Source organism: Brachyhypopomus gauderio, chromosome 4, assembly GCF_052324685.1.
Source record: "Brachyhypopomus gauderio isolate BG-103 chromosome 4, BGAUD_0.2, whole genome shotgun sequence".
Classification (NCBI taxonomy): domain Eukaryota; kingdom Metazoa; phylum Chordata; class Actinopteri; order Gymnotiformes; family Hypopomidae; genus Brachyhypopomus; species Brachyhypopomus gauderio.
This window is the reverse complement of record NC_135214.1, coordinates 29,439,499-29,727,856: the sequence shown is the minus strand read 5'-3', so window position 1 is coordinate 29,727,856 and position 288,358 is coordinate 29,439,499. Positions and strand designations below refer to the sequence as shown.

General features: G+C 43.6%; 15 protein-coding genes, 3 long non-coding RNA genes and 1 other non-coding gene across 40 annotated transcripts in view; 8 read left to right on the top strand and 11 right to left on the bottom strand.

Moving 5' to 3' along the window:
• The window catches only part of nol4la (nucleolar protein 4-like a), a 41,618-nt gene extending 40,055 nt beyond the window's left edge, over positions 1-1,563 (top strand). For all 6 annotated transcript variants that reach the window (XM_077003692.1, XM_077003693.1, XM_077003694.1 and 3 more), the window contains one exon: positions 1-1,563. This exon is cut by the window's left edge and continues 3,555 nt beyond it. The gene's annotated coding sequence lies outside the window, so the exon portion shown is untranslated.
• A 1,970-nt stretch (positions 1,564-3,533) lies between these two features.
• Positions 3,534-8,995, top strand: ptk6a (PTK6 protein tyrosine kinase 6a). Its single transcript, XM_077003678.1, has 8 exons — positions 3,534-3,916; positions 4,123-4,244; positions 5,574-5,743; positions 6,282-6,450; positions 6,941-7,099; positions 7,805-7,986; positions 8,246-8,399; positions 8,559-8,995. The coding sequence occupies exons 1-8, from the start codon at positions 3,534-3,536 to the stop codon at positions 8,804-8,806; spliced, it is 1,587 nt and encodes a 528-aa protein (XP_076859793.1). The 3' UTR covers positions 8,807-8,995.
• Positions 8,996-13,524: 4,529 nt separating this feature from the next.
• Positions 13,525-16,262, bottom strand: ppdpfa (pancreatic progenitor cell differentiation and proliferation factor a). The gene is made up of 5 exons (XM_077003677.1): positions 16,085-16,262; positions 14,473-14,574; positions 14,229-14,306; positions 14,034-14,130; positions 13,525-13,931 (listed from the first exon to the last, which is right to left on the bottom strand). Exons 2-5 carry the CDS (start codon positions 14,525-14,527, stop codon positions 13,802-13,804), a joined length of 360 nt encoding a protein of 119 aa, XP_076859792.1. The 5' UTR covers positions 14,528-14,574; positions 16,085-16,262; the 3' UTR covers positions 13,525-13,801.
• Positions 16,263-16,510: 248 nt separating this feature from the next.
• trnae-cuc (transfer RNA glutamic acid (anticodon CUC)) lies at positions 16,511-16,582 on the top strand. The gene has a single exon. It is a non-coding gene; the product is annotated as a tRNA-Glu (tRNA).
• Positions 16,583-16,911: 329 nt separating this feature from the next.
• Positions 16,912-25,897, bottom strand: tpd52l2a (tpd52 like 2a). Of its 7 annotated transcripts, none has more exons than XM_077003673.1 (10): positions 25,719-25,897; positions 25,212-25,309; positions 24,818-24,966; positions 24,463-24,522; positions 23,016-23,063; positions 19,762-19,863; positions 19,000-19,026; positions 18,729-18,782; positions 18,271-18,332; positions 16,912-18,086 (listed from the first exon to the last, which is right to left on the bottom strand). In XM_077003673.1, exons 1-9 carry the CDS (start codon positions 25,735-25,737, stop codon positions 18,308-18,310), a joined length of 582 nt encoding a protein of 193 aa, XP_076859788.1. In that variant the 5' UTR covers positions 25,738-25,897; the 3' UTR covers positions 16,912-18,086; positions 18,271-18,307. The 7 variants fall into 7 exon arrangements, with proteins under 7 accessions (XP_076859788.1, XP_076859783.1, XP_076859789.1 ...); XM_077003668.1 differs by having other exon boundaries at positions 18,271-18,307; XM_077003674.1 differs by lacking the exon at positions 19,000-19,026.
• Positions 25,898-32,681: 6,784 nt separating this feature from the next.
• Positions 32,682-41,853, bottom strand: dnajc5aa (DnaJ (Hsp40) homolog, subfamily C, member 5aa). The gene is made up of 5 exons (XM_077003676.1): positions 41,693-41,853; positions 34,240-34,371; positions 33,926-34,139; positions 33,482-33,653; positions 32,682-33,120 (listed from the first exon to the last, which is right to left on the bottom strand). Exons 2-5 carry the CDS (start codon positions 34,347-34,349, stop codon positions 33,011-33,013), a joined length of 606 nt encoding a protein of 201 aa, XP_076859791.1. The 5' UTR covers positions 34,350-34,371; positions 41,693-41,853; the 3' UTR covers positions 32,682-33,010.
• Positions 41,854-49,459: 7,606 nt separating this feature from the next.
• Positions 49,460-53,025, bottom strand: gid8a (GID complex subunit 8 homolog a (S. cerevisiae)). Of its 2 annotated transcripts, none has more exons than XM_077003666.1 (5): positions 52,873-53,025; positions 52,111-52,264; positions 51,546-51,742; positions 50,947-51,144; positions 49,460-50,693 (listed from the first exon to the last, which is right to left on the bottom strand). In XM_077003666.1, the coding sequence occupies exons 2-5, from the start codon at positions 52,229-52,231 to the stop codon at positions 50,520-50,522; spliced, it is 690 nt and encodes a 229-aa protein (XP_076859781.1). In that variant the 5' UTR covers positions 52,232-52,264; positions 52,873-53,025; the 3' UTR covers positions 49,460-50,519. The 2 variants fall into 2 exon arrangements, with proteins under 2 accessions (XP_076859781.1, XP_076859782.1); XM_077003667.1 differs by lacking the exon at positions 52,873-53,025 and adding an exon at positions 52,734-52,857.
• An 8,361-nt stretch (positions 53,026-61,386) lies between these two features.
• ythdf1 (YTH N6-methyladenosine RNA binding protein F1) lies at positions 61,387-68,929 on the bottom strand. Its single transcript, XM_077003665.1, has 6 exons — positions 68,509-68,929; positions 67,908-67,932; positions 66,605-66,684; positions 64,395-66,041; positions 63,258-63,302; positions 61,387-63,086 (listed from the first exon to the last, which is right to left on the bottom strand). Exons 1-6 carry the CDS (start codon positions 68,533-68,535, stop codon positions 63,060-63,062), a joined length of 1,851 nt encoding a protein of 616 aa, XP_076859780.1. The 5' UTR covers positions 68,536-68,929; the 3' UTR covers positions 61,387-63,059.
• A 1,239-nt stretch (positions 68,930-70,168) lies between these two features.
• Positions 70,169-90,149, bottom strand: nkain5 (sodium/potassium transporting ATPase interacting 5). Of its 2 annotated transcripts, none has more exons than XM_077003664.1 (6): positions 90,020-90,149; positions 73,043-73,180; positions 72,705-72,785; positions 71,964-72,161; positions 71,801-71,861; positions 70,169-71,258 (listed from the first exon to the last, which is right to left on the bottom strand). In XM_077003664.1, exons 1-6 carry the CDS (start codon positions 90,053-90,055, stop codon positions 71,245-71,247), a joined length of 528 nt encoding a protein of 175 aa, XP_076859779.1. In that variant the 5' UTR covers positions 90,056-90,149; the 3' UTR covers positions 70,169-71,244. The 2 variants fall into 2 exon arrangements, with proteins under 2 accessions (XP_076859779.1, XP_076859778.1); XM_077003663.1 differs by lacking the exon at positions 90,020-90,149 and adding an exon at positions 87,165-87,439.
• LOC143511529 (uncharacterized) lies at positions 76,896-82,439 on the top strand. The gene is made up of 2 exons (XM_077001134.1): positions 76,896-77,046; positions 77,263-82,439. Exon 2 carries the CDS (start codon positions 77,868-77,870, stop codon positions 82,437-82,439), a length of 4,572 nt encoding a protein of 1,523 aa, XP_076857249.1. The 5' UTR covers positions 76,896-77,046; positions 77,263-77,867.
• On the top strand, positions 88,504-107,436 carry LOC143512886 (uncharacterized). 2 transcript variants are annotated; one of them, XM_077003661.1, is made up of 7 exons: positions 88,504-89,253; positions 98,750-98,974; positions 100,103-100,160; positions 100,657-100,690; positions 101,044-101,612; positions 103,458-103,592; positions 103,789-107,436. In XM_077003661.1, exons 2-7 carry the CDS (start codon positions 98,841-98,843, stop codon positions 104,347-104,349), a joined length of 1,491 nt encoding a protein of 496 aa, XP_076859776.1. In that variant the 5' UTR covers positions 88,504-89,253; positions 98,750-98,840; the 3' UTR covers positions 104,350-107,436. The 2 variants fall into 2 exon arrangements, with proteins under 2 accessions (XP_076859776.1, XP_076859775.1); XM_077003660.1 differs by having other exon boundaries at positions 100,657-100,744.
• A 15,073-nt stretch (positions 107,437-122,509) lies between these two features.
• samd10a (sterile alpha motif domain containing 10a) lies at positions 122,510-139,788 on the bottom strand. The gene is given in 5 exon segments (XM_077003659.1): positions 122,510-122,644; positions 122,646-122,689; positions 131,978-132,146; positions 136,305-136,486; positions 139,286-139,788. Coding segments are annotated over 5 exon segments (528 nt in total). The 5' UTR covers positions 139,299-139,788; the 3' UTR covers positions 122,510-122,524.
• Positions 139,789-149,918: 10,130 nt separating this feature from the next.
• On the top strand, positions 149,919-155,639 carry emilin3a (elastin microfibril interfacer 3a). Its single transcript, XM_077001242.1, has 5 exons — positions 149,919-149,995; positions 151,484-151,649; positions 152,184-152,303; positions 152,485-153,176; positions 153,464-155,639. The coding sequence occupies exons 2-5, from the start codon at positions 151,489-151,491 to the stop codon at positions 155,413-155,415; spliced, it is 2,925 nt and encodes a 974-aa protein (XP_076857357.1). The 5' UTR covers positions 149,919-149,995; positions 151,484-151,488; the 3' UTR covers positions 155,416-155,639.
• Positions 155,640-155,865: 226 nt separating this feature from the next.
• Positions 155,866-205,625, bottom strand: LOC143512882 (uncharacterized). The gene is made up of 7 exons (XR_013130533.1): positions 205,390-205,625; positions 172,390-172,545; positions 172,162-172,260; positions 171,754-171,847; positions 169,399-170,464; positions 157,027-157,120; positions 155,866-156,427 (listed from the first exon to the last, which is right to left on the bottom strand). It is a non-coding gene; the product is annotated as an uncharacterized LOC143512882 (long non-coding RNA).
• A 6,209-nt stretch (positions 205,626-211,834) lies between these two features.
• sypa (synaptophysin a) lies at positions 211,835-221,004 on the bottom strand. The gene is made up of 7 exons (XM_077003658.1): positions 220,866-221,004; positions 216,983-217,048; positions 213,519-213,643; positions 213,127-213,325; positions 212,816-213,007; positions 212,389-212,706; positions 211,835-212,138 (listed from the first exon to the last, which is right to left on the bottom strand). The coding sequence occupies exons 1-6, from the start codon at positions 220,881-220,883 to the stop codon at positions 212,422-212,424; spliced, it is 885 nt and encodes a 294-aa protein (XP_076859773.1). The 5' UTR covers positions 220,884-221,004; the 3' UTR covers positions 211,835-212,138; positions 212,389-212,421.
• Positions 220,913-246,442, top strand: LOC143512883 (uncharacterized). Of its 3 annotated transcripts, XR_013130536.1 has the most exons (6): positions 220,913-221,121; positions 232,143-232,354; positions 232,582-233,595; positions 234,648-235,303; positions 245,052-245,287; positions 245,472-246,442. It is a non-coding gene; the product is annotated as an uncharacterized LOC143512883 (long non-coding RNA). The 3 variants fall into 3 exon arrangements; XR_013130535.1 differs by having other exon boundaries at positions 232,143-233,595; positions 245,165-245,287; XR_013130534.1 differs by having other exon boundaries at positions 232,143-233,595.
• On the bottom strand, positions 221,200-266,819 carry cacna1fb (calcium channel, voltage-dependent, L type, alpha 1F subunit). 4 transcript variants are annotated; one of them, XM_077003650.1, is made up of 49 exons: positions 266,685-266,819; positions 266,329-266,441; positions 264,623-264,703; positions 263,624-263,957; positions 262,890-262,995; positions 256,772-256,911; positions 255,324-255,466; positions 254,500-254,652; positions 253,505-253,701; positions 253,220-253,323; positions 252,884-253,035; positions 252,234-252,308; positions 251,869-251,950; positions 251,567-251,593; positions 250,915-251,075; positions 250,051-250,276; positions 249,703-249,910; positions 249,261-249,381; positions 248,960-249,035; positions 246,135-246,189; positions 245,933-245,990; positions 245,746-245,845; positions 245,458-245,587; positions 244,107-244,166; positions 243,813-243,919; positions 237,637-237,724; positions 235,692-235,799; positions 235,500-235,552; positions 235,197-235,343; positions 234,886-235,087; positions 234,640-234,798; positions 234,199-234,309; positions 233,986-234,069; positions 233,422-233,550; positions 233,174-233,239; positions 232,952-233,043; positions 232,649-232,808; positions 232,366-232,493; positions 232,165-232,261; positions 231,682-231,784; positions 230,220-230,321; positions 229,701-229,828; positions 227,825-227,953; positions 227,481-227,716; positions 227,195-227,335; positions 226,585-226,745; positions 226,291-226,442; positions 224,715-225,035; positions 221,200-224,339 (listed from the first exon to the last, which is right to left on the bottom strand). In XM_077003650.1, the coding sequence occupies exons 2-49, from the start codon at positions 266,348-266,350 to the stop codon at positions 224,070-224,072; spliced, it is 6,285 nt and encodes a 2,094-aa protein (XP_076859765.1). In that variant the 5' UTR covers positions 266,351-266,441; positions 266,685-266,819; the 3' UTR covers positions 221,200-224,069. The 4 variants fall into 4 exon arrangements, with proteins under 4 accessions (XP_076859765.1, XP_076859766.1, XP_076859767.1 ...); XM_077003651.1 differs by having other exon boundaries at positions 221,201-224,339; positions 227,825-227,944; XM_077003652.1 differs by having other exon boundaries at positions 221,202-224,339; positions 226,291-226,409.
• Positions 266,820-269,906: 3,087 nt separating this feature from the next.
• The window catches only part of magixa (MAGI family member, X-linked a), a 35,215-nt gene continuing 16,763 nt past the window's right edge, over positions 269,907-288,358 (top strand). Inside the window, exons 1-13 of one of the 3 annotated variants that reach the window (XM_077003655.1) lie at positions 269,919-270,318; positions 274,568-274,679; positions 275,635-275,924; positions 276,996-277,112; positions 278,564-278,683; positions 282,737-282,910; positions 283,412-283,589; positions 283,964-284,034; positions 284,710-284,877; positions 286,107-286,563; positions 286,765-287,284; positions 287,484-287,547; positions 287,648-288,046. In XM_077003655.1, the coding sequence (XP_076859770.1) occupies positions 275,645-275,924; positions 276,996-277,112; positions 278,564-278,683; positions 282,737-282,910; positions 283,412-283,589; positions 283,964-284,034; positions 284,710-284,877; positions 286,107-286,563; positions 286,765-287,284; positions 287,484-287,547; positions 287,648-288,046 (2,548 nt within the window). In that variant the 5' untranslated portion in view covers positions 269,919-270,318; positions 274,568-274,679; positions 275,635-275,644. Of the gene's footprint in view, positions 270,319-274,567; positions 274,680-275,634; positions 275,925-276,995; positions 277,113-278,563; positions 278,684-282,736; positions 282,911-283,411; positions 283,590-283,963; positions 284,035-284,709; positions 284,878-286,106; positions 286,564-286,764; positions 287,285-287,483; positions 287,548-287,647; positions 288,047-288,358 lie in introns of all 3 variants that reach the window. The other 2 variants (XM_077003657.1, XM_077003654.1) reach the window with 2 other exon arrangements.
• The window catches only part of LOC143512884 (uncharacterized), a 7,149-nt gene continuing 1,563 nt past the window's right edge, over positions 282,773-288,358 (bottom strand). The window contains exons 2-3 of the long non-coding RNA XR_013130537.1: positions 283,354-283,544; positions 282,773-283,133 (exon numbers count right to left, since the gene is read on the bottom strand). This is a non-coding gene — a long non-coding RNA (uncharacterized LOC143512884). The remainder of the gene's footprint in view (positions 283,134-283,353; positions 283,545-288,358) is intronic.

Below are 288,358 nucleotides of genomic sequence, written 5' to 3'. Positions count from 1 at the left end.
AAAGAGATGCTACAACTTATTTTTTTATAAGTGCAGCTGAGGTCTGCAATCAAAATGTGGTAACAACCATTGCCTGTGTTCTTTTAATTTTGTGGTGCTTTGTAATATTATTGTTATTGTTATTAATATGATTATTGTATTTTATTGGTTTCTACTCCTGTACCTACCAGAAACCTTAGGTTGAAGCCTGGTTTCTCTTTGTATACCAATGTGAAGCTTTGTATTATTTCTTTCTGGTTTTTTGACTCAGTGGAAGTGTGTGATGTTTACATGTACAGAGGATCAGATTCTTTTTGTTGTTTTATTTGTTGAAGCCCCGCCCCCCAATCAGCCCCATAGCCTTTGTCTATGACTTCAGCTGTTCAATTGTTTCTTTGATCTAGTGCATGCAGGGGCAATGTTAGAAGGTTACAGAGACTTGGTTAAACCACTGTTAAGGTCCTTGCACACTTTACACTCAGAATGCATAAATGTATATTTTTGACTGTCATTTCTCCATGGTGGTTAGTATCCCAGGGCACATTTATAAATGAGAGTGTTCTCAGTGTGCCTTCCTTACCAACTGTTTCTGCACAGGCATCTTTTCTTTTTAACACATTCTTGTTCAGTCTCCGTGTCTTAAAAAGGATTCACTATTTCTGCATTCTAGTGCACCTGTAAGCCGAGCCTGTTTTCATTTGCAGGTCGGCTTTACCTCTCCTCTCTCTCAAACACTGTTCAGTTTTTTTTTGCACTCAAGAGGTGTGTTGCTTCCTCAGCGCAAGCCCGGTGTGAATCAGGGTTGGGATCCATGTGCAAGGGCCTTGAGAGGCATCGCTGCAGTCACCGACAGAAGGTGAAGGTGGTGAATGAGAAAAAAAAAAACAGAGAGACAGAGAGCTTCTTATAAGTTCAAAGTGCAAGATACCAATTAAACTGCCCAAATGTTAAATTAAATTATGTGTTAATGCTCTTTAAGTTATATATATATATATGCCATCTGAGGCAAAGGGACGTGCTCTTCCGACTGGGCCAAAATTCAAAATTTCAGTTACAATGTGATTATTGTCTGCAATGACTGTAACGACAGAATTTGCACTTTGACCTTCTAGAGAAGCTCTTCTGTGATTTTAAAAGCCATTCCCCTCATGCTGTTTGTCTATATGGGGAACATAGGAACCTCAGGAAACGTTGACTCTCTGAGTTTATTCTGTTTTTGTTTTTGTTTGTTTTTTAATCCAGGCCAATACGTCCTGACTGACCAGTCCGTGCCCGCTCTCTGCTCCCATGTCATTTATATTGGATTTGCTATATATCTTTTTTTTATATTTATTATTGTGATTTAAAAGTGAACATTCTTTTCAGTACATGTGGCTGAATATTTGAATTCTTTAGAGAAGTGTTGATAAATATAAATATATATATGAATATATGTGAATGACAAAAAGATGGAAAATATGGCAGGTAATTCCATTTCTGTTTGTTTCATGCAAAAAGAGAAAAAAACAAGAAAAAAAATTAAAAGGAAAAAAATTAATAGAAAAAAAAAAGCTCAGGTGGGAGGGTTTCCCGCCTCGTACATATCACTTTGATGAGACTCATAATCGTCTGAAAAGGACTCTTTTTACATTTTCAGTGTGGTGTCAACGCTACGGTCTGAAAAACTGTCTGCTGCAGAGTTGCTAGGCTCCCTCTTCCAGAGGTGTGTGTCACTGAGTTGCTGAATAAAACAGTGAACTGATCAATCATGCCGCGCCCTGCCTGTACTTTCAGCAGCTCACCACAGGAGTCCGGCTCTGGGGACGCTCATGTTTGGGAGTCACTTGTAAACACAGCACCCTGTTTCACCACTGTTTCACCATAGTGCTTAATTGGCCAGGAAAGCTCATTATAAGCAACATGCTGCAATGTTTCAGCATTAAATTTTCATTTAATAGACAGAAACTACAATAGTTAAACTACGGAGAGCAATACACTAAGGGGATTTAGTATTTTTTACTTGGGGGGGGGGGGGGGGGGTACTATTTATTATCAATGTACCAAAGGTTGCATACACTCCATGTGGAACTTTACAGAGCAGTTTTACCTATGTAGGTCAGGTGGGGTTACACCTAATCGTTTATCGTTTTCACTATTTAATTTAATTGGTACATCACAATATCTCGCCTTGACTGTCCTGCCAACTCCATGCACTAGTTCACAAGTTTCAACTACAGGAGAGAGTGATGACATGCGGAAACATCGCTACGCAGCTGTTACGTTGCTCAGCTGTTACACTGTTGCATATTGGGATGCATTTGAGTTTATTAAAGCATTATGCCTAGTCAAAATTCCTTGGTGAATAGAAAAAGTAATAAAATGCACCTATGTCCTACAGAGTAATTGAGAACATAGCGCTTTAATCAATGCAACCTTGGGTATGAGCTTAAGGTAAACATATCAAAGCATTATGAGGTGTCCAATGAAATAGTGATGATAGTAGTAAAAGGCCCTGAAGTTGTATTCAGTAGGCTATATCCATTTATGAATGAGTGGAGACTGAGATTTGAGGGCTTGTTGTAAATGGACTTTCTACATATAGGCAAAATGCTTGAATATGTGATTTGAATATGTATCTTGAATGAATATATATCTTGAATATGTTCCTTTGATAGCAATTAACGAAAAGACGATCGTTAGTGTATTTTTGTTATATATGTTAGCCTTCCATTCAGAGCGATCAGACGTCGAGCCTTCAGTCCAATTTCATATCCACAGAATATAACTGCACAGCAAAAAAAAAAGAGTCCAGATCCATACTCAATTTACACCCAGTTAAGGGAAAACAACGCAATTACAAACTAACGCTGGCTAGACTGTTCCCCGAGAGAGTCAGCACGTGCATTAATAATAATCAATAAACAATATTTAGAGTGTACTTAAACCATTTTAGCCAACTTTTTTCCAAGTTGAAAATTAAAACACTTAAGCCAATGAAAAGAAAATATGTGAGCGTGTAACTACGGGTGCTCTTGAAGTAAATACATTATTTTTGTTGCAGGGGTATGTGATCTATCTTTCTTCTGTAGTAATGTGTTGAGTGTCACCAATATGGTGTAGCCTACTTCATCCTCTCTGGTGGTCCTGTTGCAGAGTCAGTCTGTCAGTCTGTGTTATCTGTCGCGTTCATATATTACCAGAGTCGAAAAGGTGAACATTGAAAATAAAATCTTGCAGAGGATATGTACAGGTTAGGGTTGAAACATTGTCAATAAGACAAATTAGTGTGTTCCATAGGGATTTTGTACATGACTTTCCCTGCACAGGTTAGGTGGGCCTAAAATTGAACGAAACGAGAGACACGATGTTTGTGCATGTTTCCCTGTAGCCTAAAACCGGACTGTCCGGCTGACACACATGCAGTCCGTACTCCTTCTATGTTACACTGGTTTTCATCTGCTCCTCCCATTTGCCCTGCGTTTCGTTGGAATGGCATCTCAGGGATCTCACAGAAAGTGTATGTAGCGCTAGCACTACGAACGTCTCTACCTCTCTTCCCTCACACATCTGCCCAAATGAAATGTCCTGACGGTCGATGTTCCTGTCCCAACTTCTACAGTGTTTTCGGCAAACTCTTCCAGCGCCAGAAGAAAGACGGAGAAGACAGCTGTCCAAAGGATGACAACACGGATGCAAGTCGCATTCATAGTCCTGAAGTGACAGACAATCCCACCACAGCGCAAGTTAATGAGAGCAAGATTATCTATACGGCGCAATGGGCTTTCAAGGCTCGCACAGAAGACGAACTTTCTTTTGAAGTCGGAGACTCGTTTAAACTTCTCCAGGAATCGGGTGAATGGTGGCAAGTGGCTAAACTAAACGGAAATGGAGAGACAGAAGCCACCGGGTACGTGCCTCAGAGCTACCTGGCGAGGGAAGAAACCGTTGATGCGCAACAGTGAGTATTTCAGCTCTCTGCACAATTTAAATTTTCGACTCAGTTGTTCTGAAACGACAGAAAAATTTCTGAATAATTGAACTGAAATAATTATCAGTTAAATAAATCAGCAACGAGTCTAAAGTGCGCTTTTTAACAAATAAAAGCAAAACACTGTTATAATACAGTAATATGCATGATACATTGTAGAATGATTTTATTTCTAGATATTTCTTTGGCATACTAAATCGATATGAGTCAGAGAACTTACTTTTGGCCCCCGCGCACACGGTCGGCGCGTTCCTGTTACGACGCAGCGAGAAAGACAGCGTTGGGTATGTGCTCTCTGGTGAGTGAGCAGTTATCTTATCAAAAACTCAAAGCACTGTAAAAAAAATACACAAAAAAATGTTGATCTACATAAAAACATCAAATATATAATACAGATTACAATTGCAATTATTGCAGAATACAGATTTTTGTTTAACACACTATTTGAAATTCAAGTAATTCGAAATCTTAAAGCAACCTGAGCACCTTTTGTGTGAAAATTAGAATATAATTTCTAGAACAGGGGTACTCAACTGGCGGACCGCGGTCCGGATCCGGACCCGAACGCAGTCCTGTCCGGACCCAATCTCATTCCTGATTAACTGGATACGGACCAAAACAAAACCGTAGCATTTATTTCAGGGCTATTGAAAAAACACTCCGTCACGAGTGTTACGTTTGCCACCCCCGCTCAACAACTTACGTTCGCCACCAACCCTCAACAACAAGCCTGCCTGGTTGATGCTTCGCGAGCGGCGCGAGGGTCCGCGCGGCGAAAATGACGTAATCGCTGTGGCTCCGCGTGTGCGCGAATGCCTCGCGCGCTGTCGGTTCGAGAGGTCGTGCACCTCTCGAATTTTGTAACTTCGCGCCGCGCTTCAACGCAATGAACAAAGTCACGTTTTCAGGGTTCATACACCTTTATAAGGTGGAATTCAAGCACTTGTACGTCACTTTCAAGGTCCATTTCAATATTTCCCAGCATGTTAAACATAATTAAGTTAAATATTTATACATATACTCGAAATAATTCGCTTTTTATCACATTATTTAATGGTTGTTTATTTAAAAAACGCCCAATCTTCACGTCTTCACGTTCTCTCATGTTTCGTCCTGGAATTACAAGAGGCTCGTATTTGTTAACCTAATACAAGAGAACTATTCAGTCAGACAGCTATTTGTTGTGAAACCTTGTAGTTACAATTTCAAGCATTTTAAAGTACTTTAACCTAAATTCCAGCACTTTTCAAACCTGAAACATATAGCAACATTAAAATTGGTCAGGTAAATGTTCATTCCCCTGTTTTGAGGGGTGTTTCTACCACATATCGTTTCGGACAAAACGCCTATCGGTGCGGAGAACACTGCAGTGACGCTCGCGAAAGTATAAACGCCTCCACCGTTCGCGCACCGTACACCCCCCCCCCCCCCCCCCCCACGCTCAACAACTTACGTTCGCCACCCCCGCCGAACCGGACGTTCGCCACCCCCGCCGCACCGGACCTCAGGGCACAGGTATCTGCCAAAATTGGACCGCGGACAAATTTAGTTGAGTACGCCTGTTCTAGAATAATGTTATGTAAATACTAATAACTCCCTCTCGCTCTCTCTGTCCCCTACTCGTAAGTTCTTATAAAGGATAAGGAGGTGAAGCACCTTAAGATTCACGAGGAGGACAGTGCTTTCTATTTGGAGCCACACCACACCTTCCCCGGACTGCAGGAGCTGGTGGAGCACTACAGCAGTGACCATCTGCCTGGCCTGAGCAGCATCTGCCTGACAGAGGCGTGTGCACGGGTGAGAGAGCACGCATGCGATAAAGAGCCACAAAGGAAGGCAGTAGCAGTATGAGGAAAAAGTTTGTTTGGGTCAGCTGATAGCAAAATGTGTGTTTTTCTCTAATTCCGAATGTGACCTAAAATGAACATTTGTCGTGTCGTATATTCCTGTATGCTGAACTCTGAACCATCCATCCTTTAAGTGTAAAACATCATGAATGCCTAGATTTAATTCCTGATAAAAAATTGAAATTATTCCTCTACATGGATCTAAAATTCCTTAGCACATCCTGCGTACATCATGGCATATAACTCGAGGGTGGCTGTGCTAACCCTGTGTCCTCTTCTCACGTGTGTTTGCTGCGCTAATCCTGCGTCCTCTTCTCACGTGAGTTTGCTGTGTTAACCCTGCGTCCTCTTCTCACGTGCGTTTGCTGCGCTAACCCTGTGTCCTCTTCTCACGTGCGTTTGCTGCGCTAATCTTGCGTCCTCTTCTCACGTGAGTTTGCTGTGCTAACCCTGCGTCCTCTTCTCACGTATGTTTGCTGTGCTAAAAGCCCCAGCCCAAGCCGCAGGACCTATCCCACTTCACCGTGGACGACTGGGAGCTTCCCAAGGAGCAGTTCACCCTGGAGGAGCTGCTGGGCCGGGGGTTCTTCGCCGACGTCTACCGTGGCACCTGGAAAGGCACGGTCAGTGTGGCCGTCAAGATCCTCAAAAACAACGGTAGGTGAAGTTCAGCTTGCATTATTAATGTGGCCGTCAAGGATGAGGAAGTGTGGTGCGGGGGATGTTTCTCCAAGGCATTTTTGCCATATTTGCCACTCAACCCTGTGAGCAATGCTGCGTTTCCAGTTGTAACCATTCTCATCATTCTTTTGCAGGAAACTTTGAATGTAAATGTAAATACTGAGAGAGATTAGATAGCACAAGATACCCTGTTCCTGTTTCCTCCTCTCTCTCGTTAACTCAATGTTGATTTAACAGTTCAACGAGAAAAAATGCTCTGTCATTTCAGCATATTAACTAGACATCTTGTCATGTAAATAAATACCAAAGGAATACATTTTATCTTTGATCGCTGATTGACATCTGTACGCTTTACTGCTCAGACGGCACGAGACCAAAGTTCCAGATGGAGACACGCTGTCTCTTTTCCTGGCATCTGTCTTGTTGACGTCTGTCTCGTTGACATACATCTCTCGTTCGTCTTCAGACTCTGTGGACCACATGGAGTTCCAGAAGGAGACCCAGGTCCTGAAAAAGCTGAGGCACAAGCATCTCATATCTCTGTTTGCCGTCTGCACAGACAGCGTCCCCTATTACATCATTACCGAGCTCATGGAGAAGGGCAACCTGCTCAGCTTCCTGCGAGGTCTTGGACACTTCCTTCTTTTACTGATGATGACCGCCTAACCAGTCCAAGCACTAACACTCACTAACACTAACACTTAACATGCATTTTACTGTTAAGTAGTGCAGTGTCATGCAGGAAAGAAACACTTTTTAAATGTTTTTTGTCTAATTTACCACTAAATATTATTACACGTATGTTTGAAACAAACATCTAACACTGTGGTTGCGAAATCTGTGTAGTACAGAAGCAGACCAAGACTGGGAAATACTGCAGCAGGAACAAAACTGCACAGGACTCTGTGTGTTCATTACAAGATCACTGGCTAATGTAGCTTCTGAAGATTTTGCATTAATCATGGTTTTGCTCAAGTGCAGTACTTGAAATTTAAAACAGATGGAGAAAGCACTGATTCTTGTCAGAGGGGGCTGATAACTTGTTCTGCTGGGGACGGGAAGTGGCCCTGAGAGCACTTTGAGTGGGCAGACAAGCTTTGGAATTTTGTTTGTAACCTAGCAATACATGTTGGCAAATGTTAAGTATTTCAGTGACCCAACCAGAAACAAATCTAAAAGATTTCCATTTGTTTGAATTACATGTTCCAGCCCCCAGCTAAGATAATCAACTGCCAGTAAGGCTCTGGTCTCTCACTCTGTTTTAAAAATGCGGTTAAAGATTTTAGGTGATTAGGTGTCTGTTGTACCATCATGCTATACTGTACCTTAGGTCAGGAGGGACAGAGTCTAGACCTGCAGGCCCTCACATACATGGCCAACCAGGTTGCAGAGGGGATGACGTATCTGGAGGAGCAAAACAGCATCCACAGAGACCTGGCAGCCCGGAACGTTCTGGTGGGAGAGGACAACATCTGTAAAGTGGCTGATTTTGGTCTGGCACGGATAATCAAGGTCTGACTGGTTGATGTCCCACAAGGCAAATGTCCATAAAACCACTGTAACGTGTATGAATCAGAACAGCTATTACAGTCATTTGATGACAGGACTAATGAGGATTAAGTGGAAGTAGAGATTTTAGAGACATAGTTATTTGATGAACAGAAACTAAAAGGTGTTAGGCAGATTATGACCACCTGCATATCAAAGCTATTCCTTGGCCATAATCTATTTCAGAGTGTGTGCTACAGCTGGACTGTGCGTTGTTTTTTAGGAGCCGTTTTACTTGTCTGAAGGTAAACAGATCCCATATAAGTGGAGCGCTCCTGAGGCCATCAGCCATGGTCGATTTTCCAACAAATCTGATGTCTGGGCGTTTGGCGTCCTCCTCTATGAAATCTTCACTTATGGTGGATGCCCATATCCAGGTACCTACAACATTTGCCGTTGTCCGTTTAACTGGTAGCAGCTTGTAAAAAGAATTGTACATAGCATAGTCTTTCAAAATGCTTTCACTGTTTGTGATTTTTATAATTAGCGCTATTATGGGTAATCTGGATTTGTTTTGTTTTGTTTTGTTTTGGCAGGCTACTCCAACCATGAGATGTTTCACTTGATCTTATCTGGGTATAGAATGCCTGCCCCCCCAAAATGCCCATCTCACATTTATGACATCATGTTAAAGTGTTGGGAGGAGGACGCACAGGAAAGGCCAGATTTCAGACAGCTCACACTGTTTCTGGAGAATGCCAGCTACTACTGGTCTGCCACATACTGCAATGATTTTTCAGATCCAGCAGAGGGCTGCAGTGAGTTAGAGACAAAGACGCAATGAAGAGGGTTGATGTTAGATTTCTTTAGCTTTATTAGCTTCAGCATTAGCTTCAGTGAACTATGAAAGAATTAGATTGGACTTTAAACCAAACTCTTTAGCATGTGTTTTCGAGGTATCAATGCATTTGACTTTGCCATCCACCCTAAAATTTGTGCTTGCAACCAATTAAAGTATACATTTCTAGCCACAGCTAACTAAGAATAATATTTTAAACTATTCAAGGAATTTCTCTGAAGAATATTTCTGGTTATTTTTCTTTCTTTCCTTCCTTTTATTGTGTGTGTGTGTGTGTGTGTGTGTGTGTGTGTGTGTGTGTGTGTGTGTGTGTGTGTGTGTGTGTGCGTGTTACAGACATTTTGAGATGTCCTAGAAATACTTGAATTTATGTTCAACTCAGTTTTAGATCACAAATGCATTTTTAAAACTAAAAAGACATTTGCTACTACTGATACTTTGCTAGATCACAAAGAATTTGCTATGTACAGCAGTACCCTCACATACCATTAAAGATTCATGGGACAACTGGATGTTAGCTATATCAGAAAATTAGATATTAAATGTAATAATTAAAATGCATTTCTTGGGTGACACTGCCATGAGAAATGTTTTACTATAATTATCCAGGTAAACAGAATACAATACAGTACAATAGGAGCCTCTTTTGTAGAATTCTTAATCATTCCTAATAGATCCCTGAGCAATGTTCTATCAATCAGTGCAGTTCAATTCCCTATGGACCTATCCATGGTCCAAAAGAGGAGAAACACTGGGGCAATCCTACTTTCAACTCTAGCATCAACTCTCTTACATTCCATCCTCATTCCAGAAGAAGCACCTCACACGTCCAACAAATGAAGCAGTGAAGTAAAAGTCATTGATTCATGCATGCAGGGACACTGCGTGTCGCAAGCACATCGTGGCGATGCACCCCGTGCAGACACAGACCACCGCCATCCGTCCCGTAGAACAGGGAACACTATAGTTCTGCACGCGTCCCGCCTGACCTCGTTTTTAAAATAGGGATGGTGTTGAGGAAAACAGATTGTCGGTTGCGTGCATGCTGGATGGGTGGAATTACATGTCTCGGTACTCACTCTTCCTGGCAGAGGGACCCTCACTCAGGCTGAGCGAAAGCGTTCCAGGCTAAATGCGCACCTTCTCTCTCTATGACTCTCTCACACCTCTTTGATGTCCTCATTAATACGGCATGGCCAGTGGCCGAAATTTTCTGCGGTAATGCCCTGGATATCTATATATATATACACACACACACACGTTGCATTATTCCAGCAGTGATAGCAAAGTCATGCTGTTAATATGAGAAGTGTATTCATGTTTGAGTCTGCGTGTGCATCTGTGTGTGTGTGTGTGTGTGTGTGTGTGTGTGTGTGTGTGTGTGTGTGTGTGTGTGTGTGTGTGTGTGTGTGTGTGTGTGTGTGTGTGTGTGTGTTCATCCCAGATTGCACTTTTATCTCAGCAGCCTGAGATAAGCTACTGTTTCTGTTTCTTGAGCTGTCGTGAAAGACCTGTGCGTTATTCCCAACGAGAACCCAACTCCGAAAAAGTTAACCAAGGGGAGGAATGACCACGGGCTTCCCGTGTGTTGTTGTTACCCATAACTCACACAGTGGCAGAGAAACTGTGTTCACAGAGCATGTTAAGCAAACATTGCTAATACGGGGAAAGTTTGCAGGCCACGTGTATGTAGGTCTCGTGTACGTTTCATGAGGGCAAAGGTGAGAGCACGCTGTGTTGAGGCCTGTCACCGTGGTTTACCCCCACCCCCAGGGTTGCATGCCAGTATCTGTTACTGTCTCTTATTCAGGACAGTGAAGAACAGTACAGCCATTTTACAAGAAGTAACATTCTGAGAGATTCAAAATGTTCTTGGTTCTTCCATCCGTCACCTAAGGATTAAAGCCATTGAAAAATGAAACAACAGGACATGACCAAATGAGACTGAATGACCTTGTTTGAACACCAAAGTAAACAGCCTGACAGTCCCCAAGCCTTGAGTGTTAGCTCTGAGCCCATTCAACTTTGTACACACTAACCTCGTAGGCTGAAAAGGAAAGGCCCTGTTGGGCATGTCTGGGGGCCCAGCGCAGTTTGTCGGGAGATTCCCGTGGGTTCATATACTGCGGCTGCGTGCCAATCGAAGCGCCTTCTGTTGCTATAAATGGAACAACTGAAGCCAAATGTGTTGAGCTCTGCTCAGCGCTACATGGGTGGGGGAAGGGACCTGGACATGTGACCTACATTGACTGAGATTGGATAAAGAGATTTTAACCGTGGCATTGTTAACAGCAATTGTTTACACCAATTTTAAAATGTTTAAATATTGCATGGCTTTTCCAATGAATGTCAAGCCTATACTACCACGACCTAAGATTTTAACCAAATTTTATCAGGCTTTTGTATGTTTTTGACTGTCGAGTGGTCATGTGGTATACATGACTAACAACATTTATACAGCACAAGGCACATGCATCGGCACAGTGGAACAGCAGCACCCCAAAAATGAAAAATGTAACAGTTCTTATGGAGATGTGGTTTTCAGCTATGCTACATCCTCTCTACTCACTCTCTGGGGCTGTTTGCCCTTCAGGTTCATGGCTGGTGATAGATACACTACTTAACATATGGAAACAAGTACAACAAGGTCTCAACATGGTAACTTACTAATCTATTTATAAAGGCATTCTGTATAAAACTCCCACATGTCATCTCTCTGTTACATTTGAAGGTCTGCATGTCCAATGTACCTCAAGTTCATTCTAAAAATAGACCATCATATTATAAATTCAAAATCATAATAAATATAGGTATAAACACCCCAGTTCATGTTTTAATTTTGTTATTATATATAATATATTATGAACTTAACACCATTGAAATGTGGCCAGTTGTGTGGCCAGTGGCAAGTTAAAGACACGATTACAGTGTCACAGAGGCAGCCACCCCCTGAAGGAGAGAGCATTCTGATGCACACCATCACCAACGAGGGCAAGTGTGTGTTCTGCTTGCCAGGACAGAGAACTGGTTCTTTGGACGGGTGGAAAAACATCCAATGGAAAACCCACCAGGAATTTATGTTTGATGCCAGACATGGTTTCTGGCTTCTGCTTTTATTAGAGATGGAGTCAGACGTGGAATAGTTATTGGTAGAGTATCCACACTGTCATCAGAAGTGTACCTTCAGTCAAAGGAACATGTCCTTGCAAACTTCCTAACATGAAACTGTCTATGTATACGTAATTATACTTATAATAGCATGCACTCACTGGCCAGTGTGTTAGGTGCACCTTGCTAGTATTGGGTTAGACTCCCTTTCAAGCAACAACAAAGCTATGGCCTTGTTGGTCTATAGGAGTGGCAGCTGGCATGAAGCCCTTCTGCTTCAAGGTTCGTCGTGTTGTGCTTTCAGGGATGCTCTTCTGCATACCTTAGTGGTAATAGGGGGTCATTTGAGTTATCATTGTCTTTCTATCAGCTTAGATTAGTCTGGCCATTCTCTTCAGACCTTCAGGCATCAATAATGGCAGTTTTGCCCAGATAACTGCTGCTCACAGGACTTGTTCTCTTTTTCTGACCATTCTTTATAATCCATAGAGATGGTTGTGTGTGAAATCCCCAGTGTCATTTTCTGACTGTGTTGCTTTCATGGGATTAGCTGATTCGATGTTTGCATTAATAAGCCGTTCGAACAGGTAAGTGGTAAGTGTGTCTCGGTATATGCGCTATTGATAGTCATCATTCTCTTGCAGTTTTCTGACATCTGGGTCAGATGTTTTGGAAATAGCAGCTCGTTCAGAAAGTGTATTTAAACAATTGCAAAAAAAACATGCACATATGCTCGAGCAACAGATTATCTGTGCTGAACCATATGGACAAACTCCACTCAGCCAGGGATCTGGAACAGAACAGTATAACTCAGACACTCCACATGCCGGCTCCATCATGGTATGTCTGTCCTGACTTATTTTTCCAAACAGGTGTGCAATTACACAAGCAGCATTAGCAGTGGCTGCTTGTCATCACTGGCTTATCCAGCTGGGCGAAAGCCTGCTTAATCTCAGCTGCTGTGTTCCCAGGCAGTTCATCAGAGAAAGGATCATAAAAAAGTGTAGAGAGACATTTTCTGGGCAGAAAGTAACAAAAACATTCTTGGCTTTTGAAAATACCAATCAGTTTTTTGCCTTTTTGCTTCTGGTAGGAGTAGGCGGAAGTTTGTGGGCTTTATGGGATAAATTTTGCATATACACACCACAAATCATGTATTTGCAAGACATTATCAAGAGGCCATATATTTGGGTATTCATGGTGCTGCCACCCCAAACTGAGTTTTACAGGATATCTTATGGATATAAATGACATACAATCATTCAAGGTAAATCATAATGGGAGATTTTATCATGTTGTTTTAAAATTCATATTCATTATTCTATTCATTATTAATTGTACTTTGTTATACCACAAGTATAGCATATTTAGAGAGTATGTTCTCTTTAATGAGAAATATATAACGTACATTCTTACATGAATAGCCTTTGGCTTGGTTGTGATAAAAATGTTGCAGTAGATCATTTAAAGTTTGATCCAAAGCCTACATACTGTAAATGCATCCATGTAAAAAAAGCTACTGCCTGAGAAATTGAAGGAACATCATAATGTGGTTGTAACATCTAGTTATATAGCAATCACAAAGGATACCGAAACACAGGCTGCAGTCATTTATTCAAAGGCAAAATAATATGATGACAGAGCAGACAATTACAAAGTGGTCAAAGCCATGCTAACATTTTCCTCTTTGGACTTCATGAAATGGTTTTGGTCATCAGTAAATAGTGGCATTAAAAACACAAAAAAAAGCAGCCCGTTCTACTGAAAGTAAAAAAAAAACAAAAGAAAAAATATTGGTGGGAAGATGGAGCCTCCATCGCCTGCATCAGCACACGGTGACTTCAGGGTGGAGGGTTGGGAGGTGGGTGGAGTTTAGGAGGCAGGGGGGTTGGTGGTGATCTCTTGCTTCCCAGAGTCACTGCTGTCACTTAGTTTCCTCTTCACCACCATGTTCTGGGCCACGCAAGTCACCTGACCGTTAGCCAGCGTGTACGTTCCAGTCCTAACATTATCAACCACAGGGCAGCCAGTCAGGAAGGAGTCACCAAGGGAAACAGATGCATGCGATCAACTAGCAGTCAAAGTGCCACTCCATTAGACTCACTTATGTTGGGTGTCAGATCCATTTGGAACAACTGTCTGAATCTGTTTCCCAAAAAAGAAACTGGACCACCAGTGACCTGAATCTTGCTTGGGTAGACCTGCAAATGGATCCCATAATACCCTAATACATTAGGCAGTGATCTTAAAATTTTAATACAGAATTTAATAGAAATAAATAAATGGCTTGCGTTTGTACCTGGGGGGTGTGGAATGACTTCCCCAGAATACTCCGAACTGCCACAGGAACTGTTACTGGATGTTGATCCTATGCGCCCTGAAACATTTACATCAACAGTGAGTAAATAGACAAACGCCAAAGAGAGGTTACTTCTGAGTAAACCACTTCAAGTCCATTATGTGCAGAAAAAAAGATTTAAAAATATGAAATATATGTAAACATACAACATAACATATGCTAAATGTAAGAGTTGAGAACTCACTTCGGTAGTAGTCATGGGTTGCAACGAGGGAGCCTCCAGATGGAATAGCTGCCATGTTTCCTAACCTTCAAGTGTTAACCGAGGAGAAGATGAAAACCCTCCCTGTGGAAGATAGGAATGGTTATGATGGGACAGAAAGGAGGCATGGGTCAGATGCTTATGCCACATGACTATAGCAGAATAAAATAGCTTTCCCCAGCAGGACAGGAAAGCTCAGAAAGCATCCTGCAAAGACAGAAGTTTGCTAGTGGTCTCAACTTAGAACCCATAACAACTCCTGTGAAGCAGGACATTGATGCTCACACAACATGTGCACTGGTGGTTAGGTTTGGTCAGCTAGCATGTGTCTTGCTGATGAGTAAGTAAGATTTCACAGAGTATTTGCAGAAAAGTAAGCACTACATTTAGCAGCACAGTCAGAACGTTTTCCGATGACCATCTCAGGCAAATGCTTCCTTAGGATCGGACTCTAATGGCATATGCAGACAGCTGCAGTCAGGAGAGTTGGATTTCCGAGTCCACCTATCCGCCTAGCTTTGAAAAGGCCCCAAAAGGGCTACAGAGGGTGCGCACGCGTCAGCTCACACTGCGTGGAACTCTCCAATGGACCAAGAAAGGCACTCTGGCTAGGACAAGGACAGCGAGACCATGTGGGTGTCCTCGTTAAGCCCTATATGCACTGAACTGCAATGACTCACCGAGGTTGTGTTTGCACATGGAAATAAAGCACAATGGACATTAGTCCTTTCTGACTTAGAGACAGGGAAGAATGCCTGCTCTAGGTGAGGTGGTTCTGTAAAGGCAATACATTTCTCTGAATTGCAGTGTACACCCTATCATCATGAGAAGATTAATGCTTTATTTAAGAACATGGAAAAATTTGGTATTAAAACCAAAGATGACACCTGAGATAATGGACAGTGGAGTGAACCTGAAATGTATGATAAGAAACATAAGCCTTTATGGCAACTTTATCCTCCAAAACCGTCATAAACATGTTATTATCACTAATCATGTACGAGTTGGAAAAGTGCAGAGGGTAACAACAAACAAAAAGGACTTTTATGTTAAATGGCACATCCATATACGAGTCTTTATATTGTTTGGGTTTTTGGTTGTTTTTTTTTTTTACATTTTTCTAAAAGATACAGTTGCTGACAGCATGTAGAACCAAGCACATGGAAACACCCCAGGACCAGGGATTTCGAGCCAAACCTACAGAATACCTGCATGTGTTACACAGCAGGTAAACAGTCTCAAGGATAAACCAATCACACCACAGGGTTGTGTAAACTGTTCTACAGTGTAGGTTTTAGACATTTTTTTTAAATAGACAGGGAGGAGAGACAAACGTCAAGTTTTTAAACATCTGAAGCAAGTCTTACAAATACTAGGCCATTAATTCATCTTGAGGCTGAAAACAAAGAAACATTGAGATGAAAATCGTTTTAAAATAAGTTTCAGTAAGTTCTAAACACAAAATGGCAGGTCCCAAGTTCACTAAACATTTTTGTTCTACACGTCGCATACATAAAATCCAGTTAATGACAAAACGTGGCACATTTTAACTTCAAAAATGTATTGAATTAAAACGAATCTAAGTGAATCATACCGTTGTTTAATATCTGAATCTTCTGGTGTTCAGAACGCAGCTGTTCAATTCCGGATCTCAACTGGTCGACGATATTTGGTGGGATAAGTGCTAGGCGTCGGAGCCCATTTGTGTGTAGGTTTTGGGGCAGAACCCTCCAAGGTCCTCCTGTTGTCTCAGTACCGAACTCTAGAGCAGGTTGCGCTCCGCAGCATTTTATCCTTTAGAAAAAAATACGTCAGCGCAAGAGCAGAAGACTCGTACCAAGGGGCGTGGTTTGGCAAATAGTAACGACTTACCTGACTTCTTGAGCTTCGCCGTATTAACTTACTATCGATGTCAGTCACGCATGAATCACACAAATAATGTTTTTAATTATCGTCATTAAATGGCGTTTTTAACTTTCTATTAGAAATATAATAATGTATTTCAAAGACCATTTAAACATCCCTGGTGGTCTAGTGGTTAGGATTCGGCGCTCTCACCGCCGCGGCCCGGGTTCGATTCCCGGTCAGGGAATGAAGTTTTCCTTTTGGGCCCTCTTGGAAAATCACGCATGCCAACTGTTCAGAAAAAAATAAACCATTTAGTCAAAGCAAGCCATCGGTTACATTTTGCCCCAGATTAAAAGTTACCTGCATGGAAGACTAAATGTAACGTCGTCTGACGCCATCTGCTGTTTCATATACCTACTCCGATACAACCAGACAACCGATTTTGGCAAAAAAGCGATTGCAACCAACAGTCTAACGTCGGCATTAGAATGTCCAACATGATATGGTTTGAGCATCATGAACATTAACGCCATAAACTATGGATTCAAACTAAAAGGAAAACTCTCAAAGAAAATGTTTTCACCACCTCCCTTTATTTATGCATTTCTTTAACAATGTTCATTTTAAATAACCCAAAACCTATGTTACAGCATTATAGCACTACGCACAGATACAGTGGTCTGGTTCATGTGTGTTCAGGATCAAGGCAACAGTTTAAGCACATTAAACAAATCATATTGGCAAACTCATTAATCCTCAGATGAGATCATTTCAAAAATAATGTAACAAAATAATACCGGTGAGTTCAATTCATATTGCATTTCACTTTTTCCCCTACCCAAAAATATGCATGAAACATCTTCAACCTACTGGTTTTGTATTATCTGTCAGTTTTATAAACTAAGCCCTTGCACTTTTATCTGAATGCCCAAATATTTCTCTCCACCATTCATTTAACAAAAGCAAAAGACAAAACATATATTACCCCATACCAAAACTATATGCACAACTAACAAAATCCTTCACTGTAACAGAAATAAATGTGAATATAAACTTCGTTTATAAAACAAGTAGAAAGTGGGATGACTGGACTACTGTATAATTTGACAAAAATAAATTCAGATCAAACCAGGTGGCGTTTACCTCAGAAATCTCAAAGCAGTAAAAACTGTTAAGACACCCGTTATGCTGACCACATTACAGTCTAAAGTGTAGCACCTTTAGCCCTGAGAAATAAGCGTTTAAGAAGCAGTGTAATAAAGTAACAATCAGATGGAGTAGCATTTTGTACTGCCAAAGAAGCCTTTGTGTTTCGCCTAGTGTGTCTCCTAGAGAGGATACACTGCATCAGACTGGCATGATTCACAGCTTGTGTGAATGGCAGTCAATGACCGCATTCATCCCAGACCAGACCCAACTGCAATACCCTTTTGACACATTCAAAAGCACATCAACCTTTGGGATTCTCACAGTTTGAGTTCCTGCAAGATTTACACACTCACACAAGGTTAGCTCTAAGTGGGTTTCTTTTAGAAGAATGAGATGAAACGCGTGTCCTCAATGACAGCATTTGGGGCTTTAGTACAAGGACCTTATTTGTTGGCTCGTTTATAAATCTCTCTGCTGTCAGCTCCAGTGGCCAAGGGCTCATGTAGGTCAGAGGTCAGCATGCTTCCGGCTCAGATGGTGGAGTTGTCGCCAGGTGGGGGAGGTGTGTCATCATCTGATTTTCCCGTCATGGCCTTGGTCTTAAAGCAACAAAGAGTCATCAGATGTGAAAATGCATGTATATTGATCATAACAGCTGTGTGCAGTGCATCTAAAAGTTGTCAGGGACAATATGAAACTATGAGCTTTAAGATTCATTGTGAATAGGTTATGTAATAATTTCATAATGTTTTGAAAAATGAGGCCGTCACTTGCAATGCTTACCATTTTGTCTTCAATGTTTTTAAAGGTCGATGAGTTCCTAAGGGAAGTTAAGAAATGCACTCCTAAAACAAACCGAAAAATCTTGCCATGTATGAGATTTCAGATTTTAAACAATTATGCAGAAGAAAAAGAAAGAAACATCTCACATGTGTAGTTCTGAAGAACAAGAATGAAACAAAAAAAAAAGCTGTTAGATATTTGCCATGAACTTCTGTTAATACAGGATGTGTGTTCTCAGTCTCAAGTACTGGGGCTAACCCGTACTGCGCGAGCCAAATCAGCGCGTTTGAGAAGAGTGCAGTGGAGATGTAGCCCGAGACTGAGAGTGAGGTGTGGTCGCAGCGGGAGAACAGTGTCTGAGGGAGAGCAGGGGTGAACTCAGCCCAGCTTCCCCCGGACACACCCACCGCCGAGAGGCAAGAGTTTGGCTGAGAGACCTGGAGCACCCGGTACTTTACCTCATAGTTGGCATACTTAGGGACTGGCGCATGGAGTAGCCGTTATAGCTGTTACTTCAGGGAGCAGTGCGGAAACAGAGGCAGGAGCATTAAAGCAGGCAGACAAGGTTAGCCGAGCACAGAGCAAAGAACCCACAGCAAATCAACTATAGGCAGCAGGTGTGTTATGTAACCAATACAGACCGACCAATATCAGCAAGTGTAACAGAAATGACAAAAATCTCGGCTACAGCTATGGGTTGTATGAAGGAGGTCCTCAGTAGGATCTTACCCAGGTGGGTTAGTGTAAGTTAGAGCTCTGACCATTCCAAGGCAGCAATAAAGGAAACAAAATCATAAACAACGGAGCATTTCAATGGATAAAAGGCAACAACTGGTCCAGCTAAGGAGTTACTGTCGGAGCACACCTTCGTATGAAAGGTCAAATCGGTTGTGAGGAAAAGGTGAAATGAGAGGCAGTCTGAGAGCTAGGAAAATGCATCACTGCTTTCTAATGAAACTGGAAAGGCAGGCTGTGGTCTGTTTGCACAGGTGTAGTGTTTGTTTGTACAGAGGACACTACAAGACAGGTCAAATTCCCATTCATGAGATTATTAATGCAACATGCAAACATGGTTTTTGTATGATTATGAAACACAGAATTCAACTCAAGCCTTTGGACCTCTCGTACAGGGCACCTATTTGGTAGTGTTGTGACAACATGGAAATACTCTTTATTTGTAGCTGTTTCTGTGGATTTGACATATTAAAATAATATGTAAAAAAAAATCCAAGGTTATCATGAAGTGTTTTTTTGTGCTTGGAGGATTTAAATAAACATTTACTGCTTGTCAGCAAAAGACAATCTAGATCCAACAGTCAAATTAGAACATTTCTCAATGAAAAATTTAGATTTTTAAGAAATGCATTAGTGTAGTTAGTAATCAAGAACATTAAGTTGATTAAAGGACAATGAAAAAGAGGAAAGAAAATGTCAAGGTGTAGAAGGAAAACTGATTGAGATGAGTGTGAAATAAAGGAAGAGAAATCTTACCTCAGATCTCCTAGTCTATTCTTGATGGCTGAGCCCATTGTGGACAAAGCTGATGAGGTCATCTGACCAGCCTGGGAGAGGGTCTCTTGTGTCTTCTTATATCTGCAGAGAGGTGGAAGATGCTCTTTCACACAGCTTGCTGAGTAGACAAGAATATTGGTAAACTGTAGCTTTTTTTTTACTCAAAAATAACTGCTTGGTTGAAAGAGGAAAAACTGCACCAGTCATGCGAGAGATTAGATGTCTGTGTCTCTCTTATGGCAAACGAGTATACACTTTGTGAGGCTGGTCAGGATTAAGACTAAAATCGTTTTTTAACTAGGATATATTTAGCTTTAAGGTTAGGGTTACAATAGCGTTTAAATGGGTTCTTCTATAAATGTTCAACTTGCATATACTACTAATTCCTCTGTGAACTGAAACAAAAGTACTTCTCTAGCTACCAAACAGAGGACAATAGGCACAGGGACTCTGTATACTTCCACAACACCTAGACACAAATCAAAAAGATTCAGTCCTCATTAAATCACAGTTGTCACTGGTTTACCAAACGTAGGCAGTAGCAGCAACATGACCGAGGGTCACAGTTGAGTCAAACAAGCACCTGTTTTTCAGACATGACCTTAGGTCAACCAGTGTGACGTTGCTTACAGTTTACTCAGTCTCCTACAAGCCCATGCCTATACAGTAATCTCTCCAAAACACACAGCAACTCCAATGCCCTTCCCAATGACCTTAGTCATAAGATGCTATTATCAGAAGCCACTCAGCCAGTTTAAACTCCCAGTGCCATCAGCTGATCCCCTGGCGTGTTCTCCTATGCACATGGCTGAGCTGATGGGAGACCACAACTTCCCGTCCTACTCCACTGGCTTGGCTGAGCTACAGCCACAATCATCCACTTTGCCTCCACACACTTTACAAGCTCTGCATGCTCTTCCCGACCGTGGCACATGCCTCCATATGGCATTTGCTTACTCGCCAAGGTTCAAGAGCACTTTCAACGAGTTTGATCATGGAGAGAGAGAGAGAGAGAGAGAGAGAGAGAAATAAGAGAACGCTCAAACTGAACCTGCTGCAATCTCGTTCAGAGAGGTTTGCGAACTCAGATTTTGTCCTGTGCACTCGAGAACCTTTTTGTTCACTTGCTCTTGAAACGTCTGTACAACAGCTCTGCCAAGAGTCATCAAACAACAAAAGGGTTGGTCGACAACTTCTGGAAACGCAGAGCGACCACAAGCAAGAGCATATAAGGTCAATTTGTCCACGTGTGTGACCTTCCCAAAACAAAGAAAAGCACATTAAGTTTGTGCCAGTGTGCTGGGTATCTTTCAGAGCACGCGTGCGGCAACGCACCAGAGCAAAGCCAACGTGAAGGGGGGCGGAGGAAACCTGCACGTGGGAATGGGGCAAGAACAACCAGTCTCTCCACTTTCAGAGGTAAATTGTGGACAACCCCTAACCATAATAGGCCTGACCCAGCAAGAGAGATTAAAGTGGATGACAGATTTTAGATGTCAGCAACAGTCAATATTCTCATCAAACCTCAGAAGACATAACTAACCAGCCTTAGTATGACTAGGTCATAATAGCACATATTATTAGGGGTGGGCATAGATTAAATTTTTTTATCTAGATTATTCTCACTGAAATCTTGAAATTAATTTAGATTAATCTATATAAAAATGGCTCATATGCGTGCTACCCAAGTAATGACTAAAAGTCAGTCTTTGAGATAGGGTTTCTTAATACAGAGGGTGCATTAGACCAGGGGCTCATCTCCTGTTTCCAAAATGCATCAATGACTGCTTGAGAAAGCTGTTCTACTTTGATACTTGAAGAAAAAAAAACATGCTCAATAAAATGTAGGCTACTCATGTTCAACGGTTTATTCAGTTAAACATGAATTTGTAAGCCTACATACTGTACATTAAAAGGGGTTGATAACATGTTTATTCAGCTAAACATGATATTTGAAATGTAAGCCAATATTTAGTACATTTAACCTCACGGAAGTAATTTGGGGGGGACTTTTTCAAAAGCCGGTTTTGGTCCTCTGCAGTTTTAACGGTTAAAAAGAAATATTTAAATATCGACGAATCTAGCGCTAGGACCGTGCAGAAAACGACCGCTCCGAGCTCCGCTCCAATAACACTTTACGTTCCTAAAATGAATTTTCCATGAAGCAAACCGGGCGACTTCGTGGCTGCATCCATGTAAACACACGTCCGATTTGTAATTCACAGGTTTGAAAACTCGTTCTCGCCCCTACTGTGCAATTTGGTTAGGAATACAGCCGAGCTAAACTATCAAGTTGAAACTCATCATAGTTTGCTCACCCATTTTGATCCATTTCCCAACCCAACTTTAAGAATAGATTAACGGCGATAATTTTTATATCGCCCGATAAGAGTATCAAATTAACGAACGCCGTTAACGCCCCACCACTAATTATTATACATATTAAAAAGTAATTGAAAAATTACAAAAAGAGACCAATATTCACATTCTCTGCTCTAGACTCCATTACTAAAAATAATATTAAGGAAATAATGAAGGGAACTTTATAGAACACAAAAAATATTCTTTTTTTATAAGGATCTAAAACCACCTTCAAATATAAACGTTAACTCAAATTACTAATTTGCTTCAACTAATTCCAATGTTTTTTTTTTTTTTGCGGCAATGTTAATACTAATAAAATCAGAGCATACCTGTCACAATGCTAACAGAGATATGCCCTCTGCAGTCTGAACTGAGCTTCCTTCTGCTTCACGTCCTCATGCCTCCCTCAGCCAGATCCAAACACTAAACTAAACCGTTCAGTGCTACTGTCCTCACACTCTGGAACACCTTCTTCCACCATGCGTGAGACTCCAAGTCTCTCCTCGCTCAAGAATAAATACAAGCCAACATTTTTATACTATATTATACTTTATCAGCTGTAGTTTAAATTTATTTTCATTAATACTGAAGCATTAGTTGCATTTTGTCATTTTGCTTTTTAGTTTTTTATACTTTGCTTTGAAAGTGCCCTATCCTGTGAAAAATCTACTATATAAATTACTACTTCAATAATTCCATGATTAAGAATTATCACTAATTCTTTCATCTTCGACCCTAAACATTCAGCCTGTGAAGACAGCTTTAGGAAATTTAAATGAATCTTTTCAAAACGTCCGAATAGAACTGAGACAAATTTACAATGACACAGAACACATTAAAATTAAATACAACAGAAGAATCAAACTCACGCATCGGAGTGGCTAATGTCATCCAAAGTAGCAGAAGCTGTAAGATAACTACACACACACACACACACACACACACACAAACAAGCAGGCATAAACAAATCTTCAAATTACATTATGACAATGTATATGTTTTACTGATAAACTATGGTGTTTTGTAAAAGGAAACAAATGTTTATTAATAATAAACATTTCATAATGACTATATATTTATGCACCTATATATTTATGTGACTAATTTTATCAACATATCACAATTCCCAGTTTTGTTGTGGTGGTGGCAACACTTCCAGCTTTAGTTGTAGATCAGGACTTTTATAAAAAAGGACTTTAAAAAAAAAAAAACAAAAGTTGGTCTACACTGAAATGAAAAAGACAATAAAAGAATAAAAAGGGGAAAGGTAAATAGGTCAAACTAAACACATTTAGCTTCAAATACAAATATTTTTCTTAAACCTGGTTATAAAAGAAAACTGGGTTAGCTAGGAAATCTGTGGGACTTTATTAAGGTCTAGGTATACAAAGTATTATGTAAACATCATCACATGAGCCCAGCCCTCAAAGTTGACAGATTCCTAAAACAGGTTAGACTTCTCTTTCTTGACCAAATGTTGCAACATAACCTCATTCATTTTCAACCTTCCATGTACTGGGAGGAAATGTTTTTTAATGACTGGGTAACTGCAAAGAAAAAGCGTCACACACAGGCTGAGCTGAAGTCACATTCCTCACCTTCAGTTCATCTAATTGTGTACGAGTGTTCCAGTTGCTAAAAAAAGCATAGCACAGATGTCTTTGCCCAACCAAGAAGCTTCTGACTTTAAGCAAAAAAAAAAAAAAACCCCAACAATTTCAATATCATTGGGGAAATAAGAAGCAAAAGAACGGTTTCATTTTTCAGAGAAATTGTTACTTAAGTTCTCAGATATAGCACAGCCTAAAAATATATGTAGGAATTTTAGCAGAGATAGTATACTGTTGTGACTGCATGCGAGGAGAAGAGAAAATAATGGAAACACCAGGAAATGTCTGGATCCTGTTTAATTCTGATACTGTCTCTCCTGACATTTTAAAATTTTCTGTTTCAAAATGCCATGTATAACAAACATTAGGTGGCATTCATAAATGTTAAATGGATATTCCTTTAAAAATAATTTCAGTTTCTAATATAGTCAACTTCCTGTAGGCTTAAATTGTGACTAGAGTGCCCATCATGAAGTTATAGAAGTTAGCCAGGTTCAGTTAGCGCTAACAAAAAGTATAGTTAGATGACTTGATAGGCCAGAACTTGGCAAATGATTTCCATTATTCTAGTAAATTACACATATATTAGTAGGCAAATATGTTAGCCATAACTGAAGGGACAATCAGGCCAACTCCTAACTTGTCTGAGGGAGAAGTATTAGTTCTCACGTACACGTTAGGGAAGTAAGTAAAGGGGAAAACTCACAGGTTAGATGACTTAACTCTGTCATTCAAGTCTCCAAGAGTCTGTGAGGTTTTCATATAACTAGAAGAAGAAATATTGTGAAGAAAATAATAAGAAAGAAACATCAAGTCTAGCTGCTATGTTCCCTAACAGGATGTTAACAGACAACTCTAGAGATGGAGAGAAAGATTCAGGGAAAAAGTGATCTAGACTCACACCATAAAATCAAGTTTACAGATGAACAGATGAATGGCCAAAAAAGAAATCCCCATAAAAGCGAAGCTGGAAATAGGTGTTTCCTATGGCTACGGGGAGGACATTTGTGTAGAAATCAATCATGACTTAAGGATAAGAGGGAGTGCCTTTCAGTACTCACGCGTTGGAGGACTGGACCTCTTGCCAGCTTTTGCTGATGTTCTGTTTAAACTCAGAGAGAGGGTTTATACCCAGTCTCCTCCTCAGCTCTGCAGCATGCCTCTCTTTCGCAGCAAGAACCTGCCTAAGTGTCAGAATCTCCTCCTCCACCTGGAAAAGGCAAGTACAAAATAAGCAACACAGCTGCATGCAAACATGACTTAAAATACTGTACATCATTCACGCTTCTAAGCCTAAGCCACCTTGCATCATCGATTTAGCAATGAAAATGTTAATTATAAGGCAATGAAGCACAAAAAGAAAGTGGACAGGCTGGAGTTTCCTGTGGAGGTGAGCAGGAAACGCTGTCCGATGGGAGCGGAGAGGTTTGGGAGGCCCGAGAGTGCAGTCAGTACCTTGAAGAGCTCCACCTGCACCTCCACCGACTCATCCTCGGTCATGCCTGGGGGCAGGGTTCCGCCACTGGCGCTCTCCGTGTTCATGGTGGAGAAGCCTACACCCAAACCACACAGGACAGCCGGTTACACGTCAGTGTTATAAGCGTCTAAGACTTCAGAGACGGACACGGATTTGTGTGTCATCGTGATGCCTACTCTAGTAAACATGGAAAGAAGGCTCACTTAGTTAAATTTAGTTAACAACTGACCGAAACAATCAAATATATTGTAACACGGCCAAGTTTTTGTTGTTTTTTCATTCAAATTATTGCAACGAGCCATTTTATAAATGCTTCACAATCGACGACAAACTACCGCTAGGTCACTTTACTCGTTCTCTACTTTTACACTTTTACACTTAACAAGAGATAGATAGCTAGCTATGCTGGCTAGTTAACAAAGTAGGCTACAGCTGACATGTATCGGAACACATTCGTGTTAAGCTAATCTCTTTGGCCACTTTACCTCGGTTCTCTGAATCCATTGTATCGGATATTTAGACAGAATGACGTTAGCGCGCAAAAGTTTAATATTAAAGTGAGTCGTTGGTCCCTGCGCTGTTGACGTTTAGTAAAAGCAGCTTTCGAATTATTGACCAACGAGATTCGCACTTCCGGAGAGGGTAGTGACGTAAAAGTCCCGCACCAACACCCTCCTCCCCGGGGCACTTCAACAATATGTTTTATAAATATACGCTACACTGTACTATGGGTTATGATAGTATTCAGATCCATTTACTTGACTTATTGCACACTTTACTGTGCTGTGAATTTATGTTTTTATGTGATTTTATGTGATTTTTTTTTTCAATCAATCCACACCTAAAATAAAAAAACACTGAATTATTTTGTTCACAAAAATATTCCCTTTGCTGTAGCGCTATAAATTGTGATCAGGTGAATCCTCTCTGACTTAATTATCCTTGAGATGTATCTAACTCAGTTGAAGTTCACCTGCCATTGTAATAGATTGTATATAGTTTGGAAAGACACGTGTCTGGGTTTCACAGTTTATACTGCAGTCTCAGGGGGAAAAACAAGACACGAGGTCCAAGGAACTGGTCTGAATGTGGCAAACTGTGGCAAGGCATTTCAACTGTTTTGACATGGAAGAATCTTGGAACAACTGTGAACCGTCCTAGAGTCGGCCCAGGACCAACAATGACAAAGACATAGAGCAACTTCAACCAGTAGCTATACAGAGATGAGATGAGGGAGTAAATATCAGTTAAGTGACTGTGTGTGTGCTCATGAAGAACACACATCCTGATTGGAAGATAGGGATGGTGGTGCTGCTCAAAAATGTTGAAGATATCTGTGAGAACATCTGTCAGTTGGTCTGCATATAATGTTGGTCTTTCTTGGCTATGGAGCTGATGTGAAGTGCAAGGTGAGATTAACCGCTAGGTGTCAATTTCCCTGGAGGATCTGTGGATGCCGAGTCATCACTCTGTACTTTCCTGAAGTCAACAAGCATCTTTTTTGTTTCATTCACATTCAGGAACAGGTTGTTGAATTTGCACTAGACCGTTAACTGCTGCACCCTCTTTCTGTATGCTGACATGCCATCCGTGTTCATAAGATCCACACCAGTTGTGTCATCAGCAAACTTGATGCGTTTCGAGATGTGAATTGATGCACAGTTGTAGGTTAACAGTGAGAGGTCCAGGGGACAGCTGGACCTTCGTGTGGGTGAGGATAAATCCCTTGAAGCACTGCATGATGCTGGGTAGATCTGTGACAAGATGGTGATTGTTGAAGCTGAAGAACCCGATGACAATGGTGCTGCTCAAAGATATTGAAGATATCTGTGAGAACATCCGTCAGCTGGTCTCCACATAATCATAACACTCGGCTAGGAGTGTTGTCAGGTCCAACAGGCTCCTGTGAGTAAGCTGTGCGGTCTCAGACACAGCACCTGATCATTGGGAGGAAGGTGTTGTTCTCTACATGACATTGTTCCGTACTTCATGCCATGTGTCGGTCATTCAATGCATCTGGAAGGGAGGCATCACTGTTACAGGCAGGCAATGCTGTCCGGTATTTGGTGATGGCCTGAACACACGTGAGCACACGTGTGTTGTGTGTGTCTTAAAAGTGCCCATGGAGTCTTTGGGCTTGCTCTCACCATTTTGGCCCATACTCTCCTCAGAGCTGTTATCACCAGCTCTGAAAGGTGAGTGACGAGTCCTCAGCAGTGCACACCGCTCAGCAGGCATCTACAGCTTCTGGTTGTGGTGTGTGGCGATGGTCTTGGAGATGGTAACGTCAGCATAGCCAGGCAATGATGCCGTATACTTCTTCAGGTGGCTGTCTGGTATGTATTGTGGCACAGGCATAGTTTTGGGGTGGAGGAGTTGGTCATTTTCCCCACAATAATTCCTCCTCTCACTACTCATATGTGTTAGGTTGGGTGGTGTGAGCAGTGTCCCTCTACTAAGCTGACTGACACTGCGTTACCGCCTATGCAAATTAGTTGGGGTGTGTTGGTGTAAACAAGTTCTAGCATGTTCAACTCTCTTGTTGCAAAGTCCACATGCTGATGGAATTTCAGGAGCACAGACTTGAGATTTGCATGACTGATTAAACAGTTTAATCAACAGTTCATTGATAATGGCATCACAGAGCTCACAGTGCCTCTTTAGCATTAGCGCTGGGGGGGCAGGGAACGTATACCACAGTTATGAGTGCAGTGGTGTCACCAGTGGTGGGCAGTGCTTACTAAACAACATGTAAATGTCCTTGGAGGAACATGAAAAAATTCTCTGGTCTGATGAGATGAAAATGAAATTTTTTAAGCAAAAAAGTAAGCCCTATGTCCTGTGAAAAACAGGTACATCAAATCACCTGGCGAACGCTATATTATATGGGGTTGTTGCCTTTCACAGGCTGGAGAAGGGAGACTGGTAACGATTGAGAGATAAATACAGCCAAACACAGGGATATAGAAATAAAGGTTGTGAATATTTTTGTGAATAAAATATTTTTTATTTCATTAATTAGAAATTTCAAAAATATGTCCTCACCTTGGTTGAGTGATTAAGTGTAGGTGGATGGGTAGAAAAGGCAATGTACAACAGATTGTGTCAGGCGTCAAGTAAAGGGGTATGAACCCACTATAAGCAAACCATTTTAAGTGTGTTACATTAACTATAAGAGGGGCAAAGCAGGCTTAATACCATGTCACAAATAGGACTATTTCTTTCTTCATGGATCCCTAGTCTACATTTATTTACTGTTCTAGCACCAAACTCACTTCAAAGGCAGAACGCGTCATCACAGGCATCATGGGAAACAAACAAACAAAAATCTGGCTGTGTGACCCCAAGCTCAGAACTGAAACACCTTTGCTTTAGAAGGAAACCCCAGAACTGTCAAAGCTGTCCACCACTTTTGCACAGTATGACAGGAATGGAGCCTGCATTGCTTTTGACAGCTAGGCACACTTTCTCAGAACTTGGACAGCATCACCCAAATGGGAAATAAACCAAAAATATTTAGGGAATTTAACAGCTGACCTTGGGAATTGTGCCTTAATGAGACGATTTTGATTAATTACATTAGCCTTTCATCCATTTTTAATAGATTTTTAGCAATTTTGAAGGGCATATTACCAATTTACAATAGGTTACAGGTAAAGCACGTTTACGGGCTGATTTGAGGTCTTAATGTTAGCAGTCTGCAAAAACTGTTCCCTTGTCTTAGGTCTGTTTTCAATAAATCCATTCTCAGTTCACTGATGCAAAGTATCCCAATTCTCTCCTTACATCATATGGGACCCTTGGGTAAAGTGTGAATATGAAGTGATTTAAAATGCACTACTTCTAAATCCTCAAGGACTCCACCGTTTGGGGTAGGAACTATAAATCACCAATCTGCTGCTAATCAGTCAAACAAAGGCTACCATAAAACATTAGGTAAGTGTAACACTAGTGTAGGGGGTCTACGAAAGCCAGAAAGAAAAAGGCTAAGGAAATTAACCAAAAGTCAGTATACATTTACATAAAATAGTTAATAAATGTAAAATTCACAAAATAGGCAAATGTAATTGAATAATCACTTGTATCTATAATTGAATAATCCTGTGCTAAGTGTTTTAACTCTTTTTCTGTGCTGCCCAGTCATGATGAGAACAACTGCCCATTTTTTGTGTGCCGCGCTCCTTTTAACCTGCTTACTATGGAGTGCTGAGAGTGCTGCTGCTATGGGGTTTCACCACAGCAGCAAACTCGTGCGAGGTCTCCAGCACGGCGCATCGCCGACGGACGGCGGCGCGGAGGAGGGCTCGTCGTTTCTCACCAGCGCGGCAGCTTTTCTCCCCGAGACTACGACGGAACGGCCTCACGTCCACAAGAACAATCCGAGGAGGGCAAGGAGGTTATTGCCTGGGAAACCGACATCGCTGGACCTCACTTTCCACATGTTAAGGGAACTGATGGAGACATCGAGAGCAGAGAGGATGTCACAGAAGGCGATGATGAACCAGCACTTGCTCAAAGCTCTCGGGAAGAGATCTAATAGTTAGTGTGAAGGAAGATTCTGTGTGTGTATAGGATTACACAGTCAGGTACGTTACATATATGCTCTGTGTTACTGAATACTTATATTTATCTATGTTTATGAACATACACTGTAGGATGTCATAATAGCACAGCAATAAAGTACTAAAAATGATGAATGGATGTTTTGGTTTTTACATTACATTAAGAGCAAACAAAATGAAATGTTCATAAACATTTATTTTACACCAGCAAATCAGATAAATGTTCATTTTTCTTTCAGACAGACAATAACCATGCTACAACATAAAGGTCTATTATTAATCTTCATTATTCCATGTATGTACATGAGACCTTAACCATTTAACTAGAAGTAGCATAGTTTCATATCCACATCCAAATAACATATCTGAAACAAGGACAAATCTTTTAAAAACATGTTAAAATAAGGTAATAAATAAAATAAAATAAAAAACGCATCAAATTACCATTTCACTATAATAACACACATTTTCTTCTTTCTGAAGACTACAAGGAACTGCTTCCTGGTTGTGTTACTCAACTGCATTCAACTTAAAACGTTGCATTTTCCAACATTTCAATGTAGAAGCCATTAATAGGCATGTCAGTATAATTCTGGAGGGGACAGCTAAATGCACAGGAAAGGACCACAGAGGCAAACAACCATCAACAACCACCGAGAGCAGAGGAACAAGAGTGAACTACAGAGAGAGAGAGAGAGAGAGAGAGAGAGAGAGAGAGAGAGAGAGAGAGAGAGAGAGAGAGAGAGAGAGAGAGAGACAGAGACAGAACATGTCTGAGGATGCGTGTGTGCAGAGAACTGCGCTGACAAGCTCAATCTACACAATTCAGTAAAACATGATTGCCAAATAGCCTTTAACCTCCATAAAACAAGCAAATAAAAGCAAAAGCACTTGGCTGGTGACAATGTCATTACGTTTTGGGTCTGACCAGAGCCAATGTAGGTCAGTCAGCCAGTCATACATGTCACAACACCTTGGGCTACAGGATTGGTAAGGTGACACTGGAAATTTTTCATGTGAAATGTATGGTGTAGAAATGATAACCATTTAACACTGTCATTATGAATGCTTAACTGCCACGACTGATTAAGGAAACCCTGTAGGAGTTTAAAGCACTTCAGTTTAATTGGGTGGGGAGATGTGCACATATGCCATAAACTGCTAGCGCAACCATAAAAATCCAAGTTACTTTCCCCTCAGAACACAAAAGGAAAACAAAATGCCACAAATTGTTAAGACTGATTCCATTTCAAAATATATATATGAAAAAAAACTTGACAAAATGAGAATCCTTAAGCTAACGGGAGAAATGTCACTCAGTGCTTAGCCTGCACTGACAGGTATCTCCCTTTGACTGGCTTGGTAACCCAGCAGCTTGGAAACCTGAAATGCCACCGAAGAGAAATTAGTCATGGCCATGATGATGCAAAACCTGTGGAGTTATCGGAGTCATTTCAAACAAACAAAATGAAAATGAAAGGAAGAGAAAAAAAAAAGGTTAACATGGATGCCTGATTTTAATAATTCTAATTCTGATTCTGTAATTCTAATTAGTTACTGAAAGTACTCCCTGTACTAATCTGAGAGACTGGGGCAAAATTAGGTTTTGGGTTCTAATATAGAAGCTAAACATGTGAACTTCTTTACTCTCCTGTATTAAATGTATTAAATGCTAGTCAGATTTTAAAATTGGTAAGTAAATAGCAATAGAAGACATTTTCTGCCCCAGAATAAAGAACCTCCACTACCACAGACACTCACGATCACTGTTAGCTCTTTGCGCAAGGGTCTCACGTGACCACGAGGGAGGGGCACTCTAGTTAACCATCGTCACATATCACAAAGATCAATAACACAGTATAATAATAAATATGAGCCAACAATTACAAAATAAAAATGCACAAAATATACATGTACTGTACATACACACAATGTGTGTATAGTGTATATCTATATAAAAACATTTTTTTTTTCTTTCCTTCTTAGATATACATTTACGATGTATAGTCAGAAATGATGGAACAGAATATGGGGTTTGTGTCAACGAGTCCCTTGAAATATGAGAAGAGACGTCACTAAGCCAGAACTAAAGAAACAGAACAATGCTAAAGCCTCTGAACATGCTATTAAGAACTAGGACTAAGCAGCCTAACCAGACTAAGGCAAAGACTGGCTAGGACACATACTAACATCCACACACTGCACAACCTTATGATGTGAAAAGTTATTTTTAATTGGTTGACACTAATTTTGGCTCCGCCTTTTCAGTTGGCCGACACCTCAACGCAGCACATCTATTTTTAACAGATGGCATAAATAAGCATTTAAGAAAATAGACATTCTGAAATGTTGTGTGTGGCAACTTTTGCATCACTTAAAAAAAAAAAACAAGGTGGTTAAGACTAGGACAGGACTTGTTTTAGGCTCTCAGATAAGACACGGGGGGACTCTGGACAGCCATATGAGGTGGTCACCGAATGAAGACCTCAAGTCCAAATTAGGGCTACTGATTGAACCAAATTTGTGTTGGGCTTCTCTCTTCTCAGAAATGCAATGGGAAGAACAACAGCATGATACGCTGGAAAAGAAATAACCAAAAACCAGTGTTGGCTTCCCATCTGGCCTTCCTTACATACACACGCAGGTCAAGGGATCGGGCAGCAAACAGCACTCGTGAACTACCTCCGTCCTTCTGAGTGATCGAGTGTACATAAATAAACCCACTGTTAAGATAAAAGTGTTCGACCTCAGCTAGCAATGTGGGGAAACGGTGCATGCTACAGTGACAGCGAGCAGGTGTGGCCAGAGGAGAAAGGCTTGGGAAGGCAAGTTTGGACTTCAAAGGTCAAAAATCAGAGTACAACAGGAGAACGAACATCTGGTGGATTTTTTTTGTTGTTGTTTTTTTTTTTTTTTTTTACTCTCTTTGTTGTTTTCAAGCTACACTGAGGCGCACGTATGCCACTCTGGAAGAATAATGACTGGCGACAGCGAACGTGAGGAGGCAGGGGAGGGAGATGTCTGACAGAGCTCAGCTTTGCGTTCCGCCGTCACTGGCTTCTCTCGTTTCCAACGCTGGCTTTTTCTTTTAGGTTGTCGAAGGAGTTGATCCTCTGGTAGTTCCTCAGACCATGGTGGGGTGGGGCTGGGTGTAGGTGGGAGCACAGATTGGCAGATGGAGGGCCACACGGTGGAGGTGGCAGAGGGCGGGGCCATTAGTTGAATCCAGTGTCGGTCCGGTAGGTGGTGTGAGGCCCGTCAGACGTTAGCTGGGTGGTCTCTGTGGCGGAGGGCTGCAGCACAATAGGCTCACCTCCACCCGCCTCTGTTGGTGTGTAAAACAAGAAGGGATCAAAATCCCAGTAGCTGATAAAAATGACAGCAGCACATTGTACACAGTGCTTTAAAGAAAAAATACATCGGGTTTACATGATTTTGCACTTTTCCACACATGTTCAGTAAAAAAAAAACTACTGCTAATGAATTTAACACAATTTCATGCCTTAATGCCACATATAATATCCAGAAAAACATCATGTTGGCAAAATTTAATTAAACAAATGCATGTGAATTAATGACACTATAGCTCTGTTAAAAAGTCTTTATAATTCTGTTTATATTGTGCATACAGTGATAAAAGACGGGATAACGCATTTGTCACATACACGCATACGCACACATCTAACCTCTCTCATCAGACTGCAGCTGGGCCTCCAGGTCTTCAGGAGAGACGTAGAACTCCTGATCCTGTCCTTCAGGTGGCCGTGGTTTGCACTTTCCACAGCAACAGTTACAGCAACAGCACAGACAGCAGCAGAAGTAGCAGCCTGTAGCCAGCCCGCAGAACACAAACAGTGCCTGTAGGGGGAGACAGTGTGCACAAAAAGACAGAAGAGGTAGAAGAGATGCGCATGATTGCAAGAGAAGAAGAGACCAGTGATCAGTGAACACCACAAACAATGATATATAGTGCTAGACGAGAAACATCAAACTATGAATTCAGCCTGTGCCATTACACCCAACTACTGAAGCTACCTCCTCATGTGTTAGCTAAACAAACAACACTTTAATCACAAATCACTCCGTCTGCTTTGAAGAATTCCGAATTTCTGGGGTAAATGTAAACTCACCTTGGCCCACCAGCTCGAGAGGACAAAGTACGTGTTGACGTTCTCCTCCCCAAACTGCTCGGCCACGTAGAGCCCCAGGGAGCCGTACTTGTCGTAAATGTTACGCTTGGTCGGGTCGTTCAGGATGGCATGGGCGTTGTTGATCTCCTTAAACTTATCGGCCGCCTCGGGATTGTCTGGGTTCTTGTCAGGGTGATATTTCAGCGCCAGTTTCCTTTGGGGAATAATGCGTGATGAAAACAACCAATTAAGCGAGGCGTAAACTCTGGTGGCTACTTAAGTACCGAGCGACCGGGTGGGCTCCGGGCCCTCACCTGTAGCACTTCTTGATATCATCGTTGGTGGCCAGCTTGTCCACGCCCAGCACGTGGTAGAGGGACTCTCCGGAGGTGGAGAGGGTGCGCTGCCTCTGCTGCTCAGCCATGGCGGTTCAGGTCCTCGACAAACTGCAGAAAACAGAGCAGCGTAATGACCCCTCACAGCACAGAGGGCCCCAAAGCCACACACCTGCTGCTCTCCTGACCTTCATGTGGACATGAAGTTTGCATTTAATTGTGATTCTGACAATCTCTCAGGTTGGAATCACATTTTCAGTACAATGTTTGACTAAATTTTTATATATTTCACTATTATTGGTTAGGGTTAGCTAAAGTTTTTGATCCCATCAAGCCATTTTTATGTGAAATGTCAATAATTAACAGAAATGTCCATCATCTCCACCAGCATCAAACATTTTTTTCCCCATTTTGATGAGAATCCTCCACTCACCGCTGAGCAAGACGACGCACACCAAGCATCAGATTACACCTAATCCACCTAATCCAGCTCTCTTCATCCCTCTTGAGCCCCCACCCCACCCCACCCAAGCTGCCTGCTAATCACATGGAGCTGGGAGCTACAGGTCTGATTAAGTGTGTTGTATGGTCACGCTCTGCCTGATCTCATGGTTTCAGCAGGTAGCATATCAGCCAAATGGACCGAATTCAGTAATCGTAGTAAACGATAGGGGGTTGCAACGTGCATGTGTACTCTGTACTGTCAAAATGCTCATAGCAGGCAATGGGCAGGGTGAGAGCTTGACTAAGGAATAAAACTCAGCAGACATAATCTGAGGGGAGGTTTAACTGAACAACCAGGTGCTTTTCTTTTAAAAACATGTTTTTTTTAATGCTGCAGCATACCTTACACGAAATATGAATGTGGTTGGTTGCATTTGTCTTGTCTAACAATCATTCTGTCACAAAGTATTTATCTTGGCGCAGCTGGATTATATTTTGCTATAATCTTTGTGTACAGTTTCAAATACATTTTGGCCAGTTTTTAGACCAAGATTAGTCATAACCTTATACAAAGAAGCACAATCAACATTACCTTTTAGTCCAAATCTAGGCTTATCATTCTGTGCTTATCCTCAGAATACCCACTGACCTAGAAATCAGCCTCATAAATAAGTTATTATAACTCAGTATGCAGCTAACTCAATATTAGTCCAGCAAGTCAAACCAATTCTGATGCAATATTTCAATGCCAAAAAGTATGCATGCAAGAAAAACTGAGATGCACCAATTGATCGGCCGGTGACTGGAATCGGATGGTTTGCAGCATAATCTCTTATATAGTATATATAGAGTACATATACAGTGTCATATAACCGATGCTGTGCCAGTCACATTTGTAACACAAGGATGATAGATACACAGGCACACATAGGCAAAATGATGACTGCACCGGGTCTAGATCTTGACAACATAAAGGCCTTGATTTCTTTATTTGTATTACCCGGTAAACTTGTTTTATTTCAGAAAAGGATAAACATTGCTCTTTATTTTCTTTGGAAGTTTGTCAACTACAACCTAGTACACATTTTTAGGTTGAGAGGCAAGAAGTTTCCATTCAAATTGAACAAAACTGTTTCTGTATACTGTCATTTATAATTCCGTTATTAAAGAAAGAAAATCGGAACCGGCCAAAATCACTTTCGGTCAGTCGCATGTTTTAAAGAAAAAAAATCTAAATGGGCCAAGAGAACTGCAGCGGGTGCACGGGCCTCCACTCAGAGCCATACACCTCCAATACGGGGCCGACTTTGAGCACAGGTCACGGAGGCCAGGCTAAAGAACGGAGCAGAAAGAAACGTAGCATGACAAAGGGTCACATTTACGCCACTTCTAAACAGTGGGCGTCGCCCACTGAAGCCCCCCCCCCCCCCCCCCTCCCTCCCACATGTGCAGCCCTCAAACGGCACAATGCCACGACTGCTTAGGCTTTCCCAGGCTGTCTGCCATCTGTGACATGAGCTGGGCTAATGCGTAGTGGCATGTACAGGTTCTTTCTCCTCGCCCAGCGTCTCGGCTGGCAAGGTTTGTTTTCGGGGCGACAGACCAGGCATTACACAAAGCCAGATGGAATCCTGTATAACACAGAACTCTTGAACAGAGCCCTGCTAAATACTCAGAGGCAGAAACAAACTTCATCCTTAACAAAGAAAGACCCAAATAACCCGGTCCTACGCTGTTACCTTCGACACTGGTTAAAACATTCAGTTTGCATGTAGGTGATCGTGAAAAACTGAAATGACTTCAGTAAACTTTCATTGATCAACCCATCTCTGATAAGAAAACATCTTTTACCTAGGCATATGTTTGTCAATAATAATAATAATAATAATATTGTAAATTTTGTATTGTAAATATCATAGTAAACAGCTTTGATTGTAAAGCCTGGTTTGTACTTGACGCGTCGCGAGGGTCCGCGCGGCGAAAATGACGTCATCGCTGTGGCTCCGCCCGTGCGTGAGGGCCTCGCGCGCAGTGGATGTGCGAGGTCGTGCACCTCTCGAATTTTGTAACTTTGCGCGCGCCACGCGCAATGAACAAAGTCATGTTTGCAGGGTTCATACACCTTTACAAGGTGGAATTAAAGCACTTGTAAGTCACTTTCAAGGTCCATTTCAATATTTCCCAGCACGATAAACTGAAATAAGTTAGATATTTATACATATACTCGAAATGATTCGAAATAATTCGCTTTTAATCACATTATTTAATGGTGGTTTATTTTCAAAACGCCAAATCTTAACGTCTTCACGTTCTCTCATGTTTCGTCCTGGAATTACAAGAGGCTCGTATTTGTTAACGTAATACAAGAGAACTGTTCTGTCAGACAGATATTTGTTGTGAAACAAAGTAGTTACAATTTCAAGCATTTTAAAGTACTTTAGCCTAAATTCCAGCACTTTCAAACTTGAAACCGAAAGCAACATTAAAATTCATCAAGTAAATGTTCCTTCCCCTGTTTTTGAGGGGTGTTTCTTTATACTACCACATATCGTTTCGGAGAACACGACGCGCGGAAAGTATAAACGCCTACACTGTTCGCGCAGGGTCGCGCAGGGTCGCGCAGGGTCGCGCAGGGTCGCGCAGGGTCGCGCAGGGTCGCGCAGGGTCGCGCAGGGTCGCGCGAGGTGGGCGGAGTCACACGCTATGGTCACACGAAAGTATAAACCAGGCTTTAGTCAGTCAAATGCAATACAACACAGCCCCCAGAACGTATAAACACAGCTGCCCTGTTTTCCATGTGAAATAAACTGTACAAAGACGCTTTTTTTTTTTACCAAAGACTGTATTCAAATGGAATCATGAAGTCTCTCTAGAACAGCCAAAGATGTAATGCATTCATTGTCACAATTTTAAAAATCAGCTGAACTATTGTCTCCGGATGGCATTTTTCACAAGTGAGTCTTTTGGCTTAAACAAGTGAATCTCAGCAAACAATTTGCGTAGGCTGTTAAACCTGTTTCAAAACTGGATTTGTCTTTTAAAATCCAAAGTTTTGCCATCTACCTTGCCAAGAGAGAGAAGCCCAAACCCTGCAGCAGCAATTTCCTATACAGCAGCATGAGATTTAAACACTGAAGCCACTTGCGTTAATTAGTGGTTTAAATGAAAGGCCGATCAATAATGCAACAAACCACTGCATGACCTCCTCCTCTGCTCATATTAAAAGAGCATCTCAAGCATCTTTTCATGATATTTGGAGCTACCCTACACTTTTGGTTCATTATTTCATGAACATTTTGAGGTACTGCACCATATCTAGTCCAGGTAAACTGCTGGCTTATAAAGACCAGACTACAGTTTATTTTATATTTATTTTTCAGTAGTTCTGAGCAATTCTTTCTGAGCAATGACTTTACAAAAAATAAATTTGGTATAGTGCATGTTGAATGTTTTGAGACCCTTTCAAGTTTTCCACATTTTGGTTTGTTTCAGATTAGTCTTAAGATGTACTATTTTTTCTAGGCAAACTACACACACTGCGCTACAATGTCAAAGTAAATGCAAGTTTTTAAAATGCACTGTACATTTGTTTTAAAAACATACCAAAATATTACACCTATATAAGTGCATCGTTCACTTTTTACTTGGTTAATGCACCTTTTGGCAGCAATGGCCTACAATCCTACAAGCTTGGCACATCTTTCTGTTGGACGTTTCTCCCATTGGTCTTAGCAAAACTGCTTGTGGTCATGCAGGTTGGATGGGGAGTGCATCGCCAATTCCAAGTCTCTCTGGAGATGCTCTACTGGGTTTAGGTCCAGGCTCTCGCTGAGAAACTCCAGGACTTTCAGTTTTCCTGAGTTGTTTTCCTGACAGTATGCTGTGGGTCACTGTCTTGTTGAGATCCAAACCGACGTCCCAAACATCACCTCGTGTTATTGGTTTTAACAAACTTCATCTATTTGAGAATGACAAGGACTACCATGGTCTTAAGAATGCAGTGCTAATCCATTTTCATTTTTCTAATCACTGCATGGTTTAGACTTGAGGTTCAAGACAAATCCACATCATAGGAATACCTATAGAAATTGGCTCAAAATTATGCTCTATTTAGCATGACCTTATGATACCAACTTAGAACACTACATGTGGCCTATGTAGTGAGCTGGAAGACACAAAGGTGTAGCAAGGCTAGAATGTGGCACATTGCTTCTGCTTAGCTTACAAAGCTGTTTTAGAAAACATCTGGAATATAACGTCAGTACTATAATCCACTATAATATAACATTGCATAAAGAAGAAGGAAATCAGAAATGTCTACATGTGATTTAAAGTTGGTTTTCCCGTTTCTCGCAAATCCTGACTTTGGCCAAACCTGCTGACACAATGACATCAGCACTAGCCCGGTGCAGTGATCAGAGGAATTACCCATGATTCATCAGCTGACTCAGTGCTTTTCTTTAGAGCTGCCTTTCACTTGCAGAAATCAATACTGATCACAGGCCACACCACTCAGTTTCTAACTCACCGTCGCTCACTATAACCTATGTGACCCTAACCTGGTAGAAAGATGCCCGTTTCCAAAGCCTGCTGCCAGCACTGTCTACATTGCCAAGACTGATATCCACCAAGACTCATACATCCTTGATGACAAGCCAGTCATATATTTCATGAGGTTTATATGCATGTGTGTGTGTGTATATATATATATATATATATATATATATATATATATATATATATATATATATATATATATATATACACATACATACACACACACACACACACACACAAACAAATGTATATATTTGCGCTTTATGACATGGCGCGTTATCCTGCTGGAAGTAGCCATCAGAAGATGGGTACACTGTGGTCATAATACTCAGGTAGGCTGTGGTGTTGACATGATGCTCAATTGGTACTAATGGGCCCAAAGTGTGCCAGGAAAATATCCCCCATACGATTGCAGCATCACCACCAGCCTGAACCGTAGATACAAAGCAGGATTGATCCATGCTTTCATGTTGTTGGCGTCAAACTCTGACCCTACCATCCGAATGTCGCAGCAGAAATCGAGACTCATCAGACCAGGCAACGTTTTCCAATCTTCTATTGTCCAATTTTGGTGAGCTTGAGTGAATTGTAGCCTCAGTTTCGTGTTCTTAACTGACAGGAGTGGCACCGGTGTGATCATCTGCTGCTGTAGCTCATCCGCCTTAAGGTTCAATGTGTTGTGCATTCAGAGATGCTCTTCAGTTGTAACAACTGGTTATTTGAGTTACTGTTGTCGTTCTATCAGCTCGAACCAGTCTGGCCATTCTCCTCTGACCTCTGGCATCAACAAGGCATTTGCGCCCACAGAATTGCCGCTCAGACCATTTTCTGTAAACCCTAGAAAGATGGTTGTGCGTGAACATCCCAGTAGATCAGCAGTTTCTGAAATACTGAGACCAGCTTGTCTGGCACCAACAACCACGCCACGTTCAAAGTCATATGTACATACACACCTTTCTGGACTGGCAATAATGGCACAAGACTTACAATGGAAAAAGAATATGAATATGGTAAAAGCTGTAAAGGATGGATGTTAGTGCATCACTTTAAAATCTATATCCTGTCATTTATAATAGCCTTGTATTTACACAGAATTACAATAGTATAAAGTATCTTAATGTTAGGTTATAGACTAAGGCACTAAGTAAAAAACATTTATAGATGTGTGAAGGAATCATGCTTGTAAGTATTGTGCTGTGCTGAGCAGTTGCATGTCTAAAGATGTTTAGGCCAGTTTCAAATTATCATAAGAGGTTCTCGTTTCCTTCCACTAGGCATCCTTCAGCTGAATCTCCTGTTTCAGCTACTTTACTCAGCATTGTCAACCACTGATTTCCCCACCAATAAACATGATTACTGTGAGAGAGACAGGGAACTCTGGGGTGGCACCACGGGTAAGCAGCCATACTGTGCACAACTGACAACAGAGAAATCAGAATGCATTAAATGTTTTCTACCATTTTACACTTCAGATGATAACAAAACCAACCAACTGTGATCATGTGCAGACGCTTTAGTATCAGGGAAATATGAATACAAATTTGTGATATAGGCTGGCTTGTAAATACATATACACTAATATCACAAACGACTCAAAACGGCTCTCCCGTAGAAGCGACATCGGTACAGTGGTCGTACAGTTGCCTAGTATTCTGGGGGATTGGGGTGTGAAATGCGGACATTACCACATTTAAAGGAAACAACGGTCAATGGTGTGACAGAAACCTTTTTTCCAAATGCATTCCCAGTTAAGTCACAACCTGGAAACAGTTACCGAGTGCGCTCGTCCAGTATTTTCGAGCATCCTCCATGAAAAGAGAGGCGAGCTCATATCAAAGACAGGACGATGTCAGCGCCGTTTCTCGGTATCTAGAAACATATCTGTCGCGTTAAAGAGCCAAAATTATACGCAGAAAACCGTTCAGACGCCGGGGCGCTGCTTTTTGGGCAGGAGAAATGGCGCACTTGTGCCGTTATCCTCGCGTTTCAAGCCTTCTCCACTCGGAAAGGGAAACGAGCAAATGGCCCTGCCGTTCATTCACTGTGAAGACACGACCAAGGGAGGCTTACGGGTTTTAAATCACGACAACGACTGTGGCTGCAATAAAAGCGAGTCAATATTCCGTAGAGTCAAACGTGATACACACTTACAAACACGGCTCCACAATGTTAACTGTGGATTACTTTTTACAAACGAACGGGATTTAGAGCCGCTAATCTCTAGCTTGCTAGCCACTGCATCACATGAACGCCGTGCACTGGCTAGCGGTGCGCTCAATAGCATCCATATTGGTTAGCCTGTTAGCTCGGTCTATCGTTGCACAGAATAAAGAAACGTTTTCTAGCCAAAACAGAGTATATCTCAAGGGCAGTTAAAATTGTTTATTATGAGGCGTTTAAAAAAAACTGCTTAAGCACAGGCGCTCCTTACCGTTTTGTCGGCCTCGACAGACTTGTGTCTTGATTTTAATTTCAGTGCGGTAATACTAATGTTAAATTTGTGGTCGCATCCCCAGGAACCGCGCGCACACGTACGGGCACGGGCAGCTGCAGCAGCGGATCTCGCTCGACTCCGCCCCTCCGCACTCTCGTACGTGCGTGCGCGCTCCCCATCGCGCTGGGAGGACGCTAGAACTAGCGCACGATTCATAGGCGTAAAACCAGTTTTACCTCGACGTCAAGCGCTAAAACCTTTCGAAGTACAGTTCTGTATAGATAATTCTGCCTTTTATTTATTGCATAACCTATGGCAAAACAGCTTGTTTGTTGTTGTTTTGTTTTTATAGGAACGCAGGAGGACGAGAACGGCTCCCAATTTTGGATTGAAAATGTCTTATCGTCGTTGCCCTAATGTTAGGAGAAACGCTTACTCGAATTTTGCTAATAATATTCGGTAAAATTCCAAGTTTTGAATTAACATCTATAGTGATGAATTAACACCTGCATTGTTGATTTACATGCGGGCATACATACGTCAATTAATATTTGTATGCAGTAACTATAATGGCCAACATTCATTCTGAATGGTTTAAATATTCATAATAGTTGTTCTTTTACATTTGTGGTCAGACTCCTTTTATTTCATCCACCAGGTTATAGGTTCTGTTCATGATCATAGACGTTCACTTGGTTTTGTGTTAATCCATGGCTTTTATTGGTGAAGGCAAAAAGTTTTTTTCAAACCCCATACGTATAATCTGTACTTCAGTCAGAACTTCAGAATACCTCTCTGGAACAACTAGTTTGAAAGCACTTTATTTTCACATCACAGCATGCCTCTTGCTCATCAGATACCATTTAGGAGTTAGCTGCTTCTGTTTCCAGCTGTTCTCAGAGGCAACACTTGCCATAAGGTAACTGCTTGGGGCCCCAGACCAGTGGGGGCCCCCTAGAGCTGACAAACAATAAACTGTGCTGATGTGCAAAGTTTGCAGTGACTGTTTGAGACCTGAATTTCCGAAGGGATCCTTGTGAAGTTTTGCTTATAGGGCCCCAACAAACTCTAGAATCACCACAAGCTGTTCTACACACCACAGGCTGTTCTAGATACCCCTTCAGAGCCAGTAATGTTAGATTTAACAATAAGCTTTGTTTTAAAGATAAGCTTCAAGTGTCATTTGAGAATTAAATTAAAATTTTGTAAGCATTCGTGAGATCTGTAAGAGCAGAATATTTCCCAGATATAATCGCAAAAAAAATGCCACAGACCAACATGTTTAATACAATCAGTTCAAATAAAAATACCCTTCCCTACAAAGGTCCTGAAGATTCTTCAAAAGTGGTGAGGATTTTTTTGTGAATGGTATCAGAATTCTACACCTATTACTGATCATTTTTCATTTTTTTCTATTTTCTTTCTCTCACATACTCTGAAATGGTGTTCCACATGCTGCTCACATTTTTCCTGCTTGGTTTTTTAAAGAGACCTTTGAGACAACTGGGATCAATGTTATAAATTATACCCTAAGCACTGACAGAATTCCTATGTTTTTACATTCAATAAATAAGTGACAAAATGTTGTTTTTTCTCAGCATGCAAAAATTGCAAGATTTTTCATTCAGTCATTAGAGTTACCTAAAGTACTGAGTCTGCTCCTTTGAAGCTAATGATCTCTTAATTCAGTTCTGTTGATTATGTCCTGATTCTGTTGCCTTTAAATGCCACATTCAACACTGCTGAGCATTTAAAATTCTAATTCATTTCCTCTTAACATAGATACATTCTTGTTTTCATCTGACATTACGGTATGTGAAGTTCCAGAGGGTCTATTTAGGGGCTGCTCTATTTTCTAAGTAGATGGTTCTACTAGCACACACATATAAACTTGTTGTTATTCCAGTTTTATTGAGATGAAAACCTTGGCAAGTTGTGTTTGGAAAAGTATCACATATTAAAAACTGAATAAAGAACTTGTAAATAAGTTGAAGTGAAAAAAAAAAAAGTTAAATGAAGGTTAGCGTCCAGGATTTTTGTTACCAAGTTAAAATCTAATCAATGCAATGATTACTGCACTGCCTCTTAAATATAACACACTGTATCTTTGCATCAGGGGATATTTTTCCCATTCACAACTAGTACAAAATGCCATAGCTCAGTTGTTAACTTGTAAACTAATAATCATCAGAATTCTCTCAACTTAGTGGCCATACTTTGGATTTTTTAACACACACAGTGAATATACTCCATGTGCTCGTGAAGACCAGATTCCTCCTCTTCAGTGTTTCGGCTGTTCAGAGTTTTTATTTATTTATTTCATTTACTGATGATCATGTCTTTGCTGATGCTGAGCTGAGACTCTTAAACAGCTTACATTAGGCTATCATCTCAGGGACTGTTTATAAATCCAGTCTTAAATGTTTTAATTTCAATAAGTGTTGATGTGCTATGCTGATTGAGAACTGGCACTGGTGTGTTTGTCAGGGAGTGGACGACACTATTGGATGGAAAATAGATGGGGATGCAGGCCTGTTTATTGAGCAGTTTGACTTTAAATGTGCTACATAAATAAGATTCACTAACTGACCTACTTGTTCACTATAACTCGGTGTTCCAAAAATAACTTTACCAGTCCTTTAAAAAGATCTCATTAAAATTAACAAGAAAATCTGTATTCACACTTAGCAATTAGCAAGATGGCCATTTGAGGAACTCATATATATAATTTAGCCAAGTGTTCTATTCTTAAGTTCAGCTTTACTACTGTGGTGGAATTGATGGCACAGAAGTCGAGATCTTATAATTATATTAAGCAGTATTTATTTGATAGCAAGAGAGTTACAAAATATAAAAGTATAAATGTATAAATGTGAAGTATGATGTGTGAAGCTTACGCTTCATGCAGTAACTCTGAACTGTCTCTCTCAGTCCAGAATCTTTATAGTCAAAGTGTGTGTAGAAAAAACTAAGGATGCCTGCTTCCCAGGAGCAGTTATCAGTTTCCCTGGGATTCAACCTTGGGTGCATAGAAACGGATAAGCAATGTTATCACTAACTCTGCTACTGCACAGAAAACTTCAGTCTTACAGAAAAACATCTTAAGCATGGTTACAGTTAATTACTAAGCTACTTTTCACACAGAATGTGCTATAGTGTGTGCATGGACATGATTAACATGAATCACACATGAATATAATCAATATTTCCTTCACACTACTAATCAAGAGTCTAATCAAGCTGTCCCAATTTTGTCCCAATTTGGAGCAGCTCTTTAATGTATCCAGAAGCATGTTGACCATTGCAAGTGACGGAGTGGGAGGCTCATGGCTCCCCAAGGTAAGAGTGGAACAGTTATTCTTAACCACTACCATAAAATTTGAATAAACGAACAATAATAATTTTTCAAAAGAGAGAATTAATACAGTGAACATGGATTCTGAGGAGAACCTTTTGACATCAGCCATGAAGAAAAGACACTAGAGAACATTAAACATCAAACTAGAGAACATCAAATTAAATTAATAATAATTACATAATGTAGATGTAACTGCTCAGTATAGGTATACTTCATTTTTACAGAGCATTTGTGAATAGGAATAAACATTTGTTTGTTTATTTAATTTTAGTTGTCTTTTTATTACACTGTAAGCATGTTACATAAAATGTTGTCTATATTATATATGAAAGTAGATACATTTCATGAGCAAGAAGAGAATCTGTAGAATCTTTAGATTTCTCACATCTCCACATGTCCTTTCCCTCCAAAACCTGATTAATGCTAAACTGGGTGTTTTATTCTAAGTGTGATCTCATCTACATGCAAGACATGGCAGTGTAAATAAAACAGGGATGGGTGTAAATGGACTCACAGAGGAAACCCCACTGCTGCCACCACTTGACAAACAAAGAACTTGCAATGGATGCTACAATTATGCAGTGTAAAGTAGGTGATGACAGTACATCTTGAAGAACGTAGCTTTAATCTATTTGATATATGAATTAAGGCACTTTGAATGTTATGTAAATAATATATATATATATATATATATATATATATATATATATATATATATATATATATATATATATATATATATATATATATATGTGTGTGTGTGTGTGTGTGTGTGTGTGTGTGTGTGTGTGTGTGTGTGTATATTTTATATATGTATAAATACATAAAGGTGATGATGATGATAATTGGAAACACACTTCACATTTCATTTTACTATGCATATACTAAGAACATTAAGATTTGGCAGTGCATTTGAATATATTCAAATAATATCATTTGGTTTGTGAGAGAACTTTTAAACAGGGAATTATGTAGGACTATTGTGTTCTGTGTTTAGTTTTTCTTACCACTCTACCCATTAATAAACCATTACTTATTTATTTACATTAATGATTTTAGCTAAAGTTAGACTGCTGGATTTAACATTTCTTTCTAGGGGCAGTCATGGCCTGGTGGTAGGGAACTGGTCTTGTGACCAGAGGGTCGTGGGTTCGATTCCCAGACTGAGGCCATGACTGAGGTGCCCTTGAGCAAGACACCTAACCCCAACTGCTCCCTGGGCGCCGGGCTAGGCCTGCCCACCACTCTGGGCACGTGTGCACCACAGCCCCCTAGTAATCACTGGTGTGTGTGTGTGTTAACTGCACAGATGGGTTAAAAGCGGAGGACAAATTCTGATTGCGGTGTAAAAAATCACAATTGACAAAATATGGCACATTTTTGCCAAATCATTTCATACTTAATTTTCATATTTAACTTTAGTTATTCATTTCAATTATTAATACATTAATAATACATTATTTTTATTTACCTAAATATTATAAAGTTCTATAGCTTAACATTTGTTTTGTTGTGAAGATTATTTATATACTAGTAGGGCCTATATAAGAGTATGATATGAAAATGTGCAAAATAATCTCTTTCCCTGTGCATTATTTGTCAGTAGGCATGTCTCAAAAATCCCAATAAATCAAATTCTTTAACATGTGAAATGAAAAATGAAATGTGCCATATTTGTAAGGTGTTGATAGAGCCTGTTCATTAACAGGAGCATCACTACATAGCAAGCATTTAAGTTTACGGTTATTAACACCTTGAACAGTTCAGTGATTATCTGAATAAGTTATTTTGAGGAAAAAATATTGTATGCCATCGGTTCAGCTCTAGTTCAGCAATTAGGTCTAACAGATAAATTCATGACATAATTAAAGATATGGGGTGCGAAAGCACTCTGAGCTCCAGACCTCATAGCTAGTCATGAGCCTGCTCTGAACCCTGCAAAGTTATTTTTACTTGAAAGAAAAACAATGTTCCACTTTCCTATAAAGAAGTAATGGCATGATTTAAGTAGTGTTTTTACAGCCTTTAGTCATTTCATGATTTAATATAAAAGCAAAAGCCATGACATACAAAGAAAACACACCAAGCAAAAACATTTTTACCTCTAATCTTTTCAGCATTTGGCAGACTCTTACGTAGAGCGACTTACGTTATCAGGATGACAGTTTTGCACTCCCTGGAACCCACGACCTTGGTAGCCTCTCACACTCTGGTTGGATGAGCTACTTCACATTCTGTGGGCACTACAGGTCAATCAAACTGTGGCTGAGACGTCAAATCCCAGGCAATAATCCATTAAGTGAGAGTTACCTCTGCAGGAGGACAGGTCACTTTGATGAAGCCACCGACCATGACGAGAAATAAATAGCATTGCTAAGGCAAAGATGTGGAGACCTTAGCCTGGAGACACAGAGGGAAAAATAGGATAAAGAAAACCACCCACATGAATGAAGCTATTCCTTTTCTGCATACAAATGCAGTTTTTCTAGATTTCCCCTATACAGGGACCAATGAATAAAACACAATATCAACTATTAAAGAGCAAACCCTTATAGCTCAATCTTGTGCTATTGTCAGCAGAGTTACAGTTTTTACTCAGTCGATTTGGTACATGTCTCACATCATGGTTTACATTGACATCACAACAAGTGCATTTCTCAAAACAGTTAGTGCAAACATCAAAACTCAATGAAATACCTGCAAAAGCAGATACTTCATTCAAAATTCTTTGTTTTTGCCCCAAAAGCTAATTTTTAGGTCAGTCAAATCAGAGTATCTAGTCTGTGTGCCATTGCCTATGAACAAAGCAGTAAAAATACTTAGTCATGTTGTCAGTTCAACTATACAGTCCCTGACATAAGTTATGTCGCTTATCCATGTTGTGGAAACAAAAGCTTATAACCTGACTTTAAATTCATCGATTCTGCTTTACTGCAGAAATATTGATCATTTAATGAACACAGAAAGGGCAGATTTTGGCAAGACAAAAGTTTTGTCACCCACAGAAAGTAAGGTGAAAATCAAACAAATAATTCACTTCATATACAAATATATGCTTCATAACACTGGTGAATGCCGCTGTGGTGCTATTAGAGCCATATTTAATATTTTGTATGACTTTCACGAGCTTGAAGGACCGCATCCGTGCGGTTCAACAATGATTCATACAATTTATTGATGAAGTCATCAGGAATAGCAAAGAATGCAGTCAAAATTATTTGGTTTTGTCTTCCAAGCTTCCTCTTTCATCCTACCCCAAACATGCTCAATGATGTTAATGTCTGGTGACTGGGCTGGCCAGTCCTGGATCACCTTGATTTTCTCCGCCTTGAGGAACTTTGATGTATGAGATGGAGCACCATCCTGCTGCAGAATTTGACCCCTTTTATGATTGTGAATGTAAGATGTAGCTAATACTTCTTGATATTTTAGGCTCTTGATATTGCCTTCCACATTGCAAATGTTTCGCACACCCCCATACTGAATGGAACTCCAGACCATGATCTTTCCACCACCAAACTTACTTATTACACCACAGCCGCGGCAAATACTGCAGAAGACCTACTGGAGCCCGTATGGATCCAAGATTCACCCAGAAAACAGCCAAGATTGGTGGTGGAAAGACAAAATAAATACATTTTTAATGATGCTTTAGAGATTATGACATGTTCAGCACTTTTGCATGTAATGACCTAGGCGATTACCTAAAGACTAAATGTTTTGGAGGGTAAGACAATTCAATAGACAATCCGTACAACACATTTTGATAAACATGACAAGCAATTGATAATGCAAAAAACAACAGACAATTGTCCATTTGCTAAATGTGAAACACAATGAGAAATGCAATTACAATGTGCACAAGTGACAAGATGTGGAGATTGAATGAACAGTTTTGAGAATTTCAATTCTAATCTGAGAAATGACCAAATTGACTGAGTAAAACTGTAATAAAGACATAAAAGATGATTATATAATATAGAGCAAAGTTTAGGAAATCAGACACTGGTGCACTGAATTTTGAATGAAACAACAACCATGAGGTTAAGGTTCAGAATGTCAGTTTTCAGTAAATTCACACCTACACTGCTTTAGCCAAATAACAGACCTGTTTTACTATTTACAAAGTCACACCTATTTAGGAGACCATGCATGAGTAATCAGACATGGTAAAAAAGCTATTGTTTAGATGTATAGTCCGGTACCTCTAGGTAGAACTCATCCACAGAAAACAGAACATTCCAACATGGCAGAAAAGACATTAAATGTAATGATAGTCCCATAGAAATACAGGGGTGACAGAGACAAAAGTGAAATGTGTCTGGTGAAAAGGATTTGAAAAGCAGTTACTCAAAAGCATACATTTATTTTAAGGCAATGAGGCACAAGAGAAGAGAGCCAGACAATTTAGTTTGAAAGAAAACAGTTTATTGTACCTGTAAATCTGACTTTAAAAACGGGAGTTGTTGAGGAATGTGCTGTTCATGAATAAATAAAACTAAAAATTTTTATAATGCCTAGCACGAATAAACTTTTAACTTCAGCAGCAAGTAGAATCAGAAAACAAGGAGGCAAGGTATGGTCAACTTTTACAAGGCATGGTGGCTTTGTAGTGACTATAATGACAATACAAATATGTGCATTTAAAGTAAAAATAGCTTATGCTGTGGAAGCCTAAAACCTTCAACTCCACCAGGTCACCCGCATGAAATGTTATGCTATCCTGTTGCCCCATTTGATTAAGCCCGCTTTCATTCCAAGTGAAAATGCAATGACAGACACACGACTACAACAAATAGAGCTGAAAGGAGCTTAAACAAGGCTGGGGGTTCAAACAAGCCTAACATATACAAGAGAAGACCATACCCATGTTTGTCCAGCAATGCACAGCACATCAGTGGCAAAACACAAGACACAAATTCAGTGTCACTTTCCAGGGGAGGCTGAAAACAAATGAATGTTACCAAAGACAGCATCACAATACCAGAAATGTTCTTTTACACACACAAAAAACAATCAAACAAAAACAAAACAAAAAAAAATGAAACTTAAAAACCGTGAGATGTTATTACCCGTCTAACTTAGGGCCTATTTTAGGCATTAAAAAACTGCACTGAGTCAAGACAGAGTTAGTGGACAGAACACAAAATGCTAGTACTTAAAAAGATTCATCTAAGCAACAATAACAAAAATAAAGTCAACATTTCACAGCTCTTTCACCTTCTGCAAATGGGTGGCCAGAAAATGTAATTTTAAATGATGCTGATATTTTCTTTTTGAATAGAATAACTTCTCTCAAAAATAATACCATATACAGTTAAGTTCGTTCTCTTATATGATCATTAAACTCATATATATGATTCATATTCATATATATGATTTATATATATATATATACGGTGCAGTCACTGACGGTTTTATAAATACGAGGGAAAAAATGGCATTGGTGTCCATTGTTGACAGTTTCTACTTGGGGTCCTCGATTGTGCCCTTGCTAAGGTCTGTCATTTTGGGGTATTTGACCTTTTTCTGGTCTAGTTCATTCTGTGCCCATAACAAGAGCTTCAGCAGCTTGGCCAGTTTGGGCGTCGACTCCCTGTTCTCGTAATCCAGTACTGCCTGGTTGACCTCGCTCCAAACCTACAGGACGACACCATTTGTTCAGCATGAAACTAGCAGTGACAAGAGGCACCTTCTTAGGCACTGCTGTGCTTTTCACACACAATGACACCACCTTGTGGATAGAAAGCAGAGCTGTCAAGAGATCCAGGATGCATTTCTGTTCATTACAGTGTGTGTGTATTTATATATATACATCTTAGACACAATTGCACTGCGCGCACGTGTGCACACACACACACACACACACACACACACACACACACACACACACCTTCTGCCGCTGCATCATGTTAAGCAGGTCCCCGAAAGGCGAGTCCTCGGGGTTGTCGAAGGCGAGCAGGGCCAGCGTTCTCTCCATCTCAGTCAGACACTCCCGGCTCTCCTCTCCCTGCTCGGCCAGCTGCGACTGCGCAAACTCCAGCGCAGCCTCAGTCTCTCGCAGGCGGATCAGCTCGATCAGGTGCTGCTGCTGTGGGAGTGGGGAACATCCACAACCACACATCCCACATTAACCAGGGTTCATGGGGAGGGGGCTTAGCTGGAGTGGAGTTCCCTCCTGGCATTTTGGTGCAAATAAGAACCTGCTGCCAGCCGGTCACAAAATAAACTTTCTCCTTAGAGGAATCTATTCTGCAACAGTGACATCTGCATATAAATCTGCTTCTTACCCAAATTCTTATTAAACAAATAAAGATAAATGCTAAATTAATGTTTAGCATTTTTACTGTTGGCCTAGTTACATGCTTCAGCCAAGAAAAACAAACCAACAGAATTGCAGAGATAACAATGACAATCCCCAGCATATGTTATAAAGTTCAGTGGTATGCTATTCAGAAACAACGGAAGTTTGAATCTTTTCAGTGTATTTACCTGGAGGTGGAAATACAGGTATCGGTTTGTGTCTAGGAGCTCAGGATGAAGGCTGTTAATGAGGGAGATGGCCTCCTGAATCTGCCCCTTCAGAATCATTTCCCTGATCTTTATCCGCTCGTCCAGCGAGTCCAGATCCACACTGGGCTCAATGCCCGACTCCACCCGGAACTTCTCTGCAGCCTCCTTAAAACCCTCTGTGGAACCAAACTTGCTATTTTAATGCATGCATGTGCATTGCATATATGTTAAAGTGCATTCAAATGTGTGTGTATGGGGATCTCTTTTTTTTTTGTTTGTTTTTTTTTGGGGGGGGGGGGGGGGGGAGTAAAACATGAAACAACCACAGTTGAAATTCTAAGATCAAGACATACAAACGTTAACAGAGTACACTGCACAGTTCCAATGTACGTATGCGACGGTGTAAGACACACTAGATAGGCTATGAGGTTGGAAAGCACTCATAAAATCAGAACAATGAGCTATGCCACGTTACATGATTGAAAGAGACCGCTATCTTAAAACAAAATGCGCGCAAAGTACAATCGAAGTGACACACACACACCCGTTACTAAGTAGTTCATGATGAGACGGTTCATATCTGCTCTCTGGATGTGCACGTTGTTGAGCTTTTCCATCCATTCCTCCTTTGTAACGTCCTCCGGCTTTTCTGCATAGCTCATCATGAATACCCACGTCGCTCGAAAGTCAAGCTGCACCTTCAGTGAACAGAAATTAAAAGTCGTTGTCATAACAGGCGAATCTCACTTGAACTTGTAAACGCAGCCTGGCGCTTCGGTTACTGCTGTTAGCTACGGCTCCAGTATTAGGAGGTTCCGTGGGGATGTGTGGGTCGCTCGTTTCTGGTACATGAGGCGAGTGGTCAGCAATAAGACGAGACGGCGTTCGTATTTTCGCGGCGTTTTCCGTCCCGTGTTCAAGTAAACGCAACACAGAAGCCACCTGGTAGGAGTGTTAGCTGGCTGGCTAGCCGGCTAACTGCCTACGCCGCAGTTGAAGATAAGTGATTATGGAGATAGCTAGCCAATGCATTTTGAACCAAAAGATATTCCGGATAACCAGTTTCACGGCCGAATGTTAACATATATCGTGAGAGTTGTCGGCGTTGTAATAATAAAAATAACTGTGGCCTTGATAGGAAGCAAAACATTGAAGCCTGAAACTTACATGCCGACTTTTTGCGCGCTTGAATTGACACAGAAATTTCCGGAATTACTAAAGATAAAGCGCATGCTTAAACAAATTATTACCCGTTAATTTATTTTGCCTAAACATGCAAAACACTCTAATATGGCAAAATACTTACAAATAATTCTTTGCAATGGCGGTGGGCCTAGGATGGAGATCACGCGATAGAGGGCTGTAGTACATAACGAGACTTTAGTTCAGCTGTGTGATTGGCCGCTACAACCACGTCATAGTTGCTGTGGTAGAGCTGCCAGTGGTTGCCAGATCATGGCAGAAAAATGGCTCACAAGAGGGTGAAAACATCTTCTCTACGTTGTAAAAAGCACCCCCGGGGACATAATTATATATCCAAAGCGATATTCAGGTGGCAGCATAATTGTGGGAGTTTTTCTTTGTCTGGATAATATGATTTTAGCAACTACAATAAAACATTTCTCATCATTTCTCACTGTTTCTCTCTCTCTCATTCACATATATATATATATATATATATATATATATATATATATATATATATATATATATATATATATATATATATATATATATATGTGTGTGTGTGTGTGTGTGTGTGTGTATCCAGGTGGTAAAAGCACTTTGTTTGCACAACTGATAAAGGACCTCTGTCTGAAACGTCCTGTTTCATGGAGGCCTTTTGTACTTTGTATGTAACTACATTTTTAAATAATACTCTAAACGTAGTTCTGACTATAAACTGATAAAATGATAATACATACATTAACAAAATGTATTTTGTATTTTATCAATTGCACATTAAACAATAACGGAACATGAACTACTGAAATACTAATGAAATACTCCACACATGTGCAATCATTGTTTTCTTATCTGCTATTATCTGGTCTGATCTGAGCCTCCATTAATCCTAAATCGTAACTGCAGCAGATGCTTGAAACTCGTAAGTTGTCAATAAAGAATTATTGTGCTGACTGTTATTTAGAAACAATATTGTCCTTTGTAGATGTCATTACATCACATCATGACTCAGAGAAGTGATTATGGTGTGCAATCACACACAATGACTACTGCTAATGTTTACACATACTCACCTGGCCAATTGAGCTTACACGTCACTGATGCTCTCATTTCATAATACATGCTACAGAAACAAAGTATGCGTATGCTTGCATGAGCAGCTCTGTTATAGCAGAACGTTCAGGTTTACTGATAAAACCCCTAAACAATAAGACAGAAGGGGGGCATTATACTGAGATTCCTGTATTGTCCATTGTATACATCATCTGTTGTTTTAATGAATTGTACAGCATTATAACGTTTGGTTTTGGCACAATTCGTCAAAATTATAACCGGAAAAATTTACTTCTCAAGTAATTGTAGGCTACTGAAAACAATTGCATGCAAACTGCATAATATCTACTGAACATAGACTATTATCAATTAAAAGATAATTTAGAAAAATTACAAATATTGTCTTCTTTTGTGTTTTTGTGTCTGCACGCTGATATCGAATCCTGATAAAAGCTTACTTTTTATATTTATTATTTTTTTATTACTTTAACAAATGTTTTATTTATTAGAGTTCAAGTCAGGCAATACGATGTTTTCTATTTTTTATGGTTTCATTTTTATACACACTTCCAGGAATTCTACTTTTATTTTTATGTCCAGGAAAAATGTCTTTAAAATAGATATGTCTGTAACAAAAATTGTAGGGTCGGCACGTGACTCCAATTTTCTGATGAATATTTTCGTATCATTATTTATTCCTTGATTTAGACATTGCAAGTAACCAAAACGATAAAGAATAAAAAACAACTGTTCAACGATTGAAGACTGACAGGAGTAGTGTCATGAAAATAAAATCAAAGGGATATAATCGCCAGGTGCTTTGCGCTGAAAAACGTTTCTATTCTTGCGGCACATACACAATATTTTTTACTTCGTTTGTGAAACAATTTAGCATATCTCATTAAAAGCATGAGCCGGCATTAGAATATGGTTCTTGGTCAGGACAGAGCAATCTAAGACAGTTTTTTCACTGTTGGTTTGGGTATGTACGGTATTACAGACAATACGTCGTCAAGTGCATAATTTAGGTACACCTTCGTTCACGATCATTGATGGGAAGACGCAAGGCCTTGTGCTGTTTGTACGCGTTGTTAGTAGTCGCAGGATTTGATTCATCCAGAAAATGTAAACATCTTCCGTTTGCATCCTGTGTCCTTGCTTGTTTTAGGGTTTGACCCGTGCGTCTTGTCGGGACCTGTCGGGCGAGAGGTTTATAAATTGACTGTGCAAGACCCTTTCACGACAACAGGCAACCAACTTATTTCCTCCTCCTGTGTTCATTCTGTCAGAAAAATGTGCCGCTCTCCTTGTCACGTGCGTGCTACCTCAGCCCGAGCTTTCGGGGAGCGATGAAAAGCTCCACTTCTTAATGAGTGGAAACTATTCAGGGATTAACGACCTGTCCAATCACATCAGAGCGTAAAGACAAACAAACGGGCTGTTTTAAAAACATTGTAATCACATTCTACAAACATTAGCCTATAGTAACATTATAAATATTGTTTACAAAGGAATACTGCTTGGAATATTTCTGGAAATATTTTGACAATAGATGAGCCCATGGTGGTGTTGTGTTTGATGAATTGTATTATCAAAAAAATTCTCAAATCTATAGTATGAATAAATTTACCACAACAATTCTTCCCCCAAAATTTACCTTCTTTGTAAAGTCAGTTCCCCAAGACATCATTATACAAAGAGTTATTATAGTGTATCATACTGAGCACAACCTCTGTCATTTAAGATGGTCCCAACACTGCAGTGCTTTATGGGAAACAAAGACAAGTTAGTTACTTTGAGACATATTTGATAGTTTGCACCCTCAACAGAGAGTGTGAGATTTTAGTAAACAACCCTGGGCACCTAGCCCTAAAAGATGTTTTCACAGATACTTTAGGCAGTGTTTTGATACCCCATGCTTGTAAATGATTGAGTTTACTTTATGCAATATACGATGTATGATTTATTTTCTTTAATTCTCTTCTTCTTTCCATTTTAATTCCAGAACAAGGCAATGGGCAACCAAGTTCCTTCTTATGTTGAGCTGATGTGACAACATAACAGATGTCAATATTCTTCTCAGTTGTAAGAAATGCGATTATTTAGTCATCATTTGCAAATGCAAATGATGGTGATTAGAAATTACATCCTCGTTGTCTCTTGAACACCCTCCACGAGGAGGGGGTTGATGGAATGTAATCAAGCATTTTGGCTTATCTGGCAACACATCTGTTTTAATATGAAAAAGTGAATCCTCTAATTTGTTTCTGCTAACAGGATTATTGTAAACATTTTAGTGAATATATAACATGATTGGTGGATTACAAGCATGCATTGCCTTCTTATGAAGATGGTGCAAAAAATATCTCACTGACAACTGTATACAATAAATATATAAATATTCATCTGCTGAATTTAGTAAACCAGATCAAAAGTGTATTCAATTTAATTCATTAATATTTGGATTTAGAACATGATTACATTGTAGACGGTGAACTTTGGAGCCTTGCAAATGTATAGGGAATTATTAACAAAGCATTACTGCAGAACCCACAATTCAATAAAAAAATTCTTGCAGAGTACAGCACATTATCAGTTGTTTCTGTTGAGGATGAAGATGGTTATTATTATTTTTATTACAACACACCCCATGTCTACAGGCATAGGCATACACCCACCATGCAATATACATAATGTCGATAAATATAATGTCGAAATTATGTAAACATTTTTTATTGTCTGATGAACTTTACATAACTTGTAAATCAAAAAACTACAAGACAAGGAAAACAACAAACTACCAGACACATACGTACGATGATCACGTGATGCAGTCAAGACCGTGACCCATATCAGGAGACCTGCCCAGGGGGAGGGGTAGCACAGTGCTGGAGAACAAAGAATAAGACAAATAAATGGACAGAGGGAAAGGGCCTGGGAGTAACTGATATATTAATATATGGAAATTAAAGCATGCATAAGTGTGGCAGACACACCCATCTGGACACACACAGATGCTGACACACCCCTCACAGCAATATTTGCATATGACCTTCCACCCCGAGGGGTACCTAGTCTGATTTTTGCCTTCGAGCAATAATTGAGGGTGCTAGCTATGAGTATCTGGCACTAGCTATATAGAAAACTCAGCATGTAGAACAATACATGAGCATTAATGTATAAATTATAATCATAACTATTTGCTCATCTTCTCCTGACCTTGGCATTATATTTGAATGCAATTATACCATTAAGTAAATATTTTGCAAAATAATCAAAAATACACGTTATCAAAATATATATATGTTTTAATCTAAATCTAAAGAATATTAAAACATTCACTGACTTTTCAATGACTGTTTCAATAACATGTTTTAACATGGTACAAATTGATAGGCCCAGGTCAGTTTCATCATGGGCCAGACAGGCAAAACAATATATATATATACATATGCTACTAAACATGGATGGAATTGGGCTGGACACTGCTGTTGAAATTTCTTTACGTGGACCTAGAAAATGATCCCAATTCTGAGCTTGAAGAATATCGCATTGGTTGAAATTCTATGCCCCTTCTCTGGTTTGAGATCTTCAGATTTCAGACCGAATTCCACAGCCAGTTATAGCCCAGGGAACACAATCCTCGATGAGGCGGATTTCTGCTGTCTTTCTCTGTTGTTCTGCAGGCCGTGCAGGGGAAAGTACTGGGGCCAGGTATGGTACTATTACCTTATTGCTCACAACACCCGCTACACAGACTGTTGGCAGTCGGGGGGGAAAAGGGGTCTCCATGTAGTGGGGTGAAAGAGAAGCCCGTTGCTGGGCGACAGAATTGTGGTTGCCATGGTGAATTTGAGCCGAGCAGCTGAGCCAATCATGCAAGACATGTGGGGCAGAGTGGGTCTCATGCTAGTGAGAGATATGTGGATACACATGTGGGAGGAAGATTGGTAAAGAGAGGATGAGGAAGGTGGAAGGTGGAGAGAGAAGAGAACAAAAAGGGAGGTGGAGCTGAGGGAGTGGAGAATAAGGAATGGATTAACGGTCCACTTTTGGGTTTGCTGATCGTTTTGGCTCAACAAATTGCACACACGCACTGGACTATTTGCGTTTAATACGTTCAGCCGTTCTGGGTTGGGCTTACATCACGTAGAGGTGTTCTGTAAGCTCTCGTAAATAACATTGTCGCTCATTCACATATCTCCATATCTCCAGAACTAAACACAAGCTCCGTCTTTATGTTAGCTTCATTCTGTGGTCGCGACACCTTGTAATAGAGAGGCCCCGCTCGCGCCATGGGGTGGACTGACCAGTGAAAGACCAGAGGGGCGAAATGAATGGGCTCCGGCGTCATTGTAATGCAGAGACAGCTCCTCCCTCACGCGGCGGTGGAAGCCCAGAAAGCAGCCCCGTGACAGAGAAACCGCAGCGCGTTTTAGCCACTGTTTCCGGATGTTTCAGTGTGCTGGATTTTTACAATGGACCGCAACACGAGAAGGCCCCGAATGTGGATGCGTCGAAATTAAAATAATGGAGTAGGACATGAAGGATTAGAGCAAAGTGGATTCTGAACTAGGCTACTAAAAACGTCTTGAATTAAACGGAGCACTGGTAGATATATAGAGTCTTTGGTTAAGCTTCGTTACCGTTGAGATATCGTTGGGATGTGATCAAACTAAGAGGATGAGGTAGTGCTTTCAGGAGCAGGTGCCCCCGCCATTTTAGCGCGAGGTGCAGCAGGCTATATTGTCTCTGCGGCATTTTAGTCTGTGCCGGTATCACATGATCTTCACGTGCTGTAGGCCTCATCTTTAATCAATCTTAATGCTTATAAGGACAGCATATTTAAAACATTTGATGAATTCATTTGCGCACACGTCTCCCTAATATCCCCCCTCCAAAAAAAAAAAAAAAACACTTCACTTCAAACTAGCAGACATGTCCTATTATTATTTGCATTATATTCACTTGTGGCGACACAGGCAAAAATGATTTTAGACACAGAGACTATATTACCCCAGTCTGATTAAATGATTTTGGTCCACTGCTAATGTCTCTCTTGTTGGTTTTCAAGGGCATCCTACTGATGAGGATTTGGTTAACGGTTAGGGGGAGGGGGCTCGCGGTCCAGGTCATGACGTCACCTTGTCCCGATGTAATCCTCTTGCGTTGAGTCTTATCAGCAGAGGAGGGCGGGTGTGCGAGGGCGCGAGGAAGCGTTAATCTCTGCAGAATGGATCAACGAGGCCAAGACGCAAACGAGAGGCTATAATATTGCGGCAGAGGATGATTAAGATGCCGAAGGAAATACATTTTGTGCCTGCACCGCGTCTAACCAGGAGCGCGACACCAACGCTCGTGACAAGGACGCAGGGATACAGTGTGGCTGCATGAAAGATGCTCGACGAAGAACATTGAGCATCGCTTTGTTTACGGGACCTTTGAGGACTGTGTCGGTGTTGCACTGTTTTATTTTTACTGGGATAAAAACGTTGAGCTGGCTGGGGAGGGGCGCTGTCAGGTTTTCTGAAGAATATAAAGCTATGCAACCACCAAGTGGATGCTTAGGGATTGTGTTTTGTTTACCACCTACTTGGGTAAAAGGATGCATGTGACTGCGGCAGCTCTGCTAAAATGCTTGTAATTGTAATAATTTGTGTTTTTTTTATGTATACGTGCGACAAGCGTTTCGACGCGCCAACGGGTTATGCGCCCTTGATTTCGTATGCGCTGTAAAGCCTATATCGATTGCTTATATAAATACATTTCTGAGAACAGCAATACGTAGATGATGTACGGCATTAGGCCTACATAAGGGACCCATAAATTGGTATGTTAAATATTTTATGTTCTGCCACACAATTGTCAGCGTTGCTCAAAAAGATTGGTTGGTCGAGAGACAATAGCTATGGCTGCTTGCATTCGAGCTGCAGCATCCATCGTTGGCTAACGTACCAGAGCGGATCACGGGTAATGAGAATAGGCCGTTGGCCTGCTTAGAATGCTTCTGCGGTTGACGAATTAACATTATGCGCTCATCGGATGTAAATAAATGATGATTGGGAGGGATTTTAGCGATTATCCTTGTAATGTAGGAGATTATAGGTCCTCTAGTTGCGCTACCCTTTGAAGACAAGGCTTTGCCGCTGTGTACTTGGGTAGTTGCGCACGCGCGCTCCACGCAGGGTGTCGACGCTGGGCTCCCACTCTGCGTGTTCACGGCGGACCTTGATTTAATATCCATACAATTAAGGCACGCGGTGAATGCCAAGAGAGGATCCTTAAAATCTGCAAACTCGAGCAGAGATGAACTCGCGCAACGGCACGGAACTTGGAGAGGTAAAAAAAAACCCCACAAATGCTTTTGGTCACAGTGCCGACAAAAGCTGCGTGAGGCCGATGGTTGGGTGACGCATGATAGGAATAGCAATTTAGAATGTGTCAAATCCTAATTCCCTCCTCCCTTGGAAAGTCTTGCTTTTAAAATGCCAAATTATAATGGCGAGGTGCCATAGAGAACAAGATGTTTAATGAATTCTGAGATTGTCCGTTTTAACTTTGTCCCGTGTTCAAAGGACTAAGATCAGACTTAAGTCTGAAATCACGTGCATTCATTTGTCAATACAAAAACTACAGTGCGGCATCGTTTGGGCTTTTATTACTATTACTGTTATTAGGCTATTATTTTATAAATGCCAGAAAATAGAAATAATATTAATATTAATAATGCAGTAATATTATGTGCTCTTAAAAATTGTAATAGTAAGAAAGGATATATTTGCTTGTGCGCAGCTGTAGATTGGTGTAGATTTTATGCTGAAACATACATTTAATTAAGAGCATACATTTAATCTCTGCAGAGCAGAAAACAACGCCAGAAGAATGGAGATGTTCTTATCTGTTTGGCAATCTGATACTGTTGTTTTATTCATGTTTTAATAAAAGTGTTTTCAAAATAACTCACAGGCTAATATCAGTATTTTCCTTTGTCTCCATCTGACATTTATCTGAAGTGTCCGACTGTCCATTTGGTTATAGCCACCATAAAAGTATCTACAACACTTTGAAAAGATTTCTTTTTGTTCTTTAAAAACTGGCATGTTATTCTTAATACAAGGCTGCACTCAGAATGGTCATGGTGCACTGCAAATTCAGCACATTTCTGTTTAAGACAGTTACGTAATAGGTTAGTAAGTTCATATAAAATCTGCTTATCACACCATCTTCCAGATTCACAGGGTGTTAAAAGCATGACAGACTGCACTCAGTGACCATCAATTCAAATTTAACATTTCTCAACCAACCCCTTAGCAGCATTCTGAGGCCCCATGTTTTTGCTTTACCCCCTCCCCCCACCAACACACCTGAATCAAGCCATTAAGAATGTCGAGTACCTGGTACAGGTGTACAGGGAGCTGTTTGACGGAGCATGAATACCGCGTTACAAATATCTCTAGCAAAATCTCACAGCTCATCACCAGGGAAACAACAAACAAATAAACAAACAAAAAACAGACCCCCTTTCCAACTGAACAGATGTCATAAATGACATTTTGGTGAAAACAAAGACTTTGAACACAAGTTACAACATATAGTATTATTTTAATAATGACCATGATCAGATCTAAGAAGGTGATAGTGACCTTGCATACAATGCATATTCATTTCAGGGGTGACAAATGTTTGTCTTGTAATTTTTTTTAGTATTTCATATATTCTCATGAATCATTTGTTATATGATTATATAAATCTGAATCCCTCACAGGAAAACACTCCCTCTTTCGCACAGAAACGCACAAACACACACACACGCGCGCGCGCACAAAACAGCAAGCAGGTCCTAAAAAGAAAAAGGAGAAAAAAAGAAAAAAGAGAAAGGACTAAAAAAAAAAAAAAAAAAAAATCACACACAGAAACCATATACTCTTTGTTTCATTTTCTTACTTTTAACAGTAATCAGTAACATTAATTTTCAGGTTACACATTTGAGGCGTTCTTTGTTATTATATGCTCCTACGTTAAAGCTTAGCATTATACTGAGAAGGGGAAAAAAGAAACTGAACTCTGTTAAGAAAGGACAAGAAAGGAAAATATATGGGAAGTGATGCACCTAAACTGATTTCAAAAAGCAGTGAATGCTACATTTCTCTCAAATTGGCTTAAACAAAGAAACAGCGACCTCTGCTGGGCATCAGTGAAACAGTACAAAGTTACAATGCTGCTCTTGAAACAATAAGCAGAGTATAACAGAATCATAGCACTTGGCTCAGAACCATAACTCAAACGGTATTTTTTTTCCTCTTCAGTCCAGCCAGTGATGATGTTGACTTCCCTTGTAGAGGGTGCTCGGGACGTCTTTTCCCTGATTATGCTGTTGAGGTATAGTACAGCAATTATTTAACGGTTTTGATGACACTATAGCTTTAAAATGTTAAGGCTCCAAGCAGAAAAACAAGAAAAAACAGGAAAGATCAAAAGTATTGGGACTGACATGACTCGCCACCAAGAAAAGTTATAAGCCAAGTGTCACATAATTAAAAAAAATATAGTTTTTCTGTTACATCAACATTATCATCATTTGTCAAGACATTTCATTGTCCCTTATACGCAGTTGCAAATATACTCCCCAGATCCTCATCATTCAACTCAATTCAAAGTCCCCACTCCAACAACAAGATGTACGGAACGTCACCTCGATTGTACAAAATTAAACTGGCCAAGTAGAGTTAGTGATGTGGGTGGGGTGGGGGGGACCGTTTCATCGCACCACGTCATCGCCTCCTCTTAAACACCACCTCAAACACCACCCTCAAACACACAGGCCCCTACCACTCACTCCGGCCACCTCCACGACCCCTTGCCGTCAGAGCAGAGTGGGAACGAGGGTGGGCGGAGCCTGTGCGCACACACGACTGTCGGTCAGACACTGGATACGGAAGGGAGGAGGGAGGCATGTCAAAGCCGAACCGAATGAAAGAAAAAAAAAAAAGACCAAGCCCACAGCGCCGCTGTTGTGCCAGGCACGGCGGACGTAGTTCCCCACACAGGTGGGAGTTGGGAGCGGATGAGAGTTCCACGCTGGCCCAAGCCATCAGAATTAAATAGAGAAAACGAAAACAAAAACGCATGTTGAGTTTTTTTTCTTTTTTAAATTTCTTCTTGTGTCCTCCTTTTAAATTTCAGTTTCAAATTGTCAGTCCTAAAACAACCGTTGATCAAGCTAAAGGCGGGGGTTGGGGGTGGAGGTGCAGTCTTCTACTGTTTACTTCGATTTTGGCGTTCCTGGGAGAAAGGGAAGAGAGAATGGTGAAGGTAATGCTAGCCACTAACGCTAATCATTACAACAATGCCTGCAGTACTACTGTATACATATATCTGTATTCCCCCCACACACACCCACAAACACACACCCCTCCCCAACCACCTCACGACCACCCACCCCCACCCTTTTACCTGATCCAGTCGGGATCGATTCTGGGCTGGAGTAGTTTCGTAGTTCTGCCAATGTAGAGAAAAGGAAAACGTGATCAGCTTGATCAGCATCCTTCACATAGATCACACTGGAGCCCACAAATGGCAAAACAGATCACAACGAGCAACAACATAACCAGCAGCATAAACAGAACAAAAACAGAGAACATTAAGGGTGAATTTCCCCCATCTTGTAGTTACTTTCTGTAAATTTTGTGGTTGGTTGTTCTTCTTTTGTTTTTTTTAATCAGACAAACAGAGGGTGGAAAGGCACCAGTTAAGTGACACTGGCTGAGATGGCGCCCACGGTTTGGGTGCCCCACCAGGCCGTTCCAGAGGAGCCCTCGCTACGATTCACGTCAAATCCGTCAGAAAACAAAAAAGCATCTGGTCTTGGCAAGGAGGGCGAGGGGCATCGGCATAAAGAAGCCGCCTCGGCTTGCAGTACCACAGGTAAGGAGGACCTGCGAGGCTCTACATCAGAGCTCCACGTAGGAGCTAATTGTGGAAGACATTTCACCCAGCTGGTGCAATCGCGGTCGAAAGGATGCGTCGACTTTCAACGAAAACCAGCGTGGAAAGAGGGAGGACAGCGGAGCCCACGAGGTAAAGAAGGTACAGCTGAAGCGGAGACGTCTACTCCTGCAAACAAGCTGTAATGTCACAAGGGCCAGGAACATGGTGCCCTACTCCAGTTATCTAAACAGGGAAGCAGCTCAAACGCCTTGGTTCCGCTCACCTACCCAACCAAACGCAAGCCCCACAGAGTGGAAAACCATAGCCCAACTTACATTAGCTGGGAGCTCAGGGTTAACCATTCTGGCCTGTTGTAAATCTAGCCATGTCAAACCCAAACACAGCGTTGTAGTTCTAGGCACAAAAAACCCATTCAGCGATGAAGGAAACCACAGCCACTACTGTGGCTCACATCACAGCAGGTGTGAGTGCATCAAGTCTTTGTGTTCCAGTAGATCTTAATTGACACAAGGTGTCCCCCTGTGACCCTGCTGTTGGTCAACACGCAAACCCTACAAATACATAATTCTACAGAACACAAGAACAGATCAATTTCACAAGCATGGAAGGAGCGGTCACATGTGCGAACAGTTTGCACGTTACCTTTCGCACCACCTCCTCCTCCTCCTGCCGTTTCTCGTAGTGCGAGAAGTCGTCGAAGATGGAGGTAGTGTGTTTGTAGGTGGCGATGATCTTCAGCACCTGCTTGGCCTTCTCCAGGGGCACCTCCTGCGTGTCGCGCGAGTTGGTCACCGGCTTGTTGTCGTTGTTCTCCAGGCGGATGTGGCGGAGTTGGCTGTTGGGCACGTCCTTGACGAAGAGCCAGTCCACGTCGAACTTGCCCTTCCACTTGTCCTGCGCCCACACGCCCGCGCTGGTGCCGTAGTCCACGGGCGAGCGCATCTCGGCCACGCCACAGAAGTGCCCGCTGCCGTTGACGCTAAACAGCAGGTAGACGGGGCCCTTGCCGTTGATGGCGCGGAAGGCGGCGTCCAGGCGCTTGTTGCCGTGCTCCGTGCTGCACCAGATGGAGTACTTGATGGAGCGGTGGATGTCGTCCTCCGAGTAGCTCTTGATGATGAACACGCGCCCGTTCTTCAAGTTCCAGTCGAACTCCTTGGGGTTGTAGCTGTGCGCCGCGCGCAGCTTCTCCAGGACCGGGTGCGAGTCCACGCCGCCCGGAGGGCCCGCCCCGGCCCCGTTGCCCACGCCCACGCCGCAGGAAGAGCCGCTGCTGTCCACGCTGCCGCCACCGCCGCCGTAGCCCGGGTTACGGTTGCGCGGCGCCACCCACCGAGTCTGAGGGGGAGGGGCCGGGGCATGGTTCTGGTAAGGCTGCGGAGGAGGCGGGGCCTGCATCGCCATCTGCTGGGCGAGCGACTGGGCCGAGGGCATCGGCGGCTGGGGAGGGGGAGGGAGTCCGTGGGCGTGGGCTGGCAGATGAGAGAGGGGCTGCTGCTGGTGCTGGTGGTGGTGGTGTTGGTGGTGGTGTGGCGGGGGCAACGGGGAGGCCACTTTGGTCACGGGCCCCTTGCTGTCCCAGGTGCCGATGTCCATGTTGTGTTTGATGGGCGGTGGGGGCAGCGCACCCCCTGCCATAGGCATGCCGGGCTTGCTTTTTACCTTCAGCTGCTGCGGTTTCGCCGGCTTGCTCGCAATGGCCGCCCAGGACGTTGGCTTGGGTGGCGGCATGCCGATGGGGGTTCCGCCGTTGCCCGTGGCCACCGCGGCCGCCACTGGCCCGCCGCCTATCACAGAGCCCACCGTTTTAACGCCTGAGCCTCCGCCAGTGACGTCGCCACCAATCTTCAGACCCACCATGCCCTGCTCCAGGCTGTTCATGCCCGGCGCCTTGCTCAGAGTGTCGCTGTGGAATCCCGTCTGCCCGTCAGGCACCAGGGTGCCACCCAGGGAGCTGGGTGGGTAGCTGTAACTGCCCCCATAGGCGGAGCTCTGAGTCTGCTGACCTTGGGAACCACTGGTACCCCAGGCTGAGAATGCTGGGTTCTCTGGGAAAAAGTTAAATCGGTGGGGGTAGATACTACTGCCCAAGCCACCGGGCTGTCCAAACACAGTGTCATGCATGAAATGATGGTCACCATTACTGAGGGGAGCATAGGGAGTGAGATAGGGGATTGGAGGGTCACCTCCAGTGGACCAGGGAGCCTCGCTAAGGGGATAGGGGAACCCAATGGAAGGCGCATAGTAGCTGGATAAGTAGGGGTCAGTCATGGATTGGTAGCTGTTGTTCTGAAACATAGAAAATTTTACACTGTAAACATTGAAGTACAATTGTTAGAATGTCAATAAAAATCCAAGCAAAGAACACACATGGACAGCAAATCAAGGGCTTGTTAAGTTATAATCTGACATGAAGTGCATTGGTGATCATGGAGAATTATTCTAAACAGTTTTAATACCGTCACATGTATAGAGCAAATCTCATAAAGCAGGTCATAATGTTTAGGTGATGCAATACGCAAGCAATAAAGTTTTTAGAAAAAGAAGCTGATCTAATTATTTTGTCCAAAATACAGATGAATTGTCTCAAGCTCTGGGGAGTAAGAACTGTATCAACATGAACAAGATCAACCAAGATTTCATAATGAAATATGGAGTATTTTCAATAATGTCATCATGATTCTGTGAATCATGTAAGGGTGCCATCTGACACCCAAAGTAATCCAAGAACTTGGGAAATATGATACATTCATTTCCACAAGAAACCTCCTTTTTGGTGCATAGAAAACAAACACAACTGTGTTCAAATGCACATGCACTTGTGTGCATACACATGCACATAAATTTCTCACCGGATTAGATTGCCCAGTGAGGTAAGGTTCGAAGTCGTTGTCATGGACCGTTTCCTTTTGATGGAGTGAGCCATTTTGCACTAAAAAAGGAGAAAAACAGCTTTGTAACATTAAGTCATGCAAGGGACTACAGATTTTTACCCCCCCATGAAGTTTGTTTATGCCTATTCTCTTCAGATTTAGTCACGTGACCTAACAGGTCTGCTCCATTGGGTAACTTTTGATCTGCAGTGATCTGACCATTAATCACCAAACAAACATCTCATCACACTAAACATCAACTGGTGCATCGATTAATTAATGAAGAGGACAGAAGAGCATCCCCACCCCCACCAGATCACAAATGTGATTTGAATCTGCAAATCTAAACACCTCTCCATTATCCATCTGTGATTAAACCACACACACTCATAACTGAATACCCAAATATAAATAGCTATTAATTTGAATCAAGTGGCTATTCAGTTCTTTTAGTTCATTGGATTTGGAAGTCAGGCTTTAATATATGTGGGTATGAATCATCTTAAATGTTGAGGAATACATGATTTTTGTAACTGCGTGTCTGAGTTTGTATCTTAGTGAATCATCCAGGACACGTCTAGTGGAACATGACAGATAGAGAACGCACGTTAAATAAGGTCTGCGCATTTGTGATTAGGCATAAGTAACGTGTGAGTCGTGCTATGCACTAACTATCACGAATTCGTGTATATTAACCAATTTCTTATGTATATTATGTATGTACACGAACTCATAGTGCTTAGATGCGACAGCAATATACCCTTATGGGTGTCCGTTTTAGTCATGGAGGCGAGTCATTGATTACATTGTATGAGTACATGTGGAAACAGCGTCGTACCAAGGAAGATTACAAAACCAGACGCACCAGCGCTTACTGGGACGCCATTACAGGTGATTGGTCAGGGGGCAAAAATGCAATTAACGTCCAGCCATATCTGTTTTATATACTGCTCAAGCATCGCCAGAAGGCCCCGCTTGGAGTTTCAGAAATGTTACATTTTTGCCACAAAAAACCAGAATAGGCACGGAATTCCCAGTTAGGCCATGACAAGGAGAAGCGACTTATATTTCCGACCTCCCTGCGATTAGGCGACTGTGTGTATGTGTGTGTGTGTGTGTGTGGTCATCCCGACTCCCTGCTAGCTGCCTGGCTTCTTCTGCATTCGCCACACTGGCCCATTACTTTTTTTCCCCCCTCCTCTGACTTGCCGTGATAATGAAGACGAATGAATCGCCAAACATGAGGCACATCCAAATGTTAAGCTGCTTAAACGTGACTTACCTTTAGCATCTTGTCCTTTCGACGTCTTCCCGTTTCCGTCGGCGCAGATAACACGGGAGAGATTGAGGGTGGACAAACAGGTCAGATAAACAAGCCCGCTCGCCACTCAGTGCCCTCACATGCAGGTAAACGTAGCCGACGCGTTATTATAACACACGCTACCCAAGCTAAAGCTACACAGACGAGGCAAACATGTTCAAATTGTTCAACATGAGGGGACTAACGTTGGTTTGTACCGTTAGGACCGCCGGAGAACAGCAGTCGTCTAGTTTACCGTACGGCGCCTCAGGTACTTCAGGCGCTCACTAGCCAACACGACTGTAAACCCACCGAGGAACCGATGGCAACCGTTACCACGGCTAACTCCTGTTAGCTCAATTATATCTTTTTTCTCCCTCCCTCTCGCTACACATGTGTCCAAGCGAACCCACTCGCACCCCGGCCGTCCGCGGTCGCCGTCGGGGCTCTGCGGCTAAACGCGGCCGGACGCGCGACCCGTTCCTCCCGCTGAAGCTCGACCCGAGGCCTTCACCTACGGCCACGGCTGGTGCTGAGGCGGATAACCGCGCATTCGCCGGGAAAATGTATCGGCGAGGCCTACCTGTGGGTCAATACTGGTGGTAGACATAATTCATCAACAAAGCCCCCGTAACGGTTAATCGTCAGAAGTCTTGGACACTCTGCGGCGGTTCCGTGTGTTCCAGACCCGCGTTTCCTTCCTCGGGTCCGTGGCGGGCTAGCGGGCTAGCTAGCTGGGCTTCTTTCTCTCTTCTCGTACCGCACGAATCCTCAGCAAGTTCCACGACACGAGTCGGCCAGTCACAATAAATTGAGTATTTCACAATCCCGGTCCGTGTGTATTTCTGAAAATTGTTATAAGCTCCGCGTTTGGGGGGGGGTGTGTTTTTTTTTAGTCCAAATTGTTGTTTCACGGCGTATTCTTCTTGGATTTTTCCTGCTCCCTCCAGCCTTCAGTTATTGTGCAGCCCAGTTCACTTCCCCCCAGCTCCATCCGGGACCTGCGCGGAGCGCGCTGACGTCAGAGACGCCGGGTAGCCATGCGGAGCTGAAAGCGTTCGAGAAGTCGCATCAGCGATAAGTGGCTTTGATGTTCCCTTCTCGCTTTTTTGTGGAAGTCGAATAAGCACTATTCGTTTCCCACTACGTCCGGTTATTATAAGAGTTGTTATCATTAAGCATAAAATCGTACCGATGTAGTTGGTTGCAGCAATAAAAGCAAGTAAGGTCTATTTCCTTTAACAGTAGGAAGTGATACGTGTTACAGTAACTACAGGGACGACATACATAACAGTAAAGCATTTCAGTGAGTTAATCATCACTCACGTTCACATGCTTAAGTGACTGTGGACAAAAACGGTGACAGTTTACTTCATTTAAATTGACACTCGCGCACACCTTTCAGAATGTGATAAATATATGTAATAATAGTAATACTACCAATAATAATGTTTTTCTATTTTCAGTCTAAATGTAAATGACTAAATGTAAAAATAAAACATAAACATTTGATTGCTAGAATTCGAGTTGTCCCACCTAGAGCAAACAAAAAGTCAAAAAATTAATACAATTATTACCCCAAGGTAAAAGGAATGTATCTTAAAATCTAAAACTGTTAATCTGACATAGATATAAATGTAACCCTTGCTATATACTGGTCAACACCTAACCCTACCTGTAATCGTATATATTAAAAGCATTTACAGAAATATATTTATTTAATGATTGTGTGTACTGCTAAGAGATTATGCAGAGTGGGGAAAAGGAAAGAAGTGCATATATTGAATGTCAAATAATTTTGATATTTCAAAGACATTTGTAAGTGAAATATATATTACGACCTGAGTGTCCTGCTAGCCCAAAATAAGGGTTTCAACTCCTAACAAGGGGCCCCATTGTTCTGCAGTTTCAACTCCTGAGCCGGTGCTCCACTGTCCTGCACATTTTCAACTCCTAACAAGGAGCTCCACTGTCCTGCAGTTTCAATCCCTGACCAGATGATCCACTGCTCCCAAACGAGAGGCTTCACTGTCCTGCAGTTTGATCCCCTGACCAGGGGTTTCACTGTCCTGCACAGCTACAGGTTTTCCCTGCTCCTTGTCCACAGAGAGTGGGGACAACTCTTGCCTGCATAAGAGCCTGTTCATAAGAAGCCTATGGCCTACACTTGATCATTCAATACTATGGTGGGGTCTGTAGGCCTCTTGATTTTTATACAAAATATGTAAACATACTGTACCAAATTAAGGCAAATTATATTTTTTAATCACATTCACAGAATACACTAAATACACATTTATTGGCAACTTTAAATGAAAATACAATGTTCACATTTTAACATTAACAGTTCAAATGATGATTACTAATAATGAAATTATACACTGAATATAATCAATAATTAATAATGAAATTACAAAAGGATGTCATCAATATAGGTGCAACCTGAGTCTTTACCACTAGATGTAGCCAATTCTTGCGGTGAACTTTGATGACACTGTCCCTCCTGTATCATAATACAAAAACCTAATGCGATTTTAATAATGACACCACATTTGCAAGGTTTGTTAACAAAAACAAACTTTCTTTTACAAACAAAAGACACAGATAAAGTTGTGGCAAGCATACATTAATATTGGCAAAAACTGAGGTCCATTAGATAGCAGATGTGATAGCTGCTCAGTAAATTTTCTATTTACATTATTAGACATGGGATTAAATATGTGAAATTGCGAGTTCATATATAATCCATTCTTTCTCTGCACCAAGGAAACAACACTCACTTGCACTCCCACACACGTGTGCCTATATTGCAAAGTGTTATTTTTATTCTTTTAGAAGATGCAGGATTACTTGATCTTTTGTTTCTGTAATCATCGAGAAGGAACACCATACAGAACCATATGTTCAGAAAATGTTTAAAAAATGCATAATGTTCAAAATATCTCTAAAAATATATTTTTTATGGTAGTTAATCATTATAAAAAATCACGCGACTTAGGAAAAGACTTTTCCGAGTCACTAGTTTGTGTGTCTTGTCACAGACGGATGAGTCACAAATATTAAACAAATATGTACCGGAAACTGTGCTTATATCTTAGATATGAGCACTATTCCTCAGCTGTCATAGACTGTGACAGAAAGATAAGGGGTACAATAAGTGCACCAGTGGTTCAAAAACACAAACATGAGTAATGACTCGTACAGTGGTTCATGAGGTAGGCCATTAGATTTTTGTCTGAGAAATGGGTCCATCCATTCTTTTCTTTTTTTTTTTCTTGAAGCTCCAGCCTTTGTTTGATATTTGCTGGCCAGACTCTCCTCACTTATATAGGTCTGAAATAAATAGATAGTGAAATAGCAAAATTACCCACACACAAAAACATGCACAACCCTACCCTTTCCTGAGTATGCAGAGTATTTTTGCTTTCCTTTGTTGCTTTTTGATTATAGATCTTTACAATGCTGTAATGACCTTAGATCCCAGTGCTATAAGAGCATTGACTAAAGACTCAGCTAAGCCTCCGATCTGCTTGTAGTAGCAGTCACTGTCTCTCTTCACACTAAAAGACAGTTACACAACACACAGTATATCACATTTTATTTTGTTTTTTGTATCTCCATAATTGGACAAAACTAAAACTAGCTTCCAAGATGTATTAAGGAAAATTGTGAGCCATTTTTAATTTTGTAGGAATAGAGGAAATTATCATTGTCTAATAAGGCTGTAAACGAGTAAAACTTTACCAGGGAAATCAGCTGAAACCTCACAGAATAAGAACCACCAATATTCCATAGTACTCTCATGATGAAATAATTGGTTTCTGTGAAGATACTCAGCAGAGGGAGAGCGTGCTTCGCTAGTGCCGTTCACTTACAAGTGTCCTCTTCCTCGTTGAAGACGCTGACCACGTAGCAGGCCGAGACAAACCCCAGCAGCTGTGGGAATGCGCAGAAAAAATCATTGGCGGTTCAGTAACTCTGTTACACAACTGCCTATAAGAACTTGAACAATTTGAAGCCTTTGCACATTCTACATACAGAAATGACCAGTTGGAGGGCACTGTGAAGAACCTCGATATACTGGTATTTCAGCACGCAACCCAGAGCAGACACCAGGGCGGCACTGTCCCCACTGGGCCACTCAGCCGTCAGAGGGTCCCTGCTCTCACAGCCTGGGCTGTTCTCCTTCCACCAGGACCCATGGGAAGACAGTCCCAGAGACATGTAGTCACTATCCTAGACAAAAAAACAGGGGTATAAGTGGTAATTATAAGGTGCGTTGCAAGCACACTGCCAGGATACCATATGTTAACACACACAAGTGAGTTTCTCCAAGTAATTGAAAAAACACAATTATCCAACAAAAAACACCCAAATTAGTGATCTACCACTGATGTTTGTCCAATACGCTATTAGCAGATGTCCTGTAATAGGCTTTTATCTGAATACATTTTACCCATGAATATCACAATCGAATGTAAATGCAATTCAGCATAATGTTAATGACTTCCAACACAAGCTGCTGTTGGTGAAAAACTGTGTGCATGTGTGTGTGTGTTTGTTTTTGTTGGGACAAGTGGGAAGAGAACCAGAGGTTCAGGGTCACAGAGACAGGTGGGGTAAGGCATGCAACATGCAAGCTATCGACGGGCATAGCTCATATCCAAAATAAGTTATAGAAATGCCTTTGTCATAGATAAATAAGAGATATGGAGTAATTTCTGGCACTATGCCAGCCTGGATGCAACACACAGCATACTGGAGAGTGGAGAAGATTACCTTAGAAAGGCCACCCAGGTCGAGGTAAAGACAACAGATAAAGATATTCCACGTCACCCAGAGGATGGACCAGACTATGTACTGGAAGGGAACAAGGTATATGTGATTTGTTCTGCACAAATTAATTCATGACATACTGAATTGTATCTGCTGGTGCATTCATAATCTTTGTGCTGCCAATGAAAACCAGCTGATGTGCGAAACTATATTCTTCCTCATTGTAGAGATATAAAAACCATAAATGCAATATAGATTATTCTTACTAGACATAATCAGCATGCAATATCCAGTGCAAAATGCTTCCAATCACCAAGGCAAAATAGCAAGCATGTACATACAAGTACAACATAGCGAGGATGGTACTGGATGGCCCCAAACAGTCCAAGTATGACCACAATGATGTGAAGAAAGTTGACCAGGATGGGAGCCCACTGGTAGCCCAGAAAATCCAAAGCCTGCCTCTCCAAAGCGGTGATCTAGGGGTAGAGAGAGAGAGAGAGAGAGAGAGTCACAAGGTAAGAAAACAAGGTCAGCTGGAATGCCTTTATTTGTCATATATACATTTACATGTGTACATTGCAATCAAATACCTTTAGTCACATATCCCAGCTTTTTGGGGAATCTGGGGTCAGAGTGCATGGTATGTCATAATATGGCTTAAGGGCTCAAGAGCTCAAGAGTGGCTGTATGCCAGGATTCAAACCCAGACCCTTCCCATTAAGAGCCCAAATTCATACAAACTTGGTTACTTCTACCCCATAAATTAAAAATAACAAATAATTTCATGTACCAATTTTTTTGAAACAGAAACACCCATTCCACCTGCCAACAGCCAGAAGAAGAGTGATTGACATTAGACAAATTGACATTCGTCCCATTCACCATCATCATGGAGACACCATCTTTGGCGAGTCTCCAGAGATCCACAATAAAATAAATCATCTGCTAGCTTTTCACTCAAGGTTGCCTAGGTAACAGAGCCAAGGGGTTACAATGCATGTCAGAGAGACACAGAGATAGAGAGAGTTGGAAAAAGGAGATAGTTTTCCTTAGAGATCAGTCACTTGATTACACATATGAGAGTTAATGGGTGTGAGCAAGGGCGTAGGCATGGGGGCGGAGGCTGCTTCCTTTCATAAAGCTTTACAATAATATACCCACCCCCATCTCCCTCACCCCCACCCCCATCTCCCTCACCCCCATCCCCATCAGTCATGGCCTGGTGGTAGGGAACTGGTCTTGTGACCGGAGGGTCGTGGGTTCAATTCCCAGACCTGAGGCCATGACTGAGGTGCCCTTGAGCAAGGAACCTAACCCCAACTGCTCCCCGGGCGCCGGGCTAGGGCTGCCCAGCGCTCTGGGCACGTGTGATCCACAGCCCCCTAGTAATCACTAGTGTGTGTGTGTTCTGACTGCACAGATGGGTTAAAAGCGGAGGACAAATTTCGATTGGGGTGTAAAAATCACAATTGACAAAATACGACACATTAATTAATCTCCCTCACCCTCACCTCCCTCACACCCACCCCCATCTCCCTCACACCCACCCCCATCTCCCTCACACCCACCCCCATCTCCCTCACCCCCACCCCCATCTCCCTCACCCTCACCTCCCTCACACCCACCCCATCTCCCTCACCCCCACCCCCATCTCCCTCACCCTCACCTCCCTCACACCCACCCCATCTCCCTCACACCCACCCCCATCTCCCTCACACCACCCCCATCTCCCTCACACCCACCCCATCTCCCTCACACCACCCCCATCTCCCTCACACCCACCCCCATCTCCCTCACCCAGCCCCATCTCCCTCACCCCCATCTCCCTCACACCCACCCCATCTCCCTCACACCCACCCCCATCTCCCTCACACCACCCCCATCTCCCTCACCACCACCCCATCTCCCTCACACCCACCCCCATCTCCCTCACACCACCCCCATCTCCCTCACCACCACCCCCATCTCCCTCACACCCACCCCCATCTCCCTCACACCCACCCCCATCTCCCTCACACCCACCCCCATCTCCCTCACCCCACCCCCATCTCCCTCACACCCACCCCCATCTCCCTCACCACCACCCCCATCTCCCTCACCCCCACCCCCATCTCCCTCACACCCACCCCCATCTCCCTCACCACCACCCCCATCTCCCTCACCACCACCCCCATCTCCCTCACCCCCATCTCCCTCACACCCACCCCCATCTCCCTCACCCCCATCTCCCTCACCCCCACCCCCATCTCCCTCACACCCACCCCCATCTCCCTCACCCCCACCCCCATCTCCCTTACACCCACCCCCATCTCCCTCACACCCACCCCCATCTCCCTCACCACCACCCCCATCTCCCTCACCCCCACCCCCATCTCCCTCACACCCACCCCCATCTCCCTCACCACCACCCCCATCTCCCTCACACCCACCCCCATCTCCCTCACCACCACCCCCATCTCCCTCACCCCCACCCCCATCTCCCTCACACCCACCCCCATCTCCCTCACCACCACCCCCATCTCCCTCACCACCACCCCCATCTCCCTCACCCCCATCTCCCTCACACCCACCCCCATCTCCCTCACCCCCATCTCCCTCACCCCCACCCCCATCTCCCTCACACCCACCCCCATCTCCCTCACCCCCACCCCCATCTCCCTTACACCCACCCCCATCTCCCTCACACCCACCCCCATCTCCCTCACCACCACCCCCATCTCCCTCACCCCCACCCCCATCTCCCTCACACCCACCCCCATCTCCCTCACCACCACCCCCATCTCCCTCACACCCACCCCCATCTCCCTCACCCCCACCCCCATCTCCCTCACACCCACCCCCATCTCCCTCACCACCACCCCCATCTCCCTCACCCCCATCTCCCTCACACCCACCCCCATCTCCCTCACCCCCACCCCCATCTCCCTCACCCCCATCTCCCTCACACCCACCCCATCTCCCTCACACCCACCCTCACCTCCCTCACACCACCCCCATCTCCCTCACCCCCACCCCCATCTCCCTCACCACCACCCCATCTCCCTCACCACCACCCCCATCTCCCTCACACCCACCCTCACCTCCCTCACACCACCCCCATCTCCCTCACCCCCACCCCCATCTCCCTCACCACCACCCCCATCTCCCTCACCACTACCCCCATCTCCCTCACCCCCACCCCCATCTCCCTCACCCCCATCTCCCTCACACCCACCCCCATCTCCCTCACACCCACCCTCACCTCCCTCACACCACCCCCATCTCCCTCACCCCCACCCCCATCTCCCTCACCACCACCCCCATCTCCCTCACCACCACCCCCATCTCCCTCACACCCACCCCCATCTCCCTCACCACCACCCCCATCTCCCTCACCACCACCCCCATCTCCCTCACACCCACCCCCATCTCCCTCACCACCACCCCCATCTCCCTCACCCCCACCCCCATCTCCCTCACCACCACCCCCATCTCCCTCACACCCACCCTCACCTCCCTCACCACCACCCCCATTTCCCTCACCCTGTTTCTGTTAGTGACAAAGCACAACAAATGTCTCCCAAATAAGCAAACTGGCTGAGTCATACAAACTCCATTATCCGCATTTTAAGGTATCTGTTGAGCATCAGCTGGAAATGAGAATGACCTAATATAAAAGGCTAAATGCAGGTATGCAGCACTGTATTTTGGTTAAGCTTGTGATGGTGCACTGTTATGGTTAAACTGGTGATGGTGCACTGTATTATGGTTAAGCTGGTGATGGTGCACTATATTATGGTTAAACTGGTGATGGTGCACAATATTATGGTTAAACTGCTGATGGTGCATGTATTATGGTTAAACTGCTGATGGTGCACTGTATTATGGTTAAACTGCTGATGGTGCATGTATTATGGTTAAACTGCTGATGGTGTACTGCATTATGGTTAAACTGCTGATGGTGCACTGTATTATGGTTAAACTGCTGATGGTGCACTATATTATGGTTAAACTGCTGATGGTGCATGTATTATGGTTAACCTGGTGATGGTGCACTGTATTATGGTTAAACTGCTGATGGTGCACTGTATTATGGTTAACCTGGTGATGGTGCACTGTATTATGGTTAAGTTGGTGATTGTAAAGGATCTGACACATTCAGTTGTTTTTTTTTTTTGTTGTTGCTTATTAATGTAAGAGAAAGGACTCTTATTTTGGTGGTTGCTGCTGCGCCGCCCACTTGTGACGCTGCGCAGCGTATTTATGTCACTGCCGCGAAAAGAAGGCAAAACGACATCAAGAAAGGAAGGTGGTTAGGACTCTCATAAAAGGAAAACTAGCACCTAGCTGAATGGCGAACAAGGTAAATACTTTATATGATTGACTGAGTTGAAGGTGTTTAATTGCCAGAGGCTTATTTCTTTTTTGTTGTCTGTTTGGTCTGAGCACTTAAGTATACATTGTACCGATATTGATTGTGATTGTGAGAAGCGATTGTGAACTTGTTTTGCACTGAACATGCTTTCATGGTCTGTATTGTTCTGTATGGTAATTGCAAACTTTGTTCCATTTTAACTAGCTCTTACGGTGAATTCCGAAGACATCAAATAAATCTAACGAATCATCAGTTTCGAGTTTTGACCATTCTTCAGCTGGGATTGCTACAGTAAGAGCTTGACCCTCATCAATCCTGACGACTGCTGCGAACACGGCTGGAATTAGCGACGAAAGGTTTCACGGTAGCATTTCATCTCGGGTTGCTAACTTCCAGTTCTCATACGGATTACAGCAAGGCCTACGGTAGTGACTTTGCGCCTCCTACAGGCGGCAGTTGAAATGGATTAGATGCGATGGTCAAAAGTTACACGGCTATTCAAGGTGAGAGCTGAATAGCAAGGCAGAAAGGAAGAAAATATCTTCTCCAATCACAGTGACTGAAACCAAATTAGTTTTATGAACTGGGAAAATAAATTTGGTGCTTGTCTTGGTAAACGGACACTTATATATAATTTTAATTTACAGTTCATGTATAGTAATTTTGTGGACACTTTTAGTTTAATGTGGCATATCTTTAGTAGCAGTGCCGATTAACTACAGTTTTTATATAATTGTCTGTTTGATTTATTTTGCTGTGATTTCTTCTGTGATCATTGCTCTTAACTGTGTTACTAAATTACAATTCAAATGGCCAATCCAATTGAAAGGGTTAAAAAGCAAACTGATAGTTCCAAACATGTGCGTATGGTTGAAAATGAAACTGGCATTGCAGAAAACCAACAATTAGAAGGTCAGTTTCAAGAATCTCAAAATGAATCCAATCTACCTCGCCGTTCAGAACGCGCACCCAAACCTACAGAAAAAATGCTCTCTCTCCAAAAGGAGGAGGCTCATAAAAAGGAAAGAAAATTTATTTCCATGTACAACCAATGGAAAGTTCAGGCCCGAGGTGCACGCCAACAACTTAAATCAGATATTTCAGATGGTCAGTTAACTGCTCTAGTGGACAACTTGGAGAAGGCAAGGGATGATGTTACAGGTGTTTATGAAGAAAACAGACGTCATAATGCACTGCACCCTGAAATACGACGACAGGTTGATGCATGTGTGTCAGTAACTGCTGATATTACCAAAATCATTTATGAAAGGATATCACGTGTAGATGGAGAGTTTGACTCTGATAGGGAAAAAGGTCGACTTCTCACACTGCTCGATTGTGACCATGCTCGTTCCATTTATGGATCTACTATCTCACGGGTGAGCCACAAGTCCATCATCCATTCTAGTCATTACTCCAGTCATCACTCCGTGACTTCATGCCTGGCATCTAAGTGTGCAGACGCTGCAGCAGATGTGGCAGCTAAGGAAGCTATGTATGAGGTATTATTGGAAGAAAATAAACAAAAAGAAAAGATTCAGCATTTGGAAGAACAACATAAACAAGCTGTTGAAGCTCAAAAACGTGAGTTAGAACGGTTACAGGCAGAGAAAGATCTAAAAGTAGCTCAGGCTAGGTTGGGTATCTATAGCCAAGAAGCAGTATACAGAACTGATAATTCATTCACTGCGTATGAGCCAAGGACAGATCAAGACATTAGCCAACTCCCTATTCAAAGTTCATCCAACACTGTAACTGCAGTACCACAGACAGACATGTCTTCTCTTGCACAGGCTCTTCAAGACAGCATAGCCCTAAATAGACTTCCAGTGCCAGAACCCTTTGTCTTCACTGGTGATCCAATGCAGTTCGTTGAGTGGAAAAACTCCTTTATGTCACTCATTGATCAAAAGAGTGCTTCCTTTGCTGACAAGTTGTACTATCTAAAAAGGTTTGTAGGAGGTCCAGCTCGTAAAACTCTAGATGGTACCTTTTACAGAAATGATGCTGAAGCGTATCAAGATGCCTGGAGCAAGTTGGATCGGCGGTATGGTCAACCATTCATTATACAAAGGGCTTTCAGAGAAAGGTTGGCAAACTGGCCAAAGGTTCAACACAAGGATGCTGTGGGACTGCGAGAATTCTCTGACTTCTTGAATGCCTGTCTGGATGCCATGCCTCATGTTAAGGGTCTCCAAATATTAAATGACTGCGAAGAAAATCAAAAGCTTGTACAAAAACTGCCAGACTGGGCAGCTTCTCGTTGGAATAGACAAGTCACGCAAACACTGAACCAAAGTCAAGATTTCCCTACCTTCCAAGAATTTGCAGCCTTTGTATCAGTGGAAGCAGAGGTTGCTTGCAATCCAATAACCTCTCTATATGCACTCCGTTCTTCTGAATCTGCATCAGAGAAACGAACCACCAAGGATGTCAAGAGGAACAAGGCCAGTGTTTTCAGCACACAAACAAACACAGATGATGATAGGGTAACAAGGTCGCATACTAAACAAACATGTATGCTCTGTCAAGATAATAAACATCGGCTTCATAACTGCACTGCATTTATAGCAAAGCCTTTGGAAGAGCGTCGGAAGTTTGTTAGAGAGAACAGACTTTGTTATGGATGTTTAAAGCATGGACATAGTGCAAGAGACTGTCGCCAGCGTCTCCTATGCAGAACCTGCAAGAGGAAACATCCCACATGTCTTCATGATGATGCCTATGAGAAAACTCAGAAACCCGCACCTCCTATGGCCTCAGCACAAGCTAATAATAGTGAGGCAGTGGAAGCCGTTGCTCTCAACGTAGCTGGAGAAGAACCGTCTATCAACACTTCAATGATTGTGCCTGTATGGGTCTCATCAAAGACCAGTCCGAGTTCTGAAAAGCTTGTCTATGCTTTACTTGACACACAGAGTGATACTACATTCATTGATCAAGAGGTGAGTGATGGTTTACAAGCAGACACTCATCCAGTGAAGTTGAAATTGACCACCATGATTGGTAAGGACACAGTTCTAAAGAGCGAAAGGGTGTCAGGGCTTCGCGTTAGAGGCTATAGCTCTGCTGTTTATATTGACCTACCTCCTGTGTACACCAAGAATTGTATACCAGTAAATCGGACCCATATTCCTACCAGCAACACAGCCAAGCACTGGAAGCATCTTGCAGCCATTGTAGACGAAATCCCACCACTAATGGACTGTGAGGTTGGCCTTTTAATAGGCTACAACTGCTCGAGGGCCTTGGCACCAAGGAAAGTAATTGTAGGAGGGTCTGAAGAACCGTATGCTGTGCAAACTGATCTGGGGTGGAGCATTGTGGGATGTTCACTACCATATCTCGATATGTCTGAATCCAGTAGCATGTGTCATCGTGTGGCTGTTAGGGAGCTCCCCCCTGTCACTCCAGCAGATGCTGTTCGTATACTAGAATTAGACTTTAAGGACATTGACGATGCATGTAGAAAGGTGTCTCAGGAAGATATTCTCTTCCTGAGTAAACTAAAGAACAGCATAAAGAAAAATGCTCAAGGCCATTATGAGATGCCTTTGCCCTTTAAGGAAAGGCCCATTCTGCCATGCAATAGACAGCTTGCTACAATTAGACTCAACCATCTCAAGAGAAGGCTGTTAAGAGATGAGCTGCATAAGGAACATTATGTCATGTCCATGAACGAGGTCATAAAGAGAGGAGATGCAGAAGAAATAAGGGATGATGGAATAGAAGGAGAGAAATGGTACATTCCTCATCATGGTGTCTACCACCCAAAGAAACCAGACAAATTGCGTGTAGTATTTGACTGTTCAGCACGGTATGGAGGTACAAGCTTGAATGATCATCTTCTTTCTGGACCAGATTTAATTAACAACCTGCTTGGTATCCTCATTCGTTTTCGTCAACACCCAATTGCACTAATGTGCGATATTGAAAAAATGTTCCATCAGTTTCATGTGGACAAATCTGACAGAGACTACCTTCGATTCCTCTGGTGGAAAAATGGAGAGCTCAATGCACAGCCCTGTGAGTTCCGCATGAAGGTCCATCTCTTTGGTGCCACCTCCTCCCCTGGGTGTGCAAACTATGGGATGAAACATCTAGCCAACGAAAACAGTGATGTGTACCCCCTAGGTGCAAGCTTTGTGATGAAGGACTTTTATGTTGATGATGGGATTACTAGCACAAAAAGTGTAGAAGATGCCATTAAGCTTGCAAGAGAAGCACGAGACCTCTGTGCTCAGGGTGGCTTACGGCTACACAAATTTGTATCGAATAATGAAGCTGTTTTGGAAAGTATACCTCCTACAGAACGAGCAAATGATGTTAAAGAGCTGGATCTGGCCTTTGATGACACGTCCTTGGAAAGAGCCTTAGGTATTCTATGGCACACACATTCTGATTGTTTCAAGTTCAAGATCAAGTTCAAAAACCAGCCAGCCACTCGTCGTGGAATTTTATCAACAGTTGCGTCCTTGTATGACCCTTTAGGGTTTGTGGCACCCATATTGCTCACTGGAAAACGAATTCTACAAGAGATGTGTAGACACGGCACTGGCTGGGATGATCCCCTGAAAGTTGAACTTCAGCCAAGGTGGGAACACTGGAAAGGTGATCTGAACAATCTGGACAAGATTGACATTCCCAGAAGCTATGCACCTGTTAACTTTGGAAAAATCATCAGAACAGAGTTGCATCATTTCTCGGATGCAAGTATCAGTGGCTATGGTCAGTGCTCATACCTGAGACTCAGTAATGAAGATGGAGAGGTTCACTGTGCTTTAGTCATCGGAAAGTCAAGAGTAGCTCCCACAAAGCTTACAACAATCCCGAGGCTAGAACTGACAGCTGCAGTTGTTTCGGTAAAGGTCAGCAATATGCTGAAAGAGGAGCTTGGATATGCAAACGTTCAAGAATTTTTCTGGACTGACTCCAAGGTGGTGCTAGGTTATATAAATAATGAGGCACGGCGATTCCACACGTTCGTAGCTAACAGGGTGCAAAGAATTCATCTCAGCACAACCCCTAAGCAATGGAAATATGTCCCTACTACAGAAAACCCAGCAGACCATGCTTCGAGAGGTTTGACCGTCAGTGAGCTGCTGTCCTCCAACTGGTTCACAGGACCCAGGTTTTTATGGGAGAAAGACATGCACTTTCCATCAGATGTTATTTTAGAACTACCCATTGGAGACCCAGAAATCAAAGTGGTACACACTCTGAACACGGAAGCTGCAGAACATCTAAGCCTGATAGATCGTTTGTCTAACTTTTCCTCATGGCGAAGAGTGACACAGGCAGTTGCTCGCATCCTCAGACGAATCAACAAGGACACGTCTAACAGCTTAACTACTGTGACTGAACGTGACAATGCACCATAATCAAGGCCCTGCAGGGAGAGGTGTATCAATGCGAGTTGAAGAAAATAAGCAAAGGAACCTCTCTGCCATCTCATCATGAATTGCATTCTCTTAATGCTTTCATAGATAAGGATGGTGTGCTCAGGGTGGGAGGTAGACTTCATAATTCATCGCTTCCTAACTCATTTAAACACCCTGCAATTCTTCCTAAAAATCACCCCATCACAAAAATGATAATTTCCCACTACCACGAAAGGGTCCGCCATCAAGGTAAGGGTCTTACAATAAATGAGATTAGATCCAACGGTTTTTGGATCCCAGGCATCAATAGGATTGTAGCATCCTTTATTCACAACTGCATCACTTGTAGGAAGCAAAGAAGACCTGTAGAGGAGCAAAAAATGGCTGACCTTCCACCAGAGCGACTGATACCATCACCACCATTTACTTATTGTGGAATGGACTGTTTTGGTCCCTTTTTAACAAGGCAGGGTCGAAGCATTCACAAAAGGTACGGTCTCCTATTTACCTGCTTCTGCTCTCGTCAGAGGTGGGGACTCGAGTCACATGACTTGGACTCGAGTCAGACTCGAGTCATTAATATTAAGACTTTTGACTTGACTTGAAAAAATATTCAGAGACTTAGACTTGACTTGGACTTTTACACCAATAACTTGGGACTTGAATTGGACTTGAACCTGTTTACTTGCAAAGACTTGATTTTTTAACCCTAAATCTAAATTTTAAAACGCATATTAATATTTATAAAGTGTGCCCCATTAATTTCATTTCCGTCCTTCTGATGCAGACCGGTCCTCTGCTTTTCCACACTCTGTACGTGTGTGTGTGCATGAGCTGCAGCACAACCAATCAAATGGGGGGTTGGCGAACGTAAATTTTTACCGGGCGGGGTGTAAAATGGACACAAATTAAGTATTATATCGCGATCGATCGATCGCCAGTGGTTGGTGCCAGAGCGAACTAGTAACTCATTGAATCATAGATGTGGATCAGAGGTAAATAAACTAGATTTTTTTCCGGCGTGAGAAATCGGATGTGTGGCGTGAGAGCGTGTGAAGACGGTCAAATGTGTGTGTCTCACGCTCAATGCGTGAGGGTTGGCAACCCTGGGTTCTGTATCTGAACTCGGGGAAGAGAGCCTCTCTCTGTCACCATCATAATATCCAGTTCTATCTCAGCATGGATTGTGTATTTGAAGACATCTACGTCGAGAAAAAAATATATTGACAAAAGTGGAGCGAGTTTTCAGCTATGGGGACATCATTCATCGTGCACAAATGACATACAGACTTTTGGCCAGCAAATGCAATGCAGAATAGTTTACTGAAATGTCTAAAGTTGCAGATTCCTGTTAATTGTTCAGTTCTTATATTTGTTTGTCTTGTGTCACTCACACATGTTCTCAAAGAAACCAGATAAGAGAAGAGAGGGAAAATGCTGTTATGGTTCTTTGTATTGTACTGTGAAAATATCACAGTACAATCACCTGATATCATAAATATCAATATGGAGTTCTACTTATGACTTTTTCACAGAATATTTATTTCTGGAAAATTGTAGTTTAAAGTATGAATATTTTTGCAGCTAAGTTTAACAAATTGAACTGTGCAATAAAGAGGTGTAATTTTAATTTTTTTTTATACTTCGTGTTTTCAGTTGCACATGTTTTATCAAGATTTGAGGAGAATACAGATTTAAAAAAGAATTTACAATTTAAATTTATTTACATTTAAAATATACCTGCAACATTGGTAAAAAAAAAAAAAAAAAGACTCGAAAGGACTTGAAATTCCAAGTTTCAGACTTGGGACTTGACTTGACTGTTGCCTGTCTTGACTCGAGACTTGACTTGACTTGAGTGTCTTTGCTTGAGACTTGACTCGGGACTTGAGGTATAAAGACTTGGACTTACTTGAGACTTGCAAAACACTGACTTGGTCCCACCTCTGGCTCTCGTGCTGTCCATATAGAGATGCTTACTGACATGTCAACCGATGCCTTCATTAATGGGCTGCGTTGTTTCATTGCGATAAGAGGTACAGTACGGCAGATCAAGTCTGATCAAGGAAGTAACTTCGTTGGGGCCAAAAATGAATTAAAGAGAGCACTAAATGAAATTAATACAGAAAGACTGGCTGTGTTTCTTGCACAGAATCAGTGTGACTTCTGCATGAACGCACCTCACTCAAGTCATGCGGGCGGAGTGTGGGAACGGCAGATCAGGACAGTAAGAGCAGTCCTGAACAATACACTTTCACTCACTTCAGGCAGACTAGATGACTCTTCTCTGCGGACATTTCTGTATGAGGCAATGGCAATTGTAAATAATCGCCCTCTAACTGTCAACAACCTCAGTGATCCAAATAGCCTAGAGCCCCTTACGCCTAATCACTTGCTCACCTTGAAGAATATTACACCTCTGCCCCCACCAGGCACATTTGTCAAGGAAGATGTGTATGCAAGGAAAAGGTGGCGGCATGTTCAGTATCTCTCGGAGCAGTTTTGGGGTCGCTGGCGCAAGGAGTATCTTGCAAACATTGCTACTAGGCAGCGCTGGCATGTCCCAAGAAGGAATTTGCAGATTGGAGACATAGTGATGGAGAAAGGTGACAACTCACCAAGAAATGAGTGGCAACTGGCTAGGGTCTTGGAAACCACTACTGCCAAAGATGGACTAGTAAGGAGAGTCAAAATACAACTCGGCGATCGAAAGTTAGGCAAGAATGGTGAGCGCCTCAGTGCCCCATCTATAGTTGAACGGCCAATTCAGAAACTTGTACTATTGTTGGAGTCTGAATAATGTTTTACTTACTTTCTTACGTCCACATTTTTCAGTCTGAGGTTTAGCTTTAACAATGAAATATTTGATTCAGGTTCAGGTTGTATGTAAACTCATTAGCATTTGAAGATCCTTAATCTAGAGAAATCACTCATGACTAGTAAATGATTCCCAGTGTGTCGTATTTGTGATTTGGTGGGAGTGTAAAGGATCTGACACATTCAGTTGTTTTTTTTTTTGTTGTTGCTTATTAATGTAAGAGAAAGGACTCTTATTTTGGTGGTTGCTGCTGCGCCGCCCACTTGTGACGCTGCGCAGCGTATTTATGTCACTGCCGCGAAAAGAAGGCAAAACGACATCAAGAAAGGAAGGTGGTTAGGACTCTCATAAAAGGAAAACTAGCACCTAGCTGAATGGCGAACAAGGTAAATACTTTATATGATTGACTGAGTTGAAGGTGTTTAATTGCCAGAGGCTTATTTCTTTTTTGTTGTCTGTTTGGTCTGAGCACTTAAGTATACATTGTACCGATATTGATTGCGATTGTGAACTTGTTTTGCACTGAACATGCTTTCATGGTCTGTATTGTTCTGTATGGTAATTGCAAACTTTGTTCCATTTTAACTAGCTCTTACGGTGAATTCCGAAGACATCAAATAAATCTAACGAATCATCAGTTTCGAGTTTTGACCATTCTTCAGCTGGGATTGCTACAGTGATGGTGCACTGTATTATGGTTAAACTGGTGATGGTGCATGTATTATGGGTAAACTGGTGATGGTGCACTGTATTATGGTTAACCTGGTGTTGGTGCATGCATTATGGTTAACCTGGGGATGGTGCACTGTATTATGGTTAAGTTGGTGATGGTGCACTGTATTATGGTTAAACTGGTGATGGTGCACTGCATTATGCTTAAGTTGGTGATGGTGCACTATATTCAGCTGCTGAATGCTATGATGGGAGTTGCATTTGTTTGGCTGTGGAATCAACACATATTTCTGATTCATAAATGAATCCACATTGAACAATTGAAAGAAGGCAACACCTCTAATTTTCTCTCATCATGCACTGCAAAATGTGATGGCAGACTGGTTGCCAGGAGACTCTACAGAAACATGGTGTTTCTGCCATCTTTCATGTTACAGTACCAAATTATTTGTATGTGTATAAACATATAAACAGTGGCTGTGAGTCATACTTCATACTCATAATGTGTCACTACTTCTCAAATATTTATAAATTATTTGCAATTTATTTGTCTGTATATATTGCATATTGCACTGGGAGATGCTAAACTATATGCAATAATAAAGTTCTGTCTGTCTGTATGCCTGTCTGTTATTAAACGAACGTTACGCTGCATACATGCATAATAGGCTAGTATCTAACATTGTATTTGTTTTAGCTTTATAACTTTATCGTAACTAACATTTGCCATTCAGCTTAATAATTTATGTAAATTGCATTTTATGTAATGTATAAGAATATTTGTATTCCTCATCTGTTTTGCTAATCTATGAATCTATTAATCATATTACTGAGAACTAAAATGCATAGGCTAAATACTAGGTTACTTAAAATCTCGAAACAAAACCCAAACCTTTTAAATATATTTGAACGGTCAGTTTTTGTAATTATTGCCACGATATTTTTGCTTTGCCGTTACCGCTGAACTCACAGCTCCAGCGAAAATATCAGTCGTCTGCTCATTTCAAACAATGACCCACTGCAGGAACCGAAGGTTTTCCAATCGCAGTCTACTCGAGAACACATATTGCATTCTAAAAAAAGATTTGAGCTGTTCTGAGGGTGTTAGAACTTGTTGAAAATAGCTGCCTCTAATTAAACACTTTTTTGGTGGCGCACTGGCTTAATTACAGACTGTGCATGCGACTAAAAGCAACGCACACATATGTTTTTGAATGCATTCATAACCTTCTTACCAGCTGAACAGCGCACAAGAAGATCAGCGTGCATCTCCGGGAGCAGCACCCCATTCTCTCCACCAACAAAAGCAACGGTCCACGGAAAATAACGTAGCTAGAGCTGCGATTCAGTTGTGAATATCGGAATAATTACTCGACTATTTTCATTTTCAACAAGTGCTGAATTCACTAAATACGGTTCCACAAACAACTGGACCGTGAAGTGTATGTTCTGGTAGCCGAGCGAGTCAAAACAGAAGCTCAGAAGGCGGGGGTTGGGTGGGAATATGCGGGCTGTGTCTTTACTTAAGGAGGAAGGAACGAGTGGTCGCCCAATGCACTAAGAACATATAACAGCAGGTGGAGCCCTTGAGGGCTACTAATCTGGAAACATTTACACAGACGGTCATCTGTAGCTCAGTTAAATCAGTCAGGGATGTTGTCAAGCTCCACGCCAATACACTCAACGCACTAGCACATTTGACATATTTGATTAGAAAACGAAACCCCTTTATTAGCCTACATTCAGACTACACCATTGCCCTTCATTACGATCCAAAATAACACCAATATAAACCCACTTTCATATTTAAATCCTCAAAAATGGCTTATATGGTCGTCTCTATAAATGCAGTGATTCTCTATGCTCAGCCGTATCAGTTAAACAATATTTCGTTTAAATTCCAAAATACTTGGTTAGTTTTTAGCGGAAGCAAACTTTGTAAAATAACATGTCCTTCAGTTCAGTGTGGTTATGAGTGAGCTCGTAACACTGCGGAGAAATGTCATCGATGAATTAACCTCTCACAGAGTGTATTTTAAAAATCGTAAATATGAAACTTTAAATTGCACGTTTAAAGCTTTGTTTGTAGCATTTGGCAAGCACTAACCCTGCAAAATCAGTGCGCATATTTTTTACTTATTCATATGCACACATCCCATATATTTTCCAAGGCGGGATGAATGTTTTGCACATTGATAGGGTGTGAGCGTATAGCACTAGAATTTCCTTCCCTTGCCTTTCTTTCGTGTGTGCGTGCGTGCGTGCGTGTGTGTGTCTGTGTGTGTGTGTGTGCGTGCGTGCGTGCGTGTGTGTAAAGCATGTACATCTACAGATGGACACAGCAAAGTTAGCGTCTCCTTCGTGCTGAGCTTCCATTTTTAAAACCCTTAAGGTTCTTCACCTTGCTGGCATGATACATGATACCATCTGATTTTCACCGACAACCTTACACCTTTCTGTGGCCTGGCCTGCCCTGTGCACACACCTACCTGTAGGCACCAAGGCGGTGTTCAGCTGGAGTGCATGCGGTATGAGTCAGCAAAGCAACCCGCCAATACACCGATACAGGACGCAGGATGCTATTTAACGCAATACTCGATGGCAAAAACATTGATCGCTTTCATTACCCATTGCTTTCACGCAGTGGTAGTGTAGATGAAGGCGTGGTCTTTTTGGCTACTGTTTAGCTAAACAATATAGAAAGAGTGGTAGTTTTACTATATTTGTACAGAACTGTTCTCGTCATGCAAATGGTGTGACTCCTGTAAATGTCTAAGGAAATGGGTGGAAGCTCGTTATGTGATACCACTTATCACCATAGACAGACTCGCATTTTCCTGCTTTTATATCTACATATGTTTAATTCCTGTAGCGCGTGTATGTGTCACTGGGTGGCGCGCGACGCAGAAGCCAGATGCCAATGGAGCGGTTGGGTACCGCGCTGTCACATGGTACCGTCGCCGAAGCGAGAGACTGGGCTGAGGCGATGAGGAGGCTTTGAGCTTCAGTGGAGGCAGAGCTGACGCGATCTAGCTATCAAAACCGAGCCGCGGCGGGGAACAGCCCAAACGTCTGTCTTTCTGCTTTGCCGTGCCAGAGAAGCCAAGTGTACTAACAATGGGATTGGTCAGAGGTTGCGATGCGGATGTCAGATGCCATGCCTCACGCTCGTTTCCCGCAACACACGATTCCGAACTCATCGCAGATAACTGATTATGCTTGCGGAGTTGCGGAGTGCGACCGGGAGTCAGAGAATCCAGCCGCAGCGAGAGGCCAGCAAGGTGGATGTTGCGCGGCCACGCGCTCCCTGAAGCTCTAAGCTGAGTGAGTATGTGCGTCCTGGCGTGAGGCTCGTGCTTTGAGCTCTACGTCTGGCTCTTTTGTACGATTACATAGCCTTTCACCGCCTCAGTGCCACCTGCACAATAAGGTTCTAACAAACGTCAATAAATAAGATTAAACATCAATAACTTGTATGATCCTAATATAACGGTTGTGTTGCTCACAGCGTTTAGATCACTATATTTTAGGGACTCCGGTCACTGTCTATCTAAAACAGCCGACACGTGTGCAACAGACAGTGTATCTGCATTGCCCTTTGTGATTCGACGACCAATTAAATGGTTTGCCAAAGGACCTTTCTTGTAAAAAGAGACAGCAGGTTTCTGCGTAACTGTAAACATTTCTCCTTAGTATTCCTGTCAGCAGTGCTATTAAAGCAGCTATAGAGTTTATTCATTCAATGACTGGCTATAATCATATAGGCAAGCTCTGGCTTTTACACCGATAGCTGGCTCCGGGTACGCGTCTGCACTGCGCGTAGCTACATTTTGACTTTGATCTTGCTAGATTATTTACCGAGCCTAAAGGAGGGACGAATGACTCGCGCCGAACGAGATTGCGACCGCCGCAGACCACATTTTAACATGCGTGACAGCGCTTGTGTTTAGCCTTGTCAATTCGGAAATAATACTTCGTGCATGCTTCATCCTCGTATTCCTAAACTGAATCGGTAGCGCGATTGCTGTGGCGATATACCCGTACAGCAGACAGGGGGTTTGCCCGTCTCCACAGATGCGGCGCCTCTAACCTGTTGTCTGTAGGTGACTGAAGTGCCGCAGTCCATACAGACTACCAGGGCTGCCGATTATACGTGGCCAGATCAGAAGAGGAAAGCTGTAAATGAGGCGCAGTTCGTGATGCAAAATTTGGGTATAGTCCTCAGGGCCAGGAACAGTTACACACATTCGCGCACGCGCACACGCACGCACGCACACACACACACACACACACACACACACACACACACACACACACACACACACACACACACACACACACACACAAAATGACTCAGAAATCTTTGGGGCAGACTGCTCAGTCATATAAGGCTCCAGCTGATGGTAGAAGACTGGAGGATGTTCCTCCACAGCTGCCCATGTAAGTGAAGCAGAGAGAAACGTGCACACCAGCTGTGTGGGTTAAATGAAACGTCAGATGTGTGATGGCCAAAGCCAAATACACACATCCTGAGAAATAACCCCTGTTCCATGCCTTTGGAAACCTGAAGGGTTCAGAGAACAGTGTAGATTGTAAACTCCTGGGTAAAGCCTAATTTGATGATTCATTCTTCCTAATTGGGTGCTGCTGCATGAAAAGGAATGACAAAATGATGGTAACTCAATGCAGGTGTTTGTGCATGTGAGATATGAGCAGGTAGACCAGCTAATGTGGACTCTCTGCCTTGAACGTGATTTTGTAATTAATATTAACACATAGCCTGCAGCACCAGAGAAGGGAAATACCATATCAGGACAGAGAGATCAGGACAGTGTTTGTGCTACGCTATCCCAGCCCTACCCCATGCCTCCGGAGACAGTTCCACATTACACTTACATACTATAGTTCTATACTACACTTACATACTACAGTTCCATACTTCACATACATACTACAGTTCCATACTACACTTACACACTACAGTTCCATACTACACATGCATTCTACAGTTCTGCACTGTACATTCATACTACAGTTCCATACTACAATTCTATACTACAGTTCCATAGCGTACTTAACAGAGCCCTTGTTGCCTAAGGACTCAGCCAAAGCCAGAATGTGTAAAGCACGTTGCACGACAAATATGAAACATTGCACATTAAGAGTGCACGAATGCGAGTACCACACGTGTCATGGGAGAGTATCCTAAATGACTTGCAGGAGGCAAGGGAATGTGTGTGATCTTGACGGCCTCCTGACAGCGGTGTGTGGAGGAAGGGACACCTCTCCTGCACCACAGTCCTGCTAAGCTGTCGCTAATTCACAGTCACTGTGATGCGTGAGGACGAGCTCCAGATCTTGCAGACGGCAGAGAGTTCACGTGTTCGTCTCACTCAGAGGCGAGTGGGACGCACGACCCCTCAAAGCCCTGCACTGCTGGAGCTGCTCCAGTGGTACACATGCTTTCCACGACAGCTCCACCCTTAATGCAAGCAGCACAGAAACCTGTGACGCTGCCTGCATTTGGTTAACAGGGTCCAACAATATGAGAGGTGGAATTGCAATGGTCCGTGGGTGTGTGTATGGGACAGCACTAACGTATTAAAATGAAAGGCCGGGGTTACATGTAGAACGGAGGTGGGTGATTGATGTGACGCCCTGTGTTGGTCTTTAGCATTTCCTTCAGCCCTTGTTTGGGTTAGTCTTTTGTTGGAGTGTCTTTTTAATAGAGTCTATTAGGGCGGACATTAGACGAGGGGGTCTTGTGTTTGACATGCTGGTTGCAAGAAGCATCAGGGGCTTTGAGTAAGTGCAGGGGCGCAGATGGCACTGGGGACGGGGGGGACATGTCCTCTCCAGATTTATATAGACCCCATCCGAAATCTAGCATCTACAAGCATAAACGTATATATTGTACAGCTTGGTCCCCCTCACTTCAGAATTTCCATCTGCGCCGATGAGTAAGTGTGTGTGTGTGTGTGTGTGTGAGAGAGAGAGAGAGAGAGAGAGAGAGAGAGAGAGAGAGAGAGAGAGAGAGAGAGAGAGAGAGAGAGAGAGAGAGAGAGAGAGAGAGAGAAAGAGAGAGAAAGAGAGAGATTACTGAAGTTGTTTAGTGCTCTTGAGTATGGGTCAGGGTTAAGAAGTAAGAAGAAAGAAATAACGTATGGGTCTGCCTTTGCTGAACTTTGCGTTCGCAAATGTAAGTGGTCAGGATGTCCAGTAATGTTGTTCAATCAGGACTAAGCTACATTTTTGATGTTGAATATTACTTTTGTGGGTCAGTTGAATTAAAATCGAAGGCTGAAAGTTTATGGATGGCAAGCAGTAATTCATGCAACTCCATATCTGCAATCACAATTGTCTATATGCTGGAACAATGTCTTTACCATCATCCTTAAAGGTTTGTCAGATCCTCTTGATGACTCTTCTTTGTCGCTGTGATTTGCTATTGTGAGATGTGGCGAGTCAAACGTCCCGTCAGGGGGATCTTGTAGCTGTGGCTTTGTGAGCGTGACGAGCCGGCTTCAGACACAGATGACCTCCACCAAGGGCGGGAAGCTTCAGCTCCAACGTACCCTACTGCCACCACCATCTCGGGCTGCTTAGTCGAAGCGAACCGAGAGGCAGGCCTTTACGCACCAGGAGTCGATTTCGCACGGCAAAGTGCGCGGCTGGCGTGCAGAGCAGCTCATGATAAAATGGACTCCCATCACAGCGGGATGTTGGAAAGGAGCGACCAGCAACTTGACTTTGGAGCTTGAAAAGGGAACCGGGCAAAGACAGTTGTGCTTGAGTAAATCATTGGACACCTTTTCAGAGTTTTCGCACCTCCTTTGACTAGGAGCCCCTAATTTGTCAGCTTATGCCACGAAGTCAAGGGCACAGGCGGGCTGCAGACTGGCTTTATGAAACGCACTCGGGCGTTATTGCTGCTCAGATATTTATTTCATTTCCATTCAGATGAAAGGAGACGCTATTCCTCCCCTCCTGGCTTCTGATGCTGGAGGACCCTGTTCAGAGGGTCGGTGAGAGGAAAAAAGGGAGTGAGATGAAGGGGAGGGGGCGAGGGGGGGTGGGCGAGGGGGAGGAGAGGGGAGAAAGTCGTGTCTCGGGGGTTGGGGGAACGTGCCAGTTTCTTTCTCTCTCTAAAATCTAGGCCTTCACAGTAATTAAAACCGGCTGTTCCCGCATCGCCTCTCTGTCTCTCTCTCTCTCTCTCTCTCTGTCTCTCTCTCCCTCCCTGTCCCAGTCTCTCTCTCCAGGGCAGTAATTGGCAGAGAAATGGAACCTGGTTTGTGACTCCGGGCTGAAGCTCCACTGTTGTTACAGCAGATCTGATTTTTTTTACCCCTACATGCCAGAGGAAAGTAACAGGAACTGGGAAACTCAGCAGCCAAGCAAGCAACATCCTTCACGTGCCAGTGACCTTATTTCACTGCACTTCGGACGCTGAGGTTCCCGGTGATCATGTGCGCTTTTGAAGTTGGAGGTGTTTGCAGTTACAGGCAGCAACCACCAGGAACAGGGCTCACAGTGCTATTTTAGACAGGTTTGGCTTTCAAGCCGCAGACCAGCCCATCAGATCAGTTTATATTATATCAGGAGAGCAGAGGCTCAAACCTCAGTCTGTGTCGTTGTACAGGACTGAATTGTGAAAGAGAGTCATTGCAGTGATATAGTGGAAGCCATTAACATACACAGTGGTTGTTCAGTCCTGTCAAATAAAGTTTTCATTTCACATACGCTAACCTTCCTGAAATAAAATGTATTTCCCTTCGAACATCAGTGACAGGGTGGAATGTATAAACACCACATAATTCAGCATGTGCAGTATTGCTTGTAAATTATAAAGTTTTCATAGTTTATTGCCTAATTTTATATATGCAACAAATTCTTCTTTGCGTCAGTTGAAGTCAAGGTCCTGTGAAGGACCTGATTCACAGCCAATGCATTAATGGGAAAACTCCATATTACTTAGGTAACTCCTCACATATTTCCCTGTTTTGTGGTGATATTTTTGAGGACCTTTTTTTTTTTTTTTTACCAATTAAACTTGAAAATGTTCCATCTTGCTCGAATGGATCGCAGGACTGCAAATGAAAGCTAAAAGTAGAGGCAGAGACGGCACAGCAGGGGCAGGATTCTGGCCCCTGCTCAGCCGTGACTGGGCAATTAAGCTGGAGGGCAGAATGGCTATTTGCTGATTAATCAGGCTATCAGGCAACCCAGTACCACCGTCAGCTTTAGAAGAAGTGTTCTGGAAATAATAAAGTCCCATCTGCCAAGTGTGGGTGATCTCACGAGCAAAGCCGCCAGTTTGCCGGCTTCCTTCGCACCCTTATCCCGTTCTCCCAGGCCGGGCTGGCGTATACGGAGGCCTGACCAAGCACAGGCATTTTTGAACCTGCTCTGATAGTGGAGCAGTGTGGGTGGGGATTAGAGAGTTATAAGGAAGTTCCAGGTATGTGGCTGCGTGTTATAGCTCCTGGGAGAGGCTCTGTAAGTGCCAAGGAGAGTGGTGTGTGTGTGTGTGAGTGTGTGTGTAAGGAGGGAATTATGGGAATTCTATTTGCGCGGCATGAGATTGGCAGGCTTAGAGGGAGCCGCTCTGGGGCCTGGCGACTGCGCTGCAATGGCAAGGTGTCACTCCTATTAGGAAGAGAGAGAAGGAAGGAGGGAGATTGAGAGAGAGATAGACCGAGAATGAAAGAGATGGAGATACAGAGAAAGAATGAGAGGAGGTGAACGAGAGGGAGCAAGGGAGGAGAAAGGCGCTGTGAAGGAAGGAAAATGCTCGGTGGGGACGAGGGAGAGAGAGAGAGAGAGAGAGAGAGGGAGGGGGAGAGAGAGGGAGGGAGAGGGAGTGTGACCATTCTGTCAGCCTGAGTGAAAGAGTGAAGAACAAGATTACAGGGCTCAGTGTGGGTGTGTAGGGGGGTGCAAATGGCCAGCAGATGCACAGATGCAGCTAAGGGGTCCGTGTGTTTCGGGGCCACTCTAAGGCCCCGCCAGGTTCGCGGCCAACACGTCCTGACAAGCGCAGGGAAGTATCTTTAGCACCGTGTAAGCCGAGAATGAGGACCAACCCCCACCCCAGTTATGATGGATGTTGAAACATCCTCCTACGTGTTCCAGGTAAGCAGCCTGTCTGTGTAATTGGAGAGGCTGACCTAACAGAAGCGGTTCGGAGGCAGAGCGTGTTTGTTAGCGTCGAGGAGTCGTCAGACATCAGAGGGGTTGTTGCCAGAGCGTGTACTCCTCGCCAGACATGCGTCCTGCTGTCGTGGGGGTGACACGTCACCTTTTCTTAAATTGGGCTCCCGCTGAGTGTGATGGAATGGGCGGGCAGCACCGTGTCCCGCCTGGCGTGACCCCGTGCGGCTCCAGGGCTGCGGTGGGCCGGTCTGCACGTCCTTGGTACGCACGGCCGCAGTGGTGGGAAAGCTGACTTGAGTGCTCGGTGTCCATCTGCTCGAGTTATTGGTGTGTTCATTCCTGATGGAGCACACTCATAGATACACATACACACTCATCTGTGCGCACTTGCAGAAAGTGTGTATAAATACACACACATACACACACATCTTGTGAACATCTTCATCTTTGAGTGTGGGCTCTCTGACGTTCATCTGTAGGTGCAGATCAGTACTGACCACAAGATGGTGCATATTTTTGCTCTACACCCACCTTCCAGGTGGCATGGTGGTGTAGTGGTTAGCTGTTGCCTCACAGCAAGGGGATCTGGGTCCAGTCTGCTCTGTGGGGAGTTTGCATGTTCTCCTTGTGCCTGTGTGGGTTTTCTCTGGGTACTCCGGTTTCCTCCTTTAGTCCAAAGACGTGTGTTAGGTTGATTGGTCACTCTAAATTGCCTGTAGGTGTGCGTGTGTGTTGGCCATGTGGCAGACTGGTGACTTGTCCATGGTGTACCTGCCTTTGACCAACGATGCTGGGATTGGCTCCAGCCTCCCGTGACCCGGGCTAGTGGTAAGCGGTAGATAATTGATGGACTCACCTTCCAACACATACAAACCAGTTCTTTTCATTTGTGATAGAGGAGTACTACTAGGAGCAGAGTTGTATAATCCAGGTTCAGAAAGTAAAAGTCCTCACCAGAATTTTGCTCAGGCTTCCTGGATTGTGTTGATTCCACTCATTTTACCTGGATTGCACTAATTAGAAATCTAGCAAGCTTGAGCAAAATCCTGGTGAGGACTTTTACTTTCTGAACCTGGATTATACAACTCTGACTAGGAGCTATGGTAGAGCTAATGTGTATGCTGTCTGGTATTGAAACACTGGTGTAGGTGACTAGTTTCACTGTTTTGATGTTGTACCACAGGTCACTATTATTTGTGATGGTCCCAAATACGGTTTCTTTTCTACAACTGTTTCTTAACGAACATTGTATAAAAAAGAATATTGAATATTGCTGTGGCAAAGACTGAATCTCATCCCTGTCTGCTCCAGTGCTGAGACTACAATACCCATAATTCTATGTTTTATAAGCTTATTAGGAACACAGTTGTTGCCTGTAGGTACCAGGAACAGAAGCTCAGGTCTGCTGCACATGATTGCATAAACGCAACAAAGAAGAAGAACGAATTGTGCCATAATCAAGCCGAGGAGTAATGTCCACCCCTGCTGGGGCAGTTAATGAGGGAGACGAGGGGTACTGTGAGTTGACCGCTCACAACAGCCCTGCTTCCTCGGTAGTAGCTCGACCGCTGCGGAAATCCTACATTACAGCCAACAGTCACCGAGGGCATTGAGTGTGTGTGTGTGTGTGTGTGTGTGTGTGTGTGTGTGTGTGTGTGTGTGTGTGTGTGTGTGGACAGGGAGGAGGGAGGCAGGCACTCAAACTGAAGAGGGTTTTTAATGTGAGAGAAACACAGAAGGAAGGAGATGATGTGTTATGGCAGCAAGTCTAGGACTATGGTAATAGAAATTGTGGGGATATTTGAAGGAATGTGACGTGTCCTTTTGGGGCTTAATTCACACGGTCGGTTTGGGTGATAAAGCTGTAAAGCCTCAATTCTGTTCCATGAGCCTGATCTCTGGCATTTTTCCAGACATTTGAACCAATCTGCACCTTTTTTTGTAAAAAAGAAAAGGGAGACAGAGGATAGAGGGTTTTGAGGAGAGAACACTATAATGAAATCCACCTCAGAATCTCATCTCACGTAGACCTTAAAAGCCAATGCAGCAGAGAATCGGAGCTCAGTTGTGTGTTTAATTTAGATGTCGAGGTCTTGGCTGGGTTTGCTCCATGTTTTGGTGTGTTGTTCAGTCTAGCATGTAGGGTCAATGGGCAAACCCCTGTCTGTCTCCGAGAGTTCGCTGAAGGTGCTAAGACTGGACTACAGTGCTGTAGTGAAGTATTTTTAGGCTTCAACATGACTCACGGCTCCCTCGATACTACACCAATCACAAGCCAAACAATCAAAACACGTGGCCACGTTAGACAATAATCAATAAACAAACAAGCAGACAGAAGAAAGCAAATATCCCCCTCCCTCCTACATGCACGCACACAGTGCTTTTCAGTCAAGAGCCGTCACATGACACTTTCTAATACTAATGCAGTTATTAGTGATACTCAGCACAGGCAGAAATATGATGCCTTGAAATCGTGAATAACAAAACTGTACATAGATGTGTGAACTGACCCATTCAGAGTGGGAAACCCATTCAGAACTCGATTCTGAAACCGATCGTTCAGATCTCCAGCTGGTGTGTCAAGAAGAAGGGAGATACTATAGACTGGCAGGACAATAGGAGTATAGGCATACAGAGAGAGGGAGAGAGAGAGAGAGAGAGAGAGAGAGCGAGCAGTCTCTATGGGGGAGAGATAGCAGTCTCTATGTACACTGGACACTTGTGTTGTGAATGATCACTTATTGTGATGCCACTATGTAGAGAGAGAGAGAGAGAGAGAGAGAGAGAGAGAGGAGTGTGTATTTGTGTGTGTGTGTGTGTGTGTGTGTGTGTGTGTGTGTGTGTGTGTGTGTGTGTAGGGGTGGGATTGTGAGGAGGAGATGGCATGTATGGGAGGAGGAGGGTTTGAGGCTGAGGTGTGAGTGAATTGATGGGGTTGTGTGTCTGGGTGAGGAGCACACAGGGCACTGCGGCCCACGCCACAACCAGGCAAGTGTGTACACAGTGGAGGGCACATTCACAGCTAGTGATGACAGCAGCCTGTCATTAGGCATAGCGGCTTTTTTCATTATGCGTGCTGAATGCAATATCACACAGATGTGCGCTATAAACCCACATATGGCCTTGGCATGATGAATCACATGCAGGGCGTATACTACTGTGCTTATATTACTTTTTATGATAGGAATATTTCCAGAAATGCAGGCATTTGTATGAACTTATCAAGGTGTTCATGATATTAGCTCCTGATCTTCCCTCTGAACCATAATTTCCCCATTATAACCCAAGGAGGGATGTAGTGTGTTAAGGGTAGTCAGGAGACGTGTATGCCATTGCCTGCTGTTGGTCCCAGCAGGAGGAGAATTTCTTTGAATGGACAGGTTTAGTGTCTGATGCATGTGAATCTGTCAGCAGAAAAAGATGAAGAACACCTCTGCAGACACCTCGGCCCATGATCAGGGGTCCTAGCCAGGGTGAACCTGACAGAGCGAGATTGAGAGGAGACAGCTGGGAATTGGGTCGTCCTCCTCTTTCTCACATTCACCTCATTTAATCATTCATTCATTATTCATTCATTCATTCATTCATTCCTTCAGTCACACACTACACACGCCACACAATGTAACAGACTGCCCCCCCCCCCCCCCCCCCATCCACCCCCCAGATCGCGTGGAGTGTGTGCCGAGGCTCCCAGCAGAGTGTGCGCGCGTGTGTGACGGAGAGGAGATCGAGCCAGCCGGTGCGAGCACTCTCACATGGCCTCGATGCAGGACGGGGTGAACTTCACGGCTCCTCCCTACGGCAAGGTGTTGCTGCTCGGAGCTATCGCTGCCGCCTCCGCCTTCGTCGTCACCATCCTCATCGTCGTGCTGTGTGTGGGTTGCCAGAGGTGAGTGGTGGAGGCAGAACCCGCCCCCCAAGGCCTGCCCACCACAGGCATGTGAAGAAAAGAGAATTGCACACACGCACGCACACACACACACACACACACACACACACACACACACACACACACACACACACACACACACACACACACACACTCAATTCCTTCACAAATCCTATATTGTTAACTACTACTAAATGCCTACTAGTCATTCATTCCTCTGCTCATGGTTATGCTATTCTTTACAACAAATGCATTCAACCTTTCAGTCTTGTAGTCCCGTTCTACGTAAATGGTTTAGTAAGGGACTATACAAATAGCAGAGTTCAGTTTCATGTGTTAGACACACTCACAGCCAATATTCAGCGCTTAGCCCCAATGCCTTTTGCAAGGTTTTTTTTTAACCAAAGATGGTGATGATTGGCTTTTAATGCTCTTAAAGGGAACATGATGACAGAGAGGCAGTTGTGTTCTCAGACACGAGTGCTTTTGTATTCCACACTGGGACTCTGCCCACCAGCTTCAGCGCAGAACAGCAGCAGAGGGCATAAATACCAGTGTCAATTTTTTTTCTTGCTCATTTTTTGGACAGATTATAGCTGAATGTATTGTATGTGGACACACAAAAAAGGGAAAATAATGATGGTATGTAGACATTAGCCGCCAGCAGATTGGCTAAATATAACATTTGCAAATTATCATATTGCTCTTTATTGGCCTCTGCAGTACTGACATGACAGATGCCTTCTAACACAGTTACACTATTTCCAAGCATCCTGACTAATCCCGGGATTCGGAGGGGCTGGGATTATTCTGGCCATACCATAACCTCCAGTTTCATGCCCTCGTGTACCAAATAAATTCAGGAAATGCTTTTAGGTAATCATGGTTCGTTATATTACTTTACTAATGGCCTCATCAAAGCAAGATTGAATTACATTATGTGACTTAGCAAAAGACTTGGCCCAAATCCCATGCTTGTCTACAGAGTCAAAGCCTTCGAATCCACACTGCTAATCATCCGCCCACCATTTTAAAAGCCTGTCGTCATCTCAGATACCATCCTGCTCATTTGGGGCCTGATAACGGGCCATCTGGACCATCACCATATTTTTGCTGTGTGTTCAACAGGAAAGGGAAGAGTCACAATGGTTCTGGCGAGGAGAGAAAGCACCGACTCATGGACATGGTGACAATCTCTTTCACGCTATTACTATTAGCGTAGCTTCATAGATTGTTTTAGAGCTGGGTTTTAGACAGGTGTCGACAGGTGAGAACATAGCTATCTGAACACTGTCTGAAAGGCTGTAGGCTATCATACTCCATGACCATTAGATGGAAATTTAAAAAAGATGAAACTTAACGCACAAATGTATTCTCTTCTGTCAGGCATTCCTATGAAAGTGCCAGACACTATGAAAGATTGTTTTTAGCAAAAAAAAAAAAAAATGAGATGGTATCTCAACCATGGTACAAATACAAAAATGTGTACTTCTATGAAGTATTTTTGCCTGTATAACTGCATAACACAAGTCTTACTGTTACCCTTCACTGTTGTCTACAGTAAGACCTTATTCTCCACTCTTCTGTTTAAGTAATGCACCACATGATGCTGTAATGCTCACTGCCGGCTTCGCCTGGCTCTTCTGTGATTGCTACACTGACACTGCTTTCTGTGTTTCTAGAGTATATTGCGACAGTCCAAGCTGCGCTCCATCAGTAAGTCAGACACCAAGCTCCATGAGATGAACAGACTCAACTGCAATGGCAAAAGTATGTACATTCACTTCTTGTACTGCTCCGTAGCATGACTGAGGTCAACCATCGACCTCGAATTCGGATGTAGGGTCTGAGCATGGAACGGTACGCATTTCTCTTCGGGATACGAGTCACGTTCTCTGTTCTTGTGGAGTAGGGACTCACGTAGATGTCTTGTTGTGGGAGGGTTGGCGTCGGCCATGTCGCCTTTGCCTCTGCAGTTTAGCCCACCATGATTTATTCTTCCTGCTACAACCCTGTGGGCTCTTATGGGACCAAAGTCCTTGATAACCAATGGCATGTCCTCTTGGCAGAGTCCTCGAAGAAGAACCGTCCAGCCAGCATGGACCTGCTGCTGCTCCCCAGTCGACGCTCCAACTCCGATCTGCGCTCGCAGGGCCGCCAGCTGCCACAGATACCATCCGGGGAGGACGGCGAGCACACGTACGCCGAGGTGGGCCGCCGTTCGTCCCCAACCCGCTGCCCCGACGACGGTCTGCGGGGACGTGCCGGCGAGACGGACACACCTGCGCCGCCCGCCGTCCCCGCCAACACGCCGGCCCCGCCCGACCCTGACAGCGACGGACTGGAGGGTGGCATCCCGGAGCCGGAGACCCTCCCTCAGGTGGTGAACCCGCCCCCGCAGGCCCAGGAGACGGCGGAGTACGCATGCATCAGGAAGGTGCGCAAGGTGGACAAGGCGGCACAGAAGAGGGACAACGGGACGGAGACGGAGGAGGGGCTCGGCCAGCAGCAGCGGCACAGCAGCGGAGAGATTCGCCACGCCCCACCCTCTCATCCAGCTCCGCCCCCACCACATCCCCATAGCCAGAAAATCCCACGCAAGAACATGGAGGCCTTCAACCTGCCTTCCTTCCCTAAGGTAGGTTCAGAAGCTGATAGGTCAGCTGTCCAGCTATAATTAAACCAAAAAACGATTGCATGGATTTAATTTGAACACTTATTCATAAGTTGCTCTTCACAAAGATATTATGACATTAGAGGTTATGTGAATTCCAGTCTATTACTATACTACCTACAACCTATACTACAGGCTACTGTATACTACCTCACTATTTTACTTGCATACTGCTTAACTATGCACTAACTTACATACAGTAAGACTGCAGGGCCGTCTCTCCTGTAACACAAGAAAGGATTAAAAGTGTGTCGGACAATTGTTCCCTAATTATGTGCTTCTATGAGAAGACAGTTACAGTTTCAGACACCAGCAAGTATTCAGTCCACTTAGCATGCCTACTGAGGCATTCCCAGAAGCCTGCTGCCACCAGGATGACGCAACAAGCAGAAACCGGTAGTCAGACTGAAACACTTGCATACCTGTCACTCAAATGCAAAGTCCACGACGCCCTGGAATTATGTGCAGGAGGCAAGGGAGTTGTCTCCCAGATGAAAGCCACTATGATATGCTAATGCTGCCTTAAATATTCAGACCTAGGGTCGGTACAGTAAATTGCGTCGTCTTCTGAAGCTTCTTTACGTTGCTTACCTGACATGGCAGGTCAGACTGAAATAGGAGTGAAGCGAAAATCTAGCAGAACACCTTTTGGCTCTTTTTGGACTACGCATTGTTCCCATCAAAAGAAACTTTATAAACGAGGTGTAACAACAGTTTGCTAGTACAACTGGCTGCTCACCGAAACCGCCCCAACCCCCCCAAACACCCCACCTCACCCCTACACCCGACCACCACCCTCGTTGGGAATGGGGAGGAAGTGCAAAGCAGGCATGAGTCTGGAGCTCCTTCACCAGGGCCAGGTTGGGAGAAACACGTTAAGCTTCATGTCCTTCATGTCATTAGATCCACTGAGCGGTTTTGGATGAGTCAGTCAGCTGGGGGTAAATGGGCAGCTCCAGTAAACTCAGTGAACTACAGTTAAAAAAATATCATCATTTCATGGTTGTTAACTCTGGATGAGTCAAACTCATGTCGAAATTGACCATAATTCAGGTCATTCAGCAGTGGCAGCACACCCTCTCATGGGGCTTGGTCTTTAATAAAGATCATTCTGCTCATCAGAGGCCTTCTAAAACCATGCAGCAGGTTTATATGAGATATGAAGATGATCTTTAGGCCTTTGTGCTGACCATGTGACTTGTATTTATTCATTTTTATGGCTTTTATTTTTTACCCACACATTGTCTGACTCTGATATGGGTATTCTGTGAGATGTTTAATTTTTGGAGGTGGAGGTTCTCAGGCTCGACCTGTTCTGATTACCACAACTTGTCACTTGCCATGTTTTAGCAGCAAAAGCAAACGCCCTCCTCACTAAGCTGAGGAGAGACTCTGTACTGTATCAAAGATGAATTACCCCCAAACTCCCTACAGGCATTTAAGGTTTAATGATAAGTTACTGATACACTGAAATATTTAATATAACCTCCTAAGACACTTCTTTTCATGTAATAACACTGAATCATGAAATAAATCGCCTGAAAAATATATGATGCATCATTTCTGGAATGTTCACAGTTACCTTTATAGAATTTTCATTCAGTATTGTTCCAGTGTAATAAACAGTGCTGGCCGTATTCTTGTTTTTACACTTTTATCTATATCATAGGCATTGATGAGGATCTTTTTTCTGAGTTGTTTTGATCCAGATGTCACCTTGGGCTACAATAATCAAATGCTTAAACAGAAACATGTCTGCAGAACTGGGAAGCGTGTTTAGACAGCTCGTCCTCTGTATTGGCTAATCAGGAAGCAGTGTTTATTGGAAACGGAGAGGAATACATATGGAAGCCTCCGGAAGACGATGACCTCATGTTCCAGCACAAGCACATGGGCCCACTGAGTCCTCATATGGGAGACAGCATGGCAGCATCTGCAGCTGGGGTACGTGAGCACTCCACAACCTTTTCTCCCAGAAAATGTACTTGTGGGTCTTGTGTTCCGTGAGGCCGCATGATTTTCACACAATGTCTCTTCAGCTAGCCAGTGATGCATGAGCACTGGAAGACCAACGATGGACGTGTGGAGTGTTGACGCATGCGTTGGTTTTCTTGTGCACCTATTACGTGTTGTCTTTCAGATCTCAGAAATGTACTCGAAGGTGTGTAAACCAGGCAAGAAGAAGAGAGGCATGCCCGGCTCACCCACAGCCCCCAGAGACATCAGCGGCTTTCGGACCTTGGCCCGCGCCGAGCGTGGCGAGCGCGACGGTGGCTTCAATGTGGTAGTCAAACCACAGACGTGGGCGCCGCCTGAGGGCAAAAGCTCCAGGCTGCCCCCTGGCTCCATGGAGGACCACTGCTATGAGGCCATCAGCACAGAGGAGACCGACCTGGCCTACGAGACCATGGAGGGTGGAGGGGTCTGGAAGCGCGACAGGCCTCCACCCAACGCTAGCGCCACCCTCCGGCCCAAGAAGAAGAAACCGCAGCAGCCGTTGCAGCAGCCGCCACAGCCTCCGCCTCCTCCGCCCCCCCAGCAGACGCCCAAGCTGCAACACCTCCCCGCCAAAGCCCTGCTGCTCCCCGGGGAGAACCTGTACGAGAGCATCCCTGACCTGAAACAGGGCTCCACCACCTCCAGCACGACCACCATCTTCACCTTTAACGACGGAATGGAAATGTATGTCACTGGTCTGTAGGGGGAGCTCCAAAGCCCCATGAATGCTCAGTTTCTGTCTCTCTCTCTCTCTCTTTCTGACAGGTCCTCACTGTCATAGCTGAGTGGGAAGGAAATATGACGACAACTTAGAAACTGAAGGACAGAGTTCCTTTTGCACTCATTCACACATTTTGTTTACATTTTCAGCCCTGACGTTCCCTACTCATTGCCTTACAGCAGCATTCTGGGAAGAGGAGTTTTCTTAGAACAGCATTCTGGGAAGGGGAGTTTTCTTAGAGCAACATTCTCGAAAGGGGAGCTTACTTACAGCAGCGTAAGGGCTCAGCTTTTGAATGGGGATGCTACTGACACTGTGGGGATGTGTGGTACGTCATCTTGGTATACAGTACATATATTGCACTACCACTGTAGTTCTCACATAATTGCTTATTGATCGAGGTTTAAAATTGTGACAATTAAAACGATGCTAAAATGCTACATCTCGCTAAAGAGAAAAATATGGGTGCCAAATGTAAAAAGCTTGTTACTCTTTTTTAACTGACATTTGTTTAACATTTAACACGATTTCCTTGCATTGAGAAGTAAAAACACTGCTAGTATTCACTGTAGAAATATAAATAAGAAATAGGCAGTGGTAGCTCAGTGGTTACGGTACGGAAGGTTGCCAGTTCAAACCCCACCACCACCAAGTTGCCATTGTTGCTGCTGATCAAGGCCCTTAACCCTCAATTTCTCAAGTTGTATTCAGTCATAACAGTAAGTTGCTGTTGATAAAAGCATCACTTAAATGCCATGAATTTAAATATTAAATCTTAACTGAGCTAAATATAAAAAAAGACTAACAAGTTTTTTACGCAATGCCCCATAGAGAAACAATAACATACAATAATTCTCCAATGCCCAGCCCTAACATATCTCCCCAGATAACTGTAACATTTCTGTTTAATATGTAGCCCAGAGTCTTGATTTTTGATAGCACACTAGCGTAACCATTTATATTCATCTGGATAACCATCGGAGTTGCGGGTCAGACTGTTAATTTGAACTCTAAAAATTCCAAAGGAGATGAAAAAAAGAGCACAACTCTATTGATAAGAATGACTTCCTAAATGCACTGTAGCTGTACTGAGGAGTATAAGAGTATATCAAAGGAAAGTGGCAGGACACCATATATTTGAGTGAAGAACCAATAGCTTAAGATATGCACGGAAGCAAGCCTGACCAAGACAGCTGTCATCAGATATTTTATTGTAGGTTAACGATAAACATATGTCTTTATCTAAATTGTTTATGGAAAACCTGATTCGATTTTACAACACAACTTTATCTAAAAGCTTTGGGAAAAAATGTGCCACTATTTTTGTAAATTGAGAGTACAGTACTATATCAATATAAAAGTTATTCCCTATTTTATTCAGATGCACAGAATTATATACTGAAAACTTTCTCTTTTAGCACTTAATCAGATATTGGCCCAATGTAAGCTGAGAAGGTATAATGGTGAACTAAACATTAATTATATGATAATTATAGTAGCAATTAAAGAGATCATTAAGATAATTAGCAAAAGCTCAGGGACAGTGACAATATAAAAGTAATTGAATTAGTTGCACAAATGTAGTTTTCCTCTAAGTGAAATAAAATTTATGCCATTTTAGGACCCTGACATGCCCATTCAAAATGGGGGTTTATATTTTGTCTCCATAGTGTTTTCTTTTTAGTGTTTAGCTCATGACATAAACACCAACCTGGCTATGTATGAGACACCACTGCCATACAGTACAGTATAATAAGTGTTTTACTTTGTCAATACTGTTAATGCACTTTGCCTGAGAAAAAGATGCATGCTTTTAACAAAAACCTTACAAAGGAAAAAAAGCACTGTTATGTGGTATCGGAGAATGGTTTATTTCTTGCTGTTGTTAGTTGCTTTTTTATTTAAATGCCTTTTCCTCCATCAAAGAAAGAGCACAGTGTTGTACTTCAATCCTGGTGAGCCTGCTAATAGGATGATGACTCAAGGAGAACTCAGTCATATGGACTAAATATATAGTTGACAGTTCTCTTCTGTTCCAGTCAGGACAAATCATGATGTTGGTGTTTGGCTCGCCCATCTTTTAGGTGAGCATATGTTGGTGATGGACTGAAATTTCACCCAACCATGTTACATCGCGTTAGACCAGTGGTACAGAAATCTCTACTGGGAATCCAAACCTGGAATTTGTAGTCATTGATAAGTAATTGAAAGGTTGCAAATGGTTGGCCACTTAGCTATCACACCTGACTCCTGGGTAAAGGTAGAGTGGAAAATCTGATCCTGAACCTGGAGGGCTATAATTTGAATGTAATTTGAATAATTTGAATTCTATATTAGGCAGTTGGCAAAATCTGCTGTACAAATAATTGATAAACATTCTATTGAACGGTTTTCTGGTAACCAGAATGTCTGGTGCCATACCGTGATTTTTAGTTTAACATAATGTGTTCACCTGCTATATAGTGCAAAAAAATGGACATTATCGCACTCAGTGTTACCTATGATGTTCTTTACAAAAAGAAAAAAGGCACTCTATACCAGTGGGTGAACATTCCTGTAAAATTGACTCAGTTAGCTCAAACCCTCAAAGAACAACTGGAGTCTATGAGTCCTGCTCACAGTCACAATTGTGTGTGTTGGCACAATATTGTAAATATGTCGCAAAGAAATGAAAAGAAGAAGAAAAAGTGGAAGAAGAAAAAGTTGCTCTAGGTGTTCTTCCGAATGTATGTTTCATTTCGGTTGTTCTTTTTGGTTGTTATTTTCTTTTTAGTTCTCTCTTGTGAAAACTGGAACTGTTGCCCCGCAGTATCTCCGTGAGGTTTAATGTGTTTATTATTATTGTTCTGATTATTTTCCCTTGCCATTTCAGCTGTGATGTGTATTTCAAAGATCAACCGAGTGTTAGTGTGACAGCTGATGTTGTGCGTTTGCTTATCAGACAACAGGGTGGTGTGTATTCAAGCTGTGTAAGTGCTCATGTGCAAAAGATTGTAATGTTTTTATAACGAAATTACTATTCATAAAAATGTCGGGTCAAGTTTATACTTTTGTAATAAAGTAGCACCTAAAAAAGCTGTTGTATTCACATGGTACATTCTGCGCACTATACATGTATTTATAGTTTGGTGTTTGATGCATTGTGGGTGTTTTTCTTTACAGACATGTGTACCTACCTGAAGGAGCGATGCCTACACATTCAGTCCAAAGATTGTATTTTCAAATGGCCACAGCCACACATCAAACATACCTTTTGAATCCTTACAATAAGAAAATATTGCAATTCAGCAGGAGAATAGTCATGCCACCATGCGTCTGAGGCATAGGACTGAAATGTAAAAACTCACTCTGGATCATGTTTAACGTTTTTGTGCTTGAAATCTGATTTTGAAGCTGGATTTGTTTAGTTTCTGACTGTGTTTAAACTAAACCAGGTTTGATTTAGTAACACTCAGGTAGCTGGATGGTCTGATTAAAGGTCGTTTACACTAATTAACCAATGAAAGAGCAGCAGCCCCGCTTTGCTTGCATTTTACATGCTGTTCCCATGACAACAGCTGCTTTTTCATGGTATGGCATTTCTGATCTCCCTGCCCCATTGAGATAAAAAATTTCCTGTGAGACACCCAATGGGTACGCCCCTCGTAGCATGCCACCATCACTGCTTCATTCAATTAACATTCCTGCAGGATGTAAAATCTACAGAATATATGTATTTATTTGTACGTCTTCTACCAAATCCTTGTATGCGTGTATGTGTTTGTTTGTGTTAGTTTGACTTGCTTTGGAGAAAAAAAAATAGGTCATCCTTAAAACAAAAAGCACGCAGCCAACATAGCAACCGTCTGCAGATTTTTTATTGGCTGACTTGTCTCCATAGTAACAGGTTAACCTTGAGGCTGCAGACATAGACCGGTTTGTTGTCTAGGAGAATCCAGCGTGCATGAGAGCTCCGCTAGCAAAGATGTCAGGCGCGCTGGGAGCAGCCCAGAGACGGAGGGCGAGACTGGCGCAGGCAGCTCTGCTGAAACATTAATGCTACACCGTGGCAGCCCGGTCGCAACGACACACAGGATGTTCCTGAACAGTCAAGTTGTCTCTGAGGAGAGCTGTTTACAATGCTTGAATCTCCTGTGCAGGGCTACATGCAGGTGACACGATTTGTGTAGATTCCAGAACATTCTCTGTGCCTCAATTTTGTCTTTACGCAAATGCCATATATCAAAAGATTTGTCATGTTTTAGAATAACGAAACTGCCCCGAACAACACCTGTCATTACCAATTGATCATCTGGTTTCAACCATACAAGCCCGCCTCTTCCTCACAGACCTCATTCGCAATCATGAGTTAATTGATGTCTCGCTGAGTAATCATGTTCTGGTGTTAATTCCAACAAACAAATTTGTCCCATGCCAGGTTCTGCTACTAGGATCTGGCTGCGGCTCGTTGTTTATTTTTTTACAGCAGGTGTCAGAGCCAATAAGGACAGATTTCCTGCCGAGCTGAAACTGCTTCCTGCTGGTTCACTTCCATCTCAACCCTCTTTCTCACCCTCCCTCTCCTCCTCTCACTTTATCCTCTGCATTTATTTATATCATCACCCTCTTTTTTCAAAGCTAGCTACTTTTTTGGTGTAACTTCTCGCTGCAGTGGGCAACTTGCTTTTATTCTGGACCGATCCCAGCCATTTGAACGTGAGAAGCATTGACTCACAGCATGAGAATGATTCTTTCTCTTGCTGCATCATTGATGTGATGTGTGAGGTTCATCTCCCCTAGCTGAGGTTTTCATCTTGTCATGACTCACACAGGTCACGGCAAGGCCCTCATGGTTATTCATCACTGGACCAAATAACGGAGGTTGCTTTGCCTCTTTTTCACCCAATCATTTCTTATGTGTCTGTTTGTTTACTGCATACCATCACGTGATTGGTCATTATTCAGAGTAAACATTGTGGCTACACAACTCTCCCTTTTTTCTTTATTCTGTAGCTCTTTGCACCACTGGCATGTGACTTGGTAACTGCCTGAAATAGGGGCAGGGATATACTGCCATCTGGAGGTGAGGCTCCTTAATGTCGGGCTCATTTAATTAAGTGTCTTTCCAGAGATTCCTCTGTCATCAATCACTGTGGTGCCTAATCAATGTATTCTGTATTTTGCTGAAGGAACGTTGTGTACGTGTTTGGGTTAGAGCAAGAAAGATATTGGGGGTGGGGGGATAGATGAATTTAGCTTATTTAGCATGTATTCATCTATGATATCTAGAAATGAAGACATTATTTTGCTAATAACTGCTAATATTTTATTATGGCTTCTAGTGTGCAAGTATTGCATGGGTCTCTGCTGCAGCAGAGTTACATCGTCTGTGTGAGCAGGAGACAGCCACACTTCCTATCCACAGCGGTTCCACGTCCACATAGACGACTCGGATGGACCCGCACGCTGCCTGAGCCCTCGCAGTCACATCTTGGCAAACTGAATACAGGATCTGCCATATCAGATCAACTGAGCGTGTTAGTTGGGCCCGGAGTGTGTAGGCCACAACCATGTGGGCACTCCAGATCAGCAGCCAGGCAGTTTTTGCTGCTTTAACATCGTTCTGTAAGGAGCCTCTGGTCAGACTAGCAGTCACCAGAAACATATCACACCACATCACAGCCCAGCACAGCACATGCCTGAACACAGAAACATTTAGGACAACTTTGTTTATATTACTTCTAATACTTCTATTACAATCTACCGTGTTTTGCAAAGCAGAGAGGGTGTGCGTGGGATGTAATTTGGTCTGTTGTACCAGTTCAATTAGTTTGTGTTACTGAATATAACCATGAAAGAATTGGTATGCACCACACCACACTCTAGAGTCAATTGCAAAGGACCAAGTGGGCAATCCAATCATGTCGTGTGAATGTGAAAGCAAGAGAGAGTAAGTGTGGAGTTGGAGGGGAGGGTGTCTAGTCTCTCGTCAGAGGCTGTGTTGATGACTCGTGGGAAGGCATAGTCCTCAGAGTGGACCCCCTTTAGGGGACACCTAGAGAATTCTCTCCTCCTGAACATCATGGTCCTGCACGCACACACACCCATACGCAAGCAAATACATGCATGCTTACACACACACACATGCTCACTAACCCCCATTATACACAGGCACATATGCACACGCACACAACCATACGTACGTGCACACATTAACCCATCCACACACACACACACACACACACACACACACACACAAAGCAAGGAGCATAGTCAGCATATTATAGACCCTGAGAAGAATGATCCCTCCATAACAATGAGACCAAAGGAAACCTGATTTGTGCTAACAGATTGTCCTCTGTTAAGTCTCATACGTAATACCTAGTTTTGTCATTTAATTAGCACTGTATGAAATATTGATTAATTATGAATAATTATAAAGGGGCACCACCCTGAATTTTCAGGAAAAAATGTTTTTGATCATGGGAATATATGAAGGTATGTCTCGTACGGAAGGCTGAGTCCACCACTGGATAAAACAGCTTATATTTGCCACAGTCATTAGTTTAATGAACGAATGCAAATGTTATTGGTTCATGACATCGTTATGTATTAACGTCCTGCATCTATGCTAAAATGGACAAAGCTAGGTCTGAAATGCAAGCAAAGAACTGGCTAAAATGTATGTATCGTACTAGGTTGGTCGGGATACCTAATCCTAGCGAGAAGAATAAGAAGAACTTTAACATCAAGAAGACTGGCTTCAAAGCGGCATGATGAATGAAGGCGCCTGAGGGCGAGAGTCTTCCAGGCTCGGATGCCTGTCCACGCGTGCCGGCTGGACTACGTGGTGTTTTGAGTTTCCAAAATAAAACCACGCGTACTTTCCGAAGTTACCAACACTGACAGTGATCCTGTTGCGCCGAAGGGTCCGTTGAAGTTTAGCGGGTCAGTACCAGAACCGCTGGCCACTTGGTTGAGTAATCAAGGCCTTCTTCATAGACATGAATAGGTAGGTGCTCGCTAGCCAGTCTAGGGTAGCGCCACCCTATAATTGATAATTACCTCTCGAAGAACAGAAGTAACTAACTACAAACAAAACGTAGATAACTTTAGTGACAACGCGTTACAGCAAATTGAGTTTAAATGAACTCAGGGACTAAACGATGTCAGGCTTTAAAAGCTACTACTTAAATCTTGGATTTCCTTTGCAGTTGACGTAAATCTGTTGACGGAAATCCAGAGCCATTTCTTGTAGCGATATTTTGGCTTCTTTCGAACTCTAAATTCCGACTTACAACTCTCTCTAGGTTTTTATATTTAACTATTGATCAGAGGGCTTTGCGATAAGGGAGGGACTAGCTGGCATGCCTATGAATGTTCAAAACTGGAGGGGCATCAGTTGGAAACAAAAGGAATTAAACAACTAAGACACAGAACCATGCAAGGATAGAAAAAGCTAAATTATATCCACGGACACTGCTATACTTTTCCTGTGGGTGTATAATTTAGGAATAAAGAAGAGTTGGTTTGTCAGGATATATTAGTTAGTGTTCACACATCCAAAGCCATCTATGACTTTACAGGCTTCCTTAACTCACCATACTGGAGCGGAGGAGGTAATCAACTTAGTAGTAACAATAACCAGATTAATACATATACATTACGCTAACAGGAAGAACAGAGATGTTACAGTCTCATAAGTGAATAACATGCCACAACAGGGGAAATATGATCAATAGTATACATGCAAAAATATGGAACAAATAGTTTATAGCATTTCAATAATAATAATACAGGATTTCATGTTCAGACACCAGTCCTGATAGCACAGTGTATGATTGGCTGGTTATGTTCCAGACACTGGATTCTTCAGAGCTACATGATCTGATGATCCTGTATTGTTGATCTTTAAGTTATCCTTTCCTGTATTAGAGGAATTCTAAATTTGGCGTTTTTGGATTGGTCTTGAAGAGCTGCTTCATGTTGTAAATTATGGTCAATTTTGGCATTCTTAGATATAGGTCAGTTTGTGAATTTCAGAGAGATGGCAGTTGGTGGTGAAACGTTGGAGAGTCAAGATAAGCTTAAATTTATGGGTAATGGTCTTTCCTGGGGTCGTGACTTCAGGGTCCTTGACTATAATATTGCTGCCAGAAAACATTTCTTGGTGATTTTCACTTCCTGTTGCAGGACCTTTTAAGAGACCAGAGATAGTTAATGAGTCAACTTCATGATGGGATGCGCTTCCTGTGATTGTGGACTGTAGGCCTTCAGAGCATGGGAGTGGAAAATCCTTTGCTTTCTCCACTACACCACCATTCATTATAGACAGAATCTCTTGATTTGTTTAGTAGAAAATAGCACCCACTATTGTGAAATACCAATAGCACTCTAATGGTCGTCATGGCTGCTTCTCCTTTGGACACTGTTGCATGTCCAGATGATGTGTCTTCTGTGGACACTGTGCTGTCCTTCAAGATCACGTGTCTTCTCCTGTGGACACTGCGCTGCCCGTCAGGATCACGTGTCTTCTCCTGTGGACACTGCGCTGCCCGTCAGGATCACGTGTCTTCTCCTGTGGACACTGCGCTGCCCGTCAGGATCACGTGTCTTCTCCTGTGGACACTGCGCTGCCCGTCAGGATCACGTGTCTTCTCCTGTGGACACTGCGCTGCCCGTCAGGATCACGTGTCTTCTCCTGTGGACACTGCGCTGCCCGTCAGGATCACGTGTCTTCTCCTGTGGACACTGCGCTGCCCGTCAGGATCACGTGTCTTCTCCTGTGGACACTGCGCTGCCCGTCAGGATCACGTGTCTTTTCCTGTGGCCACTGCGCTGCCCGTCAGGATCACGTGTCTTTTCCTGTGGCCACTGCGCTGCCCGTCAGGATCACGTGTCTTTTCCTGTGGCCACTGCGCTGCCCGTCAGGATCACGTGTCTTTTCCTGTGGCCACTGCGCTGCCCGTCAGGATCACGTGTCTTTTCCTGTGGCCACTGCGCTGCCCGTCAGGATCACGTGTCTTTTCCTGTGGCCACTGCGCTGCCCGTCAGGATCACGTGTCTTTTCCTGTGGCCACTGCGCTGCCCGTCAGGATCACGTGTCTTTTCCTGTGGCCACTGCGCTGCCCGTCAGGATCACGTGTCTTTTCCTCTGGCCACTGCGCTGCCCGTCAGGATCACGTGTCTTTTCCTCTTGCCACTGCGCTGCCCGTCAGGATCACGTGTCTTTTCCTCTGGCCACTGTGCTGCCCGTCAGGATCACGTGTCTTCTCCTTTGGGGACAGAGGCAGAGGAAAAAACAAAGATGCTGTTACCAAGGAAACAGTGAGGAAGAGACGAGGGCCCAGCCGCCAAAGGGACACATGTGCTAAGGAGTCAGGAGGCCCATGTTGCCATGGAGACTCACTCAGTGCAATCAAAGAAGACAGGACAGGGTGTGAGGTGCAAGGAGAAAGATGGAAAATAGTGATGACACCTTTCAGTCATATTAACTTCACCACAAAAGTTCTCTTGCCAGAGGTATTAAAGAAGCTCAAACAGGAAAGAAACTGATCCACCATTCTTGAAACTAACCCCACTTCCTCATAACAAGTGCAATACTAGAATCTACCCTAAAAGCCAATTACACTAGAATCTACCCTAAAAGCCAATTACACTAGAATCTACCCTAAAAGCCAATTAGTATGGACATTCCACTCTGAAAAACAAGGGAAGAAGAGTTTGTGGGTCATAGCTGGGTTATTTTTCTGTGGACACTTTCAATGAAATTGAATTTTATAGCAGAATCATTATTAACAGTGTGAACTAGAGAGAGGATTAATGCTGCATGTGCATAAGAGAGTTCTGGGTAGGTAGAATGGAGGAGCAGCCTCCCAGGAGTGGACACGTGTCCTATAACTCCAGATACGCCACATATGGGGCACAGACTTGACCTTGCAGATGTCAAGGCAGTCTACACAGTTTCATCCACATGACAGACATCCCTGTGATCTGAGGTGCAGACATGGACATATTGCTTGAAGCTCTCCAAGAGATGTGTGGTCAGAGAGAGAGAGAGAGAGAGAGAGAGAGAGAGAGAGAGAGAGAGAGAGAGAGAGAGAGAGAGAGAGAGAGAGAGAGAGAGAGAGAGAGAGAGAGAGAGAGAGAGAGAGAGAGAGAGAGAGAGAGAGAGAGAGAGAGAGAGAGAGAGAGAGAGAGAGAGAGAGAGAGAGAGAGAGAGAGAGAGAGAATGTTTGTTTTGAAAGATTGAACTGAGAGAGACAGGGAGAAACAACTCAACTAGTATGAGAAAGAAAAACAACAGAAAGGGAAAAAGGTAAGCGCATTTCTTCCCCTACAAACTGATTTACTATGCATCTGTAGTCTCGTATAGATATACATGTGATGCTAGACAAATAAACAAGTTGAAGGACGGAGAAAGAACCACAGGCACACCTGTACACACCTGAGGTATAAGAAAGAGGAAAAGAGAGGGAGACAGACTCAGTCACAGGTAAACCTGGACACACCTGCACATACCTGAACACAGTGTGACTGACTCAAAGACTTGAAAGAATGAAGAAATATATCTTCCCACATGGAAATTATGCCAAGATTTAAACTTAAAATGATCTCTCTCTCACACACACATATATACTCGTCTTGCCCTTTACACTCCCCTTGCACTCTTGACATTGTGAACTCTGAACTTCTGTATAACAAAAAGGACCACAACACATTTGTTAGTACCACACAAGCACTAATGCAAACAGTAAAGTCGACGGCATTTTAAATTAAAGCATAAAAAATGAATGAGTCCAGGTCAGCAAAACACAGAAGAGGAGACCCAATAAAAATAAAGCATGCAGCTGTAATTAGTGTTCCGCGCACTGCAGTGTTGTCTTTGATCTTACATGCACCCGGCAGTCTTTGCCGAAGGGGTGTTGAAGCTGTTTAGATTGTGAACATGCATACACCTTAGAAAGTAAGAGACAGAGCATGTGCAGAAAGCACATGCATCAGTGTCTTTGAACAGAAGATGAACTCATCCTGGCTGGAATCCTTATTTCTGAAGACGAGAGAGAGAGAGAATGATTTAAGACGTTAAACAATGCAAAGTGTGTAGTAGCCGAGTTGTGACTAAAAATGCATAACAGGACCACCCAGATGAAAAGCAGCACGCTTCCTCCCTTTTTACAGAAGCTTACAAATGCAGCTTGAGTGATAATAGCTCCCCCTTGTGGAAAGACCTTTTAAGCATTAGTGAGGTAAGGGAATGAGCGAGTCTCAAGCAGTCTGGTGGTTTGCATCTAGAAAAGACGACCTGCTGCAGTGCCAGAGCTGCACACGGGCTGTGAAGAGGTGTTTGTCAGCTCAGCGACGTGCTGACTGGCCTAAAGACGGTGTGGAGTCCTCAGAGTGCTGCCCACCATTACCATCAGTGTGTGGGGCTGGGACTGAGCAGTATTGTGCGCTTGTGTGTGATGGCTTTGGGTGTTTATAACTGATGGAGGAACTGAGACAATCTGGGGAGAGAGAGAGCGAGACAGACATCTGATATTATCCAAAAGGACCTATACACAGAAGATATTAAAGGTTTGTTGTCTTTGAAGGATGTGAAGTGTGCAACAAAACCCCCTAGAGAGTCACAAAACAAACTGTTCATTCAACACTGCAGGTATTAATTCAGCAGTGGGGTTTCTGCTGTCTGTACAGGTCTCCTCAGGAGTGCAGTGTGTAAGCAGCTTTCTTCCATGCAGAAACAGAGACACACCCTGTAGTTCCATACCCGAGCAGGAAACCTGTGGGATCTCCCTCAGACTCTATAATCATCTCCCTCCAACTTTCAACTCAACAATGAACAGCAAACAAGCAGCTCTATAGGACACAGGCACCATAGATGTTTGAGGAACAGAATGTCGCCATAGGGATAATTAATCTTAAAAACAACAAAAACACAAGTTATTTCACAACAGGAAAAGAGCTGAACTTTCTACTTCCTGTGCTATAAACCAAACTGAAAGAAGTTTGGCCTAAACACCTAGAATCCTGTACTAATAGTAATAGCCTAGATATTGACCAAGAACGTCACACTATGGAAACATCGTTTCAGACCGCAGTCCAGGGCCTTTTTACCTTTTAAGTATGGTCAATTATATTTCACAAGGTTCAAAGTATTTATTAACTTAGTTTCAATTAAAACATCTTACTTGAAGTTGTCCAGTTTTGTTTGTTTACACTTACACTTTATTTCTCATCATTCGTTATTTGAAGCTCGGCGTGACCGAGAGGCGGAGGCAGATTCTGAGAGGAGTGAGAGTTATTGAAGGCAAATCCTAAATCAGGGTCGTTATGACAGTCCAAGGTCAGTTCATCTTCATTCTCTGAAGTGGAATACATGATTAAAAATAAGACAGCAAAACACTAAAACAATAAATCAACCTGCTACGATGCAGTATATAGTCTGACTGACTGAATACACAGGAAACTACCAATAACTATAGAGACTAAAACAAGCAAAGATGAGCTACAAGAAACATGGGGTTTAAATACTAATACTAAACGGGGTTTAAATACATGTACTAACACAAAGGAAATGAGGAACAGGTGGAACCAATAAAATCGGACACAAAGAAACAGGAAGAGAAAAGCAAAATAAAGACATGAGGGCAGTTACTACAGAGCAACGCCAACAGCAGGGAATCGCACATTATTTTTCCATAAATGCTGGTTTAACTGCCTCATTTAGTTAGCCAATTATTTTAACTTTAATCATATCAATAATTCATTGTTTAACATTATCTATTTTACCATTTTATTTCCAGCAGAAACTACATTGAAGCATGCAGCAAATCTGTCTAACTGGTTCATCTTTAGTTTAGTTTATACTGAGATGTTTAGGATACTTGTTTTATAAAATGACCAGATAACTTAAAAAAAAAAAAACTTAATAGAGAAACTCGTTAAAGCCTGATTACTGAGCAATGATTAATTTTAGAACTTAAATCATTGATAAAGCTTGTTGTGTTATGTGGTATCACAAACTTCACACTTATATTCATATGTGAACACATTAACACTAGTTGACATCAACAACTGACTGAATTGCTTTTTAAAAAGGAGGGGAAATAAATGTCATATGCTGTTAGATTAGTTCCAGTTTACCAAATAAGTATAACAGATAAATGCATGGCCACAAGACATCTAGTGATGGGCTGCGGTCAATGAAGACGTCATCAGGGTTTGAGTTTTTGGGATGCAACGTAGGCAACACTCCACCATAATATTATCAGAATGTCAACCCACATTGTGTAGACGAAATTTACAAACACTAGGGTCTGGAGCTTGGTTTTCTTATGGCTCGATAAGGCCATGACTTGAAGTGATATAAGGGAGAATGTATGAGTCTCAATGGTGAGAGTCTCAAACTCTGTGGCTAGGTGTGCCGTATGCGTGACAGTCCTTGAACATCTACTTTTGATGTAGGAGGCCAGTCTGATCCATGAGACCTCTGGGACTAACTTCACAAAGACTGAAGGAATAGAGCGAGCAGGTTACATCAGCACACACACAACATTCCCAACACACACACACACACACACACACGTCAGTTCAGTTCTGGCTACATTCTATTAGGAGCAGTATTATGTGTTCAAGTGGAGTTGGCTTGATAATGTAAATTCATTTCTGATTTATGAAGATCCTGTTTGCTCTATCCCACATTACTAGGCTGAAAAGTCCCCTGGGCTTTGTATACTCATTTCCACCCCTTCTCATTCAGGAGACCCTCAACATTATCAAATAGGAGAGCACACAATAAAATGCAGACACAATAAATCAATGAAACATAGGTAAGGCCTGAAGAATGGTTCCCTTTTCTCCTCCTCCTCATACCAATGACGAAGGCTTTGTTGAAGTGTGTGCCATACTTGTACCAAAGCAGCTGGCCAGCAGTGAAGATGGTGTGCATGCCGGCGGTGCCTCCGTTTTTTCCCAGTGTTCCCACTTTTCCCAGCATGCAGCTGTTCCTGCAGCTGGTGCTGGTGACGAGAGGGGGAGGGTTCATCCAGGGAGCCCTCACCGCTCTAACTGAGATGTTACATGCACATTATGTGGAAAACATAGGAAGAGTGTGTGTGAATAATATGTATATTGCTCACTTGGTGTGAAAACATGCTGCTGTACTGACTTATTTTAGAGAGACATACTGTACTGTGCTGTACTGACTTAATTAATTTCTTTTTAAATAATTTTCACATTGTTAATTAGGTAATTATGCTCACCTATATATATACACAATTGGCTGTTTGTATAAGCAAATTGTTTCAATACAAGCTCAATACAAGTACATTTCAATCTCAATTTACAAAATGCAGCCCTGGAAGATAAATGTCAGAAGGTTATCTATAGTTGTATGCTGCAACTTTGGTTTGACTCCAACATAACATCTGACTGGATATCATATGACTAATATTTATTTTGCTTTCACAGTGACACAATTATAAGATGATATAAATTTGAATCTATTAATGCCAATCCTCTCAAGCAAGAAAGTGGTGGACCAAGTAAACAGCAATAAATGAAGCTTCCAGATCACATTTCTTTCTGACAAAAATATTCGATTTTTCAGGAGCAGTATCCATATTTTGTCTGGTTCTGTTTTCAAGAATATATTACAAACACACAGAAAGTGGTCTACAGACTCTTACACAGCATAAACCACAGAAAATGAGGTTCTTGTTCAGAAAAAGCTTCTCAATACCTCAATTACCACCTATTGCCAGGGCCTTGTAGAAGAAGAAAAGAAGTGCCCACACTAGAACTTCATCTCTGGAATAGATGAGCCCAGAATGGCCTGTCACTCAATGTCCACTGATCAGGCCTCTGGGGCAGCCGGGCAGGTTGGTCACAGCTACACCTCAGATTGAACGTTTACTGCCTTTTATATGAGCAGCACAGCATCTTAAATAGCTAAATGTCTACTTTCAGCAAGCTGATGGTACACAGATATACAGCCTAAATTATGTTGCTCAGTAAAAACAGAAAGAAAAATCTCAGCAATTACAATAGGTTTCCCACACTACATGTGTGAAACCTAACTAATTGGAACTAAAACATCAGTGTTATGAATTCTGTACACATTGCTGTTTGTTTTATGAGAATCCTCTAACTAATCTTATAACTCATTTAGAAATAGAACTACCATGCTCACACGTATCTGTGTGTCCCTGACTCAGCGGTTGGTGGAATGAAGAGGACTCCAAAGGTGTCAGAGCCAGGAAGCATTAACAGACGGTGAAGCCGGCAAGACACCGACCTTCTACTGATGACCCAAGAAACAACAGGGTGTTACAATCACCGTTTGGACAGACATCATCGGTCATCTGAATATCCTCTCAATAACAAACAACTAGTAAGCATAAAAATAGCCTAGTAGCTTAGTACAACGACAAGAGAATATATTTTTTATTCCAATAGCAGAATAAACTACAGTTTTTGTCAGACATAAAGGACCTTGGGCTGCTCATCCTAAACCCTCCATTAACACCGCTGTCATGTTAAAGAAAGATACCTCATACAGGAATGATCACAGAGGTCTAGTTACTGATTTGCATTACATACATTTATTTAAATGAAATGTAATAAATAATTTTTTATTATTATAAAACGTTTTCTTCCTGTATGCAATCATGTAAATGTAACGTTCTCCGCACAGACTCAATAAGATCGGTAAGCTGTTACAGCAACAGACAGCATTATGGGAATTGTAGGCCAGGTTTGGTTAAGCACTATAGTGCTGGCTGCATATCTAGCCAAGTCGTTTCCATTTCCATTGAGCCATTCAAGTGCACATTCTGTGTAGTTATAGACAAATTAAAAGGATAGCAAGCACAAGTGACACAGTAGTTCTGAAATCATGGCTATTACACATTGTTCTAGTACATCTAATGAAATATTTTTTCTTATTAGTATACCGTTTATCATTCCTAAATATAGAACTTACAGTACATTTCTGTAAACCATAATGGTATCCCAATAACTCTTTTCTTCAACCATTTTTTGTAATTTTACAACTGGACAGAAGGGGGGCAGTGCAAACCAAGAGCTGTGTGCTTCACGTTCATAATGCTGCGCTCTTCTGCGTTGGATCCCAGCTCTATTCCTGCTCTGAGAATGAACTGCGTCCATTCATCATAGCACAAAACAACAACACCACAACACACTGGATACACACAATTGGGAAGCCATCAGTTCATGTAGTAAAGATTCAATTCATTATTAATTAAAAAACACACACGCATACACATACACACACAAACACAAACACAAACACACACACACACACACACACACACACACACACACACACACAAAACATGAAAAGCATGAAAACATCACGCTCCTCAAGGAGGAAGATTTTCAATACATTTATCTGGCCAAATCGGCTACTATGACCTTTCAGTAGGTTGTTAGATGTGTAAGAAAAGGAGCATGATATATTTGTTGGTGTAAAAAAAAAAGATTACTACAGACCACTCATTTGAAATCTGCACGTATCAACAAGCAGCCATAACATGACCACTACTGACAAAAAGCTCCAATAACACACTCCGAATGCATCAGAGCAGACAGGTAGTGTCGGAACACATGATGAAGACTGCAATTTCCTTCAGGATCAATACAGTGCTATCTCTCTGTTATCATAATCCCGCTGAAAGCCCAGGCGCAGTCCCACAGAAAAACCATGAAACCCTGGATCAAACAACAGTGGAATCAAAATGAATAATTTGCATACATTTTTGTAAGTCTAAAATGTTAAATAATTTCCTTTATTTACATATTTTAAAATACAACATAAAAATTATGAATATGCAGAATGAAAAATCTAAAAGTGGAATGCACACAAGGGTCGGTATGGGGTCGGTGTCCTCAGGGTGAAAGCTACTGTGAAGGCCAGGAGGAAACATTTAAAATGTCTTTAAATATATATAGAAAGACCTAGGCAGTCATCACATTTCTTTAGCTTAAAACCTGTTGCACTCAAAGGCCTTTTACAGCATGAGATTTGCTGACCTAGTTTGCATTGTTCCTTTGCTTTATTTATTTTCAGAGGTCCTGGAGAGGAAGTATCTTCTACAAAGCCGTGCTGAAGCACTGACTGTTCAGTATTCAGGGCAAAGCAGGAGAGTAAGGTCCACATTTTGTACTGCTGGAATTCTGGTAACGCTGTAACATCCTCAGGTAAAATGCGCCGTGCTGTGAAATTGAAAAATGGACCGTTCTCTAACCCTTCATACCGTGTGAAGTCAAAGCGCTGTAGTTTCTTTCACCTTCCCAGTATAGGATTTGGTGTTTTTTTCTTTTTTTTGCTAAAGCAAAGCATTCATCCGGATAACTGAGTTTGAATGACTGAGTTTGAACTACACCAGACCTCGTGAGCTTGTCTGCATGGCCTTCTCTTCCCAGCATGCCGTGGAGTGGACAGCAGCCTAAACCTTCACAGTGGCTCAGGTCATTTTCAGGGCGATATCACTGCGCAGCACGGAAGCTCCTTCCATCTGCCCCGTGGCTGACACCTGTCTCTCACTATTAGTGTGGTGAGTTACCACACAAGGTGACTGCAGACACACACACACCCACACACACACACGCACCACACATGTGCAGAAAATTGTTCTTTGTGGCCAAGAACACTTGCTGGCGTTGAAAGGAAAGAGAAAATGATCTTTTCATAAAACGGAAGCAGCTTGAAGAGGCGTGTGGGACGTTGGTTCTCTGCGGTAGGAGTGTGTAGCTCACACCTTACAGTGAAACTACTCATCCATTATAGAGTAGTGCCCACCTCTGAGAGGGAAGACTGATGTTAGAGTGTTTGTTATTCTCCTCCACTGTTACTGAGTCAGTGTTTGCTTGGCTGTTGTGGTGAGATGGAGACAGGGGTCATGGCCCATGGTGCCGAGGGGTATCCGTGGTGTGTAAGGGTCTCTCCATGTCTCCTCTCGTGGAGTTCTGACTGTGGGGAGGGCTACACATGCCCATCCGGGACTATGACCGGTTCCCCAAAGTCCCTGCAGGAGGAGGGAGGAGGGAAGGATGAATGATCCAGTTAAGCAGAGAAGCTTCGCTGGTGTCCCTAACACCCAACGGCCCCGCCCCCCCAAGCCCAACCGGTTCTGTCTGGTTCCGTCCGGTCGGATCAGCTTGGCGGGCCACTCTCACCTCGGCTGAGCAGCTGCAGGCTTCGTCGTTCCTCCTGCACCTGCAGCTGTAGCACCTGCTGGAGAAGCTCCTGTCTGAGAGTCTCCTGGACCAGGCCCCATCCTCTCCAGCTTCTCCCCGTTCAGCCTCAACAGGGCGCGGCCTGAGAAAGGCCGAAACACACACACACACACACACACACACACACACACACACACACACACACACACACACACACACACACCGCCATGCCGTCAACAGAGGGCTAGCACTCGCTCTGCATCTCGTGCTTCAGCTGTTGCTGTTGTTTTCTATCCTTTGTCTGGTACTTCACAGTGCATAGCAATAATAATGAAAGCATTCCGAACTTGATTATGAGTTCAAAAGTTTATCTAAACAAAGAAACAGGGCCGGCCCTTCCATTAGGCAATACAGGCAAATGCTAGGGGCGCCGTCTGTCCGGGTGGGGGGGGGGGGGGGGTTGGGTGCTCGTGTGCATGCGTTTTTTTTTCCTCTAAATGAATAATTAATAAATGTGAAAACAAGCAAAGTCCACAAAATCATAATGTAATTGTTTAATAATATTAGTAAAATTTATAATAATTATAATAACCCGCAAGTTTTAAAAGAAATATATATTAAAACACACAAATGCTCCTCAGTTAATTGCAGATGCACTTTTGAAATAATAACAATGTTGCAGTAGGCAAATTGCACTGATTTGCACTGGTGGTTGTTGTTTTTCATTTTTTATGTATTATTAATATTTAAAAGTTGTTCTCTGCACTTTATGTAAAATAGTTTTAAACATATTTTTTGTGCAAACACCTTTATATTTATTTCTTGTTGTCAGGGTACAGCCCCTGACCCCTCCCTTTGGGCGTGTGTTTATGTTGTCTACTACAGGGTTTCTCAACGGTGGGCCGCGGACCACCAGGGGCCGCGAAGCACCTTCTAGGGGTCCGCAGGGTCATCCTCTGAGGGAGCTACTAGTCTGTAGTGAGGACTTTAAATCATATAAATCATAAAAGTACACCTTAAAAATTTAATTTAGAACGATTACAAAAAAGTTAGATTAATAATGTTCAAATTATAATCATGAATATAAAACTACACTAAGAAAAAAAGCCCCGAAGTAATTACAATTAAACGTCATGGTTCAAGGCCACTGCACCCTTTTTTTCCAGACAGTTAACTAGCTAGCTAACGAGATGGAGAAGTTTTTGAAACGACACAAGAAAAGTGAACCTGTTCTTCAGAAAAAGTAAAAAATCCGCAAGTACGACCCAAACTACATCAAATATGGATTTGCGCAGGGGGAAGGAGGTGATGTTAACGAACTGCAGCTCCAAAAGAAAACAATTGTTTTCTTCACGTCGCTGTCCAAATGGGCCCTGAAACCTAGCTACCTCGTAGCCAGACATGTTGCACGGAGTAAAAAAGCTTTTACGATCGCTGAGGAATTGGTGCCCGCCGGCTGCTGTGGATATGTGCCTCGAGATGGCAAATAAAAAACTACCGAAGGTACCCGCTTTCAAATGATAATATAATTAGATGGATTGTTGACATGGGGGCTGATATAAAGAATTAAAGAAAGTCCACGTTATGTTGTGCAGCTAGACGAGTCAACGGATGTTAGCAACGCATCTTTATTGCTCGTTTTTTGTGATAACCCAAATCTCAAGTTTTCACTTTCAGCACTTAGTAATAAAAGCTAAAAACAGTTTTACACAAAAGTAAAAAAAATTTTCCTGGGGGGCCTTGACACTTTCTAGTTTGTAAACAGGTGGGCCGTAAGGTAGAAAAGGTTGAGAACCCCCTGTACTAGACGTCTGCGTCTGTGGATCTCGGCGATATTATGAGTGCGGTTGTGTCTAGTGTGTTCATCGGTCTCACCTTTGGCTCGTCTCGTGATCACTCGGGGCCAGAGGTGGGTAGGAACGCGTTACATTTACTCCGTTACATTTACAGTAGCTTTTTGACAAAAATGTACTTGTAGGAGTAGTTTTAATATGAAAGACTTCTACTTTTACTTGAGTAAATATGTGGTTTTACTCCGTTACAATCGGATTTGCGCCGCGCGCTACCGTTACTTTCGTTTTGTAAATAGGCCCTTTTCACAACAAACGGAAATACGTCACCGCCGGGTAAAACAAGTTCCGGTACTCGCAGAAGATAGTTGTTGTCAATTCACCTCAGCATGGAGCGTGTGTTTACTTCATCCCTGTCGTCGCTGCCGAGACTGAATTTTAAATACGTTTCCAGTATCGTTGGAGAACATTCAACAACGAACTGTTCCAAGTTAAATAGAGGCTACAAATTGTTTGTAGAATAATTTATTCACTTATACCAGGGTAAGCTAACACCAGCTAGCACTAGCTAGGTAACTATTATTTAAGGTATAGCTGGTTCCATTAGTCATCCTACGGAGTGGTAAAACAGTCTATATTATTATGATATATATTATAATATTACAAATGATACTGACAGCTTTAGTTAACAATATCTAGCTAGGTTAAGCTGGGCGTACACTGTGCGATTTTTGGCCCATTTTCAGCGATTTTTCACTCGTGCGACTATTTTTGCGATCGGGCTGAGTTTCGGCTCAATCGCGTGTCGTGCATCGTATAGTTTACACGGGTAAACAAGGAGCGATTCACACCTCACGACCAATTCCCAATCAGAAATCGCAGCGTCGCAAGAATATCAAACATGTTTGAAATTCAAATCGCTCCTCGTGAGAGTATCGCACTGTTGAAGCAGCTCCACGAGCCGACTCTCCCTGCGATTTAGTCGTAGTTTGAGCTGGAGCTAAGCACATGATTTAAAATATCGTACAGTGTACGCCCAGCTTTAGCAAGCCAAGGGACGTCAGCTATTGATTGTTTGGTTTACATCAGTATCAATAAAGTTCATGACACACACCAAGTTATTACGTGTTATTGTTTATTCAGTGTCCAATATAGTCGACAGCAAAGTGATGGTCAGAGCTGGATGCTACCAAGCAGAGCTGGATGCTAGCGGATCACAACTAGTTTCAGAGCCGGTTTCAGTGGAACAGTTGCTGTCCGCATTTGAAAGAGCAAACTCTCGACTAGTAGATGTTCGTGGTGTACTGCCAGCCGAGAGCTTGCTCTTTTCTAGCTAGATGCTATCGGATCACGGCTAGAAGCTAGCGAACCGGGCTAGAAGCTATCGGATCGGGGCTAGAAGCTATCGGATCGGGGCTAGAAGCTATCGGATCACGGCTAGAAGCTATCGGATCACGGCTAGAAGCTATCGGATCACGGCTAGAAGCTATCGGATCGGGGCTAGAAGCTATCGGATCGGGGCTAGAAGCTATCGGATCGGGCTAGAAGCTATCGGATCACGGCTAGAAGCTATCGGATCACGGCTAGAAGCTATCGGATCACGGCTAGAAGCTAGCGAACCGAGGCTAGAAGCTATCGGATCACGGCTAGAAGCTAGCGAACCGGGGCTAGAAGCTAGCGAACCGGGGCTAGAAGCTAGCGAACCGGGCTAGAAGCTATCGGATGACGGCTAGAAGCTACCGAACCGGGGCTAGAAGCTAGCGAACCGGGGCTAGAGCTAGCGAACCGGGGCTAGAAGCTAGCGAACCGGGGCTAGAAGCTAGCGAACCGGGGCTAGAAGCTAGCGAACCGGAGCTAAAAGCTAGCGAACCGGAGCTAAAAGCAAGCGGACCGGAGCTAAAAGCTCTCGGACCGGAGCTAAAAGCTAGCGGACCGGGGCTAGATGCTATCGGACCGGGGCTAGAAGCTAGCGAACCGGAGCTAGAAGCTAGCGAACCGGGGCTAGATGCTAGCGGGTAACAGCTAGATGCTAGCGGACGTACGTGTACTCCCAGCCGAGAGCTTGATCTTTCAAACGCGGACAGCAACTGTTCCACTGAAACCGGCTGGGAACAGTAACAATACTGGGAACAGTAACAGTACTGGGGACAGTAACAGTACTGGGCACAGTAACAGGGAACAGCACCAACTTTTAGCCGCGAGCTTCCTGCTATGTAGTCTGCAGCAGTGAAATGCTGGCTACACACAAAGATGCTCCGTATCACAAAGTTTTCCCCTCATCCCTCCTAATTGCACAAACCCATTTTCCTTTTCTGCTCGTCGTCAGCCGGAAAACCGTAGAAACTGAGATACGACTGTTTTTGCTTCGAGATCGAGCACCCTGGTGCACTGCAAAGCTCTTGTTATTGGACTCTGCCATTGTTTAATGTGTAACGGAAGTAACTTTACCCTGCAACGAGAGCTTCCGGAAGAAAAAAATGCGGAAGTGTGAAAAGGGCCTATAATTCGTCTTTTCAGTGAGAAGACTGACCGACGTCTCGTCACTTGAGTATGAGTGACCAATCAAATGAAGCCGGTCAATCACGTGATCACATACGCAAACTTTCTCCACCGGTAGCAAGAAAGTGACAGAAAAACCTACCGAGCATCCCTGACCTAATACAGCCAATGTTTACATTACAAACGTGTAAAAGGACAGCTTTATAATGCGCTGCAGGGTTGCCAAGTTTTCAAGATCACTTTTAGTGAGATTTAAACCGGGGTGGGGGTTGGGGTTTGGGTGGTGAACGTAAATTGTTGATATTATATCGCGATCTATCGATCGCCGGTGTTGGCGCCAGAGCGAACTAGTAACTCATTGAATCATAGATGTGGATCAGAGGTAAATAAACTAGATTTTTTTCGGCGTGAGAAATCGGATGTGTGGCGTGTAAACGTGTGAAGACAGTCAAATGCGTGTGTCTCACGCTCAATGCGTGAGAGTTTGCAACCTTGGCGCTGCCAATTGTGTGCAAACGGTGTGGACATTTCAGCCTACAAGAACTCAACATCAAATATGAGGAAACATGATGCGATAACGTTTGTATGATGTAATTATTAAATGTAACGCAGTGCAATACTAAAAACCAGTTCTCACACTGATTGTACACACTAGCAATATAGGATGATTAAGTCTGCTACAAATTGAATCAGTTGGTGTCAAGTTGTAGCTACACGTATTGGCTGACAGTCTCATCAGTTAGTGCCTTTGTGGAACACATTAAAGTTACACAGGCCTAATAATTAGGAACAAACAAAAATACATATTATTTATAATAAATAATTTATTTTTATTATTTATATTATTATAATCATTATTTTTATCATTAAAAGTCATTGGTTTCCCGTAATTCAATTTCCCATGATGTAATTTACTGACACGAGACAGTACTCATGCATTTACTCACTACTTGAGTAGCTTTCAGGCCTGATAGATTTCAGGCGCCACGCCGGAATTCCGGCGTACCGACATGTCCGCGAGAAAAAAAAAAATTTGAGGGGGGGAAAAAATCCGTCAAATCATAATGATAAACCACACCCGACCGCGCGCATGCTATCTGTTTTGAGGCCGAATATGATCCTTATGATCCTTACGAGGTTCCCAAGTTACGATTTTTCGTGGTTACTACACATCTCCCATTTACTGTATAAAGCCTCGTTTGGACCTAAGTGGTTGTGCGTCGTAAACGGAACTTGGTGTTTGGTGTGTGCGGCGTCAGGATTAGTTAAACGCAGCTATGGATAAAGGTATTGGCCAAAAGACTAGCTTTAGGATAGGATAACTGCGTATAGTACGTTATTTACGTACAGTATGTACGTATGTTCCGATTTTACACCGAAAATCGATTTACGACGGATCAACGTCGTAACCCGTAGACCACCTGTATTTCAGACATCGGAAGAGCTTCAGAGGTAGATACAAGATAAATTCAGTATTTTATCTTTACTCTGATTAAGTTAAATTTTTATCAGAAATATAAGAGTGTTTTCTTTTGAGCCGGTACAGGTGGTCAGACGATCTGGTTCATTCCTGGCCGCCTTACGGCGTAGGTGTAATACATGAACAAAAGCACAAAATGTATGTCCTAATAAACAACACAAAATATTTATTAAATTTATTAAATTTTTATATAAAAAAACTAACTATAATCATAATACTTGTTATTCATTTAACTTTATTTGCATAATTACTTTGAGTTGTCTGGTATCCTATAATTACTAACAGTAATGAATAAATAATTAATTTATTCACAATAAATATTAAATTATTTCACATAATGATTACCTGACTTATTTATTATTAATTAATTTAAAGATTAATTATTAAATATTCTAATAATTAATTCCCCCCCCCCCCCCCCCCCCCCCGCTCAGAAAAAGTTCAGGCTCAGGAATTTTTCCCACTATCACCCCTGAGCTTTTAATCAAAGTACTTTTTTACTTTTTACTCAAGTAATTTTTGGGATGCATACTTTTACTTTTACTTGAGTAAACATTTGGTTCAAGTAACTGTACTTTTACTTGAGTAAAATTGTTGAATACTCTACCCACCTCTGCTCGGGGCTAATGTGGTTTGTCCCTATTTAATGTGCGGATCGCGCAGTGTCCCGGGCTCGTCTATGTCAGAGTCATTCATGTGACCACTTGAGTGTTTAAACGTGCGCTGTATGTTTATGTAAATAAATGTGTATGTGTGCAAGGAAGTGTGCAAGGAAGACTCGTTGCCTCATCCTTCTCCCAAGCACCCATCATCACACTTGTTATATGGTAATATTTATAATTCATTTGCTTTTTATTTGTTTCTTTAATACTGATACAATCAACCCGATGATTGATGATGCAGGGGGCAGCAAACAGAATCTCGCCTAGGGCACCACATTGGTCAGGGCCGGCTCTGCAACGAAAGCATTGTTTCATCCCATTCTTCCACAGCTACTAGAATAGAAAGGAAAATCCCACTGACTGGAAGCAGACTTGAAATGAAAATCTAGAGGACAGTTGTTGATATTCTGTCAGTGAATGTATGAAACACAAGGGGGTTTAAATCTGCCTTTACAACATCCCTCAAAGCAGGACAGGCTCCCTCACCCAGCCTTCTTTCCTGATGTCCTTCCCCACACCATCCCATTTCTGACAGACTTTGTGGAAAAGTCAGACAGCAGTGACCCCAGTGGACCTCAAACCCGGATCGTTCTGTGTTTTTTTTTTCTCTTCAGAACCGTAACGCACATTTCCCCTCCAGAGTGAGCGGCTGTGTAACGGCACATTGCCACAACTGCCTCCCTCCCTGACTGCCATGCACTGGTTGCATCATGCATCATGCTGCCTGAGGGAGTGGCCAGCCTGCAGCCATCCCATGGCCGAGGAGTCCAGCCAGCTCCTCGCGCTGATGCTTTAAGAACGCCCGTGTTCCTGGAGAGCAAGCCACTACGTCATCGTATTTCTCCTTCCTCTCTCTCTCCTCTCTCTCTCTCTGTCACTATGCCTAATTTTCTGCATCTATGTCTCTCTCTCTCGTATGTCTCTCTCTCCTCTCTCTCTCTCTCTCTCTCGTTTGTCTTTGGCTCACAGCCCTTCCCTCTCTCTTTTACAGCCCACTGGAGATTCTGATGCTTTGTGTCCAATTAGAGGGAGAGGAGAGACCAGAACAGGTCCCGCTGCAGCAAGCAGGACTGGGAACAGCCTGAGGACACAAGCGGGGGACTTATGCATCAAGGGCCTTACACACACACCAGGCATCTTACACACACACACACACACACACACACACAACACACACACACACACACACACACACACACACACACACAACACACACACACACACACACACACACCACACACACACACACATACATCAGCACACGTGCACACCCACACACCCACACATCCATGCCCATACCCAAACCCATGTTGTGTTAATTATACAGTCAGTTACACTGTGAGCATGCACTCATATCAAAAGGAATGTTTTACTTCTTTCAAACATAAGTATTTGCATACATGTACAGACACAAACCGCTCCAGGCTACGGTTCACACTGGTAATTTAAGAAACGACACAATCTTCCCTCGTTAGGCTTTACTAATGATTTGGGGATTCTGTGCTTCCTTGATCCTTTCTGGAAGACCAAAGACCCTGACAAAGAATTAACTCCCGGGTCACTCTCCATGTATAATAACCATGGATCACAGAACCACATTAATGGAACTGTCCTTATTTTAAACACATGCTTATGAGCTGTCATTAGGGAGCAGAGCTTTTTAAGATGCACAGCACACCAGTCCATGGAAACACACTGCTAGGTACAGCTGCTTATTACTACTGCACAGGTTATTGTGGTTTTGATACTACAGTGGGCTTAATACTTAATACTATGGGTTTGATAGTACAGTGGGTTTGATACTAGAATGGGTTTGATAGTACAGTGGCTTTGATACTAGAGGGGGTTTGATACTACAGTGGGTTTGATACTAGAGGGTGTTTGACCCTACAGTGGATTTGATACTAGAGGGGGGTTGATACTACAGTGGGTTTGATACTAGGTTGATACTACAGTGGGTTTTGATACTAGAGAGTGTTTGACTCTACATTGGGTTTGATAATACAGTGGGTTTTATACTAGAGTGGGTTTAATACTAGAGGGTGTTTGATACTACAGTGGTTTTATACTAGAGGGGGGTTCATACTACAGTGGGTTTAATACTAGAGGGTGTTTGATACTACAGTGGGTTTGATGCTAGACGGGGTTTGATTTTACAGTGTATTTGATACTACAGTGGGTTTGATACTAGAGGGGGTTTGATACTACAGTGGGTTTGATACTAGAATGGGTTTGATACTACAGTGGGTTGATACAACAGTGGGTTTGATACTAGAATGGGTTTCAAACTACAGAGGGTTTGATACTAGAGGGTGTTTGATACTACAGTGGCTTTGATACTAGAGGGCATTTGATAATACAGTGGGATTGATACTACAGAGGGTTTTGATATTAGAGGGTGTTTGATACTACAGTGGGTTTGATACTAGAAGAGGTTTGATACTACATTGGGTTTGATACTAGAGGGGGTTTGATATTACAGTGGGTTTGATACTAGAGGGGGGTTGATATTACAGTGGGTTTGATGGTAGAGGGGGTTTGATATTACAGTGGGTTTGATACTACTACTACTACTACCGAACTTCGAGACCTGAGGAGCTTGTTCTTTGCAGACCTGAGAGTGTTTTCTAGTGTGTAAAAGGGCTCTGAGGTTCTAAGATACTGTGGTGATATCACACTCCTCTAGAGCTCCTGAAAAGTGGTAAAGCCGGAAAACAGTGACCTTTAGCCACAAGGCTAAACTTTCTGTCTCTCTGTATAAAACACATTTGTCTGAACATGACAGGAGGCTTGGCTAAACTGGTTGTATGTCTTTTAAATGGATTGTTGTACATAAAACGCACTATTTGTGATTTATATTTTAGACTGCAATGAGAACAGTATCTGATGTACACTGGCAATGACTATGAATATTCGCATAATGATATTTTAAGGAATTAATGTGATGCGAATCGTCATTGTGTCCCTGTGACAGACAGTAGAAAGGCTGAAGGACGCACCTGTGATGGCGTGGTGGGAGAAGGCCTCCACGTAGGTCAGGTAGTTGTGAGGACAGTGCTTCTTTAACCACTTACACACATCTTGCTGGGACCACAAGACCACCGGCCTGGACAGACTAGGTAGGGTGGGACTGGTGTGGTAGACAGAGTACAAATCTCCTGCGTAAAGCTGAGAGAGAGAGAGAGGGGGGGGGGGGGGGGGGGGGGGTGTGATAAGACAATTTGAATGAAATGGCAGAAAAGTAGGGCTACATTCCAAGAGGTGGCTTTGTGCATGTGGTGATTCATATATCAAAGCTTGTTAGGAATGCATTTCCGTGGCACAGCAACAAGGACACACGCCCACACACACACACCCACACACACCCACACCCGCACCCGCACACACAAGCACGGCTTCTCCTCTTGACTGGTCGAGCAATGCGCTGTGACGGTGATAACATTCAAACAGCTGCTGGCAGCTCTTGGAAATAAACTTCATTCTCCCCTTGTAATAGCAGCGTTCCACTCTGCGCTCTGTCCTTAATTAAGATGGATCATTTCATCTCAGGCAGCCGTCTGATTGGCCCGATGGAGGGATACCGCCCACGATGCCATAAATAGAGCTTGTTAAACGAAGGCCATTTAAACAGTGCTTAGTATCCTTCACCCCTGTGCCAGCACAGATGTTGCCACAGGCGACCCCGTAGTGCACTACCATACTTCAACTGCAGAACGGAGCTCGGTTCTAAACACCCCTTAACGTCTGAATGATTGGAGGGCTTGAAAAGATTCGCCATCGCGTTTCAGATTCTTTTCAAACCTTCCTCATCGCTCAAACACTTGGATGGAACCAGAGACTGCTGGGTACACAGCAAATTACAGGATTTATGCATATATTACTTTACTGAAACATACATTTTAAGGCTTGGTTAGTGAAGAAGAACTTGTGTCACATAACATAGCCTAATATCCATGAACTGTCCCCTGATTGCAAAAAGCTTTAGTAGGGTTTTGAATCTCTGACAAGTTTATGCCTTTGGTGTTGTTATTATGCACTGCCAATCTATTGCTTTTAATTTGTCATATCACTCATGCACACAAAGACCCTTCAATTACTTCCATTACGTTCTACTGTTCTTTGCATTTCCTTCTATTTATTCTGCTCTTCTATCCAATTAACTGCCATCTGTGTCTGTTTTTGGTCTGACTCAGTCCCATTCATCTCCAATTTCCTTTCCCCTTCACAGTTTGTGCCCCACAGTTTTCTCTCTTTCTCTCACTTTCTCTCTCCCTCTCTCTCTCCTTTCTCTTTCTCTGTCCCACTCTCACACACTCCCCAATACCCTATTTTAACTGCAGTCTTCACTCTTCAGTGGCCCTAGGAAGATCTTTCATTTGCAACAGCAGAAATGCATACGCACGCACGCACGCGCGCACGCGCACACACACACACCCACACACACACACACACACACACACACACACACACACAGAGAGAGATAAGCCCAATGCCCTGTAAGAACCCAGCTGCCTACATATGCCTTTCTCCATCCCGTTCATTCTCCCTCCAGTGCTCTGGCTGGAACTGTAAGGTACATGACGTGTGTGTATAAACAGCACCAGACCCACTGATCAAAGCCACTAGAGATGACAAGAGGAGAACATTTGGCTCAATGGTCACTGTACACCCATCTGCAGCGTACGGGCCCGAGCCTGCGTCTCCGCTCCCTTCTGCTTCCCATTTGTTTGTTGCTGTTAGCCAAATACCCTGTTTGTCCCTCACTGAAGAGCTATTGACTGTTCTTCTGAAGTATTTATAGAATACAGTCATGCGCAATAGAGATGGAACCTGGCAGAAGACTTTTTATCCTGCTCAACCTGTTATGCTCCTGGAAAGACAGACATAGAGTGAAAGAATGAAGGGGAGAATGAGAGAGAAATATATATTAGCACCCCTGTGCTTAAATAATTCAAAACCCCTTGAGTAACATTTACAATTGCCATTACTAGAACAATGTGCAAATACCCCACCAACACCTATTACTGTAATCGCCACATATCTGTAATAACCCTAAACCCTTTTAGCAGTAATTGAAGAGCTAGTTTGAGCAAAACATTAGGAAGTTGCATCATTAGAGGCAGTAATTGTATCGACCCAATTCACACTCCCTGGCCTGTCTGGAAAAGGCAAAGGGAAAGTTTCAGTATTCATAAATCAGGATTAAAATTAAGGCTCAGGATTAACGATCCAGCATCCCAGGGGTTCCTGTTTGGATTCTGCGTGAGAGGTAAATTAGAATGATGGTTTAATGAACTGGAGCTTTTGATCATAGATTCCCTTTCAGGCCAATCAAAGATAAACTACTGGAGCTGTCCTGCTCTGATCAGACACCACAGATTGCATTGCCAGCCCAACAGCACATTGCCATAGCCAGTTCACACACCCTCCCCACCCCCAGCTGGAGTTCCCAGTCTAACTACACCAGAAGAGCCAGACATACAACAACCGAGTGCAATCTATTCCAAAATCATCATTGCATGGCTTTTACCCAGAGTTCTATTTTTCTAATTACCTAAATAGCCTTGAAGATCTCGAAGAGCCTTGATGTACTTGAAGAGGCTAAATCGTTCTACTTTATAATAAGATGCTAGATATATTACATATTATAATTATATAAAATTATATATAATAATTTTTTTATATCTACCTTATCAGGAGGGGCTAAGATGTTTCTAATCATCAAAACACCCATGAAGACCCTTTTATGTACAATATACTGGAAAACAGATATAAGTCAGAGCTAATGGCTCCATGGAACAATCTGGAAAAATGTAATGAGAATATCCACACACCAAGCATTTAGTGAACACAAAACATATCTGTGAGGAGACGGCACTTCAGGTCATTTAATGGTAGAGATTTTTTTAAAACTCAATTAAGACCATGAGCAAAAGAAAATGTATGATCTATAACCCATATTGATATATGTGTCTCTAATAATTACTTCTGAATAAAGTCAATTAAGAGCATTCTGCATACCCATTAAGATAACGTACACTAGCTTAGATTACCACTATCAGTTTAGCACATTATTAGGCAGCCGTACAGCACAGTGATGAACAGGAGTGTGTGCTTTGAATGGACTTTGGGCATGACTTACGGCCTTATGGAAGTGAGCCCATAGGACAATGATTTGTTAATGTGGAAACATAAATGTGAAGACGTTCGGTACAGACATCAGAGCCAGCGTCTGTGGCCAAAAAACCCCGTCGTCCATCACCAGTGCTGGCGAGTGTGGAGGCTCCACGGGCTATTTAAAGGCTCTGGGGTGCGAGAGTGTCTGGTTTGCTCCACCTCCAGACTCTGCCGCGCTTGGGCCACTGTCCACAAACAAACTCCTGATTTGAATGTGGAGGTTCGGGGGGGGGGGGGGGGGGGGGGTGAGTGAACAAGAGGCAACCAGGGAGAGAGAGGGACAAAGAGGGAAAGAAATAGCGGTCAGGAGGGGGGAGGGAGAAGAGAGAGAGCGATAGAGAGAATGGCCATTTCTGCTTTTTCCTCTGCGGCGCTCGGCCTTTCTTATTTGTGGCCGAGTCTTTGCCCGGGCGCGCAGCAGACAGGACGAGGGCAGGCGTGCAACATGTCGGCCACCTTAATAACGCAAAGTCAAGCTGGGGATTGGCCGGCACTAAACACCCCCTCTCCCACACCACTGCTTTATGGGTAAAGCGTGGACAGGAGCCATAAAGAGAGTGGCTCATTAAGGCGTGGTGGTGAAGAATGAGAGCGGATATGGAGGTAATAGATGAACAGCTTAAAGGTTGCAGATTTCTCACACCGGTTAAGAGGTTTTCAACGTCGTACAGTCCTTCTCTTTTGTAATAAAAGGGGATGTCGTGCATGTGTGTGGTATAGAGAATGCATTTTAGCACAAAAATTGCAATATTTTACAGCCTCTTGATCTTCAGGACGTGTTCTATGGTCTAATAAATGCCAGCTTTAGCTATGAGGCGACTGGGGATGATACACCCATATCTCTGCCTGATGCTCTGCCTCAACATGAAATTATATAACTTTATTGCATATAACCCCTTAGGAATAAACCTTGTACAGACCTTATGGATTGTTCAGAAATTTTCTACCTTTTCATGCCAATATGTGATGGACTTCTGTCACTTAGAGCCAACAATAGCAGGAACAACAGAAGTTTCATCTGTTTCATGAGCTTATTGGATACTTCTTTTGCATGTGGGCCTATATATGAAGAAGCCACAGACGTCCAGGCTGACGTGTCACTATACCATCTCTCTGGAAACACAGGCACGTTCGGCTGCGGGCGGTTACCTGCCGGCCCTCGGTTCCCGGCTGCTGCAGCAGTTTGACGGTGCGGCCGCCCGCTGTCTTGTGCCCGCGGCCCTCGTGCCACGTGAGGTTCCCGCCCGCGCAGCGACTCAGGTGGTGCTTGAAGTCCTCCGGAAGGGCCTTGTACTCCACGGCGGGGCGGCAGAAGCTGAAGCTGGAGGCAGCTGTGATGGGGTGAGACGGAGGGATGGCGTGAGAGTTTGACAGACACACATCCAGACAGTCGGAGCTCTGCGCCGTCGGGGACGCCTGTGCTACGCTCTCACTAGGGAGCGCCGTGCTTTTCCATGCGGGAGGGCTGTAAAAACTATCGCAGGGAGGCCGTAAATACTTTCCATCAAAGTAAAGACTAGCATATGCGCCTGCGTTCATGTTAGAGAGTTTGGCAAAATGTGCAATGGAAAACTTGAGGTGTTATTAAGAGGAAGTGTTGACACAACAAAAGCATGTAACCAAAACCATGTAACCAAGAACCAAGGGGATGCCCAGAAACTTATCGCATGGCGTGTGATCTTGAAAAGCCGTTGGTGCACTGTAAATCCCTTCTTCGTGTCACACTTCTGTGTAAGCCGGGGGAACCAGCCACTTTGAACTCGCACACAGACGGCCGCGACTCGAAATCTGGCAAGGTCGAATCGAATTTTACACGACAGCTCCTGCATTTGAAGGGGTGGAGAGGAGTGCCATGGTTCTGAATGGTGCCGTGTTCTTTCTGTGTGTTATTGCTGCCCTGTTTCCTCACATCCGCCCGTGGCGTTCCACAGCTGTGAGGGGCGCAGCGCAGAACAAAGGCTCTCGCGGAATTCGCCTCACGCAACAGATGATGGCCGATCCATAACAGTGTCATCCGTGTTCACTGCCAGATGCAACGGGAAGCCGTGCTGGCCAGCGGAGCCTGTCCAAAGGCGAACGTGCACGCGTATGCGGTGGGCTGCCTCGCTGTTAGCCTGTGCTCATCGCTCGTTTCTGCCATTTAAGAGGCTGTCTTAGGGGAGAGAGGCCGGAGTGCTTGATGAGGACTCATGCATTAAAATCTCACCCCTCTAATTGACACTGGTGTCATTGCACAAGTGAGGACAGCCAGTCCACTGTGACAATGCAAGGTGCGTGCGCGCATGCGTGTGCCTGTGTGTGCTTGTGTGTGCTGAGACACGAAGCAAGGATGCTGCCTGTGATAAAAGGGATCTTTTTTGCTCTCTTGTGTGTCTGCTTGCTTGCCTCCCCAATACGCCCCCTCCCCTGATCTTCACCACCCAGCCCAGACCTACAAAGGCGGTTCTCATCAAGGCCGTTAGTCAGATCGCTGTCTGGCCGCTGTACACACCATTCACTTTGGACTGGGAGTCGCAGACTAACAAAGTGTCTTTCATTACAGGCCTCTGAAGTGTCCATGGGAGAGACATGGAATGTGTAGAAATGTGTAATTGAAAGCCATGGCATATTAAGCCATGAGAAAAACTGAAACGTGTTTCCTTAAACAACAGGAATGAAACTAGTAACACTGACTGGTGAATGCACTAAACATTTGTTGTAGCCTCAAATGTTAGATGATGATGAAGAATGAGAGGCTAAATGGTACAGGCAGTTAATAAATACGTTGTTCATATCATCGTTGCTATTGCAATACAGAAAAACAGCAGCACATATTATGAAAATAAAATAAGTACAATTATGTCTGCACTGTGACACAAGTTGATTAAAATGGATGAGTCAGGGGATCACTGTGTCCACTCCACAATTTCACTCTTTCGTACATCAAGTTAACGGAACACAAATATATCCCACAAAAATACCTCTGATACCAAATAGCGTCTTAGATCTACTGGCAAAACTAATCAGGCAGTCCTTTATAGCAGCCATGTGAACTAGTGCTGGCACTAGAGCAAGAGGCTTTGAACTTCAGAGGACAAGTGACATGCAACATCTGTGCAGAGTAATGAGCTCGGAGAGGGAGGATGAGGCACGACTCCAGCCTGCCCCTCCAGCTCTCACGCGCTTAATTATCGACGCAGAGTGAATATGCCAACATGCCAACCGCCACTAAAGCCGCAGAGTGCAGGTATGTGAATTTGCTGATAATAGTGCCGAAGTTCCCCTTGGGTCCAGGTCATGTACCTGATATTTGTGTGTGTGTGTGTGTGTGTGTGTGTGTGTGTGTGTGTGTGTGTGTGTGTGTGTGTGTGTATTCATAGGTGGGTGGGCTGTGAGAACGTTGCAAGTTCAGACCTGGCTGACAGCCGCGCTGCGATGACAGATCAGCAGCGCGGGTTAACACCTTGTAATCTGCAGAACAAGCTCTAAGTGAGTCAGTTCTAATGAGGAGACGCTTCTCCCATTCATTCTGGAATGAAAATAGAAGCAGCAAGGACGAGAGAGCGCAGCCTAAGAACTATCGCGCATCGGGAATCATTCAGAAACCACTAAACAGTCTCACTAATGCACGCCATACATTCTCTGTATTACTGACAGTAAAGTATGTATTCGACAACAGATCATTCTTCAAAGTTCCAATACAACGACATTTTCGTCGCAATATTTTTTAATTAGTTGAAATGGTGGAGACCTAACGGAGAGCGAGACTTAATTCTACTCAGTGGAGGTCAGATTACCACAACACAAAAACACCACAAAGTAGGTTACAAGCATGAGCGACTTTAAAAGTGTCACTCACTAAAGCTTTAAACCCTTATGGACGATTTAAATACGAATAATTTCTGAAACATTATATATGAAAGGTGTGTAATTATATGCATTAGCCTTCACAATAATTAACACTCACATACTAACTAATAATAATTATAATCACACGTTTTTGTTTCAGAGAAAGCAACATAGAAACCACGCTACAGTTTCGTCAGTCAGTAGGTTTGAGATTATCTGTCAAAGGTTGTCGCAAATGTAAACTGAAAAAAAAATGGGCTACACAAAAAAATGACAGTTTACAATAAAAAAAAATCCTTTACCGTCCACAGCCATATCAACGTTTCGGGCTCGACTTCCTCTTAAAGAAAAGGTTGTGAGGTGAAATATTCCATTTTACTCTGTACGATCGGACCGATTACAGCCTATCAGTTTGGCAGGTATTTCCAGCGCGCGCAGCGGCAACTCCCCTCGCTGCGCAGCGAGAAGGGCGAGAGGAAGATTTCGGCGCGCCAATCAAATACTTGCGGTACGGCGAAGGTCTGAATAGCTCCGCCCATCAACACAGGTGACGGCCATGTCAATCACAAGGAGCACAGAGCATCCTGGATTCTGAGGACCGAAAACCAAACAAGCAAACAAACAAAAAACAGTCAAACAGTTTTCTATCTGAATCTAACAGTCCTATTTATGTGAAACAGGTGTTTACGCATCAAATTGTTTTCCCGAAAATGATTGGACGTTAAAATGTTTTTTCTTCGAATGTCATTTACTTTTTTGAGCTTACTACTAAGGGTCAAATACAGTGTAATCTGCAGCATATTCAAGTTTTTTTTAGCAAGCCATTCCAGTACTACAGTTGTTAGTCAAGCGGAATCAACAGCGCATCAGCCTTCTTGCCTTTGTTGTTATTTTCCCTCGGGCGATGTGCACGCTCAAGTGGCAGTGCAGCGCAAACCCACGCGCGCCTATTCTTATCTGTGGAAAGCCCCGGTGGTATAAGGACGGGACAAGTGGAGCGAGGCTAGTCGGTGTCTCGTGAGAAACAGCTGCCCAGTCATGTCCCACGTTCTTTGACTCTTGGGCGCAGAGCCTGTAATTTGCCACTGAAGCCGGATCTTTGACAGATTACAATGCGGGCGCACACGAGCGCAGAAAGAGGAGACGAAATTGCTTTTATTATTGTTAGGTTCCTTCAAGAGATCTTTTAAAGTCACTGCATTTAATTGCCATGGTGATGTCCATACTACTACCACTACTACTACTACTAGTACTACTACTACCACTACTACTTCTACTACTACTACTACTACTACTACTACTACTACTACCACGAGAAATATTATTATTATTATTATTATTATTATTAATAATAATAAACAAGTATTATTATTAAAATGAATAGGTTCTATTCTAACCAAAGCGACACCCATAGCCTACATTAACCAGCAGTACCTACAACAGCACCTTGTTATGGATCTTATTACAAACTGGTTAACCTGTCCTCCAAACGGCTTTTGTCACGTTGTACCACAAATCTTTAATCTCAATTAGAACTAAAATGAAAGCGAAAGTTTACCTTAAGCAGTAGACTATTATGCAATGCAGCTTCATGTCTTTCAGTATTAGCTCAATATATTTTATGTGCATTCATATTCATTACTCTCAAACCCCATTCAAGTGTAAAGGGCATGGATGAGGATCTGCTTATTGCTGCTAATGTAATATTACCTGTCGGTGTATGTGCTGTCCACTAGAGGGCAGCATTTCACCAACAGGTTTTCCCCTGTTAAGTATACGCTTATTGTGTGATCCCTTAGAAATGCATGCTCGTTTTTGAGAATTTAATTTTGCTTTCAGAACTTTCAAGTTAAGGTATGGAATTCTTTGAAATCTCATAACTCTGAGATTACTTGAAATAAATTACCCCTATTCAATACCAGTCAGCAGGGTTGCCAACTTTTCAAGATCACTTGGAGTGAAATTTGAACCTGGGGGGGGGGGGGGGGGGGGGGGGGAGTGGGGGGGAGTGTAAATTGTTGAAGGGGGGGGGGGGGGGTGGCGAAGGTAAAATGGACACAAATTAAGTGTTATATCGCGATCGATCGATCGCCAGTGGTTGGCGCCAGAGCGAACTAGTAACTCATTGAATCATAGGCTGTGTTCGAAATAGACTACTACATACTGGATACTGCATACTGGTCCTCGTAGTAGTATGCAGTACAGTTTCCAGTATGCGACAAAAGCAAAGCACACTACGGGGTCACGTGAACGTAGCGTTGCATGATGGGATGCAGTACACCACGAAGATAGCTCTGTTCGCGTACTGGAATATTTTGTGGAAGTAGTAGGTCATCCGGGTATGTTTCGCGTACTGGAAAATTTCATTTTGGTCACATACTGCATACGGCATACTGATTTGGGGCTCGATCAGTACGCCAGTAGTATGTAGTAGACTATTTCGAACACAGCCTTAGATATGGATCAGAGGTAAATAAGCTAGATTTTTTTTCGGCGTGAGAAATCGGATGTGTGGCGTGTGAGCGTGTGAAGACAGTCAAATGCGTGTGTCTCACGCTCAATGCGTGAGAGTTGGCAACCCTGAGTCAGTGGTGCCAATGGTAACTAGAGAATGTTGCACTACGTTACGTTATACTGTGACACGGGAAAACAGGAAGTGTATAACATGTTAAAGTGATGCCGTATAGCTTTCAGAGACACGTCGATAACTTGTTTGATTATTGTAATTTCACTGTTATACTCATTAAAGCGACGTGAACAAATGGAATATTGTTCCTATCTAGTAACCTTCACCACGTCTGAGGAGACTATTCCGGACCGTCACTAATGACAGAAATGATAATTGATAGAAAATTATGAGTGAATTTTAAGGGCACAGAGACAAATTACAAACATTAGAGAGCACTCTTTGTCATGAGCATTTTAGTCAGTTGAGTAAAATTTATTATGCACTATTCAGTCCCCCCAGGATTTCGCAGGCCTTTTTTGTGATTGTTGCGGGCTAAAATGTTTGATGTTGCGGGTGTTTTTAAAAAAAAATTGCGATGGAAGTTGCGGTGTGTTTTTGCTTTTTTGTGAGTACATTACAATAGGGAGTAAATGTATGGTTTCCTCTATTTAGTAGTCCATTTTAATTATCTATTTACCTATTTATTCAGGGTTGCCAACTTTTCAAGATCGCTTGAAGTGAGATTTGAACCTTTTGGGGGGGGGGGGGGGGGGGGGGGGTGGCGAACATTAATTGTTGACGGGGAGGGGGGGCGGGGTTAGCGAACGTAAGTTGTTACCGGGCGGCCTGTAAAATGGACACAAATTAAGTATTATATCGACATCGATCGTCAGTGGTTGGCGCCAGAGCGAACTAGTAACTCATAGATATGGATCAGAGATAAATAAATTTTATCTCTGACTTTAAACTTTATCTCAGTTCAAAGTTTAAACTTATAAACTTTATCTCAGACCCTCGCCGCTTGCGTGTGCTGCAGTGACTTCGCGGGCTACCGTTGCATTGTGGGGAATGTAGTGTTTGTGGGTGCAAAACACCATCGGGCGGCTGTGGCCTGCGGGCCGGTTCTAATAGTAATTAAATATCATCCAGGGGGCCATAGATAATCAATTCGCGGGTCGGATCTGGACAGTTTATCCCCGTTTTCATGTAGTGTACCGGGATACTGCTTTTCCCGATCTTTTTGCCGTTATTTTCGTCGCTCATGCTGCTTTCAGTCTGCTCCTCTTGAACGTATATACGGAGGTAAGGCGGGAGTTTGTCAACGTCACATCAAGACGACATCAGTGATTGGTCAAATTTGCGGGAAAGTTGCGGTGATTGGCTGAAGTTGCAACACCGCCCTGAATTCGCGGGGTTTGCTTGAAGTTGCGTTGAAGTTGCAAATCGCAACATCGCAACTTTCTGGAGGGTCTGACTATTAGACCGAAATGTATCTGAGGTGCACTGTTACAACTCAATTGCAACTTAAAGGTGTGTTTTACAGTTCGAAACATACAGTGATTAAAAAGACTGATAAAAAAAAAAGATTTTTAAAGCTCAATAAAAGCCATGTGCTTGGTTTCACGATCACCAAAAAGCTGCGCTAAAGTCACCAGCTAGCTGGACAAAATATGCTTTACATATAAGATTAACAAAATATGCCCCCATACATGATTTACAAAACATGCCCTCACACAAGATTGACAAGACATGACCTCACACAAGATTTACAAAACATGACCTCATACAACATTTTAAAAACATGCTTCTCATAAGACTTACAAAACACGCATCTTTTAGAAGATTTACAAAACACACACACACACACATATATATCTTACATATATATTACTTATATATTATATATATATACAGTAAGATTGACAAAAGATAACCTCATATCAGAGAATAAATGTCAGCTTCACTTAAAGTAATTCTTGTTAATTGTCTGAGGATACACTAATCTTTTGTAGCATTTAATGTTTATCCCTGTAACGTAGCTCGCGCTACGGAGCGAGGAGACGGACACAATCGCTGAGAGGAGCGAGATTTATTAAAGGGAATACCATACTCGTCGTCAGAAAGCCAGGCAGGGTCGATCACAGGAGGGCAGTCCGAATAACAGAGGTACACAGGCATAATGGGACAGGGAACTTAAACACGACGGGGAGACACGGAGCAGGCAAAACAACACGGAAAACAGAAACACAGCGTAAACTCACGAATGCACGTACTGACGGGATGAACAAACCAACTGATAGACAAAATCACGGATGACATGACTGGGGAATGATGGGACTTATATACATAGAACCAAACTAGGGACAGGTGATGACAATGACACAGGGGCGTGGTAACAAACGAGGAATATCAAAATAAACGAGCAGGGCGGGACAAACAGGCAGGGAACACAGACATGAGGGAACCCAGAGTGACAGCTACGAGAGGGGGCGTTGCCCTACGTGACAGAACCCCCCCTCAAAGCGTGCCACTCCGGAGCACGCAAGGGCAGACAGGACAGGGACACAGACTAGGACAGGACAGGGAACTACGGCACACGGCGAGGGACAGGAACAGCAGACACAGGACAGACCAGAGGGACAGGACCGGGCCGAACAGGACATGGGGCCTGGGGCATGGCAGGGACAAAGACAGGGGAACCAGAGACGGGCCAGGAGCTGGGCCGGGGCATGGCGATACAGGCAGGGACAGGGCAAGGCACGGGAGCAGGACTGGACAGGACAGGACCGGGGACAGACACGGGAGTGGGGCCAGGGGACAGGGCAGAGGCACACACGGAGGCAAACACGGCTTGGACAACCGAGACTGGGACAGGAACAAAGTGGGTGATTACTTGGGGAACAGACACAGGGACAGGGACCTGGAGGAACTGACCAGACGCAAACACAGGGACGGGTACAAGGACACGAACAGGCACACACACAGGAACTGGGACCAACACAAATCCAGGGACAGAACACGGGAGCAAGGGGAACACGGGTACAGAGGCAGGTGTACAGGGCAGAGCAGAGGGCACATAATGTCCGGGCCCAATAGAGGGCAGCACAGTCTCTGGGGACACAGGCGCGGCCGGGCGGCGGGCAGCGGGCACAGGCGCGGCCGGGCGGCGGGCAGCGGGCACAGGCAGGGTCCGCTGGCGGGCAGCGGGCACAGGCAGGGTCCGCTGGCGGGCAGCGGGCACAGGCAGGGTCCGCTGGCGGGCAGCGGGAACAGGCAGGGTCCGCTGGCGGGCAGCGGGAACAGGCAGGGTCCGCTGGCGGGCAGCGGGAACAGGAGCCGGCGTGGACGACCTCTCCAGGGTCGCGGGGACAGGAACCGGCGTGGACGACCTCTCCAGGGTCGCGGGGACAGGAACCGGCGTGGACTGCCGACGGGCAGCGGGGACAGGAACCTGGGGTGAGGAGATGCGCTCGGGGGGCGTGTACGCCAAGCCGACGTCCTCGGGGGGCGGAGCCACCAAGCCGACGTCCTCGGGGGGCGGAGCCACCAAGCCGACGTCCTCGGGGGGCGGAGCCACCAAGCCGACGTCCTCGGGGGGCGGAGCCGCCATACTGACGTCCTCGGGGGGCGGAGCCGCCATACTGACGTCCTCGGGGGGCGGAGCCACCAAGCCGACGTCCTCGGGGGGCGGAGCCACCAAGCCGACGTCCTCGGGGGGCGGAGCCACCATACTGACGTCATCGGGGGGCGGGACCGCCAAGCCGACGTGGCTTGTACTCCCCCCCAAAAAATACTTGGGGGTGTCGCGATGTGTAGCTGGCGGGATCAGCGGCGGTAGGTCCTCCTCCTCAGGGTCCTGGGTGAGCCTGGAAGAACACACAGACACACACGCCCCTCGGTGGCTCTCTCTGCGATGGCTCCGCCTCCTCTGAGGCGTCGGGAGCTCGCAGCAGCCATTGAGAGCCGACCGAGGGTTAAGCCAAAGCTCGTCTGTGCATTCCCTCCGTCTGCCCGCTGCTTGTACCACAGGTTGCTCACCCCTGTGGCGTTCGTCAAGCAGGGCAGACTCACAGCACTCAAAAGGAGTCTCGCCGCGAAAGCCAGTAGTGAGAGACTGCGCTTTCTTCGGTCTGCGACGAGACTTCCTTGTTCCCACAGCGCCAGGGGTATTCCTGTCTCCGGCTCGTTCGCGCTGTAACACATGAGAGTTAAACTGCACGGAAGCAGCCAACAACTCGTTACAGCGACTAAACTCACCGGAGTCTCGCTCTCTCGCTGTGTCCTCGTTGGATCCGTGATTATGTAACGTAGCTCGCGCTACGGAGCGAGGAGACGGACACAATCGCTGAGAGGAGCGAGATTTATTAAAGGGAATACCATACTCGTCGTCAGAAAGCCAGGCAGGGTCGATCACAGGAGGGCAGTCCGAATAACAGAGGTACACAGGCATAATGGGACAGGGAACTTAAACACGACGGGGAGACACGGAGCAGGCAAAACAACACGGAAAACAGAAACACAGCGTAAACTCACGAATGCACGTACTGACGGGATGAACAAACCAACTGATAGACAAAATCACGGATGACACGACTGGGGAATGATGGGACTTATATACATAGAACCAAACTAGGGACAGGTGATGACAATGACACAGGGGCGTGGTAACAAACGAGGAATATCAAAATAAACGAGCAGGGTGGGACAAACAGGCAGGGAACACAGACATGAGGGAACCCAGAGTGACAACTACGAGAGGGGGCGTTGCCCTACGTGACAATCCCACTGTAAGTTTTGGGCCACATCTTAGTCAAAAATCCCCATTTACATTACAAATGGTGGGAGCTTACAACTTGGAAGTACTTACAGAGCAGTAATAGTTCCTAATCATTAGGAGACTTTGGGAAGGCAAGTGACAGGAAGCATTTTGGACAAATGAACGCCCTCCATTTGGCCAATCAGAAGCAAGCAGGCATGTGGATGTTTTCTGTGCGTATCTGGACTGAAGTTCTTCCTTTATTCCCTTCTAGGACTTGTTCTTGGACATTTTGTAAGAGGCTATGTATTATTTCCACAGGAATATACCAGGACCCAGGAGTTACTTTGATGCATTTTGAAGGACTTACTACATCATCAAGTGTTCCAAAGAGGTACACAGTCACTCCAAAATCCTGTGGGAAACATTTCCAGAAGTGTAGAGCAGATGAAGGCTCAACTCCATAATAATGCCCATGATTTAGAATGTTGACAGAAATGGCAGACTGAGACAATACCTTTTACACTTCATAATCCCAGGGTGTACAAAAGGTAGCAAGAAGATCAGTCATAAAACATCTAACTGAAGATGTGTAATAAAACATTAATTCCACCATAGCAAGATTTATCATTTTGTTGAAAAAAAAATCACATCTCTTTTTAAAGCTTTGTGGTTGAAATTTGCACAAAGACACGTGAGAGAAAAAAGTTATGACAGAACATTTATTTTATTTCTTTTCTTAAACCTAAATTCAACATACTTTTTACTGCAAATCTAACACTGAGAACACCGTCGCTATGAGGAAGGCTTATGATAGCGGCGTCAGGCTATGGACCTGCTTCTCTTCGATCATGACTGTAAAACACTTGAAGGTCAAACGGATGAGGCGACCAGAAACATCCTGTAGGAAAATCTGTTGAAATGTGAAGGTGCACCAGGACTTCAGACAACTCATGTCCAAATGGGACAATGACCTGAACCATACAGCAAAGGTCACACTACACCAGCTCAAAGCTACAAAATTCAGCGTCCTGGAACGGATCAGTTGGATCCCATCTGTGTGATGATACTGTGCAACCGTGACAGCAACTTCTCCAAGAGACTCACAGTTGTAACTGGAGTGAAATTATTTTAAAAAATGTTAAGTATGGGAAGTGAATTCTTACGTAATCAAAACTTTGATCTTTATTTCTAATTGATTTTCACATTCAAATTACAGACTGCTTTGTGTTGAGTGGTAAACATCTCAGTTAAATACAACATGAGTGCTGTAACATACACTGCCACACTGTATAAGGTTTTCTATGAACAACAACTTTGACTGCTAAACGGAAGCACCCTATTTCTCTAACCGAATATGTCTCATTAACATTATTACCCTCTTAGAATGATTTAGCATTATGTTGAAAAAAGATATTCAGGAAGATTTTTATCCCTACTTCCAGATAAAATGGTTTCTCTACTAAAAAGGTCTATTAAGCACAAGAATAAAGTCACTAGAAATGCTAGTACTGACTCTGCCTCACCTGACCAGCATTCACAAACTAGTAGGCTGCGCAGTGATAGACTGAGCCCGATTGCAATTTGCAGCTAACAAATAACCCATTTCCGGTCGTTTTAAACTCTACTTTGAAGTACTGTGTTAAATATCTATTTCTGTGTCTATTGTACACGTTTGTTTCAAATGAAAAGAACTCCCAGTTTCCTTATACGTACTCTCTTACCTGCCAAAACCTTCTCTTTTTCTATAATATTCCTAACGCAAGTAGCTAATTTTCCTGTTCCAGTTTACTTTTCCAGTTTACTGTCCAGGAAAATGTGACCGTTTGACAAAATCAGACGTCACACGGCCATATGTAGGTTTCCACCTACCGTAACGGACAAAATACCGACACAATATATTGATCGCTGAGAGCACACATATCTCGACAACGTTAATTGGGAATTGCGAAGATAGTGAAAAATCCATTCACGTCATGTTTAATTATAATGAATTACACAAGCACAAAGCTCCAGCTGCGGCGCTGTATTTTCACTCGTGTGCTTAATCTGTCTTCATTTCAGTAAAAGGAGGTGGCGATTATCAGTCTTGGATCGAGCCTCTGGAAAACCAAATGAAACGGCCTTGTTCCTGGTGCTATTATAGTGACACCGTGTCATGTGCAATCCTCAGACACACTTCACACCAAACACATCAGTTACACCCAGACAAACACAGAACTGGCTTTATCGACCTTACAGTGAGGGGTTGAATGTGGACTGTTGGTGCTAACTATAAACGGGAGGAGAGTGTGTACAAACGAGTGCTGAAGAATGAAAGGATGAAAGAGAAAGAAAGCAATCGTTTAGACGGCTAAGCCGATAGACGATGAAAATGCTATACGTTTAGAGTAACAGATATCTGAAGACTGGCGGTTCGACCTTTATACTGCACACTCACGCTAGTACATTCTTTGCTCACTTTCCATGTTCCGCACCCTCTAAATCATCTACCAGCTTCAGGCTTCACAAGGTACAAATTGTAGTCGGAGGGGAAAAGAACCCCGCCTCATTTAGACATGGAGTTATTTGATGGTGGCTTGCGTTTGGAATAAAGCATAGCTTTCTTCTGGGCAGGTGACTGTGGACCTCAACAGCTGCTCTCTTGTGAAGGAGAGAGAAAGGAGAGCGCGAACACTCGCAGCTCTTTGATACTGCAGGGAACACCAATAAATGAATCAACTGCACTGAATCTACCTGCCTTCTTTTACTTCTTGTCTGAAGACTGACCTTAAAGCACTGCATATATTCTTCCATGAGAATGAGATGGATGCAAGTTGAAGCTAACAAGGATCTTTGACCACCTCCTAAAAGCCTAGAACGAGAGAAAAAGTCATAAGGATGTATTTTGTGTTCTTGTCAACATGAGACTATACACAGCCAACTCTCAAATTGTGCACTTTTCTATCAAGGTGACTATTAAAACTCTCGTGCTTCTTTATTACGGAGGCCTATCTGGTTCTGTATTTTTTAAACAAAGTCAAAGTCAAATTTGTAGCGAATTTGTAGCGTTTAATTATGGATTATGAACGGGGGTACCATCCTGATTGCTCAGGAACCAATATTGTGATAACAGAAATAGGTGGAATATGGTTCAGTCTCCTTACCAAAGGGTTAAAGTCAGTATTTACCAAACTAAAACGTCTAAAATAAACGTCACTACTGCACTACACACATATGTCTTTGGCATAGTTCTCACCCTCAGGGAAGTTAGATTTGATTTACAACTTCACACTAAAAACAACAATGATAGCTCTTCTTACATTTAAGATTTCAGCATTATTTTTATTTATCAACATTAAGTCCACATAACAAGAACTGATCTAAAATCAATCTTTTTTTGCTGCTTCATTTATTAATAAAAAAAAACAAGCAAAACCCCAGAACACAATCATTTAGATTTTTCTTTATTTATTCCTCAAATGGCTTATATGTACGCAGACCACAAATGAGGATGCTTTTCATGTAAATCAGTGAATCAGTGGATAAATTAATGTATGTTATTCCATTTTATTGGAATTTTGCTGATGAAGCATAATCGTTAAACGGTGCAGACGTGGCATCATTACCTAGCCTTGCTGTGAGGGCCCAACACAACGGTTTACTTGGTCAACACGATCTGTTCAGACTTCTTTCTCAATAACTAAGTTATGAATGAAACTAAAGGGGGTGTTTTGTCTTTTTTAAATTAGGTGTAGCAAGAAAAGAGGCCTGTTCAGAGAGCTGTTCAACAGACGGCATCAGAACACCGCAGCTCTTGGGAACAAGGTAAACACTGTCAAATTATTAGCCACTGCAACTAAACAAAGACATGTGTTGTGTTTTAGCCCTGGGGTTTGCAGGGGGAGGTCTTAGGTGGAGTCAGTGTTTGCATAGTCTGTGTGTGTGTGTGTGTGCTGGTGTGTTCATGTGCTTGTGTGTCTTTGTGGTTTACTGAGGTGTGGTGTACATGATTATGTGTGTGAGCTAGTGAGGGTTTTCTTACTCTCTTCCAGTCCAAAGATTCAAAATTTAATCCCAGCCACAAGTGATAGGCCTATCATAACTTCAGGGTACAATGCAAACCACAAAGTGGACACAAAGGGCAAAATGGGGAACTACCTGTTTCTACGTACATTGTTATGGGAGTTCTCTTCAAGGTTGCTGTGAATGTATTATTTCTTAAATTTTCATCACATTGTACATAAAGTACATGATGCATGCTTTACCATATATGTCTTTCTTTTTCTGCCCTATGTGTTTGTGTATGTTTCAGTATAGCTATTTTTGGTCCTATTGCCATTATTTACGTGTTAACTAGCCATATTTATCTGAGTTAAAGGGTGTTTATTCCACACTTTGGTGTTAGTGTGCACGTTTGTGTGAGACTGCTAGTCCATATGCTCTCTGTGCTCTGATATTAACCCCAAATACAAACACCTCCCAGTCATGCAGCACTGACAGACATTACACAGATCAGAAAAGCATCAGAAAAGTACTAGATATGACAAATATGATCAGTTTGACTTAATTGGTGGAATGAGCATTTATTGCTGTATTTATTATACAGTGAATTTGCACAGGCAGTCATAATTACATAAAATGCTTATGAGAGATTATGATACAGCTGTCTATTTCTAATAAAATACAAACATTTTGTTTAGGCCTATGTGTCACCTGAGATTATTTTTTTATTAAATAAATAAATAATAAGTTATTAGGGTTCTATACTTGATTAGCTGTACACCATCCCACTTCCTTAACCTAACTTAACAAAATTATTTGTTGGGTCTTTAAACCAAGATACTTGAATTACCACTGCTCAATTCAGGACAGCTTAGACCTGCCACATTGCATTTGGTGGCACAGTGGGTGGGACTATGCAAATGAGGCCACTCAGTCCCATATAGGCTGTTGTGAGCATCAGCGTCCAGATCACAGAACCTCCAGAACCACAACAAGAGGACATTTACCACACTACACTTATTACTGAAAGGACTTTCCTATTCCTTTTTGATTCTTTGCCAGCATTTGATGTTTTTTTTTCTTTTCTTTTCTTTTTTTTTTATTGATCAAGTCAGATCCGCAGGAACTTAGGTGTGACAACTCTGATGGGTAGAGCCAATTTAAGATTTTCTATTTTTCCGAGTGCTGTTCGTCAACCATAGCTTTTTGATTACTTTTGTACTTTTTGGCATAAATTTCTGTTTATCAAGAGAGGCTCCAGCTCCTCAGGTTTTCATGCTTTTCTCATCTTTGATGAATTCGTCACTTCAGTGAAGATGCTCTGGTCCGGCTTCTTCTACCCGCTCATTATCCTGGGTGCTGGTGTGGCTGTGACAAATGGGTTTGGTGCTTTCCAGCCCAGAGCCAGTCAATTCAGCCTCTTTAAATCAGGACCCAGTCCTCACTACAGCCCTGGGAAACCTACTGCCAGACACAAGTGAGTATCATTGCTTCTTTGTGCCAACATAGCGGGTTAGCTAAAGTAAGGTGAGAACCCAGAGGACTGGACACATGCAAGTAGGTCTGTCAACACAGACTGATGTAGTCTTGGGGTCCTGATTAATATATATTAAAAATGTTTGATTTTCTTCAGCAATTGTACTTTGACTATTTGGTAGGCATCGATTTCATTATTATTACTTTAATTATTATTACAAAATAATAATATATATGTAATAATAATATGTAATGCTAGCATTAAAATTAAAATACATTTTAATTAAAGTAAAAAAAAGCTTTCATTAAAAAAAATTTTTATTTCTCCTAAAGAAATAATCCATATGATAATTACATTAAGAAGGCATTTAAAACAAGTTATGTTAAATGCATATCTTAATATTTAATGTGATGTGCTGCATGGAAAATGTAAAAGTAACATGTTAAAATATTAATGCAGTGAGAAGCAGAGAAGATTATAGAAGATGAACAGTGGATCTTAACCCAAGCTTACTCTCTCTCTCTCTCTCTAAAGGAACCACTGTGCATATGTAGTGGAAAAAAGCATGTCATACACTGTTCAGGATGGGGCTGCTCCCTACGTGAAGGCAGAGTACCACAAGTGTGGCTGGAAGCAGAAATGTCCAGCTCTAATGTAAGTACTACCGTACTACACTGAGGTGTGATTCATTTAACTTTAATGGAAGTACTACTGTACTACCCTGAGGTGTGATTCATTTAACTTTTCATTTAACACTTAATTTATTTTTTGCAATGTTGTTTATTAAATTACTTGATTTACTCACATTAGAATGTTTTGCTTTCTGCCCTCATAGGTACCGTATGTTTTACAAGCCAATGTATAAAGTGGCTTACAAGACAATTACTGAGTTGGAATGGAGATGTTGTCCCGGGTTCACTGGAGTTGATTGTAATATTGAACCTGCAGCATATGGAATGAAGGCAATGCCCCCATTTAAAGGCCCTATGCCTTCCTATAAAGGCCCTATGCCATCTTATAAAGGCCCAGTGCCATCTTATAAAGGCCCTATGACATCGTTCAAGGGCCCCATGCCTGCCTTCAAAGGTCTTACACCACCTTATAACAGTCTACAGACTCCTTATAAAGGAATCATGCCCTCACATAAGGAACCAGTGTCTTTATTTAAGGGCCCAATGATCCATCCCAACTACAGACAAAACCACTGGAATCAACCCCAGGTACCACCCAACAGAATGGGTGGCTATCCAAGCCCAAATATCGGCCCCTCCTATCCAGAAACCTCATTTGAGCCTTATCCAGATCACGAGGATGCCGAATCAGTTCATCCGGATGCAGTGCCAGAACCCCACAATCCTCTGACCGATGATCAAGATCCTGGGCATGATCCCATTCCAGATGATCACCAGCCGATAACAGACTACCAGGATCCTGTGCCAGATACCCAGGGTTCAAATCCACAGCATCCAGGCACTGAGTCAGTTCTTGAGACACAGGCGCCCTCTGGTGACAGGGAGCGAAACCACGGTGAGACAGGCTGGCTTTTTCACAAGCAAAATATAAAGTTTAAATACTTTACGTATTAAATTGTCTGGCATCTCAATTTAACAGCTCATGCATTGAGAGTTGGAAATATTTTTCAGATAATATTCAATATTCTCTTGCAGTATAAAAAATTTATATTCAGTCTGAATATATCAAGATTGCATTAAAGATGCTACATTTAAAGTCTTGTTTAGATCAAATGATGTTAATCCTAAAAGAAAATCTACTAGATACTGATCTTCCTCAATGCATTCCTTCTCTGATCCTAGATACTGAAGGGGACGGTGTCACAGTTGAACGCCTGAATCGGATGGACGAGGAAGTTCAGCGCCTCTCGCTTGGCCTTGAGACTCTACGGGGGAAAGTGACAGGATTAGAAGACCACCTGCGTGCCGCGCTCCGGGAGGATGCCAACCGAATGCTCTCCGCCCTCCTCTCGGCAGCTCCGCCCCCGGTTATTGCTCCACCCCTCGACTCCACTGTCGCTTTTGGGGACCTGCCAGGCGGAGCGCCTGAGATGGAGCACTCCGACGTGGCGGGCCAGCTCCCACGGCTGGGCGAGCTGACGGAGAAGGTGTCGGAGCTGCACACCGAGCTACGAGCTAAGGACACAGAGCTGGCTGAGCTGAGAGGGAAGGTCCTGGAACATGACGGAGCCCTGCAGAGGCTGGCTGGAGGCTGGGGCAACTTCACGGACTCACGGCTGGATCTGGAGACACTAGTGGGAGCGAAGCTTAGCCAGGCCCGTGTGGCCATCCTAGGAGGCTTTGAGAAGCGCGTGGAGAGCGCGGAGGAGCGCTGCGAGAGCCGAGCAATGGAGGTGCGTCTCCGGTGCAAGCAGGAGCTAAAGGAGGGCCGGGTGCAGCTGGAGCAGGAACTGAATGGTATTGAGGCAGACTTGAGGAAGGAGCTCGGAGAATTACGTGCCCAGCTTCGAGGACTTGAGCCTGGAGAGGCCTGCTGCATCGCAGTGTCGGGTGTGACTGAAAGGGTGGTTCTGTTGGAGCAGTCGATGGACGGCTTGAACCAGTCCCAAGTGTACCTTCGGGCCGAGCTGGGTGGTCACAAGGACCATGTGGACGGCATGCTGGAGGGCAGGCTAGGCTACGTGGAAGAACAGCTGAGCCTGATAGGAAAACATCAGGGAGGTGTTGTCCCTGAAACGGCTAATGTCAGCCTTGACGCCTGCCTTGAGGACAAGATGAAGGCTCTTGAAAGTCGTCTGTTTGCTGCAGTGGAGGAACTTAGCAATGCAACAGCCCCAGCTCTGCTGGAAGGCCAGTCTGTACCTACATTAGAAACCGAAGTGGAGTCTCTTAGGAAAAGGCTAGAGGTGGACATGGACCGCGTGCAGAAGCACCTTAGCTCTTTGGAGCTGCTTTGCACTTCTTCTTGTACCTCACAACCAGTTCTGACAGGATATGACACAACACACAAGCAAGAAGAAACCAAAAACCACAGCAACCTTCACAGGAAACTCGATGCGCAGGTGGAAAGGTTGGATCATTTGAATGCCACTCTCAACTCTCTGCTTACCCAGCTAGCTGAGACGAAAGCTGAGGAGGGGCTTCAGGGCGAGGTGACGTTGCTCAAGGTGAGCGTGCACTCCGTCACCCGTGCCCTCCATGGCCTGAAAGACTCTGTCGGGAACATTGTGCGGGAAGTGGGGCGAGCCAACGTCACCTGGCAGGAGCGTGAGGAGCGGCTGGCGCAGCAGGTTAAAGGTGTGGTGCACCTGGTGGGTCGGCAGGCCTCCATGCTGGGCACGGGGGAGAGGAAGCTGACCAGACTGAAGGGTGAGTTGCAGGATCTGCGTCGTAGGCTGGGTACGGAACTGCAGGGCTGTCGCTCTACTGCCATGGGTGTCCGGAAGGAGGTGACCGAGGTCGGAGGCCGAGTAGCCCGGGTGGAGGATCAGTGCAGCGGCTTGGCACGACTGGCCGAAGATTTAGAGCTGATCCGAGGAGAACTGGAGAAACACATGGATGGGTACTTGTCCCAGGTCAACAGCACCCTTGTCAATCATTCCCTCCAGCTAACCGAGCTTAGAAATGGATTTAAAAACTGCACCGTCGTGTCTGAGCTGACAAATACAACAGACTTCACAGCAACTCAGCTATGGGAAGAACCACACATACCTGGATCAGCATATCCAAGAGGAGACCAGTTTATAGAGACCACACAGGTGAAAGATGTTCAGGAACTCAACCACACTCCATAGAATGGCCCAGCGTTTCTTAAAATGACTGATCCACTAGAGGGCCAAGCAGTGTTTACCTAAGACAGTGTTTACTTAATTATGTTGACCCATTTTATGGGTTGAAGACCATTAGAAGGGATTTTTTCAATGTCGTTTTGGGTATATATTAGGGTTTATACATTTTTGTACTGATTAAATTGTATTAGCGTGTTTGTTAATGATAAACAGACACATTTGTATTTGTGACTGTGTGCGTTGAATCTTTTCCCTTTGTATTGTTTTTATACTCCTGGAGTCACCTATAATGACTAAAGATATTTTCCTCTGAATCTGTTTGTATTAAAAAGTAAAAAGTACTTTCATTCAATGATGATCAACTCTTTATCTTAAATGTATCTTAATATTAAATGTATCTTATCTTTAAATCATATGGTTATAACATTATATAAATCATACACAGTGACACAGAAATAGCCGTAAGTAGCAAAAGTTGTCTTCCAACATTTTTATTTATAAATGAAAGCTCATAAAAATGTATATGGACATATTACAGCAAACATATTCATCTGTCAGAACAACTCCAGTGACATCTCTCAACGCCTGGGTAACAATTCTCCATATAACAGCATATAACTACTAATTACAGATTTTGCTCACTAAACCCAGTAAAATAATTACATACATAACACACCAAAGAAGAAAAAATACTAGTCACTTCTGACAGAACTTTGAATTTAACTCCATTTAGATGAATTATATGACTATCGCATCAACATATCCTTTTCAGTTTGTCATGGAATATGCTTTTAATCCCATTGGACGTAAGACTGGCGACACGGGTGAGCTGCATTTAGTGTGGCACCATATTCGTGTGTGAGCTTTCGTGGTAAGCATTCTTATATATGCGTTGAAATGATAAGATTATATTTGTGCATGCTATGCATTTCATTTTTTAAGAAATGAAAAAGAAATACAACTTCTGTAGTACAGATTTGAATACTGCAGTCTGCCTTGTAACATTATATCCCAGGCACTGTGAAAGGGGGAAGAGGGGGAGGGGGGAGGAGGGAGGAAGTGACATATCAGAAGAAGAACATATAACTACTAATTACAGATTTTGCTCTCTAAACACAGTAGAATCATTAGATACATGCATTAGGTACATTCACTCCTACATCATTATTTACATCTTGCACAGAAGTTTTGGAGGTTTCAAACTTTTCAAACTGTTCATTCTAGCAACATCAAATGGTTTGATATTGCTGGACACAGCAACTCGTCATGCTAACACACCAAAGAAGAAAAAATACTAGTCAATTCTGACAGAACTTTGAATTTAACTCAGCCATTAAGATGAATTATATGACTATCGCATCAACATATCCTTTTCCGTTTGTCATGGAATATGCTTTTAATCCGATTGTACATAAGACTGGCAACACGGGTGAGCTGCATTTAGTGTGGCACCAATCCCAGAGGCAGGCATTCAGACTCTGGTGGGTTACATTCGGTCTCTGGTGGGTTACATTCGGACTCTGGTGGGTGACTGTTTCTGTTTTGGGAGCATGTTCTAGATTTTGCTAGTTTAAACAAAGGTAAAAGCAAGAAGGAAAGGAAAAATAAATTGTTTACCCAAAATTACAGGCTGTGACGTACTACTCTTGATTCCCAGGACGATGAGGTAAGTATCATAGCCATACAGCAGAGCTGCCAGAATGCCAAAAACCTGCAAGACAGGCATACCCTATAACATTACAACTTTACCCCAAAACATTACAACTTTACTCCACTACATTACCCCTCAGCATTACAATACTATCCCACATTAGAGCAGGGTTGCCAACTTTTCAAGATCGCTTGGAGTGAGATTTGAATCTGGAGGAGGTGGCGAGTGTAAATTGTTTACGACGGGGGGGGGGGGGGGCTGGCGAACGTAAAGTGTTACGGGGGGGGGTGTAAAATGGACACAAATTAAGTATTATATCGCGATCGATCGATCGCCAGTGGTTGGCGCCAGAGCGAACTAGTAACTCATTGAATCGTAGATGTGGATCAGAGGTAAATTTTTCGGCTTGAGAAATCGGACGTGTGGCGTGTGAAGACGGCCAAATGCGTGTGTTGGCAAACCTGTTAGAGCATAACCCATTAGATTAAAAATATTTTACCTAGAACATCCATTTTAGTCAGGTGTGTCAAAACTTTTGACTGGTAGTATATGTGTGTGTATGTGAGCGTGTGTGTGTGTGTGTGTGTGTGTGTGTGTGAATATCCTTTACTTTTTCACAAACACAAAGAGGCCCAGAGGCTGCATATGCACACACTCACCCCTCCAGTGCGTTGTGGAGTGTCTGACCAATGAGACGCCACACAAATTAGAGATGTGATCATGAAGATCAAACAGCTGGTCAGTGCTCGAAAAAAGTCCTAGATAACAATACATAAGACTTAGCTGAAGTTGTTCAGCATAGCTCAGCTACTGATATCAGCTTGTAAAGAAGATGAAAGTGTGTTCAGTGTATGGTGCACAAATGTAGGTTTACAAGCTTCTTATACCGTCCATATGAAGCTGATGAATACGATTCTTTTCTGTAAATCCAGGCTTAAAATAATGAAGAATATGAGCGAGGAGACCATCTCAAAAATGGCCACTATAATGAATCTCCCATAATCTGAGACAGCATAGCAGATTACGATGATGATACATAGGATCTAGGTGTGAGAGAGAGAGAGAGAGAGAGAGAGAGAGAGAGAGAGAAAGGCCAAAGCCTCGTCAATGTTTCCAATCACATGATTTATTACATTTCATCATTTTCCCCATCATTCTCCCTTCCACCTACATGTTGAAAGTGTGCGGTTTTGGTTTAGAGCGTTCTGGAATGAGTGTGGCTTCGTTGCTGTGCTCATTTAAGAGACCTAACTGAAGTGTGTTAGTAGTCATATTCCTGTATGAGCTTTCGTGGTAAGTATTCTTATATATGCATTGAAATGTTAAGATTATATTTGTGCATGCTGCGCATTTGGTTGATGATGCAATGGTGACAATCTCTAAAAATGGGGAAGTGTGCCCTCCTGTTTACATGGTCTGTAGTTTCATTCACTGTAAAATGGCATCACTGATTGGAATCTATTTATATATTTTCCAGAAGAGCCTAATGCCCTACTGCCTACTAACTTGACTGTGGCAGGAAACCCACACATATCGCATCGATATTGTTTTGTAGATTGGGGCAGTCATGGTCCTGTGGTCTTGTGACCAGGGCGTCGTGGGTTCTATTCCCAAGACTGAGGCCATGACTGAGGTGCCCTTGAGCGAGGCATCTAACCCCAACTGCTCCCCGGGCTTGGGCTTGGGCTGCCCACCACTCTGGGCATGTGTGCACCACAGCCCCCTAGTAATCACTAGTGTGTGTGTGTGTGTGTGTGTGTGTGTGTGTGTGTGTGTGTGTGTGTGTGTCTAACTACACAGATGGGTAAATGCAGATAACAAATTTTGATTGCGGTGAAAAATCACAATTGACAAATATGGTACATTTCACATTTCAAACAAAAAGGGTTAATTTGAGAACCGGCTGGGGAGCCGCATGAAACCAGGCAAAGAGCCGCATGCGGCTCGCGAGCCGCGGGTTGGCCACCCCTGGTGTAGGCAAAGCTTACAGTATGACCATAGGTGAGACTTGGAATGTAGACCAGTAAAAACCCTTCACCACAACGATCCGTTACAGCGTTCGCGACACTGCAGAGGCTGCACCGATCTGCCTGTCACCCACCTGTGTTGTGCTCACTGTCCTCACCTGAGCGCCTCTTTTCACCTGTCCCTCGTCCCCTTGTCTGTGTTTGTATTCAAGTCCTGTTTTCTGTTCAGCTTTTGTTGCATCATTAGTCTTCCACACTAAGTGTTGCTGTATTTATCTTATAGTCATCATAGTCAGACTCATAATCTTAAGGTCTTGTTGTCCTGTCCTGCTTTCCCTATTTGTCTTGTGTGATGGTGCAAGTTAGCCCATCACCGAAACATGGACACAAACTTCTGATACAAAGGGAGTTACTTATCCCAGCAGGGATGGATCCACCTGCAGGGGTGACGAGACTCCCTAGTATATAGTCAAGCTTTTAAAATATAATTAAAACACATTATGGTTGGGACAGTTGTTGGGGGCACTATATATGTATGTATATGTATATGTTTATGTATTTGTATCTGTGATGTGTTTTATGTCGAGTCTGTAGGACGTCATCCCTTGTGGGGGAAGTTGGTTTAGCCGGGGGCAGGGCTATAAGTATAAAAAGCCTAGACAGGTGTATGGGGAGATTCCTCCTTGCTCATGGTGTGACTTGCCATCACCTACAACCTGTGCCTGTTAAAGAGGACTACGGTTAGCTGCCGGTAACCGTGTATGTATTATTGAATAATAACGTCGATCATGTAGTGGAAACCTACTCTGGTACAAACTGAACAACCCTCGTTGTGGAGTGTGTACTGTCTGATTCGTCTGCAATTGTGAAGTAAGAGAACAAAACACAGTGCACAGTATTGCTGGAGTACTCCTCTTAATACCATCCACCTCCATAATCCACACCCACCCTTGCAGTTTGGCTACCCGGTCATGTGTAACTCCCGGGGTATTGTCATTAAGCGATACTAAACCGTCACATCTTGTTCTTCCATTTTCTGTTTTTGGATCTTGCCTATACCCTTTATTGGTTATTTTGAAGATGCTTAGTTTAAATTTCTTCTGCCTTTGATGTCTGCATTTGGGTCGTCACTCTGAAAACCTGACATTATGTGTATGTGATAAAATAAAAAATATGTGGCTGTCACATTTACATTTACCCTCCGGTAAATGTCTTTATTGCGGCCGGGCTGATCACAGAATCGCAGAGTGTCCCGAGTTACAGGGAAAAGGGCAGACCCGTCGGTGAACGGGGTTGCACCGACGGGTCATGGCGCTTATTTCCCCGCCTGCGGTCTGATGCCCCACGTAGTGGTCTCGTGGAGGGGTTCAGACGAACACCGGGTTTTAGCTCTCGTTGACTCTGGGGCTACTGGCAATTTCATTGACTCCGCCCTCGTAGCCTCTCTCTCCATACCTCTGGTTCCTTTAGAAAAACCCCTCTCGGTGTCTGCTGTGGATGGCAGGTTGCTCACTTCAGGGGATATAACCCACCAAACCGTCCCTCTAACAGTGACGATAGGGAACCATCATGAAACCCTCACCCCTTATGTAATCGCTGCGCCCAAACTGCAGCTGATTTTGGGGTTTCCCTGGCTCCAACGCCACAACCCTGACATTGATTGGCTCAATTTATCTATCAACCGTTGGAGCAAAGTGTGCGAACAGTCGTGCTTGGCGCCCCACTGCAGTAAACCCGGGGAAAGCCAAGAAAAAATAGCAGGCTTGGAGAAAGTCCCTGCTGTTTACCATGACCTTAAAGACGTTTTTAGCAAGCGCAAAGCAGGCTTCCTACCCCCGCATAGAGCCTGCGACATTGCCATCAACCTCTTACCTGGTACCACTCCCCCTAGGGGTCGTTTGTTTTCCTTGGCGTTGCCTGAACGCAAGGCTATGGAGTCCTACATTCAGGAAGCGCTCGCTGCTGGTACCATCCGTCCCTCTACCTCTCCCGCAGGTGCCGGGTTCTTCTTTGTAGGGAAAAAGGATGGGGGCCTTCGCCCTTGCATAGATTACAGGGGACTAAATAAGATCACCATCAAAGACCGCCACCCCTTGCCGCTCATGTCCTCCGCCTTCGAGGCCCTTCAACGGGCGACGGTCTTCACTAAGTTAGACCTTAGAAGTGCGTACAATCTGTTGCGAGTCAGAGAAGGCGACGAATGGAAAACCGCCTTCAATACACCCTCTGGGCATTACGAGTATTTAGTCATGCCGTTTGGGCTCATGAACGCACCCGCGGCTTTCCAGCGGTTCGTAAACGGTGTCCTTAGAGAGGCTCTAGATGATTACGCCTACGTCTACCTTGACGATATTTTAATATATAGCTGTACCGTTCAAGAACACCAGCAACACGTACGCCGCGTCCTCCAGTTGTTACTAGAGAACCATCTCTATGTAAAACTGGAGAAGTCCCTGTTCCACGTCTCCGAGGTAGCCTTCTTGGGGTTCATCATTGCCAAGGGTCAACTGGCTATGGAACCCGCCAAGATCAAAGCTGTAACTCAATGGCCCGTGCCCACGTCCGTTCGTTTAGTCCAACGCTTCCTGGGATTTGCCGATTTTTACAGGCGGTTTATTAGGGGTTTTGGCTCTCTTGCTGCTCCGCTCTCGGCCCTCACTAGCAAGAAATTGGGGAAGTTCACCTGGACCCCGGAAGCCCAGAAGGCGTTTGAGACACTGAAGGGTCTTTTTACCAGTGCTCCGGTGCTACGGGTTCCTGATCCTGAGCTCCCTTTCATTGTCGAAACCGACGCCTCTGATTTGGGCGTTGGGGCTGTTCTCTCACAGAGGGTCGGGGACCCTCCTAAGCTGCATCCCTGCGCCTATTTTTCGCACCGGTTCACCCCTACGGAGAGGCGGTACGACGTAGGGGACAAAGAACTCCTGGCCGTTAAAATGGCTTTAGAGGAGTGGCGGCACTGGCTGGAGGGAGCCCGCCACCCTTTCCTGGTCTGGTCGGACCACAAAAACCTGACATATCTCCAGCAGGCCAAGCGCCTCAATGCCAGACAGGCCAGATGGGCTCTGTTTTTTAGTCGCTTTGATTTTACTTTGTCATACCCTCCCGGCTCTAAGAACACGAAGCCCGACGCTTTGTCTCGTCAGTGGGAGCCGCCTCTCATTGACAGTCCGCCTGAAACTGTGCTTCCCCCAGGAGTAGTTGTTGCACCCATCCGGTGGGGAATCGAAAAGACAGTTCAGGACGAACTCGCCAACGAACCCGGCCCTAGCGGTGTTCCTCCTGGCTGTCTCTATGTTCCCTCGACCGCCCGGCGTAAGGTTCTCTTGTGGGGACACACCGAACGATACGCGGCACACCCCGGTGCTAGGCGGACCACCGAACTAATAAAGAGAAGGTTTTGGTGGCCCGCAATGGATCAGGAGATCCGTGACTTCGTGGCCTCCTGCGAGGTGTGTAACCGAAGCAAGGCGCCTCGTAGCAAGCCCAGGGGGCTGTTGCGTCCTTTACCCACGCCCTCCAGACCGTGGTCTCATGTCGCCTTAGACTTCGTCACCGGGCTTCCGTCTTCTAAGGGGTTAACCACCATTCTAGTAGTTGTCGACAGATTCTCTAAATTCAGCAAGTTCATCGGTCTGCCCAAGCTGCCCTCCGCCCGGGAGACCGCGTCTCTCTTGCTGCTTCACATCGTCCGCAACTATGGGTTTCCTCAAGACGTGGTGTCCGATAGAGGACCCCAGTTCGCTAGCAGCTTTTGGAAAGCATTCCTGACCCTCCTCGGCGCTTCCGCTAGCCTGTCTTCAGGTTTCCACCCCCAGTCTAACGGTCAGACCGAGCGTGTTAACCAGGACCTGGAGCAGACCCTCAGGTGCCTGGCATCCGCTAACCCTGCATCCTGGGCCGACCACCTGTTGTGGGCTGAGTACGCCCACAACACGCTGTGGCATTCGGCTCTGGGCATGTCGCCCTTTGAGTGCTTATTCGGGTATGCCCCTCCGCTGTTTGCCGATCACGAGCAGGCCGTGGCTGTGCCTTCCGCTAGGGCTCAGTTCCGGCGCTGCCGCAAGGCTTGGTCGCGTGCCCGCTCGGCCCTGTTGAAGGCCTCCTCTGCCTATTGCCGCAGCGCCAACAGGCATCGTCACCCGGCGCTGTCTTTTCGTCCTGGTCAGCGGGTGTGGTTGGCGGCGGGTAACTTGCCGGTTCGGGGTGGCACCACGAAACTGGCTCCTCGCTTCCTGGGCCCGTTTAAGGTCGACCGTCGAATCAACCCGGTCACCTACCGTTTGGTCCTCCCTCCGTCCATGCGTGTCCACCCGGTGTTTCACGTGTCCCTTCTCCGGCCGTACTTGTGTGGTTCTTCTCCCGCCCCGGCTCCTCCTGCGCCTCGTATGGTTGGTGGGGGTCCGGTTTATACGGTGCGGCGTCTTTTGGACATCCGTCGGGTCAGGGGGCGGGACCAATTCCTGGTGGATTGGGAGGGTTACGGGCCTGAGGAGCGGTCTTGGGTTCCCAGGGCTCGCATCCTGGATCCTTCTCTGATTGCTGCCTTCTATCGCGACAGGGCTGTTGCCCTGGGCCCGCGAGGTCTCGGGCCTAGAGGGGGGGATTCTGTCAGGGTTGGACCCAGGACAGTTCCTCCGGTCGCCACAAGGAGGAGCCCGCGAGCTAGACCTGGGGGCAATCAGGCACAATAGGCTGCAGGTGTTTGCAGCCTACTTAAGGCGAGCAACTTCAGCAGTCCTTTGCTGAAGTTGTTAGTTGTATTCACACTCGCAGCCTAAGCCAGTTACTCTTGCCTTTGTGCAGTAGCTACGTTTCTCTGTTTACTTCTGTTTCTCCCCTGAGTGTTCTCAGGTTTTGTCTCTCGTACTTTCTGTTTGTTTCTTCCCTCTCTGTTCTATGTCGGTTTGTCTACCAGTGTTCTGGTGGACAGGCTGACAGGTAATCTGGTAGAAGCTTAGGTCTTGCCTACCTAAGCTTCATCTATTTTATTTCTCCTTTTGACATGTTGAGCCGTTCTCCATGTGATTTTCGTTTTCCTGTTTTTTCTTAAGACGCGTTGTATTCCCTTCCACGTGTTTTTGTTTACTTACCTGGTCTATACTCACGTCGAGTTTCTCCGTGTAGTTCTTCTGTTGTTCCCTCTGGGTTTTTTGTTTTCGTTTTCCCGCTGTCGCGGAGGTTTCAGTTTGGCTGTTTTTTGCCTTTTGCTTTTAGTGGGTTTGCACTTGAGTCCTACACTCCTCGAAACCAGCGCGACACCACTGTGTTCGGGGGTGCCTCGTTACAGTGGCAAAAACCAAATAAATGGCCCCACTCACTACTAAAGTAACTACTAGTTATTATTGGATTATGTTACTTTATTTTATATCACATTTGGATGAAGGGGTCATTTTGACCCATGTGTGTAAATTCAATGTACTATTATAGAAACAATTTTTGTTCAATAAGTATTAAAGTACAAATGAAAATAATGATCAGCAGTGATCAAAAACAAGATATTTAATGAATACTTGGAATATTCCATCATAAAAGGAATAGATTCAAAAGACAGAATACAGAAAACCCTACCAGCATTATTTGACACTGGATATGAATGTGGGTCATTTTTATCCATGTTGTGCATTAGAGGGTGTACGCATATGTTGCGCATCAAAGGGCAGGCAACACAACAATAACGTGCCAAAAAAGTTAACAAAACTGAACTGAACTGAACTTCAAAAGTCAAACAGAGCAGAGAACAATGTTATAAAATGTTCTAAAGAGCAAAAGAGTCAAGGAATAACGAAAAAGAAGGTAATAAGAAAACCAGGGCCGACGCCACTGGGGGGGCGAATGGGGGCGTCGCCCCCTCAGGCGAGATGTCCCGCCCCCTCAATGTAAATAATAAGACCCATTTATTTTACAGCAATCGCAACATGGCACCCCCTCGGCCGCTCAACAATCGTTACACTCCACCCCCCGCTCAACAAACAACTTACGTTCGCCACCCCCACCCCCCGCTCAACAACTTACGTTCGCCTCCCCGAAATTTTCTGACGCCCCCTCACTGTATATGTTCTGGCGCCGGCCCTGAAGAAAACCCATGACAAACGTCTATTATGGCAGAACTATCACAGGCATATTATGACTATGCAATGTTTGAAACCCTCTGAGATCTGCCGTGTACAAGATTTACAGTCGTTAGTAAAAACGACTGTTAATTCTATCCACAAGCTGACGAGATTTATGCCTTTGATTATGAACAGCAAAATATGATGGCAGAAAAAAATGTCTCTACCATCAAACAAGTCATAACAAGCGAATAAAGTTCAACTAACGCTAGCTAGCTTGTTTCAGTAAGAACCATAGTGTAACCTAGTTTACCGGGTTCGCATAATAACCTTTATAGTAGGGGTGCACGATATGGACTAGAATTGCGATGTGCGATAACGTTGTTGGATATCCCGATATCGATGTGAACCACGATAAATTAAGATTAAAATACAGAAATGTAGTGTCTCTCTGAACAGCAGCACGTTAATTTGTTTTGTTTTTTACTGTGTAATGAATCCAGAATAATTCCAAATATTTTGCAGGTTTATTCAACAATAGATTCAATCTAGGTTTATACTTTCACGAGTGAGCGACTCTGCACACCTCGTTAACCTCCGGCGGAAGCGTTTAATCTTGCCGTGTCACATTCTTTGCAGTGTTGTCCGAAACGATATGTAGGCCTAGTAGTATAAAAAAAACACCCCTCAAATACAGGGGAATGAACTTTTACCTGACCAATTTTAATGTTGCTTTGTGTTTCAGGTTTGAAAAGTGCTGGAATTTAGGCTAAAGTATTTGAAAAGGCTTGAAATTGTAACTACTTCGTTGCACAACAAATATCTGTCTGACTGAACAATTCTCTTGTATTACGTTAACAAATACGAGCCTCTTGTAATTCCAGGACGAAACATGAGAGAACGTGAAGACGTTAAGATTGGGCGTTTTGAAAATAAATATCCATTAAATAATGTGATAAAAAAGCGAATTATTTCGAATCATTTAGAGTATATGTATAAATATTTAATTCAATAACGTGCTGGGAATTATTGAAATGGACCTTGAAAGTGACATACAAGTGCTTGAATTCCACCTTGTATAGGTGTATGAACCCTGCAAACATGACTGTTCTCATAGCGCCGAGACGCAGCGCGCGCGAACTTTAAATAAATAATAACATTAAATAATGTGATAAAAAAGCGAATTATTTCGAATCATTAGAGTATATGTATAAATATTTAATTCAATAACGTGCTGGGAATTATTGAAATGGACCTTGAAAGTGACATACAAGTGCTTGAATTCCACCTTGTATAGGTGTATGAACCCTGCAAACATGACTGTTCTCATTGCGCCGAGACGCGGCGCGCGCGAACTTTAAATAAATAATAACATTAAATAATGTGATAAAAAAGCGAATTATTTCGAATCATTAGAGTATATGTATAAATATTTAATTCAATAACGTGCTGGGAATTATTGAAATGGACCTTGAAAGTGACATACAAGTGCTTGAATTCCACCTTGTATAGGTGTATGAACCCTGCAAACATGACTGTTCTCATTGCGCCGAGAAAAGAACGTACAAAATTCGAGAGGTGCACGACCTCGTGAATCGACAGCGCGCGAGGCAATTGCACACGGGCGAAGCCACCGCGATTACGTTATTTTCGCCTCCCGGACCCTCGCGCCGCATCAAGTGTAAACCAGGCTTAAACCAAATCGCGTGTCTGATGAGCGTGTTCACCCCACTCCAGGGTTGCCAGGTCCTACAAAAGTTTTCCGCACAAAATCTGCGAGTGTAAGTTGTCGGCGGGGGGGGGGGGGGGGGGTGTTGCGAGTGTGAACTGGAGACAAATTAAGTATTATATCGCGATCGATTCTTAGTGTTGACTTGTAACTTCCGCAGTAGCCCAACTCAAAAGTAGCCCAAAAAACCGCACCCCGCGGCCCCAGAATTTTTACCCGCGGCTGGATTTTCAAACAAGCCCAATTTGGCGTGAAAACCGCGAACCTGGCAACTCTGCCTCACTATGCCTCTTGCCTACTTACGTCACGTGATCATAGTCTGCAGCGCGAATAGCTCCCTCTATTGCTGGACGAGGATAACGCAATTAGAGTTTGCTGTTATTCAAGGAGTTATCGTGGCTCTTTCGATGTGTTTATCGTGAAACTTCACATCGCGATAACGATAAAAATACGATTAATCGTGCAGCCCTACTTTATAGTTAAGGAAACAACACATACAAACATCGGAAACAGAACACATACAAACATCGGAATAAGATAAATTAACAACTGCTCTTATTTACTTCGTCCCCTCAACTTTTTTTTACAATTCCCCCTACGCCTCCCCCCAAAGGCACATTCAGTGTACACAGTGGCGTGCACACAGACATCAGGTGGTGCCAACTCTGCCCTTTATCAACGAAAGTGCCCTTTTTAAATTTTATTTTTTATTATTATCATTTTACTGAGGTCGGTTTGAAATGATCTTTTGAAAACCTGAGCGATTAAAAACAATGCCCTGAAATGCGCCACCACCTCGCACACACCCGACCTCTCTCTTCCTTTAACACCAGACGCGCTGCAGGAGCAGTTCAGTTCAGCGAGTGGAAGGAAGCGTCTTCAGCGGAGCACGCACATCCAAACCTTTCGAAAAAATAATGCGCAATTTCCAAGTTTCGGCAGAAGAAAATGCGAATTAAGCCTTGTTTCCATTCATTACAGTTATGCGAATAAACTTTAGATCACGTGAGAGGACGCCAAACAATAGTGGTTTTTACATCCATCTGGCAGTTACGCATTTTTGCACGTTGAGGTTTTGAAACATTTTTTTCTTTTCTATACATGGAGAAGTTAAATTCAATTTTTGCTCTCTCCAGAACTGTTTTTGTATGCATTTGCCATCTTTACATCACGATCATGTTTGCTCTTCGACGCCGGGCAGGACGAGCGCAAGAACATTTATTAAGGGCGGAAATCTCAGTGCGACCACAGCGACATCCGCCATATAGACTACCTGGGAGCGCAAACGAAACAAACTCTTCTGGGAGAACATCGTTCAGAGCCATTTTTCTGATTAGATCTGATCACATGGTACGTCGTCGTTTATGAGAAAACCCCTTTTCCATCCAGTTTTTCCGAATTTTGGCGATGCGATAGTCTAACTTTTCCACCTCCTCCTAGCGTAAAAATCTTTTTGCGATATTTGGGGCTTTTTTCGAATTTTGGATTTTTCCATCCAGCTTTTTTCATGCGCATTTTCAAAATGCGCAAAAACTCGGTGGATGGAAAACCCACCAAACTACTAAGCATTTTTAGAAAGATAACGTGAGGACGACCACATACAAATAATTAAGGTAGAGTTTGCAAATCTATGTATTAAGCTGAATGTCTTCTGTTGTATAGGTTTTGTTAGGCAACATAAATTAACACATTCATTTGTGAAAGAAGAAACGGGAAGTTCCCCATTACCTGTGAAAAATGCCCATCTGCATTCATGTAATGACAACACTCAGTAGCCTATAACTCCTTCTCCTACTTTTTGGTCTTTTTACTGTTTTAATTGTAGGCCTATATTGATTTACTAATTAATATGCAACAAGGCCTACAGACAGTGGAGGGTAAACAGAAGTTAACTGAAGGACATGACTGTATATAGTTAATATTGGATATGAATTTTATCAGTTGGCTGCGTGACTTTTTCCATTGAAAACTCACGTTTAGAGAATGTGACAAATAAAAGTAAAATTTAATTCAACATGTGCTTGTAATTTTTCCACGTGCACTTAAAATCCCCCCCCCCCCCCCCCCCCGTCACTTGCCCCCCAAAATGTCTGTGCACGCCACTGAGTGTACATACACATCACATTCCATTACTCAGTATCGCTTTAAGTCTGTTACAATAGTAAGAACAGACACATGTGGTCAAATCTCACAGTACTGTAATGAGATCAATCAATCAATAACAATATCAACCCCCCCCCCCCCCCCCCCCCGATCAATCAATATCAATATTTTCCCCTCGATTTCTCACGCTTCTGTATTTTTCAACAGATAAATAACAACTGAACTCTGAACTGTGTGAAAGCAAAACCAAGATGTCGGTCCTCATCTGTTATCTATTCCAGCGGTTTCCGCTGGTCTCTGACTGTAGTTCTACTAATCACACTAGTTCACCAAACGTGGACTGATGCATATAGTACGACTGTGCAGGAAATGTTGCTGTAATAAATAGTGAATGTATTAAATTATGCATGTATCGACGCTGCCCTAGCTAAGTAGGATTCTGTTATTTGGAGAAATCTGGGGTAGTAATCAGCAAGATGTACTTACAATCTCAGCCATTAAAATGATCCCTTTTGAGGTTTTAACGTAATTCTTCAACTTCTCTGTGAGACTTGACGGTGTAGTGTCAGTGGATTCGTGTGAGTCGTCCATCTTCTCAGTTACTTAACTTGCACACATACAGAGGCAAACGTTTCTGTATCAGTACTCTTCCTCGGTCTGTCACACCTACTTTTTCTGTCGGGATTTCCGTTTACACCCAGATGTTACTTTCTTTTTACTCGTCATCTCTCGTGGATAAAGCGTGGTCGTTTAACGGCTGACCCTGGATCAGTTGCAAGGTATTCAATGTGGTCTGACGTTTTTGCAGTTTTATAATCTTTGTCTCTTAGTCGAAAACACTTAAACGCTCTAGAGTTTTCTTAAAGAAAAAGTACAAGTTTGAAAACATCTTAAAACAAAACATCGACTTTAGCGCCCCACAAAAAATTCGTCATTTTATCTTAGCATTGTCAGCATTCACCTACGGCAGGGAAATCGCATGGAAAGCCGGGTTGTGTAATGCCAGCATAATACCAGATTTTATTCTCCTGAGACGAAAAGATCAAACACACTGCTGGTCTAAACAGGAAAACACAACTTCCTTTATTTATATTTGAGCTTAATCGCTTCAGAGTAACAAAACATAATTATTCTGTTTTCATAATCTATTTGGGCAGAAAGAAACATTCTCCATGGAATCCATAGTACAATATAACAGAATTTCTGGATAATCTTGATGATTCTTGATTTTTCAGTATGGTCATATTCATTTTCATTAACATGGAGACGAAAGCTGAGGAGGGGCTTCAGGGCGAGGTGACGTTGCTGACGGTGAGCGTGCACTCCGTCGACTGTGCCCTCCATGGACTGAAAGACTCTGTTGGGAACATTGTGTGGGAAGTGGGGCAAACCACCGTCACATGGCAGGAGTGTGAGGAGTGGCTGACTAAAGGTGCGGTGGGCTTGCAGGCCTCATTACTGGGTACAGGGGAGGGGACGATGACCTGACTGGAGGGTGAGCTGCAGGATCTGCTTTGTAGGATGGGCACAGAATTGCAGGGCTGTCGCCCTACTGCCATGGGTGTCCGGAAGGAGGTGACCGAGGTCGGAGGCCATGAAGGAGGTGGGGGTGTGTGTGTGGGTGGGGTGGGGGGTGTGGTATGGGGGTGGGGGGGTGTGGGAGGAAATGACATATCAGAAGAAGAACATATAACTACTAATTACAGATCTTGCTCACTAAACCCAGTAGAATCATTAGATACATGCCTTAGGTACATTCACTTCTACATCATTATTTACATCTTGCACAGAAGGTTAGGAGGTTTCAACTTTTCAAACTGTTCATTCTAGCAACATCAAATGGTTTGATATTGCTGGACACAGCAAATACTCATCATGCTATCACACCAAAGAAGAAAAAATACTAGTCACTTCTGACAGAACTTTGAATTTAACTCAGCCATTACGATGAATTATATGACTATCATCACATCAACATATCCTTTTCCATTTGTGATGGAATATGCTTTTAATCCCATTGTATGTAAGGGCGTACTCACACTAGGCACGGTTTGCTGGTTCCGTGCTGGGGCCCGGTTATCTCCCCTCCCCACTCCCCCTCTGGCCTGCACTCACACTGCCTTTATCAAGCCAGCCCGAGCACGCTTACGTCATCACAACGCCACTTTAATTGGAATAAAAGCGCGCTCGCACAAAACTATGGAGTTCACGATTCTCTTTTTATTGTATTTTTGGAGTCGTTTTGGGAGTGCAGAAACACGATGCAAGCACAGATTTATCGATCATTTAACACAACGATTGTCTGCTAATCGCTTTGCCGCCATGACTGTTTAACGTGAGCGTCGCATCACTGACGTCATGTTTGAGTTCCAGCAAAATGAACCAATCACACGAGGCACCAAGCGGGCCCGGGCACGGATAGCGCTCACACTAGAAGCGAACCATGCCCGAGTCCAAGTGAATCGTGCCCTGGCCCACCTCTTCAAGCGGGCCCGAGCACGGTTAACTGGGCCGGGCCCGGCCACGGTTGGAGCGCTCACACTAGCCAAACGAACCGTGCTTCGGCAGGGAACCGTGCCCGGGCCCGGATCACAGACCCTAGTGTGAGTACGCCCTAAGACTGGCGACACTGGTGAGCTGCATTTAGTGTGGCACCAATCCCAGAGGCAGGCATTTAGCCTCTGGTGGGTTACGTTCAGACTCTGATGGGTTACGTTCAGACTCCGGTGGATTACATTTGGACTCTGGTGGGTGACTGTTTCTGTTTCGGGAGCATGTTCTAGATTTTGCTAGTTTAAACAAAGGTAAAAGCAAGAAGGAAAGGAAAAATAAATTGTTTACCCAAAAATAAAGGCTGTGACGTACTACTCTTGATTCCGAGGACGATGAGGTAAGTATCATAGCCATACAGCAGAGCTGCCAGAATGCCAAAAACCTGCAAGACAGGCATACCCTATAACATTACAACTTTACCCCATAACATTACAACTTTACCCCACAATATTACATTACCCCTCAACAATACAATACTATCCCACAATATTAGAACATAATCCATTAGATTAAAAAGCCCTTTTTTTAACCTAGAACATGCATTTTAGTCAGGTGCGTCAAAACCTTTGACTGGTAGTATGTGTGTGTGTGTGTGTGTGTGCGTGCGTGCGTGTGTGTGTGTGCGCGTGTGCGTGCGTATCCTTCACTTCTTCACAAACACAAAGAGGCCCAGAGGCTGTATATGCAAACACTCACCCCTCCAGTGCGTTGTGGAGTGTCTGACCAATGAGACGCCACACAAATGAGAGATGTGATCATGAAGATCAAACAGCTGGTCAGTGCTCGAATAAAGTCCTAGATAACAATACACAAGACTTAGCCGACGTTGTTCAGCATAGCTCAGCTACTGATATCAGCTTGTAAAGAAGGTGAAAGTGTGTTCAGTGTATGGTGCACAAATGTAGGTTTACAAGCTTCTAATACCGTCCATATGAAGCTGATGAATACGATTCTTTTCTGTAAATCCAGGCTTAAAATAATGAGGAATATGAGCGAGGAGACCATCTCAAAAATGGCCACTACAATGAATCTCCCATAAATTGAGACAGCATAGCAGATTATGATGATGACACATAGCACCTAGATGTGAAAAAGAGAGAGAGAGAGAAAGGCCAAAGCCTCGTCAATGTTTTCCCGTCATTCTCCCTTCCACCTACATGTTGAAAGTGTGCAGTTTTGGTTTAGAGCGTTCTGGAATGAGTGTGGCTTCATTGCTGTGCTCATTTAACAGACCTAACTGAAGTGTGTTAGTAGTCATATTCCTGTATGAGCTTTCGTGGTATTTTTATATATGCATTGAAATGTTAAGATTATATTTGTGCATGCTGTGCATTTGGTTGATGATGCAATGGTGACAGTCTCTAAAAATGGGGAAGTGTGCCCTCCTGTTTACATGGTCTGTAGTTTCATTCAACTGCTCCCCGGAATGTAGTTTCATTCAACTGTGCACCACAGCCCCCTAGTAATCATTACGTTGTAAGTCATTACGTGCTCATGTTTCATGTTGGGTCTGCAGTTTGGGTTGTGTTTCCATGTTTAGCGTTTCTCCGCGGTGCTCGCATTCCTGTGCTTCTTGGTCTTTAGCGAGTGTCAATTTTGTGGGTCGTGTTTGTGAATCGTGCTTTGGATGGTCTATCAGCTTGTATCCTGGTTTTCTAAATGGTTGTGTATGTTAATCAACGTCCGTTTTTGTATGTGTAGTTTGATCCTGGATGAGTGATTGTTGCTGTGGTCGTTGCACTCAAAGTCATGTCTCTGTAGTGAACATTTATGTGTGTTTTCTTGTTTGCATCTGTAGTAAAACAGTTATGTTAGTGGTAGAGTTAAGTTAACCTGGTTAGTTATTTCTGCGTTGTGTGTGTGTGTGTGTGTGTGTGTGCATCTATGTATCTAAGTTTAATTCAGGCTTCGTTGATGTTAGTTCTACTGTTTTGTATAACCCAGTCTTTCATGCACTGTGTATAAGACCAACATGCCGTGTCGATCTCGTACAATACGAATCTGCGTTACCGCGATTCAACCAGTCTCGCTCTCAGTTCAAAATAAAACACATTCTGTATCGCATTTGTGTCCGCCCCCTTGTCATGAGACGTTACACTGATGTTCAGTTGTTCTGCTGCTTATGCTCAAAAGCATAAATCTTGTCAACTCCTTGACAGAACTATACTAATCAGTTTTGCTAACACATTTAGGAAATGTAAGTCCTGTACAAGTGCAGATCTCAAAGGTTTTCAAACATGTTTTGCTTGCACAGTCACAACTGTAATGTTTGAATACTATGGAGCTACTATGGAGCTAAATCTGTTGCAAAACTTGAGAGCGTGAAGGACCTGACTTGAGAACTAGTCAAACAAAATCTGTAAGTGTATTTTTAATTTCAGAACTTGTAGAATTGGGTGTCTGTTTCAAATCTGCCCACCTCGCCTTTTGCAACACATATCTTGGTGTAGGTGTTGCATAACAGATTTGTGCATTTGTACGGGGAAGTGGGAGGGGCAGTGAGGGATGGGACAAAATCGTGACTCAGCTTATTTTTTGCTGCAAAAAGAAAAGAATTGGAGGCAGAACACTTACGAATAATTCCTCCTATGATGGCACAAACACTGGTATGTTTTAACTGCATTATTTTTATAATGATACAAGTGTGAGGGGAGATAGATATTAGGGGTGGGACGCGATAAAAAAATTTATCGAATTAATCGGAAGCTTTGTAATTAATTAATCGAAATTAATCGCATTTCGGTATTTAACATGAGAAATATTCATTTAAGTTTGAATGATGAATGAATCAATGAACATAATCATAAACTTCAACATCTTGTTTATTTTTTCACCAGTCTACTACACAGACCAATAGATGAGTGCAGAAAACAGTTCAGAACACTGGAAATTCTGACCAAAAATGTTTAATTTTGGGAGTTTTGCTCAGGATATTGGAAGAATTGAAGTAAATCAGATGTTTTTTAATACCATTTTAGATGGTATATTTTTCTTTAATTTCCCAGGCCTCTGCCACAGGCATCTCCATAGTGCCTAGAAGTGGTCTTCTGCATGCTCAAAGCAAATGACTGGATCTTCATCATCTACAGTTGTGATCAAATTTATTCAACCCCCACTGAAATAAAGTGTTTTGGCCAGTTTGACATTGATTTTGATCATTTCAGTCATCTTATTTACAATTATATCAAAGAGGCACTTGTAAATTAGACAAACATAACATAATATTTATGATGGAATAACCACAAATGTCTTTACTGTGCTCACATCATTATCAGTTTTATTCAACCCCCTAGTGACATTATTTTTTAGTACTTAGTACAACATCCTTTTCCAGTTATGACAGCTTTCAAGCGTGAAGCATAGCTTGACACAAGTGTCTTGCAGCGACCTATGGGTATCTTAGCCCATTCTTCATGGGCAAAAGCCTCCAGTTCAGTCACATTCTTAGGCTTGCGCACTGCAACTGCCTTCTTTAGGTCCCACCAGAGGTTCTCAATTGGATTTAAGTCTGGTGATTGCGATGGCCACTCTAGAATGTTCCAGCCTTTCATGTTCAACCATGCTCTAGTGGACTTGGATGTGTGCTTCGGATCATTGTCCTGTTGGAAGGTCCAACGTCTCCCAAGCCGCAGGTTTGTGACTGACTCCATCACATTTTCCTCCAAGATCTCCTGGTACTGAAGGGAATTCATGGTACCCTGCACACGTTGAAGCTTTCCTGTACCATTAGAAGCAAAACAGCCCCAAAGCATAATTGACCCCCTGCCGTGCTTCACAGTAGACAAGGTGTTCTTTTGTTCATAAGCCTGGTTCTTCCTCCTCCAAACATAGCACTGGTCCATTGGCCCAAACAGTTCTAATTTAGTTTCATCTGACCACAGTACACTGTTCCAAAACCTTTGTGGCTTGTCCACATGACTTTTGGCATACTGCAGTCGACTTTTCTTGTTCTTTGGAGTCAGCAAGGGGGTGCGTCTGGGCGTTCTGGCATGGAGGTCTTCGTTATGCAGTGCGCGCCTTATTGTCTGAGCTGAAACTTCAGTGCCCACATCTGACAGGTCTTTTTTCAGTTCCTTAGCAGTCACGCGGGGATTTTTCTCCACATTACGCTTCAGGTAGCGCACAGCAGTCGCGGTCAGGATCTTCTTTCTGCCACGACCAGGTAACGTTTCCACTGTGCCCTTTAACTTGAACTTGCGAATGATACTTCCGATAGTGTCTCTTGGAATATTTAACAACTTCGCAATCTTTTTATATCCATTGCCATTCTTGTGAAGAGCAATAACCTCTTCTCTTGTCTTCTGGGACCATTCTCTTGCCTTCACCATGCTTGGAAACACACCAGTAGATGTCTAGAAGGAGCTGAGTATCACAGTCCTTTTAAATCTGCCTAATTGGTGCTTATCATGCTTGATTGCTGCTCGTTGACATCCACAGATGTTTTCAATACCTGATGGAAAACACTGGAATGAACCTCTGTTCTTAGGAGTGGTAGTCGTAAAGGGGTTGAATAATTGTGTCAATGAAGAAATCACAAAAAGGCCATTTAATACTTTATGACAAAAAAAATTGATGCTATCTTAGTTGCATTTAGTTCTTTAACAAGTCCTTGTAAGATTTCATTATGAACACAATTACAAATGTGCACTGAATTCCATAAAACCCTTCGCAGCATTGGGGGTTGAATAAATTTGATCACAACTGTATAGATTCATCATCTATAATATGAGCTGTCACACCAAGATATTTCTTGTTGCTAACAGAGGTCCAGTGATCCCCAGTCAGAGCCACATTTGTGGCGCTCTTCACCATAACATGTTTTACTTCCCTTTCCTCATCATACAGCTGCTGGATTTTCTTCGACATTGTCTTTCTGGACGGCAGTTCGTAACTTGCATCAGCTGACGCAATTTGCAGCGCTTCTTGTAAGCCTTTATTTTCGACCACAGAGAGCGAACAACACTGCAAATAATATGACGCGTCATGTATAAACGCATGTGGAGTCGCGCTATGGCCACTCGTGAAAGTTTAATCCAGTCTTAATGGTCCAATGAAGGTAATTTAAAAACCAGGACATTTCCTCACTTTAAAAAAACCCGGGATGACCGGGCCAGGATGTGAAATACGGACATGTCCTGGGAAATACGGACGTTTGGTCACCATATCATACTAGGAATACATTTAGCAGTTAAGTTATCATTACTGACCTGCGTGTTAGCCCCAACATGTTTTGCGTTGAGGTGGTAACGAAGGGTGGAAGTTGTGGTGGAAATTTGATGATTTCCATTTATGTCAGGCTTTCTTAGTATACATTAAACACGTTAGAAGTAGGGTTTTACATATGTGTGTTAATTATGCCACTGAAGCCATTCTCGTGACTTCAGTGGGCCTCAGATGTGTATGCGTGTGTTCCCTGGCCTCGGCTGAGGCCTAATCTGATGTTCCTCTGGTGTTCCTAAACTGACCTCGCTGGAGATGCCAAATCTCTACTTGGAAGGGACTACGGCGACACTCAGTCTGTCACGCCATCACGAGGATGCTGAGCGTGGAGGTGGCATGCGTCATATGCATCTGTCAAATCAGTGTTAATTATTTCATGTAGTGTCCAATCACATTTGGTTGACCACCTCATGTTCACCTCGTGGACACTGTGTGTATTGATGATTAAAAAGTATAAAAGATGAGAGTTCGGAATGGGGAATTAGCTCTCTCTGTGACAGACACCTGGTGTGTTTGTAACTGAGATCTCAGGGGTTAATCCATGCCTTGTTAAAATAAATCATTGTGCTTTATTATTTAACCCAACTGCTGCCGTCGCTAGGGGCACCAGAGTCAGTCCCAGACTAAACCGACGTAACCGTACGTTCTCAGCCAGTCTCTGCTTTCTCTGTGATTGCTTATCGTTTAATGGTGTCTCTCCGCCTCTCTCTGTTATGCTTTCTCTTTACTTATTCGAGTATCTCATGCGTCGCTTTCTGACCCATCTCAAGTTTTCCCAATCCTGTATGTCTTCCTATCCGTTTTGCCTTTATTTTTGGGAAGGGTTTTATTTTGCTGCAGCGTTTTTTGCCAGTTACTTCTGCTGGTGTCCTTGGTTTCGTTTTCGCGTTGCATTTATCCGCGCTGTTTTTTAGTTACTGTTGTTACGTCTCACTACGGTTGAGTGTTACTTTTCACGCATTGTCTTTTCCGCATTGGTTTTTTGTTTCTATTTACTCCGTGCCCTCACGGTTTTGCTTTCTATTCTCTTGCGCGTTGAGTCTTCCGTGTTGTTTTGTTTGTTCGTTCTGGGTCGCTGTGCGAGTGTCAAACGTCTTGCTCTTGCGAGCCGGCACTTGGGTCCATCCTTCTCTATATTATTTCTCACCCTTCTCTATATTAACGCTCCCATGCTCACCGCGTTACACAAGCCTTGCACACGAGCTACATTGTGTCCAGTTCGGTCTTCCCCGGCATTCGGTAAAAACCAAAATGAACCCATATTTTTGCCTTAAATGAAGACCGGACAGGTTGAATATCTCTTTCCTCCATGTGTTTTTAACCTTTTCCGCGCATGAGTGTGTCCCAGAACATGCTGCGTAAAGTCTCGCGTAATTTTGTAATTACGTAACGCGAGACTTCGCCACGACTTAGAATCGATTTTGGGACATTTAAAATCGATTCTGAATCGTAGTAAATGAGAATCAATTTTTGATATATGAATCGATTTTTTGGCACACCTCTACTGGACACTGATTTGGAGCCCAAGCAGTATGCCAGTGGTATGTAGTAGGCTATTTCGAACACAGTTCTGGTGCTCGCACGAGAGAGAGTAAGAAGAAGCGTGTGTAGTTGCTACTACCAGTTATCCTGTCCTAAGCTATTCGGCTGGAAATATAGAGAATTCTACTTTACTTGTAACCCAACTATATTTCTTCCCACCTTGAATAATAGTGACATTCAAATTATAGGGTTACACCCTTGGTTCCCAACCTGGGGTCCGCGCCCCCCCAGGGGGGGGCGCTAGAGATCACAGGGGGTCCGCGGAGCTCTAGCTGCTTTGAGGTTATAAAATATTTTTGAGCATTTTTTATACACACATTGAATTCTCTTCTACTGCAATGTTTATCAATTAAATGAAACATTCAGGTCCACAATTAAATAATATTTAGCTATTTATGACAAGCAACTTTTTCACCTCTGAAACTCAGCGCACCGCATCACGCAGACACGCACTTTCTGCCAGCAGCACTAAATATGGCTGAGAAACGTAAATGTGTACATGAGTCCTCCTCCTCAGAAAAAAAAAAACAAGGCAATACCTTGATGGCCTTATGGAGGGACAGGACAAAACTAAACCAGAATGTGTCATTTGTGGTGAGAAGCTAGCTAATGACAGCATGAAGCCGAGCAAATTAAAACGACATCGTAAACGAGTTTACGCGCCATATGAACCTTCTGCGAGACGAGATTCAAAGCCGCTTCGCTGACATCGATGAGTATTTATCCAGAGAAGGATGGGTGTTGGACCCACGCAATAGGAAAAGTTATTCTCCCATTTACTACGTACCTGTCGTAGTCAGCTTTCAGCGCTCTGGTAAAAAACAGACTCGATGTTCACCAGGACTTTAGACTGGCTGTCACAACCATCAAACCAAACATCGCATCCCTGGTCAAAGGTATGCAAGCCCAAGGTGCCCATTAGTTTATAAATGAACAGATTTGAAGTGGGGAAATTTTGTACGTAACGAACGTAAGTTGTTGACGGGGGGATAGCAAACGTAAATTGTTCAAAAATGGACACGAATTAAGTGTTATATCGCGATCGATCGATCGCCAGTGGTTGGCGCCAGAGCGAACTAGTAACTAATTGAATCATAGATGTGGATCAGAGGTAAATAAACTGGATTTTTTTTTCGGCATGAGATATCGGAAGTGTGGCGTGAGAGCGTGTGAAGACGGTCAAATGCGTGTGTCTCACGCTCAATGCGTGAGAGTTGGCAACCCTGTAATGACACAGTTTTGAAGTTCAGATGTTTTTTTTTTTTCATTGTACACCTGTTGTAAATGGTACACTTGTTGCCCTTTATTCTTTATTGTTATAAATAAATGTTAATTTCTAATCCCTTTATTCTTTTGACATGTTTATATAGGCTGGGGTTAGGCTGGGGGGGCCTGGCTTTTTTTGGACTTGAGTAGGGGGGGCTCCAAGGAAAAAAGGTTGGGAACCACTGGGTTACACAAGCATGGCAAATGGTATTAGACAGCAATATTAGAATATGATTGATAAAGGCACTTGATGAAAACTTGAATCTAATGTCATTTTGATGTTTCTTAGCTTAGAAAAATAATGATAATTATTAGAAAAATACTTGTCACTAGCTAGTTTGTGCCATCATAGAAGGAATTATCTGCAATTGTTCTGCCTCCAACATTGCATTCTCAAGTTCTTACACTGGTTACCAGTACAATACAGGATAGACTTCAAGCTGTTATTACTGGTCTATAAATCACTTAATGGTAGAGGACCAGTGTATCTATCTGACATGCTGCAGAACTACGAGCCAGGCAGAAATCTTAGGTCACTTGGAACTAATCAGTTAGTCCTGCCAAAGGTAAGAACTAAGCAAGGAGAGGCAGCATTTAGCTATTATGCTGTTTCTAAATGGAACCAGTTGTCAGAAGATACTAGAAGAGCTCCAACGTTAGATGTTTTTAAATCCAAGGTAAAAACGTATTTATTTGAACTGGCTTTTGGTTAGTAGCCTAGATACTGTAAACATAACCTATTTTAATTATTTTATTCATTTTATTTATCTTTTACTTATTCTTAATTTCTTATTTATTTTCTGCTTCCAGTTTTATTGCCTTTTATTTTATCTTCTTTAATTATTTTATCTTTTAATCATTTTATCTTTCATTTTTACATTGTAATCATTTTAATTTCTATTTGATTTCCTTTAAAATCTTGTTTCAATTTTTATGTATTATGGGCAACACCTTCCCATGGTGATAGACCTTGGGTCGTAATAATCTTCTTTCTTTTCTTGTGTAAAGCACTTTGAATTGTCAGTGTGTATGAAAGGTGCTATATAAATAAACTTGCCTTGCCTCCAATTTTTTTCTTTTTGCCACGAAAAATAAGCAGAGTCACGATTTTTGTTCCATCCCCACATCCCCACACACTTCCCTGTACAAGCAACAGGTACACTGAGACATGTTTAGCAAAAGTCGAGGCGGGCAGATTTGAAGTTGTACTGAATTTGTGTACATTTCCTGCCAGTGATTTTTTTAACATTCACGCTCAGATATTTATTCTACATGTGCTCACGTCAAAACTACAAGTGCAAATTTTAGTTTACATGTTCTCAAAATAAAACTAAAAGTGCAACTTTTAGTTTACAAGTTGCACTTGTATTTTTAAAGTTCTCAAATTAAAAATACATGTACAGATTGTTTTACAAGTTCTCAAATCAGGTCCTTCACACTCTCAAGTTTTGCAACAGATTTATCTCCATATATTTAGTTCCATATGTATACTTATAAGTTGTGTATAAGACAGCACCAATTTTGTTAGAGGGAGATGTTATGTTTGAATTAGTGGTGGGCGTTAACGGCGTTCGTTAATTTGATACTCTTATCAAATTATAAAATTTATAACTTATAAAAATTATCGCCGTTAATCTATTCTTAAAGTTGGATTAGGAACTGGGTCAAAATGTGTAAGCAAACAGCGCGGTCAAGCTATCCGCGCTTTTGCGATTCATCCGTGCTTTAAATCTGATTGCGCCTATATGTTACGGTATTTCGCTGCTCACCGCATACTCAAGCCTGGTTTATACTTGACGCGCGGCGAAAATGACGTAATCGCCGAGGCTCCGCCCATGCGCGAGGGCCTCTCGCGCTGTCGCTGCACGAGGTCGTGCACCTCTCGAATTTTGTAACTTCGCGCGCGCGCCGCGCTTCAGCGCGATCGACAAAGTCATGTTTGCAGGGTTCATACACCTATACAAGGTGGAATTAAAGCACTTGTACGGCACTTTCAAGGTCCATTTCAATATTTTCCAGCATGATAAACATAATTAAGTTAAATATTAATACATATACTCAAAATGATTCGAAATAATTCACTTTTTTATCACATTATTTAATGGTTGTTTATTTTCAAAACGCCCAATCTTAACGTCTTCACGTTCTCTCCTGTTTCGTCCTGGAATTACAAGAGGCTCGTATTTGTTAACGTAATTTCAACATTTTAATGTACTTTAGCCTAAATTCCAGCACTTTTCAAACCTGAAACACAAAGCAACATCAAAATGCGTCAGGTAAATGTTCATTCCCCCTTTTTTGAGGGGTGTTTCTTTATACTACCACATATCGTTTCGGACAACATTGCAAAGCCATATTTATGTTTGATGCCTGGTGTATATATACGGTCTCTGGTCAGGTAAAAGTGTTCTTTTCCCGGTTTCGCAGAGGTTTTTTTATTCTCCACTGCTACCTATCGCCACCTATCATTTCGGAGAACACTGCAGCGACGCTCGCGAAAGTATAAACGCCTACAGCGCTCGCGCGAGGTGGGCGGAGTCGCGTGCTACGGTCGCTCACGAAAGTATAAACCAGGCTTAAAGCGGGTCCGCGCGGCAAAAATGACGTAATCGCTGTGGCTCCGCCCGTGCGCGGAGAAGCCTCTCGCTGCAGCCTGCAGGAAGGCGGAGTTGGACATCCATCCCACCAACATCCAACTCCACCCTCTTCTCAAGTCCGAAGCCACGCCCATGTTACGTCCGAAATTCGGACTGTTTTTGTTCCCTGTGATGTTGTTGCTACCTCTTTTGTTGAGGTTTTCGGTTTTACGCGTGTCTGAGCGGTTGGCCTAAGAGTGTGGGTTGGCGAACCTCAGGAAGGACTCCAATGTATATATTCCCAGAAGGTGATTTATTGTGCGACGTGAAAAGGGTAAACAAAACACTGTACAACACAAAATTAAACGAAGGTATAAATGTGTACACTATTCACATTTGTTGGTTTTTACTATACTCAAAACCAAAGAATGAAGTCAGCCGCAAGGCTATAACTTCTACGACCCAGTCTGCTAGTCATTATATCCCGCCCGTCCGGGCCCTGAATCTACTCTCCCATGACTTATACCCTAGGCCCCGCCCAGGCCAAACCATTGTACCGTCCTAGGGGTGTACATCCCCAGCAACACTTTAATACATCCATTTCTTACAGGACCTGCAACACACAAAGCATGAACCCCCCTTCCCTCTCGAACCAGTGGATCCTCCTGGCCCAGAGAAAAGGGACCCCTGCTCCAGCCGGCACTCTTCCACTACCCGTCGACCCCACCAGATCTCCGGTCCGTATATTCATTTGTACATCTTAAATTGCACATTAATGTCTCTCTATAGTCCCTTAGGACCACCTTACAAGTTGGTGATGGGGTACGCTGGTCACCACATCACACATCCCCTCCTTATCGCAGTCACAAGTCGTTGTGACGGGATAAAAAGTCTGCTGTGACATTCTGTGTCCCTTTTTTGTACCGGACCTGAAACTTGAATGGTTGGAGTGACAGGTACCACCTTGTGATGCGAGCATTAGAGTCTTTCATCTGGCGCATCCATTGCAGCGCATGATGGTCTGTCTCCAACACAAAGTCATTGCCCATCAGGTAATATTTTAAAGAGTCCAGGGCCCATTTCACCGCTAGTGCCTCTTTTTCCACGGTGGAGTAGTTCCGCTCCCGAGGAAACAGCTTTCGGCTGATGTACAGAACTGGCATCAGCTCGCCCTCCTCACCCTGGAGCAACACCGCCCCCAGTCCATTGTCTGATGCATCCGTCTGGACTGTAAAGGGTCTGCTGAAATCTGGGCTCTGCAGGACCGGTTCTGAACATAAACAGTCTCTCAAACCTCTGAAAGCCTTGTCACACTCCTCTGTCCATTTCACTCTCTGTGGTTTGTCCTTTTTGGTCAATTCTGTAAGTGGTGCCGCACGTTCTGCAAAGTCAGGAATGAACCGTCGATACCATCCTACAAGTCCCAAGAAGGACCTGACCCTCCTCTTAGTTGTCGGTGCTGGGCATGTTTTTATGGCGTCGACTTTATCGACCTGTGGCCTGATGACTCCACCTCCAAGTACGTAACCGAGGTAAGACACAGTCTCTTTTGCTAGGTGACACTTTGATGGATTAGCTGTCAATCCTGCATCATGGATCCTCTTCAACACAGCTTCTACATGCTTTAGGTGATCTTGCCAAGTCTCACTGTAGACCACCACGTCATCCAGGTAAGCTGCTGCGAACTCCTCTGTTCCTTTCAATACTTCATCCATTAGGCGCTGGAAGGTTGCGGCGGCCCCATGCAAACCGAACGGCATTGTTATGAAGTGGTATAAGCCGTTAGGGGCACGGAACGCTGTGAGCTCTTTAGCTGCTGTTGTCAATGGGACCTGCCAGTAGCCTTTACACAAGTCCAACGTAGACAGAAACTTAGCTTTCCCAAACCTCTCTATGAGCTCATCTGCTCTAGGCATTGGGTATGGGTCGAATGCTGATACAGAGTTGAGTTTTGAAAAGTCTACACAAAATCTTAATTCCCCATCTTTCTTTGGTACAAGGACGACTGGGCTGCACCACTGGCTTTTGGAGGGTTCTATGATGCCCATCTCCAGCATTTTCTCCACCTCCTCCTTGAAATTGGGTATCAACAGTGCTGGGACCCTGCAGTTGGTTTGCCTGATTGGGTCTCCCTTCAACAGCCTAATGTTGTGCTGTATTGCCTTTGTTCTCCCAGGCTCCTCCCTGAAGATGTCTTTGGGAATGATGGCTTGTAATTCTCTGCACTGCATTGGTGTCAAGTGGTTTAAGTCCAGTGTTGTTCCAGAGTGTTTGGTGCCTGATGGAAAGTATTGCTCCACACACTCCTCCTCTTCTCCTGTTGCCCTTACCCATAAATGCTCTGCAGTCTCTTGTTCCCGTTCTCTCCACTGCCGGAGCATGTTGATGTGGAAAGACTGCTTTGTTTTCCTGCAGTCTGGGCGTGACAGTTCATATGTGGTCTGGTTCACTTGTCGCAACACCTCATATGGGCCATGCCATTTTGCAAGCAGGCTCGTTTCTGATGTCGGTAGTAACTAGGGTTGCAGCGGTAACCGGTTTCACGGTATACCACGGTATTAAAATGCACGGTTATCATACCGTGTGCGTTTGCTTATTACCGGTAAAAAGCAAGCCAGCGGAGAAACTGACCCGCGCATGCGCAACTCCGCTCCGGTTCAGCTACTAAGCACACAGCAGTGAGAATGGCAGAAAGTGCATTAGACTTAACAAATTTTTTAACAAAAAAAAAAGCTTAACTAAAATCAGCGGCGAAAATGACGTAATCGCGGTGGCTCCGCCGGTGAGCGCGGGTCTCGCGCGCTGTCGATTCGCGAGGTCGTGCACGTCTCGAATTTTGTAACTTTGCGCGCGTCGCGCCTCAGCGCAATGAACAAAGTCATGTTTGCAGGGTTCATACACCTTTATAAGGTGGAATTAAAGCACTTGTACGTAACTTTAAAGGTCCGTTTCAATATTTCCCAGCACCTTAAACTTAATTAAGTTAAATATTTATTAGTGGTGGGACTTTAACGCGTTAATTTCGATTAATTAATTACAGGAAAATTAACGCACTAAAAAAATTAACGCATTTTAACGCACGATACACTTTTGCATCGTGGAACGTTTCTCAGTGCACGAGTTCCAGGCGTACAGATTATATGGACGCACGATAAGATGAGCATGATGCAGATGACTGAAGAGGCTACGCTGGTGGATGGGAAATTTAAATATAAGAAACTTCCAGATGGAAGTTCAAACAAAAATAGTGTTATTTACACTTTATGTAGGAAGGAGTTCGCTTATCACAGGAGCACTTCCACCCTTCGTTACCACCTCAACGCAAAACATGTTGCAGCTAAAGCTGGGCGTACACTGTACGATATTTTAAATCGTGTACTCAGCTCCAGCTCAAACTGTACGACTAAATCGCAGGGAGAGTCGGCTCGTGGAGCTGCTTCAACAGTGCGATACTCTCACGAGGAGCGATTTGAATTTCAAACATGTTTGATATTCTTGCGACGCTGCGATTTCTGATCGGGAGTTGGTCGTGAGGTGTGAATCGCTCCTCGTTTACTTGTGTAAACTATACGATGCACGACACGCGATTGAGCCGAAACGAGTGAAAAATCGGCTGAAAATGGACCAAAAATCGCACAGTGTACGCCCAGCTTAACGCGCAGGTCAGTAATGATAACTTAGCTGCTAAATGTATTCCTAGTACGATAGGGTGACCTAAACGTCCGCATTTCACATCCTGTCCTGGTCGTCCCGGGTTTTTTTTAAAGTGAGGAAATGTCCTGGTTTTTAAAGTACCTTCATTGGACCATTAAGACTGGATTAAACTTTCGCGAGTGACCGTAGCGCGCGACTCCGCACGCGTTTATACATGACGCGTCATATTATTTGTGTTGTTCGCTCTCTGTGGTCGAAGGCTTACAAGAAGCGCTGCACATTGCGTCAACTGATGCAAGTTACGAACTACCGTCCAGGGGTGAGTTTCCCAAAACGTTCTTAGCACCAAGTACTTCTTAACCTCGTACGTAAGAACGAGGGAAAAAAAACAGGTTATTGTGAAAGGGAAGTAAAACAGGTTATTGTGAAGAGCGCCACAAATGTGCTTCTGACTGGGGATCACTGGACCTCTGTTAGCAACAAGAATGATCTTGGTGTGACAGCTCATATTATAGATGATGAATGGAAGATCCAGTCATTTGCTTTGAGCATGCAGAAGACCACTTCTAGGCACTATGGAGATGCCTGTGGCAGAGGCCTGGGAAATTTAAGAAAAGTATACCATCTAAAATGGTATTAAAAAACATCTTCTGATTTACTTCAATTTTTCCAATATCCTGAGCAAAACTCCCAAAATTAAACAACATTTTGGTCAGAATTTCCAATGTTCTGAACTGTTTTCTGCACTAATATATTGGTCTGTGTAGTAGACTGGTGGAAAAATAAACAAGATGTTGAAGTTTGATTATGTTCATTGATTCATTCATCATTCAAACTTAAATTAATATTTCTCATGTTAAATACTGAAATGCGATTAAAATGCGATTAATTTCGATTAATTAATTACAAAGCTTCCGATTAATTCGATTAATTTTTTTGATCGCGTCCCACCCCTAATATTTATACATATACTCAAAATAATTCGCTTTTTATTAAATTATTTAATGGTTGTTTATTTTCAAAACGCCCAGTCTTAACGTCTTCACGTTCTCTCGTGTTTCGTCCTGGAATTACAAGAGGCTCGTATTTGTTAACGTAATACAAAAGAACTGTGCCGAGTCGCGCGCTACGGTCACTAGTGAAAGTGTAAATCCATAGATTTTTAAGGTCCTTGCTTTCACTGGATGTGAAAGATGCCATTAATTTACATGCGTTCATTTTCAAAATTTTACGTGCCTGTTTTTCATATGTTAAAACCAGACTCGGTGTGAAAGCCTTAAAATAGAAATCTCTATTGTGAGGGTCATGTCAGAAATAAATCCTCTCTTTCTGCAGTATCTGGTTATATTCTAACTTGGCAGTACAACGGACGTTTACAACAGTTGTTGATCAGACACTGACCCAGGTTGAGTTTATCAGATATTAAATAATTTAAACTTAAATAATTGTACTGAAATCCATGATTTAGGTTTATCTAATTTTGCAGTATTTATTTAAACATGTGTACAGCTTATTTTTTTAAAGGAGACATTTTGTATACAATAGTTCCAGGTTTCTACAATAAATAGTTAATTGAACAAAAAAAACTTGTAATTTCTTTAAGGGTCAGTGTATCTTTTAATAATATACAAACTAACTGTGATACCGTGATAACCGTGATACCGCGGTATTTTCTGAGACGGTTATCATACCGTGAAAATCTCATACCGTTGCAACCCTAGTAGTAACACCAACACCTTCTCTCCCGGCTTCAATGTTCTGGGCCTAGACGCTTTGTCGTACCAGCACTTCTGGTGCTGCTGTGCTTGCTCCAGGTTCTCTCTGACCATCTCTGTCACACTCGCCATCTTTTCCCTCATCTTCATCACATGTGAAAGAGCATTTAGTTGACTTGTAGTGTCCTGGCCTTCCCATGCTTCTTTCAATACATCTAATGGGCCTCTCACCTCTCTCCCGAATATCATCTGGAATGGTGAAAATCCTGTGGATGCTTGGGGCACTTCACGGTAAGCAAACAGGATGTAGGGTAGCCATATGTCCCAATCTGACCCTGTGTCAGACACAAACCGGCGTAGTAGCGCTTTCAGGCTCTTGTTAAAGCGCTCTACCAGGCCATCTGTCTGAGGGTGGTACGGGGTGGTTCTGATGCCTTTTATGCCTAGCAGGTTAAAAACATCTTTCATCTGTTTTGAGGTAAAATTAGTGCCCTGATCTGTTAAAATTTCTCTAGGAATGCCTACCCTGGAGATAAACTGAGTCAAGGCATTTACCAACTGTCGTGTTTTAACCTTTTTGAGGGCGAAGGCTTCTGGGTACCTAGTTGCATAATCACAGATGACCAAGATATATCTATTGCCCGTCCTACTGCGTGGGAGGGGACCCACTATGTCCATCGCTATACGCGAGAATGTTTCCTCTATTATGGGTAAATTTATGAGGGGTGCTCTGTCTGACTTTTTGACTGGGGTAGTTAACTGACACTCTGGGCATGACTTACAGTAACTTAAAATGTCTAAGTGCTGTCCTGGCCAGTAAAATCTGCTAGAGATGCGACTTATCGTCTTTGCATTTCCCATATGGCCCGCCCATGGCTCTGAGTGCCCAAGTTTTAAAACCTCAGTTCTCAGACTTTTTGGAACAACTAGCTGTTCCATCTCTCTTTTCCTCCTATATAATATTTTGTCCCTCACAAAGAACTGGTTTTCCGTTCCCTCTTTGTGCTGTCCTGCTTTGGTAAAAAGAGACTTCAATGTAGGGTCCCTTTCCTGTAGTTCTGCTATATTTATTTCTGGCAATTTAAAATCTGGCTCAGGTATTATCACTTGTTCTTTTATTTCTGTGCCATGTATTTTAGCCTGCCTTTTCTGCTGTCTTGTCTTTTTGGGTTTATAAGTTTCACTGTAGGGGAGCTAATTGAGGGTCTTAATGTTTTCCTGTTCTGCTCTTTTGGCACTTGATCTAGTAGCAACCATCACTTCAGCTTCACTTTGCTGCTCTCTCAACAGATCTATAAGCACTGGTACATCTCTGCCTAAAATGACCGAATATGGTGAACTATTCATCAGTCCCACCATTAATGAGTAAACCTGCTCCTTTATTTCCACCTTTACTTCGGCAGTGGGGTATGTCTTCATCCCCGTGTATGCACTTGACTTTGAGCTGACCAGTACGGTTAAGCTGGTATTCGGGTACACAGGAGGCCAAGATCATAGTTTGGCTCGCCCCCGTATCAATGAAAGCTTTTAGCTTCCTCCCCTCTACTTTTACATTTAAAAGCATGTCTTTGGCATCTTTGGGATATAAATTGCTCTTAGTAGGGCTATAACATAGCTGGTTAGTACTGCTGTTAAGTTTTGGGCATACACTCATTCTGTGTCCTACTTCATTACAGTTGAAACACCTAAGGACTCTCTCTGGTTTAATCTTAGCGTTGCCCCCTACTCTATCTGTGTCCCTGCCAAATCTGGAGTAAAACTGCCCTCTTGTGGTAGATTTAACGTACTGCGGCATTGAACCACCTCGAGCTCCACCCCCTGACTCACCGGACTCTCTGAATTGGCGTCGTTCTTTGGTGAACTTGCCCAGCTTGAATGTCCCCTCGGCTCGTCTTGCTGAAACGTAGGCCTCCGCCAGCTTGACTGCTTGAAGAGTTGAACTCGGGCTGCGTTCTATAATCCAACTCCGTAGATCAGGATTGATCATCTGTAAGTACTGCTCCATGATGATTTCGTCTCCGATCTGCTGTTTGGACTTTTCGCTCGGTGTCATCCACTTTTCATAGAGACCTTTGAGGCGAGTGTACAGCTCTTTCGGTGTTTTGTCTTCGCGTACGTCTTGGCATCTGAATCTTTGTCGGTAAGTTTCTTTGTTTATTTCATATTTTCGCAGTATCGCCTCTTTTACGTTTTCATAGTCTAACGCCTCTTAGGCCATCGCTACATAAGCGGCGCGGGATTTTCCGTCTAGCAGCGGCACCAAGTGTAGTGCCCAGCTCTCTTGTGGCCATGACGCCGCCCGTGCGAGTCTCTCAAACATGATTAAAAAATTTTCAATATCGTCTTTAAGCATTGGCATTCACGGTGTTGGCCAGCTAGGCAGTACAGGCGTTTGTACTACCTGTCTGTTTGTTGTGTATTCCGTCGGTGTGGGCCTCAATATCCGCGTTCGCCTCTGCGCCGTTCTTTCGTCGTCCTCCTCCTCCTCGTCGCGCTCTGCCTGTTGGCTCGCAGTCCGACTTCTTTGCATTTGTTCTTGGAGTAGGTTGAACTGATGCTGCATCGAACGCCATCACTGTTCTTGTTTTGCAGCTTCTCGTTTCCACTGCTCATCTTCATTCCTCTGATCCTGCATTAGAGTCTGCAGCATGTCACATACTCTCTCTATGTTTGTTTCGGTTGCGGCCACCACTTCGCCGGACGAGGTGGGTTGTGTTTCTGTTCTTTCTCCGTCGCTGGTCTCCTCTTGGAACTGAACTTGTGCTTGTTTCTTTGGAGCCATTGCTGTCGCCTGCACACGCCGCTGCCGTGAGTCGACCGCCTTCTCGAGTCAGACCACTTCCACGGTCGTATGTCGGGCCGTCGCTGCCACCATATGTGATGTTGTTGCTACCTCTTTTGTTGAGGTTTTCGGTTTTACGCGTGTCTGAGCGGTTGGCCTAAGAGTGTGGGTTGGCGAACCTCAGGAAGGACTCCAATGTATATATTCCCAGAAGGTGATTTATTGTGCGACATGAAAAAGGTAAACAAAACACTGTACAACACAAAATTAAACGAAGGTATAAATGTGTACACTATTCACATTTGTTGGTTTTTACTATACTCAAAACCAAAGAATGAAGTCAGCCGCAAGGCTATAACTTCTACGACCCAGTCTGCTAGTCGTTATATCCCGCCCGTCCGGGCCCTGAATCTACTCTACCATGACTTATACCCTAGGCCCCGCCCAGGCCAAACCATTGTACCGTCCTAGGGGTGTACATCCCCAGCAACACTTTAATACATCCATTTCTTACAGGACCTGCAACACACAAAGCATGAACCCCCCTTCCCTCTCGAACCAGTGGATCCTCCTGGCCCAGAGAAAAGGGACCCCTGCTCCAGCCGGCACTCTTCCACTACCCGTCGACCCCACCAGATCTCCGGTCCGTATATTCATTTGTACATCTTAAATTGCACATTAATGTCTCTCTATAGTCCCTTAGGACCACCTTACAAGTTGGTGATGGGGTACGCTGGTCACCACATCACATTCCCAGTAAACAGAACTTCCATTACCAAACATTACCATTTTAATTGTTTTATTTATAGTAGCAGGGTTGCCAACTCTCACGCAATGAGCGTGAGACACACGCATTTGACTGTCTTCACACGCCACACATCCGATTTCTCACGTCGAAAAAAAAATCAAATTTACCTCTGATCCACATATATGATTCAATGAGTTACTAGTTCGCTCAGGCGCCAACCACCGGCGATCAATCGATCGCGATATAATACTTAATTTGATTTGTGTCCATTTTACAACCCCCCCCCCCCCGTAACAATTTAAGTTCGCCACCCAATAAATAAAAACACAACATACGAACGAATAATGAATAACATACGTGGAACGATACACAAAGTAAACGAGGTATGTGTAAATTAAGCGCAACAACGTGCCTCTTGAGGTATTATGCGCGGGTTTCCATCCAAACCTTTCGAAAAAATAATGCGCAATTTCCAAGTTTCGGCAGAAAAAAATGCGAATTAAGCCTTGTTTCCATTCATTACAGTTATGCGAATAAACTTTAGATCACGTGAGAGGACGCCAAACCATAGTGGTTTTTACATCCATCTGGCAGTTACGCATTTTTGCACGTTGACGTTTTGAAACATTTTTTTCTTTTTCTTTTCTATACATGGAGAAGTTAAATTAAATTTTTGCTCTCTCCAGAACAGTTTTTGTATGCATTTGCCATCTTTACATCGCGATCATGTTTGCTCTTCGACGCCGGGCAGGACGAGCGCAAGAACATTTATTAAGGGTGGAAATCTCAGTGCGACCACGGCGACATCCGCCATATACCTGGGAGCGCAAACGAAACAAACTCTTCTGGGAGAACATCGTTCAGAGCATGACTTGAGGCATGATACGTCATCGTTTATGAGAAAAACCCTTTTCCATCCAGTTTTTTCGAATTTTGGCGATGCGATAGTCTAACTTTTCCACCTCCTCCTAGCGTAAAAATCTTTTTGCGATATTTGGGGCTAGATGGACTTTTTCCATCTAGCTTTTTTCATGCGCATTTTCAAAATGTGCAAAAACTCGGTGGATGGAAAACCCTCAGTTCTTCTCAAACAAAGAAGTAGTGGGTTGGCGCACGAGAGCGCATTAGAGGGTGGAGTTGGATGTGGGCGGGGTTGGATGTCCAACTCCGCCTTCCTGCAGGCTGCAGCGAGACATACTTGGGTGCGCGAGGGCCTCGCGCGCTGTCCGTTCGCGAGGTCATGCACCTCTCGAATTTTGTAACTTCGCGCGCGCGCCGCGCTTCAGCGCAATGGACAAAGTCGTGTTTGCTGGGTTCATACACCTTTACAAGGTGGAATTAAAGCACTTGTACGTAACTTTAAAGGTCCATTTCAATATTTCCCAGCACGGTAAACTTAATTAAGTTAAATATTTATACATATACTCGAAATGAATCGAAATCATTCACTTTTTTATCACATTATTTAATGGTTGTTTATTTTCAAAACGCCCAATCTTAACGTCTTCACGTTCTCTCATGTTTCGTCCTGGAATTACAAGAGACTCGTATTTGTTAACGTATCGGTTCGGACAACACTTCAAAGCCATATTTACGTTTGATGCCTATGTGTATATATATATGGAGTGATTTTTGTTTCAATAGTTCCACAAAAGCAAAAGTAAATCCAAGAGCAGAAAGTATATGTTATGAATGCAAAACAGAAAAAATATATATCAAAAGTATATTTTTTTAATATAATTGGTTATTTGAAACTTATTTTCGTTTGCATTTTGACAAGTTTTTGGTTCCATTGTTTTTGTTTTTTTGGATTTTCCCAGTAAGGTCTTTTGCTTCTGGAATCTCTCTTTGCTTCTGCTTCGTTTTTTGCTTCTGACTTTTGGAACACATTTCACGTGTGGGAGGGTCTTAGATGAAGGCGTTCCTCTGCAATCTCCATTGGTCACTGATTCCGGACTGACACAGAGCTCTGGGACCAAGCCACGCCCACCCCACCAGCTTCCCAGCGTTTTCAAACATGGCGGAACGCGGTGGTTCTGTTTCACAGTAGCATGTAAACTAAGTTTTACCATTAAAGTTTATACAAAGGTTATAATTAATTGCTAAATGGTCTGTAGATATTGCAAATGTACACTGTGTAGGAGCCATTTCTTATCTGCACGTATAGGTAGGTTTTTAGTGTAATTTTTTGATTTACTCACTTGGGGGAGCACTTTAGGTCACAGGTATAAAGGCAGGTGCCTGTGATGAGTAATTAGGACGGTTTGGACTGGGGAACACACGGTTCTTACCGTAGCCGTGGGGAACCAGCCAAGACAGCACATTTTTAATGCACTCAACAGCACTAAGGTGAACTAGTTTTTGTATTAACCATATTTTTTGTTGCAATAAAGAAGGAACAACCTCGAAGGATACTTTTGGCTGGAACTTCACCTTTCTTTTATGGCTTTGAGTTTGAGAACACCTTCAGTCCAAGCCGAGGCTTACAGGGTAGCCTCCACAACGTAAGAACCTTTGTGGCTCATTAAATGGACGTACATCAAAGGTTGAGGATCTGCTAAGAACTACGCCCGCATGAATTGGAAGTTTGTAACCGTCATAGCAAATTGGATTACTTGCTTGTTGCGGTGCCTACTGGTGTTGATGATCTGCTGCGAGTGAGTAAACTTATGTCGATGAAAGATGAAGCTGCTTCCCATAAACTGGTGGGTGACACTATCTTTTTGAGACTGTTCGATGTGGACTTTGCAAAGATAAAAGGCGTAGTGGCATTGCCCAATTTTATTTTTATTCACCGTGCTGTTGTGTAAAAGTGCTGTGCTGTAGAGATCTCAACTGTTGTCAGCGTCACCTTCAAACAATTAATTTTAAAGGCTTACCTAGTGGGTTTGCGCTTGGTGTGTGCTTTGCGCAACATGACAGATAAGTCTGACAAGGCTACGGCCGCCGCTCCCACATCGGAGCGCGCCGACACACCAAAAAGTCCAGTTGAAGAATTAGAAAAACGTGTGAGAATGTTAACTACAAAGGGTTTTTTAATGGCATGCGAGAACCTACAGAAGAATCGGAAATCAAAGCTTAAGCAAGCAGGCAAAATAAAAGCAAAGATAAATGAGCTGCTTTCGGTAAAGGTTACTTCTCGCACGATCAGCCAAGTCAAGAGGAATTTGAGCGAATTTACCGCTCTGTGCAAGGAAGCTATAGAGATCCAGAATACTCTGTTAGAAATGCCAATGCCTGACTCTGAATACGAAACACAACGAAGCTGGTTAATAGAAAAAACTAAGGAAATTGAAAAATTCGAAAACGATGTGTGTCGATGGTTGGCGGATGCAGTTCCTATGACTGAATTGGAATGTGAAAACGTAGCACCAGAGGTAAGGCCAGAGGACAGCGTTTCGAACGTTTCAAGTAAAGGTTCCAGACACAAAAGCCAGCTGTCTGCATGTTCCAAATCCTCCCGCATCTCTTCAGTGCATATAAAAACAAAGGCTGAAAGGGCTGCTCTGTTAAAATCTGCTGCTGTCTTAAAAAGGATGCATGATTTGGATGCTGAGGAAGAAGTTCTGCAAATTGAGAGGGCAAGACTGAAGAGAAAAAAGGAACGGTTGGAAATGGAGGCAAAGTTGGAAGCTAATACAGCCAAGTTGTATGTCTTAGAAAATGGTGGTGGTGGTGGTGATGATGATGATGATGAGGGGGAGGGAGCCAATGCTATGAACGCCTATCTTCATGCACAGTTACAGTCATCTAATGTTCCTGTTTGGCACCCTAAGCCTGAGGTGTTCCACCAGGATAATGTAGCTTCACTGGTGGTGAGGCCTAAAGAGAAATGCATTTCATATGGGCTTAATAACCCTTTACCCACAGTGCAGATACCATCACGTAGACCGGCCGTATTGAGTGATAACTGTGGACCCAGGAGCCACAATCCAGTCCCAGTGCAGCATCAGCTACCGCCATCTGCACGTATGAATCCATCTACTCGGACACAGGCAAGCCATGCCGCGTCTTTTGGTAACCACCAGCTCCCTCATAACCATCTACCCACAGTGTATGATCTCATGCAGCGTCAGAATAACATCACGGCTCAGCTGGTTTATAATCAAGCTCTAGCCTCTCTTCCACCTAGAGTTATTACGGAGTTTGATGGACACCCATTGAAGTATGCCGCCTTTATCAGAGCTTTTGAACAGGCAATTGAAAGGAAAACTTCTGACAAAGAAGAGTGTCTGTACTACCTTGATCAGTATACAAGAGGGCAGCCAAGAGAGCTCGTTAGGAGCTGCTTTAACATGGCACCTGGTCAAGGCTACACCAGAGCGAAACATTTATTAAAGGAGTACTTTGGTAATGAAATGAAGATTGCGGCAGCTTATATTGACAGGGCTGTGCAATGGCCTACGGTGAAACCTGATGATGTTAACGCCTTGCAGTCTTTGTCTGTCTTCCTAAGAGATTGCTGTAATGTAATGGAAGATCTGCAGTATCTGGAGGAGATGAACGTGCCATCCAACCTGCGCTTGATGATGATGAAGTTGCCGTACAAGATGAGGGAGAGATGGAGGGCGGTTGCATGTGACCTTCAGGAGAGGCGTGGCACAAGGGCCATGTTTGCTGATTTTGTGACTTTTATTGAACGTCAGGTGAAAATTATGTCTGACCCTCTCTTTGGAGATTTGCAGGGCACACCATCATACCACACCTCCCTTAAGTTCAAGGCCAGGCCTTCTGGAAGAGGGCATGTTACCGTTGCTGCTGTCGATGCTGCCCGACCATCAAATTCCTTTGCACCCCGACATCAGCGTAAGGGTCCACCTGTACAGAAGTATGACCATAGAGCATGCTTTGTGTGTAAAGGCCAACATTCAGTGCTAAAATGTTCTGCTCTTGAGCAAATGACACATAGAGAAAAACTTGATGCTGTAAAAGAAAATCGACTCTGCTTTCGCTGCCTCATGCCAGGTCATATGAGTAAGGCATGCGATAAGCCTCTAACTTGTGCTGTGTGTGCAAAGAGCCATCCGACTATTTTACATGTTGATTCTAAAACGCCACATGTTTCAGTTAGTAATGCTCTTGTGTCATTGCAGACATGTGCCCATACTGGGGCCGGGAATGATGAATGTGTCCTTTCCATTGTGCCTGTACGGGTGAAGGCAAAGTCTGGCAGTCACATCATCAACACCTATGCCTTCCTTGACCCTGGGAGCTCAGCCTCTTTCTGCACTGAGACACTCATGAGGAAGCTGAATCTCTCCGGTGTTAAAACTAACATTCTGCTTCGCACCCTAGGCCAAGAAAGAGTAGTTAGCACCTATTCACTTAAAGGCTTTCAGATTTCTGGCCTGAATGAAGAAACATTTCTGGATTTGCCTGAAGTGTTTACTCAAAAGGCCATGCCGGTAAGCAGGAAAAACATTCTTAGTCAAGAAGATCTGGAAGAGTGGGCTTATCTCAAGTACATTAATATTCCTAGTTTGGAGGCAGATGTTGAATTACTTATAGGTACCAATGCACAGAAGCTTATGGAACCCTGGGAAGTGATCAATAGCCAAGGGGAGGGGCCATATGCAATCAGGACCCTACTGGGGTGGGTCGTGAGTGGTCCATTGAGAGGCAGGGAAGATGAGGGCAGGTATGATTGTCCGGCTGTCACTGTCAATAGGATCTCAGTTACCAAACTTCAAGATTTGTTGATTGCTCAATACAATCAGGATTTCAATGAAGCTATAGCAGATGATTCCTCTTTGTCCAGGGAAGATCATAGGTTTATGCAAATTGTTGAGTCATCCATCCATCAGGATGAGGGTCACTACTGCTTTGACTTGCCTTTCAAGGTTGCCGAAGTTACGCTTCCAGACAATCGTTGTGTCGCAGAGCAGCGTCTCTTTAGTCTCCAAAGAAAGTTCAAAAGGAACAAAGAATTCCATCAAGAATACACTGAGTTCATGTCTGAAGTCATTGCGAGTGGTTATGCTGAGCCTGTGCCATGTCAACAGCTGAATAGGTCTGATGGCAGGCTTTGGTTTTTACACCACCATGGGGTATACCATCCTAGGAAGAAAACTCTTAGGGTGGTTTTTGACTGTGCCTCTGTCTATCAAGGAATCTCACTCAATTCCCAGCTCCTGCAAGGTCCCTTGCTCACCAGTACTTTGCTTGGTGTACTCACCAGATTCAGAAAGGAATGTGTAGCGCTGATGGCAGACGTCCAAGCTATGTTCCATCAGGTGAGAGTGTCTCCAGAGTACACAGATTTTTTACGTTTTTTGTGGTTTCCTGATGGTGACTTCACACTTGCGCCTATGCAGTACAGAATGAAGGTGCACCTTTTTGGAGCAGTGTCTTCACCTAGTTGTGCAAATTACGCATTGAGAAGAATTGTACAAGATTACAAAGATCACTTTGAACCATGCATTCTAAATACAATATTGCATAACTTTTATATGGATGATTGTTTGACTTCCGTGTCTTCAGAGGCAAAGGCTAGGAAGATGGTGAGTGAGCTGACCGCAGCATGTGCTAAAGGGGGGTTCCACTTGTCGAAGTGGACAAGCAACAGCAGTGAAGTCTTAGCCAGTATTCCAGATGCCCAGAGATCAAAGACCACTAGGGGACTTAATCTAGATCAAAAGGCAAATGCTGTTGAGACTGCTCTTGGCCTGCATTGGTGTATTGATGCTGATGTCCTGACTTTCAGGTTAGCCTTGGAAGAGCGCCCTCCCACACGACGTGGCATATTGTCTGTTGTGTCCTCTGTGTTTGACCCCTTAGGGTTTCTTGCGCCACTCACATTGCCAGTGAAGAGAATGCTGCAGGAGATGTGCAGGTTGAACATCGGCTGGGATGTCCATATACCCCAGGTCTTCTCTAAGCAGTGGTCCAACTGGCTTAAAAATCTGCATTATGTGGCTGAGTTCAAAGTGAATCGCTGCATGAAGCCCAACAACTTTGGGGAACCTACCTTTATGCAGCTACACCACTTCTCAGACGCCAGTGAGTATGGTTATGGGACCGTCACTTACCTCAGAATGGAGAACAAGGAGAACCAAGTGAGTCTTGCTTTCATCTTAGGAAAGGCCAGAGTAGCCCCTTTAAAGCAAACAACCATTCCCCGTCTTGAATTGACTGCTGCTGTCCTAGCTGTCCGCCTTGACAAGATGCTGAGAAGAGAATTTCAGCTTGACTTGCAGCCATCAGTGTTCTGGACAGATAGCACCACTGTTTTAAAGTATATTGCCAATGAGACCAGAAGATTTCATACATTTGTAGCCAATAGGGTGGCAGTTATTAGAGAATTGACCAGTGTTGCACAGTGGAGATACGTTGGCACAAAGTTGAACCCGGCAGATGAGGCATCCAGAGGGCTGAGTGCTGAAGAGTTCCTGGCCTGTGAGAGGTGGCTGAAGGGACCTCCATTTCTCTTAAAAGGGGAAGAGGAGTGGCCGGTTACCATTTCAGATCAGCCTATGGTCTTTTTGGAAGACCCTGAAGTGAAAAGGGAATCACTGGTGAGTGCCCTCGTAGTACAGGCACCACTGAATGCAACACAAATATTTTAAAACTACTTTTCTGATTTTAAAAGATTAAAGAGATCTGCTGCTTGGATTCTTAAATTCAGAGGTATGCTTTTAACATCGTCACAAAAGAGAAAGTCCCTTAAACCTGAGCTCCAGAAAGAAAGAATAAAGGTCTCTGGCGAATCATTAACAACAGCCGATCTGCAGAGGGCAGAAGAAGCCATTATTCGCTTCTATCAGCAAGAGAAATTTCCAGAGGAAATTGCTGCACTGCAAGAAGGAAGGTCTGTGAAACGCAGCAGCGATCTCTATAAGCTCGACCCAAGGTTGCAAGATGGAATGCTGAGAGTTGGAGGTAGGCTCAGTAGGGCGGCAATGCCCGAAGAGGAGAAGCACCCTGTTATTCTGGCTAAAGATCAAAATGTATCTAAACTCATCTTGAAACATGTACACCAATGTCTTGGCCATGCAGGTCGTAATCACATGTTGTCCTTTCTCAGAAAGAAATATTGGATAACTCATGCAAACTCTGCTTGCAGGAAGGTCATTTTAGAATGTACAGAATGCCGGCGCATCCAGGGAAACATGGGGCAGCAGAAGATGGCTGACCTCCCAGAGGAACGAGTTGTGTCAGACCTGCCCGCTTTTACCAATGTAGGTGTGGATTATTTCGGCCCAGTGGAAGTGAAGAAAGGCCGAGGAAGAGTGAAGCGCTATGGTGTTTTGTTTACATGTCTGGCAAGTAGAGCAGTCCACCTTGAGGTAGCCTATGCTCTTGACACTGATTCATGTATCAACGCCATTAGGCGGTTCATGTGTCGAAGAGGTCAAATATCTCATTTAATTTCTGATAATGGCACAAACTTTATTGGAGCTGAGCGGGAGTTAAGGGAGGCCGTTTCAAAGTTGGACCACAGCAAGATCCAGCATGATCTTTTACAAAATGGGCTAACGTGGTCTTTTAACCCTCCAGCAGGCGCTCACCATGGCGGAGTTTGGGAGCGTTTGATCCGGCTTGTGAAGCGTGTCCTGGCCTCCACACTCAGACTTCAAACCCTGGACGATGAAGGCTTCCACACAGTTCTTTGTGAGATCGAAGCAATCTTGAATAGTCGACCAATCACGAAGGCCTCAGAAGATGTCAATGACTTGGAAGCTCTCACCCCTAACCACCTTCTCCTCCTGAAGACAAAGCCACTCCTACCCCCGGGGTTGTTCCAAAGGGATGACTTGTATCTGAAGAGAAGATGGCGACAGGTGCAATTTCTCTCTGACCTTTTCTGGAAACGCTGGGTGAGGGAGTACTTACCGCTGCTCCAGGAGAGACATAAGTGGATGAGGCCAAGGAGAAGCTTTGCCGTTGGCGACATCGTGGTTGTGATGGAGCCGTTGGCTCCAAGAGGGTCCTGGCAGATGGCACGAGTCACACAGACGTATCCAGACAAGAGAGGCCATGTGCGTTCAGTCCAGTTGAGAACAAAAACGGGGCAACTGGAAAGGCCAGTTACAAAGATATGCCTCTTGATGGAAGCCGAAGTCCCAAGTTCCAAGACCCAAGATGATGATATAGATGGTTGAGATGATGGGTAGACCTGGATGCTTGAGAAGATACTTAGTTTTAGGAACTAATTTAGTTTAGCTCTGCACAAATGGCTCCTTAGGTTAAATGGGTAATTGTGGTTTGATATTCTCTCACAATTAGGGGCCGGGGTGTAGGAGCCATTTCTTATCTGCACGTATAGGTAGGTTTTTAGTGTAATTTTTTGATTTACTCACTTGGGGGAGCACTTTAGGTCACAGGTATAAAGGCAGGTGCCTGTGATGAGTAATTAGGACGGTTTGGACTGGGGAACACACGGTTCTTACCGTAGCCGTGGGGAACCAGCCAAGACAGCACATTTTTAATGCACTCAACAGCACTAAGGTGAACTAGTTTTTGTATTAACCATATTTTTTGTTGCAATAAAGAAGGAACAACCTCGAAGGATATTTTTGGCTGGAACTTCACCTTTCTTTTATGGCTTTGAGTTTGAGAACACCTTCAGTCCAAGCCGAGGCTTACAGGGTAGCCTCCACACACTGTATAATAACTACATTAAGCATGGCAGTTAATATTTAGCACACTTCACCAGCGCGAGCTTTTTAAAATTTTAGTGAACTGGATGCAGGCATGAAAATCTGTCACCTTGCGGCGAAATTCGCCGTTTTGAAGTTTTCATATTTTGCGGTAAAACAAACTCTTATGAAAAATAGGTAGATAGTAAAATAAGAAACAAGATTTTTTTTGTAGTTCTAAATGATGAACCCTGGTATTTTTTACACTCATTTTTGCCGCTGATGTTATTTATTGGTTCATTAAGATGTAATGGTTTTGACTGAGCCATCTGGAATGGCGAAAGCGGCTCGTGTTTACGGATCTGGCTCCATATATTGACAAGACAGGTCAATATTTTTCAGCGCGACATTACCGTGAGAGAAGTCAACAGGGAAGAGCGTGTTTAAAGCTAGCCTTTAAATTATTTTTAATTTAATCGCTGCTGTAGCTTCTGTCACCGTTTTGCTACATTCACAATAGTAGCGACTAGTTACTCGCTCCTCCAGTAACGTTCGCTCGCGTCCCCGCGGGTCTAAAGTGAGAAGGAAACTAATCCGCACTCTGCGTTTCAATGGACTACTCTTCTTACTCCCACCCCTCCAAGTTAAAATCTTTTTGTTTTTATCTCTGAGTCGGACAGTGTCTGAATGTCATGTCTGACATGTATTATGTTTAGTATCTCTATGTTCAATGGTTCAATGAATATTGTTCACTTCTTAATAAAATATGGACAGTACAAGATGCATGTGATGTGTGTTTGTGTGTGGTAACACTGAAAAACTGTGAGTGAACAAAGCTGGTTGTATATAGGGTGGCCACTTTTCAGTATTGCTTTAATTTTGGTTTTTGGCTTTAATTTTGGTATTTTTTACTATTATGGATTTTACTATATTTGGCATCACCTCTCGTACACCAGCTGCCCCCCACCCCCCGTCCTTCGCCATACCAGATATTGCAAATACTCATATTTCTTCCACACATCAATGTTCTCTCCATCCAGTTCACTAAAATTTTAAAAAGCTCGTGCTGGTGAGCATGCTTAATGTAGTTATTATACAGTGTACATTTGCAATATATACAGACCATTTAGCAATTATAAACTTCGTATAAACTTTAATGGTAAAACTCAGTTTACATGCTGCTGTGAAACAGAACCACCGCGTTCCGCCATGTTTGAAAACGCTGGGAAGCTGGTGGGGTGGGCGTGGCTTGGTCCCAGAGCTCTGTGTCAGTCCGGAATCAGTGACCAATGGAGATTGCAGAGGAACGCCTTCATCTAAGACCCTCCCACACGTGAAATGTGTTCCAAAAGTCAGAAGCAAAAAACGAAGCAGAAGCAAAGAGAGATTCCAGAAGCAAAAGACCTTACTGGGAAAATCCAAAAAAACAAAAACAATGGAACCAAAAACTTGTCAAAATGCAAACGAAAATAAGTTTCAAATAACCAATTATATACAAAATATATACTTTTGATATATTTTTTTCTGTTTTGCATTCATAACATATACTTTCTGCTCTTGGATTTACTTTTGCTTTTGTGGAACTATTGAAACAAAAATCACACCATATATATACGGTCTCTGGTCAGGTAAAAATGTTCTTTCACCGGTTTTGCAGGGGTTTTTTATTCTCCATTGCCAACTATCGCCACCTATCGTTTCGGAGAACACTGCAGTGACGCTCGCAAAAGTATAAACGCCTACACCGCTCGCGCAGGGTCGCGCGAGGTGGGCGGAGACGCGCGCTACGGTCGCTCGCGAAAGTATAAACCAGGCTTAAAGCCTGGTTTATACTTTCGCGAGCGACCGTAGCGCGCTACTCCGCCCACCTCGCGCGACCCTGCGCGAGCGGTGTAGGCGTTTATACTTTCGCGAACGTCGCGAGCGTCGCTGCAGTGTTCTCCGAAACGATAGGTGGCGATAGGTGGCAGTGGAGAATAAAAAACCTCTGCAAAACCGGTGAAAGAACATTTTTACCTGACCAGAGACCGTATATATACATTAGGTATCAAACATAAATATGACTTTGCAATGTTGTCCGAAACTATATGTGGTAGTGTAAAGAAACACCCCTCAAAAAAAAGGGAATGAACATTTACCTGACGCATTTTAATGTTGCTTTGTGTTTCAGGTTTGAAAAGTGCTGGAATTTAGGCTAAAGTACATTAAAATGTTGAAATTACGTTAACAAATACGAGCCTCTTGTAATTCCAGGACGAAACATGAGAGAACGTGAAGACGTTAAGATTGGGCGTTTTGAAAATAAACAACCATTAAATAATATGATAAAAAAGCGAATTATTTCGATTCATTTAGAGTATATGTATAAATATTTAACTTAATTAAGTTTAACGTGCTGGGAAATATTGAAATGGACCTTTAAAGTGACGTACAAGTGCTTTAATTCCACCTTGTATAGGTGTATGAACCCGGCAAACATGACTTTGTCCATCGCGCTGAAGCGCGGCGCGCGCGCGAAGTTACAAAATTCGAGAGGTGCACGACCTCGCGCCGCGACAGCGCGCGAGGCCCTCGCGCACGGGCGGAGCCACAGCGATTACGTCATTTTCGCCGCGCGGACCCTCGCGCCGCTCGCGGCGCGTCGAGTATAAAGCCTGGTTTATACTTTCGCGAGCGACCGTAGCGCGCGACTCCGCCCACCTCGCGCGACCCTGCGCGAGCGGTGTAGGCGTTTATACTTTCGCGAACGTCGCGAGCGTCGCTGCAGTGTTCTCCGAAACGATAGGTGGCGATAGGTGGCAGTGGAGAATAAAAAACCCTTGCAAAACCGGTGAAAGAACATTTTTACCTGACCAGAGACCGTATATATACACACCAGGCATCAAACATAAATATGGCTTTGCAATGTTGTCCGAAATGATATGTGGTAGTATAAAGAAACACCCCTCAAAAAAAGGGGAATGAACATTTACCTGACGCATTTTGATGTTGCTTTGTGTTTCAGGTTTGAAAAGTGGTGGAATTTAGGCTAAAGTACATTAAAATGTTGAAATTACGTTAACAAATACGAGCCTCTTGTAATTCCAGGACGAAACATGAGAGAACGTGAAGACGTTAAGATTGGGCGTTTTGAAAATAAACAACCATTAAATAATTGATAAAAAGCGAATTATTTCGAGTATATATATTAATATTTAACTTAATTATGTTTATCGTGCTGGAAAATATTTAAATGGGCCTTGAAAGTGCCGTACAAGTGCTTTAATTCCACCTTGTATAGGTGTATGAACTCTGCAAACATGACTTTGTTGATCGCGCTGAAGCGCGGCGCGCGCGCGAAGTTACAAAATTCGGGAGGTGCACGACCTCGCGCCGCGACAGCGCGCGATGCCCTCGCGCACGGGCGGAGCCTCCGCGATTACGTCATTTTCGCCGCGCGGACCCTCGCGCCGCTCGCGGCGCGTCGAGTATAAACCAGGCTTAAGGCTGACTAAGCACAGAGAAACTCTTTGCTATTATTTAAAGAGCTTTCTCTACATTCATAAATACTTTACTTGATTTAACTAATTTACTTGCAACATTAACCCCAATTAATAATGTATTTCAATTGCTTAATAAACACTGAACAAAATAGTTTTAATGTTTGTCTTTAGTCTATTGTAGGGCTCAACTACCAGCAATAATGGAGTATTGCAATGCTGCAAATGTTCAGGGCAGGGGGTTACTCCATGACTATACATGTTTTTAATAAATCTAGTCCTTGTATTTGTAATGATGTTTAAATGCTTGTTTAATTCTGAGACTGTGGTTTCTTATTGGTCTGAATTTTCCCATAATGCCAACAAAAATTCTACTACCACCCAAGAGTGGGTAGCCTTTGTTTATTCCCAGTGCAAATATAGACAGATTCTGCTGTACCATTTTTGAACTGAACCTCAAAAGTCAAACAGAGCAGAGAACAATGGTATAAAATGTTTAAAGAGCAAAAGGGTCAAGGAATAATGAAAAAGAAGGTAGGCTAACAAGAAAACCCATGACAAACGTCTATTATGGCAGAATTATGATAGGCATATTATGACTATGCAAAGTTTGAAAACCTCTAAGATCTGCCGTCTAAAGGTGTTAGTAAAAACGACTGTTAATTCTATCCACAGGTTGACGAGATTTATGCCTTTGATTATGAACAGTAAAATATGACGTCAGAACAATGTCTCTATCAAACAAGTCATTACAAGCGAAAAAAGTTCAACTAACGCTAGCTAGCTTGTTTTCAGCTAGTTTGTTTCAGTAAGAACCATAGTGTAACAGAGTTTACCGGGTTCGCTTAATAACCTTTATAGTTAAGGAAACAGCACATACAAACACCGGAATAAGAGAAATTAACAACTGATTCTTTTTATACTTCGTCCCCTCAACTTTTTTTTACAATTCCCCCTACGCCTCCCCCCAAAGGCGCATTCAGTGTACATACACATTCCATTACTCAGTATCGCTTCAAGTCTGTTACAATAGTAAGAACAGACGCATGCGGTCACATCTCACAATACTTTAATGAGATCAATCAATATCAATATTTTCCCCCAGATCTGTCACGCTTCTGTATTTTTCAGCAGATAGATAACAACTCTGAACTGTATGAAAGCAAAACTGGTTTCGTCTCTATAGTTCTACTAATCACACTTTAGTTCACCAAACGTGGACTGATGCATATACGACTGTGCAGGAAATGTTGCTGTAATAAATAGTGAATGTATTAAATTATGCATGTAGCGACGCTGCCCTAGCTAAGTAGGATTCTGTTATTTGGAGAAATCTGAGGTAGTAATCAGCAAGATGTACTTACAATCTCAGCCATTAAAATGGTCCCTTTTGAGGTTTTAACGTAATTCTTCAACTTCTCTGTGAAACTTGACAGTGTAGTGTCAGTGGATTCGTGTGAGCGGTCCATCTTCTCCGTTATATAACTTGCACACATACAGAGGCTAATGTTTTAATCAGAACTCTTCCGCGGTCTGTCACATCTACTTTTTCTGTCAGGATTTCCGTTTACACCCAGATGTTACTTTCTTTTTACTCGTCATCTCGTGGATAAAGCGGGGGATCAGTTACAAGGCATTCAAAGTGGTCCGACGTTTTTGCAGCTTTATAATCTTTGTCTCTTAATCGAAAACACTTAAATGTGACATCCAAATGAATCAATTCAGCCTTTTCAGGTGTCTTGGTGAGCATCGTTCTTTGAAAGACATATTGCAGAATTTAGATGTAACGCTCTAGAGTTTTCTTAAATAAAAAGTAAAGTTTGAAAACATCTTAAAACAAAGCATCGACTTTAGCGCCCCACAAAAAAAAATTGTCATTTTATTTAAGCATTGGAAATTCATGCAGGGAAATCGCATGGAAAGTCGTGTTGTGTAATGCCGGCATAATTACTTTATAATGACATAATGATTTTATTCTCCTGAGAAAAAAAGAGCAACCATACTGGGCTCTAAACAGGAAAACACGTAACTTCTAGTGATGGGAATTTCGGCTCTTTTTAGGGAGCCGGCTTTTGGCTCAGCTCTTCATAAAGAGTCTGCTCTTTCGGCTCACAAATGACTCTTTGTTTTGCCACTTATTTCCAGTGGTAAAAAACAATGTTGCCTACATTTTACATGACTATATGCCCAAAAGAGTGCAAAAAAAGCTCAAAAAAGGTGTTTTCATGCTTGCCTTGTAATAACTCACTGATTGCACTCACATAGTCAATTGTATCATTACATTCTTTTTTATTTAAACACTTTATTAAAGCATCACTTGTGAACTCTGAAATATGGCCAATGGACGCCAAAAGGTTTAGGTGTTACAAAATAACTTACTAAATTAAATTATCATCCATTTCTGGGTAATAAACAAATACTCTGGAAAGTGCAAAACAGCAGCATTAAAATAACATCAATTTGCCTAGCTCGCCTTTCTTCCAGCTGAACTGTGGGATGTATCGTTCTCGAATATCTATGAAGATTATTAGTGGATCCTGCTCAAAAATATATTTTGTTCTTGCAAATAAGACATTCGGCCATTGCGTTATCATGGCTTTTAAAGTACAGCCAAATACTGCTTCTTTTACTTTCTGTCATTTTTCTCCCTCCCGCTCTATCTTTTCACTCTCCTGTTTGTCATAGTGTTGTATCGTTCGCGAACAATTCGTTCAAATGAACAAAACATTTGAGTGAACGAACTGAATCGAATCACTTCCTCAGCTGATTCGTTCCTTTTTCAGTTCAGTAATTGAGCTCAGCAGCGACCATGCAGGCCGGCAGGGGAACTGCAGTGTGGTCTGTGAATCACCGAATCACCCGTGAATCTGGGGGCGGAGACATTCATTGCGAGGGAACTGCGCATGCTCAGTGATTCGTTCAGTGATTTGTTCACTGTGCTCAGGGCTCTCGTTCATTCTCTGATTCGTTCATGAACTGAGGGCTCTCGTTCACTCTCTGATTCGTTCATGAACTGAGGGCTCTCGTTCACTCTCTGATTCTTTCATGAACTGAGGGCTCTCGTTCACTCTCTGATTCGTTCATGAACTGAGGACTCTCGTTCACTCTCTGATTCGTTCATGAACTGAGGGCTCTCGTTCACTCTGATTCTTTCATGAACTGAGGGCTCTCGTTCACTCTCTAATGCGTTTATGAACTGAGGGCTCTCGTTCACTCTGATTCGTTCATGAACTGAGGGCTCTCGTTCACTCTCTAATGCGTTTATGAACTGAGGGCTCTCGTTCATTCTCTGATTCGTTCATGAACTGAGGGCTCTCGTTCATTCTCTGATTCGTTCACTGAACGTACTGTCACCCAGAGAACTGTTGCTAAGGACATGATTCACGTTTGCGCTGTCACTCACTCACATTTTCTTTTTGATTGCACATTTAAGTTGATATTTTCATCTGAATGTAGTTTTTATCTTAATGTTGCTCTTAATTTAATATTTATTTTGCATTCAGTTGTAGATTAGTTCATACTTATTTTTTGTATTATGTTACAGTGATCCTGCGCCAGTTCGTGCTTCAGCTTTTGTGAATTCACTCTTTCACGTGTTTTTATAAGATATTAATGTGAAAAATAATTCGCGGGTCATCACTTTTTCACCGGTTGTCTGCGGAATTCGATCGGCGGAAAAAATATATAGTTTATGATTTTTTTATTTTTATTTTTTTTTTACATGACAAAATCCCAAAATGTATAAAAATATATTATAAGTATTAATTCTAACAATTAACAAGGAATGGTATAAATAATAAAATAGTACGAATTACTGTAAATAGTGCATATTTACTCTCAGAAAAGATAACCAGCATCGCTTGCCTGAGACGCTATCTCGCCTACATGAGATTGTATACAACATGACTGGTTGCTCGCTGGACAAGCACACATGCACAGAACAGTGTGGGGATGAGTGAATGGGAAAGGTTTATGTAAAGTTGTGGGGAGGCTTTATAAAGCCTTAATATAGAGTATAAATACTTAAATAAATATACCGTTTCTATTTTCGGTTATTGCGGGTAGTTTTGGAATCCCCCCGCCAACAATTTACATTCGCCACTAAACGATTCGGTGAACGAATCTTTTGAATGAATCTTTTTAGTGAACTGATTCTAATGATTCAGTTCATTTAAAAGAACTGTTTTGCCCATCACTAGTTTGCCATGTGCTAGCACTGTCAAGTACCCGTCGCTGCAGAAGCAAAAGTCCAGTGGGTGGAGCTGGATCTTAGATCCAACTCCTCCCACCATCCATAGTTTCTTTTGGTCGGTCCAGGGGGCGGAGCTGCATCTAATCCAACTCCTCCTACGTGTCGCTTACGTTTTCCGACCAGGAAATATAAATCCAATAAATTCACCCTTAAGACTTTTACCGTTTAAAGATCAAAATGTTCTTCAAATGTTAATGAAATAACACAATACACGTTTTTTAAGTTTACAAGAAAACGTAAAAGTGGACAGGAATAATGATATGTGATTGCCAACATAATAAAGTACAGTACATTTCTTAAATATGTACTATTTCATTTTTTTTACCTTTAATAAAAAATACTTTTTTAGTTAGGTACACTTCAGGTATGCAGAATGGACAGTGATATTTACTGCAACATGTAGTGCACTGCACAACTTTTTTTTCAAAACCTTGATATGCATCTATAGATGGATGGAAAAATATAAATAGCATTATATTAGTTGTTGTGAAGTTTTTCAGTGAACTGGTTAATGAGGATCATGGCCATTACATGCACGCACTACTGAATAACAATCCCCCTTGAAGTGTCCATGCGGTACCGAACAGCACAATTACAAATTATAAGTAACTACAGCAAACACTAATTAATTTAACAGTTTATGTCCAATATGAAGAACACAACATACATAAGCATTTAATACATCTGTATTCTGTTTAGCTAACCGCTCGTCTTCTAACATCAGTTTTTACCGTCACTTACTTAGACACCTAGATTAGATAAACTTAACAGTGGTTGTTTGTGTAAACAGAAACAGTCAGATTTTGTATAATCACCAAAGGAAACTAGTTACTAGCATTAGCGAGATGAAAATTGGTTTTTATGAATTTACTTTCACATTCGTGATTGTTCACATATGAACGGCGAGTAAATAAGAATACAACTCCTCCTACGTAGTGCAATTACTTCAGACCAATGAAAACACAAAGGTGGGAGGAGTTGGATTAGATCCAGCTCCGCCCCCTGGACCGACCAAAAGAAACTATGGACGGTGGGAGGAGTTGGATCTAAGATCCAGCTCCACCCACTGGACTTTTGCTTCTGCAGCGATGGGTATCTCAGCACTGTGCACACCCCATCTACCTCTCCCCTCCTTGCTTGGTGGTATAACCCTTCGATGATTGGTTCCTCTGCTTGTTGTTATTCTCTGATTTGTTGAATGACAAGCCTTAGAAAAATGGCTCGGTCTTAGAGGGGAACCAGCTCTCGTCGTTCACTTAAAAGAGTCGGCTCTTTGAACCGTTTCGTTCGTGACCGACGTCACCGAACGTCCCGCCAGGACTTCGAGGGGACCTTCTGGGAACGTCCATTATGGCATAGGAACGTCCTATCGCGAACGTTATAAAAAACCTCAAATAAGAACATTCAAGAACATCCCCGGGACATTCGCTGTTTGCTGGGACATCACTGGTAACTTCCTTTATTTATATTTGAGCTTAATCGCTTCAGAGTAACAAAACATAATTATTCTGTTTTCAATTTATTTGGGCAGAAAGAAACATTCTTTTTTCAACAGGATAACTTATTCTTTATTGATTTTTTCCTTCATGGAATCCATAGTACAATACAACAGAATTTCTGGATAATCTTGATGATTCTTGATTTTTCAGTATGGTCATATTCATTTTCATTAACATCGTCGAACGCTAAGAATATATTGTACACAATAAATACAGCACAACCCAAAGGCATCGAGTTTCACGAGACTTACCAAACACCACTAACAACAGAGTAGCTGAGTAGCATATTTGGACGGGAGAGCGGAGTGGAACAGAGCAGAAGAGTGAGAGAGAGAAGGAGGAACGGAAAGACCGAGAGGGCGCGCGCTAACCGGGCTCACGGTTCTAATGAAAAGCGAAAGCTGCGTTGTTTTGCACCCCATTGCTATGTGCAAATATGAGGTGAGATTCAGTCATAAATTTGGGCAAGCCAGATAAAAGAGCATCACGTCATGCATGACTAAAGAAATTCAGTATAGCATCGTCTATTAACCTAATACCAAATAAAGATTCTACTTAGAAAATATATTTAGGATACGAAACGGCTGCAATATATTCAACCATAACAGTGACTAAGGAGCCTTCTCGCACGTGGATTACTATAACTACAGTTTTATCATTTCAATGCTTATACCATACAAGAACGTGTGGATTACATATTGCTCATACAAAGTTTTGCATGTCGTACAAGCAAACGTCTGTCAGGGTCAGCATTTGAAAGGATCGTGCTCATTATTTAAATAGAACAAATTAGTTTGAATTGGCAGTGCAGGCCTATGTACAGTCCACAGTAACATAGTCAGTTATTGGATAGTTATGACCAATTTTGGAGGAACCTACGCTGTCATGGAATGCCTGACATGTTTAAGCATGTTGAGCAATCAGGTAAGTAGAAAGAACCATCTTGGCCTCCACCTGGTGCTATGATCAAATCATAGGAGAATTTGTACATTTTTCCATTGTATTTTAAGAATTCCAGTTAATGCATGTATAGATTTTATATCCTTGAATAGATCTATTGTATAACAAAAGATTTAATCAATAGGTTGCAGATTCTGCATGGCATATACATATATATACACAAATATTTGAAAATATATTTCAATATAACTAGACTAAGATAAATCCATTTGTGATTCAACCTCTTTTTTGATAAAAATAGGTAGCAAGGAGGTTTTTGAGTCAGTGTGTGTGAGAAAGAAAGAGAGAGAGAGGGAAAGAGAGCCCTCACACACACATGGGGTCAGCGGTTTGAAATGGTAAGGAGTTGAATTTTGCTGAACTTGAAACTGGCACATCGATTTTGACTACCAACAACTCCACACACAGGAGAAGTTCTCTATCTGATGCCCACACTACACAAACAAAAATCAAGTTGCATTTCAGTTTACTCACTTGAAATATACAACACTAACACACTCGAGCAGCATAGCAGAGGAAGCATAGTGTTAGACGCTACTCAAACCATGCTAACGTATTGGACTTGTGCTTCTCATAATAAAGAGAAAAGTAAAGGAAAACAAACTTCAGAAAGGAAAGAAAAAATACTGCAGTATAATTTTAACAATGGTCAGTCGAATGCCTCTGGTGTATTGCATCTGGTGTGTAGCCTATTGCTAACAGTAGAACAAGGTTCACTCTCTAAACTCAAACTCAGATCAATGCTCTATCCCACCGAAAGGGGGGAAACAAATAAAATACAAAAGGAACAACAACAGCAACAAAAAATAAATGAAAAAAAAGAAATGGTAATCGCATGAAATTTTATACATTTTTAGTGAATATCTATGCAACTCATACCAAACCACTATAGGTAAAAATTCTCAAGGAATCATTTCCATTGGGTTCTAAACATAACTTAGACTACAGTGGAATAATCCCATTCATATCATTAGGAAATATTTGTATATTTGTTCACACTGATATTTGTACAGCACAGACAAATACATTCTCTCAAGTTTATCATTACTATTGCCAACATCATCCATTCAAAATTTATATAGCAATAATTTCTATATCTTTTTCCTTTTTTTTTTTTTCTTACACATTTTGGTATTTCTCCATCTGACCATAACTAACTTTTTTTTTTCCTTTTTCTTTTTTTACATCACGATAATTAACAGCACATAGAACTCCCCCAGCTATCTTCCTATGCCCTGGACCTTTCAGTATATATCGCCCACACCACCCCTCCCGCACCACCCTACCGCACCTTCATTCCGCCCAATGCTTTCACCCACAGATGTGCGCACAGGCAAGGCAAGAGTGTGGCTGAACGGGTGGGGCTCGGATGTCACACTCCTCTAATCACACGATCACCGTCCTGTGAAAACAGAAATAGAAAATGTTAGAAAAAAAAGGTCAAAGAGGAAGCATGAGGGACAAAAATCAGGAAGGAAAGATTAGTAAGACTGTGGTACGAGCAAATTCTGATAAGAAACAGCACGAGCGTATACCCACTGCCCACTTATTAGCTTTCAGTCCACACTGCACCAGAGTAGCCCGGTTTCAGACAGCTGGAAACACCCACAAGTGCCACAGTAATAATTATCACCTCCCTCTTCCACACTCACCAGCCTCTGCCTGCCTCTTCCTCTCTCACTTGCTCACATCTGGTTGGAGAAAGAGGTGGGTGCCCCCTGCTGGTTGTAGCCGCCTTGCCCGTAGTCTCCCCCCTGATTGTAGCCTTGCTGACTGTAGTCGGGCTGGTAGCCCCCCTGGGAGGCAGAGTAGGGGTCCTGCTGCCCGTAGCCCTGCTGCCCGTATGAGTCGGGAGCTGGCTGCTTCTCCGGGGCGGGTGGTTGGCGCATGAAGGGGGCCACGATGCCGGTCTCCTTAAACACGAACCACAGGTTGCCCGCCCACAAGATCAGGTTCAGGAAACCAAAGACCTGAAAGTGCAACAGATCATAGATCATGTGTGGGCTGGTTGAGGGTCTCTGAGATGAACGCCTATATTAGAAGAAATCTAGAGTCTTGAAGGGGGCGAGCCACACTCACCACAGAGGTGTTGAGGCCGGACATGACAGGGTCGTGAACCTCACGGCAACGGTTGGCCTCGTTCTCACAAGCTGGGATGAGATCCAGCACCTTGTCTGGGTCCGTGGCCGTCTTCACATCGGACAGTCCCTTCGCCCACGCCGCGGAGCTCACCAGCCACATGAAGGTGAACACGCACGTCACTCCGAAGTCCTGAAGGACCAGACATGAGAAGCCGCTGTGATCTCAGCATGCTCGATCACACGCATTATTTCTCCGAGCTAGACTAGGGAAACTTGTGCAATTTGAACGTTTCACTGAAGGAAACTCACGATCAGTGGCCCCTTATTGTTCTCACGATACTTCTCGAAGGCGAAGACGTAGACACTGAGAGCCGCCATGGAGTACAGGAAGGCGAAGACGGCGATGGTAACGAAGAACTCGGCCGAGGAAGAGTAGTCGCCCACGAGGAAGAAGCGTTCGGTCCTCCCTTCCTTGCAGGACGGGGCGTCGAAATAGACCTGGTGAAGCCTGCAGAAAGTTGAACGTTTAGCAAGCCTGGTGCATCCATGCTGCAGGTCTCCTGTGATGAATGTCTAAATCAAAAGGCACTTGAAAGTTCTGTTTGTGCCAGCCTTTGATCTACCTTGGGGTATATTCACACCTACAATTTTCTTGTGACCATTTTGCTCATTTGGCCCACAGCCTAGAACGTTCTATCTACCTGAAGGGGTATTCGAAGTCCACGTCTATTTTCAGGTCACTGTCCGATCTGTTTTTGCACTCCACACTCATGCGAAAGTATCCGGAGTAGCTCCCGCAGGTGGAAAACGCAAATATGGCGAACACCTGGAAGCAGGCAGATAAAGCACGATACAATATAAAAGTTAAACACACAAAGGGAGAAACTAATACAAAAGCAAGTGAGGCCTCTTGCTCTGTTTAAACTCTTAGAATGTGCAGAGTGTCTTAGCTTAATCCCCACAAGGGATGAATGATGAAGTTGACAGAATTCTGCATATATAATGTCAATGACATATGATCTATACACTATATAATTGGAATATATATATATATAATATATAATTTACATAATATATATATTACATGTATTACATGTAGTTTAGAAATACTAGATAGTGTATATTTGATTAGTGTGTGTGTGTGTGTGTGTTTGTGTCTAACAGGATTTATTATCTCTAATGTCAATAGTGAAATGTATTAGTTTACCTAATATCAGTAGAGAAATGTGTGTTATCTAGAGAGAGGCATCGCTGGATGTGAGAGAAATGCATGACTCTCTTGGGTCTGGCTGAAATCTGTGACGCTGAGTCACTCATGGAGATTACACATGGGCTGGGGCTGGCATGCAGATGGAGGAAGGACTGAACGGAGAAAGGAGCTCCAACATTTCAGAGAGATCCTCAACCATCTGTCACACTGTGGAGTTGCACTGTGCTCAGCCTCACACAGCGAGATGGAGAGGAGACAACCCTGCCATGCTGCCGAAAACCAGTGAGAAACCAAGAGCAACCAACCAAAACCACCGAAACCAAAAAAAAAAAAACACTGAAGCAGACCACAAAGAAATCAAACAGGTTAAACACAAACCAGTGTCACCAGATCATCAACCAGAGAGACCAAAATCAGGCTAGGTGAATTTAAAGCAAAAGAAGAATCAAATCTAGGAAGGTCAGAAAGTAATATATCAAGAATAAATTTGGGGTTAGTGAGCTAACTATGAGTTTTAAACTGTGTCTTAACTGTGTCATGATGACAGCTCCATTTCTTACTAGCACAGTGACTATATTAATCTGAATTCCCCAGCTAACATCCTGAGGAGCAGTTTATGGTTTAGCTAAAGTCATAGAAAAAACTGATTCACAAAAGGGAGAGTCAAAAATCCAGGCAGCAAATAGTCAAAAACCAGAAAAGACTTTAGAAGGGCAGGCAGAGGTACAAAAAGGGCTAGGCAAAAGAGGAGGATATCAAAAGGCCAGTGCAAGGCAGTGATTCAAAAACCAGAATGACAGTCAGAGTATACAAGAATAAGGCTTAGTAGAGACACTCTGAGAGGCAATACTTCGCACTGGTGTGTTATACACACAGTCGGGTGTGGTGAGTCGTACATTGGAGTCAGGTGTGCTGGTTAATATTCCGGCGATGGCGCCCTCTGTCGGCCACGGGCGTGATTGCCATTCCTGACACTACCACAGTGACCTGTACAGAGCACTTGTCTAGTCTACGTAGAAAACCCTTATACGCTACCACACTATGCCTGAGTGTAAGGAGATGACTAGAACCCTATAAGATGGAAAACACACAAAGAAAGCACATACACTTTTGTTTTTGCTATGGAAGTGAATGAATGGTGATTATTCAAGCACATTGACGTGACAACGCACCACTCATGGAATGCTTGGAAAGATGAGTCTTTAGTCTACACTTTAAGACAGCAACAGACTCTGATGTACTGACAAGTAGTGGGAGTTCATTCTACCATCTGGGTGTTGGTACAGAAAACAAGTTTCGAGGCCCATCTTCCTTGTCCCATAAGGTGCGGTGATTTGAGTCCTGCTGTACTAGAGGCATGAAGGGTGTGAGATGGTGGTGTGGGCAAGGCAAGTGATAGCAGGTAGGTTGGCGCAGGGCCATTTTTGGCTTTGTAGTCGATCAGGGCTTTAAATCTAATGCAGGCAACTATATAAAGCCGGAGGAGAAAATGCAGCAGTGATACGATGTGTGATCTTGGGAAGGATGAATGTGAGTGGTGCAGTGCATTCTGGGTCACAGCATCCCCCAACAAAATGTAAATCTATGTTTTGGTGTCGACATCTCTTTTTCCAATAAAACTCTTAGTTATTAATGAGAACCAGTAAATTAATGTGTTCTTTAAAATTTATATTGCACAATTTATTGCACAATTTATACTGCACAAACTTTCAAGTGCAGAGTTGCATAGAAAACATTATTTTTGTACATTGCGTGCGACCGAATGAGGAAGTTGTAGACCACCCTTGGGTTTAAGGGACCAGATGAGAGGAGGAAGAAGACGGAAATGAAGACATGTTGCAGATAGAAGAGTTTCCCCAAGAGTGCAGACTTTAACCTAAGTTTAGGCAGACATTACCAACATTAACATATATCTTAACCATGTGATCTTGTGTCTGTAAATGGTATGACTTTGTATACAAAGTCCCTCCTTCGAAAGGCCAGTCCCTCTGAGTATATAAGGACTGACAAAATGTTCAATAAACTAGAGTGCTTTGGTGGTGTGTTGCTTTCACTGACACCCTCCGAGCGCTCATAACTATTCTTACAGAGAGACCCTGGTTGTTGTGTTGGAGAATTTCCATGACAGCATATATAAGGTACCTCAATGCAAAATTACATGTATTATTTGTGTTCACTGATTAATTAACTACAGTTAATCCACTTGATACAGCTGATAAGGAAATAAAATAGCTAAACCAGTGAGAGCTCCGTCATATTATTATTGTTGTAATATGATTATTAAAATATGATTTAAAAAATAGTTTATATTGAATAGTATTGATTGGTTTATAAACTGCTGTTAACACCTGACTAAACCACGGTTCCATGGTTCACTCGAGTAGCAGATGAAGTTATAGTTAGGATCCCCCAGATGTCAGTATTACCCCAGGGCCACAGGTTTTTCCATCAGCTCTAGACCTTGATATGTCAGCATTCATTTGGGTCTATATATAAGACTGTATGTATGTATGTATAAGCTAGCTACACAAAAAAATTAAGGTGAGACCTGATGACTCTGAATGCTTATATAGTGCCTGCATTTCATGCATGTATGTTTTAGTCATCGAATTATGATTACATAAGCCAACACGGCCTATGAGTCATCTGAGACCACATATAAAATATCAAGAAATAAAAATAAAAAGAATAAAGAATATCCATTACAGTTTTTTACGTGTCCTATTTACCCTTTCTAAGAAACATGTATATTTGGGTTTATTTTGTGTTTTTTCCACTGAGAACCACTAGTAGAACAATGTAGTTGAGGTCTATCTCCATCACAATTACAAAACCACAGGGATTTCATAATGCTCAAATCAGCATTACTTTGCCTTCTGGGAATAAATACCTGAGTCTGAGGAGGTTCTGTTTGCACAAATACAAATGCACTCGCAGGTGTGAATGAACACTTACCCACTCCAGCACCTTGATGAATCCAAGTGGTACTTTCAGCACTCGGAACTGTCCTTGGGCGACTAACTGTTAACAGGGCAGAGAGACAGCAGTGATGAAACACTACAGCTGGGTTCTGCACTATAAGAACACAAACATCACCACCAACGACTTCATATAAGTGAGAGGCGGCCGTCCTCTGTTTATTTTCATAGCGTAGGTTATTTTACATTATGTCACATGATCAAATTACTCAGTTACAAAACAAGAGCAAACAAACAAACAAACACTAAAAAGTCAGAGTAAAATGTTTCAGGAATCACAGAGTCAAGCTTTCGCAGGGGCCGTCCCAGGACCACCTAAACCTTGCTGACAGGATAAGTGACGAGCTGAAGGGGAGAATCCGCCCACATGAGGGGGATACAGGACTTAGATGGATCGGAACAGCTTAACACAAAGTAATACATACAGGGGGAATGGCTGGGAATCATTTCACCTCACTGAAAAGCTATAGGATTCTCTCACGTCCACATGCCGATAAACAACAGGGACATTTGTAGAGCTTTTTTCACCCCCTCATCTTCACCAAGAGTACCAATCATTCAGATGCCGTGTACACAAGACTATACAGGCTAAGCATTCAAATGCCAAAACCTTTATATTGCCACCCATGACTTAATATTTGGGTGAAAAGAAATATTCAGATATTTTAAGAGAGGCCTGTAATGAACCACTTCTGTAAATAATGCATGCTTTACTGAGGTAAACAATCCCCAACTGGACCAAGGTCAGTACATATTAAACAAAACACAACCTGTCTGAGGTCAATACATATTAAATAATCCCCAATCCCCAACATGGAAAATGGGCTACTACAGGGAAGCTAAGAAACAGAAGCAAGCAAAGGATGAAGTCACACGAACAGTAAAGAAGAGTAAAACTTATAGTATATGTTTCTCTTTAAGAAGCACATATAAATGAAAATAATGGCTTCATGCTTTACCTCTAATAATTAATGGCCATTAAATGTCTTCCAAGTAAAATATATTCACTTAGTTACAGTCTTAAATGGTGCTTCAGTGTTGCCTCAAAAGTTCAGTGAGTAGAGATGAAAACAGTTTTACTTTGTATCGTTTTTGATTTATGTACAGGAACTATTTTAAGAGACATTCCCCATTTCCCAGTGTAGCCTAAATGAGAAGTGTTATTGTAGTCTGCAGATGACCTTCATTCTCATCAAATTAATTTTTGAGCTGATCACTTTCTGCATAATTCTAGCTGTAGAAACAGGACTCCCAGAACTATTATAATAATGAAATCCTTAAGTATTATCAGCACCTTTGGTAAAGTGAGTATAAATGATTTGGGGAAAAAAAACCATTCAGTGAGGTGAAATTATTCACGAAAAGAAAAGGATACAAATTCGGATACAAACAGATACAAAACTAATGAATAACTCATAGCTCTGCCTACAGAATTGACTGACTCCATGATGCCAAGTTGCATCCTAAATTGCCAGTGTTCAGACAAAAACAGCCCCACCACATCATAGACCTACCACCATACAGAGTTGGACTGAGTTCTTATCTGCATGACTCTTTTCATCATTGTCTGTGATACTGGCTTTCAAAAAACGTACTGGTACTGGATTACTGGTATTTGTGGCACTGGGCTTTTAGTGACAATAGAGGTTCTCTTCTGGCAAACATAACCAGGTAGGTTTGTTAGCAGGTGCTTTGTCTAATTGTAGTTTTGCAAACTTGGCAATCAAATCTTGAAAAACGGTATGGACCCTGTCTCTTCAACCATTCTCCACACTGCCACACTGTGCATTTGGGCAAAATACATTCACATTCGCTTCCACTAGATTTATTCCAGCTCAGGTTTATTAAAACTTCCTTATTGTTGCCATAATAAAGGAATGTGATATTTTCAGACGTGAAGCTATTTTAAAATAGCCAATACCTCATTTGTGAAGGTCAGCAACATTGTCTTCATATAAGGAAGCCATGGTCAACAACTTATGAGTAATTACAACTCAGATGCCCTTACAAAAGGGAAAATATGAGGAGGGGAATGGCCCTTACCAATAATCGGAAGATTATTTGATCCAGCTTTAAATTCGTGAAACATCATGGATATGGATGCTTTTCTCATCTTTACCAAGGTTTTGAAGAACACCTTGATTAAAGGGCTAGCTTCAACGGACTCTCACTCAGACCTAGTTCCCTACACAATGGTCCACTTCTTTACTCACAAGATATGAAGGCTACTGCTGCTTACTCTAATTTAAAAAATAAATAAATAAAATGAAACCAATAAATGTATCCACCCTAACTTTTAAATAAATGTACAGCTGGCACCCATGATGATATGGTAGCTAAAAAGGAATATTAACAATGTATTATACATTGGTGCCAAATGCAGTGTGTATTATGCAGGCCCTCGCCTATGTCAATTGGAGGACATAGGACATGAACCTGACATGTACATATTTTCAAATCAGGAAAGACTGACCAAAATGTTCCCTATTGTAGTCACAAAACAGGGGTAATAAACCAATACATTCTAGTGTTCTTATCAATAGAGAGGTTGTAAGAACTGACCGCCGTTAAGGGATCTAGTTTGTTTTGTTTTTTACGCAGCGGGTCTGTGACATTAAAATAATTAATACAAAACTGTCTATGGGCACGAACGTACGACAGAGAAACGCCCTTTTTGTTTTCGCGCAATCCAGAGAAATACTCAGAACAACATCTCAGAGGAGCTGTTATGAGAAGTCTCTCTCCCCATCCACTTTAGATCACGGTCAGCTAGAAGGAGCACATTATTTTCGCTGTAACCGCTTGATACGCATGTACACCCCTCCGTTTTTTAATCGACTATTGTACATAACGGCTGAAACCGCATTTAATCTTGTTTTTTTTTTTACATACAGCGATACGGTCGAGCACACGAAAGCCGGGAGCGAGACGAATGCTCGTCCCCGTGATGACATGAATCAACAGCGTCCTCTATGGGTAACAAGTTACGCTGGTAACATTTCGGTGAAACACGCGAGTCCTCTAACACATTCCACTAAAAAATCAATAGGCCTACGTCGATTATTAATTGTCGTATCGTTTCGTTATTACGCTGTCGTACGGAGGTTTATTTAATATAAAACCCTACCTGAACTAATTAAAATAACCGATAATGTAATGTACATGAATACAAACAATAAAGATGTGATTTTCCAAATTTTGCATTTTCGCCTTGCATACCTATTCCACCTCAAAATGCATTTAGGAATGAGATTTTTCACAGTGTAAAAAAATGGCCATCATTTATGTCTTCGATTGGAAACAAGGATTGAGTCATAGTAGACGTTCAGCAAAAGTCAGCTGCCATCTTACACAGCAATCCCTACATTTACATCTGCATATAGTAAAGGCCTCCTCACGATGGCTTTTCATGCTGGTCTTTTACCATTTGCCATCAAACTCACTCCGTTATCATTAGTCAACACCTAAAGATCTATCCACTGACCTTCTAATAATAAAGATCCATTTTATGATTTTATCGGAATTCAGCAATATCATAATCCAGCATTAAAAATTGTGTTATAACAACAAAGCATAATATATATGCATTTGCAAACTAAATAACATTATATTGACTGAGATGGCTTTTTTCAACTGAGGCCTGTGAGCATGTCAAGGCATAATATCACCAATAACCCTTGAAATAGTGTAGCTGCGAATAAGCGGAGATATCAGCAGGGCTTTTTTTTTTTTTTTTACATATTTTGGTATAATTTACAAGCGTGTCTCAGTTAGATAACCATCCTACAAACAAAGTCAATCGTATATTGACATATTTTTTATATAATAACCACTGATTTTTTTGTTCTCGTATGCCCTACCTGGTTTATAATATCCATCTTGGTTGCTTGCTCGTAGATAAGAAAAATAGAAAATCGGGGGGAGGCGTACGTAGCAGTGGAAACAGCCTACATGCGGGAGGGGCCAATCACCAGAACAGCTTCACTGCGTCATAGCCGGGAGAAGGCGTATTTGGTGCGCAAAGAACAGGATGTCTCTGCCGCCGTCGGTTACGGTAGGCTGGAAAGGCAGTCACACACAGAAACATCACAGAGATAGGACGTCAGTGAAGCTACGGTAAGATGGAATGCTTGGATTTTGTGCCCAGTTTCTGCCCGGCTATTCTGGAAACATAAAGGTCATTTGGATAGCTGGATTATGATGCCGGGGACCTTACTTTATTGAGATAATTCCCGAGATTTCTAAAATCCTATGTCATTGCTATTAAAGCTGTACAGTATTCCATTCCTGAACAGCCGTCATCTAAACAATATATGCAAAATGGTGAGGTTTCAAGATTCTGAGCAAGCATTTTCACACTTGACATTTTCAAACAATTTCCCAGTGGTATAACATCAAAGACCAGTCCACCAATTTATTTAAACTGAAACTGTAACTTAACCCTCCTGTTATGTTCCGGTCAAAACTAAACGATTTACAAGTTTCCTCTCGTGGTATTTCATCCTTCTGGCATAAGGTTTCATGACTTTGTTCACACATGGTATTAGAACAAATAGGGTAGGGTTTTAATCTGAAATATTTTTAAAAAGATTTATGAGTATTATGGAATATACACCACATATATGCACAAATGGATTTCCTGGTCAAAAATGACGAGTCATTGGAAATGAAAGGTAAGATTACAACTAGTGTATAAAACAGTTTTAGCACACATCTAGTCTCCTTCTTATCTATATCTACCACACACACATACCTTTTACCCCTTTTTTGGCTTCCATGGCAACCCCCACAAGAACCTGTTGACAATATAGATTTCATTCCATGTCAATCACATTGATGAAGAAGACCAAGCTGAAGTTGTGTTTTCCTTTTGGTCCAAAAAGTGGAACATTTTCCTGGAGGTCATCTGCACCTGAGAGAAGAGGATGGCTTCCACGTGTAGATGTTATCAGGATGACACCAGGGCCAACATGATATGCCATATCCCGAGTGGATGACATTAAGACCTGTTTATAACTTTTCCTCACACACTCCGTTGTAACCATTCTCATGAACATGACACGTCTGGAGGAGAGGAGGTTTCTGGAGATGCATACGTGGGTGTGTAGTGTTTGTGTGGTGTCTACAGCATTGCACTATTGTAATTTACTGGTATATACTCCTGCAAAAGAATGATCATGCAATTTTAAGGCCTTGCTAAGTCCCTCTTATACGGTTAACACATATATAGATATAATACATCTATCATGTGACTAATATGATTTAACATATACTAATAAAGCATAGAATAAAAGGAAGTATTGTTGATGTTTCGGCCAACAATGCCTTGAGATCAGTCAAGGCTGGGAGGGGAACAAACACTACAAGAGGAAACCTTTAAGGTTCCTTAAAGAACTTGGCAGAATCATGATGAAGTCCATCATTCAAGGGCGCCCACACCTTCCACGAACGCCATGATCTGCTACAGCCAAACAGACAAGGAGTCTAAAGAAAGAAGTGCCAACTGTGTGCACCAAGAGACATAAAACCAAACTTTGTGTGCTACAGATGCAGTGTGTATATTTTCAAAGAACAAGCAACCACCTCGGTATATTGCCCTATATACTCATGAGAGGACAAAACTGCAAATACACACACAGCAAATATAAGTTCAAAACTTGTAATGCTCACAAGAGCTGAAGTTGATCAAAATGTCCAATACAATATTAGGTGATAATATTTGCATTACTATGGATTTATAATGAAAAAAAAAGATCCAGATCAAAAGTTTGATAGCTCAACATCAGCTATCAGCACTTGAGCGTTAGTTGTACCTCGCCTAATTCAGTGGCCCTGCATTGCACAGAGAAGTAATTAGCAGTGCCCTGCTCACTGAATTCATCACAATTCATGTCCATTAAAGCAGACAGCAGGGACAGGTGCTACTGTCGTATGTCCAAACACTAATGAGGATTCCGCCAAATCCCACTACAGTATCATAGTTTTGATCCTAATTTCACCTTTAGATTCCTCCTTTATTGCACTAGACATGCTCTTCATAACCTCTGCAGAAAAATCAAAACAGTTAACTGGAGCAGAAATCAGAGTGATATAGTCTTGAAAGCAGTGTGGCAGCTGGCCTAGGGAGCCGTGGGGGGAGTGAGAAGTTTCAGTTAACGTAGCAGCAGAATTTCACACTGGAATTGCTCACTTAAACCATTTTAAGAGCAAAGTACAATTTCTACCAACACAACAAAATAAGACATGGCCAAAAAAATAGCTAACAGATAGACAGCACATCAGGAAAATGTATTAAATGTCAATAAACAAACAAAATTGGGATAACAACTTATGTGGTCAATCTACATAGAAGGCAAAAAAGTGAATTCATGTTTAGATTTCAGATTACAAACATAGTTCAATATGCTAATAGACTTTAGCTCTTAGTAAAGATGCCTAACATACTGGATTAACATACATGTATTTTCATATATATGTTCCAGAAGAAGAAAAAATAGACAGAGCGACAGAAATTAATGACATCAGACTCAGTGTTGCATTTGTTTTTGGAAATCATTGCAGGGAAAACAGACGGTATTGACAAACGCATTAAACATGGTAACTGCTTCATATTTATAATGTAACTCGCTGACATAAATTGATATTGTTCATTCACGATGTTTCATGGGGCTTAAAATAGTGAAATAAAAGGCGACGGGAGGGCTGTGATGGTGACGAGGTCGTCCTACTGAGGGAAGCTTGGTACATATTCAGGTGTCCAAGACTGGTGCCATACCACATGAATTAACACTGGCTGCCTTCTTTTTCTAAAATCCTACACAAACCAAATATCAGTGTGATCTCAATTCATTCAATTCATTCAAGGTCTAATAAGCCTGAAAAAAGCCCTTTGAAATATTTCTCTTCATTTCCAATAATTGTCCTAGTTATATTACCTAGGTCTGACTGACCATTTTAGCCATAATTTCTTCTATAACCTGCAGCTTTAAGGCTCACTCTTTGACCCCTGAGCTTCCTCGACCCTCCTCCCCCTACTTCCCTGATTGGCTCTGTCCGCCCGGCACTCAGAGGGAGGTCACGCACGCCATCTCATCAGCGAGCTCGTCCTCTTCGCAGCCCTGGATGGGCTCCTCGTCACTGTAGAGGGGTCCCGGGTCCGCATGGTTGTTGACGGCCCCTCTGGAACTGCCTCCGCTGCCCAGGCTCAGCAGGTCACTGGCTGCGCTCTCCATCTCGTCGATGGTCATGTGACACGCGTCGGCGATCTCGCGCTTTGCAAAGGCAACAAACTTGGGGTCCTTTGCATAAAGGCCAAGGCCCTCAGAGATCAGTACCTGAGGAACCAATAGAAATATGCATCTCTGTGTGAAATCTGTGTGACAACACAAAGAGAGAGCAGCCTAACCCTAAGACCTGGACTGAAACCTATCGTTATAATAATTGTAGCATTCAAGCTAATAGGGAGAAATGTCAATTTCTGCATGACCTCTTTCTGCATGAGCTATTGACATTTCTCCCTATGGTTCTTTTGGAGGGAGGAAGAGTTTCATATGTCAGAGTAGAATAATATATAGAGGCATATAATGTAACAGAGACATAACGTAACAATGATGCTATAACTGAAGTTTCCTTGTGAACTTGTGAAAATCTGTGGAATTCCCCATCACATAAAGATTATATTGTAATCTGTATAATGTTGAGGTGCATACCGCCTCCACCAGACTGTCAGCGCTGCCTCTCTTCTGGCTGAAGTGGGGGCTGAGCTGTGTGGGCACTCTCAGGGTGGCGTACGCCCTGTAGCCTCGCCCGCCAGAGTCGCCCGTATACCAGCCTTCTGTGGACACGCCGGTGTCCCCAGCCTTCTTATCCCAGCCACCCACTCCGCCAACACGCACCACCCCCTCGTCCTCCACCAGGATTAGGGGGGCGTAGAGCAAACGGCCTCGCCGGGGGCTGGGGTTTGCCCACGATGCCGTGGAGCCCAAAGACGAGGGACTGCTGCTGTGGTGGGAGTCGTAACTTCCACATGCCTGTGAAAGAGGGGAGGGAAAGGAGAACAAATGAAAGAAAGTTAAGGGAAATGGAGGGAGAATTGGAGGCAGCGTAAGACAAATCCTGTTTAGTTAGGATGGTGTAAACATAACACCTTTTCAATCTGGCTTTCACTCTCACTGTAGTACTAAAACAGCCTAGTAGTGAAACAGATCTGGTTGCCTTATTTGCTTTGCTGTCCTTGGTCTTATTAATATTTTACTCCTTTTTGATCACACCGCTGCCTTTGATAATGTCAATCTTAATATCCTCCTTTCTTATCTTGAGGCACATCTAGATGTCTGTGCCACTGCATTAGCTTTGTTCAAGTATTAGCTTACTGACAGACAGCACTTCATTTCCTTAGCCAATGATAAATCAAATGCTATTACTGCCTCTCAGGGTGTTCCACAGGGATCACTTCTGGGCCCATTACTAAGAACTATTTGCATTTGCCTTGGGACGATTATTTGTCTGCATGGTTTGTACATTCATTTGTGTGCAGATAATACACAGGTTTATTTTACCACTCAATCAATAGTGTTGTATTTTCCATTTTCTCTAATAAAATGTCTACAGGACTAAATGGTAACAAACCATTCTAGGGTACTGCAAAAAAGGCTGAACTCACGCTGAAAAGATGGAACGCAGCTCTAAGACACGCCACTCATCTTGCAGTGGTTCACACTTTCATCATCTCCTGCCTAGACTACTGAAACTCTCTTTTGGCTGCTCCTCCAGCTAAACCTCAATGAACTGCAGTACATCCAGAATTCAGCACATATTCAGGAGTCTGCACATCACGCCCGTACTTTAACAGTTACAGTACATTAGCTTGCCATATCTGCTTGCATGTAGTTTAAAATTCTTCTTATGTCTTGGCACAGGTCTATACTATAAGTGCAATATCTTTCAGTGCCATAACTCCTAAATAAATTTCCTACCTATCCTTTTGATCTGCACTGTCATTTCACCTTTGTATACATATACATACACACACAGATATGTATGTCTTTCAATGTGTACTTTTAATATTGTAAAATTCATGTGGGCAGTAAACATTTTTGTGTCTAAAATTGTAAATGTCCTTTTAAATGTTAGAATAAATATAAACAGTGTTCTCTATTATTATTGTTATTATTTATGATTAAACTCCATGAAGCACCTTGATTAGTTATATCCATCCATACAATAAAGCAGACAATATGTAAAGTATGCAAACAATAAGCCCAGTCTACATGGGTGGTACAGCACCTGCAGATGTGAGCGTGTCGGGCAGGGAGGGGCCTTCTGTTGGTAAGTGCCTGGGACTGGGAGGTTGTCACTGCTGCTCTGCCTTCTCAGACACTGGATGGTGAACGACGGCTTCCGCCCTGCGATGGCAGGATCAACTAGAGCTTTGCCCACTTAAAAAAAACACGCAACTAGCCAAATAAGTGGACCATGGGGGGAGGGGGGGGGGTTTCCATGAACTGCAGTGCGGAGAGGATGGGCGTGTGTGAAATGGCTGACATCTGGGAAGGGAGAGGGTGAGATTATTGATCGTACCGGAGGGGGTAGCGGGCAGCAGGCGTCTCCTGGCCGTCCTCCTGGCCTCCACGTTGCCGTTCCCATAATTCTTAGTGCAGGCAGGCTGTGTGGCAGGATGCCCACTATAAGCACCTTCTCTGTGGCCAGAATACACAGGGCCATCATCTGGGTAGCTATGCCTGACAAAGAAAGAAAGGTCTTGAATAAAATGGATAATGCAAAAGGACATGGTTATCCCTGTAAAATGTACAAAAATCTTTAAGTTTTTTGTTTGGCTTAGCTGAATGGAATTCATCAAAGTAAACATTTGGCTTTGTTCTTAACCACGTCTTGCATTCATTTTCCTCAGCTTATGACAAAGAAGTTGTAAGGTGTGATTTTCTGCCTCCTTTTGCATATGCAGCAATCAGACCTGTTCTCCTCAATTCCACACTGTTCAAGCAACTAAATCCATCCATCGTTATGGAACTGATGACCGAGCCTCGCTGAATCTTGGACTAAATTAGCACAAGCCTTGATTTTCACTTTCAGCTGACGCTCTTCTGCTGGTCGGCAAAGCGTTTTCACACCATGGAGGTGTCATGGTGGGTTTAACATGCATGAGGAGTGGGTGAGGCAAACGGAGGACCTGACTCCCGTCGCGACGGCCTCCTCGTCTTCCTCCGTGCCGCAGAAGCTCTGCTCCCCAGGGGAGCCCTCCTCTCTGTCCATCCTCTGGGAGAGGGGGGAGGTAAAACTGTCCCTGGCCCTTCGGTTCTTGTGACGTGACCTACAGTAGGACACAACAGAGAGACACCAGTCAGAGATCATTACAACAGAGACAGCATGGACTATGCAGTATATGCTTCAAAGCTAAGCTGTGACTCTTAAGACTTTAATCTCATAAAAATGGCCATGCGGACAACATCTCTGACCTCTTCGGGAGTTGGTAATGGATGGGGAGGTGCATGTTTTCCCCATTCCGAAAGGTCTTCCGCTCATGTACACCACTGCTGTTCACCGTTTTAGCCTGAGAACTCCCGCAGCCCAACCCTCCACTGAAAACACCCTCTCCCTGCTCAGGGACGGACACCATAGTCGACGTGGAGGCCAGGGAGGGCCGGCGGCCCCTGGTCGAGGTCCCGGTGTGGCCTATGTAGCCGTTTCCGCCCTAGAGGAGCAGGGACACGGGGCAAGATGATTTGACAGCTCCCACTGGGTGATCTCTGGATCAAAGTCCCACTTTCAAACATCCAACAAGTCCCACCCCTTCAGGTACCTTGTGGCATGTGTCATCCTCGTCTTGCTCCTCGTCCAGGCCCTCGTCTTCCTCATCGAGATCAGCATTCATGGCCAGGCGGATCTCTGGCCCCAGGTCTTGTAGGGTGCGCAGACCCGCCTGACACAGATGAACACGAGAAGAGAGAGGGTGCCCCAGTATATACACTGACCAGAGGCTCACCACAACACACGCACAGAGCCTACCTACACGTGTGTGTGTTGCACTATGGGTATTCTTGGGCTGCAAAGATTCCTTGAGAAATCCATGCACTAAAGCTTCATTTAATCCAAGTCTATCCACGAGCTTCCAATGCCCAGTTGTGCCTTGGCTGAAATATGTGCAGTACGTCATCAGCAGATACAGTTGCTGAATAATAAGTTTGCTAACAACAAAAATGTGAATGTTCGACACAGGCAGCGCTTTAGAATCATTACGAGCAGTTTGTGCGGACATGTTTCTCTTCATGCTCACAGCTAGAGCAGGCACGCTTCTGTCTTCTGCTCTGAGGGTTAGAGCAAGTATGCTCATGTTCATGGGAATGCTAACAATAAAACAAACAGTATAGTGTCACTGCATTCTTTCGCAAATCTTTGAGTGCTGCTGCTATTTTACGGACGGTTAACTGGCCTAAGAGCCCATTCACTATGTGAGATTAAATCAGTTCAGTCGTGTAGAACTGTACTGGAGCGATTTCTGTGCGTGTTTATTGGCAGAGATGTTGAATTTGACATTATTTGTTCTACGCAGAAGGCATTTTAGGAAATGGACACATGACCTCACATGACCTGTGAGGAGTTGGCACCCCATGTGACCAGAAACAGAATCATCATATTTCTACTTGTCTGTGCTGTGTTTGTGCCGTGCATTCACCCAGCCCTGCTCCCCACCAACAACCAAATCGTAGCAAAATACTCTTCTTTGTTTGTGCCGTTGAAAGAGACATTTTCAAGTTCAAGCGGAAATGCCTCGGGACATCACCAAGTCTCCAGTTAATGCTCAAATTGCACCCAAAAAGGCATAGGAGAAAGACCGTATGGTAGAAACCCTCGTGGCAATGTCTATCTGAATTATCATGAATAACTGCCACATTCTTTAAATATGGAGACTTACCCTGAAAATACCCCTCAGAGAGATGTGTGATGGAGATTTATCTAATCACATGGAGGACTAGCTTCATGCAGATCATAAAACTATGTTTTGAATGAATTAATAAATTACATGAACAAACAAATGTAGTTAGGCAATTATCGTATCTACACTAAGGAAGTAATACATTTACTGAAAAACTACTCTGAGAAATGTAGCAACTGTAGCAAATGTAGCAAAAACCGTTACTGCTTTGAAGCCCACTGAGGGCACTGTAAAGGTTAGGAAAACGCCAAATGATTTAGTTTTACCTGATTAATATTTTTCACAGGTGTAAACCATTTACCAACCAAAAAGAAGCTTGGGATGCTACCGTCAGCAAAGTTGTGCTGGCACAGACACTGTAGGTCAGCGTGAGCTGGTACGGTACCTGGCTGCTGGCATGAGGACACACACAGCAGCGAATGCATCTGTGGTCTATTCGTCTGTTGCGGATAAGTAGGTCACTTCTCACTATGAGGTCCATGTACATGTGTCCCAGAGAATGCTCATCTGTAGTGTGTGTGGTCGTGTGTGTGTGTGTGTGTGTGTGTGTGTGTTCTTGGTCCATCCTTATGTCACTACTAAGTGCAAACCTAGGTTTATACCTATACAACATGAACAACATGCTTACTGCTTGTAATGGAATATATGGGTCATAATTATTAATGTTGGTGAAATGTACTCGTGTCTATGGGAAAATGAGTGTTTCAGGGCAGAACCCTTTCAAACTGGCTTAGACATGTACCTGTAGAGCAGATGGGTTTCTGGAGTCTGGGTCTCCCAGACCCACCTTCTCTTTCCTTTTCCGGAACTTCCTGAAGTAGTCTTGGATTAAGAATGTGGCATAGAACTTACCCACAGTCACTTCCTCCTCTGAGTAAAAGAGTGAGAGAGTGAGACAGAAATAGAGAGAGAGATAGAATAACATTAGTGATAAAGGACTAGAATCAGGAGCACAAAAGAACTTGAGACCACCACTGTGCCTTCAAGATAAACAGCACAGAGTTAGTGTCAGTCCACACAGACAGAACATCTGAGGCACTTTACAAATATAAAAGTTAAAATAAACTACAACATAACATAGCAAAAGAATTCAAGCATGTCACAATATCAGGAAAAATATCACCAACATCTATATAACAACGTTTATATGTAAAAAGTTTAATAAAAGGTAAACAAAGGCAAGCGTATAACTTTACAGCACCATTGTGCAAGTGTGAACATCTAAGCTTCTTTTTGGCTTAAGCGCAGAGGGCCTTCTCACCTGTAGGGGGCGGTATAACCTCATCCAGGATTCTGGGCTTCATGCGCTTCCAGATCTTCTTGATGATGATCCTCAGCTCCTCATTCTCCTGCTCAGCGTGGCCTAGGAACAAAGGCACACACAGCAGCACGATTATGCGTGCTGATCTTCTGAAACCACGCCCTGGAATAGCTCTGTCCCAAGTGTGGCCCCCTGATCAAATGCGGCACGCAGACACATTTTAATTGGCCTGTGGCTTCTGTCTTACAGCGTATTAGAAGAGGTTCTCAATTTTTCCTTTCACCTGATGGTGGCAGCAGTACCATAAACTTACAGTTTTTTGCACCTTGTTGTGTTAATGAAATCAGCTAAAATGTACGAGCCTTTTAATACCCTGCAAATTAATTCACTGAATGAAATTTAGCCATGGCTGCAGCCAGAAAGTGCAGAGTTGACAGTGAGATGGAAGTCGGAATACTTTTTCATCTAGAGCCACAGCAATTGCATATGCTTCATATTTCAAGAGACTGTTAAGGTAATTAATGGATTTAATGTCAAGAGACATAACAAAACAAAGCGTGAGCATTACCAATAACTGTTCAGGACACCAGGTCACACAAAAGGACATATGGAAGCTTCCCTGGTCTAGCTGGTCTATACACTTGGTTTTCATATTTTGACTACTTTGTAGTTTAAATAATCTATGAATAATAATTTTGGCAAAAAGTGGCAGGACCACATGTCTATCTGGCCTCCTTTGAGAAAGCACTGGGCACTCTCGGACACTGTTAGTGAACTAACAAAGCACTGGGCACTCTCGGACACTGTTAGCAAACTAACAAAGCACTGGGCACTCTCGGACACTGTTAGCAAACTAACAAAGCACTGGGCACTCTCGGACACTGTTAGCGAACTAACAAAGCACTGGGCACTCTCGGACACTGTTAGCGAACTAACAAAGCACTGGGCACTCTCGGACACTATTAGCGAACTAACAAAGCACTGGGCACTCTCGGACACTGTTAGCGAACTAACAAAGCACTGGGCACTCTCGGACACTGTTAGCGAACTAACAAAGCACTGGGCACTCTCGGACACTGTTAGCGAACTAACAAAGCACTGGGCACTCTCGGACACTGTTAGCGAACTAACAAGACTTGGTTTCCTATTCCTACGTGATGAGGATAGATTTTGTTTAGGACGACCAAATCGGGCCCATGGCCTTGAACAGCATGGATGTGACCTTGTGCTCGTCCACAGCTTCTGCCAGACAGATCCAGATGCTTGTTAAACCAGCTGTTTCTGCTCGATTCGACCATGCGGTCACAAGAAGGACACAAAATGGGACAGGCAGCTCCTTCTGTGCAAAGCACAATGGTGCGACTCATCGCTGGCTGAATGGTGTGACTCATGGATGGTGTAAGATAGTAGATGTTGTGTGGGAGTGAGCAGGGGAACTTTGTTTGCGTGCTTGTGTGCTAACCCTCAGTTTTGATCTTCAGGGCAGTCCTAACGAGAGCGAAGAGAGTTGCGTTGAAGGTCACCGTGCCATCTAAGTTCAGAGGCATGTTCATAGCAACCAGCCTCTGTCAGAGGGAATGAGGGAGAGATCAATTAAGAGTGTAAAAAACATTTTAATAAAGCACTATGGGCAATTCATCTGTGCCTTATATGTGAGATGCTCATGTATATTTTGAAAAATATTCCATTGAAAAATGGAAAAAAAGTAAATGCCCATAATCTAAAATTGTGGGCATTGTGTGTAAATGCAGTGTGTGTAAATGTGTGTTTGTGTCTATGATTGTTTCCAAGCAGATTTACAGTATATGCAGGTTCATCTGTGTTTGTGTGTGTGTGTGTGTGTGTGTGTGTGTGTGTGTGTGTGTGTGTGTGTGTGTGTGTGTGTGTGTGTGTGTGTGTGTGTGTGCATGTCTGCGCGTTCAGACTACATGCGTGTGTGTAGTACCTTGCAGGCCACACGGTGGGGACAGAGCTTCCCAAACCCCAGAGGAGGCTGGATCCTCCTAAGCAGGGCCACCACGTCCAAGTGCTTTATACGCCCCCTGTACCACAAAGGCAGGAGTAAGGAAGAGGAAGCAGCGGAGAGAGATAGCAAAGAGGGTCATGGAGGTCATGGAGGTCATGGGGTCATGAAGGTGCGCCTTACTTGGCTTCAGGATCATACTCCGACCAGATCCTTTTGAACTCGTCCAGGTGATGTGGTCCCAGAATTGACCAATCACGTGTCAAGTAGTCAAAGTTATCCATGATGACAGCAACAAAGAGATTGATAATCTGGGAAAGGGGTTAAACGGACACAGCAAATGAAGGTGAATGACTTGAGAAGTACCTCATTGACCAGCTGACCCCTTCATTTCCTCAGACACTCAGAGTGACACTGTCTACGTCTGAGCAAAACTCACACGGCAGTAATGGAGTAAGCGCCTTACCAGGAACGCACAGAGCATGAAGAAGCTGATGAAGTAGAAGATGGCAAAGCTGCTGCCGCAGGTGAACTCCTCGCCGGGCTCGAAGTCCGACTCCGGATCACAGCGCTTCCCAGGCAAACTGGCCAACATGATCTCCTGCCAAGCCTCGCCTGTAGCACACCTATGCACACACACACACACACACACACACACACACACACACACACACCCAGGAGAGAATGAGACTCATCTCCAACCTGAGCGCAGTTCTGTCTGCACTGAACCCCCCGTTGCGTTGCCTGCTGGCTCCTCTCTGCCTCTCACCTAAAGAGCAGCAGGACGGCCTGGGGAAACGTCTGGAAGTTGTTGTTGCGGTTGATTGGTGTGTGGTCATGCATGGCGATCTTCCCGAACGTCTGCTGGAGAAAAGGACAGTCAGGCCAGGACTACGTCCCTGAAGCGCCCGCTGAGCCGTGGGGGTGACGTTCGGCGCTGGATCGGTGGTACACGTACTGGTTCATTCACACAAACCCCGCCCCCACCCACCTGCATGCCAATCACAGCATAGATGAAAAAGATCATGGCAATAAGCAGCGCTACGTACGGGAGGGCCTGTGGGACAAAAAGAGGACAAAAACCCAATTTGAATTCTCGATTCTTGTGTGTTAAGGATTCCTTAGCAGCCACTTTAGGCATGTTAAGTCTTTACGCCACTTTAGGTATGTGTTAAGGTGTATGTAGATATATGTTAAGGTATTCTTTAGTTAACTGTGTTTTTTTCAGTGCCCACTGACCTGAAGAGATTTCACAAAGGTCCAGAGGAGTGTGCGAATACCCTCCCCCTTGCTGAGCAGCTTAACCAATCTCATCACACGAAACAGACGGAAGAAAGTGATTGACACTCGAGAGCTATCTTCAGAGCTCTGTAGAAAATCCTCAGAAGTGCAGAGGCCAGATTGAGATTATCCGTGAGTAAGATTATATGACTACATTGCCTAATATCACTTATATTTCCAAGTTTATATGTTTTTCTACCACATTGCAAAATATATCTTCCTCAGAATTCTTACAATATAATATGTTATTATGTTACTGTGTTGCATTACGTGTATGTTATAACAGTGGGTATGCCACAACCTTGGTTTCCCCACTCTAACATCATGGCTCCCATGGTCCTAGTGCCATGTGGGTTTATGTCCCCCACCCCCCCAAAACCCTGTGTTTGAGTTGTTCCCTAATTATCATGTTTTGCTGTGAAACATGACTTCAAATTATGCTTACAGGTTGTGTGTCTCTGTCTCAATACTACAGATTTTCTATATTTCTGTATTGATAATGAAAACACCTTTGACACTCACACTGAACTCTGTAACCACAATGTCCACCACACTCCCCACCACAATGAGAGCATCAAAGGAATTCCAGGCATCCATGAAATAATGCTGGAGACAAGACCAATGGCCAGAGAGCTAGCTTCAGTTATAACATGACATACCAAGACAAATAAATAAGAATTAGCATATCTTAAAAGCAGCCATGTGTAAATGTATATAAGAATAGGTGAGGAAAACCCTGAGTCTAAGGGCTAGCAGTTTGATGATCATCTCCACAGTGAAGAGACCAGTGAAAACCATGTTGAGAACGTCCATTACAGAGCTGAAGAGTTTGGACTGCTCGTAGTGCTGAGGAGACAGGAACATGCACAGCGTCCATTACAGCACTGACACCTACACCGAAAACTCAATCATTCTGCCTTCAAGATGGTGAAGAATCACTTCAATTTGTCTGTCTCAAAAAAAATCTTACATTCTACATGTAGAATAAAACTGCCTGAATGAATGTGTGTATGACATAGGCATGGTTTTTATAAGCATGTAAAGTTGTATTACTACCATAGATAATAGTTTTTTTTCCCAATGCCCAGATTTGCAAATGAGCTCAAGCTAGTAGTGGTACTAAATCCCAGATTGATATTGAATCTAAACTGATTCAACGTCCTACTGTGTATTTACCTGAACAGCCAAAGTAACTGTGTTGAGAAGAATCAGCATGAACATGATGTACTCAAAGCATGTGGAGTTGATCATGGACCAGAACTTATACTGCAGTGGGTTCTTGGGGATGTATAGTTTCAATGGCTGGGCTTTCAGAGCATATTCCACACACTGTCTCTGTGGAGAAGAAATGACAGGGATCACATGTGAAGAAAGTGAAGGAGCCCTAAGGCATGATGGGAACTCACACATTCCTCCTCCCACCTGGTTCTTGTCAAGCTCGCAGTTCTTGAACTCCGCCTCTCCCTGTTCGCGGAAGGTGATGATGACGAAGCCCACGAAGATGTTCATCATGAAGAAGGCGATGATGATGATGTACACGATGAAGAAGATGGAGGTCTCCACGCGGTAGTTGTAGACGGGGCCGTGGTTCTCGCCGCTGGCATCGATGGCCTTGTACAGGAGCCTGACGGAGGTCATGGATCAAAAGACAACATCTGTAACCCAAGGGGGGAGGGGCTGAGTGCAGAGTTGACCTTTGACCCGGGACGCATCAGTGTGGGGAGGTGACGTACGCGGGCCAGCCCTCGAAGGTGGACACAGTAAAGAGCGCCATCATGCCCATCAGGACGTTGTCGAAGTTAAAATCACTGTTGTGCCAGATGCGCTGTCGCACCATTGGGTGAGTCACGTCGCCGTCTTTATACACTACAAATGTGCCTCTATATCACACACACACACACACACACACACACACACACACACACACACACACACACACACACACACACACACACATTATGACACCAACACTGAATAAATGCATCATTACCATTTAAAAGACATGAACACAGACAGGTTCCCGCTGTAGTGCTTACTTGCACTGTTCCGGCGTGTGTTTTGCCTCATCTGTGCAGCGATAAAATTTACCCTGCAGTACAAAACATAACGTTTCATTCTGGCCAGCACGTGCCTCAACAGCGCGGCACGTCGTGATGCGCGTTGCCGGTGTGGTTATAGAGTAGTGGGGGTGCGGGGAGGGGGCCGCGTGCGTGGGGAGCAGACGGCACCTTAAAGAGCTGAACGCCAATGCAGGCGAACATGAACTGAAGCAGCGCGGTGACGATCATGATGTTCCCGATGGTCCTGATAGCCACGAACACACACTGCACCACGTGCTGGGCAGACAGGCAGAGAAGCGGTTATAAGGGAGGGAGGCAGGGGGAGCGGCGTGGGGCATGCATGCACTGTACGCAGGATAGTACAGTGGGGAAAATAAGTATTTAGTCAGTCACCAATTGTGCAAGTTCTCCCACTTAAAAAGATGAGAGAGGCCTGTAATTGACATCATAGGTAGACCTCAACTATGAGAGACAAAATGTGAAAAAAAATTGAGAAAATCATTTTGACTGACTTTTAAAGAATTTATTTGCAAATAATGGTGGAAAATAAGTATTTGGTCACCTACAAACAAGCAAGATTTCTGGCTGTCACAGACCTGTAACTTCTTTTTAAAGAGGGTCCTCTTCCCCCCACTCATTACCTGTATTAATGGCACCTATTTGAAGTCGATTTAACCTATTTAACAGTATAAAAGACACCTGCCCACAACCTCAAACAGTCACACTCCAAACTCCACTATGGTGAAGACGAAAGAGCTGTCGGAGGACACCAGAAACCGAATTGTAGGCTGGGAAGACTGAATCTGCAATAGGCAAGCAGCTTGGTGTGAAGAAATCTACTGTGGGAGCAATAATCAGAAAATGGAAGACCTACAAGACCACTACTAATCTCCCTCGATCTGGGGCTCCACGCAAAATCTCAGCCCGTGGGGTCAAAATGATCACAAGAACGGTGAGGAAAAATCCCAGAACCACAAGGGGGGATCTAGTGAATGACCTGCAGAAAGCTGGGACCAACGTTACAAAGGCTACCATCAGCAACACACTACGACACCAGGGACTCAGATCTTGCAGTGCCAGACGTGTCCCCCTGCTTCAGCCAGGCACGTCTGAAGTTTGCTAGAGAGCATTTGGATGTTCCAGAAGAGTATTGGGAGAATGTCATATGGTCAGATGAAACCAAAGTAGAACTATTTGGTAAAAACACCACTCGTCGTGTTTGGAGGACAGTGAATGCTGAGTTGCATCCAGGGCCAGAGTGGGACACTTTTTCAGCCCGGGAGTTTCATGCCCAAATCCGGCCCAAAATTATTTTTCCCTCCCAATCGGCCCAAACTAGAGATTGACATGAGCCAGCCCATCGGGAATCCTCCCGAATCTCCCGATTAGCCACTCCGGCTCTGGTTGCATCCAAAGAACACCATACCAACTGTCAAGCATGGGGGTGGCAACATCATGCTTTGGGGCTGTTTCTCTGCAAAGGGACCAGGACGACTGGTCCGTGTACATGAAAGAATGAATGGGGCCATGTATTGTGAGATTTTGGGGGCAAACCTCCTTCCATCAGCAAGGGCAATGAAGATGAAACGTGAGGAGATCTGCATTGAGGAATGGGCCAACATACCAGCAACAGTGTGTGCCAACCTTGTGAAGACTTACAGAAAACGTTTGACCTCTGTCATTGCCAACAGAGGATATACAACAAAGTATTGAGATGAACTTTTGTTATTGACCAAATACTTATTTTCCACCATTATTTGCAAATAAATTCTTTAAAAGTCAGACAAAATTATTTTCTCAATTTTTTTTTCACATTTTGTCTCTCATAGTTGAGGTCTACCTATGATGTCAATTACCGGCCTCTCTCATCTTTTTAAGTGGGAGAACTTGCACAATTGGTGACTGACTAAATACTTATTTTCCCCACTGTATGTGTGGCAGTACACTTGGGTGGGGGGGGGGGGGGGGGGGGGGTGCGGGGTGGTACGTGGGGGCGGTATGGGGACCGTACATGGGGGAGGTATGGGCGGTGGTCGGGGGGGGGGGGGGGGGTGGGGGGTGTTACGTGGGGGCAGTATGAGAGGTGGTACGGGGGAGGTACGCAGGATGGTACCTTGAGTCCCTTCGCTCTGTTGATGGCTCGGAGGGGCCTGAGCACCCGCAACACTCTCAGGATCTTGACCACAGAGATGGCGCTGGAACTGGAAGGGAGAGAGGGAGGGAGGAAGGGAGGGGGAGAGAGAGAGAGAGAGAGAGAGAGACAAAGAGACAGTGAGGGATGAGTGCGTGAGTCTGTGCATATGAATGATGAAAACAACAGTACCAGTGCAACAGAAGCTCCTTTAATTCAAGTCAAACTTACAAAGCTACAACTCATCAGTTTCTCAATTTAGCATGTCAAGATCTTTACACATTTCACTGAAATCACTGCATTATAAATCATGTTTGCACTAAACAGCTACGTTAGGTATATGTTAAGTCTTTAGGCTACTTTAGGTATGTGTTAGGTACTTTTAAGGGTACTTTATTGGCCACTAACTGCAAAGTTTTCATTTAATTAATGTTCTTAAACAATATGAGGCAGTGCTCCTTATGGCAGATTTGAGCTTAAATGGCATGGATAAATCACAAAGGAAAAGCTTAAAGAACATTGCCAAGAGATTCCAGCTGACTCATACAGTAAATGGTCCAACAAAATGAACAAATCTTTTTGGACTTAATCTTTACAAATACAGTTTTTCCCAGTCGGTTTGGTTCATTTCTCACATCATGCTTTACATTGGCATCACAACTAGTGCATTTCTCAAAACAGTTAGTGCAAACAGCAAAACTCAATGAAATACCTGCAAATGCAGATACTTCACTCAAAATTCTTTGTTTTTGCCCCAAAATCAAATATTTAGCTCAGTCAATTTGTCAGTGCCATCAGAATATCTAGTCTGTGTGCCATTGCCTATGAACAAGGCAGTCAAAATACTAAGTCATGTTGTCAGTGCAACTATAAGTCACAGTCATTGTAGACTGTATATTCTGATGGAAACTAGCTAAGCTTTTGATTTCAAGAACGCTGCACATTCTGTGGTATATCAAATACATGGTACACACATACACACTTAGACCGAACACAGTTACACATGACTGTATGAGGGAGACTGTTAGCAAGAAATTGGACTGGAATCAAATTTGTACAGCAATATTGTTTGACGGTATTGTTCGCACTGCAATTTGTTGACAAAAACACTGACTGAAATTCAGAAAAGACAGACAACTGACAGGAAAAACTGCAAAATTAGAAACTTATTCTACACATTCAAAACAACCTAAGCACATACAGCCTCCTCTTGCTGTGTGAAAATGGAACCTCTGCTACCACTATGAGCTAGTCTTGATATCCTATATGGTATAAGAATGCAAAAAAAAAAAAAAAATGTTTGAACGATTGAAGACACAGTTGATCTTCCAATAATCGGCTGCACCCAGCAACCAGCTTCAGCCATTGTGAGACCATTACTTACATATAAAACATGGTCCACAGTTGTTGCCCTTACTGTATTTCACTGTTTTGTCCCCTCAGCCTTACACCACACAGTCTTACCCATCTACTCCTTGTAGTCTTACCCCTCTACACCACAGTCTTACTTCTCCTATTGACTGTTCACCTTATACATGGCCTTGTCTTTCCATCATGAGACTTTGTGATACTACCGTGTTTAGCATCTATAAATGTTTGCCAATTACAGTAAAGGTTCATGAGACGCACCTCTGACCTGTGGTTGAGACCATTGGTTGATCTAAGCCTTCACCAATTCCCTTTCTTACTGTAACTGAATGTTCACTTAAACAATTTAATCAAATTAGGATAAATTACCAAAATGTAACAAAAAAATTAACTAAATAAATGTAAAATGATGCCTTGAAGATTATGACATGTTCAGCACTTTTGAATATAATGACCTAGGCCAGGGATGTCAAAGTCAAATACATCGAGGGCCAAAAAAACAAATTTGCTACAAGCCGAGGGCCGGACTGGTTCAATGTTTATTAAAACATATTTAAATGATTGCACATAGCCTATTGAACCAAGACCTAACACAGTGTATATTATTTAATGCTTAAATGAATAAAGCAATATTTTCTTATTTTCAAGTGAAAATATTTTTCAACAAGCAAACATGAATAAAGTAAAGGTTTGAAAAGTGCTGGAATTTAAGCTAAAGTACTTGAAAATGCTTGAAATTGTAACTACTTCGTTTCACAACAAATAACTATCTGACTGAACAGTTCTCCTGTATCTTGTAATTACAGGACGAAACATGAGAGAACGTGAAGACGTTAATATTGGGCGTTTTGAAAATAAACAACCATTAAATAATGTGAATAAAAAGCGAATTATTTCGAATCATTTCGAATATATGTATAAATATTTAACTTAATTAAGTTTAACGTGCTGGGAAATATTGAAATGAACCTTGAAAGTGACGTACAAGTGCTTTAATTCCACCTTATAAAGATGTATGAACCCTGCAAACATGACTGTTCATTGCGCTGAGGCGCGGCGCGCGCAAAGTACAAAATTCGGGAGATGCACGACCTCGCGAATCGACAGCGCGCGAGACGCTCGCGCACGAGCTGAGCCACTGCGATTACGTTATTTTCGCCGCGCTGACCGCTTGTGCGCGCTGCAGTGACTTCGCGGGCTACCGTTGCATTGTGGGGAATGTAGTGTTTGTGCGTGCAAAACACCAGCGGGTGGCTGTGGCCTGCGGGCCGGTTCTAATAGTAATTAAATATCATCCAGGGGGCCATAGATAATCAATTCGCGGGCCGGATCTGGCCCGCGGGCCTTGACTTTGACATATGTGACCTAGGCGATGACCTAAAGACTAAATGTTTGGGAGGGTAAGACAATTCAACAGCCAATCCATACAACACATTTTGATAAACATGACATAAGCAACACATAATGTAAAAAACAACAGACAACTGCCCATGTCCATTTGCATTATGTACAAAAGCATTTGGAAAATGGTAAACACAAGGAGAAATTCAATTATGATGTGCACAAGTGACAAGGAGATGTGGAGACTGAATGAACTGTTTTGAGAATTTCAATTCTGATCTGAAAAATGAACCGAATCGACTGAAAAAAACTGTAACATGTCAGAAAGTATGTCAATGTGCAGCATTACAGCAGAGAGCACATTTCTGAATTACATACATGTTTTCATTATGAAATGTTTGAACGATTGAAGACACAGTTGATCTTCCAATATTCGGCTGCAACCAGCTTCAGCCATTGTGAGACCATTACTTACATGTAAAACATGGTCCACAATTGTTGCCCTTACTGTATTTCACTGTTTTGTCCCCTCAGCCTTACACCACACAGTCTTACCCATCTACACCATATAGTCTTACCCCTCTACACCACAGTCTTACTTCTCCTATTGACTGTTCACCCTATACATGGTCTTGTCTTTCCATTATGAGACTTTGTGATACTGCCGTGTTTAGCGTCTATAAATGTTTGCCAATTACAGTAAAGGTTCATGAGACGCACCTCTGACCTATGGTTGAGACCATTGGTTGATCTAAGCCTTCACCAATTCCCTCTCTTACTGTAACTGAATGTTCACTTGCAAACAATTTAATCAAATTAGGATAAATTACCAAAATGTAACAAAAAAATTAACTAAATAAATGTAAAATGATGCCTTAGAGATTATGACAACATGTTCAGCACTTTTGCATATAATGACCTAGGCGATGACCTAAAGACTAAATGTTTGGGAGGGTAAGACAATTCAACAGCCAATCCATACAACACATTTTGATAAACATGATATAAGCAACACATAATGTAAAAAACAACAGACAACTGCCCATGTCCATTTGCAATATGTACAAAAGCATTTGGAAAATGTTAAACACAAGGAGAAATTCAATTATGATGTGCACAAGTGACAAGGAGATGTGGAGACTGAATGAACTGTTTTGAGAATTTCAATTCTGATCTGACAAATGAACCGAATCGACTGGGAAAAACTGTAAACATATAATTCATGTGTATGTCAGAGAATGATCTCATTATTAGCTAAATTGAAGAAAAGATGGTACAGAAGTAAAGACTGGAAAGTACAAACTTTGCACTATATATCCAAAAACTGACTTAGGTCATTTAAAAATGAAACAAGACAAACTAAACGGTGTAATATGATCACCAGGAAAATAGCGAACAGGCCTGTGCGGATTGTAAAAGCAATGCTTAAATAAATGAGATTTAAATTTATAAAAACAAAAGCTTGCAATGCAAGCATAATGTAAAACAGAGTTTATCTTGGTTCAGTGAATCATTGAAATTTAATGAAGAAAACAGGTGTGGCTTTAAAACATTCCTTAATGACATTCCTTTATTGACTCTGTTACAATGAAGTCTTATCAGAGGGATTTCTCAATGATATAACTGCACTGCACTGAAACTTGTCATTGCCATCAAAGTCAAATGGCATCGTTGGAACACCCTCAACCTTGCTGCTACTGGAACTTTAAGACCCCATGGAACGATGATTTAAACATCTATACTTTCATATATATACTGGTTCCTCATCCTATTAAACCAGAAGCACTTTGCGTGCACAGCTAATGAAGGACCTCTGTCCGAAACAGCTTTGGAAACATATTCCTGTTTATCTGGTTGTCCTCAATGTGTGTGTACATTCATTCTGCTTTTCTTATGAAAATAATTAACAACTCGTGCTGTTGGAATTCCCCAGGGTTCTATATTAGGTCCTCTGTCATACATTAATGATCTATTGTTAGTATTTGGGGGTGGCTATATGTTTAATTCATATTTTAGGGTTTATTCTATTTTGCTTTTGTAATTTCTGTATTGATTTTATTGTGTTTTTAGTAGGTAATTTGATACTCTTATCGGGCGATATAAAAATTATCGCCGTTAATCTATTCTTAAAGTTGGGTTGGGAACTGGGTCAAAATGGGTAAGCAAACTATGATGACTTTCAACTTGATAGTTTAGCTCGGCTGTATTCCTAACCAAATTGCATAGTAGGGGCGAGAACGAGTTTTCAAACTTGTGAATTACAAATCGTTCGTGTGTTTACATGGATGCGGCCACGAAGTCGCCAGGTTCATTTCTAGGAACGTAAAGTGTTACCGGAGCGGAGCTCGGAGCGGTCTTTTTCTGCATGGTCCTAGCGCTAGATTCGTCGCTATTTAAATATTTATTTTTAACCGTTATAACTGCAGGACCAAACCCGGCTTTTGAAAAAGTCCCCCCCAAATTACGTCCGTGAGGTTAAATGTACTAAATGTTGGCTTACATTTCAAATATCATGTTTAGCTGAATAAACATGTTATCAACCCCTTTTAATGTACAGTATGTAGGCTTACAAATTCATGTTTAACTGAATAAACCGTTGAACATGAGTAGCCTACATTTTATTGAGCATGTTTTTTTTCTTCAAGTATCAAAGTAGAACAGCTTCCTCAAGCAGTCATTGATGCATTTTGGAAACAGGAGATGAGCCCCTGGTCTAATGCACCCTCTGTATTAAGAAACCCTATCTCAAAAACTGACTTTTAGTCATTACTTGGGTAGCACGCATATGAGCCATTTTAATATAGATTAATCTAGATCTAGATAATCTAGATTAATCTAGATTCATTTCAAGATTTCAGTGAGATTAATCTAGATTAAAAAAATTAATCTATGCCCACCCCTAGTTTTTAGCATAGGTCATATATTTACCCACCCAGATGGAAATTAGATTATTAGATTGTGTGAAGTACATTAATATGTTTTTGCATAGTCCCAGACATAATAAATCCTAAAAAGTATATAGCCCATTTACTGCAATGCACAGTTTGGTTTAGCAATCCTCTAGATGAAGATAGTTGTCTTCAACAGCCAGTTTCTGAACACTGTACTATTGTTGCTTGGAAATTTTGTGTGGCAGACCACAACCCAACAGTGACACTGATATGATTATAAACGTGTACTAGCTCAACACCCTCAGCCTTGCTGCTACCATGCCAGTATTACCACTGTGTTGAAATCCAGCTGCCAGCCAAATAATATCCATCAGTAGTGCTGTGGCTAGACTGGTTCATCAAAATATAGACTACATCATCTTTTTGCCTCTTTGTCCACCAGAGGGCGCCCCATCACCCCATCTCTCCACTAGAATTTACTTGGCAAGAACAAGAAAAATAGATGTTAATACATCTGAAATTAGAAAGTTTAGAATGTGGTACTTATGATAAACTCACTGTAGGAAAAATGAAACCAGAGATACACTGACAACCAGCAGATCCAAGAGGTTAAACCAGTTCCTACAGAAAGATCCCTTATGCAGGAATGCCCCATGGACAGTCATCTGAGACAGAAACAGAGAGAGACAGAGACATTTACGAAAGTCTGTCATAAATGTGCATTAGTACTGTGGATTTGTGTCATTACATTTCAGGATGGCATCCTTCATGTTTACTCAGATCTATATTCACTAACTTGAACAAGTTTCCAAGAAATGCATGACGTGTCTGATCCAAAGGAGGCCCGCCTACCTTAAGCAAGATTTCCACCGTGAATATGCTGGTGAAGGCATAATCGGCGTAGCCGAGGATCTGGGGGGGGCAACAGATACAGATGGAAAGAGGACGAAGGAGAACGCAGGAACGGGCAAAACAGAGACAGATGCAGACGTGAGGTGTCGGTAAATAAGGCCCGACATGGCCCTCCATCTGGTGGAAACACACGTGGCTGATTGTGTGGTGCGGGATGGCACTTCCTCACATGGCAGAAGGGCCGCATCAAACATGCCCATCAGGACAGCTGCAGAGTGTGTGTGTGTGTGTGTGTGTGTGTGTGTGTGTGTGTGTGTGTGTGTGTGTGTGTGTGTGTGTATGTGTGTGTGTGTGTGTGTGTGTGTGGGAGGGTGGGTGGGGGGATGCTCTGGAGGAGTGCTGGTTTGTGTGTGTGTGTGTGTGTGTGTGTGGGAGGGTGGGTGGAGGGGATGCTCTGGAGGAGTGCTTGTTTGTGTGTGTGTGTGTGTGGGTGGGGGTCTGGAGGAGTGTTGGTTTGTGTGTGTGTGTGTGTGTGTGTGTGTGTGTGTGTGTGTGTGTGTGTGTGTGGTGGGAGGGATTTAGGGCCTTGTCTCTTTCAGGGTTAAGTGTATATGCAGTCAGAGAAAACATCACAGCTAAGCACCACTGCCTGTAGCTTAAAACAGTGAAATACTGGGAAGAACAGCAATATTGTTCTTGAATGAGGCAGGGACTAACTGAAAACACAAAGCCGCCATGTTTGTTATTGTTTTGTTTGTTTGTTTGTTTGTTATTTTGTGGTATATATGCTAAGAGGTATATTTTGTTACACTGAACTTTCATGTGGATACTGAAGGTCTGAATATTTCTTTTATAAAGATGTTGTATTAAATATTTTTGCTTTTATGCTTTTTAACTTTTTTGATTTAACCTCCATTTCATTCCCATTTCCTGTGAGGTTTTTAGCTAAAACCAGGTGCAGAGAGGCTGTGTGAGGCAGCTGTGTGCACCTGCTCACAGGACATAAACCCTTACGGCCATTCACTACGCTGGACTTCACTAACTGCTCTCCAACACAGGGAACAAGAAGACAGCCATGGTGTCATTAAGAGCCGGTCTGAAGGGAATGCTTTGGGTTCAGACTTCTACAACACTGGGTTGTTTTCCCAGCACAGCACAAGACCCATTATGATCTGTTAATGGTGATCATCAATTAACCTTTTTATAAAATTCTGAGTGTTATTTCTGTCTGGGAAAGATGGTTCAGACATAACTTCTATATTGTGTGTGTGTGTGTGTGTGTGTGTGTGTATGTGTGTGTGTGTGTGTGTGTGTGTGTGTGTGTGTGTGTGTGTGTGTGTGGCTGACTCACATTGTTCCTGGCAGAGTGTGCTCTGATTGGGTCCTCAGCTGCGAGGGATATACTACTGAGGATGATGAAGAGCAGGATGAGGTTGGTGAAGATGTGATGATGGATCACCACGTGACAGCCTACTCTTATCCTGTGTAGAGAGATACAAAGTCAGGGCAGGAAGGGGAGATAGATAGAGAGAGAGAGAGAGAGAGGTGAAGGATTAAACATTGTGACTAAACTGTGCTGTGTACTCATATTGCATGTGTATGAGTGTGTGTTTTGTGTGGGAGTATCTGTCATGCTTACGGGTTGGTCTTGCTGAGGCAGAAGAATGCACTGCCTTCTGGAATAGGCAGAACCTTTTCCTTAGGTGGAGTGAAATCGGCCACATTCAGCTGGGTCCCTCCTGTCGGATCGCAGAAAAGGTAGAAAAGGAAGGAGAGCTAAGAATCCCAGACATGATTTGGTTAAGCAGCGGTGGACAACCATTTACCTTCCTCATCTCCTTCATCGGCCTCCTCCTCCTCCTCCTCCTCCTCGTCCACGTCCACCTGCCCGAGCAGAGTAAAGGCAGAACCTCAGTGTGGACGCCCTCAGTGTGGACGCCCTCGGTGTGGACGCCCTCAGTGTGGACGCCCTCAGTGTGGACGCCCTCGGGGGTCCTCGCTCAACCAGTACAAGAGTCCAGTTCTTACCTTTGCTTCCACATCCTCTCCTTCAACTGGACATTCCTCCCTTTCTTTCTTTCTTCTGTAAAGCATGAGAAAGGTACAGAGGTGAGAGATGTATGATAAATATAACTGAAATTCACAGGTTCACTTTTCTAATAGAAAAGGAAATATTTTACTTTCCTAAATACTAACCCTAGTTATTTTGATGTATAGTATGTGTATGCTTTCCACATGGCCAGTTTTAAAGTTTGTAAAGTGTCAAGCTGACGAGAATAATTTTTTAGAGCTTTACTAGCTAGCTAAATTTGTTTTGTTTTAAAAAGTATGTTTTGTTGCTGCAGGAGGGGTGGGGTTACAAACAAGGACTAACAGGAGGGGTGGGGTTACAAACAAGGACTAACAGGAGGGGTGGGGTTACACAGGTGTGGTGGGCCATACCACATGGGCTTCCCAAGGGGGATGTGTGCTCTGCAGCTAAAGCACTTAAAATAAATAAGTCAAACTATAGTTGAATAAATAATTAAACTATTGCACAATAGTTGCATTGATTGAAAACTGACAATTGAGATATTGATTGGTCAATAAATTACTGCATTATTTATTCATCGTTATGACGCCTCCCGCACAGTAGTTTGCTGTCTGATCTCTGTGGGGAAGAGGTACCACCTGTAGTGCTCTTTATTGCAGTGGGGCTGACACAATCTGGAACTAAAGACTGACCACAAAGTCATGGAGAGGATGGGAAGGGTTCCCTCTGATCCACAGCAGGGTTCCCCCCAAGTTCTTTCCTGACATACTGACTCCAAAGAGACCAGATTGGTCCCAATGACATGTGCAGCTTTCCTGATCAGTTTGTTTAGTCTGTTAGCATCTGCTTCCATGTCACTCACATAAACACATAAACAGCATTGGACACAACAGTCTCTGGATCTCTATAGCATCTTGCGATAGACGTTTAAAAGATCAGCGAGTCCTCAAGAAAGAGTCTGCTCTGTCCTTCACTGTAAGCTGCGTTGGTGTGGCATGTTCAATCTAGTCAGTAGTGAACTTTCAGGTTTCCACCCTCTCCACTTCCTCTCCCAGGATGAGAACTGGAGATGGTGAGATGTCGGTCTTCCTAAACACCATCCTCATCTTTGCTTTAGTTATATTCAACTGGCTGTTCCACACCACTCCACGAAAGGTTTTTTACTCATGTCTCTAGAATTTGACTCTCTGATTCTGATTCGTTGTCCCTGACGCACCCAACAAGAGCAGAGTTCTCAGAAAATATCCGCAGGTGACAAGACTCCACGTGCACCTGTAGTCAGCGGTGGAGAGTGTCAGCAGGAGAGGTGGCAGGACCGTGGCCTTTCGCTCTCCTACACTGCGCACCTCCTGCTTGCACATGCACCTCTGCAGCTCCACACACTTGGATCTGGTTGTCAGTCCCTGATCCAGGTGATGGTGGAGGTGTCTGCATCCCTCTGAGTTTCTCAGTGAGCGGTGAAGGTGCTGGACAAGGAGAAGAACAGGACCCTCACTGGGCTGCCAGCCTTATACAGCTGAAACCGGGTCTGGTATAGAATGTTGATTACATCATCAGCACCAACATGGTGCTGATAAGCAAAACGCATGAGATCTGTGCCCACCATTGTGTCCCAGGTGGGAAACGACGAGTCTCTTCATGGTCTTCTTCCTATGTGATGTTAGTTTTCTTGTTACATGTACAGTGCCTCATGTTCACCTCTCTTGGTGTTTTTGCCGCATTACAACAACCTGGAATTTAAATGAATTTGGTGGAGGGGGGTAGTACTATTTGATTTAACTAAATGCTTAACACTTTGAAGGTGCAGGCATTACAACACATTTGTGTTCCCCACAATTCCAGTGTGGCTTTAGCTGAATGTCCAGGGTCATAGTTAAGTTTGAAGGTGAACATCTCTACCAGGAACTGCATTAAATGTATTGCCATTCACCTCTCCTTCAAATCCTGACCAGGTTTCCAGTACTTGATGCTGAGATACATCCACCAGAAGGATGGTGTCCCCACCATGATTCACTAAGGGGACGATGTTGGGTTTGTGCCACACGTTGCATTTCCCATGGTAGCCAAAAGAGTTCTCAAGTCTCATTTGACCAGAGAACCTGACATCTATGTATATTTGGCACTTTTGTTGAATCTTTGTTGAACAAATGCCCTCCTTGCCTGGTCAGTGAGTTTTAGTGGGCAGTCTTCTCTTGTCAGATTTGTAGAAGTGCCATATTCTTTCTCCTTTATTATAGTGGATTTAATATTGCTCAATGGGATGGTCTCCATGGGATGGTCAAAATCTGATCATATCTTCTCCATAGCTTTTCTCTGAGCTGTTTAAAGAACTCCTTGGTCTTCATGTTCCTTGCTTAATGGTATTACAGGCCTCAGGCGTCTTTCAGAGCCAGTTCATTCAGATGCATGTGATTGATCATGTGATTGCACACAGGTGAACCTTAACCAGTTAAATAAACTTCTGAAGTTAATTAGCTGGACCAGACCTTATTTAGGGATTGCATTGTAAAGGTGGTGAATACATTTCATTTTGTTTTTATCCACTTAAACAATTTAACTTTGTTAGGCCCATTTTGTGAAATCAAAATTAAAATCCAATTAATTACGACACTGCCTTATTTAGGAAAGTTTTAAAAATTCCTTTGTTTTTAAAATGCTTAATGGAACATGTGCATTTCCCAGATTGACGACTGAAAATGTGCCAAATAAATGCTTTAAAATGACATTTATTCAACAGGTAAATCAGAAGGGAAGTGCTTTGGATATCTGTCCATATTCTCTTTGCGATTCTGAGCACATTTCTGAGCTGGTGGGTTCTTACCCGTTCTTTTTGCCACCTCCATCTCCTCCTGCTAAGTTGTCCACTGCAATAGCCAAGAAGACGTTGAGGAGGATGTCTGAGGGACAGGTGGTTAAGGCCCCAACACACACAGAGACACATGCAGGCAGGTTCATTCTACAGGCACAGTGCAGATATGAGTGTGAAGAGAATTTTGTTAGTTGTATACCAGTATACATTGGTATACCGATGTAATACCAATAATAGCATGCAGTTGTATATGAGAACGTTGTATAGGGCTTGTGTTCAGTCTGAACACAGCTGAATGTGAGTGAAAGGATACAGTTACCACAGATGAAGAGAATGACAAAGTACAGACACACGATCATGCCAGGGAACACTGGGCCTCCATATGCCATGATGCCATCATACATCACCATGTTCCAGTCCTCACCTGTCAGGATCTGAGCTCAAAGGACACGCATGCCAACACTGATGGCTAACCTGCTAGCCTCAGCCAAGTAAATCCACTGAAAAATGTCTCAAAATGTCTCAGATAGAAAAAGTACAGAATTTTCAATGTAATATTAAAAATCTTCTAATTTTAGCGTACTATTTGCTTATAATATTAAAATGTATTTGAGACAACTATAATAACATGCATAAAACATTTAAATGACAAAGAAATAAAGATTTGGGTGTAGTCCTCAGACCAGACAATGTTCTTTTTCAAGGTTGCCCACATAGTTTGGGCCTAATGATCCAGATGGGGGCCCTGCCATTACCTGGAAGCAGGTGAGCAGTGCCTGAGGGAAGGTGTCGAAGGTGCTTCTCTTGGTCTGCGTCTCATCGAAGTTGAACTTGCCACCAAAGAGCTGCATGCCCAGCAGGGCGAAGATGATGAGGAAGAGGAAGAGCAGTAGCAGCAGCGATGCGATGGACTTCATGGAGTTCAGCAGTGATGCCACCAGATTAGACAAAGCCGTCCAATGACTGTGGGGGGGGGGGGGGGGAGGGACAAAGAGAGCATGTGGGTTCCAAGCATGAACAGCAAGCGCTATTCAGTGTCATTTCAGATCACAGATCCAGCTCTCTCTACCGTCCTGCCAGTCTCCGAGGACCCTCCTGCCTACCGTGTTACTTTGAAGATCCTAAGCAGCCTGACGCAGCGCAGCACGGATATGCCAAGAGGTGGCATGATCTCCATCTCCACCAGCACGGTCTCCAGAATGCCCCCGCACACCACGAAACAGTCAAAGCGGTTGAAGAAGGCCACAAAGTACACATGCAGGCCCAGACTGTACATCTTCAACAGCATCTCAACGGTGAACAGAGACAGAAGGACCTTGTTGGCAATTTCTAGATGGGGGGGGGGGGGGGGGGGGAATAGAGAGAGAGTCAGAGGGTAACCATAATGGCTATTTACAAATGACGTTCAGTGACAGCAAATAACTCTTCTTGTGATTAAGCTCAACACACCAACAGCCCTCAAGCTGAAGAGGAGATACAGTTCATAGGGACAGGAAGTTGAGCCATTTATAATACAGATCCATAATTTAGGTCAGAAGAAAAACCTTTTCATCAAACTGTAATAAGTAGAAAACCAACCTCACATTTAATATTCAGCCCTACCTTTTTGGATTGTATACAATAAGAAATGTGTTGTTTCTGATTGAGAATTGTGGATTAGATTTCATCACGATACACAGAGAGATGCTGCATACATCTTTCACATGAGATGAGGCCACACTACAGTACAGGATGGCCAGCAGATGATGGATAGTGATGGCCTTTTAACTAGAGTCTGTCTAAAGTCCAGAATGTTGGACTGTATCTATACGTCTTCCACACGCGAAGAGTTTTGACTGCTGCAGAAAAGTCTACTCTTGTCCCTGAGGGAGCAAACTACAGGGAGACAGGCAGAGAGGAAAGTGAGGATGAGGAGGGGTGAGGAGGAAGGAGAAAGAGGAGGACATGAACCCGATGGCCACACACACCCTGCACATCGGTGAGCCAGTGCGGCTGTTTGTAGTGCTCTGATGCGCTGAGGGCTGTGTTGAGAAAGACCAGGATGAGCACCAGCCAATAGAACGTCACTGATTTCACTGCTTTGCGACACGTCCTCCGAACGCAGCGGTTCCAGCGTCGCATGGTGCGGCTGAGTACACACGTATATATTCACACACACACACACACACACACACACTCAGCTTAATAAAACTGATTGTATCTTCCTGTACCAGTCTAAAACTAAATGAACAGAGACACACATATTAAATGAAGACCATGATGATGCCATTACAGATTTCTGTTCAAGAGACTAAACAGAACCATAACAGCATTTGCACAAGGCCATGTGTTAAAGACTCTCTGTGCAGGATCAGCGGTTCACAGGGAAAGTTCTAACACGGATCATGTGGAAACACACAGTAATCCAGTGACAGGAACATTGGGGTCATATCACTTCGAGTCCCTCAGGAAAAACTTTATGGTTGTCATCCCTGCGTTATCATACGTGTCCTCTAATTCACTTTGACACTACCACAGGTGAAGGATGTTAGCGTTGCACTGAACTATTTTTCAATAGTCCAAATCAATTCTACTACCATAAGTCAGCCTCTGTGCAGACAAGCCTACACTCATACTCACCAGCAAGGGTTTTTCATTATGCAAGCGCTAAGGACAATGAGAGAGAACGTGACAAATAAAACAGAAATAGTGAGATCAGAGACCAGCACACAACAGAGAGGCTTCAGTGATGTTCAGATAATTCTACACTGAATTTAAGTGAATATCGAGAGTGTAGTATGAGAGCCAACAAATATTACAAATATTACACTACTGATGTGTGCCTGAAACATCTAATGTACACAAAAAAATGTGACTATTCTTAGCATTTAATTTGAGCCTGTGTGTGTTTGTATGTATGTGGTTGAATACATATGTGTTACCAGCAAGCAGCACAACAGTTTGTGTGCTCTTCTTCTATATTTTCTGTGTTTTCAGAACCTGTTTCACTAGCTGGAAGACTGGCTACAGAGAGAGAAGGAGACAGATTAAAAGAGACATGGTGAAACAGAGACATGGTGAGAAAGACAGACAGAGAGGGAAAGAATTTCCAATGTGAGCTACACACTGGCACATTTTTGAGGGGAAAAAAACAATCCGTCTGAAACAGGTCATCCATCTACTGCAAATCAAATAGAGGGCGAGGCCTAGATATGATTTTGTGCGATTAGACGTAACAAAAACCAAGCAGTGCTATATTTGTCTGGTAGGCGGAGCTGCAGACATGGCTGCCTCCGAATGGCTGTACCGTGTGTTTCATTTGAGTGACTGAACCAGCTGAACTTCCCCCGCTTTTTGTCTGAGAGTTCGCCCAGGGTCACACCTGAAAGGGCAGAGCAGGAGACCAGTGTTACTGAGAAGATGGAAGAACTCCTGCTAAAAGAGTGTCCTCATGTCCAAGGCTGTCTGTAACTGAGCTGACGACGGTGTTGTACACGGGAATTCTCACAGACACGGTTGCTACCATTTTCTAATTTGAAAACGTGCTAAAGATCCAGCTAGTGTGGAGTCCAGTCAGTATAGAAAACACAGAGAGGGGAGGGGACAGAGAGAGGGGACAGAGAGAGGGGAGGGGAGGAGAGGGGACACAGAGAGGGGACACAGAGAGGGGAGGGGAGGAGAGGGGACACAGAGAGGGGAGGGGAGGAGAGGGGACACAGAGAGGGGAGGGGACAGAGAGAGGGGAGGGGAGGAGAGGGGACACAGAGAGGGGAGGGGACAGAGAGAGGGGAGGGGAGGAGAGGGGACACAGAGAGGGGAGGGGAGGAGAGGGGACACAGAGAGGGGAGGGGACAGAGAGAGGGGAGGGGAGGAGAGGGGACACAGAGAGGGGAGGGGACAGAGAGAGGTGAGGAGCCATGAGGACAGGGCTGGGTCTCGGACAGCTACAGCACTCACGTCTGTTTCCGTCCTCGTCAAACTCATCGATGTCCTCGGCCTGTGTGATCCAGTCCATGTAACCACAAAGGTCCTGCTCCAGCTGCTGCTTCTCCCGAAGCTTCTGGAAGTCTCCGCGGGCTTTGGCCTTCTCTCGCTCTTTAGAGAATTCACTACATGTGATCACACAACATTCACTCTTAGGCACACTCCGTTGTATCTTATTTGGCACAATAAGAAGAATAACAACACATCTGACACACATGAGCCACTCTGGGCCTGGTCATGCATGCTTATACACACACACACACACGCAGACAACACTCTCACACACATACGGAGGTCTGCTCCACTTACCCACTCAGTACACCCAACACAAGGTTGAGGACAAAGAAGGATCCAAAGATGACCAGACTTACAAAATACACCCAGGGCAGCTCAAAACCTATGGCATCATTCATCTATCCAAGGAACACACACACACACACACACACACACACACATACAGACAAACAAACTGATTCCGGGACTATCGACTTCTCTGACCAATAACCAATAAGAACTAGACTGTCCAAAGAGCCATTCTCCTTAACCATGTAATCTGAGGCAGGTACTGAAGTACTGAAGGAGGCGGCTGCTGACCCAGTACAGCACGTCGGTCCAGCCTTCCATGGTGATGCACTGGAACACAGTCAGCATGGCAAAGAAGAAGTTGTCAAAGTTGGTGATGCCGCCATTTGGCCCCGCCCACCTCCCCCGGCACTCTGAGCCGTTGAGGACGCACTGACGACCATGACCAGCAAACGCACAAGGCACGGGGTCGACATCAGCAAACTCATCTGGGAGAGAGAGGGGGGGTTATTACATGCACACATGCATCTTCTGTGAACTAACAGCACAGAAAAGGTCTGTTACTTAATAGAGGCCAGTCAGTACCTTGTACTGAAAGTCACATTATTAGATTAGACCTTGAATGATTGTTTATATCAAGACATCTATAAAGTGCCGCTGTGTTTGTAAAGCTGTAAGCATATGTATGTGTCTGCGTCAAGAGTTTAAGATCAATATTGCTGTCAAACAAACCCCATCACCCTAGAATGCCAAGCACCAGAAGAAGCTGAGAGCTTCACCTTGGCAGCATTGTACATAGGGAAGGTGGAGTGGATGCTGACTGGCGTGTGACGGAGGCTTGGAGAACCACTGCCACAAGCATGAGGAGAATCCAGATGTTCATCAACACTTCCTTTAGGAGTTTCTGTATTTACTGGCCCAAAACCATTAGCAACAAATAACTTTGGCAGCAAATACACCAGCAACCAGCGGAGAACAAAATACTCCAAAGACGTTGGAGACAGATTGGCCACCCCCTTTCGAAAACCTGTTTTCAACGTTACACAGCAAGCCCTCACCTGGAATGCACAAGGGTAAAGAAATCGAGGCCAACCATCAATAAAATTAACAGCTGGTGCTGTAACATAGAGGCAGACATGGAGATGGGATCCACGTGAGAGACGGGCCCAGCTGCCTGGAGGCCTGCAGATAGCCTCCACCCCACCAGGGCCCGTAGGAGGTTAGAGAGAGAGCCAAGAGCGCATGCAGGCACGTGTGAGTCTGCACGTGTGAACGTGGCTAGTGACCTGTGCCGCCGAAGTAGCACGTCTTATGCATGCGACCAATGAAGAGCTCCAAGCCGATGATAGCATAGATGATGATGACGAAGAGCACCAGCAGAGATATATGCAGCAGAGGAACCATGGCCTTCATTATGGAGTTCAGGACAATCTGCAGACCTGCGTAGAGAGATGGAGAGATGGGAAAACACAAACACGCACACACGTCAGCAGGATATTTAGTCTAACCCGAGACCTCAAAAAAATGCATTGTTTTATCATAGACAATTTAGCTGTGACCATAATATTCAAGAGTTATTTGTCCTGAATACTGTGATCTGTCAGCGTACTGCATAAAGAGCAGTGCCTGGAGCCCCCGTGATGACTCAGCCTCTTACGAAGCAACTAAATGCCTCCGGAGGGTGGACGGATCATGGCCCAGACGTTGTCCCACTGCTCAGCTGAAGCAACTGAATGGGATGGAAAAGGCAAAGTGCCGTTGCCATGAGTCATACGCCAGCACCACCAAGGTCAAATAGTCTTTTTTCCTTTGTATGTTATTAGTTCAAAGCCCCGGTGGCACAGTAGACGCTGTTGTGGAAGCAGTGAAAGGCTGAGAGGTCTGGGGAAATTGTTGCGGTTCATTTGGACCCTGAGTGTGTGCTGATTTAAAGTGTGTTCATAGAGAAAATACAGTTGCTTTATGTTTATGTTGCGTTCATGAACACAGTCGAAGCCAACACATGTACAGATACAGAGAGAAATGTGACAACAAACACGCACGCACACACACACACACACACACACACACACACACACACACACACACACACACACACACACAGGCTCACTGGGCACTCCTGAGACGAGCCGGAGGGGTCGCAGCACTCGGAAGGCCCTAAGAGCTTTGACGTCCAGACCTCCGGGCTTCCCCGCCGTGTGATGAGATCCTCCAGGCCTATAGGTGGCAGTCTCCAGAACCACACTGAACAACCTACAACACATGCACGCAGACCCCACAAACGCACACACAGACACACAGACACACACACACACACACACACACACACACACACACACACAGGTGTTACATAATCACACACAATCAAGCCGTTCCATTGGGGGTTTGGTATATAAACCCAAAACACACGACAGCATGAGTGAACCTTGAGGGTACATGTGGATGAAGGAGAAGTCTGGCATCTGGACCCTTTTGGGCTTCACAGAGCGGCCACCTCCAGACCCACCACAGGGGGGCGCCGGTGTCGACGGTGAGGCAGCGCACGGGGTTTGCGTGACCTCGTGAGCAGGAGAGACAGGCGCACTAATAGCTGTCAGCCCCGTCTGTTTCAACCCTGCGTGTTGCTCTCTACGCTGGCGGAGTGCAGGACTCCTCAAGAAGAGTGCAGACATGCCAGCATGGCGCCGGTACCAACAGTAACCTCACACACACACCCATGCGCATACACACACAAACCGAGGGAAGAGTAGTGTGTGTGTGTTCGATTAAGAGAAAACTGGAGACAGAAGAGGAGAAAAAAAGAGAGGGAATGAGTAATATTTATTTCTCTCTCTCTGACACGAGGATTGATAAAGGGTAGCAACCCTTTAAACCAGTAAGGCATCAACAAAGAATTATGTGATCAATTTCATGCATGACCACTTCCTTCCTGACCTTGCATGTGAAATGGCAAATCTGTGTGAAAAACTATACAGATTTTACTACAACACAGAGATTTTCAGGCAAGAAAGTAAATTTTTTTGCCCAAGTCTATATTTGATTAGCACTGATATGAAATTCAAATTGAAATGACATTGGAATTATATAACTAGCATTATATTAGGGTATACTCTAAAAGGTGAGGTATTTGTTGTCATGGTAACCATTTTGGCCAGAGGAGGATGGGTCCCCACCCTCCCCCGAGTCTTATTTCCTCTCAGGGTTTCTTCCTCGTGCTCTTAGGGAGTTTTTCCTTGCCACTGTCGCCCTTGGCTTGCTCACTGGGGGTTTGGACTCAGACACTTGTAAAGCTGCTTTGTGACAACAACGGTAGTGGGGTGGGTTGTATTGGAAACATCACTTTTTGCAATTGACAAGAGTACTGTGTAATATATATAAAGAGAGAGAGAGAAAGAGTGAAAGCAGAGGGATGTGGAGGAGGGGTGGAGAGAGAAAGAGGACCTGGAAGAAAGCAGGAGGCAGGTACACGGGTGCTGAACTGAACTGAACATGGGTAGGCCATAAACCAATTGGGTAGTGGGCCAGGTTTGCCCGGCCAGTGAGGGAGTGTGTTTGTACCCCACTATGACGATGACGAAGTCGAGCAGGTTCCAGCCATTGCGGATGTAAGAGCTGGGGTGCATGACCAGACCGTAGGCCAGGATCTTCAGGAAGGTCTCTATGGTGAAGATGACCAGGAAGATGTACTCCACCTGCTCCTGTGGACAGGTGTGATGGAGGCGGGTCAGAGATGCAGCCTGCAGCATAGACCCATACCATTGCATTGACAATAAAGTGTGATGAAAAGGATGTGTGGTAAAAGGATATATTTGAATGCGAGCAGAAACGTAGCTGTAAGGTTTCTGTGTCTGTACGTATTTGTGTTTGTGAGTGATTCTGTGTCTATATTTGCATGTCTGTGAGTGTTTTTGTCTGTGTTTGTATGTCTGTGAGTGTCTGTGAGTGTTTCTGTGTCTGTGTTTGCATGCCTGTGAGTGTCTGTGAGAGTTTCTGTGTCTGTGATTGCATGTTTGTGAATGTTTCACACATCTGCCTAAATGCTGAATATGTGTGTGTGCGTGCGTGTGTACCTGAACAAATGCTGGCACCTGGGACAGAAATATATTGTATAATATATGGTGACCGGTGTCGGCCAGAGGAGGATGGGTTCCCCCCCTGAGTCTTGGTTCCTCTCAAGGTTTCTTCCTCATGCAAAAAACTAGGGAGTTTTTCCTTGCCACTGTCGCCTTTGGCTTGCTCGCTGGGGGCTAGGACTCGGCACTTGTAAAGCTGCTTTGTGACAACAACTGTTGTAAAAAGCGCTATATAAATAAAATTTGATTGATTGATTGATTGATATATTTACCTGTTATTTGCAAAAGCTTGTGTGTGTGTGTGTGTGTGTGTGTGTGTGTGTGTGTGTGTGTGTGTGTGTATGTGTGTGTGTATGTGTGTGTGTGTGTGTGTGTGTGTGTGTGTAAGCATGCATAACCAGGCCCAGAGAGAGAGAGAGAGAGAGAGAGAGAGAGAGAGAGAGAGAGAGAGAGAGAGAGAAAGAGAAGGGGGAAGGCCAGTCTTGAACGGGACTACTGGACTTTAAAATATATAATAATAAATAGGGAAGTTGTGAGCAATTCAAGACATTACTAATCTATCATCATTCATTCATTCTTGCTTTTTCTCTTTTGCTTTTAGTCTCTTCTTGTAACAAATTTAAATTTATTTAATTTTTGTTAATTTAAATGAACATGATCTAACCCCATGATCTTCCCCATCAGCTGCAGCTGTGTATTAGCTCACCTCAGAACTGCACTGGAGAAACTTCTTTGAAAAACTTTCTTGAGGTGAGCTGTACTAATGAAAATGAAAAAAACTGAAAAACGCTGCCATCCTGCAATTATTGGCTGTCAGAACAGAGGCGTTGTTTAAATAATTAAATATTAGTTCGATATTCAAAACCAAGTTTAAATATTTAAATATTGATTAAATATTTTAAAATATGAGTTTAAATATTTTAACATCAATTAAATATTAACAGCAATGCAAGTTTAAAAATTCAATCATTCAATCAAGCAATCACACAGGCTACATATTTGCACAGGGTTTCACGAATAGCCCACAGAGCAGTGCAGGCCAGACCTATTCCTGAAGAAGCCTTCATTAGCTCCTACATATTTCATCTGTGCTGGGCAGAAGACATCAGCTATGTGGGAATGTCGTAGGCCATATGTTGAGTGCTGCGAGTGTGCCATAATTTGTGTGGTGATAACATAAAGTTCTACCATGGAAACACAGGGTATTAAACAGAAATAATGGAGACGAACTGACTCAGTTTGAATTAGAGCTACACAAAAAACATGCGCGCGCACACACGCGCACGCACACACATATTCACTCATTAACTGCAAACCTTCCCCTCTGCACCTGGACTCTGGAATATGGCTTTAAGCATCCAATCAGAAGTGAAGTGTGTATGAGAGAGAAAGAGAGAGAGACAGAGGCAGGAGGATGATGATGGAGTGGTGGGGGAGGGAGACGGGAGAGAGGAGAGCAGAATAAGCTGCTTATCAGGACCAAGAGCATTTAGAGCAGCTGAGTGAACAGCTAGTCACAATCCCCATGCTTCTCTCTGTCTCTCTCTCTCTGTCTCTCTCTCCTGTCTCTCTTTGTCTCTCTCTCCTGTCTCTCTCTCCTGTCTCTCTTTGTCTCTCTCCTGTCTCTCTTTGTCTCTGTCTCTTTCCTGTCTCTCTCTCTCACTTTGTCTGTCTGTCTCTCTCTCTCTCCCACTCTCTCTCTCTCTCTCTCTTTCTCTCTCTCTCTCTCTCTCTCTCTCTCTCTCTCTCTCTCTCTCTCTCTCTCTCTCTCTCTCTCTCTCTCCATAATGACATTCTCTCCCAGGCAGACCACATGAGAAAACACCAGGACACTCAAAAAATATTTACTTTATAATATTTGTGTGTTTAATTCATTTTCATTCATGGATATCTACAACTGCACACTGATTTTGGTGACAACAGCTCGAGCGCTCGTAGAGCAAACGTGACCTTCACATTTTACAGTATTCTCTTCAGCTCCCATCTTTACGTACTAAATCCACGCACAGTGGCTTTACTGCTGGATGTGTCTATTGATGGATGTGTGATCACCCTCGGCAACAGGCTCCTTGCTACTAAAGCATATGTCCACTCACAAAAAAAGTTCAGAAAAGGCGGAAGTGATTACAGTATTGTGTCTCTTGCTGTGAGTGTTTACTGCTTGTGTGGTGTTGTATATTGGCTTCTCCACCATGTGACACAGGGCCTGGGGACGAAGGACCCGGGGACGGAGGACCCGGGGAGGGAGGGCAGGGGAGGGAGGGTGCCCATGTCATTTGCTCGTCAAGGGCATTTCTGCCATTAGCCTCACTATCACATCTGTGATAATCTATTAAACACAGAATAGTTTAATAGTGAAAACCTCACTGACGTCCAAGCATGTATCCCTAAATAGGGTGTTGACTGTTGACCTAGATCTAGACCTAGACCTCGTCCTAGACATAGACATAGACCTAATACTGGAAAGATTCTCTATGCACAATCACTGCCACTGTGCATGATGGCAAGGCACTCAACTTGGCAAACCTGTCTGACTCAAGCCCCCTAAACAAAGACCATCCTCCTGCAATCTGGTATAACTAAAAGTTTTGTTTTAAAAACAACTGGAGCCACTATAGTTGCAGTTAACCACATAAATCTCCACAACTTGAGCCAGTTCATTACCGATAACATACTGAGACAATAACAACCAAGGTAATCTCATTCCGCTGGCTATGGCCCCTTGGTTTGCATGACTTCCTCCATTTCCAGGCTGGGTCTGTTGTCCCTCTGTTAACTTACGGAAGCCATGCTACGTCTGCATACATTTCACATCATGCTGGAGAGCTCTCCTCAAATGTTGTAGGGGCTGGAGTTATATTCTGGATGGGAATTATCCTCTGAATGAGTTAATTCTATGGAGGATATACATTTAGTCTAATCCCCACTGAGCAACGACGTCCTGGGGCCTCGTTTACAGTAATCTGTGGATTCTGCTTGGTGACTTGTCCGTGTCAGGATTGAGGATATGGAGCATCGCGGGTTCAGCACTCTCGCATCTTTGAGGATATGGAGCATTGCAAGTTCTGCTCTCTCGTGTCCTTCACAGAAGCCTCTCAGGAGAGCCCTGTTTCATTCAGCTGATGCAGGCTCACTAATCCTCTGATGGGATAGTGTGTGTTCCTTTAAGACTGACCACCAGAAAAAAATCCCACTGCAGCCATAGAGACAGGAACCATGACAACCAGTGATGTTCACTGAATCTAATAGCCCATAAATGTACCATAGCAAAGTGAGGGTATTTGGGGGCGGGAAGGGGGGGGGGGGGATAATTAAAATAACTTTATTGGATCAAATCACTGATGATTAAAGCACTCTGGGAGATGTTAGTCTCTATATGAGAAAAGACAGTGGAAAGACTTTGTGTTTGCAGTCTTGCCTTGCGACAGAATTTAACCATTGGCTAAATCACTGGCTAGAAAGCCATTCCTTAACTGCACAAACAGTGTCCACAAATACCCACGGGCTGTGGTCATTGCTGTCAAATGGTGATGGAGGTTTATGGAAACCCATCAATTTAAGAGTGCTGCAGGGGTTGGAACTAAACTGTGCTGATTTGGTCTGATTATGTCATGTGACTCACTTCTCTGAATTGCTTGCAGCCCTAAAGCTTCAGCCTCTCCCAAGCATATATGTGTGTGTGTGTGCGTGCGTGCTTGCGTGTGTGTGTGTGTGTGTGTGTGTGTGTGTGTGTGTGTGTGTATTTCAAAGTAACAACCTCCAGAAAGGCATGTGCTGCTGAGTTTTCACATGGTGGTCAAGTAAAACCACAGATGTTCTGTAATTCATTTACCATTAAGATCAAAAACAAATAATTTTTGGTACACTACAAAATGCCAAACGCTGCATCACCAATGAATGAACCCCAAACACTCTGGCCACACCCCTGTGAGTACCAGCTGACTGTACTGCATGCTGCATCACCAATGAATGAACCCCAAACACTCTGGCCACACCCCCTGTGAATACCAGCTGACTGTACTGCACGCTGCATCACCAATGAATGAACCCCAAACACTCTGGCCACACCCCTGTGAGTACCAGCTGACTGTACTGCACGCTGCATCACCAATGAATGAACCCCAAACACTCTGGCCACACCCCCTGTGAATACCAGCTGACTGTACTGCACGCTGCATCACCAATGAATGAACCCCAAACACTCTGGCCACACCCCCTGTGAATACCAACTGACTGTACTGCACGCTGCATCACCAATGAATGAACCCCAAACACTCTGGCCACACCCCCTGTGAATACCAGCTGACTGTACTGCACGCTGCATCACCAATGAATGAACCCCAAACACTCTGGCCACACCCCCTGTGAATACCAACTGACTGTACTGCACGCTGCATCACCAATGAATGAACCCCAAACACTCTGGCCACACCCCCTGTGAATACCAGCTGACTGTACTGCACGCTGCATCACCAATGAATGAACCCCAAACACTCTGGCCACACCCCTGTGAGTACCAGCTGACTGTACTGCACGCTGCATCACCAATGAATGAACCCCAAACACTCTGGCCACACCCCCTGTGAATACCAGCTGACTGTACTGCACGCTGCATCACCAATGAATGAACCCCAAACACTCTGGCCACACCCCCTGTGAATACCAACTGACTGTACTGCACGCTGCATCACCAATGAATGAACCCCAAACACTCTGGCCACACCCCCTGTGAATACCAGCTGACTGTACTGCACGCTGCATCACCAATGAATGAACCCCAAACACTCTGGCCACACCCCCTGTGAATACCAACTGACTGTACTGCACGCTGCATCACCAATGAATGAACCCCAAACACTCTGGCCACACCCCCTGTGAATACCAGCTGACTGTACTGCACGCTGCATCACCAATGAATGAACCCCAAACACTCAATTTGGTATTAACTTTCACTTATGGGCATAAGAGTGGGTAGTACAGTCTGTATCAAATGTTACATGAAAACCTCACACACACACACACACACACACACACACACACACACACACACACACACACACCACACACACGTGCACACATTCGCATGCATGTCTTATGAAACACAGAAAGACAAGCAAAATAAAGATGAGTTCATCTCCAACAGGTGACACCTGAGATGTGGAACACACCTCCCAAAGGACTCAGTAAGGAAGTCAGTCACTGTGTTGTCCTTGGCAATCTCCCAACATGACAACATGACTGATTAAGTACTGGCAGCTCTCTCTCTCTCTCTCTCTCTCTCTCTCCCATGATATATTTTTTCCTCAGGCCTTGAACCAGGAGCTAACTGCAGTAGAGTGTTGTTACAGTGCTTACGTGTAGGAAGTGGGAGGATATGTTATTGAATATACTTGATATATAAATTCTAAGATTTATTTTCAGTACATTTATAAAGCATAAAATAGGCACTTTGATTAGGAACCCACAACTGTGCAGATCCATGTGAGGACAAAATCACACTGTCTAAACCCATTACCTCCTGTTTCCAATATCACTTCATGCCCAGGTCTTCCACACAAGCTTTGTTCTGTGAATCATCTTGAACGTTTGTCAACAGCACTCACCAGGTCATGGTTAGTAGCGTTGGAGTCATCCTCGGGAAAAGGCTTGGACACGCCCAGAGCCACACAATTAGCGAAGATAGCCAGAAGGATAAACACATCAAAAGGTCTGAACAGTAGGGTTAAGGCGGCAGTGGCTTTTTAATCTTTGGGTTACTGTGGCTTAAGATAAAAGCCTGACTTTAGGCTTCGTAGATGTTACCCCTTCTGCTGATCCTAGACCTCCCCGATGTCTTAGTTTGTAAAGAACAAGATTAAGACTAACTTGATCCTGGATCAGCAATTCTTGGCCATCTTTAAGTATGTGAGCCATTAATCCCCACTACACATGACAGATGGGGGAAAATCATTTGTGGTATTATGGGCTTGTTTCCTGAACTAAGGACATTTTTACATTTTGTGAAAGCACACTGCATCTTAGCCCAGAGTCTGACCAACCGCTCCATGGTGCTTCACCAAAATAACGCAATAAACCGGAGCATTGTTTGTGTAAAATAAGACAACTTTCAGGAACCTTCCACTTCCAGTGCATCAAGACTATTAGTCTTTACGTCTGCATCTACATCCTCAAACCTGCATACACATCTCATATTTGCATCAAAGTACTTTCTGGGTACGTACTTTCGCCCCAGTTCCCCCGTACGATCGATAACAATACAAGTCTGGTGCTTAAGAGGTTAAAACCCCAGCTGTGTTCTGTGGTAGTAAAGTGACAACGGTGCCGTGGTGAAGGATACTTCCACTCCACAATGGAGAGCGCCGCCCGCCGGATGGGGTTGTTTAGCCGGAGACAGTAGAGAGCGCGGGGCGCGCGCTGTGATTGGCCAGAGCCCTGGGCCTGCTTCTTGGCATGCTGACTCTTTTTCCTCTGCGCTGCGGTGGAGCTGGTGGTGGAGTTGACCGTGTCGGTGCGGTTCATCCTGGGCCCATCACCATACTCCCACTCATCATCCTCCTCATCCTCTCCGGCCCCATCGCCCACCTCTTCCTCCTCCTCCTCCTCTTCATCGTCGTCGTCCTCCTCCTCTCCAACTGTTTCACCCCCACCTGCGTCTTTGGAGTACCCACTGCCTGAGGAGAGTGGGGGAGGGAGGGGGGGGGGGAGGGGTCATCGGTGCCGATTCCCAGTACCGTCTTTTAGCAAACTTACGTTCAACATATGGTCACCCTTACACAGTAACGGCCAGAGAGATCAGCTTGGGGATGATCGACAACCAAAAACACAAGCTGACATATTTCCCATAATATCATGAGGGCCCGCTTAAAACAGCTTTTACTTAATGTTACTTTATCACACAGGCACTAAACCCCACTGGTACACACAATTAACTACGTCATCCCCTTTATAGTCAGTTATTTTCACTCAACGTCAAAGCAACTGTTACCCTATTGACGCCACTGAGACAAAAGACCACCATTCATACATCTGCCTGATGCAGCTAAGCCAAAACAAAATGAAGGCTATGTGTGAGGCTACAGATCCTGCATCTAATGGGGAGAGGGGCCCTACAGTAGGTGACTAGAGGAGTGCCATGACAGCTGTGACCTACTTCCCAGTGAGAGTGGAGCGAATGTGTGCGAGTGAAAAGGATTGTGGGACAGAGGTTTTAGCCCCTGTAGTACCTGTAGACTCGTGCGGCTAGCCGTCAGCAACTAGCCTAGCTGACGGAGATAGAACAGAGACAGAGTGAGAGAGCACTGACTGTAGTAATAACCAATTATAACTTCATTATTACCTGCCATGCCACCTGAGCTGGACTCCAGGGAAATCTTATCAGGGAGTGACGGCATTATGCTCTGTGGCTTTTGATAAGCTGCTAAATGAAGAGGAGGGAGGAAGAAATCAACTTGTGCAGGAGGTTTGTCAGTCTAGTCATCAGCACACCTGCCGTGCTCAGACAGGGACCTATTTGACAGCCATTTAGGTCTAAATGCAAGCCGGGCAATTAGTATAACATACTGTTAAATTAATCTGAGTACCATTGAGAACCATTATGCTGCTGGGATCAGGAATATATTCTATAGTAGGATGTGCAGATAGAGAAGGTATTCTCATAAGGTTTGGACCACAGTCAGGTTCTCCAAACCTCTAGAGAGCACCAGCAGAATGTGAGCATGGTTTATTAAGTATGTGCATGGTAACAGGGTGTTGCAATACTTTTGAGTACTTATTCTGTGAATCAAAATCGCCACAACCTATTGCATTGCTGCCTACACCACGTCTATAGATACTATTGAAACAACATATTCTCACATTTGTCAGCACCTGTACTGGACAAATCCCTAATTAACATATTAGATTATTATGAATAAAATAGCATACTGTCACAAATCAACATGGCAAAAGTCAAGAACCTTTAAAGAAAGTGTGGAGCTCGGACGGCTGTTTGACATCTCGGCTTGAATGAGGACAAAAGAATGGTGATTACCATAAAGCACTTATGGTATCAGATTGTAAGAGAAATTGTAAGCTTGATGAGATTCCTTATCATGCTAATCTCCACACAGGACTATGTTTCTGTCAAGGAACAAGAAGGACATTTTCAAAAGGTACAATTTAGTGTCCATAAAAGAAAATCTCCCAGTGTATATGGTATGGATCTGACTCTGCACCCTTAGCACCTAGGACAATTACAGATTCATGGATACAGCAGAAAGTGTAGCAAAAGTGAAGAATAAGTCACAAATACACCTTTGCTGGAGCGATGACAATCTCAGCAGCTATTTTTAAAGAGTTCTCTTGTGTTCCATTTCTTAGTCATGATATTAGTTATTCTAAAGCATTTTGACTTGAGGCTAGACAGTGGAAAATGAATGATGGATCTTGTAGAATATTCAAAGCATAGAATTTGCACAACGCTTGTATTTATTGATCCCTCTGGTAGGTAGTCTTGATAAGGTAAAAGCCATCAAAAAGAACACTGTTACGAGTGGAAATACACATTACCACAGAGCTGATATAGTCTAAATATCAACATTAATATTACGATTAGACTATCGAGCTAAATATTATTCGTCTTTTAGGAAGCACTTATAGAAAACATTTGGTCCGTTTTTGAGAATGAAGCCTGCTATTGTGCATTATTGTACCAAGTTGCCGTAGCAAGACAGCAATATACAGACAAGGTTAGATCTATGTTAAGTTGTAAGCTATTGTATAACTGAAAAGGACGCGCTGCTTCTCAACGTGGTCAGGCAGACAACATCTGGTCTACAAGAACGTGACGTGAGAGAGAAATTAGTTCGTAATTTTCAGCAGAGCTTGGCGCGCATAACCTTCATCTTTCATTATCTTACTATATAGAGCATTTTTTCCTATAATTACTCGAGTTATCTCCGTTTATCTCAAATTCTACGTAAAAGTTGCTTAGCGATTTCAGCACAAACGCGCAATTCTGCATTATACAAACCCGAAAAGTAAGAGTTTATTTTGACAACTTACTTTTGCGGTTCTCCTCATACATGTCGGATAAGATCACTTTCACCTCATTGGAACACAGTGCATGATCCCCGCCATCTAGTTCCTTCTGTCACTCCTGGGGGGGGGGGAAATCCCTGAAATTGTTATAAACAAATACACGAATGGAAAATTTTGTGCCGTTTAGCCATATCCTGGTGCAATGGCACCAGTGTTTTTTTATTGCGCATCGATTGGAATTAAATAAATCTATAAGCTAATTTCAAATATATAAAAACATTTCTTGTGCACTGCGTAATATCCAGGAAAAAATCCGCAACTTTGCAGCCGCTGATGAAAAAAATGTCAGTTTAACAAAAATATTTTGTTTGGCTACCCACCGTTCTATATTTTGTCCGCATTTAAGCCATCAATTCAGGATTAAATAAACTGAGTCGTTTAAAGGGAATGACAGCCTAGAAACTTATTAAAGGTAGGGATGCTGATCAAACGAATATATGGAGCGTCGACAGAAAATTTACAACACTGGTTAATTTTCGTCCAGCACAAAAGCGCACGTGAGCATGCGCCGCCTCACGCAGCGGCAGTCTCACGTCTTCTAGGTAATAGTCCACATAAAAAAGAAGGTTGCCACTCTTATCAAATCAGTTCAATTAAATGATATTAAGTTTTAGAACAGTCGAATATTACTTTAAGGATATTTACTTAAATAAGGTAAATGCGTTCGATTGTATAATCTGTGACAGACAGATCGACGGATGGAAGCGCATGAGTTGAGACGTTTCAAATAAACAAATTCAGGGCATAGACGAGACAAAGCCCATTTGGCTGTCTCGAATCAGGAGTTAGCAATATGCACTTCGCTTACATTACAATTAGCCACAGGCGAGTGTCTGCTAATGAGCTCACCCTGACATGCTACTGGCGTCCTGCAAATCTGTGTATTAAATCGCTGCCCAGGGCGAATATTCTACTGAAGTCCGTTCAAGCATCAGCTAAGTCTGTGGCGTGTTTCATTTAAAAAGTGAGTTTACCAGGGTTCGAGTGTATCTGTAGTCTTTAGAATATAGGCCTACTCTAAACGTTGTAAATTTTGTAGTTTTTAATAGTGTGAGCACACAATGTGCATGAATATCCAGTTAGGTAACTGTAGCAAGAACACAAGCCATCAGTTTGTGAGGTTTGTGAGATTCCCCTCCAAACACTCACAGATAGTGTGACACAGGTTGTATCTTTTTCTAAACTGCCTTGTCGCGAATACACGCGTTACAGCTTAACAATGTATATTTCTATTGTTATGACTGTCAGGATATAATCTAAATCAACAGACGCACACTTGGCTCGTGTCAGAAAGATTCTAGCGTAATCCTCAGTGGCAACCTTACAAAACACAATGAGGAAATTCCTGCGGTTTAACAGCTAAAGTTTCATAACAAAAATAAATATTAATGTAAACAAATGTGTTAAAACAAATACACTTGAGCTGTAATAATGTAGTTACATCTGATATCAACCATCTAATATATAACAATACTCATGGTTTTGTGTTGTACATTGAGCAACGCCTTTATAACCGATGGACGTTTAACGCCCTCTAGTTGTGAGTTACTATATGACTTTTTTCTGATAGAATGACGTCAGAAAATATTGCTAGTAAGACAAGTAGGCCTGACTATTTTAAGGCATTCTGAATTTGAAGGATTTTCTTTTTTAGAATTACAGTTCCAGTAAAACAGGATAAACTCAGGTGAGTTCAGTACTGCTTTTAAAGCCTTTTGTTTGCATGCCTGTTACATGTAACAAAAATAGCTCATTCTGCTTTCTTTCATTTACTTCTTTTGTCTCTCTCTCTCTCTCTCTCTCTCTCTCTCTTTCTCTTTCTCTTTATCTCTTCTCTGTACTCTGGAGGTATGCACTATGTTGGGAGTATTATGTTTGATTAAGGCTAAACTGAGTTACCTGTATCATGCTGGCACAAAATAAGAGACATTTAAAGAGAACCATTTTTACATCTCGGACATAGCAGATGTCATGATAGGTCAGGAGAAATTAGAAAGATAAAGCTTTACTTTGCATCAGTACTTCAAGATTATATTATACAAGAAGCACAATACTCCTACCCAAGTGCAGTAAAGCAAGAGTTATTATACACATGTTCGCTCATTTTAATACAGCATTTGCAGCAGTGAGTTTGATTTAAATGTGATTAAATATCCATTAGCTTTATGATGTGAAAATGGTATATATTATATGCTTATTTTACATTGTGTAGACTACGTACTATGTGTGTACAATTAACTATACTATATGAACTGGAGCAGATAGGAAAACACACACACACACACACACACACACACACACACACACACACACACACACACATACACACACACACACACACTACATCCCTGCTGTCATTGCCTATTTATTTAATAGAAGTCACTAATGTTCCATTGTTTGATAAATTGTACTTGCTAAGAGATAATAGGAACTGAATCAGTGTTTTTTGGCAGTTGTGAACGTTTTTCGTTATAATCCCCAATTAAGAGAAGATACAGAGGAAGCTATTTTTGGTCCAGTGGTACTTACGTACCCAAAGCTGCATTGTGTTTCAGTAAACATGGAGCTTGTTGAAAATGATTTAGCCTCAGATGATGTCTTACGCGGGGTGGTGCTTGCGGGTACCATGCCCTAAGATACTGTATCCAGGATACCCCTCAGTTTCCTTGGCAACGGACTAGCGTACATGGATCAAGTGTGCGCAGTAGCTGATGATGGCACGCTTCCTTGCTTACAAAACGATTATGCCATTATTTTTTTTCACTGCAGCATTCTGCAGTGCTGTTTCAACGATTCTCCAACTCTCATCCTAACGCATCAGGTGACTCGGTGTGCAAAGATTGATCCCGTCGCTGATCTTAAACGGAAGCGTAGAGAAGTTGAATATCTCCGTGGCGTTATGGGCAGTACGTCATGGACGCCCGTAAACAGCGGGCGCGTTTGCTGATGTCAGCTGAACCGGAGCGACCGGGAGCATTGCTGCAGCGAGGATACCTACCGATGTGTCACGATCCTACGTTTAATCGGCTAAAATCAATAATTAATTTCACACTTAAGAGACAAATGCCTAGGACCAATCTTTACATTGTTTTATGCCAACGTGTGCGTGCGTGCGTGCGTGAGTGTGCGTACGAGGGAAATGTACACAAAATGACACAACTCGACTGACTTTATCTCTATTTTTCAAGAGTTAGTTTTATTTGAAGATGCAGTTGGCCATACATTCCCAGTATGAAAATGGAAACAAGACATTAGCCTACACGCTATATTTGTATTGCTATACTTTACATAGAGTGACATTTTTAAGTTCGCAAAATGAAACCATATTAGAAACTCCGTATTTGGACCTCGGCGTGCCATGAAGGTGTATTTTACATTAAAATAAGAAAAACAGCCAGACTTGCAGGCTGTTGTCGGCAATCACATCATATCCATAATTCAACACCGCTGTTTGATTGAAGTATTTGGGTGAGGAGTCACAGCGCGTTCATGCGTTCCCAGTTGCACAGGGACGCTGTCCAATCAGTCCCCACAATAGGCGGTCCTAGCCCACTGTTTTACGCGGCGCTCCCTCCCCATCCACGCTCCTGCCGCCCTCACCGCCTCTCTTATCGCCGCTTCCTTATTGCCGAGCCTGGGAAGACAGGACTGGGCTGAATGCACCGTAATTTTGACCCGTGTTCTCTCAGCTAGGCGAGAAAGCCCCCGGGGACATGGCTACGGTGCCGGGCTGTCCGCGGTGGTGATGCTGCGCTGTCTCCTCTCTAGAGTTAATCCATCCTCCTCGCCAGCAGCAGTGCGGTGCAATGGATGTGTAACCTTAGCCGCTGCCTCCTATCATACACTACAACCCGCAGGCACCAGCGACTCCAATAGGCGGTCAATATTGATAGGGTCTTCGAAGGGATTATAGCTGCAAGGCAAGACGTCGAAGGGGAAGCTGGAATTATGAAGGTATGTGACGGAGCGTCGCGTTTTCGGCTATATTCTGCCCGTTTAATCGTTTAGCCATATGCTTTGTCCACCTCATTTCCAAGCCCAACACGTCGTGCCGACCACTGCTGTGGTGCACATTCCGTTATGTACACGGTTATCCCACTGATGCAAAAAACAAATTACACTCGCGTTTGCAGCGTTAGCACCAGCAGTGTCTGTGTCCCCCCCTAAACTGTCTCTCCTTCCTTTCAGTGTTGCAGAGCGTTCAGGTTTTTACATTTTTTTCTACAACTGTATGATAAAAGCAACTCAACGAATTTGCTTCGCGTTCTTGTTGTCGTGTTTGCACGTCCAACACATGACATGTTTGGGCAACACAGGGATGAGACAACAATAGCAGTAGGATCCGCAGACGTGTGTGCTGTGAGTTTCTCATAGACTCCGCGTGAGTTGTGGTTCAAATGGGGTAGCAGTCGCTTAGATATTGGCGAAAACCCGTCCTGTCAGTTTCCAAAATGTGTGTGTGTGTGTGTTGGGGGGTGGGGGGGGGGTACCTCCGTTTCAGTGCAACTTAGTATATTTAGTGTCTTTTTCCTATTGCTGTTAATTGAGTCGGACGAGGTAATTGGAGTCGTGGCCGTCCGACCTGAGCCGTACGGTGCTCTCTGAAGCTCCATGGCTCTTTCTCACCATGTAAATAATCCTGATTGCGGTCGTTGACTAACTGCAGGTATGAGCCCACCTCCCCCGTGCAGCACCAAGCTAAAACACCACAGTGGTTCATTCATGAACCAACAAAGCATTTTAGTGAGCTAAGAACCAGATAGCAGATAAGAACTATTTATGCTGACTGTAAGGGAGGCTGGAGAGATGAGTCTTCTTTCCGTGAATTGAATTGGCGACGGATGAGTATTTTTCAGTAAACAGGACAGGCAGTATTTCAGGAGCTGTCATTCTTTCATTCTTAACCATGACATCAATGCTTACTGAAGTACCCATGTCTGCTTAACTAACTCACATGCTCAGACAATCAGAACGATTCTTTCCCTCTCTTTCTGTCTCTCTGTCTCTCTCTGTCTCTGTCTCTCTCTGTCTCTCTCTCTCTCTTACTCACATGCTCTCTCTCACTGTCACTCTTTCTTGCTCTCTGTCTTTCTATCTTGCTATCTTTGTCATTTCTGTCTTTCACTGTCTAGCCCTTTCTTCTTGTACCCCCAGGTAGGACAACTTTCTCCTCTCCTTTTCTATCCTCTCATCTCCTCTTCACTCCTCTTCTCTTCTCTCCTATTCACTCCTCTTTTCTCCTCTCCTCTTCACTCCTCTTCTCTTCTCTTCTCTCCTATTCACTCCTCTCCTCTTCACTCCCCTTCTCTCCTCTCATCTTCTCTCCTCTCCTCTTCACTCCTCTCCTCCTTCTATTCATCCATGTCTACCATAAAAGCCAGTTAGCACGAAGGTTACCAAACCAAATTGGACTGTAAGCCGGGGCCAGTAGGGTCATCATACAAACAGCCCTCTGTGTGCAGGCTTGTGGCCATTCATATGTATGAGCATATGTGCACACAACCAGGGAGACGTGCTACCAAAATGCCCAGCTCCCTATATAAACCCCACTCCACTCACACCCGGTGTCCCAGTGGACCTCTGCAGCATTCTACACGTAGAGCACACACTGAAACTGAAATGACAGGACCCGGAGCCAAGCCACGCCTGACGTCCTCTGAGCCACAGGCGTCCATGAGGTGGCCACAACTCCAGCCTGGAGTGCTAATACGTCCATTAAATGGACTTTGTGTGTTTTTCACCAGTGGAGGGGCTTCCATTGCCTACGCAAGTGGGAACAGGCAAAACGGACCCTGGCACTCGGGCCATTGGAATGCTTTAACGGTCCAGCACGGAATGCCAAGCCGTTCCACCTGAGACACTTCCCACGCCTCGCGAGACGCAGCGAGATACTGCAGATCTTTTTTTTTTTTGTTGTTGCTTTTTTTTCTTTCTTTTTTTTATTATGTATGTCCTCAAGCAATGCTGTCATATTGATGAGGGCAGGCGCAACTTTGCGAGGACAGAGGTCCGGGCTACTGTCCTGTTTTCCGTTCGCTCGGAGGCCTTTGTGCGTCATCTCTCTGGGAGCGACGTAGAGGTAGCCTTAGGATACTGCTCTCCGCCACACCTCGCTGGAGGATGCTAAAGTGTGCGTTCATGTTTCCAAAGCGACCCATTTGGATACATTTTTTTCACCGTTTGTTTTTAATGGAAAGTAGGGCGCAGATCATCTGTTGTTGTGTTTGTTAGCCATTGTTAATCCTAGGAGAACTTTATTAGAACTCCTAGAACTGCGTGAGCGCTTGAGAGGTGCCCACACCGTGTTTTTTCCCCATCATCCGACAGCAGGACTATGAATCCAGTCCCCTTTATGAGCCCTTCCTGCACCCAGTCCCCCCCCCCCCCCCCCCTCTTCTCCCTCCGGTCCTGTGCCTCTCAGACTTTCAGTTCTCAATTAAAACCCGACTCTATTGGAGGCCATCTATCGTCTCACCTGAAGGCCCCCCGCAGGATTGATCTCTCTTCTGCATTTCATCTCCGGCAGATCCCGCTGTTCCCAGCTAATGAGAGCTAGGCTGGGAGAAGAAGAGCTTCTGTGCCATGATATTGACACAGCCTCCACTGAAACTCCAGTTCGCAAAATCTATACTGTAGTTCTAAAAAGCTCATAAAGTAACCCCCCCCCCCCCCCCCCCCTCCCCCGCGCGTATCTTTAATGGGCAGAATATGGACGGCTAACCAGAGTGTGTGGTCGGACACGGGCGGCTCTGAAATAGTTTCATGCGTAGTCATCGCCATTAATTGGCGAATGCTTACATAGATGCGCTGGAGGGCGGCTGGGCAGAGCAGACACGTCACAGCTCCACTGAGCCGCGTTCGACACCCTGGCCCGGCCAAGACACATATGGATTGGAGTGTGTGTGTTCTGCCCGTGTGTGCTGTCTTCTGGGCGCTGCTGCTCCCTTCACGTTCTAAAGACGTGCATGTTAGGTCAGATGGCATCTCTGAATTGTCCTGGTGTGAGTGTGTCAGGTGGGTGCGATGGATTGGCGTCATATATGGATTTGATTCCTGTCTTGCATCGTCTGCTGTGAGAATAGGCTCCGCCCCCTCTGCCACCCTGAATTGGATAACGTAGGTTTAGAGGATGAAGGAATGAATGATTGAAAGGCAGAACGACCTCTGATGTGAGTTACTGGTTTTCATGCATGTTGTGAGGACAGTCTGGTGATTTTCTAAAGTGCTTGATCAGTTTTTGGTTGGGTCATTGATAAGGTGCCATTGTTGATGAAGATACAAACTGAGTATCTTTGAATGCGGTGAATTAGGAACAGGGTTTAGATTTTTGGGAGATGGATATGCACTGCTTTCTTTTAAGGATAAGATTTCAGACTTCAAGCTGGAACACGGTGGAACATTTATCTGCCGAATCGTTAGAAGGCTCTGTTGCTCAAGTCCCATGGGACAAAAAGAGGAAGTTGTCAGCCTGGTCTCTGCAGACCTGCGCCCGTGTGTGTGGGAACATTAAAAGAGTTGTCACCCAAGCGGTGTACCAGAACTGCACTGAATAAGCTGGCAGACAAGAACCAGATGCATATTTAAAGAGAAGTTATATTTTAGTAATGCCTTTCACCTAAGAGCAAAATGGAAACCAGGGCCAGACATTGGCCAGACTTCCTCGGCTCGCTGCTGTCCTGAGAACGGCGTTTCTGAGTGTTTTGCTCTTTGGCTTAGGTTAAGCTTAGGTGCGAATTCAGACAAGTGGAGCAGGTGTACTTTGATATCACAGGTGAAATGTGCACACCTCTGTTTGCTTTTGGGTTCGTTTAGCTGACCGTTGTACATGTCTGAGTGGGTAACCTGGTTTTAGTACACTACTTGGTTGCATTGGAGGTTAACTGTCCCCCCAAAACACAAACACACACACACATGCACACGCACACACACACACACACACACACACACACACACACACACACACACACACACACACACACACACACACACACACACACACACACACACACACGTGCGCACACACACAACCACTCAGTTCGAAGTACAGGTGACCAAGCAAGGGCTTATCAGCAAATGTTTGAACTTTGGTCTTCAACACCACTGCCGTGATGCGCACGCGCGTGTGTGGGTTTTGTTTGTTTTGGGGTTTGTTTGGGCGTGTGCTATTACATAAGACGCTCAGACGTTTTTATTTTTTTTATAGGAAACCTTCCATTCAGTCATTCCCTGATGTGACTAACGTGAACACATGACTGATCTGAACATCATGGAGCCTTACTGTACGACAGAGAGAGGGAGAAAGAGAGAGTGTGTATGTGAGTGTGTTCCAAGTCCCAAAGCAGGCAAATGCTACATGTTACTTGGCTGCCCGTTATCAGTGATTCTTGGCAGTATCTGCTGTTGTACGTAAAATATAACACCACACCAGCTCAGCAGCTCCCTCCCCCCATGAAAAAAACATTTGAAGCTCCAATATAACAACCGTTGACATCTGAAATAGGTCCCATGCATTTTTAATGGACTCTGGGAAATTGTGTTTGCAGACTCAGTCACCCCCTACTGGGTTTTGACCATCTGTTTGCTTGTTTTGTTTCAATTTAGGGACTCTTATTATGTGTTTAGCCTGGAGACGACCACAGGGACACCAAAGTCTCTGCTGTAGAACATGCTGAAAATGTATGAGAAAAGCGTTGCCCTTATGTGAACTTCCCATGAAGAGCCAACTTAAAGGATTAAGAGAGAGAGACAGCCCCATGGCCTCCCTGCAGCACAGATATTAGCTTTACATTTGGTTCATACACCGAATTTTAGTTCAGGTTGCTATAATCAAATAACATAAGTACACTTGTGTAAAGCCTGTGCGAGATCTGTGGCATGGAAGACATTTTGCAAATTCAAGTACATTTCACTTTCTGCTGGTTTCATACTAAACACGCTGACTAACAGTTTGGGATGGGTTGATCCGACTAGTTTTTGCCCCACCTGGGTAAGCACTGAGTTAAGCATTTGCTTAACTTTTGCATGATTTAGTGTCATTTTCATACCAGTAAAGGTGAAGACATAGCTTACTTCTAATTGCTGTGGGCTCCTATTATACAGTATTGATCTGAGAAAGTCACCAATATCCCAGTGCTGAAAGTGCAATGTATTTATAATGCTCAGAACAGGAGAAACTTTGTGTTTGTTTTGATGTCATGTGACACCTGAGCCCATTTGAGCCCATTTGCTTTGTTAACATGCCACCGTTGCTGTTTTCTCTCCTTCTCTCAGCGCTGGCACCATGTCTAAGGCCACGGTCAAGAAACTACACTGGCGTTCCAAAGTGCAGGAGAGTTTCGTGCCTCTGGGCGGAGCCTCGGGGGAGCTGGGCTTGGCGATTGGGGGCGGCGCCGACTATGGCGAGTTCCCGTTCGTGACGGCAGCCCCCGGAGGCGGAGCCACAGTGGGTGACATCATCCTGGAGATCGGCGGCACGCCCGTCCTGGGCATGACCCTGGGAGACGTCAGAGGGGTCCTGAACTCGTGTCCCCACCCCATCCGGATCAAAACCGTCTCGCCAGGTATAGCCCGCAGAGCTTCGGGGTTTCTTCCTGGGATTCTGGATAGCTGAATCAGGTGTCCTTGCGGTAACTGCTGCATATCTGGTGTGTCAGCCTGTTTATTGTGCTCTGCAGATAGTGGACTGCCCAGGTAGACTTACCCAGAAATGCTGCATAATGAACTGTCCTAACTGAGTTCCCCTATTTAGTTTTAAACCATACACTTGCTTTTAAGGGCAGACGAAATAAATGTTTACACTCTCCCCCACAAATTCCACAAAATCAATTCATTGATTTCGATTCCATTAAGTGGAATGTTATCAAAGTGACATAACTCGCTTCTATAAAGTTGCTGACATCAGTATGGAATAAAAGCGTGAGAGAAGCTCAAACCCAGCTGGTTAGACCCCTTTAGCGTAGCAGCCACTGTCTGTTAGTCCTCCCTTCGTCCGGATGCCGTTAAGTGGATGTGACGGGTGCACTCCATTACTTAACCTTCCCCAAGCTCTCTGCTCACGTCCGACAGGATTGATCACCTTCGGCATGTGAAGGCAGCTGGACGCACGTGGTCGGGCATCTCAGACAACACCCCCAGTCCCACCCCCGGGGTCGATCTGTCTGCCCGCACGCAGAAGCCGCTGGTCCCATAAAGCACTTCTCGTAAAGAGCGTGTCAGAGGGGCAGCGTTCCTAGGGCTCCTTGAGCTCCCTTTCCCTGCCGCGTCATTGGCTTTTATGCAGGACGGACGAGTGGGCGGCGGGGCAGTTAGAGCAGGAGGAAGGGCCCGTTCAAAGGTGGAGGGAACTGTGTCGTGATGAGAGATGTAGCTGAGGCAGCGCTAGCTCCCTGGCCCGTCGCGGGGAATCGTCCTCCACCACTGTGGCAGACCGAGCTAGCTTCACCGGCAGACGCTCTCGCTGGCCAGGGCCACGTGGTTGAGGCTAGCATTTACGTACCGAGCTTGAATGAATTCCTTTTGGCTATATTTGAACCCGGCAGCCGAACACCTCCACGGTTTTCAGGTGAGACATCGTGTGTGCAAAGCGGTTCCTGTTTCAGTGTAATTTGCTGATTACTGTGTAACTCCTTCAGGCTCCACTCTGTGTAAGGACCTGCGCTTATATTTAAGCAAGTGCTTCACGCCAGGATCCATGGACAGTCAGCTCCAGCAGGTCATACGCGAGAATCTTTACCTGCGTGCCGTGCCCTGTGAGTGAGCCCCACACGTGCACACATACACCGCACACATACACCTGCCGGGGCACGCGTGATTTTTCGGTGACTTCCTTCATTCCCTCGTAAACATAAGTGTTCGACCCTCGTACCAAAGCCTCCGCACCTGCCCACATGAGAAGCCCGCAGGCGGACAGCATTTAAAGTTTCAGCCCTGAAATCTCTTGTGGAGTCAAAAGTTAAATGAGTCTCTGGCAAGTCAATGCATACTATTATACATGGTGAACTCATCGGTGTACGTAATTTATCTCCGCATGGTGTGTAAATACAGCTTTAGAGGAGTTAATCTAGCTGATTTTGCTGTACATTAATACGCAGCTCTTAATGGATTTGCTTGGTCCTACTGGCAATTCTGCACACTCATGCATACAGGCTCAGAAAACAGGTACTACGGTATATCTACTGGTGGCTGTACTGGGAACCACTTTCTTGGTTTCTTAGAAGCTGGTGCAGTCCATCAGCTGGAGTAGCTGGGCTTTATGGGACTTAATATGCACTATAGAGAATGCAGCATGTCCACCGGAGCGAGAAATGGAGGAAATGTCACGTGCATCACATAAAGTACGTAATTTTCCCTTTTGCCATGGACCGACATGCTTCTTGCATGAGATAACATTATGAGAATACAAGATTACCAAACCACAGGCATAATGGTATCTTTTATGCTCAACACAATGAGGTTATAGTGGCTGCAAGTGGAAGGCCTTTATGTTATGACGTACTCAGTATGACGTACTCCGTATGACGTACTCCGTATGACGTACTCCGTATAGTGTGCGCCTAATCGCTTTGCCAAGGCATGGCTTTTGTTCAACAGCAATGTGATACAGGCATTACCACAGTGTTAGATCATCCGAAATGGGGTCCTCAAGACCTCCGGTTTAGTAACGCCGCCCACTCTAGCTGAAGCATCAGGTAGGATAATCTTCTTAGGTGAAATCCTGTCTGGCCATGGAAACCCTCATTTGTGAAAAATACCTGTGCCAGAGACTCATAATCTCATCCCTTGCCAGATTAAATCAGGACAGCTGGACCTCTGAGGCATGAAACATAATCTGAATTGGGTTTCACAGAATTCTGCACCCTTATAAGTGTCAGTGACATGTGCTGAATTTACTGATAGTAGACAAAACATTACTTCCAATAAGCACTGTGGTTTTTTCTTCTGTTAAAAACAGCACTCAATGTGGAAACAATAATGACAACGCTTTTATTTAGAAATCAAATCAATATAGTTATGCAGTTACAAAATGGTTATAATACTTGTTTTTTGAGAAATTCATTATCTTTTTTTCACATTATAGAGATATGGTTTAGAGGGCTTTTTTTTCGCTGTTGTGTAATTACTTGTTTAATGTGAGGATAATCCAGTGGTTCATGAGTACATGGGTTCAGTATTTCTGATGCTGCATGTGTGCACGTCCCAGGCACCACCAGGCAGCCACGGGATGGCGAGATCTCCGGGGTGGACTACAACTTTGTCTCCATCGAGGAGTTCTTCTCTCTGGAGGAGTCAGGGGCTCTGCTGGAAAGCGGCAAGTTCAAAGGTCAGGACTCGCCCAGCTTCACCTATACCAGTCTCCATATTAATATTTGTACAGATCATGTTTTTTCTCATTATATGCGGTACGTGCGCAGCATAAATACGGATGATCCCGCATTTGCATGACTCATTTTGGCAGCTGTTTGATGAATAAGCAATTTTTGAGCCAATGCACTATGCCATTTTTGTGCTGTTGTTCTACTGTTGAAACAAAGTCAGTCGTTGCATGCTTTTCAGTAGTGTGCTGAGCAGTAGTGCACAGGCCTGAGATCAGCTCATGAGCGTAAGTGGCGTCTAGGACTTGTGCACTTGTGTCGTGTCAGATCTGTGTGCACTGTGTGGATCTTATGTCAGACCTTCAAACATGTTAGCTGCCCACCAGCTCCAGAACAAGCATGTTAGAAGACACTGAAATGTGCTGTGTTAGCATATAGTGAACTCCAGCATGCTGGATTGCTATACCTCAAACTGTGTGTGTGTGTGTGTGTGTGTGTGTGTGTGTGTGTGTGTGTGTCTGTGTGTGTCTGTGTGTGTGAGAGACAGAGTTTGTGAGTGTGAAGTACTTTGCTTGCACAGCTGATGAAGGACCTCTGTCTGAAATGTTCTGTTTCTCCAGAAACATTGTGTGCTAAACTATTTATGTATATATATATATATATCTAAATATATCAGCTAAATCATCAATAAGAGTTGGTACGGGTACAGATTACAGATCCAGAAATGGGACTACCATCATCCACCTTCTGTACATGGATGACATCAAGCTGTACGCCAAGAGAGGAGGGACTTTGGCTCAGTGCTCCACCTGGCCGGGATCTACACCAAGGATGTAGGAATGTCATTGGGGCTGGAGATGTGTGGTTGGCTGATAGTAAAAAGAGGCAAAATGTTCCGGGCATGGGAAATTGAACTTTTTCAAGGCCGTATAACAGACCTAGAGTACCACTGCAAACTATAGCTGGGACACGCTGTGAAGTGTAGCAAGGCTATGGCGTTCCATGTGTGCTCTGCCTGCTAGCATCTTGCACCCCGCATCTTTGCATCTGGGGTCCTACCTGGTGTGGTAGATCCCAGTCTCTATTGATCTTGTATTCAGGGCGCAATCCTGTGCTGTCATGATCAGTGCCTCTGTGCTGTCGTGATTAGTGCCTCTGCTGTCATGATTAGTGTCTCTGTGCTGTCATGATTAGTGTCTCTGCTGTCATGATTAGTGTCTCTGTGCTGTCATGATTAGTGTCTCTGTGCTGTCATGATTAGTGCCTCTGTGCTGTCATGATTAGTGCCTCTGCTGTCATGATTAGTGCCTCTGTGTTGTCATGATTAGTGCCTCTGTGCTGTCATGATTAGTGTCTCTGCTGTCATGATTAGTGCCTCTGTGTTGTCATGATTAGTGTCTCTGCTGTCATGATTAGTGCCTCTGTGTTGTCATGATTAGTGCCTCTGTGCTGTCATGATTAGTGTCTCTGCTGTCATGATTAGTGCCTCTGTGTTGTCATGATTAGTGTCTCTGCTGTCATGATTAGTGCCTCTGTGCTGTCATGATTAGTGTCTCTGCTGTCATGATTAGTGCCTCTGCTGTCATGATTAGTGTCTCTGTGCTGTCATGATTGGTGCTTCTGTGGTCATGATTAGTGTCTCTGCTGTCATGATTAGTGTCTCTGCTGTCATGATTAGTGCCTCTGTGCTGTCATGATTAGTGTCTCTGTGCTGTCATGATTAGTGTCTCTGTGCTGTCATGATTAGTGTCTCCATGCTGTTGTGATCAGTCCCCCTGTGCTGTCGTGATCAGTGCCCCTGTGCTGTCGTGATTAGTGCCTCTGTGCTGTTGTGATCAGTGTCTCTGTGCTGTCGTGATTAGTGCCTCTGTGCTGTTGTGATCAGTGCCTCTGTGCTGTTGTGATCAGTGCCTCTGTGCTGTCTTTCAGTCCAGCCTTTTCCAATCATCAGTAGGGTTTTTCCAGTGTAACCGTCCGACCATGCTTATCCGGTCTACATGACATTCTGATGTTGATGCTGCAAGTCCTGGTGAGATGAGTTAGTGAGTCTCAGTATGGTTATGAATCTATAGTCTCGTTGGCGTCTGGGATACAGCTTGATGTCACCCAAATAGAGGAGGTGGCTGGTGGTGCTCCATCCTGTAGCTGGTATACATAGTGATGATTTCACAGTGGGTGTTCAGACCTATGCAGAGCAGCAGTAAGGATCTGGCATGTCCTTAGTAAATACCACACATGATACTGTATGATGTGTGTCTCTGTGTGTACACACACACACACACACACATACACACACACACACACACACGTATTTTACGTACAAACATCTTTGTTGGATTAGTTGTGTAACATTTTTGAACAATATACCTGTGCCCTTAGTATTTCTGACATCTTACGTTGACATTGTTAGCGGTGATGCATGCACATTTGAACAACTTTCTTTCTGCCTTCTCCAAGTTCCACCCGGCTCTGGAATATTCATGGAACGTAGCACATGCTGGTTTAAATGCCACCGTGTATCTACGCACTCTGGTTTATATGTACATTTTCATATACCTTACTCACAGCTATTAAGGCGCATGGGAATGTAAACCTACTCCAGTAAAGAATTGGAATGTGATATTTTCATAACTGTGGTTTTACGAAGGAAGTCGTACTTGATGCTCGTGTGTTACCTGTTCAGAGGGGACGGACTGACCTATTAACAATCTCCTTTGGTTCTCATTATCATACAATTAAAATACACAAAACGTTGTTTGTCGAAATTATACTTAAACATTTCAGAATCCTCCAGGATGAAGCAGAGACCACATCCATTTTAAGGATCCTCCTCTTAAAAAAACACCAGTCAAAAACGTCAATGACGTGCTCGTCAAGACTGAGATAAATGACTGTTTCTGATAATAACTGTGTTACTGTGGCCTGCAGCTGCCCTAGATGTGCTACATACAAATTTATTAACACCGCCACTAAAATAACTGGCACAGAAGGATGAACTGTCACCTATTCCTCCTCATTCATTACTCCACGCGTTGTCTGCTGTGTTAGTTTGAAGAGATGTAATCATCTTGATGCTGGACAAACCAAGAGAAGGCTTGCTTATCGTTTTCTGTAGCACCTTCTTATCATAAGAAATAAGGAATTGTCCAGTGGCAAAGGCATTTCAATACTAGTGGACACTGTATTAATGATAAATGTGTACGCATTGCCAGTTGTAATTGCAGCAATCAAATTAGGAAACTCAAAGAAAAAGAGCTACACTCTCAGAACTTTACAAACACCTACTTTTTCTATCTGTAATCCTTGTTTCAGCACCTCTGTTCACTCTCTCTCTTTCACTCACTCTCTCTTACTGTCTCTTCCTCTCCTCCCTCCCCTCCTCTTCCCATTCCCTGTCTCACTGCTGCAAACAAGGCCATGACACCGTGCAGTTGAATATCCCCAGAAACAGACGAAGTACACTCAGCCCTGCTTCTCTCCAGTTCACAGGCCCAGAGCGCCTCCCTGGTGGGCTTTGCCTAGAAATCGGAATTGAAGCCACCACTTCTAAAACGGGAAATCACTTTTTTTATCCACTAAATCTTGAACATACTTTCCCGTGCCTGTCTGTGAGGCGTGCCACTGTGGGGGAGTTCAGACGCTGTAGCCGTTATCCTGTGATTTTCGGCTGATTGCACTGAGTTGCCGTGAACGTGCTCCTTTTAATAGATTCATAAGCATACTGATTATGTTTTAAAATGAGGATCAAAGTGCTGTGCTGTCAGGGACGGAGACAGCGACAGTAAAGTCTGGAGATGAGCATTTTTTCTCATTTGACAGCAAAGAAACCCGAGTTTCTTAGTCTGACACCATAGAAATAGATTCATAACACGTTCCTGCGCCAATATCTTGTCTTTAATGTGTAGGAAGACTTAGAAAACCTCATTTTCAATATGTGCTAGTATTTACATTTACATTTGAACGGAAGGATTCTGATGCCTAGAGGCCTGTACACAAAACAAACGTTAATCTCGGCAGGTCTATGCACTCACGTCTCCTTTCCGCCTCCTCCCCCCCTGTAGGGAACTACTACGGCACGCCGCGGCCGGTACACATCGGGCCCGACAGCCCCCCCATCACCTACCAGGAGCACCGCAACCTTCTGAGGAACTTCCGCACACGCAGCAAGAGCCTCAGCAACCTGGAGAAGGCGGTGGAGGAAGGCGACAACAGCGAGGAAGACTCCGGCCTCTCAGGTAGCGGGACGGTTCCCAGAATTCCAAGCTCCGGCCTTGCTCCCATGGATGTTCTGTGTGTGACGTGCTTGGTGGGTTCAGTCTGGTAGCGCCCCCTGGTGGGGCTGCTCCTCCACCCGCTTCCCAGTCGCAGCGGTTGGCAAGCTCTGTGCTGTTAATGAGGGCGCGTGTAGGAACCGAGAGCCATGATGATGTCTGGAGGCTCTTGAGATGGCCGTTCATGCTGCGTTCATAAACACAAATGATTTGCTGCTGGGTAAATACTGGACTGAATCTGTAGAATGGAACAAGGTGGAATGCTGACAATACTGAAAATGATCTGTCGCAAGATATTAATTAATATTTTACACGGTGACACAAATGATGTTTTTGTAGTTTGACTGATCAGCTGATAATACTGCAGCAGGTAACGCGTACTGCATCTCTGGTTGATGTGATCTTACATTTTCCTAGTGGTCGTTTTTGAAGCTCTGTTCTCTGCATGCTGTTTCCTCTCCCTAGCGGGGTCTGCGGGGGCGAGCAGTGTCCCGCCCACCACTATCATTTCCCCCAATCAAACGTGGGACTCGGGCGGGGCTCGGGACGGGGGCCTGCCCATGGAGAACGGAGCCCGTGGTGGGGCGTTGCCTGAAAACTGGGAGATGGCATTCAGTGACTCAGGAGAACCGTACTACATTGAGTGAGTCAGGGACAGAGAGATGGAGATGGAAACTGTATGTGACACCGCTGTGTGTGTGTGTGAGACACGTTTATGTATGTGACACCGCTGTGTGCTTGTGTGACACGTGTACTGTATGTATGTGACGTGTGTGTGTGTGTGTGTGTTTGCATATGAGAGACACTATGTCACACTTGTGTGTGTGTGTGTCACTATGTCACACGTTTGTGTATGTGTGTGACAGCATCGCACGTGAAGGCAAGCATGTGTATGAGAAAATTCAAAGTCTTAATGATAGAACTGTGCTACTGCTGCATTTTGCATTCATGATGATGATCTCATTATGTGACATCATTCTGAGGAAAAACTCACAAAACGTGTCCCGACATTTTCAGTCACAACTCAAAGACAACGAGCTGGCTGGACCCTCGAACCCACAGCAAAGAGGTCGTCAGCAAGACAGAGTGTGAGTGGAGGGCTGCTTTTTCAGAGCCATCTCTCTCTCTCTTTTTCTCTCTCACACTCCCTCTCTCTCCCTCTTTTCCTCTCTCACACCCCCCCTCTCCCTCTTTTTCTCTCTCGTACTCCCTGTCTCTCCCTTTCTCTCTCTCTCTCCCTGTTTTTCTCTCTCCTTTCTCACTCCTTCTTCAGAATACACACAGAGAGATTAATGGCCTCTCTAAGAGCCGTTTGCAGGCTGCATCTTTTCCCTCATCTATGCTGTTTGTATCCTGTGCTCTGGGACGTGTGTGTGTTCACTCCTTTCAGAGAAATGTGCTTTTCAGATGTCACTCAGTTAGTCATTACACCCCAACTTGCCACAAAAGATTAAAGGAACGTGCCTCTCGCTTCGACACATGTTCCTGTCAAAAGGAGTAATAGTCACTCTATTAGCCAGCAGAAGATGCCACTGAACAAGCACATCTGTGTTTGCCGTGACCTCAAAGCAAAGCCTGCAAGTCCCTAGACTTTGATTTTAAATGTAGAATTAGGTACGCTTTGTGTTGATATGACGTGTGTGTGTGTGTGTGTGTGTGTGTGTGTGTGTGTGTGTGTGTGTGTGTGTGTGTGTGTGTGTGTGTGTGTGTGTGTGTGTGTGTGAATGTATGCATATGCATATGTGTATGTCTGGGTTCCTCAGTGCCTCCATTCACAGATCAGCCATCTGACCTGAAGGGCTATTCCATACACACACGACTGTCCAAAGGGCCTCGAGGGTTTGGCTTTAACATCGTCGGGGGCAGCAGACCTAGAGAATTTCTGCAGGTGTACAGCGTCACACCTGGAGGTCCACCTGCGCTTATTACAGGTACAACAACGGCTCTGTCCAGTATGGGCATGGCATCCATTTATATAGACACCTGCTTCATAGACTAAAATAAGGGCCCTGGCACTGACATGGTTACGTTTATCCATCAACAGATTTATATGAGTTTATTTTCCCGTGCCGTGATGAAGTTTTGAAATCAGAACTGGCCACCAGAGGGCAGCATATGAAACGTTTAATTGACTATAACCTAAAATGCTGTGTCTTGATCATTTAGGCAAGCATTTTAACAACCATGTGACTTGACTAAAGTTATTTAATGCTTTTGAGAAGTTGGAAAAATTATATGCTAATTACATTCATTACATTCATTTTTTTAGATTCATCAGATGTTTGCGTTATAGAAAAAAATGTTTATAATTATTTTACAGTATTACACACTGTCAATGTTTACCACACAATGATAGAAACACCACCCATCTCTACAGGTGGGTCATTCCAGTGATCACAAGTTTCATTGCAGACATAATATGATAATCTGGTCTGTGCTTGGATTCAAGGATATTTTAGTATGGGCTGCGCTAGAACTGAACGTTAGATGTCTGTAGAGTTTTGTGTCTAAAAGTGGAGAGCGCAAAGCCTCTTACCACGCTGTGTTTAACTCGAATAAGCGCACATAGCAGATAGAAAAATTGGGAGCAGTGGAGAAAAGATGAAAATATCAGAGAACCAGACATATGAGAGGTGGATTGTAGCCTAAGCAAACTGCTCACACTCCCTGATTCACATCCTCTTATCTTTCCTTTCATCCCTTCTTTTTTTTCTACCCCCACTCACTCCTCTCTCTTCTTTGGTTTTCAGTGTTCCCCATTCCTTTCTCTCTCACCCTCTCTCTCTTTCCCTCCTCTCTTAGTCTAGGTGGGATTACAGTGATGTGACTGGGAGGGCCCTGTGGTTTGAATATGCTGATCTGCCCTTAATCCCGATGGGATTTAATCCCCCCTGTCCCTGACATGAACCACTGCCAGCTCATTTGTGCTTAATTTGTGCAAATGTGCGTGTGCGTGCCTCACTTTTTCTTTTGGATACACAAACAGCCACTACCGCAGGCACACGTTCATGGATGCTTCTGCAAACACCACATCAAGAAGATTTATTCCACTCTTCCACATTTATTTAAGTTTTTTGTGTTCAGTGTTTATATCTCTTATGTAATCTTTTGTTAATCTTTTTCTCTCTCTTTCTCTCTCTCCCTTCACCCATGCCATCAGCGGACATCCTGGTTTATATCAATGATTCATGTGTGCTGGGTATGTCCCACAAGGAGGTGGTGGAGATACTGAAGGCGGTCCCCATGGGCCACAGTGTGGACGTGGTGCTCCGTCGGGGGTACCCCATGCTCTACAACCCCGACGGCTGCCCCAAGACCAGCCTGACATCCCCCACCAACCCCACCCCAGCGCCGGGGGCGGCTCAGGCTCCGCCTCCCTGCGAGGGGCTGCCCAGACTCAATCGCGCCATGTCCCTTCACAACGGCTTCTACCCCCGCCTACAGAAGGAGGCCCTGGACGCTAACGGCAACTCCACGGCCCCGCCCTCTTACCCCATGCCCAATGGAAATGCAGCGATGGGTACGGTCATGGCTGGCACAAAGCCAGGCCCACCGCAGCGGGAGAGGATGAGCTCAAGTCACAGCGACACGGAGGTCAGCTCTGCCGTGACTCGCAGGTAACGCAGACACACACACACACACACACACACGTACACACACACACGCATGAGGAGGAGGATACATGGACATCCATTCTGATATTTTCAGGAAACTCAAAACAATCCCATTTATATTATTTGATGCTTTTCTTGTTTGCATGTATCATTTTGCTCTTTCTTCCCTTTCTAATCTTTCACTCCTCTTTTCTGTTTACCCAGAGCATCCCTCATCCGTAGCTATAACAACAACACCCTCCCGGCGCCCTCATTGGCCCACCAGAGCTCCAAGTCTTCCGAGAGTGACCTCTCCAGCGGGGCCCTCCCCCTGCCACAGCCGGAGGTGGGCCCTTCCACCGCCCCGCCCGGGGCCCCCAACGGCCAGCGGCCCCTCGCGCCCCAGGCCTCGCTCGTGCTCTCCCCCCCGACAGAGCTCCCGCCCTGTGGCTTCAACGGCTGCCCGGCAGCCGACCCCCGTCGCCCCGCTCCCGGGGGCCTGGCCCCGCCCAGCGGCACCGCCTCCGTCGCGCCCGGGGCGGGCGCCGGGGGCGAGCTGGTGCCCGTGGCCCTGGGGAGGAGCGAGGGAGGGGGGCTGGGCTTCAGCGTGACGGCCGGCGGCCAGGGCGGGCAGCTCGCCCTGGTCAAGCGCGTGTGGGACCGGCGGCAGTGCCCCTCCCTGCAGCCCGGCGACGCCATCATCAAGATTAATGGTGCAGACGTGCAGAGCCTCAGCTTCGCACAGGTAAAAAGGGGAGGGGTTCTCATGCAGATGAGCGGGGCGGGGCCAATTGCACACGACTGCTGTCCGTCACTCCCCGTGCAACCCACTCACCGTGTCTGCACTCAGCGAGCCTTTTTCAGTGCTAAATATTGGATTGAAATGTCTCCCTTAAGTGGCTATACTAATTTGTTCTTTAAAATGTTCTTTAAAATGTCCACAGGTGCAGAGAGTACTGCAGGAGCATACTAGACAGGGTGAAGTGGTCCTGCTCGTTTATAGAGGAGGTAACCATACTACATATTCCACTTCCACGCTACTAAAGACTATATGAACAGTAGTACAAAACTCACCTCCTCACCTCCTCTCTTCCCCTGCCCACCATAGGGTCTGCCTGCTCTCCCATCTCCCCGAACGCCAACAAAACCATCCCTCCGCCGCAGGGCCCCGTGGACCTGACCTCGCCCTCCTCGGACGGCCCCACCACGGCCAGCCAGAGCACCGTCTCGCCCCAGTCGTCCTCCGGTGACCCCCCGCCACTGGTGCAGAGCACCAGCTTCCTGGACTCCGTGCCCGTCACCCTGACCATGGAACCCAGGGATTGGATGGGGGTGGAAGACGGGGCTGCCCAGGGGCCCCGCGCGGTCGCCTCCACTCTGGGGGCCGTGTCCAAAACACAGGCGGACGGGAGGATTGTGGCCCCCCCCAAAAGCCTGGAGGTGGAGCTGAGGAGGAGGACGGGCGAGGGCTTCGGGTTCGTCATCGCCACCCAGGAGGTGAACGGAGGTGGGTGCAGGAGCCTTTTAGCTTCTCAGGTTCAGCTTCGTGGCTCTCTGTCCCCACGCAGCACTGCTTGGAGCTGGAGCTGCAGTCAACAACTATGGATTGTACACGACAGAAGTGGATCGGCTTACAGTGCAAACCCAATACGAGTGCAAAAGTCTTTTTCAGCTCGTTTAGTGCAAGGGTACGTGTGAATTTGGAGGCACGTATGTGGAAGTCAATGGCAGTGTGAAATCGTTTGGGGTTTTTGGTTGGAGTGGAAGGGAGCATGTTTATATTGTTTTTTTGTTTCAGAAATTGGTGTGAAAATGTTGG

Bases quoted from the DNA above. Each gene is read 5' to 3' on its own strand.
- ythdf1 (XM_077003665.1), bottom strand. From the start codon at position 68,535: ATGTCTACCACCAGTATTGACCCACAG. The intron at 66,685-67,907 runs GTAAGTCACGTT...CTCCTTTTTTAG, and splicing joins GAAAGGACAAGATGCTAAAG to TGCAAAATGGCTCACTCCAT. The intron at 66,042-66,604 runs GTGAGAAATTTA...TCTATGTTTCAG, and splicing joins TCACTGGGCAATCTAATCCG to AACAACAGCTACCAATCCAT.
- gid8a (XM_077003666.1), bottom strand. From the start codon at position 52,231: ATGATGAGCTATGCAGAAAAGCCGGAGGACGTTACAAAGGAGGAATGG. The intron at 51,743-52,110 runs GTGTGTGTGTGT...TTGGTTCCACAG, and splicing joins CATGAACTACTTAGTAACGG to AGGGTTTTAAGGAGGCTGCA. The intron at 51,145-51,545 runs GTAAATACACTG...CCACTCCCACAG, and splicing joins ACCTGTATTTCCACCTCCAG to CAGCAGCACCTGATCGAGCT.
- tpd52l2a (XM_077003668.1), bottom strand. The intron at 19,864-23,015 runs GTGAGTTTGATT...ACCTCTCTGCAG, and splicing joins GACATTAGCCACTCCGATGC to ATATAAGAAGACACAAGAGA. The intron at 19,027-19,761 runs GTAAGATTTCTC...TGGAATGGTCAG, and splicing joins AATAGACTAGGAGATCTGAG to AGCTCTAACTTACACTAACC.
- ptk6a (XM_077003678.1), top strand. From the start codon at position 3,534: ATGAAATGTCCTGACGGTCGATGTTCCTGTCCCAACTTCTACAGTGTT. The intron at 6,451-6,940 runs GTAGGTGAAGTT...GTTCGTCTTCAG, and splicing joins CAAGATCCTCAAAAACAACG to ACTCTGTGGACCACATGGAG. The intron at 7,100-7,804 runs GTCTTGGACACT...ACTGTACCTTAG, and splicing joins CCTGCTCAGCTTCCTGCGAG to GTCAGGAGGGACAGAGTCTA.
- cacna1fb (XM_077003650.1), bottom strand. From the start codon at position 266,350: ATGTATGAGGAGAACCGCAAAA. The intron at 233,551-233,985 runs GTGAGTGTCAAA...GATTTTCTACAG, and splicing joins TTGTGGTTACAGAGTTCAGT to AGCTCTGAAGATAGCTCTCG. The intron at 232,494-232,648 runs GTAAGGCGCTTA...CCCCTTTCCCAG, and splicing joins TCATGCTCTGTGCGTTCCTG to ATTATCAATCTCTTTGTTGC.
- ppdpfa (XM_077003677.1), bottom strand. From the start codon at position 14,527: ATGGCAGCTATTCCATCTGGAGGCTCCCTCGTTGCAACCCATGACTAC. The intron at 14,131-14,228 runs GTACAAACGCAA...ATCCATTTGCAG, and splicing joins AGTCATTCCACACCCCCCAG to GTCTACCCAAGCAAGATTCA. The intron at 13,932-14,033 runs GTGAGTCTAATG...TGATAATGTTAG, and splicing joins GGATCTGACACCCAACATAA to GACTGGAACGTACACGCTGG.
- dnajc5aa (XM_077003676.1), bottom strand. From the start codon at position 34,349: ATGGCTGAGCAGCAGAGGCAGCGCACCCTCTCCACCTCCGGAGAGTCC. The intron at 33,654-33,925 runs GTGAGTTTACAT...CTCCCCCTACAG, and splicing joins TCTCGAGCTGGTGGGCCAAG to GCACTGTTTGTGTTCTGCGG. The intron at 33,121-33,481 runs GTTAGATGTGTG...ACACACCAACAG, and splicing joins GCTGCAGTCTGATGAGAGAG to AGGCGGGTGGAGGTGAGCCT.
- LOC143512886 (XM_077003660.1), top strand. From the start codon at position 98,841: ATGGCCTCGATGCAGGACGGGGTGAACTTCACGGCTCCTCCCTACGGC. The intron at 98,975-100,102 runs GTGAGTGGTGGA...TGTGTTCAACAG, and splicing joins CTGTGTGTGGGTTGCCAGAG to GAAAGGGAAGAGTCACAATG. The intron at 103,593-103,788 runs GTACGTGAGCAC...GTTGTCTTTCAG, and splicing joins TGGCAGCATCTGCAGCTGGG to ATCTCAGAAATGTACTCGAA.
- nkain5 (XM_077003663.1), bottom strand. From the start codon at position 87,218: ATGGGGTGCTGCTCCCGGAGATGCACGCTGATCTTCTTGTGCGCTGTT. The intron at 72,786-73,042 runs GTATGTACATGC...GTTCCCTTCCAG, and splicing joins ATCCTCGCTATGTTGTACTT to TACATAGTCTGGTCCATCCT. The intron at 71,862-71,963 runs GTATGTAGAATG...GCATTCCCACAG, and splicing joins CCCTCCAACTGGTCATTTCT to CTGCTGGGGTTTGTCTCGGC.
- sypa (XM_077003658.1), bottom strand. The intron at 213,326-213,518 runs GTAGATAGAACG...AACTTTCTGCAG, and splicing joins GACTTCGAATACCCCTTCAG to GCTTCACCAGGTCTATTTCG. The intron at 212,707-212,815 runs GTGAGTGTGGCT...TTGCACTTTCAG, and splicing joins CCGGCCTCAACACCTCTGTG to GTCTTTGGTTTCCTGAACCT.
- emilin3a (XM_077001242.1), top strand. From the start codon at position 151,489: ATGCTCTGGTCCGGCTTCTTCTACCCGCTCATTATCCTGGGTGCTGGT. The intron at 152,304-152,484 runs GTAAGTACTACC...CTGCCCTCATAG, and splicing joins CAGAAATGTCCAGCTCTAAT to GTACCGTATGTTTTACAAGC. The intron at 153,177-153,463 runs GTGAGACAGGCT...CTCTGATCCTAG, and splicing joins TGACAGGGAGCGAAACCACG to ATACTGAAGGGGACGGTGTC.
- LOC143511529 (XM_077001134.1), top strand. From the start codon at position 77,868: ATGGCCAATCCAATTGAAAGGGTTAAAAAGCAAACTGATAGTTCCAAA.